We start from the raw sequence: 288,358 nt of genomic DNA on the forward strand, positions 1-288,358 counted from the left end.
GAATGATAATCCTCACTATCAGGAAAAAGTGGACAGGATTTTTTTTTTTCCCCTTGGCAAATTGGAGGGTGGTGGGAAGAGTGAAAAGAGAATAAGAAAGCAAAAAGAAAATGAGGAAAAGAGAAAGGTTTTAAAGAGACAAAACAGTAGTTATATATATATATAAAATATAACCTCCCTCTGCCCACCCTCCTTAATGTTTCTCTGGTGGAGTAATAAGATACCTTCAGCGTTATAAATAGCAGCACAGATGTTGACAGAAAAATGCTCCCTTAATTACCATACAAACTGCTTTACTTGAGTGAACCGTTTAAAGCAGCCTCCAAAGGAAGTTCACTCAAGCAATTCCACAGATTACAGCTAATGAACAATATTTCCTCGCTCCTATTTAGTGCTCATTAAAATGTAAAAGCCTTTCATTTTCAACAGGCACACAATAAATAATTCCTCTCTCCCTTTCCCTACTGCCTGGGAACAGCCAGGATGGGAGCAGGGAGGGGAAGAGATTGGCAGGGAGTAGTGGGGCTGCAAGAGGCAAATAAGTGGTTTTGAGAGCAGTGGTCAATTGATTAAAATCCCTGGAAGTAGTGGGGGTAGCGGCTGCTGCTCATTGCAAAAGGTGATGTCTGTGTTTGGAGCTCAGCAAGCAGGTTTGGAGTTGAGTAGGCAGCTTGCACCCACCCTGATGAAGCAGCACACCACTGTGCTCCTGAGGAGGCACAAAATTATGCCTTTGCTCCAATAAAAGCAACACAAATAACTGGGAAATGACAAAAGATGAAAATGCTGTGAGGAGAACCTCAGCTCAGACTTCAACCTTGCAACTACCCATTGGACAGCATCCCTTTGGGGCGTGTTTCTAGTCATGACAAGATGAACAAGATATTTGCACCACTGGAGGTTTGCTTCATTCTTCAGCTACTGACAGGGAACATCACACAGGGCCAGCCACACAAACTGTACCTTGCTGAACAAGATAAGAGGGGTCTTTGTACATTCAGGTGCCAGGAGATGAAAGAGCCCATGATTATCTATTCCCCCATCCACAACCAAGAATTTTAGCTTAAACTACAGAATAAAAGTTTCACAAGTCAGTCAAAGCGTGAACCAAAGCTGTAGAAAGGAAAGAAAATAACAAAAGTCCACAAACCTGGAATTATTGTAAGTTGAATTCCAGTTAGGTGAATGAATAGGAAATGCAGAGGTACCAGATGGATTTAAGTTAGTCATTACATCTGCCTGCTCACAAATATGTGGCATATTAAAATGATCTCCATCAATTTAAATAGGAATTGTTGAAGAAGCAAAAGATTAGAAACAAAAAGTTAGCCACTGAGATGACGTGTGGATGCCAGTTAAAAAAACTGCAGGAAAGCTTATTCATCCTCTCTTAGGATTAATGGGCAAACCAGCAAGTTAATGAAACACAGTACTGATATTAAGCTGGGATACATGGCAGAACATAGCTCAAAGGGTACAGAAACAGGCTGTAATTATAGGTGGAAACATGATTCTTGCTTTCCTCATCTGCCCAAAACCCACAGTACTCATCCCACTATTTTAGATCACTGCTGCAGTATTTTTAATTTACTCTTTAATTTATCTATTTACTCTATTTTTCCTTTCTACACTTCTAAGGGCAGAGGGGCTTCACAATACTGTCCCATAGTCTCTCTTCCCATGCCCACTGATGGAATTGTGATCCCCTCTGGCCCCATGCCACCCCCTCCCCAGCTCTGCACAGGCAAGTGAATTAGCAGCAGAGGTAGTTGTTCTATCAAAGGTGATGTATGCTTGGGGGACTATGTATCTCAAGCTTGCCAGGGACTGCCCAAATAAAATCCCTGGTATTAGCCTCCATGCACAGAGGAAACAATCTGAGTAAGATAAAAACCATCAGAGCTTTCTCCCGTCTTTAATTTCAAGGCTTAAAAAATTGACAAGGGTATTTCCTGTGGTGATGTTGGCATACCCTATACCTGAGCCATAAATAAGACTGTAGTGGTATTCAATCATCAGAAAAGAAAAAAGGAAGTGGGGAACTAAGACCTTATATTGACCTAAGCCTCAGACTTAGATAAACTTGTCAGGAATATCACTTTGTGATGACTTTATCTTTGTTAAACTTGTGCGTAAGGAAGAGGTATTCTCCTAGTTCACCGCAGCCACTGTGACTGGAGGAAACCCACTTGCTACATTGCCACAATGCCACCCTCTTGCAGCAAAATAAAACCTTGGCTTATGGATGCAATGAAATTTCTACATCAAGATAATAATTACAATGGTGTATTACCTCTGAGAAAGATATTTGCAATTAATAATTGCAAAAGGAGCACAGAGTAACTATAAACCAGAGCACAGTCCTGCATGTGTTCCAGGTGCTTTCAAAAGAGGAGATGCCCCACTCTTTCTGTGGTTCCAACAGCCAAACCACGCACCAGTTTGTGCAGTCATGCACAATAGGTTGCCCTCATATCCTTCCTGTAAGCAGGCAGCTCCAGTACAGAAGTTTACTAGCCATCCAATATTATTGATGCTTTCAACACTCTGTACTTGGCTTTTAACTAAGGTCATCTGAAAACGGTCTTCGACACCCATCTCATTTGCTTTTTTATGCTTGCCAATTTAGTGCTGTATTCACAGTGATTAATTACTTTGTGGTGAAGGTTTATTAGGTAATCTTTCTGTCAATCAAAAATCACAGGGGTTTCTGAGCAAACAACACCCAGAGATTTTATAAAGGTAAGGAACTGATATTCTTACTTTAGAGTACAAAAAGTAGGTGCTTAGCCTTGACACATGACTGTGTCCAAGACTTTAAAGCATGTTTCTTATTAATGTTCAACCACCAAAAGAGTTTGATTCCCTCAAGTTTAATTTATATTTTTGACAAGAACCTGGAAATCCCTTTACATTCTAACTCTACAGCCTATGTTTACTGTCTGATGAATTTGCATGAGACCAAGTCCAGTTGCAAGCACTAGATCTCAGCAAAGGAAAAACTGCTGCAGCACATCATCTGGGTAATTTGCTACGTAGTTCACTCATCTCAACATGACCCAAATCTAAATAATGCTATTTCATGAACTTCAAAGCATTTGCACCTGGGATTCTTTGAAATGTTCATATTTGGGAATACAGTTTGTATACTGAAACTCGGAACAATTATATAAATGTCTGGGTTTGTGTGTGGAATGATAACTGTGATTCCTTTTAGGGGAGGATGAATGATTCCATCAAATTAACTATTTCTGAAAATGAAGAATCAGCAGCATAATGCATAAGAAATATAGACAGATTATCACCCATCTGCTTTCTTGTTTTTACTCACCTTCTATATTGTTCTCTGCATTGTGTGAACTAATAGAATAGAACAGAGCAGAGCAGAACAGAACAGAACAGAACAGAGCAGAACAGAACAGAACAGAGCAGAACAGAGCAGAACAGAACAGAGCAGAACAGAACAGAACAGAGCAGAACAGAGCAGAACAGAACAGAGCAGAACAGAACAAACCAGGTTGGAAAAGACCTTTGAGATCATCGAGTCCAACCTATCATCCAGCACTATCTTATCAACTAAACCCTGGCACCAAGCGCCCCATCCAATTTTACTGCAAACTGTACTGCACTGTTTTCTATTTATGAGCTTTCTTGTTGATGGACCAAAAAAACCCAGCCACCAAACAAATAAACCCAAGCCCAAATCGACAACATCTCCAAACAAAACCAAATGCAACCCAAACAAAACCCAAATCAACCCAAAACTGAACCAAACAACCAAGCAAAAAGAAGCATAAACCAGCAAGATTATTTTTTGTTTTCAGATTGGTCATTTAATTGATCTACATGAACTTGGTTCTTTCCAGGAGATCTTGAACCTTACTGTGAAAAATATAGTGAAGGTAAGTGGCTTTCTTGACCAGAAAAGGTATTACACTGAAGAAGCTGGGAAGAGGGCATAAAGATATCAGCTGATTAAATTACACACTACGTAAATGTATGCCACAGTATGATTTTTATGGTATTAAAGTAACATGTAAAAAGATATAGATTATTACTAAGAATTTGACTACCTTACTACTTTTAAGAGCGATTACTGTTTCAAATTACACTGTTGTTGGTCTAAAAATGTAAAATTATATATACCACTGTGAGAATATGCAGTAATTTAACTGGATTCCTTCCTCCGTCACCTCCTTATGAAAGCTGCAGGTTATTTCTATCACTCAGAGGTGATGAACATGTAGCAGCAAAACCAGATGACGAATTCAGATGAAACTGTACAGATGTACTATTTCGGCCCCCTCCCAGCTAAATTCAGGATTTCTTTTTGCGGGCTTTGGGATTAGAGATCTGGAGCTGAAACAGGAGAAGATAAAGGGCACATGGGGCCACAAATTGGATAACTCTGACATAAGGGCAGATAATATAAAACTATAATCTGTTGAGTATATAATCAGAGTATTTAAAAGCAGCTTTTCCAAATTCATTAAAAAAAACCCCCAACAAACCCCCCCAAAACCAGGCAAGTATATGTCTGTGATAAAATAATACAGCACATGTTTTATAGTTGTGATAAACACCCCACCCCCCATATGCAAATCCAATATAGATGGACTCCAACTGATTAACATGAATATAGACAGACAGGTTTCAGCCAAGAGTTCACCCATGGACTGAGCTTGACTATGAGAACGAAATAATGCTGGAGTGTATTATTTTAGTGTTACAAGTCCAGCAGCTGTATGAAAATGTGTCAAAATTACTCTGGGAGCAGAGCAATGTATTTTCAGTATAGCTTTGTTAATCACCATTTTTTGTGTTATCATTTCTGCTTTAGTTAGGTGGTGTTTTATTGAACTGGCTTTTGAAAAAGCTTTCATGGTTTTATCAAGAGTGGTAAAGGCTCCATTCAGAGGTTTCCTTTCATGCCTGAGACATGAAATTGGAGCAACCAACAATTTGCACATATAATTCCAGCATATCGAACGTGAGAGCAAAGAGAGGAGCAAAAAGTGAACCTGCTGCCTTCCTGATCTTATTGCAGGAGACTACTGGGAAAAGAAATATACAAAAAAAGCAAATTAGCTGTTTTCTTGAGATTCCCCCAGAAAGCTGTATCACCAGCATTTTGTCTATGGGTATGCAGGAGATGCCAGTATGCCTCACATGCCTCTGGTAGATGGATGATACTGATGGCAATCTAACTGGAACATCCTGCCTGAATATGAACAACAGATTTGTCAGTGTGTGACAGGCTGACAGCCCAGCTCCCAGCTGCTTGTCCACTGTTGTTAAATCAGTACCTTGTCTAAGTGTTCAGCAAAGAGGCAATCTGCTTCCTCCATTCGTACAGGCAGGTTGCCAGTTAAAAAACAAGTATTGGCTTTAGGCTGCACTGCCATAATGCATTGAAAAGATGCAATCTAAACCTTTGTATACTCCTTAGGCAACAAAGAGCAGGACTTGGAAGTACAGGCTCAGACTTGAGACTATCCTTTTCAAAACAACAAGGATAACTCCACAGGGAAATCATGAAAGAAATGCACAAGGATTTGAAAGCTGTGGATGACTTAATAGAACTTATTTAAGCAGGAAAATATCGTTTATTTTGGTACCAGGGAAGAAAGCTAATGTACTCAAGAATGTGCCAGAATTTCCTTCATAACCCTATTTTTGAGCAGTTTAGAATTCATCAACAGTAACGATTAGCTCTAGGCTGAAATTTCACATGCAAAGATGCAATCCATAAGGACTTGGCGGGGGGGGGGGGGGGAGGGATGGTGGTTTGTGGGGGGAAAAAAAAAGGGGAAAAACAGGAAAGGAAAAAGCCTTACTGATGTATATAGCAACACTAAGTTACAGAACACAAAGAAACAGCTTACTGGTTTCAGGAGCTTTTCTTTTTCCTTCCTGTGAAAAAAGCCTCCACCTCGTTTCAGTTTTTAATTTGGTTGCTGTTGGCTGACTGCACAAAAGAGAAGTTTGAAAACTGGGATGATGATTAAATAAACAGAAATTCTAATATTAATCCTAACATTTTCATCTTTTGAGTGTGGCAACAAGGCAGCTCTGAGGAGGTGCTTAGTTACCCAAGAACTGAGGAGGATTTACATTGCCAACTGCAGGGTCTCTTTCAAAGCAGTTTCAGGCTCTCACTTGATTCACAAGATATATTTAAGAGTCTCTTAAATACAGTTCTATACAGCAGACATCTATAGGCTCAGAAAGGGTCATTATAGTCTATTGGATCAATAATGATCATAGTCTGATTCATACCCTCCGTGAACTAGGCTCCCCACTGGTGACATGGAGAACTATTGTCCTATGCCAACATGTAGACAAGGAGGCCTTATCAAGAATCACATTTTGCTTCTGTTCTTGGCTAGGAGTCTTGCCTAGCCCTTCCAACCACTGCTCCTCCCTCAAGCAGAGATTTCACTGGCTGTTCCCTGCACTACAGGGAGCCAGCTGCACCTTGCCCCCACCATTTAGGCACTGTTTATATTGGGCCAATAAATCATACTCGAGTCTGAAGTTGAAGTTGCATAAAAATATAAGGCTCTTTATGCACTGCTATCTTCTTAAGCATCTTTTCCACCCTGCCCTAAGTCAGGTAAGCAGCTAATATTCCCTTATCGTGCCCTTCTCCAATTCCCTTATAAATATTAAGTATGAAATCAATTTGTATTGTGATGTTCCACCTTTCTTTAGCAGACTTGGTGGGTTGAAGTTTCCCCCCCAACATTAACTTTGCCAGACCAACCCAGTTAGAAGCAAATGAAGCTGTATTTACAAGCAAAATCTACACTCTATGACAGAATGCAATGAATATGTACAAAATATAGAGGATTTTACAATATTTACAGATATTTACAACCAATAAACAGCACAACCCTCCCCCCTCCCCCCCCCACCCAGTCAAGGACTGCGGAAGCTACTAGCTTCTCCTTCCCTTACCCCCTTTACCTCCCTGTACAAAAGGGACCAGACAAACGAGCAGAGAAGTTACACTTAGCCAAGTCCAGCCAAAAGCACATTATCTAGGTGAGGAGAAAGTTCTTCACTAAGAGAGTCATTAGCCATTGGAATGGGCTGCCCAGGGAGGTGGTGGAGTCCCCATCCCTGGAGGTGTTCAAGAGGGGATTGGATGTGGCACTTGGTGCCATGATTTAGTCATGAAGTCTGTGGTGACAGGTTGCACTTGATGATCTTTGAGGTCTCTTCCAACCTTGATGATTCTGTGATTCTGTGATCTCTCCCGAGTGAAGCAAACCCAGCAGAGAGCAGAAGAGAAAAGGGCAGAACTGTTATGCTACAGCTCCTCTTACTCTAGATATTTACCCAATGAATTTGTTTAGAATACTCTTCTGTTTTCCTTTTTACACCCAGTAGTGATTTATTTGTAGTTTTCTACTTTTCTGCTCAAAAATCTGCAACTGAGTTTTAAAGGCATAGCCTAAAACCACCACGGCAGAGGTGCAAGATTTAGCAGAAAGGGAAGTTACTCAAACAACAAGGTTTAAAGTGAGCAGGCAATCTGTTGTGGTTTCTAAGCGTGCTGAAGCTGGAGTAATTTTTACTGTTTGCAAAAATCTAAAGGTGAAAGGGGCAAATCCTTTACATAAGAAATACCTGCTCTGCATCTTGTGGTGGTGTTGTTAGGATGCAACTAAATAAAAACATAATTGTGTGACAATTAGCTTCACAATAATATATTCAGAAGTACAATGCTGTATCCTATGCCAGAAACTCTTTGCTGCTTCAGTGTATTACTATGTTTGACTTTTAAAAAGTCAGCTATTCAAAATCAAAGCTGCCTTATTTTTACTTTTATTTCTTCCCTCATGGGGAAGCAGGACACAACTGTACTCACTTGCTATCCCGTAATCTATTCCCATTTATGGAGTAAGAGTTGCATTGCAAAAAAGGAATCACCAAAGCAGCGCACAAAAGGTCAGCCTCTTCATACACTTCATGTTAGGACATTTATAAAACACTTGTTTGTTTTACCAGCCTTCTTGATTATTATCTTTAATTAAATCTCTAATTTAATTATATATATATATATTTTTTTTTCCCTTCTCATTTTATCCATGTTTGTAACTTGGCTAATGGCAGTGAGCACCTAAATTGCACCTTTATTTACAGCTACTTTCATGTTTGTTTCTCAAGGATAATGAAGTGCCTTCAGCAGCTCCACTTACACATGAATTTTAAAAGCAGCCATGGAGGCATTAATATGGAGGCATTCTTTTGCTTCTTTCTCGTGGCACTGATGCTAATGAAAAAGTTCCTGAGATGTTACTTGCTGGGCCAAAAAATGGGGAAAAAATGGAGGGAACATGAACCTGATCCAATATTTACACAAATCAGTGGAAAATTTCTGTTAAATCTAATGGGTTCTGACATTTAAGAATATCAAAGTTATTTACATAAAATAATACACTCCCCCCTCCCTCCAGTTGCCAATCACACACTAAAGCATTAATTTCAACAGCCTGAGACCTGGGGAAGGGAAGTGGAAGCCAGTGGGTCAGATCCCTATCTTCAGCAAAACTGTCGCTCCGACCCTGAAGTTTCCTCTCTCCAGAGTCATGCATATTACACACATAATCAGAAGTATCAGTGCACACCCAGAAAAAATAAACATTCTCCCCTTCCCTCTTTTTAAAAATTCAGAGTGAGGAGGGCTTTGTATTCAGATAACTATTTTTACCTTCATATTCCCCATTTCAAGATGATTTTCAGTCAGCCTGATATTATGAATCCTATTTAACTATGCTTAAGATCTCTCATTTAGAGTTAAGTGGAAGAAGAAAAGGCAAAATTGTCTTTGCAGATATTAAGAAGAAATTCATTGCAAGCAATCATCATTTAATATCCAGCACTGACTTTTTGAACAAGTGCTTTCTCTAAATAATAAATCAAATGAGTTGGCACTAACAATAATACCTTCGAATATGAATGAGGAAAACAAGAATATTAAAACAACAGGAACATTAACATATAAACCTCTGCTATTTACAGGAGGTAATGGCAAAGGATAGTGTAAAAAATAGCTGTTGTCTTTATAGTTTTGCTGCGATCTGTCACAGCAGTGATGACTGCTCTATGAAAAGAGAACCAGGTCCTTCAAGCTGCCAGGTACTGTGCCACTTAAATTTGAGCCTGCAGTGTTTACTCTTTAAATAGCAAGTGATGATGCCGGACAACACAGAAACCCAGCTGAGCTATTTTCCCCATCCTGTGTCCATAAGAACACTCCTCAGCAGAAGCACCCTCTTGCCTTTTGCCACAGGAGGCTCACCCTGAACTCTGCTGGTGCTTCCTGGGAGAATATCCCTCTGGCTTCACAGCAGTGAAATTAACCTGCAATAGATCCATGGATCCTAGGAGTGTCATAGACTATTTTGTCACTAACACGCTGATGGGATTGCCTAGCAAATATTGGGACCTCTGAAGGTTTATCTTTGTCTTCTATCACTGAACCTACTAAACAGTAGGATACCCTATTAATCAAAACATGCCACACAGGAAACAAGAGTTGGATGCAGGTTTAGCACACTAATTCAAGCTAGTCTCCTTTTCTGGAGACTTTCAAAACCCTCCTGGATGCATTCCTGTGTGGCCCACCCTAGGTGATCCTGCTTTGGCAGAGGGGTTGAACTCGATGATCTCTAGAGGTCCTTTCCAACCCCTAACATTTTCTGATTCTGTGATTCTATCACAGATGTGAAGACAGTACTTGAAGGGAAAAATACAGCCATCTCCCTCCATTCAAAGCTGCTGATGGTACTTTTCAGGTGTTTTCATGTTGGCACAACATATGTAGAACTCAGGAACTTGGCATCATTTTGATCTAGGTCTGTTTTAACAGAACTGTTATTTCTTTTGCCTGTTTTGAATTTAAAATTTATATTTTATACATCACATTGTGGATTAACCACAGAATTTAGGAAAATGGCTTTTCCTTAATAACTCTGCTGTATTAACTAGCTGCATAAATAGCATACCACAGGAAACGATGGCTGAATTGACAGGTTAACAACACAAGTTCCAAACAAAACGAGCAGCAACTTCTAGATCAGCCATCAACAATTTAACTGGTTGAACTATCTGCTGCAAACAGTGTAGCCAGTAATTTTAGACCACCATGCTGCTGTACTGCCTTGTACTTTCACAAGTGTAATTATTATATCTTCTCCTAAACAGCTGGATGCTGATAATTGCATAGAAAAATATTGATGGAAGAATGGTAATCACAAATGATCTAAAAGCATCGACTGCTCTTATGTTGGGGCTGGATTAATGCTGAGCTTGGAACTGTCACAAAGGAATGTGCAGACAACTAACTTGTAAGAACAATTTGGGTTTTCTCTGGGAGAATGGTGTCATAGAAGAATAAATGACTTCACTTGGGGTCCCAGTGAAAGCATCACTTCTTACTAAATCTCCAAAAGGACCCGTGAGCAACAATGATACTCATGTGTTGGCTTTGAGAATAGGAATTCAAACCCTTATAGATTGTGAACTTAGTTACTTCTTGCATGTTAAGAAGTAAGAATCTATTCCGCAGATGTGTCATTTTTCTCTATGTGTCTGTTCCAAGCATGCTGCTGCAGGGAAAGAGCTGGAAGGCACACTGGCAGCCCTGTCATGCTGCAGTGGCATCAGTGCTTCACAGGTTTGGGGACTGTCCCATACCTCTTTCAGCTGGAGCAGGCACAGGTAGGAAAGCTGACTGCTACCTACTCTGTTACCAACACAGAGCAGAATCATAGAATTGACCAGGTTGGAAAAGACCTCAGAGATCATCAAGTCCAACCTATTACCTAATACCTAACACCTCATGACAACTAAACCATGGCTTCAACTGCCACCTCCAATCACCTCTTGAACACCTCCAGGGACAAAGACTCCACCACCTCCCTGGGCAGACCATTCCAATGGCCAATCACTCTCTCTGTGAAGCACCTCGAGCTTAAACTTCCCCTGGTGCAGCTTGAGACTGTGTCCTCTTTTTCTCGTGCTGGTTGCCTGGGAGAAGAGACCAACCCCCACCTGGCTACAACCTCCCTTCGGGTAGTTGTAGAGAGCAATAAGGTCTCCCCTGAATGAACATGAAGATGGTGCAGCTCTAATTCCTGTTGCTGAGCTCTGCTTTAGTGACCTTACACCACTTCTCAGTACAATAATTTTTTTTTCCAATCAACAAGTGATTTTTAAGGACCCTTGAGATAACTGCACTTCATCTTAATTATGTATGAAGTACATTCACATCCTTGCTAGGTTTTCAGCTTTATTGGAACTTGCTCCTTGCCTTCTTGGTTATTGCCTACACAATCCCATCTATTATTGGACATGTCTAAAATTTTATATATAAAATTATATATGTGTGTGTGTGCATATGCCATCATATTGAGTAACTGTGAAGGCTGAAATGAAACACTTTTCTAGATGGCCTTCAAGTTAAAATGCTGCTTTTTCAGCATGTGCACCACAGAGTGAAAAGAGTAAGTGCATTGTTGGAAAATTCCCCACATTGTTTCAAGACAACTGGGACAACAGCAATTTTGTTGGTGAGTCACAATAGAAAGGAGGAACAGAGCAGCCCTACTGCAATTAACAGTATGAGAGAGGTGAACTTCCTAGGGCAGATATTGCCATAGTCACAGACATGAGTGACTGTGTGTAGGAGAGAGTAGTGGTGGATGAATATGTCATCATGAAGGCTGTGGACACGCTTTTAACCTGGGATTTCCAAATCTTACTACATACCATGAGGGCATCATGTTGAAGAGACTGAATAGTTGCACAGGGAATGGATTTCAGGCTGAGGGTGGTTCCTTCAGTGGCAGAGGAGCAAGTATTACTAATCTTTGCTGTTCACAATGTTCAGAAGGGATTAAGAAGGAAAATTAACACAAAAAAAAAAAGGGAGAAAAAGAAAGGAGAACATTCTTAATGCTCTGAGATTGAACTGTAGCAAAGGCTCTGCCTGAATGCCTTCAGCCTACCGCAGCAATTATCTTATGGATATGTCTCCCAGAATGTGCTTCTTGTCATAATTTTGCATATTAGCCACTACCTCACCCAGAAACACATGAAAAAAGTTTTTAGGAGAAAAGTTAGTCAGTGCTAAAGTGCTGACAAAACTCAGGGGCAGAGAACGATGAAAGTGGCTTCATGACAGGAACATAAGAGGACACAGTCTCAGGCTGCGCCAGGGGAGGTTCAGGTTGGATGTTAGGAAGAAGTTCTATACAGAAAGAGTGATTGCCCATTGGAATGGGCTGCCCAAGGAGGTGGTGGAGTCACCATCATTGGAGGTGTTCAGGAGGAGACTTGATGGGGTGCTTGGTGCCATGGGTTAGTTGTTTAGTTGGGTTGGATTGGTTGATGGGTTGGATGTGATGATCTTGAAGGTCTCTTCCAACCTGGTTTGGTTTATTCTATTCTAAATAAATAAACATGGAAAGGATATTTTAGACTCTCTTCCAATACGCATGCTGTAAAACCACAGAGGGATGTAATTCACATCAAGCCACCCATTTCCCTCTGAAGTCACTATACAACCTACTGGCCACCTCCATATACTCATCCCTAATAAATGTTCCCATCTTCAAACATTCGAAGTAAGAATGTGTCTATCACTGCCTCCGAGAGAATAGCCTTTTTATATATTCCCTCTCCCACTACCAGGAAGTTTGGCCCACAATAAAGTTGCCTTTTGAAATCTTTCATTGGTACCAGACTTGTTTATAGCTACATACAGATTCTGAACTTGACAAGAAGGATAAATTATTACAAATACAGAGTAAGGCTGAGGAAAAGAATGGTATTAGTCATTTAAGTAATATTTATCTGTGATATCACCAGACTTATTGTAGCCAGAAAGTGAACAGTAACATCTGATCCCAAACTGTAAACCCTTAAATGATTACATGGTGGATAACTACAGGCAGATAGAACTTAATTAGTTGAGATCAGATCCATCTGAGGTCTGGTTTGCTCAGACTGCTGGTACCTATGTTTATGATGTATGTGAATAAAAATAGCTTAAGAAAATCAAGCTAGACTTTGCCATAAGTAAACATTTTGTAGGAGCCTAATTATATTCGTTTGAGAGATAATTTTGATTAACTATCTTCATTAACTCTCTGCTCCAGAGCATAATGTCTAACATGAAGGCTGGCCTAGCACCAGATGACACCATACTTAGACATGACCAAAGATGAAGCTTTCAAATCTTTCTCAGAAACACGTGCAGTCTATAGGTGGCCATTTCTGCAACCAAGCTGATTTAACATGGTTCAGGCAGCCTGTGCCACCTCTGGCAGGACTCCACGAGTTTGTCTTCCCTTCAGGCACAGAGATGTCTGCTCATGGGGAAGGGAGCAAGAGGGGACTCAACGAAAACTTCTGAGGTGCTCCCTTCTCTGCCATCCCCACTCTTGAAGCAATGGCAAACCCTCCCTAAAGCTGAGAAGACAACATCTTGTGGATTTGGACAACAAGGGTTTATGAAGCAGACAGCTTTACAACACAGTTTCTTTTCACTTTGGCAATGATCAGGGATCAATTGCACAGCTTTCTGCTGACATGTATTTCCACAGCACTCCTTTATTAGAATAAACTTTATTAGAATAAACCAAACCAGGTTGGAAGAGACCTTCAAGATCATTGTGTCCAACCCATCAACCAATCCAACCCACCCAAACAGCTAACCCATGGCACCAAGCACCCCATCAAGTCTCCTTCTGAACACCTTCAATGACGGCGACTCCACCACCTCCCTGGGCAACCCATTCCATAGCACAATCACTCTTTCTGTATAGAACTTCTTCCTAACATCCAACCTGAACCTCCCCTGGTGCAGCCTGAGACTGTGTCCTCTTGTTCTGGTACTGGGTGCCTGGGAGAAGAGACCATCATCCGCCTGTCTACAACCTCCCTTCAGGTAGTTGTAGAGAGTGATAAGGTCACCCCTGAGTCTCCTCTTCTCCAGGCTGAGCAACCCCAGCTCTCTCAGCCTCTCCTCATAGGGCTTGTGTTCCAAACCACTCACCAACTTTGTTGCTCTTCTCTGGACTCGTTCCAGCAAGTCAACCTCCTTCCTAAACTGAGGGGCCCAGAACTGGACACAGTACTCGAGGTGTGGCCTAACCAGTGCCTAACCTTTGCTCATGCCTTCCCATTGAGAAAAACTGGAGCTTTCCATATTTTAGACAATGATTCACGTGTGACAGCCACTGCCAAAATTGCAGCTAGCTGGTCCTTTGTTAGAACTTGCTGCTTAAATTCACCACTTGCCCTGGAACTTTCTTTAAAGCTGTTAAGAAGGTGCAAGAGTTGCAATTCACAATACGTGAGCAATACCGACCATCTTTTTTGCTTGTGGTTGTATTTACAACACAGAAGTTATTGAACTATTTACTTCACATATTTTTGGTGGAAAACCTGTTTATTTAAATACCCTGCACATACTGAATTTTCTGGTTATGGGGGAGAGAAAAAAAAAAGGTGAAGAAAAAAAAAAATACTATTTGCTTTTAGGTAATCAGATTCTGTGGGATCTAATCCTATATCCTATTTATGGCTGTGCTAGCTATTCAAAATTAAAATGAACCTTTCATCCGTGTGTATCATAAATGGGCATTTATCAGGATTATATGATTTTGCAATCCATCTGAATATGTAACCAGAATTTGTTTTCTTTCCGTTTCACTATGTAATTACCATGCAACAATAACAAAAGTGACATGTTTGAAGAACAGATAAAATGCTGTAAATTGGCCAGTAATGGTGATATTTCCTCATCTTCTGAAAAACCCATTTATTCTCTCTCTCAACAAATCAAGGCATTGTCAGCCCATACTCATCTTGTGGCCAGAGGGGCCCTACCAATTTCTAGATGTAAGTGAATACTGGAATGCAGATGAGGGCTACTAACTAAAGCTTTCAACCCAGGCAGCTGGTCTTAGCTTGCCTCAATTTCTAAATCATCCATAATGGGGCCAAGACCTCCAAAGCACTAAAAAGAGCGAGCTGACATGCTGGACAAACTGTTAATTTTTTCCTGAAGAAGCTGCTATATTGCACATCTGTCACTGCTGTGCAGACAATTACTCACAGAGTGGAAAAAAATCTGCTGCTTGTTGCTAGTGCAGTTGTTAACAGGCGTAATGGAGAAACACAGGAGCATGAGAGCTGAGACAGGAAGGCTCCTCAGCCTTCTCCCTCCCTTTGTAAAGTTGCATTTAGAAATTAAAACATTTGAAAGCATCCAGGCTCCATGGCACACAGTCTGAATTGCTACAATTGAACCCATACCTTAAATCACTTGGTACTCTACAGCTATATTTGAGGTGTAAGTTGCAAACATTTTTGTACTCCAGCCACTAACTGCCCTGAAAACCTGCCCCTCTAGATTTTAGAATAAACCTTTATTTAGAATAAACCAAACCAGGTTGGAAGAGACCTTCAAGATCATCGTGTCCAACCCATCAACCAATCCAACCCACCCAAACAGCTAACCCATGGCACCAAGCACCCCATCAAGTCTCCTCCTGAACACCTCCAATGATGGCAACTCCACCACCTCCTTGATTCTTATGTTGCTCTGTAATACACCTGGGTAAGATTCTCAGACATGATCATTGCAAGGTGATAAACACAACGTGCAAGACAGATTAGAATAAACCTACTGAAAGTGGTATTTTTCATGCTACATTTCTTAAATATCTATTAAAATTAACCTGAAATTTGTAAAACATCCATGAATTTTAGCCTGAGGGGCTCTCAATGTATCATTAATAATTGTTCTGAGACAAGCAGAGAAAATGGTTGCCAGGGGTCCAAAGCGGGGTCTGCCAGGCAACCTGTTATTGGACCTGGAGAGCAGAGGGAGCTGAGCACAGGATCAACCACTCAGTGGATATGAAAACTAACCAGGTAGGGCCTCATTTCATACTCATCCAAGCTGGCACTGGAATCCATAAAAATCACAACTTTCAACTGCAATAGCCACACTACCTGGTATTAAATGTTCAGTGTACATTTGCACAACACAGTGACCAAAGGCAGGCTGACCTACGGCATGAGTTGAATATCTTGATTATCAAATAGGCATACAAAATGATGAAAACAGAATCATTAATGTTGGGAAAGACCTCTAAGATCACCAAGTCCAGCCATCAAACAATCGTTTAAAAAAAATCCACAATCACTGCTCCAAATTTCCTGATGACAGGAAAACCTTGGAACAACAATGTGCTGCTTGTCTACAAGCTTTCCCCTCCTGGTTTAAGAGGTTACATGGCTCATGTGCTGACTGAAGGTTCCAGGCCCAATTCTGCCAACCCTCACCTTTCTGAAGACTTGACTTGGAAATCCTCCTCCTCCACCAATTAATAATTCCAAATATGTAAATGAGTTAAGAAAATAAAAGATTACCTTCATGGTTCTTTCTCCCTTCCTCTGGCACAGCAACATTGTACACAAATGGGTGGTATTTTCTGGGTAAAACTTGGCCAGACAATACACAAGTGGAAGTGTTGGCTTTCAGCAAAAAAAATATGGTATTATGGGAGTCTCTCAGAAGATTGCATAGGACATGATCGCAAGACCTCATCTCAGGCTGAAACCAACAGAAAACTGCAAATCCATTTCCAAGGAAGATGGGTTGATACCAGTTTGCAGACCACTGCTTCAACAGCAAAACAGCAGCAGTGGACAGTCCTGGAGGAAAGGTCCATACTAGGGGAGACAGGGCAGGGTGACAAAAGATATCCTGATGTTCTTCAGGGAACCCATCAAGGAACACTCTTCTGCAGCACAGCAGATGAGGTCTGCCAACTAGAGGATGATTTATGCTCCTCAAATGTAGAAAACAACTCTAAAGTACAAAGTTGCAAGAGTAGATCACACCGATGGCATTTAGTGACACTACCTTATTGGAGAGTAACCAGAATCTACTTCAAACGTCAGGCACAGGACATAATGTGTCTGAGCTTAGCAGCGCACCAGCAGAAGCCTCTGGAATTCATTTGCCGCTTATTGTAAACCAGTTGACTGAAATAATTCCCAACCAAACCCAGCAAAATCTGAACACTTTCAGGAAAACTTCTGATAAAAACATTTTTTGTCACATTAAAATGACACCTTTTACAATTCAATAAAGGTTATGAAGGTGGGTTAAAAATCAAAATGGAGTAAGAGTGTATTTCATTTACCAAAGTTGACTGTGGCAACAAAAGAACAGCTGCTGTCCCTGCAGAAGAGATTTTAATATTTACTGGGACTGGTTGTGACAAATGGGTAAAAAATGCCACAGACTAGAAGGAAACTTCCAGCTGCACCTGCAGTGATAGCAATGTATGTGCCATCAGACTGGAAATTCCTCTGGAAATTCCTACTTCAAGTAATATCCAAAGTGATGAAGTCTGGGAAAAAACCCACAATATTTTGATTTGTAGGGGACTGTGACCTTCCATGCCTCAAATTGCCACACATGGCCAGACTTTCAGTTTTCCTTTTCTGTTTCTGGGTGGTTTAATTGCATTTCTCTACCACACATAGGACCTAGGAGCCTGTGTTTTCTTGCTGTTGGCATCGTCTGTCACAAAGGACACAATCTCAGCCCATGGGACTACATTTATAAAATCCACAGTATCTGAAGAGAAGAATAACTGACTTGGAGTAGCTGGGAAATTTTGACCAAGCTAATATCCTCTTCTACCTACCATCATGACCCTTACTTTTTCCTTCTCTTCAATATTTACCATGAGAAATAGCTGCTGAATGTGGCCCCACACGAACAAAAGGAGAGCTCTCATTCACTGTGCACTTCAGAAACTGCCTTTATCTGGGGAAATACCTTCAGATTATTTCTCTCTAAAGGTATTTTTCAGAAACAATTAGGATCACAAAGGTAGTATATAAAGTGTCACAGAATTTTTCTATGGTCTGAAAAATAATTATCAGGTTATTTGCATTGTTAAACGTTAATTAGCTATGAATGGTAATTTTTTTTTCCCTTAACACTGCAATACTTCAATTTCTCATTACAAAATAATTTCAGCTCTATTAATTAGTTCTAACAGTAACTCATAGTAATGGATGACACCTTAAGTGAGCTATTAAATACAATTTACCACTGATTAGGAAGACAATGAAAAAAATCTGGGCAGGTTTACATAAAGACAGAATATGAAACAATACATTGCAGATTCATTCAGTTCTGTAGAAGCAGCTCACCCCTTTTAAGTAATGTAGGCTCATCAGAATCAGAGGTTTTGTCACACTTCTGTGAGGGATGTGGGGTGAACATTTTAACAAATGGCCTAGCATTGAAGCTCATAACTATGTATGACACCGTGCCCTGTGGGGATCTGTATCTACATGCACATGTGTTTGCGCGGACACATTCAGACCTGACTTCATTTAGTCACCTACACATGACAATGTACTCATTAAAGCAGAAAACCAAACATGTGGAAATGGATGAGCAAGGAGAAATCTGAGGTCCAGCACCAACAGTATGAGATGCTTGAAAAGACAATTACCTATATCCATTACCTATAATTCTTACTTTCCTGCTATGTCCTTTTTGAATTGAAAACATTTATTAGTTTTTTTTCTCCTCTTTTCACTCATTACTTTGGTGGAAAGAAATGCTACATAACACATAGAGAATCAACTATCCAGTACTAGACTGACTCCCTGATGGTGTTGACTGTGGCCCAATCTAGTGTGAGTGGCTCAGGGTGCAGTACTCTGAGCACTGCAAAATGAAGACTCTAGGTTGAAATGGCACTCCGCCTCCTCGCACTGCTGGGGTGCATGGTGTTTGGTACTGAAGGGATGGACAGATTGACACTAACCACAAGCCAGTAAGTTAAGTTACAACAGCCAAAGAGGTGCTTTAAAGCAAGTCAGTGCTGAAGGTGGGTCGGCACAATCCAGAAAAGGGGCAGCTGACTCCAGGGGTCTGTGGGAACTCTGATGCCATGGAAAATTTAGGACCTGTATCTTTTACAGGCAATGACGTTGAGGCCCCAGTCTGCAAACACTTGCACACATACTTATTTTTAGACTTATGTAGTACTTCACATCTTGAAGTCAATGGAGATATCTATGTGCAGAAAGTATCAGCAGCACATATCTTCCAGTCTTTATTGTCTTGGGGCTATCGGAAAGGGCCAACAAATGAGCTTGCCCAGGCTAAAGAAATTTCAAATGTTCAGTGTAAAAATCTCTTATGGCTGCCGAAGGCAGCAGCAGGTAGGGAGGTACTGAAAACCAACTTCACTACACCAGTAGAAATGATAGAAAACTTTTGAGTGATATCACTTAGCACATGCATGAGATTACACTTTAAGAGACAAAACACTGCAGACCATGACTTAAAACTAATGTATGGTTCCACTTTTCACAAAAATGGACAAATATTAAGGATGGAAAATAACACTAAGGACAAGGCACAATTAAACTGAGAATATCTATGACCAAATATTCTGAAAGACAATGCTTTAATAAATTATTCACATAGTTAATAGGTGTAAATACATTACAATAAATCATACATTCCTCAGAGATTAATGGCTTACATTGACAGTTTCAGAAGACTCTCTGACATTTAAATTCATCATAAAAATACTATAAGCAGTCAGGCCAAGAATCATACCTTCCTACAGATGGAACACCTCATATTAATTCAAAACCCTTTTCATAGCTGTGAATAACCACATTTCTCATTATGTGGGAGACTGAGTTTACAAAATCTGGCTAATTTGCAGCCTTTTACTTAAAGATTGAATATGCAACTACAAGTAATATACCAGCACGGTCAAAATATCTCCAATACCTGTTTTGTTTTAGGACAAGATAAGAGAAGTGCAGTCCAAATGTTTTCACCGGGGTTACCTACTGCCATGCAATCACTAAGCTTTCATTGTTTTTGTAAGATTCTCCTCAACAACTTAAAGTAGAGCTTAAAGTACATTTACCTTAAACTGTTTAATAGTTTTACTGGAGAAACTCTCCTACAGCTTAATATGCTGGTACAATTTTTACATAGATTTTTGGCAAAAATTGTCAGTTGAGGTAAGCAGAACACCCAGGCTGAAATGACTGCACCCCCTCCAAATCCTCTGCTATAGAGGGATCATTACAAAACAAAAGCAGTGCAAAGTTAAAATACTGTACCTGTAAAAAAAACCACACTGGACCACAACAAAACCTTTTCCAGAGAGAACTCAAAGCAAAACCAAGTAGCAATCTTTAAAAATGCTATTTTCTCTTTCAACATTTTATATTAGCTTACAACTGGACTACAGGTCAATAAACAAACAATTTGGACTGTGTTTGAAGACTGAACACACACACACACACACACACACACTCACAATGCCTTTAGGTCTGGGGCTCTATTGTGGGTAACTCAGTTATGCAATTGCTGTGTGTTAACTACACACAACTACTGACAACTCTGCTAGGAATGAAAGTCTAATTAACAAGTCTCTTGACTTTCAAGTAAGGGGGAAGAGATCCTCATTTCTGATATGCCTTTACTGAAGCTGCCCTGAGAGCACAGGGAGACGAAAAGCAAAATAAACCAAAGGCTGGGTGAGTTCTTGGCAGAAGAGTTTTGGAGAACTGTTTGTAGAGAAAGCACAAGGTCCCGTCACAGTTAGCAATGTATACATGTAAGAGTGAAGAGAACGTGTATTTAAACATCTAGAAGAATATGGCAACAAAAGTACTGCAAACATGCTAAAAAAGCTATTTCCTGATGTTGTGGTGTAACCTTTTCAGCTGGATAATAATAACCTAGGAAAGAAGCACTAGTAAAAAGGCACATACAAGGTTGTATAATAGCTTTAGCATAATATGCATCTGCCTGGTACAAGATATTAGCAACCTTAATTATATTTTAAGAAACAGCATGTTTTTGTACTCACCTGTGCCATAATGATGCTATTAAAAAGGGCAGTTTAATGAAAAGAACACACAAAACCCATGAAGAAGAGAATCTGTTTTATTTAATCTTGCATTTGTGTATTAAAGCAAAGCACTCTATACATATTATTTAGCTATTTACTGCCATTCTACACCCATTATTGACCTAATTGCAGAAAGACAAACGCAGGGACAAACTTGTTAAAGTGAGCATACTGCTAATGCTTCTCTGACTTTGACAAATACTTATTTTAAAATAGGAAACTGCTCATGAGTTTCTTTTGTCAACAGTTAATGGCTCAATTCACAGAACTTCGAGACACCATGGAGCATGTAGCAGAGTGTAAGGCTGATCATATGTAATGTCTCTTCCCAAAACATCCTGCAGAGGAAGAATATTATGGTAACAGCTGAGCTACTGATTAATCAAACATCTAAATGGAAGGAATCTGTCAAGTGATGAATAGTAACTTTTAGATACAAGACTATCCCATATTTTTTAGTGTAGGCAAAATGCCTTCGGTGTCACAGCCGCTAAGAATTATTATCTGAAAACACTTGTATATGTATTTCAAAATAATGTGAGCCAGCTTTATAGCAAGTATTATAGTATGACTGCAAGACAGGTATGTGAAAAACCTGAAGGAAAAAAACCCAATAAAACCAAGTACTTTGATCTGTTTCGAAGCCAACTAATAGAGATGTCTTAGAAGAGAAAAAAATAATGTAGAATTTTTGTTTTCTTTCTAGTTATAAATGTACAAAACCACGCTACTGGAGTATATTTAAAAACACTCCTATGAGATCTGGAAAAACAAATTAAATGATAATGAAATTTACTGACATAAAATAAAATATAACAAAACACTATGTTAAAATACTTGAATGTATCTTTTTTTTTTTTGTTTGTTTTGTTTTGTTTTTAACAGCCCCTAACAGATAAAAGTTGACTGTCAGCTGTGGCACCTATGAGAATACCTGCTGGAAAACAGACAAAGTGTTACCTGTTTCTATAGGAAAATAAATCTAATAGTTTCTCACTAATAAATTGATTTAAAACAAAAAGCTGTAAGATTCCCAAACAGACTAAATAGTTCTTCCATTATGGTTGTTTACTAGGTTGGCTGCTTCACTCTGTCAGAATGGATGAATACAGAATTGAATGGGGTATAGAGGGTTTTTCTCAACACATATGCATTATTTCCCTCCTTTCCCCCCTCCCCAATAGGAAACACTTTCAAGTACTTTTGGGGCTGCAGACTGGTTGCTGCAGTAAATTGTACAGAAATATTTCATACAGGTGTTATATGTACCATACTTGGAATTTACAGCCTGAGATATGTAGGTGTTGCAACCAAGGCAGTACAAGGGAATTTTGACAGAGAATAAATACTCCTTGACATTTTTGCAAACAGAGCTAGAACAACTAGAACTTAAAAGATTCCCTTTGACCATTCACACTGTGGAAATGATTTTCAGGAGCTTTTGATTGTGGTGTACAATACAAAGGGGTCCTTAAAAGTCACTTGCTCTCAGTAGCACACTGGATTGAAAGAACGGGAATGTGTCACATACATTCACTATGGTAAGTAACACTCACATGAGTGGGCACCTTTGTTAGCTGCAGAATTCCAGAATCTCAGCCCTTTGCAATTATGTGGCTCTGAAATTCTTTGAATATGGAATGTATTCAACTCAGTTTAATTGTGCAAGAGATATCTGCAGTGACAGCTCACATTATGCTGTGCCCCAAAACCCTTCCAATAAAAAGTGTGTGTGTTGATTATAAATCCCAAGTCTGTTCAAAATGTCTTATAATTTCAAAAAGCAAACCCACACAATCATAGCAAGTATTTAAACAGCAATAAATAATTCTCCTGAAACTCAGGGAATATGTGCATTCAGTTATCATTAAAAACAGTTATCAGGTACCACCCTTTTACTCTAGACTATGTGTATGGTGAAACATTGCTCCCAAACAAGCGGTACTCTCAGCAGAAAGCACAAGCATTTCTTTTAAGCAAGTTCAGTGTTATAATGCTGCTACTACTTCTTTCCCTAGTATCCTCTTCTGTAAAAATATGTTAAGTTGAGGGGAAGTAAAATAAAACCACTCCTTTAATCCCTGTGTTTCAGTAACCTGAAGAAAGCTGGGCTCTTTTTATTCTAAGGAAATGTATTGGCAAAGGTCTGGAAGCAAGCGTTTTTCTCTACAGTTTGGGAACAGAAGAAGGAGAAGACCCTCCTCTTGAATTAAAAAAGAAACCAAAAACAAGACTGAAGAATGAAAACCTGTTCCCTCTGCAGTCAGGGTAAATATTGCCAGCTGCTACAGGAGTGTGTGAGGAGGGGGACAAGATTTCCTCCTTAGCCTGTTTCCTTCATCCCTATCATTTAATTTTAAAGTAGAATTTGTTTTATATTGCAGACCAATAAGTACCCTAGGAGCTTGATTGGTTGGTGCTTAATGAAATTGCTTCTGCTGACATTAGATACATTAGGATACTGATTAAAACACTTAATGATCTCTCTTGATTTTAAATTGCTAGCTTAGATTTGCGAGATGCCATCAAAGTATCTTTTTTTCCTTCCTTTCCTTCACCCTAATCCTGCTTCTCCTTGCCCTTTTTCTGTTCGTGATCCTTAAAGGTTGTGGCTCATTGGCACCAGCACGATCACAAACCAAATGATAACACCCTGTTGAACACTGCATTGTTTAAAATATGTCCAAATGCAGAATATAAACACTGAAAGACAGTCATCTTTAAAATACAATTTCCTGGTTCAAAGCTCAAACTGTTCTTAAATGTGGAAACACTGAGGATTATGAATATAAAGGGAAATCCAAAGTCAGAATAAACTTTAACCTTTTAAAATACTTGCTGAAAAAAGATAATCCTGTAAATGTAAAAACAAGTATAAAAGCTTAACTTTTGAGTCTGAATGTGGGAAACAGTGATACATTGCCAGATAATGGTGTTGGAACAGCATTCCTGTGACAACAAAACCATTTGTCATGCTCTTATACAAAATTGCATACCATATCACCTTCCAGTGGGAAAACTGTATCTCTTATGGGCAAAATGACATCTTATCCTCAAATACTGTTAAACACTAGAAATGCCAGGTTTGGAAACGTTGCCTGAAAAGAAGGAAAACACAATAGCTGCAAAAAAATACTAGTTTCCTTAAGAAATCTTACCGAGGCTCTCAAGATGAAATTATGCTTAAACAAAACTAATTTGCTTATATACTAAAACTTGCTATGTCAGAAGCTTCTATGAAAATGAAGTCAATGTACTGAATTTTATGCTTAATACAAACTGTCAGACCACAGGAAAAAAAAAAACAACCAACCAAACAAGTAGAAGTTTTTGTACATTTTAGCACCATCATAAAGTTGGACTTGTATGCCAGTTCTGTCGTTGGGGCTGTACCTTGCAGCTGCTGTAGCTGATGTGAAGCACATTGACTTCAGCGATCTTTGAGAGAAGGATAACTGGATTTGCTGACCACACCAAGTAATATGGTTGATTTTTTTTTTTAAATTTCCTCTTTTTATTTTCATTTTTTCCCCTTGTCTTTTTAAAATGAACGTTGAGCTTTAATTGCGTTGGGCAGCCAGAGTGCATTTCTGTCAGCTAAATCCAAGGCCGAGTCCTTTTGGTCTCTGGATGGCTCGTATTGGCTCTGCGATTCCTTTGCCGTCTGGTCCGAGGCCAGTGCCAGGGGTCCAGCCCATACTCTGAAGCATTCTGTTTCCAATGTTGTTTTCTGGGATTGGTTGGGTGTTTTCACCTACAAACCCTGAGATTAAAGAAACACACAGCATTAATCAGCACTGCCTGCCATGTGGAGAAGAGCAGGATAATCTCCCTTAAAGCTTTAAACCTTCTTATTCTCCTAATTCATCTAATAGGTTGCTAGAACAGGCTGTCTTTGCACATATTGACCTCCTGACTTTATATGATTCTAAATAATACAGTCTTATGCTTTGCTTTATTTTTAATGTTTTTAAAGACTCAGCTTTTAAGTATGACAAATATTGTCACAGATCTTTTATATTCCAGTACAGTGGATTTTACCTCACTCTCAAAGAACAGGCACTACTTTGCACAAGTCTACCAACATATCAGCAAGATTACCTGAATTTCTTTGTTCTATACTTAGTAAATTGAGGAGAACAGAATAGAATAGAATAGAATAGAATAGAATAGACCCGACCCGGTTGGAAGAGACCTTCAAGATCATCACGTCCAACCCAGCAACCAATCCAACTCACCTAACCAACTAAACTATGGCACCAAGCACCCCATCAAGTCTCCTCCTGAACACCTCCAATAATGGTGACTCCACCACCCCCCCAGGCAGCCCATTCCAATGGGCAATCACTCTCTCTGTATAGAACTTCTTCCTAACATCCAGCCTAAACCTCCCCTGGTGCAGTTGGAGACTGTCCTCTTGTTCTGGTACTGGCTGCCTGGGAGAAGAGACCAACATCTGCCTGTCTACAACTTCCCTTCAGGTAGTTGTAGAGAGCAATAATGTAACACAACCTCCTTGCCATTCTTAGCAATATTGATCATGCTCAAGCTCTCTTTCCATAAAACACAATAAATAATTTCTGATTAAACAATTACAGGTGTTACAAAACCAGCCCAGGGAAGTGGTCTACTATTCTGAAATTCAGCTATATCTTTACTCAGTTTCTGTTTTACAGAACACTGTGAGAAACATTTGATACATTCAGGTTTACTTTTGGTATTTTCAAAGCCATTGTAAGTGTTGTTTACATTTTTCTCCCCACACCATCAATATGTCTGAGAAAAGCTGCACACCTACTGAAAATATCATCAGAATTTCAGATGCTACTATAACAGATTGAAACAAAGTTGTTTATTTCAGCTCATCAACCAAACTCCTCAAGCTAGAGTTTGGAGATGAGATGTGGATAAGCCTTCCCATATGGAACTGTTTTGCATGAGGGATACAAATGATATTCACTTCAAGACTCTGCACAAAACCCCTCATGAAGTTACACCATACAAACAATTTTTAAAAGTACTGAAGTTTGTGACCTAATATATGCATGTAGGCAGCTGGATTGCTTTCAGGTCTGGTGAACATCTCCACACCACTGACAACAGACTGCCCCCCACCTTGTGTCCAGCCTCAAAATACTATCTGTTTAACTTTCTACCTATTTATTCTGGCATGCTACCTTCCTCCCCCTTCTCCCCCCTCTCTTCCTGTAGAAGGAGATGGTGTTTTTGTGGTTTTTGGAGACTACATTGTCATCAAACAAGAATTTACCATTCAGAAGTAGCTGGCTCATCTTTACATTAACTTAGTACACAAGAACACAGAAAATGTGAACCATGCACTTCTGAAAAGCCTCATTTATCACATACACACACACAAAACTCCATAGCTCCACAGTAGAAACTTGCACACACAGAGAGAGAACTTAAAAATGAGAGAACTTAAAAATGAGAGGTGCACATAAAAAAACAAAGAAAGATGATTTTGATGATAAATTTACAGCACTCCAGCATTACTACTACAGCTAGGTTCGTATTCAGTAAAATGCTGGCTACATAAAAGGCAGGCAGCTTCCTAGTATCTCAGTTCCTGAGTCAAAGAAGAAGGGAAATGCACTGAGAGAAGGCATCCTTTAACACTGGTTTGAAGCTATGCTTAATGCTAGGCTTAAAATAAAGCCTTTTAAGTCAGAAGCCTCCAGTACCCAAGAGAATTCCTCTTGAACTGACCAGCACAAAATTCAATGTCCAAGATTTTCTTTCTTTTCAGGCCCCCACAGGCAGAGGCAATTTTCATACAGACAAGTCCCTGACACTGCCTGGCATACACAACACAGGCTTTTCAACCTTCTTAGTTATACTTTCCAGCTCAAAAAAAGGGAAAGAAGAAAGGCTACCATCCAACAAAAGTTCTGGTACACCTTGAAGGTAAAAACCTGGAAGCGAGTTCTGGTCCATTTTTCATAACAAGTGATGGCAAGAAATGAAGCATTGTTCCAATGATTTTCTGTGGAACAATTAGGAGGGAAACTTAAAAGGGAAAAACGATACAACAGATCTGACAAGCAGGAAAGAGCAGAAAAGAGATTATTTCAGAAGATCTTAAACTGAAAATATTAAACCATACATAATGTTGCTTAGGCAAAGACAGCAATGCTGCTGGTATGGTATGCAAGGCATAGCCTGAGACAATGCAAGCAGCTTTTTCTTAGCCTGCTTGGGGAAAAAAAAAACCCACCACAGATCTTTTGCTGTAACAGATGTATCTTTCTATATAAATTTCAGTTCTCAAGACATCCAGAGCAACCTCACAAAAATTCATACATGGAGGAACAATCCATACCCTGAAATTTAATAAACAAATGTTTCTATTTTTAATACTTTGAAGTAGTACTGTTTTGTTTTTTTCCTCTGTAACTGATAGGATAATTGAAATAATCTTTGTCTTTAGACACACGTAAGTGCTTCTAGAATGTACGCTATTTTTCCCTCCACTGCAGATACTTTTCTTTCTTGTGTTAGAAGACTGAAACCTCTTTCTAGGAGTCCTGTTTTATTCTCATGCATCCCCAGATTAAAGAAACAAACCAAATAAAAAACTTTGCAGAATCCACCACAAACTTGACTTCACAACCCACTTTTTGGAAAGCAATTGAATAGTATATATAATGTCCAAGCGATAATGTGTTTGGAGGCTTTGTACTGCAGCAAGAATAAGGCAAAACCAACATCCCAACCAACTTGGCTATATTACTGATTGGCTAATTATTCCTTCTTGCAAATGATAGCTTTTAATTGTTAAAAATACTTAACATATGGAAGTAATCTTTAGAATGGAATAGAATGGAATGGAATGGAATGGAATAGAATAGAATAGAATAGAATAGCATAGCATAGCATAGCATAGCATAGCATAGCATAGCATAGCATAGCATAGCATAGCATAGCATTAACCAGGTTGGAAGAGACCTTTGAGATCATTGTGTCCAACCTGTCATCCAACACTATCTAATCAACTAAACTATGGCACCAAGCACCTCATCAAGTCTCCTCCTAAGCACCTCCAGTGATGGTGACTTCACCACCTCCCTGGGCAGCCCATGATCTTTTTTATACAAATACTATCTCTATCTGCCTTCAATATTGCAAAAATTCTACCCATAACTTGAAAAATGTATCTGTAAGGCAATATATTTTGAAATCAGAAGAATATAGACAGTGGCCATTCCCTTTTTCTCCATTCCACAATGAATCAGCAATTGGAAAAAAAAAAAATTACAAAAAATTGCATTGCTGATTGACTGTAGGATGGGAGAGAGCTCTTGAAAATCCTGCTACACTGTGTACTATGCCCCTGACCCCCATTCCCGTACTTTGGGCTTTTATTTTCTAATTAAAAGCAGTAATTGTCCTTGCAACATTCATCTTCAAGTTCAGTTTTCAATTCATGCCTATGGCACTTCTTGGACTAGCCAGTAGGGCCTGTTAGATAGAATGGTCCAAACACAATGGCCTTGAAAATGGCTATACTTCCTCTGGGACATGTTCATTCTTGACCCACCCAGAAGCAAAAGCAAAATCAACCCGCTGCCCTGTCCCACAAAACCCATTTTTTAGAAAAATTTATTGCTCTATGAGGCTTTATGGGTTTCTAGGAGTTACAAGAAAGTTCCTGTATTAATAATTTGTAGGAATCTCCTGTGCAGAGCCTTTTCTGTCTCCAGAATGAAAATGTTTTTAGCAACCATAGCAACGTGGTGCTTCCTGACCTACCAGATGAGTAGTCTGCACGTAGAAGCAGTTGCCATTACACAAGTGAGAAGCAGTAACTCCTCACTTGTGCAATGGCAAGTGCTGAAAAAGGCAGCACTGTAAAATACCCTCACTTATGTTCCTTCTCTTTGCAGTGCTTGCCAATTGAAATAAAAAAAGAGCCCAAACAGGCCAATCCTCAAACCTTTATGTATATGAACAGGCACTTCAAGGTCTACACGTATTATGCATATGACCTTACATACAAAGAATATGAAACCTATGAGTAGGAAGGAGCAAAAGAGGGAACCAAAAACAAAGGAAAAAAAAAATCACCACATTCATTTAATTTTGGTATGATATTTATGATGGCACTAAAGGCAGATTTCAATGAAAAATAAGGGTATGTAATTTTTTAACAGCTGTTGAGACAGGTATGTCCCAGTTAAACAGTACACTAGCATTCAGTGCCATACCCTTGATTTTACAGTGATTGCCATGAATTAATTTAATTCCATCTGTAAGCTAAAATCAGATCAGAGGTCTAATGCTGCTGCAGGCTCCACATCTGTTTAATCATTTTTGGATACAACAGCTTGCGAAAGTTCAGGTTTTAAATTTGCTTCGTATTTAAGAAACAATATTACACCAGCGTACAACGTCTTCAGCAGGGAAAAAAGTGAGCCTAAGCATGGTTTTGATCTGACAGATCCACTTTATTTGCAAAATGCTTCTAGAAAATGAAAAGCTCACCAATTACATTATAGTTTATTATAGAATAATGAAAGCACTGTGACTCCGTATACCACTACTGTGACAATACTTATGTGGATGATCCAACTGCTGGATAATATCAACTAACATCAGGGATGTTTGGTTTATATGGGGGTGAGTAATTCACAATACAGAGAGGTTCAATGTGTTAACCAACCCTTATTTAAGAAAATGTTTAAAAAATAAGAGAAAATTCCCCCCCTCAGCTGTAAGAAACAAATGAAGGCACATTGAAGTAATTTAATCTCTGGCCACTGAGCTATTTTTGATGTTAAGAAAACTGGGTTTTAAACAGTTCTGAGAAAATGATACTGTATATAAACACAGTTTTTGGCCTTTCATCTTTCTTTTATATGATTAAGACTTGTGAGCAGAACAGTGATACCTTTGCAGTGCATACCACAACCATTATTTCCTCTTCTATCGCTCCCAGCAGCCTTAAATCCTTTAAATCCTTTCCTAGAAGGATCTCTTTTTGCTTGGGTAATTTTTGCAATACGTGGCCTGCTAACCCTTACCCCCTACCCTGGATCTCACTTATGTCTATCACAGCAGAGTCAGTCTTTCTACCTCAAATCTTCCAAGGAGCATTGTGGATGGTAATTCACTTGCGTAATTGGCTCAAGAGATGAAAATCTTGTATCTGCCTCTCTTAGCCACTAATCTATCCAGCTGACTGCAAGCCTAATTGGCAGCTTGTTTAGTAATTTGGCTCCTAAAGTGTTGTATTGATGTTGGATAAACAGCCAATGGAAGGAGAAACGATACATGCTGCTTCACTTTAAAAGCTAGTGCACTTTCCCCCTCATTTTCTGAAAGCATTTAATATTCCATCTTCTTTTTCTGACTCCTCAATAGCCAGAGGAGTAGGGACTGATCCTGATGCACAAGACAATTTTACAAGGATTGCTATCAGAAGAACACATTGCTGTAGTATAGCCTTTTTATGCCAGCTCTCTCTTAACTAGCAAAATGGGAAATCAGACTGCCTAGATGCTTATATTCTTTAAACTGTTTTGGATAATTACAGAATCAGCATCATGAGCATAGCCGACAGCCATGCTGTGCCTACACAGCATAGTATGGCTGTATAGCCAAAAAACCCCAACTACAAACCCGTTATGAAAACACTGTATTTGAGACTGCATGTTTACACCAGACTGTCATACACCCCTCACACTGAGCTATCTAAGACTGTGTCTACAGAATAACCTTAGAATGACTGTAGTTCAGGTGAGTCTGCTTGCACTGTATTTCATTCTAGCAAGCAGAGATATAAAAACAGCACAGAGGACAGAGCTATAACTTTAGTAAGTGTTGGAAACCTCCATACTTACGCAGCATTCACAGCAGAGTTTTGTTAGTGCCTGCACTGCCACAGTTCCATTCTTACTGCCCTACTGCAAGGGGTATTAAAGGAATCACTGCATAATTGTGGCACGGGCAAATGCATTCTTTCTCGCAACACAGACCCTAGATTTAAATACATTTTCCACTCTCCTGAACACACAAATATACATCCACAGACTGATGAAAACTGAGACGAGGGACTTTAGGTCCAACTGGTCATCTGGTATCACAGATCACTTGGAAATGGATTTGCAGGTGCTCTTCGCCTTCCACGCCCAATTGGACTACACTGTGTGCAAAATGTGACTTCATACTCATTCAGTCTTTACTACTATTAAAACTGGTTGATAGGAGTAGGAATTATTAGATTTACCCCACTCCAAGGGGCAGCCCTTGAATACCCACAACTGTCCTTCCACTTGGGCCCAAAGGAAGTTGGTTTTACATTCTCTCTAAGCTGACAGAAAGACTGCCACAAACCGGCATTTTGGAAGAAGTATTCTCACTGGAGACTATTTCAAAGTACCGGTCAAATCCCTTGAACATCAGCAGAGTTGCTCCCTTCTTATAAGCATTCCCTGACTTTTACAAAAAATATTTGTAACCTAAGACTCAAAACCCAGAGGGAAAGAATTTAGATCACAGTAATACTCTTAGAACAGATACTGTGGTTATTGATAATTTCAGCAGAATGATCAAATTGATATTAGGACTATGCACATCACTGTAGCTCTAGCTGACATGCCTGGTTTAGCCTTTTTTGAGCAGAAATTTCTTGTACATTAAGGACACTCTCATTATGATATTCTCCTTTATGCTGGTTTTCTTGAGAGTATCATACAATAGCTTATTTTCAAAGGGACCCATAAGGAGGATCACTGAGTCCCACTTTCAGCGCAGGCAATCTTAATGGTTTTCACAACCACAAACTGTGACCTTTGGAATAACTCCCAGAGTAATTTGGGGAAGTATTTTTGAACCTTCCACATAACAGAAGATGACAGCATTTAGAAAAGACAGGTACAGTCATATTACATCAACCTGAAGGTTTCTTCTTGACTTTATATTGGTTGTGTGTAGAGCTTGAAAATACTGTCTTCTTCTCTCTAGATCACAAGAAATCCATTAGGAAATTCTCAGTATAAGCCTGGTTCTTGTTGCACTATGGATCTCATCTTCTGAAGTTTCTTACTGAACTCTCCTTATTACTCTAGTATTTATATATAAGCAGTTCAGCCTGAACCATTAACTTAAAGCTCAACATGAAAAATCTTTTACTCTGAAAGGACAGCAGTTTCCAACACTGGATGGCACTCTGTGATCTTTTAATTTTTGAACTGATTCAGTGAGACAATGCTGTAGGAGAAAAAAAGAAACAGAAAGGAGTCCCTAAACATTAATGTCCTACAGAAACCAACCAGCTAACAAAAAGAGTATCCTCAGGCTCGATAATCAAGCACCTGAAAGGACTTCGGAAGACTAAGCATAAGGAATGGTGCCATGCACTACAGGGCGGCATTCCCAACACACACCGACGTTGTATCACCCCATGACGATGGATTTCTGCTTATGGAGCTGTACCTTTAGCATATAGAAAAGCAGTGAATCAAGCTAAAAAGGAGGCAGGCATAACAACACAGTGTCCAGAGTTTTAGAAATACATTGCCAGTTCATCCAAGTACACTAAAGTCTACTCTTTCTCTGCAACTACCTCACTAAGTTGACCTTCACCACAAACTCAGCCTTGGCCACCTCTCTTATCACAGTGTAATCACAATCTTTTTCAAATCCTCATTTTGGTACTGCAGATATTCAGGTCTGATTTTTAATCACTGACACATTAAGCATCAGCAAAATAGTTTGCTTAGCTGTTCCGTTAGCAATTTTTAAAAAGGAATGAAAACATGTACCCTTTTGATTACCTTGTTAAAGTGAGTCATGATGGCATTATAGCAGTGCTCAGTATTTCTGCTCTAATTAAGAATCTGTCATATTTTTCATTAAAACACATTCTTTAAAATGAGACTTTTAACTTGGTCATTTCAATCAGTACCAGCTTGAAGTGTAGCATGCAACCAGATAAAGAAAATGACATCTGAAATTTGCTTTTGCAAATTATTAGCTGCAGTGCTCATAAGATGCAGAATAATTTATATATTTTATATGCACATTCACTGTATTTTAAGTACAAAATAGATTTCTCTTTTATTTGTTGCAGATTTTTAATGCTGCTTCAAACTGTGCACCACGCTACGTAAACATCAGAGCAAAAGACCACTGAGAAATAGAATTAAATGGCTGTCTACAAGGCACACAATAAAACATTTTTTCTTTTGAATCAAACTTTCTACATTTGTAAAGTAGCAACCCAACATTCCAGATTTAGAGGTTTCAAAGCAGTAGGAAACAACTGGGGTAAATATGTGTTCCTAGAATGGCCTAGGTTGGAAGGGACCATCTACTCCAACCTCCCCACCATGGGCAGGGACACCCCACAACCAGACTCTGCTACTCAAGGTCCCATCCAGCCTGGTCTTGAACTTACCTAGGGAGGAGACATCCACAACCTCTCTGGGCAACATATTTCAGAGTCTCACCACCCTGGTACTGAAGAATTTCTTCCTAAGATTCAGTCTAAACCTCTTCTCCTTCACCTTCCCCCTTGTCCTATCACTAGACGCCCTTATGAAAAGGCCCTCTCCAGCCTTCCTGCAGGATACCATCAGATATTGGAAAGCAGTTTTAAGTTCTTCCCAGAGTCTTCTCTTCTCTGGACTGAACAGCCCCAGCTCTCTCAGCCTATCCTCACAGCAGAGGTGCTCAGGCTCTTGGATCATCTTTGTAGCCCTCCTCTGGATTTGCTCCAACAGCTCTGTGTCCTTATGTTGGGGATACCAGAACTGGACACATTAGTAGAGGTTTGATATGAGACTTAAATTAGGTAATCTAAAACTGAAATTACTGTAAACATTTGCAATGTCTGTGTTGCAATTAGTAACAATACTTTGCAGAGAATGTCCTTCCTTGCATGCATTGTGTGTGTGGTTGTTTTGTTAGTGTTTTCATTTACAGTGGACCCAGTTTTTGTAGGGCTATTTCCATGATGATGTATTGGTTTGTCTCAGAGGTTTTATACAAACTTGAGGGCACTGTTTCACTGCAATGAAATATGTCAGAGTGTCATATGAAATAGCTCTACTACTCAGGTAGTCAGAGAGGGCATAACGTCATTGAGAATGACCTGGTCCCAAATCTGACTAAAATCAGTGAAATAATAATGGTTTAATGGAAGAAGCTGGGCAAAAAAGGAGATATTTCTAACGTACAACACTTCATTCTTAAAGAAATCATAGGAAGTAAACAAGTTTTAATAGTATCTTTTTTAGTAGATAAATTAATTGTCTAGGCTCAGTAACACACAGACGGAGCTACATCAAGCACTCACTAACCAGGAAATGTCTCAGTAACAAAAGTCAGAACAGGACACTCCTGTCTCAGAACTGTCAGCTCCTAACAAGCCATAGCTATATTATGTCCCATTGTCTTCACTACTTTTCAACACAGCTTTTCTTCACCTTTAAAAATGACATTTTTGAAACTCTAAAATGCTCCATAGTGTTTCAAGTTCCTTGCTTCAATAGCTTCTCACTGCTGTGCAAGTAAGTCTACATCCTTTGTTGCTAATACACACAAACCTACTGGTATGTGACTTTGACTCCAGACTGAGAACAGACTATAAATTTAGAAATCAATATCTAACTCTATCAATATTCATTTTACTTTTTCAATACAAAATACAAAGGTGAAAGAGCAGTAAATAAGCTGGAGTACTGAAATAAATTGTGTGTTCTTGTCACAATTAATAAATGTTTAACCAATAACACTGCTTGCTACAGAAGTCTATGGCTTTGTAAGGTGCCTGAAAGTAGCAGGTGCTACCCTTGTGAGACTGAAAACCAGAGAACACGTTTGGATACTAGGCTCACCAGTCATTCTCTCCAGTATTGCTACATAGAAATGATATTGTTCAAGCATTAATTTATGATGTGGTTTACTAAAAAAACACGCAGGCCTATTTGGAAAATACTTTTTTTCTACAGACTGGCTCGTCCAAGGTGAAACTTCGTTAATTTGTGGCTCATATGGCTCCAGAAAATATCGACAGTTAATGACTCATTTACAGACTGCCTTTCAGGTTTCAGTATGATGTCAAATATGGACAATGATTAAGAAAATGCTTCTTTTCATTGCCAAATTCTGTTCATGCAAATACACAATTTTTGTCCTTTCGTTGAAGGTGTCGTAGTTTGGGCTGGGTGCCCTCTGCTACAGGGGTGTTTCCTGTGTCCAGAAGTCCAGCCCAGTGGGTGGACACAGGAAATTAGGTTATTTCCTACCATGATCCCTTGCACCACTATAAGTTTTACGGCGGGGTCTGGCACTTCCTCTTTCCTTCCTCCTCGCCACCTGGTAACTGGGGGAGAGTTCTCCCGGCCATGGGCCTGGCTAGGCCCAAGGCCACGGGGGGATGGGCAGTCTCAGATCTGGCCAGCTGAGACTAGCCTAGCACTGCGGGGGGGGAAGGAGGAGACCTGGGGGTTTTGGGTGCACCCTCAGGTGGGGATGGGATCTCTCTGGGTCTGTTTTGGGGTCTCTCTTGTCACTGTGTTTCTAGCTCTCTGCACGCACTCACTGTTCTATTTAAACTTTCCGTCACTTTTGCGATCCATTTGTCTGAGTCGTTATTTCTGCGCGTGGTGGGGAGGGGGTCTGCCCCAACCCATTACAGAAGGAAAAAAAAAAAGTTTCCAAATTCTTCCACATAAAATCTAGTCCTTCTGTTCCTGTATCTTAGCTAAGTAAAACTACTGAAAGAGTAATCAAATTGTGATTTTTTTTTCATATTAGTGCAAAATTTAATTCTGAAACAAGAAACTGTGGGTTTTTTAATCATAAACAAGGTCTATGATGGATAAAAACAATGCAGGAAAGTTAGCTTTTCAGAAAATGATGATAATTTGTAAAATGCTATGTTATCTAACTACCTTCAGTAAACAACTTTAAGTTTACCAAAGCCTCTCTCTCCCTAAAAATTTATAATGATGAAATGTAGAAAAGACCACAGAAAAAAAACTCTCAATCCCCCTGCCTACAAAGTGGAAATTACCTTGAATCCATGCTAGTTAAATGGCACCTTACAGGATACCTTCATCCACCATTATTCTTTGTCGCTCTCCACATACAGGCAAATTTTGGGGGCATAACAATGACTAAAATTGTGAATATATAGATACAGAACGTTGAATGACCACATAATGTATTTGCTTTAGTATCAAAATATTGGCTTTGCAAAGTTACAGAGAGGAGCCAGCTTGCAAAATAAAATACCGAATGCCAGAAGTTCAAGGTAAAATGAATAATAAAATTAAATTCATGATACTTCATACCCTCGGTACAAAATGACATCCTCTAGCACTTGAAAATTGTGAGTGAAAATCACCTTGTAGAAATAATTATATTATTCTCTCTTCAGCCATTAAGTATCTTTCTTTCTTACTTCACATATGTTCAGAGTCTTAGAAGCTGACCCACACACTGGCTTTTTCCATCCTGCTGCCACTAAGGTGCTTTTAAACATTTTTAATATTATTCTTGATATGTTTCTGCCACTGAGGTTTGAAACAACAGTTTCAGGAGAGGGAATTCAGTCAGAATACAAATATTAGGCTTCTCTAAAGACATCTTGTTAGAATGTATTTGAAGAAATCTATGTATTGCATATATTGGTCTGCTAGTTGATAAATGTCTAGGACATGCAACGCAGATTTCCATATTAGCAGTATATAAGAATCCTCACACAGGCACGCACACACACAATTTAATCCTTCTAGTATGCACATATATAATTAATATAACAAACTGATGAGACTCCTATAAATCACTGCTATGTATTGAAAAAGTCATTTCACAGCTGTGACATCAGCAAAATGCATCCAATGGTTGTGACCTCGCATCCGTAAAAATCTTTCAGAAATGTGCTTGCGAGTGCTTCCTATTTAATCAACAGCACCAGTTTTAAAGCTGGGTTTCGCAGCCTGATCTCCACATTTTTAATTGTTTGCCCAAGAATTCGCATCCTATCTTTGTTGTGGATGGCATTTACATTATCCACACATGTTCCTCACAGAAGACAACACCTCATTTCTTCTACCACATAATGCATGAACAGAAATAAGCCGTAATCTTTACTGTCTGTGATTCTCGGTATATGAAAAAAGAAAAGATGTATTTTCTGCAGAGATGTGCTGTGTGACAACAGAAGAGAAACTGGAAATGTTTAAGGGAGAATTAAGAAAATCTATATATTTCTTAATCTCTATTAATAAATAAGGATAGGACATCTCTGAAGTTATATGGGAAGTTACTGATTTTATCAAGCATTTCCCCAGGTCACCGACCTACTGCTTTGTATTTAGAGATTTAACATCTTGTATTTTGTGCTCTGTCCCAGGGAAATTGGTTACCTGTGGGTCCTGGCAGGGGAGCAGCTTTCCTTCTCCGTTTGATGTCTCCCATGCACAACGATCCTAAATGTACGCTGGTTTGTCTGCAAGTAATTACAGGAGAGAACTATTAACAAAGGAAGAAAACCGCCACATAAATACACAGCTTGTATAATCTGAACCTATATCAAAACATTCTCAACCAAGATGAATCTGCACAGTCAAGCCACCAATCTTGTTTATATCGAAGCATAATTATGTTTGTTGACAAGCGCTCAGGATCTAAATGCAGCATCATAAATTGTTACAGGAATGAATAATATAAAGGGAATGCTTTTTAATTTTCAAAACTGGCAATCTTTCTAGCTCAACATAAAACAAAAACACTGTTGCTCCTGACAGGAAAATAGCTAAGATTAATTATCTAAAGAGATCACAATACTGTTGGTAGGTTATCAATTGGCTAGTAACGCCTGACTGTCAGAACAATATTTATTACACAAAAAGGATTACCAAGTTGGTTTTTTTTTTTTAAGGCAAGATGAAGAATGAATGAGAAAACATGAAACAGTAAACTCTTCAAAGGTACACGAAATAAACTTGTAGCACAGCAATTTTTCCTTTTCTAATTCACTGGCAAGTTGAGAGAATGGTGACATGGGTTTAGCACGGTTAAACAATTACGAGCTATACACTTGAAGACTGCAGAGGCTGACAAACAAGCAAATCTTACCGCATTACAACCAGATACTCAAAGTCAGGTACCACAGAAAAGGGTGAATCTTGAATTTCCAAATACTGAGTTTTAGAAGATAATCTTAGAGGACAACTACAGTTACTATTTTTTATTAATAATAAACCTGTAGAATGGAATGTACATGGCAAGCATTTTTTAGGAAAGAACAAGAACAGAAGGGAAGAAAATGCAGTAATTTCTAAACTCCACAATTTTTATACGTCTCCATAAATGCTACTGAGAACTGTGATTCTTACCACAAAGATATAGTGAATTTTGGTAAAATTGCAAGCTGATAATTGCATCTGACAGTCCACTGTAGCAAAGTAACGCTGTCACTCATGGGATGTGGTTTCAGTGTGGATATATGACTCGTCCTTTACTGCATTTATAAACTTTTTAAAGCCGTGCTGCTTCTAAATGAATACCAAATGGTCATATAATGTTGAGAGACCTCAGATCTGCTGAATAATGTAAAGAGTGGCAACAATGGCTTGTTGAAAAAGATAGCAATGTACAATCCCCTACATAATTCTAAAAAGTTGCAGAAAAATAACAAGTACCACAGTGCTTTTATTTAAATAGTAAAATAATCCAAGAAATTTGCTCCACATGCAAGTCCCCTCTAGCTTCACCTAGTGAACCCCTATTTCAACAGTTATGCAATTAATAGTTTTAAAACAGATGTTTTCTTTGCCATTTTTCTAAGTTGAAGTGGCATCCTACTTTAACACCCATAAACTGAGTACAATTGAACTAGTATATTAACTGCATGATAAATTTCAACTCTAAATTTAGAAAGAAATCAGTGTAGCCCTTTCATAACTGATTGTATAATAAAGAAAAGAAATATTGGAATACAATATGGGGGGAAATTATTAGAGGAAAAACATTTAAGAGATGTTCAACCATCAAGAGATCAATATCTAACACTTATATTAAACAGGCAGAGTAAGCTGTGTTTTAAATTATTTGCTAAACAGTGTGCAACTTGCTGTTTTCTCTTCCAAATGAAAAAGGGAGAAAGGCTCCAGGAATACAAGTAGGATGAAAGATAAAAATTAATAAAGTCAGGCAATTGAACCTGAAGACCTGAGCCACAGCACTAACAGCTAGCAGTATTTGAGTTATTTTACCCAGAATTGATTATCTGTTACATTACATTGAGATATCTAGATTATTGATCTGTATGATTATGGTACTGGGGTCTCCCCACTTTTCCTCCAGGCGCACCGAATGGAGTTGCAACAAATAACACTAAGTAAGGACTACTTTGTTATTGTTGTCACCCTTCATGTAGAACATAGCAGTTACTTTTTAATTTAAAATCAATGAACGTCTGAAAGGCAGCCTTGTTCCTTCAGCATAAATGAATCACTCGCCTTTGTCGAGCACAACAACCCGATCGCCAGCCAAGGTGAGAGTGGGTATTTCTTTGTTGCTGTTGAAAATTCTGTGCACCAGAAACAAACAACAATATGCTAGAGCATCACTAAGCTTTGTGAAACCCCGTTTTGCATCCACCAACATAAAACCTTAAGCTAGCTCGTGGTTCTAAAGCGGCATTTGCTTTTGCCAGTCTTCACTTTTTATATGCAGCATCAATGCACATAATGTCAAAGCAAAACACTTTGTTCAATTTGGTTTTTCAAGTTTGTTTATTTATTTTTTAAGAGGAAGGGATGAGAACTATCACTGCTCTAGAACTGGCAGTTTGGACAAAACGAAGCAGTATTAGGAAGCTGAACAAAGCATTTTGAAATGCTTGTAATGGGGGTATTATGAAGTAGGGAGAACTCTGACCCTCAATCAGGCTAAGTTCAGCATTATGTTTCTTAGCATTAAATCAGAAGAGCGTGGATTACAGAAAGGAATAAAGCTATTGGCCTGACTTCTCTCTACTTACCCCTAGCTTGCTTCCAGCTATCATTTATAAATAGTGCTCTGGAGGGAAGCTAGGCATTTTATTAGGGGAAAAAAAAATGAAACTTGTTAAGACCACCTTGCCTGAAAACTTGGCTTTTGACGTGCTGGTGACAGGGACTGGAGCAAGCAGTGTCAAATGGAATAATTTTTAAGGAAAGACAACAGGAACTTGTCGCCTCATTGTATGCATTTACAAATAGAGGCTTTTCAGAGTATTAGGCCTAGTTAAAGCTGCCCTCTGGATAAAAAGTGTTCCCAAGCAGCCTCAGACAAGCTTGGGAGACAAACAGATGTGACTATGGTCCCTGGCGTTTGGCAAGAACACTCACTGTCAATAAGAAAAATATGAGCATGGACAGGGCATCAGCTGCACCACGGCCGAGCAGGCCTGCAAGTGTCAGAGCAGCGGGCAAAGTTGTAGCAGAGGGAAACGAGGGCTGCAAAAGCCAGGCTGGTGTGAACTTACACTAGCATGCCAAGAATTTTTTGTTGTTGTCATGTCATGCCTCAACATATTAAACAAAAACACTGGAAAAGCCTCTGTCAATTTTTATTCATTTTTCATCTTGCACGCAGTGTTTAGAGACTCCTTTCTATGTGGTGAAAATACAGACAGGCTGAGAAGGCAGTAACAGCAAAAGAAACCCTATTGAAATTACAAACAATAAAAAACAGTTTTGATAACAAATAATTTTATAAAAGCAATGACATGTAACACAATTAGTAAGCATCTATGCATTCTTGTGACAAACAGCAACAGAAATTACTTTTTCTTCTTAAATAGTTGCAATCTGTTATTTCTTTCTTCAAGGTAATTACACTCACTATGGTAACGTGCCTGGAGTTGTCTCTTGAAACTCCCCAAACATTTCTATCCACATAATCTCTTCTGTAATTTTCATAGTTCAGCAAGAAAATGTTTTTAAGTCCCTTTTCTATGGTGACACACATTCACCTCTCCAAGACATTCATAATAGGACCTGTCAAATTTTTCTCTACAGTCGATGGAGCATTTGGTTACACTCTCCAAACAAACTACTAGATGATCGTTAAAAGTCCCTTCCAGTCCAAACTATTCTAGGATCTTGTTCTGTGGGGGAACCTGTAACTGAACTGCTTTAACTGCAATCTGCCTCCTGTATAGCTGAGCACACAAAGTGGTTCTTAACTGTTCCACTACTAGTTACCACCTTTGCTGCTACTGGAGCTCTAAGTTTACCAGTCTAGTCACTGAGAAGGACAACACAGTAAATTTGGTGTAGGATAGCCAATACTACTGAACATAAGTTCTAACTACCTGGTTTATCACGTTCTTCTGTAAGTGCTGTCATCTCATGTGTAATAACCACAAAACCAAAACCAAGCTCCCCAAATAAATGCAAGAGAAGCCCTCTCCCCCAAATTAAAAAAACTGTATTCAAATTCAGTAATTGTTCCACAGCATCTTCAGAGAGATGCAATGCAGACAGTGTTACACAGCAGGTAGCTTCATATGCACTAGTACAATGGCCCAAACTAGCAAGACTGTCATCTCACTTGGGAAAAACAGAGTAGTAGTGTATTAAATATAAAATGTTTGCATGTTTATTCCATATGCCCCACTGCAACAGCATCTTCCTTGATCACTTGACTTTGTCTGTTAGCAGCTGTGACTTTCCACGCAAGCTGCAATGCTTTATTTAGTATCAGTGCAGTTGTTCTTGTTGGTGGACTGTAATACCGCTGATAGAATCCTATGCAGCATATTACTATGATAAAATGTTTTTAAAAAGACTGACATCTATTTCATAATTGGATGAATTGGTAATGATCAATACTTGCCTACCCATTATATTCCAATTAATATCTCTCTCACCTGATGAACAAATCCACAGTAAATAGTGACACACTGCTCTGCCACAGTATCAATTGCATTCCTGCAGATGGCTGTAGAACTCAAGTTTATCATCACTAAATGCTTCAGCTAATGGAGAGGCTTGATAAAAGTTTAAGTGAGCTTCTTTCATAAGAGAATATAATAAAGCAAGAGTTGACTGGTTTGCATTATAAAAGGGACTTGAGAGAATTATTTTGAAGGGGAAATCTAACTGAAACTGTCAGTTCTCAGTCTTAAAATACAGTTACAAAATAGGTATGAATATGAATATGACTGGAGACAGAATGCAGTGAAGACCACTGCTCACTTTAAGCTTGAGACGACTGGACAGTTACAAACTGCAACTGATTAGGGAGTGTGTGAAGCAATGTTCACAGCAGCAGTTAAAAAAGAAAAAACAGAACTCACAACTGCATAGCAGGGAAGCAAGTCAATAAAATCACTAAAAAAAATAATTGTGTGGATCAGATCAACTTTAAAAAAATGAACCTATAAGCAAACACTATTTAAGTACTTTTCATTTAAAAAAAAAAATAATAATCACAGTTAACGATTCTCATATCCTTATATGGAATAGATATGTTGATGACCTCATTTCTTAGGCCACACCTTGAGTACTGTGTCCAGTTCAGGGCCCCTCAGTTTAAGAAGGACATTGAGACACTTGAACATGTCCAGAGAAGGGCAACGAGGCTGGGGAGAGGTCTTGAGCACAAGCCCTATGAGGAGAGGATGAGGGAGATAGGAATGTTTAGCCTGGAGAAGAGGAGGCTCAGGGGAGACCTTATTTCTGCCTACAGCTACCTGAAGGGAGGTTGTAGTCAGGAGGGGGTTGGTCTCTTCTCCCAGGCAACCAGCACCAGAAGAAGAGGACACAGTCTCAAACTGCACCAGGGAAAGTTCAGGCTTGAGGTGAGGAGAAAGTTCGTCACAGAGGGAGTTGTTAGCCACTGGAATGTGCTGCCCAGGGAGGTGGTGGAGTCACCATCCCTGGAGGTGTTCAAGAGAGGATCGGATGTGGCACTTGGTGCCATGGTTTAGTAGTCATGAGGTCTTGGGTGACAGGTTGGACTTGATGATGTTTTGGGTCTTTTCCAACCTTATTGATTCTATGATTCTATTTATGATTCTTACAACAGCTTACAACATCCAGAGAAGAATGACATTTACAGCAATGCATGTGCCTTGTGGATAATTAGAGATGGATGGCACCTTTGAGGTCAGCATTTCTGGGCAGTAGATGACTACAAAGAACAGTGATCAAAATAGTTGCTTTAACAATGAAGATCTGAACTCTACATCTTAGTATTATAGTATGGGGCAATCCCGAAAGAGAATCCAGCAATATTTTGATAAGAACATTTCAGCTAAACCTTACAAACTTACCCATCCTTAGGTCAAATCAATATTTGATATCTATGCTGTTATTTATTACAGAAACACATGCATGTGTGCCTGGTGGCAATCAGGGTGTTAGCATTCCAGAACACTCACATCACTCCACACTGCTACTACTGTGACAGCTGCGTTCTTGGAGAACAGTTCTGCACCTGAGTCTTTTTTCCACAAAAAATAGACTTTTGCTAATGAGAAACTGAGATCAAATGCTCAGGCTCTACATAAGGTCTTCCTCTTCTTCCATCAAAACCTCTCAGGGAATTTGAAGAATTTCATGACTTTTATGGAACCCATGAATTCAGTGCTGGTGATGTGCAGTATCAGGAGACAAAATCCTAGAAACCAGAGACTTAAATATTTCTTTGTTTTTTCTGTTTTGCTTGATTTTGCTTTTCATGTGTGAAATGACTCAGAAATTCATAGATGCCTCCTCATGCTAATTTTCTGCATGTTGACTACTACCACCCTGACTTCATCTAACACCACAGTGCTGGCAACATTAAAAGGATTTCTCACTTGGCTAGGACAGGGAGACCAGTACTGCTTTAAATTAGCCTTGCCTACAAAATACATTGCTTGTACAGAAACTTTCACTTAGTGCTAAACAACTAGCAATATAATGAAAAAATACAATGCATAAGCAACATACATAAAATTTTTGTTATACTTATGAAAATTAAAATATATGTATTTCTTTTTGGTATCACTATTCTCAAAGACCATCCAGGTGAGATCAGTTCCATACTCGATTGCTCCACTTCCTAGACAAAGAGTAAAGCCTTTCTTCAGGCTTGTCTAAAGAATGACATCATCTATATACAGATTCCTTCATCTGCTTCCACAAGTGTGAAGAACATTACAATAACTAAAACAGCTATGCACTTTATTTATCTATTGCTAAATCTTAAACAGATGTGATAAATCCATGCAGCTCTATCATACTCCTTTCATACTACGCCAACCTGCATGCAATATAACTCTAAACATAAGGGTGACAGGCCTGTATTATTGAAAGTCCTAGTGCAATCCTATAATGAGACGAATACAATCTTCCCTGGCCTCATCAAATTACCTCATCACATAATCCTACATCCTAATACATTGCCTTCCTGTTATCTTTTTCAGCACTTTTTTTGTGTCATTCAGACACAGTAGTCACCCAAAACTTACATGAACTCTACAAATTTACATGTTCGGCTCCACATTGGCACAATTTTAACAAATACAATATAAACACTTACATCACTACATGTGTCTTGACACTCAATCTCAAGTCACTTACTTTATTGTGAATTGATTCTCATAAGAAAAAAAAGAGAATTCTGTAGCAGAGGCCCTACTGCCCTCAGAAAGGATAATGCATTGTTTTTTCTTGTTTCTAATTAGTAATTTAAGCATATGTTCAGCATTTAACTCTAAATGTTTGCCTTTTCCCCAAGCTCTAAGACAGCTGTCCAGGATGTGAATGCCAGAAAACATTTAAATATCAACATCTGTTGAATTATGTTAATTTAGTGTAATATAATTGGGCATGAGTTGGAATTGATCAAAAGTATATGAATTACACAAAGGCAAATCCAAACCAATATCTGGGTGTACGAACAAGTGGCCAAGGAACAGTGAGGGCATGAAAGAGAAAAGAATAATCATCCACTTTTGTTAAAAATGAAACAGCTAGAATGTATGAGTTTTCTTCAACAAATGACTTAATTTCACATTTTCAAGGCAGGAAAAGAATATTTTTATACTCATTCAGAATATAAATTTTATATTAATACAAGATAGCAGTAGATATCTTTGACAGCAAGTTCCATCATCGTTTTGTGTCAGGGAACACTTGCTAAAAATAATGCTCCTATTTGTGCAATGGTGAAGCACAGTTAGAAGACAGGTTGCAGTAACAGAATGCCAACCCGCTGCAAGACAATGCTGCTTCACAAATTCTAAAGCATGCAAATATTCTTTTATGGGTTTATTAAATTCATCTTGCAACAACATTGTTGGCAACCAGGAGATATGGGCCATGATCCAGCTCTGAACTGATTTTGAAAATATCTTTTTGACTTTAGTACTAACCATGGTGTTGAGCAGATACTTCAACAGAAGGACTAGATACAGCTGTACTTTCTTCCAGATATTTCTGGATATGTATTTGTTTACTAAGTATGATATTCACTAAATAACTGAGTGCAGGACAAACATATATTATTGAAAAGACTCTGAAAAACACCTCTTGAAGTTCTGGATCATCATTAGCATCATATTCAAAATCTTTCACTTTTAAAGCAGGTAAGGAACAAAAAGCAGAACTAAAAAATGAAGTATCTAATGTGGTAGCTCAAAAATGTAGGAAGGAAAATGCTTTGTCACATTGGAAGCACTCAACACACAGTCAATGCATGTCATTTTTTTTCCTTTACCTCTGCACTGGGAAGCTGAGCAACCATGGCCAACTGAAATGACTTTGGTCCAATATCAGAGACTAATTATTCAATTAATCTAGGTGAACAGCCAGCACAATGTATTTATTTTTAATCAGTCATTCAGACCCAGATCTGGACCAGTGATCCAGAAACTTATTCTGTACTACTACCACTGTGGTCAGTCCTTAACCTACTGCCTTCCAATCAGTTCCAAGAAAGTAATAGCCCCACAGCTGGACTCCCTTTCACTCTGTGTTCAACAAACAACTCTTCACACAATCTTATCATATGGCCAAGATGCTACAGTGCTACTTGAGCCAATAATCTAACAAAGATGTAATTGATGCAACTTGGGCTGGGGGGGGTGTGGGAGGTGTGGAAGAGAAATCACTACAGCAGAGACTGCATATTAAGCAAATCATGCTCTCTAATCCTCTGCACCCATTTCCCTCAGTAACTGTCATGCAACTCCATTGAATACAAGGCGTGTGTGTGTATGTAGGAATGAATACAAAATCTGACTTTATAATAACAAAGTAGTAAGGGAACACTAAAGAAACACTGATTGTTTTTATGTCTTTTTAGTTCCATAATTCTTTAACAGCAAAATCCTCACTTACATCCTTCTCTTCTACATTGTTAATTGGCAATATGAGCAATTTAAAGAATATGTATAAAAAGTAACCAACAGCAAAACTAAATCCAAAATCCCCAAAATCAGCAGCCTGAACAGTGTGATTTGTTTCCTTTTGGCTTGGACAGGTGCTGAGCGTTAGTTTCTAAAGAGGCTAAAATAAGTAGTAACAATTTCAAAGTATCAACAAAGGAAATAAACATGAAAATTGTGTGTGTTTGGAAACAAACCACTTAAATGCTCTTCTAAGCTCTCTCCTTACACAGAATCACAGTCTGAATAGAAGTCAGTGTGCCTCTGTCTTGGAATTTCAGTGAACATGCACCACTAGATGCTGCTTTACATGTTTGAAATTCAGAGATCCCTTTGAGGCTAGCAGGAACTCAGTGTAAAAACTACACAAACCACCCTTCCTTTAAGCATGGCTATTTATCCTTATGTTTGTGGTATGCAGCTTCCATGTGCTGGTGTGGTGAACCAGACAGAAGAATCACAGATCTCTTGCGACAGAGGAGATGGTGGGACAAATGAGTAGTGGAAAACCAGACTGAAAAAAACCAGACTGCTTAACAAGAGGTTACACACTCAGCAGAATTACAGTGCAGGTAACTGCACATAGTTCCTGCTCAGAACTTTAACAGCAGGAAGGGTCATCACACCTTTCAAGCCCAAATTAACTTTATAGTTATGCCATTAGCATTTTAACATGAAAGCTGAGACAAGCTTGAGCTGTGGAGCAGAAACACGAGCAAAAAAAAAAAGAGAGAAACACTAATGCAGCTGAGTGAGAGAAAGGTGCTATCAATTTAGATGGTACACCAGTAAGATCCAGAAGTACACAATTACTAGAGATTATCTGATTTTTAAATTTTAGATACACACACACACATATATATTAAAATCAGGACTAACTGACTTTGTTAGTTACCAGGCTCAAGTGGATCTGGAAATCAATTCTAAGTGACAATTTTTTCAGTGTCATTTATCAGCTTATTTGTGTACAGTATTATAAAGTATATTAGATTTCAGAGCAGTAACAACAACATTTGGCTTGTGGTTTTGGACTTAATTGGTTTTGCATTAAAGATGCAAGGAAACTGCTCAGATAATATGGAAAAATGAATTTTCTTCAAACTTTCTGCTACTTTTGCAAGTGTTCTCATTGTAGTGGCATTAAAATAGGATACTTTTAAGACAGTTACTAATGTTCATTTAATAAATGGATACTTTACACCTCTCCATGAAGCAATACTAAGGCTTGAAGATTTCCATAAAATTAAAGCATCACATATTGGCTGCATTTTGGTTTAACTGTTGCCCTCATCCACTTCTCCCAGATGAAAATCTTTTCTGGACCTTAAAATAAGGTTATGGTGTAGAAAACTCAATCAGGAATTGCCCTCTTCCAAAATGGTACAACCTTCTGCTCTTCCCAGAGAAGAAAATACCAAACTGATGGAATAATGTTGTCCCCAAGGGTGACAGCATGGGAGGAAAGCAATGTGTCCTCAAACATTCACATAATTTAATCTGGAACTGCAAATATTATTAAGCACCAATCATAACAGTACAGTTACTGCTTCACGGCACTCCAAAGAGGAGATAAAACTGCTTAGTTGTTAATTTCTAATGATGTAAACACATTTGGATTTTTGATGTTATGTCTATATCTCCTGCATTATTAGCTCTGGGTTTACAATATATTAATGTCCTACCTTTAATAATTTTACACTTGAATTAAATGGTGTGTTTAAACACCGCTTCTTTTAAAGTGTCTTTGTTGAGAATACGTGTTCATGTGATGGCAGAAGTGATTCACCTAGTAAAACACCTATGCATTCCTTAGCTTTACTGCAGTCTAAACCATGTGCACATTTTTGTGTATCATTTTCAAAAATTGGCTGAATTTACCTCCTCTGGTATTGTAATTTCATTCCACATAAACCACATTAAACAATTACAGTTCTTGTAATTAACCAGTAGTCTAATGTACAGTTTTCTTATCCCAATCCATTAACAGCTGCTCAAAAAATGTAGTAATTAATGGTTTCATTTATTTTTGGCAAACCTGTAACTCGACAAATAGTTTTGTATCTGCTGCAAATTAGGACTCTTTCCCAAACAACAGATGACACGGTGGGAAAGATGGAGCAGGCAGAATCCTTGCACATCTTTGTCTCTTTAGAAGATCAAATAAAGAGCAGCTGCAATGCTATTTGTCACATCTGTGTAAAAAAGTACCATGACCCTTATCATCAGATGAAAATGAACAAGTGCTGTAGAAATGTGCAAGTGGGAGCTTCCCTTTCAAACTGAGAAAAACAGAAAGCTGTACTTCTAACCACAGAAATAATACCACTTTTAAAACACTGTCATCAGGTTTGGCATCATTTTTTCTGAGAAACTTCCTTTAAATACTAATTCACAGGGAATATTGCTAGTTACAAAAAGTGAATATAAGTGAAAGTCATCCTCTTGCATCATCACAAGGCACATATTCAAACTAGATCGAGAAAAACTAAGGGAAGGGCGGAAAGAGTCAGTTGCAGAAAATATGGTGTAGTTATGACTTACACCCTGGGGTTTTATTGACACTTTATTTACATTTGATGCCATTTAGTAACATGTGACGTTATTTCCTTTACACAACCCTTCTTGTACTACTTCCAGAGTCTGCTTTCCTGAATGTGTCCTCCAGATGTGCAAATACCCCTATTTCAGGCTGTGCATCTCACCATGGCAGGTGAAGACTTCGAATACTTCATGTCAGCTCAAAATAGAGCAGCAAGAGATGATCATTTGAGTACTGGTACACAAGCCTCCTGTCACAGTGTAGCAATGTTTGAATAGGTGGCTCCAGAGGATTTTTAAAGAAAAATTTAGCTACGACCTCTACCTCAAACTATGGTGTACAAGAAGTGGCTAACTGGTTCATACGAAGCTGCTGCTACCCTGACCAGATTGTTACCACAGCATTAATTAGCTAGTTGAAACCTAACCTGTGTAATTCTGCTTCACCTTACAGTCACTTTTACGAGTTAGCCTTCTTCCAAGCCACAACTGAACTGTGTAAGAATTACCAATGGCTTTCCCCCCATTCCCTCCTTTTAAAGATATCCTTTTTCCTCCCTCCTTTTAAAGAGCTCTTTGTTCACCCCCTTGTAACGATCTTTAAAGAGGCATTTGACTGTGGAAAGCCCACACAGAATTATCAAGATAAAAAAACCCCAGTAAGCAGTGAAACTTTGGGGACTACTTTCTTTACAGATTCTCAGTTCCAGCATGTGTCAAATTCTTACAGTGCAGTAAGAAAAAAAATAAATGTGGATAAGGCCATTAATGATTCTTAACAGAAACACACCATAAAAGAAATATGACATGAGACCATTACGTGCAGCAAAGAAAATAATTACCCAAGTTTAACTTATTCAATAATCTGCTGTTTTCCTGATCTACAATTATGTTGTTTCTAGATTACAGCATAATTTAACTAATTATGGCATCATCTGCATGACTAGAGGCAAAATATTAGAGTTGCTTAAACAGAACATTCTGGTTATTCTGTCAAATAAGGATAAAATTAACTCCTAACTTCATAAAGTTATTGTGAGCAAAAATGTATTAAATATCTAGAGATGGGCAGATGGTTGTGTGACGGAGGTCCCCCATATATATGGCAATAAAATTACAAATTCAAAACCAAGCTGTAGCAGCTCAGAAAAATACTGATCAATGCTGTCTCCACTGATGACCAAATGAACCTCTTAGTTCTGGGGAATCTTCTTTAGGTAGAATTCATTTCAATAAAATCTTGCAGAAGTGACTTAAGAAAATGTGTTTTACCTTGTGATGAGAACAGGCAAACAATGAGCCCACAGTCAGCTATGGCAGTTCAGCTGCCTAGCAGCAACTTGTTAACTCGCCGTAACTCAATCATGTTCAATTGTTTGCCCACAGCCTGAGGCTACAGACAGACATTTGGTCTGCTAACAAATGCACCAGATGAAGACATTACTATCCCAAGCTATTTGTTATCACACATCTGCTGGAGATTATCATCTCCACAGCACTGCTGAGGAAGAAATCATGTGAACAATCTCTAATACAGTTTGTACAAACCCAGGCAATTTAATTTAAATAGGTGAGTTGAGCTAACCAGGCTGGTTTTACCCAAAGAATATTAAAAAACACAAACAAAAACCCCCCTCCTTCACTGGCAAAAGAGCAGGGGAGCTGGATCAATGAACACCTCTAAGCAGGGTGACTGAATTGGGGAGGGGACTGTTCCTTTCCTAATGCAGGGAGATAATGAAAACAGGTAACTTTTAAAAGGCTACACAAGTTAAATAAATGCAGCTTTTAAACCAGTATTATTTAGTACTCTTTAGATAATTTAAGTATGTAATGGGAAAATGACAAAATGACATCCTCATAAAGTTTATCTGTAAAGGTAGCATAAAAATATATATATATATATACATATATATATATATATATATATATATATATATATATATATGAATGTCTTGAATACAGAAGACCATATGTATCAAACTGTATCAGTGTGATATAATTTACCCAGGTTCTAAGTTTTCCTGTGCAGGATTGCTCCCCTCCTTAACATGTGGTTCATCAGTAGCCATACCAACAGTTCTCAAATTTCCTGTTACTTTGTGTAAGATTGGCTTATTATTGTTAATTTGAACAGAAGACACCTAACACAAGCAACCCAGTACACAGTAAAGCTCGCCAAGAAAGTATCAGTATGATTCTAACACATGCAGAGACAACTGCAGACCACTGCTGCACTTTCAGCTCCACACCTTTCTGATGTATTTAGAGCAAACTATTCCACAAGTTACTGATCTAATGTGATTATTTACATATTGTCTACATGCTGAGACAAGAGTGGTGTCCAGTCACCCAAAAGGCAAGCATAGAGAAGCATGTGCATTTGTACACCTAATACATGTATGAAAACCAGACAAAGGGTTTTACAGAATAGCAAACAAAAAACAGATAGGCTCACAAAAATTAATACAGTCATGAGAAAACTATACTAAGAAAGATGCAGAGAAATCCACTCTTGCAATAAAAGCAAATTAAAATGCACTCTAAGTACAATAATTGTATAGAATACCCAATACTTACTCACTGCTACTGTCCTACCACTGCATTTAGCCACAAACAGTAAGAACTGTACAACCATGGTCACAGCCATTATTTTTTGTATGCCTCTTTTTAAGGGGGTTACTCATCTGAATTACCTCGATGTGTCAACTATAATGGTGTAAATTAGTTTTTGAATGTGTTAGAGTCAATTTCAGAAACCTTCAGACTTTCATATGTGAGTAAAGACATGCATTCAACATGGGATAACAGTCTACTAATGTACTGCTGATTGGACGGGAAGAGATGTTGAGGATCACTTCAGGTATTTAATGTAATTAAGAAAAATATATCTCTTTTCTAACTCCTTGTGTAGGTAACATACCCTTCACAACAGCTTCACTGGTCAGAACAACAAACATGTAGCTCATGATTCTGGATTCCTCAGACACCTTTTTTACATTGCAACAGCGTAATAAAAAGATTCTAGAATGACTTCAAATATGTTTTCCACTGCATGCTTTATACTCTTAGTTTCATGTAAGCAGCCTGATAATAAGAGTGCATTTATGGTGAAAATTTGAATCTAAAGTGATGTGATTCTAAATTTTGGAGCAAAAAAAATATGATTTAACAATCTTATGCCAGAAAAAGTATACATAAGCTTGTAAATTTGTTTTGTCTTAATAAACACTGTTTAAGAGACAAAGGTAATGACAATTTCTGAAGATAAAGGATCAACACCTGCATAAATAATATTTTAGAATGTGTAACCAGAACTTGTATACAAATAACAGATTCATATTCAGTATGCATGGCTTAGTAAAAAAGTATTTGTCTCCCTTTCCAGGTATTCATTAAAGCAAGTATATGACACTATTCAAAACTTACTTCAGGATAAACCCATATATACAAAAAGACAACTGCCTGAAAGACAACTGCCACCCAAAACCACAGTTCAGCAGTGCCATTTAAAAAGAAAAAGTAATTGGAAAGCACGCTGACATCTTGACAGAACGACATAAAAACTGTGTTAAGATGTTGTGCACAGCACGTGAAACACACTAGAATTAAAACAATTATTTGGCAGAAGAGATTCATCAGGTAACACCTGCATAAAAAACCCTCTAGCAACAGACACTTAGACCAGTGCCCATCAGTTCAGTGTTAAATCTTTTGCCTTTTGAGGGGAAGGAAAAAAGCTGGAGGGTAGAACTAGATTTCTTTTTAATAAGTCTTCACAATGAAACTTTTATTGTCAAAATATGATATAAGAACAATTTAAGTGTTATACCATTTGAGTTATGTTCTTGATTCCAAAACCATGTATACATAATGGTAATTTCATAGATTTTTTTCAGCACTTAACTTAAATGCCAGAAGCACAAATCTTACTTTGGCATCCATCTAATTCTAATGTTTACTAAAGAGATTAACTTTAATAAATGTTGCTGGATGCAGCCACCAATAAAAGCTAATACTCCTACTCCAGATTATGTCATATAAAATAAATTCTTTAAAGAACATCATGAAAGAACCCAGAAGAGCTCTGGAAATATCCTCAAATGGTGGTGGAACATCTTACACAAAAATCTGAGAGACTTAAGAAAGTGATCAATTCACCAACAGTATCAATAAGAGCTGAAGCATCAACTTACCTGCTAGCTGTTTTTACAGAGCTGTTCTTCTTGTGTCCTCTCTCTGATCGGTTGTCACGCAAGAGTTGAAGCTATTAGAAGAGACAAAAAAAGTTCAAAATTCTCTCACAAACAATGCCTTAATTTGCTTTTTAGGAATGTTATCCTGACAATGCCATTCTGTCCTGTCTTGAGTAATCTTTCAGTGGTTTTCACTCAAGGCTCAGTGACAGATATCCCACAGGATGTTCCAGTATTAGCTAACATTTCAAGATATCTCCCCCCCCCCCCCCCCCCCCCCAATTTAAAATGTGAAAATGCAAGCATTCTCCCAGCAGATTAGAAAGCCATGGAATTCACCATTTCACTGTTACTCGAGCTGTAAGTTTCTACAATATTCAAAATTGCAAATAAAGTTTTCAAAATTGTGTAACAAAAGATGTTGGAGAACACTTAGCGCTGTGCAAAAGTATTTGGGCTGGCACTTGAAGCCAAGCAGTTATGAAACAGTTACAAACTGTTCTAAGCCCCAGGAGCTTTTCTAATATCAAAATTGCAGAGGCAACAAAAACACAGTATTAAAGCTTCCCATAACGGTGGCAAAGTAGGAGTAATGAAGGATTCATTTAACTAAAACAGTGACTCAGCTTTTGGAACAAGCTCTGATTCACTCTATTTATTTTTAGACAAATAAAGGAAGACACTTTTCCAGACCGTTTCCAATACTCAAAAGTCTATTCCCAGTATTATTCCCTGTATTATATTTGTCATGATGAGTAAAGTGGCAATAACATTAAAAAAAACAACTGTCAAAAAGTTAAATGAAATCAATTAAAACTAGCCTGAAGAAAAAGAACCCAAACAACTGTTTCTTGAATCTAATCATATATCAAAGAAGGTGTGAAATGAAAGACTGATGAAAGAGTGATTGCCCATTGGAATGGGCTGCCCAAGGAGGTGGTGGAGTTGCCGTCATTGGAGGTGTTCAGGAGGAGACTTGATGGGGTACTTGGTGCCAGGGGTTAGCTGTTGGGGTGGGTTGAATTGGTTGATGGGTTGGATGCGATGATCTTGAAGGTCTCTTCCAACCTGGTTTGGTTTATTCTAAATAAAGGTTTATTCTAAATAAAGGTTTACTGTTGAGAAGAATACTACAAGTGGATCTAATGGTCACAGCAAACACATTGGAAAGCCCACTAGAAATTAGGGAATGCTGAACTTTATGACTTGGTCAACTACATCTTAATACTGTATATGAGTATGGACTCCAAAACATGGCTCCTATTTATAGAATTGCACTTGACTGATTTTTCCCCAACTCTCTATAACTTGCTACTTATAGAAGAAATGTTTCTTGTCATTTCAACTATCAAGTCCTCAGATGCAGTAAAATGCTGCAGAGTGATTTTAAAAGGAAATCTGAAGGATGTGTAAACATAAGACAACTTGTTCTGATACATTTTTGCAAAATGACTGTTTCATTCTCTTAACATCAACAAATTGAGAGCACTTATAGCTCATGTTTAAATGTAGCCACAATTTTTATGAGCATGACATCTGTACAAAGAGTATCTACTTCATGAGCAGACTATGGAGAACAGTCTTACTGTTATCAATATCCAGATTCATAGAATGGTGTGGGTTGGAAGGGATCTGTCATGGGCAGGGACACCTTCCACTAGACCAGGTTGCTCAAGGCCTCATCCCAACCTTGAACACTTTCAAGGAGGGGCATTCACAACCTCTCTAAGCAATCTGTTCCAGCATTTCACCACCCTCATTGTGAAGAATTTCTTTCTAATATCCACACTAAATCTACCTGCCTCAAGCTTCAGTCCATTCCCCCTCACATCCTGCCACTACAAGCCCTTGTAGAAAGTGTCTCCCCATCTTTCTTGTAGGTCTCTTTCACGCACTGGAAGGCTGCTATAAGGTCTGCCTGGACCCTTCTCTTCTCCAGGCTGGACAGCCCCAACTCTGTCCCCATAGGAGAGGTGCTCCATCCCTCTAATCATCTTCATAGCACTGAAGATCTTCCTGTAGAAGCCTCTTTGCTCTTGTCACTGTTCCTAATCTCTTGATTTTTTGAGTCAAAGGTTTTGCCTGCCAGCATTTTGAGAAATGCAACATTTGGAGAGACTATGATTAACAAAACCATTACAAAAATGATCAGGCATTTCATTGAGCCTGTTATAATTCAAAGACACTAAACTGAAATTAAGTGACTAATTAAAGCTTTTTAATTAAGGGGCTTTTTAAAAGGCATGGCTGTAAATGTTTCCTTACAAAAAAATATGAAATCATACCTGCTTTGTTTATAACGTCTTAAAACATCCACTATTTCTGGAGCAGAGGTAGTTAAATTCTTTTATATATTTCAAGTAAACTGTTCTTGATCAAAGCAGTTCTTACCTGGCTGTGCTCCTTCCTAGCCCCAGGGCTAAACCAGTGGCTGTGGGAGAAAAAGAAAAGACATGTTTAACAATATAACTAACAAAGCACATGCTGTCATATGACCAGTCTGTACGTGCTTTTGGATATTTTATTGTCTGCCAGGAAAGGACAGCCTTTGGCTATGCTTTATTTGAATGGGGTACTTTTATTGAACTCTCTTTGTCTGTAATAGTTTTGAAAGAATGCACCACAAATTTAACTTCTGGGTAGCTACTGCCTTTATAGGTAATTATGTTCAGGCTTTATATGTTATTACATAAAACAATAAGTGATTGCATTTTAATATACTGTAATGCATGTACTATAAATAAAAATCATTCCAGATTTAGTGCTGAAGTGTTATCAATGATTATGGACAAAAAAATTTTCAGGTAATTTTGACTACCTGGTAATTATTGATGTATTATTTCACAAACTGAGGTCTGAGTTTGACTCTAAAGTGAAATGCAAACTCCGTTAACTCAGTGGCTTCTGCTTCCATGCAGGTGTACAATTTCAGCTACTGGCAGCCTTATTTGACAGAGGAAATATGGACTAAGACACTGAATACTGTGTCCAGTTCTGATGTCCCCATCACAAGAAGGACACAGAGCTGTTGGAGCAAGTCTAGAGGAAGGCCACAAAGATGAGTTGGAATAATTCTGCTAGGAGGAGAGGCTGAAGGAGCTGAGGCTGTTTAGCCTAGAGAGGATGCTGGGGGAGCCTTATAGCTGCCTTCTAATACCTGAGGGGATCCTACGGAAGGCTGGAGAGCTAAGTGCTGGTCTCTTCTCACAGGTGATAGAATAGGAACAAGAGGGAACGGCCTCAAGTTGCACTGCAGTAGGTTTAGGGTATACATTAGGAACAAAAATGCCATTGAAAGAGTAGCTAGGCACTGGAACAGGCTGCCCAGGGAGGTGTCTGAGCCACCATCCCTGGATGCGTTTAAAAGTTGTCTAGATGAGGCAATGTGGTTTAGTCGTGAATTTGGTAGAGCAGGATTAATAGTTGGACCTGATGATCTCAAGGGTCTTTTCCAACCTGAATGATTCTATGATTCAATGCAGTTTACTCTCCTGTTTTTCACCCCACAGAAGTCACATGACAACACTAAAATTCTTCAGATACTGAAAGAAGATGATTCCATGGAATTGTTTGGTCTAAATTAGTCTTTTCAGTCACAAATCAGTAAGTCTTGTGGCTTTTTAATCACTCTTTGGGAATTTGTTGATGAACAGTCAACTCTCACATTTTTGTATACAAGACCTGCTGTCACCAAACCTGCACGCTGCTCACTTATTTTCCTGTGTTTAAGGTGATTAAGGAAAAGAAGTTGTAAATGAATAAGAGAACGACACTGGCACTGTTTTGTCCACGCACTCTGGACACTGTTCACTGTGCTTGTTTATTTTAATAAAGTAAGAAAAAAAACCAAACCATAATATATCAGTTCAAGTATTTTAGGGTAGAAATGACTTATGAAATCACAAGATCTTTAGTTAACACTTATGAGCAAGTCACAGGGTGCAAGAGAAGTGGATTAGTAGCACAAAAGAGTTGGCACTGATGACCTGATGTTTGTAGTATACGTGCTTTGGCAAGTTTTGTTTTAAGCTGCGGTTGCTATAATCTAATAGCAGCTAGAACACATAAAAATATTCCCAAATATGTAATTTCCTTATGTCTGCCTGTATTTTAGATTTCTGATTTGGAAAATACAGGAAAATAAAAAATTATTGCAACTACTAAAAAGTGATAACCAAGAAACAATGCTGCTAAATGCTGGCAGCTGATCAAGGCAAGTGTTTACAGTAATGGCACTGTGGAACAACAAAATGAACTGAATGACATTCCCTATTTACATGTATCTAAACAATTAATTCAGTGTCTTTTGTGGAATTCATGAAAACCACCTTCCTCATACAATACATCTTGTTTAAGAGTCAAAGATGTGATGCCTGTTAATTCTCAACTATTCAGACTTGGCATTTCTGACTTTCCCTTTGGAAAAACAATGAAGCAGGTCTTTTTAAATGACCCATATTTGGTATGTAACCATAAACAGTGTTGTGTTTTAGGAAAGCATATACTCACCAAGTTAATAAAAGCACATTTACAAAGCACTGAACTGCGTGTTTCCTTATGAAACATAAAATGAATTCCAAAGGATTATAAATATTATTATTACAGATAGATCATTATGTAACTGAGCTGAGGCTCTCTGATCACATGTTTTTACAGTTGTAAAACGTGGCTTTGGGCCAGAGCACTACTGTAAAGCAAATGATAATAAAAAGTTATAACTCCCATCACTGATACTTACTCATGGTGAAGAGAATCCTGGGACAAGTGAACCGTTTTCCTGCTACTGCCTGCTCCAGGAGTTATCTAATGGGGGAAAAAAAAGAGTCTTTGAATAATGGGTCAGCATTAATAAAAAAATCACAGTGTTTAATTGTTTATTAAGAAAACCTATCAAAAATATTAAATACAAAATAGAGATACAGATAACAGCAGAAACCAGAACACACTAGATTCAATAAATGCAATTTTACAGTAAAGTTTGAGTGCAGAATGTACTATGTAAAATCTACCAATACTTAATATCTACTTCTGATTGAATGTCAGATGTCATGACATTTACAGACGTCAGGGGCCTAATTTACTTTTGGAAAGTCCATGAAGCACTTTATCTCATGAAATGAAAGATGTTTTGGAAATCATATTCAACATAGTATCCTCACTTATATATAACACAGCAATACATTTATTATAAAAATGCTCCCCACCACTGCATCCCAACACATAGCTTTAGAAATTCATAGACTTCCTGAGGCTGGAACAGACCTCTGAGATCATCAAGTCCAGCCTATGACCTAACATCACCACATCAACTAGACCAGGTCATTAAGTGCCACATTCAATCTTCCCTTAAACACCTCCAGGTGCCATTCATGGGCAGTCCATTCCAGTGTCTAATCACCCTGGAAGGAGAGCCTCACCCCCAACTTAGTACAACTTCCCTTCAGGTATTTGTAGAGACTAAGGTCCCCCACTGAGTCTCCTCCAAAATCTGTTTCTTTGATCTGAAGAATATCATCACCCAGGGCCAAACAAACAAGGTAAAGCACTGTCACTTTTCCAGCTGATGGTGACCGAAAAGAATTGGTAATACCTTACCACAGAAACATCTATGCACACATGCAAATCCCTCATAGAGGAAATCATGGCAGCTACATGGAAAAGCAGCACCTACTGCTTTACCTGCATTTGGAATTTACTGCTTTACTACTTGTTGAAGACTAACATACCTACATGATAATAATAAACCAATGACCAAATATTATTTCTGCAATATTGTAGTTCACCTAATGATGAGTGAGAAGCATCAGATCACAAAGACAGACCTAGAAATATGAACAAGTATTTTAATACGTAATTTCCCAAAGTTAAGATTAATAACTAGACTGTTACTTTAACACTGTAGGTAAACATGGTAGAGATGTAGCTCGGCTCTTGAGAGTTACATCCTGCATTAATCTCAAAATGAGGTTTTCATGCTATTCCAGTGGGTATCCCTGGAATATAGTAATCCATTTTCTACACTGTGGCTATAAGAAAAGCCGACTGTGCCTATGTCATGCTTTGTTAGAGGTTCATGATCACATTATCTCATGGTGGACCTGACACTTTTATTCAGTTTACAGTATGTTCTGTGTACAGGCAACTTATTTCCTTTGCCAGGGCTGCTGACAACCTTTTCCACACTATATTAATCTTGTTTACAGACTTTATCTTGGTACAAATATCAGAAAACTGAACTTTTTATCTCAGGGAGAAAATAAACAACATGTTGACAGAAGCAAAAGCTATTTTCTGGACTAAAATTGGTTGTTTACCTGCAGCCATACTTATAGAAACAAGTTTAAGTTTCCAGCTTACTCAAAATACATAATCTAAAATTTAATAAGCATAGCCATTTTAAGAAAAATCACTTCACAAATTGCAAGCTGGAAAATAATATATAAGCCACAGAAAAATATTTTCCCACTAATTTATATGAGAACATGAGTTTGCCTGGATTACAGTTACAACTGATCACAAATGACACCGCTCAGGTTTCTCTTGCACACCCCAAGTAAGTTCAGTTACCAAGCACCCGCAGAGCAGTTATGAAACTAAACTCTTAATGCATACATACAGATCCTTGCACAAAACTGAATGCTGACTACTGCAGGATTCACAATATGTTGAGCCAAATGAATGCCTACTTGCAAAACCTATTTTGGGTGAAGGAGGGATAAACAAAACACATTGCCTATCCTCATGTGCTAACTCATTATTACAAAAATCTACTCCAGAGATGTGCTGTATGTCCACAGAAGAGAGAGCCCATTGCTCTTGAAAGTGGCAGCACACTGCAGGACACTAAAATCAAAACAAATAGCCTCTCAACTGTTCAGATTCTTTATTAATGCAAAACCAAACCAAACCAAACAAACCCCAGTTACCTAGAGCTGGTTTAGGTAAAGTACTAGTTTTCCATTGGGTAACTAAAAATAAACTGCAGTGAACTGCAGTGAACATTTGCACAACTAATTTTTATTTATTGTTTTAAAGTTTTTCCTTCTCTATTGAATGTGTGCAACTGAGTGCACACCTGTATCAGGGAATTAGAACTGCTGTGATGGGAATGTTTAGAAGACTGAAAGATCAAGCCTGTTCTAAACTTTACTCTAAGTTCATTCACTAAAAATGTTGTTCTTGGTAACAGTCACTTCTTACTATTAAACACTCTCCTTCTAGACAAAAGGGTGTTAGTTTTTGGAATAGAATAGACCAGACCAGGTTGGAAAAGACTTTTGAGATCATAGAGTCCAACCTATCATCCAACACTATCTAATCAACTAGACCATGGCACCCAAGAACCCCATTCAGTCTCTTCCTAAACACCTCCAGTGATGGTGACTCCACCACTTCTCTGTGCAGCACATTCTAATGGCCAATCACTCCTTCTATGAAGAACAACTTCTTAACATCCAGCCTACACCTCCTCTGGCACAGATTGAGACTGTGTCCTCTTGTTCTGGTGCTGGCCACCCAGGAGAAGAGACCAACCCCCCCCCCAGCTACAACCTCCTTTCAGGTAGTTGTAGACAGCAATAAGGTCTCCCCTGAGCCTCCTCTTCTCCAGCAAAGCAGCCCCATCTCCCTCAGCCTCTCCTCATAAGGCTTGTGCTCCAAACCCCTCACAAGCTTTGATGCCACTTTTTAACACTTGTATGCTCAATTAGCTGTGAGTACACAATATCACAGAGCTGATGCACTTGGTGCCATGGTTTAGTTGATTAGATGGTGTTGGGTGAAAGGTTGGTCTTGATGATCTCGAAGGTCTTTACTGCATAGTTAGCTCTGATGGCTACTGACCTTGATGGTTCTTAGCTACAGGGATTAAGGTGATGAAGACTGAGCTATCCGAGAAGGCACTGGAACGGAAGTGAGCTTTTTTAACTTGTCAAATTCTCCTTGCCTGCATCTGATGTCTTTATGTCACTGTTCTCTCACAAAAAGTGAGGGAGAGGGTGCCTTCTCCTTTTTTGCAACAAACACCATGCACAAGTTATGTGCAGTCTGGAAAAAAAAAGGGTATTTTGATGGTGTCCAACAAGTGCTGTACACTACTTTTGCCACATGCCTTACAGGAAAAAACACAGCAGATTAAAAACAAAATAAAATATAAACATAGTAATATTTTTTCAAACCTTTTGAGGAATAAACTATGGGAATAAAATGCCATGGCACACTTTAAATTCACACACAAGATGAACAGAATTTGGTTTTCAAAAATTCCTTCCTATGAGATATTAAAATGCCTAGGAAATGCCCAATAACTTTTCAATCTTTTGAGCAATATAGTTAATAGTCTGTGTTTTCAGAAGTCACACCACCCCAGAAGCAAATATGATCACACTCATACTGCAATGTAGGTAATTATAACTAGTACAAAAAGTAGAAGCATTTCTAACTATTTTTTTTCTAGTTAAGAATAGTAGCTTTAGAAAAAATTACTAGATATACCAAAAGACTAGGAATGATATCTCAGAGGTTAAATTGCAACCTTCAAAAAGTACAAAAGGTATATGAGTCTTCACACAGTCCAGTTGTGCTACAATTTGTACTGTGGGTTAACTGCATAAAAAAGTAAAATAGGTAAGCATGTAAAGGGAAACTAGGGGAAGCTTTGAGCCTTCTTGCTTGTCATCTTCCCCCCATGCAAAATCTCCATAGCAGCACATTATACAAGAGATACTGTAATCCTCAGTTGAGATAGCTGCTTTAAATGTGAGTGAAGTTTAGAATAATCTTTGAACTCAGTTTCCTCTGGCTACAAGTCCTTTTACCACTACTTGAATGAGATGACAAGGTGCTGGCTGCATAATGTTTATATAGACTCCCTGAAACACCTGTACTCCAACTCAGAGATAAAGCTCTACTTCTGTTTTACAAAGACTGCATTGCCTGAGCAATTATGACCTATACAGAGTAAAGCAATAAAATATTGAAGACAAATGGCTTTGCTTCAAAATACTCCGCATTGTGTACTGCTTCCTGAGATAACTTCATATGACAAACTTCAGAAGTGATACAGGAAAACATGGTGGGATTAAATAGAAAAACAAGACAGGATTTCACTCTGCAGAAACAATGTTGATCACAGTAACTGTTATTTTAAAATGCTAATAAACCAGACTATTTCAGGTGGAAAGGACAATCCAACCTCCTGACCACTTTCAGCGCTGATCAAAATTTACAGCATCTTATTTAAGGGCATTGTCCAAATGTCTCTTAAACACTGACAGGTTTAGGTATTGATCACCTCTTTAGGAAGCCTGTTCCAGTGTTTGATCACCCTCTTGGGAAAGAAGGGTTTCCTGATGTCCAGTCTCAGCCATCCCCAGATCAGCTTTGAACCATTCTCACACATCCTATCACTGCATCCCAGGGGGATCAGCATCTCCCTCTCTATCTCCCCTCTTCGGGAAGTTGTAGAGAGCAATGATTTTGCCCCTCAGATTACTTTTCTCCAAACTAGCCAAATCCAAAGTTCTCAGATTCTCAGCTACATTCCCTCCATCCTTGTCACCAGCTTTGTTGCCCTCCTCTAGAGACCCTCAAGTCCTTTGTAAATCATGGGGCCCAGAACTGCACACAGTTAGCAAGGTAAGGCAGCACCACTGCTGAATACAGTGCGACAATGACCGCTTTTGACTGGCTGGCTGTACTGAGTATGAGGGATCAAACTGTCTATAGTCACAGGCTGCTTGAATAAAATAAGGTGTCCAAGACCTGAGTCTATATAGAACATTATTTAAAGAAAAGGAATCAACTTAGCAGCTCAATTTGTGCTATTTTAGTTTACATGTGCTGCAGTTTAAAGGAAAGATACTGCCATGTGCCAACAAGACAATAAGTTAACACAAACCAAAAATCTATTACATCATTAAGGATTATGTTTACTTCTCATTTGAAGTATATTTAGATTTTTGGTTAGGGAAATCATTAGTAATTTTAAAAGGCATCTATAATACAGACATCTCAAGTATAGATTTGTTCTATACACAATCACTCCTTAATACTTACTTAGTGTTAGCTTCATGGTTGGACTTAATGATCTTACAGCTCTTTTCCAGTATGTTAAAGAACACCCATAAATAATCACAGAAGGATTTGATTTGAATGCTTAACTTGGTCATCAGTGTGTCACACTCATAGTGTGTAAAATCAGTAATATTTCATCAAAATTATGCTGAACACTAGTTACACAAATTAGCTAACCAGTCTTCCAAATGAAGGAATATGCCCCTTTTTACACTCCCTAACTGTTATGACAAACTACAGGGATAACACATGTAAACATTAACTATATTCACCAAATACTTTAAATTCCAGAAGAAAATATACTTTCCTGTGTTCACATACTCATAGTATCTTTCCCTAAAAACCCCTCTGTTGATAAATACAATCTGAAAATTTCAGCACCACATCCAATTTTCTCAGGCAGGAGTCTCTGCAAAACAAATCGTTGTCCAAAGGACAATGCAACTAAAATCAAATCCTGGACAACAGGATTTTGCAGTGGACATTATATCATGATAGCACTTCCCTAATTCACAGATCTGTAATTGCCAATTTATAGGACATTAAATCAAACTATATCAAGGGAAGAAATAGAGAAAAATTTATTTGATAGATTTTATTTTGCTGATTAAGAGCAATTTCTTTCTATTTTCAGCATCAACATATTATCACTGATTTTATACCCCTTCTTCACTAGAAGCACAGAAAATCACCTACACTACACAAAGCTTTAGATTGAAAATCTGTCTTAAAAAATACAGATTAAAAATTCTTCGACTTGGAGCAACAGAGAAAACTAAGAAAACAAAAAAGCTTTCAGAGTATACATTACTGATTCACTGCCATAAGCTCATCTTGACATCACCATTACATTTTTATTCACCCTCTACAAACACAATCTTGCTGAAGGGCCCAAACTGACCATTCCAGAGAAGCTTTAGTGTACAGATTACTTTGAAGTGATGCTCAAACTCCTACAAAACCTTCATGAAAACATGGATCACTGCCAGAATCATTCTGTGTTGGTTTCTTGCTACTCCAGTTACAATTCTTTAAAACTGACCTCTTCCTAACATAGTGTTGCAAAAAAAAAAATCAATGGATCATTGCCATTCTGCTTGCAAAATATATGCAGAGGATAAGGAAAGAGAAAAGCATCAAGAAAATTAGGTTGAAAGATGTGGACTTTAATCCTGAAGCAAACATACATCTCCCTTCATATGTTTTATTGTCTTCTCTTAATAAATCTAAATTAAAACAACAAGAAACCTGAAAGAGTTACACATGCTAGATAAAAAGAGAATCATTACATTTCTTGGAGTTAAAGATGATGTCCCAGCTCCTTGATCTCTCTAGTTATTTCACACACTGGTAAGACTCTTAGTTTCTTTCCACACAACTGATCAAAATACCTCCCTCTTCACATACAATTGAATGACTACAAGATGGGGGAAAAGAACTATGGTATGGAGAAAAGTCCATGAGAGAAAGATAGAAAATTTAAATCTCAACTACAAAAGCAAAAGTAAATTTTTGCTATCACAGTTTTGTCTCTGCTGCATTTGAGCTAAAACTTAAAACTGAAATGAAATAATTGCAAATTTAAAACAAAAAGTACTTTTGACAAAAGACTAGCCTGGCTGTAAAGTTGTTTTGTTTGTTTTAAATGAAGAATAATCAAAGTATCAGAGAACATGTTTTGTCCTATATCTTTGTGGATAAAAATGGCAATTATTTGGTCTACAGAGAAAGAATCAGGGGAAAATTAAAAGTATGAGTGTCCTATCTGCAAGGAGCTCAGTAGAGAGTTTCTTTCGAGATTCCTAATATTTAATGTGAAATAGTATTATATGACAGCACTGCTCCAACAGCAGCTTACAGCACCGAGTTCTAAACCAAGCTGATCACTTAAAAGACTCCAGAAGAAAACCTAAATCAGAAATTATTTTTATATTAAATTAATTCCTTGTTAGGAGGCAAATATAAGATCCTCTGGAATGCATAAACACACCACACAGCACCACTATTTTACTTTTTTGTATTAGGAAAGGGAGAACCTTCAGGGCATCTGTCTGAATCATATTACATATAGCAACAAACCAATGATCCCAATTTTGCTACTTCACTGCCCTGTAAGTAGCTAATATTTAACAAATTTCATTTAAATGAAACCAAGTTTCCCTTAATACAAAGAGCTACTAATTCAATGCTGCAGTAATATGCTATGCATACTGAAAAATTTCTTAATAATTTATCTGTCTGTTTAGATACAAAACTTATTCTAGGGTGAAACGTATCCTTACTAGTTAAGAATGATCTAAAATGATGAAATAGTGTTTTCACTTGTAAGATTACCACCTATAAGTGTATGTCACACAGGAACATAGGCAGTAGGAGGGAAGAAGCAGTGATTAGGGTACTAGCCTTGACCTAGGAGATGCAGGTTCAGTTCCTTGCTCCTTGTTTTGGCCTTTTTAGGTGGATAAGGAAAAACAAACCCACTAGAAAAAAAAATAATTAAAGGAATCTGTAATAGTTTGAACTTGTGTGTTGTTCTTATAATCACAATAAAAATTGTACCACAACAAATGATGTTATCAAAGAATTTACTTTAATACCGCTTGAACTATACTAATGAAGGTGATTTTTATTCCTACCACAAGACTTATTATAGGAAACAGAAAAATATCAATATTAAATGCATTTACATTTATCAGCAGAATTACTCAGAACTCTTTGCAGGTCCGAGTCATACCATGATAGCTCATGGCAGCATAAGCTTGCTCAGGGTAGATTAAAAAACATAAACCCCCTACTTTCAAATCACTGCCCAGCTTCAGCAGCAAGCTATGAGTGGCCTCTACTGGCTGACCAAAGGCTACAGAAGTCACTAAGCTGTTGCTGTGAGTTACAGCTGCGGTTATCAAGTGTGTGAAGAAATGTTAACAGAAAGAATATGCTTGTCTGTGCTAAATAATTCACCTAGGCTATGGCTAAAAATAAAAGCCTAACACAAGATGAGTGATAGAATAGACAGTGAGGAAACAAAAATACCTTCAATACTGGTGGCTCCTAAGATTTGTCAGAATACATGCTGCAAATATGTACACACACAAGTCCATTTTTCAAAAGCTGATAATGGAATTCAGCAGGATAAACTGTGCTAACTCTAAAGTTGGAAAGAAACCTGAATCTCAGCTAAGTTTATAATTTCTTTCTATACATTATATATTTTGTTTGAGGGTTGAACTACAGTTACGGTATTAATGGTTTGATTTAGATGCACAATTAGCAAGCCTGTTGTGAGAGGAAAGAAACCAGAGACTGCACAACTATTTTTTGCATAAGTGGGCATCTTTTCATAAATGTGAAAGTGTGGCCTTTTCCTTACTTATAAAATTAAAACCAGCTAAACACAGAATAACAAAAAAAGAAACACCCCCCCCAAAAAATCACCCACAACCCACCAAACCAACACCACCACCTTCCAAAACCCCCATATGAAAGCACACCTATTGTCACAAAGATGATCTACGGCTTCTTCAAAGCACATAAAAAAACTGTATTTTTATTAAGGAAAAAAAATCATGAATAGTAGTTATTTAAAAAAAACCAACACAGTAATTGTGGACACAGCTTGAAGAGAGGAGAGTAAAAGCTGTCCAAAATATGACAGACATGAAATACTAGATTATCATGAAAAATAAGTATTCAAATTAAAAAAAATATTTAAAGATGAGGGGTGGGAAAAAAAAAAAAGATAGCACCAGTAGCAAGGGAAGAGTTGTTTTTTTTTTCACTCCACCTTTCTTTTCTACAGGAATATGTACCTGATTTGCCATTCTCCCACATTTTAATTGCACCCTATCAAGGAGGATTATTGTCAAACATAAGTGAGCACCAATGCCAAAAGGTGATGCCTTCATAAGCAGCCGTGCCGTGCTCACGTGACAGGGCTCTGTGGTATTTCCAGTTCCCATTCTGAATTCTGCCCCATTTCAGAATTCAGTCCCATTATCTCCACTGCTCAAAATTGTTCACAGGGTTATCTAGCTGACATATAAGATAACCCCTCCATCTCACTAGACACCACTGGGATATGACACGCTGACCCACAGTAAACCCTTATTATTAGCTTGAAACACACACCATATAAATGGAGCTTGGAGGCAAATAATTTGTTTTAAAGTCTTTTCATTTTACTCGTATGTTAAACCTCTTTTTAAATGTGCTGACATTAGTTTCAGTAACCTATATAGCTATGAACATATTTAGACACCTTAATCTTAGATTTTTACTATTATCAGAAAACAGATAAAAAAATACTATGACTGGAATGCAGACTGCAAGTAAGTCTTTTTTATTTTCAAAAGAGAAAGGGATTATAGTTTAATAAATTATAACTTAATGAAAAGCAAATGGCCAGCCACTGTTATTAACAGAATGTCCCATTGCCTGCATTACACTGAAGCCCACAGTCTTATTGCACTGTTAAAAGGCTTTCAGTAGACAGAAGCACAGTAAGGTCCTGTTCTTTCTGTCCCATCTTTTCCATACTACTACATTTGCAGTGACTGGGAATGCAGTTGGGATTAGCAACCCCAGACAGAGGAGGACGTAAGTGATCTACTAGGACAACCCTCCTTGTCCTCCTAGCGGCTGAATGGTTCCTTATCATAGCCCCCAAGTTCTGCACCATCTTAGTGCCCTGAGCCAGCCAAGTGCCATTTGCACAAAAACCTTATTATCTCTCCTTTTTAAAAAGGGTACCCAGTAAGTTATGCCACAACCTGGACAAAAAACCCCAAACAATACCTGAACTATTCCCAGGCGACTGAGACAGTAGAAAGACTGGGCACAAGAAAACGCCGATCGAGTACCTCAATTCATTCCTTCATGTGGGAAATTCTTAAGGAAAGGGTTTTTTAAAGGGTTACACTTTGGTAAGACCTGGAATTAAATACCTTTCAAAAGAGTTTGATCAATAATAGATCTTATGAAGTTTACACATGTGAACTGCTAAAACAAAAACACGACCTTTTGCCCTTTAGGCAAGATAACATTTAGACAATGCCCATAAGATAATTTTTCTTCATTTTAAGTAAAATGCCCACCAGAAAGCCTCATACCAGTGGTGAAAGAGCATGAAAAAGGCTTTTGGAGTTTCAGGTACAAACTTAGTCAGTTTCACTGTTGACAGTGTAGTAACTGGATGACAATTTTTCATTATTTGACTCTGTAAGCTTACATGATTGGTAGATTCAATAAATTTTCCTGTATCTGCCACTTTCTCTGCTACCTGCACTTCTAACTATAACAACTGTTTCAAATTGTAAATACCAGCAGAGATGAGCACAAGAAGCAAGCTCAGAAATCAGCTTTCCACTGGGCACTTTTCACGTTGAGCTACATTCAGGCTTTTTATTTTTCTTGCTAAGCAAAATGGTGTAGAAATAAAATAAGTTTTCAAATACATTACAATAAGTATTATTTTTCTTAGCAAGATATTCTCAAAATTTTCCATCATCTTGTCTTCAAGTATCAAAGATAAAAAAAAATCATGACTTCTATTACAGAAGAAATAGAAACAAGCAAGTTTTAACAGGAAAAACAGTAATAAAAAAACCCCAAAAGTGGGAATTCCACTCATACATTTTTAAAAGAAACTGTCAAGCTTGTTAGCCTTAACAGCAGTCTCATGGTGAGATATCAACACTTGGATATGGCACTGCTGCATTTCAAAATTTCTAACATAATTTCTAACATAGTGGCTGTTCAGTCTGGAGAAGAGAAGGCTCCCAGGTGACCTAATTGTGGCCTTCCAGTATCCGAAGGGGGCCTACAGGAAGGCTGGGGAAGGACTTCTCAGGATCTCAGGGAGTGAGAGGACTAGGGGGAATGGAATGAAGCTGGAGGTGGGGAGATTCAGGCTGGATGTGAGGAGGAGGTTCTTCACCATGAGAGTGGTGAAACCCTGGAAGGGGTTGTCCAGGGAGGTGGTCGAGGCCCCGTCCCTGGGGGTGTTTAAGAGCAGGCTGGATGAGGCTCTGGGCAGCCTGATCTAGTGTGGGGTGTCCCTGCCCATGGCAGGGGGGTTGGAACTAGATGATCCTTGTGGTCCCTTCCAACCCTGAATGAAACTATGAAACTATAATGCAGCTACCAAAGATGTATCCTACCAAAAGCCCTGACTGGATTGTGCCAAGTCACCATTAACTTTGATTTGAAAACTAAACTGTATTATCTAACTCTCAAATCCCTCCTTATCAGTAAGAGTCCTCTGAGGTTCTCTTTAAATGATATCAAGCTCTACATAATGGAAAACATCACAGTATGCTCTTAAGGGAGAGTCTCTAGTTCCTTACAGTAATTTAAGCTTGCCATGCATTAAAATGATAGCTATCCCAAAATGCTAATTCATAAAGGAAGGTGAAGACTGTGTTCTAGGAGCAGAACGCTGCTTCTATCTGCTGTTCACTCCTCCAGCAAGATGAAATATCATTTCTATGTTTTGTGCTGTGTTTTTCATGGCCCACAACATGTATCTCCTTGGTAATTTCATGCTGTTTTGTGAAAGCAGTGGATGTTTCTGGAATTGTGCTGTCAAGTGAAACTTTTACAGTGTTGCTGCCAAAAAGTTGTGCTTACTGTGTAGAAAACTTCTACTCTTTTAAAATTCACAACTATGTATAGGAAACAGTTTAACAACTGGCTAGACAAGTGTGTATGTGACTGAGGGCAGGGAAATGTGTGTGACTTTCTGACTGCCTCTGCTGCAAGCCAGAAATCAGAGCACCACTCTCATTTACAGGATCTTCTATTCCTGCAATTAACATGGAGGACAGACAATTCCATTTCCCCTAATGGTGACATCATTTTTTTGTTTGTTTTTATTTCCTACACAACACATCAACTGCCTCAAGCTTCCAAAATTCCTGATGAAACCATGTACAGGAAACTTCTGACTACCAAAAGCATCTCCTCCACTTATGAAGCATCACTGTAGAAGTAAGAACGAGAAGTAACTGTTTTGTTGGGTCCTGACTCCACAGGGGATCAAGTAAAGAACATTCTTCTCTCAGTTTCAAGTGTTTAATTTGTTGCAGGGCATAGAGAGCAGCATTATGGTTCAGATATGAAGCTGTAAAGTACATTTTGCAGGGTCCTGGATAAAACTATCCACTATTTTGGGAAAGCAGTGGATGTTTCTGGAATTGTGCCATCAAGTGAGTAAGAATGCATACAAGTAAATGACAAATGTCTTGTTTCACACACATGTGAATAGCGTGCAGCTTGGCACACTAGTGGTAGACCTGCTATCACTACTTGAACTGATAAATATGTGCATTCTATCTGAATTGAATTACCTTAAGTTTACACTAAATATAACATGTTTATTCCAAACCTGAGTGTAAATGTCTCTAAATGGTAAATTATACCCCCCAGGCTGACACCTCAGACTGAGCCCCCTAAACTCGTGTTTCCCACATTCTAAAGTGTAATTTCCACTTATTTGACAAAACCTTTACTTTTGGCATTTCAAAAGAAAGTGAATGCTGCTGTAAAGACTCTGTATGGATACATTACTTTCAGCTTTATTAGTTTCAATTTCTTTTATTTACTTTTCTGAAGGGACTAACCTTTCAGCTGGTTTAAATAAGCACATTAAATAAGCTACAATTAATTAATTGATAAAGTCACCACGCTTCTACTAGCTGAGATGCCAGTTCTAAAATGTACACTCATAAATATTTATGTTTCCAGGACAGTAAACATCAAATAGACTTGAAAAGGAAAATGTTAAGAAGCAGAATAGTGCATGTCTTCTACCTTACTGCTATACTGTAACATTTGTATTTATCAGTTAATTATTTCATGGTGAGAAAAGGCTCATTGGCTTCCATTTTCAAATAGCTATATATATATATATGTAAACTATAAATATCTTTTGGCTCTACAGCAAGAACAGACTGCTAGATATTTGAAAAGGGCAGCTGCCACATTGTTCCCTGGGTGCAACACAATTGCAGGTCAAAGTTTTGTTCCTCTTGTCCTACAAACAATTTTCAAGCCCATGCTCAATAAATAAATTTGGTCTCAGCACTCCCAATCAGGGCTGCACAATCCCCTCAGTAGCAGACCTATGATAAATGGACTTATTTTCCCAAATCAAACACTTGAATTTAAATTCAGATGAGTTAATGCAAAGGTCAACATTGTAATCAGTTCTTTTGATCTTTATAGAATTTCTAGAGTAATACATAATAAATCTGAAACAAGGCAATTTGCAGCTCTGTATGTGTGGCTGGTAATAAAAATCTTAACGATTAGAGCCTTTATGTACTTAGGGAACGTTTTATAGTAATAGCTATAGTGAGAGCCTCAATGCATGGGGAATGATGGCAATAGATAACACTGAAAGACATGATTGCTTGATTCTTTATATAGTTTATACAGTATGTATACATTATAAATTAAAGCACAATGTATCTGAAAAGTCTCCCAATGTTTTTCTAATATTCTCTTTTCAATTTCTATCATCCACAAAATAAGGCCTGGATAAAAAAAACAACTTGGGAATATAACTAAAATCTCATATATTGAGAATGTTATTGTTTCACATACTATACTATGTTACTTCAGCTAACTGTGAAAAATAGGAAGAAATTACAATGTTTGTGCACAAAGTATGTACATGTGTCTTGGTGTCTTTCTAAAGAAGAAAGTATGTATTTAGACATTCTAAATGTCACATCTCTAATCAACACAAAGAAATTACTAGACTAGAGGTATTTCGGTTGAAAACTGGTGCATGCAACCCTAGAAGTAGACTAAAATGTCAGCAACCATATGAGGAAGTTCTTAAGATCAAAAGCATGAAAGCTGATTTTTAAGTAATCCCTTAAAGTTTTAGTTACAATAATCAGGTAGGGTTTTGTTATTAATTACAATAATCAGTAGTTACCCATACATTAAAAGCTGTAAAAACATCCTCCTTTCCAGTATTCACAAAATAAATGAGACCTTTAAGAACAGGTGTCAGAGAGCACCCTTCATAAACACACAATCATGTAGCAAAGCCAACATTGGGTATAATGTAGGTATTGAAGAAAGAATTCATTTTCAAGGGAACTAACACCAAGCAACTGGCAGGGATGACTCCACAGTGAGGACCAAGAGTTCATCCCTGGAAACAGCAATTGAGTATCCCACTATCAGGACATATCAGTTGCCTGCATCTATGCAGTGAAGGTGAGATAAATAAAATTGATCATTTGTTTACCTTCCCTGCTCAAAAGCCTCCTATTCTCACAGAACACATACACATCTCTTCAGCAAAAATAAAACTCTGCTTTATCTCATACCACATTCACTCAGGTGTTAACTATACAAACTAAATAAACACATCATCACACAGAAGTATTACTGATACTGAATGCTGTTCATGGAAAATAAGTAATGCTTATTGCTTTGTTTTGGTGCAAGAGCATATATCTTCTGTAATGAACAGAGTATATGACAGTGATCCTCTCAGCATGCTTGGAAGAACATCTTAAGTCTCATCAACTGAGATAACACAACTGTTTTAAGGTGAATACACTTGCTGCATCATATATGGGTTATGAAGTACATCTAAGCCTAAGGCATTCTCTAAAGAATCTGACTTGATACTGCATGGCAGGTCTATTAAAAGTTATCATTAGTCAGAAATCAATACACCACCTAGTATATATAGAATGGATTAAAATCACAGCTGATTATCTTCAGAAATAATTACACATGGGGAATATTGTTTCTATAGACATATGCCTAGCAGCAGCACTCTAGTGGAGTCTGAGAAAGATACTAACCAGCAAAAAGCTAAGAATGCAAAATTGGAAAACAACCCACAACAGTCACTTAAACTAGCATGCATGCAAGTGCAAAAGTTGGTATCCTGTAACAAAAATTACAATGGATGAGATTTCTGGCAGGAGTCTTTTTGTCTGTATAGACAAAACGGTTTTCACAGCTCTCAAGTTGTCCTTTTAAAAGAGGCTGCTGGTCTGAATTTTGCTGAACTCCCACCTTCCCCTCTCAGAAAACCAGCACCTTATTAAAACTCTGTTCAACAGGATGGAGTGACATTCGTAAAACTGTCACAGTGAGGGCTTTCTCCAGTCTTTCACTGCTGTTTGTTATAAAAGGCAGAGGAAGCTGCAAGCTACGACACAGCTGATAACCTCATGAACAGGATGACTTCTGGGAATACATTGACTGAAAAGGACTTTGGTCCCTCATAATTTAACTTGGGTACCATACTGCTGGCATAGTGTGAAAATGAGACAGGGAAAGCATTGCCATCATAAAAAAATATTAGAGTAATAACTTCAAAACTGTAGAAGGCAGACTCAGTTTAAAGAAGAGAAAACTAACTTTCCTAGGCTAAGGTCATAAACCACTGGAGAAAAATGTGTAGGCCCCAGGAATGGAGATCTTCACTGTTATATAAAATTACTCAAGAACTGACTTTGTGGTTTTGAAAGAGAAGTGTAAGAAGAGAAGTGACAATAAAAGCAAGTATGACTGAAGACCAATCATCATACTGGAAGAACTTCTTTTGGTGTTAAGGTGACGCTCCATGGCCAAAAGAAAGGTGTGAAACTTAAACCAAGATTTTTAACTCAGATATCTTGCAGTACTGGATTGCTGGCTATAAAAAACAAATCCAGAATGATCATGAGAGAAAGAAAAACGTCTGAAGTTTGAAAAAATTGGAAAGGAGAAGGCAGTTGCAAAGACATTCAAGCAATCTTTGTAACCACATTCTAAATGGATATGAGCAGTCCAGAATGATTTTGTCAAGGCTAGACAAGAAACTGCAACTGAAAAGAGAGAAAGATGAGAGCCTGAGCAAAAGATTAAAACTGTGTAGAAAGACAGAAAAAGAAAGGCTGTTTCTTAGCAAGACAGCCAAATAACATGATTTAGAAAGAAAGCTAAGTCAAAGCTGACACATACCATTGACTGATATGATAAAGGCTGGGAGCATTCTCCACAGTGATTAAACAAGGGAAAGCCATATATATTAAAAGAAACAAACACACAAAAAAGTGATAGCCCAGATAGGGTACTGGAATGTTAGACATGAGACTGGGTAACGTCATGCTAGGAAAATTGGTTTTATCTGTGCTTTGATATAACAATTAAACCCCCAATACTGTATGAAATGATTCCTACAATTCCATCTGGTGGTATATTCCTGTTCTGTCTTCAGCTGCATCATCACAAATCTCTTTCAGACAACCATTATGTTATTTCTCTTCAAACTGAGACCACCACAATCGTACACCAATCATTTTTATGTTAAATATATTTGTTTTAAACAAACCTATGTAGAATGCTAGCTACAAACTTTCTTTCAGCTGGCAGATTAGAGCCCCCTTGCCCAATATGCAACTATAATTCGGTAATTAAATACTTCAGTAGTATAATTAGTGCAAATACATATAACTTGCCAAGTAAGAAATATAATAATTAAGATGTGCAATTATAGAATTATTATGTGTAATTACACAGGCTTTCTAAAAACTTTGTCATGTAATTAAAAATATCAGTAATGATACCTGAGTTAAGAATCTGAGCTTCATAATGAAACTAGTTTAGATTTTCAAGATAGTTCCTGCTGTACAGATGCTCATAGAACAAAAGGTACTTTTAGTTCTACTGTATTAGAGAAAAAAATTAAGTTGAGCTGCCATATATCTGTATAGAATGGGCAAAATGAAGCACTTCCATAACTGTTTCCACCTATTCTTTGGTTAGAATTATTTGCTGTTTAAATGTAAGCACTACTGGAACAAAACCAAACAGACAAAGCAGGAGTAGATTTGAAGGTTCTTGGATTGGCATGATGGTTATCATGTTTCAAAACAATAAAGAAGGGTTTTGAACAAGGAACAGTTGGAAAAACTGAACTAATTGCTACAAGTAAAAGTTTGAGGGTGTTTAAGGTACTGAATTAAAATGCATCTTGTAGTGCTGATAGCAGACTAAAGAGACTCCTCCGAGAAACTGCTTCCATTGTAATTTGTTACATAATAGGTTTCTAGGAACAAAATTACAAATTCACATGGTTTTCTTGTACCAATTCTTTACACACTAGAAGATCTGCTATGTAAAATAACCCCAGGGAATTCTAGCTATAGAAGAGAAAGAAACATCGTTACAGTATAACAGGTGATAAACATTAGCCTAACAACCAGTATTGGGTTGACACTTTACACACAGGTTTTCAGAATCCATCTCTGCAATACCTCATCACAAACTAAGTGAATTCACTGGCTCTATTAATAAACAGTACTATAGTTTATATTTCTGGTGCCAAATTAACTACAATGTATTGGAAGAGCTTTTTCTGTTTGTGGGGACTTTTTAAATTTAGTTTTTTAAGAGAGCAAACCTAGCCAGATAATCATAGAATTGTCAGGGTTGGAAGGGACCTCAAGGATCATCCAGCTCCAACCCTCCTGCCATGGGCAGGGACACCTCACACTACATCAGGCTGCTCACAGCCACACCCAGCCTGGCCTGAAAAACCTCTGGGGATGAGGCTTCTACCACTTCCCTGGGCAACCTGTGTCAGTGTCTCACCATCTTCATGGGGAAGAACTTCTTCCTAATATCCAATCTGAATCCATCCATTTCTATGTTAGTTCTATTCCCCCTAGTCTTATCACTCCCTGACACTAAAAAGTCCCTCCCCAGCTTTCCTGTAGCCCCCTTCAGATACTGGAAGGCCACAATAAGGTCTCCTCAGAGCCTTCTCGTCTCCAGACTGAACGACCCCAACTCTTTCACTCTGTCTTCGTAGGAGAGTTGCTCCAGCCCTCTGATCATCCTCACGGCCCTAATAATCAAATTGAAAAAGTTGTAGAGTTATCAGAGCACATAATCCAGACTACTTTCCTTTTCAAAGCAGATATAAAGTATGCTCAAAGTTTAGTTGGAAGAGAACTCAGCAGTTTCTCCCTGTCACAAAACGTCACATTTCTATGACCCTAAGCCAGGTCTTTTGCAGCTACACAGTTACAGATTTTGAGACGGACACAGATTTTAAGAAGGATGGGTATATAGAGAAATCTTTTATAATATTTTTTAAAATTAATATTAGATAACACAAACATTACTTAGCTATTAGTATTTTTATCACTTCACAGTTCCCAATTACTGTCACAAAATTCTTAATACCACTTGCACACCATTTGCTACATCAGATCTTACAGGGAAGAAAACCAAAAGCACTTAAAACCAAATTAACTTATTTAGTTACATTCAATGCTTTTCTGCAAATTCTTGCATTCTTCTTTATTATACTTTCTTTGTTCTTACCATACTAGTTACTTGCTGTCTTTACCCCTCCTACAATCTATGCTCTCACATTCAAAAAACAACCCAATCACCCCAAAAAGCAACAGAAAAAAAACATACCCATTACAAACAAAATACTGCCTGTGAGACAGTAATTTTGCTTCCTGCCTTTACTGTTCTGGGTACTTGAAATTGCAAAGCTCCCTAGGTCTAGGACTGCCTTTATGTTCTATTTCTGTATTGCTCAGCCCAGTAACAATCTGAAGCTTTTGGGGGTCTCACGATGCTCACACTCATCAGCAATTAGTTTATTCACCAAAAAATTAATTGACAATTTTCAGATAGAATGCTTACAAGAAATATCTTACAGCTGTTAAAAAGAAAAAGCATAGAACAACTCTGACACCATGCTAGACACACTGATGAATTCAGTGTACACCAAACTAAATAGTACTCTAAAATATCTGCTTTGGGAGCTTGGGTATGGGGGTAGCATCCATGTCCAACAGAGGATTTCAGCTGGACAATGATGAAAAGTCCATATGTTACAGTGCCACCATAAATTATGTTAGAACGTATGGTCAGGCCACAGAGGGGCTCCAAAAATAGGTTAGAAACAGCTCTCTGACTGAAAACAAATTGCCTAAATTCCAATATGAGAAAACAGTGTTCTTGACATATTTTCATGTGGCTACTGCTGTTTTGAGCTAGGTCTATAGAGATGGAATACAATATGCTGCTACTTGAAATTTGGAGGTTCTTATTCCATCAACACACTAAAATGCAGAGAAATCTGCATGGGTCTGATGCCTCCAGGCTTCAAGGTTTGTTATGAAATAAAGAAACAATGAATGATTGTATGTCAGTTAGCCTGGACATCAGCTATTGAACTTGCATTATGGAAGCAAGGGAATCTTGAAATACTTTTAATGATCACAGACATTAAAATGTTTATAAAACAACTATTATCACACAGCTGAGGCACGTATAAAATTTAACACTCTTGAAATAAGCAAAAGGAACATACAAGCTGGAATAATATTCTCCCATTGCACTTAATACTCTGTAAAATTAAAAGAACACCTGACTCTATCTATAATGCATCACATCACAACTTTGAAATCTTTTAAAGCCAGGATTAAGCTTTAAGAACCTACTCTGAATGCAAAATAAGACAGCTTTACAGAAGAAACTGCTGTTAAGCAGCTTGCAATCCAGACACTATAAAATTCTAACCTCTAATAAAATCACCTTCATTTTAAACTGATGACATCTGACAGGATTTTTTTTTTTCCTTGCAACTAAGTATTTTGAAGTACAAGCACAAAACAAATTTACAAAGTGCAATTATATTGACTTCATAAATTAATATTCAATAAATTCAATTGTCTTCTGTGGAAGAAGTGCTACACCTCTAAGGGGAGGAAGAATCAATCTGGGATTCGCTGATTAACATGTTATGTTGATTAATCCTATGATCTCATTGAATAGTCTAAAGATCAAACAAATATTAGATAAGCTGCCATGTTAAACTAAGTAGTATTCAGTTTTCACATTTTATATCTGCTGTACAACATTTTTTTGAATAATCCTTCATGCTTGTCTGATAAATACATTTGAGAGTTACACATGTGATGTAAGCCCAGCAGAACTGCACTTAGCAGAGAAAAGCATCACATTAAGATACATTAAGACATTTAGGATTTATAGTAATTACATGAAACTTGCCAGGGGCTAAGCAGCCCTGCTATTTCTGTAAAGCATTTATGATGTTTTAGCATTTCCACCAATTTGTGTTCTATTTTGATATCTTCAGGTAGTCTAAATCATACAAATGGAAAAACAGACAAAAAAAACTTCATTGTGCCTCTATTTCTAAATCTTTTACTGCATCACCACCTTAAAGTTTTCAGTAACTTGGCTCTGACTGGTCTAACTTGACTTCCTAACTCAAAGGAATAAAAAGCTCTTTTAATGTAAAGATCACTTCTTTGGATTACTTTTGGCTGAGGTAAAACAGAAGCTTGAAATAAATGAAAAATTTAGTTATTTTAATTGCCACTGCTGTACCAAACAGCACAAAGCCATATTGTCCCACAGCATGAAGTGATCAGATATCTGCCCAAAATGATGGACAGCTCTGGCCCAGTGAACAGGCAAAAAATCCCATTTACTCTCTGCCAGATGGGACCTACTGGACGCTTCAGCGCAAACAACTCATCCTTCTTCAGACCTTCTTGTCCGACTCTTGAGCTAGCTCCAGCTGATAATGATGGATATCAAGGCTACAGTAAAGTGGGTGACAACAGCAGCCTTGTTATAACTGCCAGTCTTTCAGTCTTGTCATTATTACACATTGAAGATTTATTTGAGTTTATTGTTGTGCACTGGGTGTAGCCATTTACAATTCATCACCTACTACAGAAGGTTCAAGATAGTGGCCATAGCTATAATTGCCACATCCACCTGCTTCTGGAAATTATGAGGTCACCATCTAGGGCAGCCCAACATTCACAGAGCTTCATAAGTCCCCACAAGCACCCACACTGATGCTACTCCTAGTGTATTTGGAACCACTACTTGGGACATTTTGGACCACCAGATTTTGTCTGCAGTTCCAGCATACGTTTCAGAACATTCCTGAAGTTCCAATTATGTAGCAGCATAATAAAACCTCCTATCTGCTTTAGAATCCAATGAGTTGGTGTTGTGAGTCTTTTGTATTTGTAAACTAATATTTATTTTATGTATCTATAAAGAATTAATGTTATCTTAAGTACAGTGGGAGTGTACTTTTCAGTCAGGCTTTCTTGAGAGTAAAAAACACCATGAAGCACAATGCACTCGTGTTAAACAAATGAAAAATAAGTAGCTTAGGAAAACAATTCCATGCAAAGAATCATATACTTTTACCATGGGTTTCTTATTGCATAAATATTTGAGAAGTGGTAATTGGTACTTACTGCTGAAGTTTTCCTCAGTACTAGTGAATATTCAAGTAGTCAAGTGCTGTTGTGAGAGGACAAAACTGGTTCCTCATCAGCTCCTCCATTCCCACTGCTTACTGAAGTATTTTCCACTTTTATTATAATATTCTCAACACTCACTTTTTCCTCCCCTCCATTATTAGAACAATTACCTTTATCTAAAGTGAAAATCATGGATTCACCTTCTATTAACAATCAAGGATATATGCCTTCAACATTCCAACACTCCTAGAACTCAATATATGGAAACCAGGGGTAATGCTTCTGCTGCTCATTAGAGGGAGTCATTTAAGGCAGGAGGGAACAAGCCAAGGTTTTAGTCAAGTGGCTTGATGAAGAATAAAAATTGTGTTCAGGTTTAAGCTGGGCTGAAGGTAAAGAGGGTTAACAAGGACCTCACAGTATGTAGTAAGTAAACACAGCAATAACACTTCTACCCAGAAGTTGCTAGAAAGATGCAGCTTTCAAACAATGAAAATATAAGTCAGACCTGGTTAATGGTTACATACGCTGCTTAAACCTAAGGAAAAAAAAAACCACCTTAAGTTTTTCTGGTATTGTTAGATTAGCAGTATCATTTCCATCCCTACCTTAGCTATATTGCATGAGACAGAACAGTGTTGTGTTTATGAAGAATATAAGAAGTATCAACTTACTGTACAGTCAGATTCATAGAACTACAGGTTATTAAAAACTAGTTCAGGATTCAAGTCAGTCATTAAAAAGGTATTTTCCAACAAAGTCTCATACAGAAGTGCAAACACACACCAAATGATTAAATTATTCAGGACTCAACATGACCCAGCATTATTAAAATATCATGGATGGATTTGCACATTTCTCTTTCAAGTAACTCCTTTCATCCAGGAGAAGCTCTCTGATTTCCACACCCCCCCCCCCCCCCCCCTTCCCTGATGTCAGACAAGCAGAAGACATATAGAATTGTCTTGGGTAATTTCTTTTTTTAAGCAGCATCATTTAATTTCCAAATGCAGAACCATCTAATAAAGTAAAATGATTTAAGGTCTCAGTCATGAATTTTCCAGTAAAGAAGAATGCCTTTCCTATACTACAAGATACAAGTAGCCTGCAAAAGTGCACGAATATAAGGAAACACTGAAGCACCTTTCAGGTTTTTCATCTCAAAGCAAAGCTTTGTTCTGTTATTGCCTAGTATAAAGTAAAGTAGGAGACTGTTTAGTTAGACAGTCTTAAAATCATTATTTAATTTGTTTAAAAGACAAGTCAAGGATAAATTTGATCATGTTCCAAATGAAGAGGTAAATCTATTTAACACAAAACAAGTGTTTAAGTTTAATAAAAGATCTGAGAATGAAAGTGTCTATTTGCTTTGAATCCTAAGTATAGGGGTTTAGTAAACAAGAGGGTCTCATGTTCTCAAGCTCCCATCAGTTACAGGTTATGACATTTTCTTTTTAAATATATTTAATGCAACACAGATTGTCTGAGTCCATTTTTCCATTTCCAATGTTTTCCTATTTTCCACTTATTTCCGCAAGGGGAAAAATGTAGTCAATACACTAAGATGATTTCAGACTACATTCTTTATCAAATACATGGCATATGCTTTACAAACATTATTCCCAAATAAGAAGTTTAGCCATGGTTGTGAATAAGGGGTATTTTTCTGGATTAGTGCCAGATTTTGAAGGTTCTCTATTGCCAAACATATTCTTAAGGCTCATCTCACTCATTGCCTCTGAATCTCAGTACTTTTGGGCCAGAACATGGAAAGCTGGATTGATCCTAGATCTTGCATTAGTGGAATGCAAAATGAGCTGCTTAAATTTTAGGGTTTGTGGCAAGTAGCTACAGTCAAAAACTTAAAGAAGCCTTAGAAACAGACTGCACTGCATCTATGGGTACAGCAAGAGAGCAAGCAGACCAAGAAAAAGCACCAGGATAGGTGGTCTTTAATTCCGCACTGATAAAGTGAAGTGGCCACTTGATATTCATGAAGACGACAGGTAAAGAGAGGTAACGGTACTTCCATCTGACAGAGCCATCCTTGGCCTTCTTTGAGCACAAGGAAAAACTTTAACTCAAGGTATCTTAAATCAGATATTTATTAACAGAAATCATCCAGTGGCATTTCCAACAAACAAGAAACTCAACAGAAAAGGTAAAGAAAAGAATGTATTTGGGATTATAAAATGCCCTTTCACTCATGATGGTCAAAAGGTACAAAAGACAGACTACTACACTTGCCTCTGTGCTTTAAGCACAGGGAAGGCAAGCAAGTGGATGTCAAGAATCTTAAAGAATTAAATTAATTAATGCTGAAAAAATATAAATAAAATGGTACAAATGCAATGCTACAAATTACTAAAACAGCTTTAAAAAGTGTTTTTTTTTTTTAATGCCTTAATTTGACATGTGATAAAAATAATCACTTAAAAAAGATAACATTATTTGCAAATTGAGCAAGAGGACCTGATGATAGCCATATATAATCAGTTGTCACCTTGCAGCTCAATTAGCCCTCATGTAAAAATGAGGCATGTAAGGAGAAATGAGGTTTTGACATTATCTCTGCCAGCAAGATAATTACACAGCCTTCATTTAACAGTAGGGCAACACTACTGTAGCAACAAATTAACTCAGCTCCATTTGCAATTCATGGTGTGTTTTCTCATTTAATACCATTTGTCTTACCCCAAGTGAATGTTTCCATTAGTTTTCTCCAGCATAGCAAAATACTCTTTGACTTCACACATTACATCACCAACTACTTTAGTTCCAGTAACTTTCAGAAAGCTGTATAAATTTGATTAAGTGACACCCTCCCTCCCTCCAGTTTTAACTAAACCATTCTTTTTTGGTTTACAGCCAAATAATAATACAGCAGGTGCTTTTGGGTTTAATGAGCAAGGAACTGATTCCATTCCACATTCATTTCATTCCTGTAGTTGACACCAAAAGCCCCAATTCCTTCATTTAATGAAAAATATACCAGATCCCAGTGTACTGATAGAAGTGCAAACAAAACTTCACCAGCATTGGCAAGCAAAATAATACACATGGATTAATGGGAGCATTACTATAACAAATTTGTGCACAAAACCGAGACTCAAAGACTGAAATTTAGATTGTGACATCTGCCTTTTCCTCATGTTCAGAAAACGTGCACACAATTTTTTAAGCATGTAACTTCGTAAATGTTACCAAACAAGGGACTACAGGCCAGAAGTAACCTCTCAAAAACTTGGGTGCATGCTAACTTCTAGTCTTACCTTAATGTTTGCCAGCTCATAAGGAATAGTTCTTGTTTGAATAGAGCTCTGAAGACCCCCCCTGCCCCCCAGTGCATGCATTAAGCATTCATGTACAAAACCTAAGAATGCCCTTCCTGGCAGTAATTAGCTATCTCTACATCTAGTTTTTGTATGTTTGAAGAATAATCAACAGTCAACTGGCTCCTGCCTTCACTGCCAACTAAGCAGAAGGTAGCATAAATGTCTGAAAATTACCATACGTTCTGGCCTAGGAAAGTGTTTACACAATATTACACAGTTTTGTAAATATTTTAATTACTAGTCATCTTTATAATGTGCACAATCACCAAACCCTTTTCTGAAAGCAACATCAATAGTTTAAAGTCTTTTCTACATCTTTCAAAATCCTTGTCTTCTAAAGGAAGGTCCCATCTGCATCAGAATGTCAATTACACCGGAACTAGAAATTGCACAAGGACTCTCTGTCCTATGTTATTCAGCAGGAAATGAAGAAAATAATTGCTGATTTCCAAAGCTGATTTCTCAGCATCTTCATTTTCTTCCTCAACACCACTCCGTCGTCGTGATAAAAGAAGGTTTTGCATTTGTTCCGCATAACTCCAAGGCGATTTGTAACTTCTTAATGTTTCTAAGAATCCTTATTACAAAAGCCTAAAGACTACTCCAACTACTATTGTACTGACAAATACATAGAGGAGGCAGTAGGGGATCGTCCATCACAGTGACAATCGATCACAAAAATAACCCACCCAGAACATGGAGGCCTAAAAACTTAAAATGGTCACCGCAGCCAGTACAAATTGTGGCAGCATGGAACAGCTACATTTCTCTTAAGTAAGTTTGCTCTTTGTCTGCCTAGGAAATACAGGGCTATTCCTCCCTGCATCAATAAACAAATTTTGAAAAGAAGATATGCACTGGTTTTAATCACATACTGTAAAAGATTAGCTGGCTTTTGCACCAGTCATAGGTCTGTTATCATTCCCATCATATTAAAAGCTTATCCAGCAGATGCCCTCCTCTTACCCTCCAGTGGCTCTTTGTGCACTCAAGATTAACACACTAACACAATGTTTTGCTGTATTAACCAGTGCAATATATTTGGAGGAGTCTTTGTTGACATAAAATAAAGAAAGTTGCTTTAAAGGCAGTCAAATTGCATTTACCTGCTAGGAACAAGAGCAAAATACGATGCCAGCACTTTGTGCAAGGTATTCTATGCAAAAACTAATTACAGGGTTTGAAAAACTGTATTAGAGACACTCTTTCAAAACTTTACTTCATTTAAAATTGGCTACCAATGATATGCTGAATGTCACCTTTTTCTAGCAAGAATGAACAACCTCTCTGATAATAATCTAAACCACTTCAAAAAGCATAACCAGTTGGTTGGGTTGTTTTCTTTTAAGTATTTAACAAACATGAACTCTGTGCTTGTCAAAGGAAAGCAACAACTACTCTCCAAATTAATTAAATAGAATAACAGATAGAACTGACACACTGATGATTTATCTAACTGAAGTTCACAAGATATATTTAGCCTATAGTAAAAGAAAGGGTGTCACTTTTTGTTACATGATTCCAAGGTGACTGCTTGTATTTTGAACTGCTAGGCTAATTCTAGCCTGAGCACAAATCTGTCTTTTATTTCATAATTAATTCTCAGTGTCACAACCAGTAGATGTCTTTCTTTGTACCAACATACTCTGTCTGTTAATTATACCACCATAAAAATCAGGCTTGAAAAGAGAATAATGTTGTGACAGTCTGAAAGCACAGAAATGAGCTTCTGAGAGAAATATGGAATTCAGGCTCAAGCAAGCAGTGAGCTCCTAAGCTCACTTGACAGAAGATGCAACTGCACAGAAGGTTTCTTTTAATACAGTAACTGAAAAGAAGGCATTCAAAATGAAACTCATTTAGCTGGTATCTTAGTATGGAGAGCAAATGGTATTGTTTTACACATGCAAGGGTAGTATTTTAGATCATTACTCAGAACATTTGTGTCTGGAAGGCAGAACCTCTACCAACACAGAAAAAAAAACTGTTAGGGGTGGAATAGTGACAGGTGAAGGGAAAGGGAGGTGCTGAAACATACAGCTAACATTAGTGCTCTGATCAAAGTTTAGAAGTCCCACTGTCTACACAAGTGCTTAAGTTAAGGGTTGAAATTCCAAAATTAAATTCTTAGGAGTTAGGCAAAATGTAAAAACTTCCTCAGAACCAGCTCCTTTACTGTTGTTAGTCACCACCTCCCATGCAATTATTAAAGCACACCATCCAAGAACCTAGACTTAACTAAGACTAAGATCAAGTACACCCTCACCAAATTTGGAGATGACAGTAAGCTGGGAGGGAGAGTTATCTGCTTAAGGGTAGGAAGTCTCTACAGAGGGACCTGAACAGACTGAGGACAATTGTATGAGATTCACCTACGTCAAGTGTCGGGTCCTGCACTTGGTTCACAACAATTCCATGCAATGCTACAGGCTTGGAACAGAGTGGCTGGAAAGCTGCCCAACAGAGAAAGACCTGGGGGTGTTGATTGCCAGCTGGCTGAACATGAGCCAGTGCCTACACAGGTGGCCAAGGTCAATGGCAGCCTCTATCTGCACTAGTGTGTCCAGCAGGACCAGGAAAGTGATTGTGCCCGTGAATGCAGCACTAGTGAGGCCACATATTAAGTACCGTGTCCAGTTTTGGGGCCCTCACTACAAGGCAGACATTGAGGGGCTGCAGCAGAGAAGGACCATGTAGCTGGTGAAAGGTCTGGAGAACAAGTCTTCTGAGGAGCAGCTGTCTAGCCTGGAGAAAAGGAGGCTGAGGGGAGACCTTCTTGCACTCTACAGCTCAGCTACAGGTTGTAGCAAGGTGGGTATTTGTGTCTTCTTCCCAGTAGCCAGGGATAGGACCAGAGGAAATGACCTCAAGTCATGCCAGAGAATGTTTAGTTTGGGTATTATAAGAAACTTCTTCACTGAAAGGGTTTTCAAACACTGGAACAGGCTCCCCTGGGAGGTGGCTGAATCAACAACCTTGGAGATGTTTAAAAGACAGATGTTTAAAAAATGTGATGCTGCTAAGGATCTAGCACCAGACTTGATAGAGATAGGTAATGGTTGAACTCTATGATCGTAAAAGGTCATCTTTTTCAACCAAAATGGTTCTATGACAGAGAGCTCTAAATGTCCATTCTCCTTTGAGAAACACAATTCTTCCTGTGTTCAGCAGATTAGTCTTGGACTCTGCTTGAATTATCTCTGAACAGCATTTCAGCTAATTTCTGTTGCAGCAAAATCAGACGAAGGAGGTCCTTGCTCAGCAAGGACCTCCAGCATCTGCTGGATTTACACCAAGCTTGGTCTGCACCCTAGAGGATGTTTAGCTCTGCAGCCTGAAAAACTGAAGCCAAGGTTCTGCAGTCCAGACTATGTTTGTGATGGTTCTCAAATGCACCCATCTTCCATTTGTCAGTTTCATGCAACCTAGATCCCAACTCCTTTCCTGAAACCTCAAGCAGACATCTCAGGGTCAGTGCAATATAACTGCAAAAGAACAAAAAGCCCCAACTGCCTGTTCCTTGTTCCTCTTTCCCAAAAACTTTTAAGAACCTTAAAGAACTGCAAAAAGCAGCAATACTGATGTCCCAGTCTTCTCCCTTGCCTGCTATTCTCTCTTTAGACAAAAGTTTGGGTGTCAGACTCAAAGGTTACAGGATTACCTGAATTCTATCACCTGTATCACAAAATCTAAATCACTTTTCATAGTTTCATTCAGGGTTGGAAGGGACCACAAGGATCATCTAGTTCCAACCCCCCTGCCATGGCCAGGGACACCCCACACTAGATCAGGCTGGACAGAGCCTCATCCAGCTTGCTCTTAAACACCCGCAGGGACGGGGCCTCGACCACCTCCCTGGACAACACATTCCAGGGTTTCACCACTCACATAGTGAAGAACTTCCTCCTCACCTCCAGCCTGAATCTCCCCACCTCCAGCTCCATTCCATTGCCCCTAGTCCTATCACTACCTGAAATCCTGAGAAGTCCTTCCCCAGCCTTCCTTGTAGGCCCCCTTCAGATACTGGAAGGCCACAATTAGGTCACCTCGGAGCCTTCTCTTCTGCAGACTGAACAGCCCCAACTCCTTCAGTCTGTCCTCATAGAAGAGGTGCTCCAGCCCTCTGCTCATCCTTGTGGCCCTTCTCTGGACACGCTCCAGCACCTCCACATCCCTCTTGTAATAGGGGCTCCAGAACTGGACACAGTACTCCAGCTGGGGTCCCACCAGGGCTGAGTAGAGGGGGAGGATCACCTCCCTCGACCTGCTAGCCACACTTCTCCATGCACATTTTCCTCTATTTTCTTTTATGCCATCACCTTCTCCTTTGTCATGGAGACCAGATTCTGCATTATCTTTCTTTAATGCTCCAAGCATTAGCAGTTCTTTGGTTTCTTCCTGTCTCTTGCACACAGAACATTTTTCATGAACTCATCTGTAAAGCTTTCACCGTTCCTCCAGTTAATTCATTTAGAAGACGCCCACATGCCACACTGCCCAGAAGAAATCCAGCTGATTTATAATGACAAGTTAATTAAAAAAATAAAAAATAAAAAAAATCAGGCTACTCTTATTTGCCAGCCAACAGTCAAATACCCTGCTGTATTTCCCTCTGTCTCTTCTGCCTTTATGTTTATATCCCCTTAAAAAGAAAACAATTACAGAGCTATGACACGGTACTTCCCAATATAACAGGATCACAGAATGGTATCATTAGCTGGAATCAATTAGTAATTCAGGTGGAAAGAGGCATCAGGAGGTCTCTAATCCCATGCCCTGCTCCTACAGGTTACTCAAGGCTTTATTTGGTTGGATCTTGAAATCTGTCTGAGATGGAGACTACACACCCTTCTGAGCAACGTCTTCTATTGCTAAGCTGTCCTCATGATGAAGTGAAATAAGACATTACCTCAAATCTGAATTCTCAGGTAGTTAAGATAACCGTATGAGACAGAGTGGTATGCTGATGGTGAAAGAACCTAGGAAAACATTTTAATTAAAACTGTACCGCAGTTACATCCAGATTTTTGTTCTTTGGAACGACTGTTCTGAGTTTTGGGTTCATAACAAAAGTAATTGCAGGGTACTTTTGCTTATAATTTGTTGCCACCTTCAAATCCCAGTCTGATTAATAGCTAGATTTTAATATATTAATGCAGTAAGCAGTAACATTGAAAAACACATGCAAGTTTCAGAAAAATTAAGTATTTCAGCTATGTCAAATTCTTCCTTAAACATATAAACTGAGTTCAGCTACTCCCTCCAAACCAGTAGATAATACACTCATTGTACACATAAAACGATGCATTTAATAATGCTCTATTATTATACAGAATAATATATATATATTATTATTATATATACAGTTCCTTGATGCAACAATGGTCTATTAAAGCTAAACTTACATTGCTTACAAGAATTACCTTGCTGGGCCAAAGGATTTGATTACATCTTTTATTGTGTAGACAAAAAAACTTGTTTGTACAGTAAGTATTAATTGTTGTTCCACATACGACAGTATCAAATGAAAAGATTTCAACAGAAGAATTTGGCATAGCCTATTACTGTTCTTCTGAGTTTAAATATTTCAGCAGCTTATTTTTCTTAAACTCCAGATTAACATCCTAAACTACTGTTTCTTCAGTTACAGAACAGGGGAAAACTTAAACAGGTACATAACTGCAGATTACTACTTGTATGCTTTCTAGTCTTTTCTTCTTCCTTTGTTCAGCAAGCACTAAATGAATACAGTCAAGATTTCAATAAACAGTATGCATTTTCACTTGCAGTAAAGCAATTTCTGTCCATTTTTAGACCAAGGGATTGTTTCTGTAAGAACGTTTCAGATACTGGGCCAGATTCTCAGAAAGCATAGCAATTTTGGGATCTACTCGTACTCCGAAGTAGAAGTCAAAGACCTGCACGGCTTGGCACCAAGAAACCTAATATTAAAGATAACAGCCCTGCTAAACAGCAAATGTTTGTTTTGTTTTGGGGGGTTTCTTCTCATTCCTACCCCTTTCTGCTTTCTATCTTTTGCTCATGCAGAAACATTAAGAGAGCACACTAATACATTAGACAGAGAAGTGCTAATGGCTGACTTCACTACAATGGGTCAACAATTTCACAAAGTGAATGTTTGGACAGAGGATGGAAAGTGGGAGCTTTGATAAGGCAGTCAGCCAGGTTGTAGACTATGGCTAGTTAACATTCCTTGCTGATTTAACAGTGTAATTCCCAAGATAGGCATTGCTTCTGATGTAGGACTACCAAAGCACTTGAATTTAAATGGTTCCCTGTAAAATTTAAGCACTTGGTCAAGTGCATAAATCTCCATCAAGAAACTGCATGCACCCTTTCAATATTGAGTACAATTCAGTTAGCCAAAAGACTAAGTGAGATTAAGTCTCTGCCAAAACTGGTTCTTAACCACTCAATTAAATCTGACATGCTTTAAGAGACAAAAGGTATTTAATCAGTTGTTACAGCTTTTTCTGACAGCTTGAGCATATGCAGTCTACTCTGTTCTTACTCAAGTCAATACCAAAAACTTCTGCAGTGTTGCTTCAGGTCCATGGAAGGCAGCAAGGTGTACTTCCCATTTCCCAAATAGGATACATATCAGTGCCAAAAATAAAGAGGATGCTTCAGGCAAAGAGGAGAAAGTAAGTTGTATGGGAATGAGAAAGACTATTATAAGCCCATCAATCCTAGAGAGGTTTCCAAACAACTTTATAGAGCCTCATTTATCAATTTTAATTTTACATAATCAAAACCTAATGGTAAAATCCCACCAGGAAATAGTCTGCAGTAAGTGACCCACAACTGCTAAAACGGTCTGTCTCACATCCCCCTTACGTCTTGCTTCACATTCACTAGGAGTTGATGTTTCGGACCTTCTTTAGATCCCTTCCAGTTCACTAAAGATCAGAAAGCTAACCTCACAAAACCATTTGCCTTTTTTTCCCTGTTTTGGTGAATTGTGGCAGCTCAGAAATGCATCTTACAATTTAGGGCTCTGGCAAGATGAAGAGAAGGAAACGCACGCCCTAGACGAAGTGAGAGATGGGGTTAAGAGCTACATTAGAAAGCAAGAAACAAGAAGCTGAGCCTTTTCCTTCTTGTGGTAAGAAACGACTAGATCAATTCAGCCACCCCAGAGACCTCACATTTCAATTTCTCAGATATGTTTTCCTTAAATATTAGAAACACAAAATATCCATTTCAATTCTCATTAACTGAAAGGCTGAAATAACTTTGAAAATCTCAGCAAACAAGCCTTAATTTGTTTCTCTCAAGCTACCAACATAATTCAGAGAATGCATCACACCTGGAAAGAGGCTTATTGAATTTGTGTGTGACCAACTACCATTCAGTAAACAATTCGCATGCAGAACTGCCTCCCTTTGCATCAAACGAATTGGGTTATAATGGAATAAGTGTGATACTTGAAAGAATTGCTTACAATTGCACATACAAGAGAAAAAGATAGCTAAGTCTAAATTAAGATGTTGGCTATGAAGTTTCCAATAGGACCTTGACATGACTGTTGACCTACTCATGACATGATCACACCAGTAAGGATTTGGAATTCTATTAGTATTACCAGAGGAAAAAAGTCAAGGAGTCATCAGGAAAACAAATCTATATCTGCTACTCCATCAGCCAATTACTGTTGTTAAAGTGGAATTAGATGAGTATTGACAATGCGAAGGGGATAAGGATTAAGCAGATGACAGAGTATACAGCTAGCATTGCTGTTCTCTTTTTTTTGCCCTGCAGAAAGCCTGAAAAAAAACCCCACAGATGGGGAAGGAATATGCCATACAAAAAACAGCATTATAACTCTGATAGTGTCCTGATGTAGCAGGTATAATCATTAGCTTTCCAGCCAATCACAAAACCAGGCCAAAACCTTAACACAGTATTGAAGGGAAGTCTGCTAAGGCATGAGTACGACGGGACTTTAACTGGACAATTCACTTCAACCTCAATTATCTGAATGCCATGAAAAAATGCAATTAAATTATGTCATGTATGGAATTATGTAATAAACAGTCATAAACATTTCTCAGTTAAATGTAGCAGTCTTCATCAAGTCTGTAGACTTTTGGCATTCAAGAAATTAAATCAGACCCTTAATGGGAAGGTCATGAGTTTAAGCCTGCAGTGGGCAGTAGTGTCCTCCCTACTCTAGTCCTGAGGTCTGTGGTGACAGGTTGGACTTGATCTTTGAGGTCTGTTCCAACCTTAGGAATACTGAAACCTTATAGCCTATTTGTATAGCTTCTTATATACTGCAGGTAAAGTTAAAAAGGGTAAACGTGAAATTTGTAGTGATTATTTGTTTGGACTGATATAGCAGTGACTACAATCATAATTCATTTGTTTCAAAGCACCAACTCAAATGCTAAGGATGTATTTCCACAAGAAACAACAGACAAAACCATAGCAAACAACTTCCTCCTATGGTCTGGATTTGTAGGCATAAAACTTCCTTAGTGAAAAAGACATAGGTCAAATGGTGTAAATGAAGCTAATAATGAAGTTGTGATGAATTAATAGCAACTTTAATTGTATTTCTTACTGAGGATGGCAATGCTACTGAGAAGTATGGCAAATCTCCTGGATAGACTGTGTCAAGTTCTCTTTCAATAATTAATATAATAATTAATATTATTTTTCAGAATTAGTTTTTAAATAATGGAAAACATTTCTTTCAAGAAAAAAAATATCACAATCCTGCAGAATTAGGCAGCTATAATATCTATTTTTTTCTTCTGAACCATGAACTTTGTCTCAATGCAAACGAAAGGTAGAAACTTCTCATACTCAAGCCACCTTGTAGCACTGTATTGCACAGTTTACTGATAGGAATAAACATCAATGTAAATAAGAGGAAAATCAGAAGGAATGAAATCATTGCATCTCTAGAGATTTAGATCCCAAGTAAAGGATAAAAAAAGCTAGCTTAAAGATGAATGCACAATAGCATTTAATTTCATTTTAAACTTATTGATTCTGGTAGCTGTAAATGTGCTTCACATACAGCCCAAATTCAAAGAATTTGTACACTACCTTTCCTGTTACGTGCTTCACTTGACTAAACCTAGCACAGACCCAATTCTTATTCCGGGCTACCAGAAAACGCGTCTGCTTCCTCCTTGACCCATCATTCTTGGAACTCAAGGGACCTGCCCTTCTTGAAAATTTGCCAGGAATTTTCTTGGCATTATCTTTTACCAGTACCTCAGGGAAACTTAACCTTAGACACTATTAAAACAGGAAAACACAACATTTTTAGAATATTCAGCCGAAAGTAGAAGTAAGACATGGAGGTCACTACAGCCATAGATCTAACCACATCAAAAAGAAATAAATCAGTATGGATTCTATTGGCAAAAAAGCTTCAAGCCTAATGAATTGAAATATAAATAACATTTTCTAAAATAATTAAGGCTAACAGAGGATACTAATTACTAACCATAACTAAAACAGCCAGCAAATCAATAAAACCAGTGCTTCTATTGTTGACTATCCATCCTGGATAAAGGAAGGGGAAAACAAAGCAAACACCACCACTTGGCTTCTTACAGCTTTACACCTGACATTTACCTGACTTTTGATGTCTAACGAAGGCACAAACACCCATCAAATGCTGAAGCATTTATAAGGTGACTCCCACCTGGGCTTCTCTCATGCTAATAACTGAGTTTATGTCACAAACCTTTTGTCAAGGGAGTTAATAAATTTAGGTTTGTCACCTCAGCCTGGCTACTTCTTTTCAAGAAACTTAAGTTATTTAATAACAATTTACATCTGAATGACTGTCAAATTTAAGTGGATTGTCAAATGAACTAGGAATTTCTGAATGTATTAGAATGAGATAGGAAGGAAGAAAGAACTGATAACAGCTTACCACATTTCCACAGAAAATTCAGTTAAAAAAATGCAAGAAAAAGAATTGGCTTTCCCCGAGAGAATGACAATGGATAATATGCCTCTTTCCCTCTCCACAACAAAACAGATTTATTATACTGGAAAACACAGAAGTACCAACACAAACAGCTCATGAAAGAAGTTATACAATCTTGGTCATGCAGTTCAATTCATTATCATAAAAAAGCCTAAGATACCTGCAAGTTCAAATTAATTTGATTTGGAGAGACAAAGAAAGCTGTTTTGGTTTTGGCTTCCCCCCCCCAAGTTGTATTGTTTTTAGGCATATGAAGCAGCTCTTGTATAAGTAGTTTTTCTTGCCCCTGTAAAGAACAAATATCACAGACCTCACAGCATGCTTAGATGTTCCATTGCTATGAGGTTCTGGAAAGCACTATCAGTTTATCCCTGAAGACAGAAACTACATAACCCAGTTTCCAGAAGTTCCTCTACAACTTTACTGACAAATGCCCTTTGAAGACTTTCAACAGCCCATGAGAATGGTTTCACAGTTTTCCTTTTCTTCCTTCTTTAATATATATTACCATTAAAAGTAAGTAGCTACTATCATTATCTGTTCAACTTGCTGCAAGTGTTCAGAGTAAAAATCAGTACAGTATTAAAGTAGATACTTGCTTTTTAAACTTAACTAGCATGCATGATTAATATCAACACACACTAGCTGGACCACATTAAGAGAGAACTGCAACCTGCAAAAGTGGAAAGAAAATGATCCTCAGTTTATTTTTCAGCAGGAAAAAGCTCACAACCTATACCCATCACTACCAAAAAGAATCTCTTAGTCACTTTGTAGAGTTTAAGCAACTAGAACTACAGTATTAAAAAACAAGAGACATCACCATGGGTTTTAGGGAACTGGTCATTCCCCAGGCAGAGCTACCTGATTTGATAAGATTTATATGAACTCACTAGGTCTACATTTACAGACCGAAGAGAGGCCAAATTCCACAATATTTTGTTGATTTGTACCAAACATGTTCCACTAGTGAATACTTAGGCCCATCTTTACATCTCAGCTGCTCTTCAGAACGGCAACCAGCAGAATAGGCTGAGCAAAAACAGAGTTACGAACAAAGTTTAACACAGTAAGTCAGAGGATGCCCTTGCATTCACAGAATGCCTTGTGCTAGGACTCCTTAACAGCCTCACAGCCAGCTCCCCTTTAGATAGTAGAATCCTGAGATGCACCTGCTCAGACCTAGCACTGCTGGGACTCCCAGCTTGTTTCTCGGTGAATGCAGATTCATTATTTCAGCTTTCCAAGACAGAGAAGATGCAGAGCACTTGCGGAGCCATGTTCCCAACCATTTTCTCCTTGTACAGTTTATGGGCTTATGGCACAGCTGTTCAGACACAGTCTGAAGACTGGGAGTGATTCCTTTACTAGAAGATGGATATTTTAACTTCTTATGACAGTGTAGCAACTGGCATGAACCACTACACGCTTGCTCCTTTGCTTACTTAGGACAAATGAACTAGTTTAACATTCAAGTGCAAGAGAACAGAAAAAAGTGTGAGAAGCAATAAAATAATCTGCATTGGTAACTCTGGTATACATATTCTAAAAGCAAACTTCTAATGCACAAGCAGATGGTTGGGGACAAGATGTAGACAAAAGAGGTAATTTTATTGCTATCTCAAATAAAAAGGAGAGGGGATAGAACTTTCACAGTATGTTTTGTGGCTTTCACAGTATCACTTAGGTTGGAAAGGACCTCGAGGATCATCGAGTCCAACCTATCAACACAGACCCCATGACTAGACCATGGCACCAAGTGCCACATCCAATCTCCCCTTGAACGCCTCCAGGGTCGATGACTCAACCACCTCCCTGGGCAACCCGTTCCAATGACAAATGACTCGCTCAGTGAAGAACTTCCTCCTCACCTTGAGTCTAAACCTCCCCTGGCACAGCTTGAGACTGTGTCCTCTTGTTCTGGTGCTGGTTGCCTGGGAGAAGAGGCCAACCCCTTCCTGGCTACAACCACCCTTCAGGTAGTTGTAGAGGGCAATGAGGTCACCCCTGAGCCTCCTCTTCTCCAGGCTAAACAATCCCAGCTCCCTCAGCCTCTCCTCATAGGGCTTGTGTTCAAGGCCTCTCACCAGCCTTGTTGCCCTTCTCTGGACACGCTCAAGTGTTTTGATGTCCTTCTTAAACTGAGGGGCCCAGAACTGGACACAGTACTCAAGGTGTGGCCTAACCAAAGCAGAGTACAGGGGCACTATGACCTCCCTGCTCCTGCTGGCCACACTATTCCTAATGTAACATTCTATCCAAGAGCATTCATAGAAAAGCAGTCATTTTGAGGATACTTTGCTCTTAGTCTACCACCATTAAAGCTTAAGAACATTTCAAGATTTTTTTAGGTGTTAAAACCCCTCCTAACCTTAGGTAGAATATTTAAGCTCTCGCTAGGAGGTGAAAACTCAGAAATAAAACTTAGGAGGCGTCACATTTGAATGACTGCAACTTTGTCTGAATTCAGTGCCACTGAGTGCATCTTTCCTCAGTTAGGAGACATTAGAAATACCTGTACCAGCGACTGAGAACAAAGGGCGAAAGAGCAAGAACATACAAGCAAGTAACATGCAGAAATGCAAACTTAAACCAATCCACTAAACATAACCTGCCATGCCAGATCTTTTTCAACTAATTGGAAAAGTTGCTCTACTTAATATTGACAAAGAGATGTGTAAATCAATACATTTGGAACAAGTGATATATTTTAATTTAAAAATCTTCAAACTGCAGCAGTAAATCTATGCACTTAGGACACAGAAATCAGAGGGCTTTACATGGGTAGCTATGACATGGTAAGACAAGATGCAAAGCTCAGATGCACGTTACACATACAAAAATCAATTTTTTTTTTAAGAAACTAGTTAAAAACAGGAACATGTTGAAATGAACTGCATTACAACTGCCTTGAATTTACCTAATGAAGTTGGGGCATTGAACAGGCTTCTTCAAGAGGTCTTGAGCACAAGCCCTATGAGGAGAGGCTGAGGGAACTGGAGCTGTTTAGCCTGGAGAAGAGGAGGCTCAGGGGAGACCTTGTTGCTCTCTACAACTACCTGAAAGGAGGTTATAGCCAGGTGGGGGTTGGTCTCTTCTCCCAGGCAACCAGCACCAGAACAAGAGGACACAGTCTCAAGCTGCACTAGGGAAAGTTTAGGCTTGTGGTGAGGAGAAAGTTCTTCACAGAAAGAGTAATTAGCCATTGGAATGTGCTGCCCAGGGAGGTGGTAGAGTCACCATCCCTGGAGGTGTTCAAAAAAAGATTGGATGTGGCACTTGGAGCCATGGTTTAGCTGTCAGGTGGTGTTAGGTAATAGGTTGGACTTGATGATCTCTGAGGTCTTTTCTAGCCTGGTTGATTCTGTAAGTCAAGTAAAGGATAATATGGGAAAACTAATAAAACACTAAGTTTGTTGTGGAATCTGCTCCACCTACTTGCTGCTGTCATAAAATTGAGACCCAGGCAGTTTGCAGCAAAATATAAGTCCAAAATGGAAAAGAAAAATAGGAAAAAGCAGCTCTAAAAGTCTCAAGTGTAAGTAAGGACTCCTCATTTCTTTCTTTTGGTATAATGCTGCCCCCACGCATTCTTCCCATGCTACTTCAAAACTATCGTCTTGCTGCCTTTCCTAACTTTGTCTCTTACATGCATTATATTTAATAAGCTTTCAATAAAAAGAAACAAATCTAAGATCAATTATCTTTATTTCACATTTTAACATGGACTACAATATGCCATAAACAAGAAGTTACTGGGGTTTTTATATTAAAAATATATTATGGGAAAAATCATAAATTATAAGTTCATAAATTATACTCTTAGCAAATTTAGAAATGAAAGCTTGGTAGCAAATAGTTAATGTAAACAGATGTGGGAGGAATCTAAACTACTTACTGAAAAAGTAATTATTGGAGGAGAAGGAGCAGGCAAGATGGGACAGTCTCAAAAGGATCTCAAGTTAAAGAAGTGTTAAATAATATATTCCACATACAATTCTCGTTTTGTGTTCTTTCTCAGTGAGAGGTAGTTCTGATAATGGGAGATAAATCATTCTTACAATAGAAAAAATATCTGTAGAGGCTATTTCAGTAATTAACTTAGTAGTCTCAAATAGTGAGTGGAGAAAGTTCTTCACAGAAAGAGTAATTGGCCACTGGAATGTGCTGCCTATGGAGGTGGTGGAATCACTGTCCCTGGAGATATTCAGAAATGGATTGGATGTGGCACTTGAACCCATGGTTTAGTTAGTCATGAGGTATTAGGTTGGACTTGATGATCTCTGAGGTCTCTTCGAACCTGGTGGATTCTCTGATTCCAAATACTTGCCACGGCCAATGTGTACATCCACTAAGGCCTAAGGAACACTGCACAGTTTTTTTGTGGTTTCTGGAATTCATGCACCTAAACCAGGTAGAGAGGTGTCTAACTGGCCACATCTGACAATTCAGCCAGGGTACCAGGGATGGGAAGAAAGCTTAGCATCTCGCTAAAAACATGGGTGATATTGACACCCCAGCACAAAGCAAAGCCTTGAACACTAAGACTCAATAATGCTGTTCACTGTTTTACAAGACATTGATATTTTAATTTGTAAATCTAAGTAATACTTATTTAATAAAATACTGAAACATAAATGCTTTGTATTTAGTTATGGCAATACAGACTATCATCTGAATGACATGGCAGCTATAACAGCCTTTTCTTTCACCAGACCCCCTTTTTAAAATTCCTTTATTTAATAAATATGCATCTTTCTGCTACATGCTCTACATCAAAGGTCTTCCCTTGCTCTTCTTAAAGCCCATGCACTATAAACCCTATTCTGCGTCACCGATTTCAAATTTCATCTATAAAAGTCATTTTACATATAGCACAAATAACAATACATTCCCTACTTTGAATATTAAAGCTGTAATTCAATTTCAAGGTTCTTGTGACAGCATTCCAGTATCACTCTTGGTTTTTTTCCCTCCCCAAGATGCTGCTTGAATCCTTTTCAGGAAATTCATAACACTACTACGAATCAATAGTATAAAAGCAAATATATTTCATCAAGAACTTCATTAGGGCTTACTGCTATTCATTCAAACAGTGCTAAGAAGTTGATCCTATAGTACAATAATGGAAGTTAACTGAAGTAGTTCAGATTAATTTTAAAAGTTACATGATTCCATAATCCATACTCAACAATATTCTTTAGATTTTGCTATGTATTTTCTTTTTGCCTTGCTACCAAATGGGATGGCATTATTAGCTATTAGACAGAAAAACATGAAAACCCAGAGACATGTAAATTTGTATTTACAGATTGTAAACTCCACTTGTCTCTGTTCCTTAGATTTTATTAGCTTTAATTGCTCAGAGATACCCAATAATCAACAATACTAGGATCCTAGTGGAAGTAATGGATGAAGTTTAGCCTCTAAACCTGGATTAGTCCCTTTCCCTTATAAAGCATGAAATAGTGTCAATATAATCACTGCTGGAAAACATTTAAATATACAAATCACATGAGATATAGTGAGCATATTTGCTGTAACTAAGGAGTTCTCTACACTTAAGAGAAATCATAGATTTTTTTTAAAAGCTAATCACTGTTGTTTTAAAGTTATTTACCACCCTCTTTTTAGGAAGCAAAATGGTACCAGTGAAGTTGTCACGGAGGGCCAAATGGCCCCAGCACAAACTCAGACAGACCCTCATGTGTCTAGACATGGTCCTCCCCTCTCCCCCTCTCCTTCCTGCAGAAAGTCAGGGTAACCTGAGAAAAGGAACAAAGTGACAGGACCATGTGTGTCTGGCAAACAAGCCCACTTCTGGGGTAAGGTCACATGTACTGGCCATGGCTCCCAGCTGACCAGGCCTATGGTTCTGCCTTTTACTGCCACAGCCTGGCAGAACCCTCTCTCATTGGGTAACTATGTGCTGGCTTCAGTTGCCCTTTTGGCCCAACTGAATCTCAGACAAGATATATATACCGGCTGATTTCTAGTTGCCTGCCTTGCCAGAACCTGCTTGGACCTACCTTGCTTGAAGTTGCCTTGAATTGTCTCTCCTCGAGTGCCCAGTCCAGACCCTGGGGCAAAACCCACGAGCCTACACACTGCAAGCTAGAGAAGCCACGAACCTTGGAGCTGGAGCCAAGTCTTGTTTCCCCTTGCAACTAGAATTTTGCCATGCCTCAGTTTACCCAGGAAAGCCAAGAGACTGCCACAGTAATAGTGTCACAAACAGCCCTCTGTCCTGCTGGAGCCTGACCAGCCCTGAGACCGCATGGCATTCCTGCCAGCAACCTGCCCTGCCTGGTGCACAAGAGTGCCCCAAAGCCTCAACAGCTAATACACTGCAGCAGCACTCCCCACTTGGGTGGAATCAGCTGAGAGTAATTAATTCATTGCTTCTTCAGCTTAACAGTTCAAGTCTCTCTCCTCTTCCCTCGCCACCATGGTCCATAGAAGTGATTTTGATGTGAATTGTCCCAGGCTCCATGTATGAGCTGGCTGAGTTTCTGTGGCAGCAGAAAGGAACCTTAATAAACTAGAGCTCTCTATGATGGTCAGGATGAACTTCATTTGCATTTTACATATCATTCACATGGTAACAGGCACTTTGTTAAAACTTTAGCCTGTTGAAAATGGATGGTCAGAGTCTGCCATGTGAAATCCAGCACAGTAAACATAGGCATTTCAGTTTCTGGAAGTCATAGAAGCAGCACCCATTTTTCTAGCCCACAAAAATCAACTCAGTGCTTCCAAATGTAAATAAAAAAACATATGAAATTCAAAGACATCCACAGCCAGGAAAGCACACCAGTTGTTTAATACCTGGCCACATATCACTTGGCAAGAGAAAAGCACACAAAGATCACAAGCAATGTACAGGGATAATTCACAGATCTTGGCTCAATTCGCTTCACTTGGAAGAGGCTAAACATAGTAAAAGCACGCACATGGCAACACACTTGGACAATCTCAGAGGTTCTCCCCTGTCTCAACATTCCATAACCTACCATCCCACTGCATGTGATAAAAACTCATGGTAATGCTAACCAAACATCACCTGTTCAACAGCTTCCAATTCAGCCCTTGTTGCACAGTAGGTGAGACTCCACCAAACTCTCAGGAGATCCTTGACCAGGTGCAATTGCTACTGAGAGAATCAATGAGGATTTCAGTTTGGATTACCACTTTCGTCAGAGAAGGCATAAAGTGCCTGGGATTTGCCAGCCTTCAGAGACAAATTTTTAAGTGTATAGGTGCTGCTGCTCAAACAACACTGAACAGTATTTTCCTGTCAGGCCACATAACATCTAGATGATACTAAACAACGCAGATCAGGCTGATCAAAAGGACTAATCTATAACAAGCATGATGCCATGTAAACCTTAAGGAAAACGTTGAACAAACTTAGACAAGAAACACCAGCTTCTTCAGAATGTTCAGAGTTAGAAGATGTGCATTAAAGGAAGCACACAGAGCTTCAAAAAGTCTGCTCGGAGAATTTGTGCCAGGCACTTTGCCAAAGGATAGATCATTAACCGTTTCAATGAGCTCCCCTTGGAGAGGGGGCTGCCAAGGCAAATCCTCTTAGTTATACTAGACAGGTTAAGTGAGGTCAAAAAGTCCCACCTCTCCTCAGCTGTGGGCACTTCACCAGTTTGATAATTTTGACAAAGAAATAAATGAATGCTTTAGGTGTTTACATTTAATTAGTCTGATGCCAGTGGAGTTTCTAATAACCAGTATTAGACTTGGGTTTGTGTCTGCTTTGATTAGCTCTCTCTGCAGCCGATCATCTCTGCCACCCTACTGGAATAATCTGTTTTGCGTAAGTCAAGGCCATTTGAGATCTCTGGCCTATGTGTATGCTGACAGCATGGCTGGCCACTTTCAGCTCCTCCAGCAAGACAGTGAAATAGAGAACACCAGATGTACCTGAATCTCCAGGCAGTTTTGCCTCCCTTTAGGTTAAGGTAGATGAGACAGGCTGCTTATTTTCTTCTGAAGGCATAAGAAATAGCTAGGCTTGGTAACACACTTTGAAAGCCACAGACAGTAGAGCGGACAATACCCCAAGGATACTATTTACCTTCCAAAGCAAAGTGTCTAAACAGCCACCTGTTCCCTAAACATTTCTATCTATACACAGGTGGCAAGAATTAATCTCAGGCATAATACTTTTACAGTGGATCTTCACGGCAAAGGTGTAACTGAAAATGGAACAGTATCGTAACATTTAGCATCCTGCCAAACTAGTTGGCAACAACAGGTACTGAGGGCTTATTCAAACACATTCTTCACAGTGCAATGTGCCCTTTTCAATTGTTCTGAGACTAAATTTCTTTGCTCTACTAGTGGAAGAGCTCTAGAAGAAACACACTCAAAATCAATCCAGAATTTTTGAAGTTAAACCACCACAACAACATTAACAACAACATTTTGTCTCAAAAACCCAGTAACTAGTAGTACACCTATAGTCTGCAATAATCTTGGATAACTTTGTTAGCATTTTAGTGAAAGCCCTCCTTGAAATAAAAATATTTTCTACTCTCAGTGTCACTACATGTTAAATGAGTGGACTACAGATATAATGGATGTAATCTAACACAGTAAGTTTCCTATCTTTTAAGGTAGCATTGCAAGAAGACTAAACTGTTAAGGACCTACTTCTCCAAAGTCCCAGGTCATTTTAAAAGCATCACTACAGCTAAAAGCAGGTAGTCATATTGAAGCTTTCCATGTTCATGGGGGATTTCAGGTCTGTCACACTCTAAGACTGCTCAACAGCTCCAACCACACTACCTGCAGTACTAACACCCTCCCAAATATATGCACCAACATCTCTCCACAAAAACCAAACAAACCCCCAAACCCCAACAAAAGAAACCCCTAACTAAAATCCAACTGAGCCTCAGAAAAGATGGCATAATGAAACACTAAAGTAAATAAATAAAAAGGTTTTGAAGTTAGAGTTTTACACAAAGTTTAAATGATCCCATTTTTATGACAATTGCTACTTCTCAGTGTTCATTTACAGCCTTGTATTAGTTTACTCCATTAAATATTCATATACCAACTATGCTTACTGATGCACTGCTAACTTCTTCCATCTAATTCACTTTTTTGAAGAACACAAGAATGTGGCTAACACTTACTCTTTCTACAGTTCATGCATCCTGAGGCTATTGAATGCTGAAAATGCTAGTAACAAAGATAATTTCTTTCTGCCTAGGTCTTGCCAGTTACCAGTACTAGGTAGGTGATCTCCACTGCCCCATGGCAGGCACAGGTATTTAAAGCAATTAAATCAAACAACATATTTATAAGAATCTGCTAAAGGACAAAATGAACACATACAATACCTCTGTTAAGTTGTTCTTCTAATTCCATGGTAGCTTACTCTTGCCACCCTCACACAAGTTGCATTCCTACAGAGTACATACCCCAGGACATGAGTCCTATGGTGACGCTAAACAGATTTGCATAATTGCTGGAAACTCAGCTTTGTTACAAGTGTTTGGCTAATTTTGTGATGCACACTATTATAATTCATAGAATGGTTTAGGTTGAAGGGATAATAGTGTTAAAAGGCCAGGTTGGATGACACCTTGAGCAACCCAGTCTAGTGGAAGGTGTTCCTGCTCATGGCAAAGGGTTGAAACTGGCCTTTAACACCTCCAGGGAGGGGGCATCTAAGACCGCTCTGTGCAACCTGTTCCAGTGTCTCCCTGCCCTCACTGTACCTTTACTGTAAATTTACCTCCCCCCTCAAGCTTCAATCTATTCTCTCTCCTTCCACTACAAGCCCTTGTGAAAAATCCCTTCCCTGCTTTTCTGCAGGGGGCCCCCTTCAGATACTGGAAGGCTGCTCTAAGGTCTGTTGTACTGGGTAGTACTGATTTTAACATTACAAAGAGACTATCTTTACCCAACTTACTCTTGAAGACTTCATTTTCTAAGTAAGTGCATTAGGAGATGGGTATCCCTTAAGTACTCTGAGCATTAGAGGAAGGTCTAACAAACGTGTAACAGAATCATACTTCCATAAATATAAGAAATTAACTTTGAGAGTCATGAACATATTGACACTATTTTTAGACAAGAAGGTAAGACCTGTAATTAAAGCCTGATCTTCACCTACGAAAACAGATGTTTTCTTCAGTGTAATTAGTAAAATTAATGAATTCCAATCCATCCACACAAATGATTTTTTTTAACTCTGAAATCAATCACTTGAAAATCCAAGATGCTTTCAGCTACACAAATTTGCCATTAAGTGATACTGTAGTTATGTCTGAAACATTTTCCAGCCCTGTCCCTCTGTTCAGACAACGATGATGTTGATGTCATAAAAACCCCAGATTTGTGCATTAAGAAATTTGGCTACATACTGGATTGAACTTCTTGTGCATAATTCCTGTCAGAAAACTCACTAAAACGTGACATTGCTTAACTGGATCAGAAGAGGAAAGATGCCTATTGGGGGATTGAAAAAAAGAAAAAATTAAGACAATCCCTCTCTGACACTTTTTATTATATACAGAGAAGGAAACTGCTGAACAGTGAATACAATTTCACAACAGAGATTAGAAGATCAATCATTAGAAAAAGTCATGAAAAATGTCTTCTAAAAGACTTTCTTCTTCTTAAAAGTGGTATTTCTCAGACTGTGAAGTGGCAGATGACCACACTTGAAGAGGTTAACACTGGATAATTACAGACACAACCAATAATGACAAACACTGTATGCTTTAGTGGTCTCAGTACTATCATTGTCTTGCTGCTATAAACGGACAACAGAAGCAGACTTAATCAGTCCCTGTATGGTCACAGCTGGATTCTAATTCAAAAGGGCAATTCTGATTGTTCCCACAAAAACTCTTTGGCCAAAACCTATGTATCTGTTCATTTGCTCTAACTGCTTGAATCTTCCCCTTTGAATCAGGGAGATGTGCAGGAGACAACCAGTCAACAATCTTCTAAGTATTGTTTTATGAATCTGGCCCTCAGTCAAGAAGTTGCAGTGAAAAGTCTTTTAATCACCTTCTGATCAGAATTTACTGGATTGCATCTAAGTTCAAGGGTATTAAAATGTGCAAAGGAGACTACGAAAAAAACCCAGCTAGGTTATAGATTTTAACTTCTTAACTAGAAAATTGACTCAAAATAGATTTTCTAATTTACAATGAATCAAAAGGGAAAACATTAGACCATAGCGAAAGCGGCACAAATGTATCAAAAAGCAAATGAATAAACATTTGAAGAGATTTATTATTGGAAATTGTAATAAATTTTGGAAAGATGAATCGATTTTAGTTAAAAGGTATAACTGACAATTTATTGGGCGGGAAGATGCATTATTTTCCAATTGTTATCCACCTACAGTAAAACTGATTTGTGTCCTATTGTATTTTATGGAAAAGGAGAGAGCAACTTTCAGTGATTTAGATTAAATGTATTAATCATAACCAGGCACTGTGAACTATATATCTACTATTAAAGAAGATTTTTGACATTTAATTCTGTAGCAATATTTTGGCTCTGTACCACTCTTCCTAAATCCAATTCCTGCTACAGTTGGCAGATTTCTCCCTTTTAATTTTATGGGGCTTAAAGTAGCATTTAACCACCCATGCGGTAAATAATGCAGGATTAGAAATATTTAGTGTTTTGTTTCCCTTTCAAGAGTACTAATCCATCAACCTCCAAATATTTTAAAAACATTTTCCACATTCTAGGAATATTTAATGTAAGATTCAGTAAATTGTTTTCCAGAAACAGAACAAAACCCCCCCCACATTAAACCCTTAAAAAAATAAAAGCATATACATCACTGATATAGGGGAATTAATTTTATAAATCTATCAGTTCATGTAGAAAGAAAACTTCAATAAATCCTTCACAGTCTTTAAATACTATATCTGATTTTTGCCACAATTTACTCTCAATAAGCTGGCAAACATATAAACTTATTCTGTTCTCTTGAAGAAGGGACAACAATATACTTAATATTTATGCCCAGCTTCATACTAAAATTCTAGCTTTGATTTATGCAAAAAACCCTACTTTGTTTTAATGTACTGATTTCCTGTTTTTCACTTAAGTGCTGTATTTTACTCCATGGGGAAGCTTCCTTTAGGGTAAATTCTAACAGGAAATGTTCCTACAGTTAGTACAGTCTTACAGCATACCAGCCATGCCGGCTTGCCTAAATGATCTCTAACCTGATTCTCCGTGACCAAGGAAGAGTCTTCCTTTCTCCAGATTTTCTCCTACACCTCCAGAGGGGGATTCTATACATACAATACATAGTTTGGATACTGGACAAACTGTAGATTGGTTTGAGCTGGAAGACAACGTAAAAATTGTCCAGCTCCAAGTTTTCTGCCATGGGCAGGGCCACCTTCCAGGATGAGGCTGCTTAAAGACCCATCCAGGCTGGCTTTAAACACTTGAAGGGATGAGATATACACAGACTCTCACAGAATAAATTAGGCTAGAAAAGACCTCAGAGATCATAAAGTCCAACCTATTACCTAACACCACCTGACAACTAAACCATGGCTCCAAGTGCCACATCCAATCCTCTCTTGAACACCTCCAGGGATGGTGACTCCACCACCTCCCTGGGCAGACCATTCCAATAGCTAATGACTCTCAGTGAAGAACTTTCTCCTCACCTCAAGCCTGAACTTTCCCTGGTGCAGCTTGAGACTGTATCCTCTTGTTCCTGTGCTGGTTGCCTGGGAGAAGAGACCAACCCCCACCTGGCTACAACCTCCTTTCAGGCAGTTGTAGAGAGCAACAAGGTCTCCCCTGAGCCTCCTCTTCTCCAGGCCAAACAACCCAAACTCTCTCAGTCTATCTTCATAAGAGGTTTTCCAGTCCTCTGATCATCTTTGTGGGCCTCCTCTGGGCTCACTTCCACAGGTCCATGTTCTTTTTATATTGAGGTCCCAGAGCTGAGCACAGTACTCCAGGTAAGGTCTCTCAGAGTAGAGCTCTGCTCAACCTGCTGGTTACTTCTTTTGATGTAGTCCAGGATATGGGTGGCTTTCTGGGCTGCAAGCTCACATAACGGGGTCCTGTTGATCTTCTCATCAATTCTCACACCTAAGCCCTCCTCCTCTAGGCTGCTGAGATAGACAGGAGTGAATGAGTTAAACAGCTGTTGAATAGTGCTAATCTCCATACTGATCCCTGATGAACATCACTCATCAATGGTCTCCACTTGGACATTAATCTATGGACCATAACTCTCAGAGTAACCAATCAGCCAATTGCTTATCTACTGAGTGGTCCATCCATCAAATCCATGTCTCTCCAATTTAGAGATGAGGATGTCATGTGGAACAGCATCAAGTGCTTCGCACAAGTACAGGTAGGTGACATTAGTTACTGCTCCTTTATCTACCAATGCTGTAACCCCATCAGTTGGTCACCAAATTTGTCAAGAACTATTTGCCCTCAGTGAAGACATTTTGACTGTCATCAGCTATCCCCTCAGAGATGAGGCTGATTGGCCTGTAGATCCCCAAGTCTTCCTTTTTTCCCCATTTTGAAAATGGCTGCTATTTCCCCCCTTGTCCAGTTAGTGTGAACTTCACCAGACTGCCACAACTTCTCAAATACGGTGCACAGTGGCTCAGCCTGTCCTCAGAACTACACTCAATATGCATATTTGATTTTCCTCTTTCAAGAAACAAAATGGTAGCAAATATGTCATTTTCCACCTGAGTTACAGGTAAATTAGGCTACAACCACTGTGGTTTACTCCACCTTAGAGTTATTCTCAACAGGTTATTGAACACTCTTTATATCTAACTAAAGTCACAATAATCGAAGACTCTCTGTTCTCATGCTGTATTTCACATTACAAAAGTAGCAGAATAATTTTCTTGGATGATTCAGCTGCAACACAACTCATCATGTACATTTAATACTTTATATTTTGTGCTGTATTTCAAAGTTCTTTGGTTTATGCATCTCTATGACAAATTGCTGGACAGGACACTACAGATCCAGTTTGATTCACAGATGCCTCAGTCTGGGTACAAGCCATAAAAACTTGTACTGTATACAGAAGAGAACACACCAACATTATTAGTTGCATTTCACATTTTTGCTTTTGCTATAAATCAAACCAGAAGAAAACCTTTCAACACCTTGTCTTTGCATCATAGTAAAAATTATAGAGATAAGCTGCTAAATTATATTGATCACTTCTCAGAGAAGATTTTTTTAATATATAGTTCATAAAGTAAAACTAGAATAGACCTAGCAAACAAGTGCACCTCAGTAAAAATTGTGTATCTTGGAACAAATCTAGATCACTATAATGAGGCTTAATCTAGATGGTTAGAGATAGGCAGAGCACTTAGCCTGTACAGTTAGATAATGGTTAAGACTTGATCTTAAAGGTCTTTTCCAACTGAAGCAACTCTACAACTCTATTAGATAACTCAAATGTCTTTGTTTTCCTCATAGATGGCCACCATATGAAATACTGAAAAACAGAATGATTATTTTCAAGCTGTTGGTAGCCCTTGCTCTCCCACACCCCTTATTCTAGGCAAAAAGATAATGTTTCCTATGGAGTGAAGAATCTGCGTATGTGAATGAGTTGTTATGGTTTGAATTAGCACGAGATTAAAAGCACTTTCAGAGTACTACCTAATATTGTATTTGCTTTCAGTTAAACAGTGCTAAACAATGTGCTACATGAAATCACTGTCATGATTTACTTGACATTTATGACGTTGCTAAAGCATAAATGAGATGCTGCTCGTCAACTATGGCATAGCATTTGTGCATGTGTTCCTTGCCTATCACACAAGATTTTCTGCTTATTCTCAGCTTTAAATGATTGATCAACACCCATCAAGCTCAATACAGTGAAACATGACTCCTAACTTGACTCTGGATACAAGCTCCTGTTATTTTACCATTAATTCTTCAAAAATAGAACAGAATAGAATAAAATTAATAGAATTATTGAGACATTTAGAAGTCTCTAGACTAGAGTAAAACAAAACCAAGTGAAATTCCTGAAGGAAAGACAAAACCAAATTTCTTCTTTCCACTAGAATTGCACTAAAATATAAAATATCAAAGAACCAATATGATCACAGGGAGTCAAACCAAGTTAATTCCAAATCATAGTATCATAGTATCATTCAGGGTTGGAAGGGACCACAAGGATCATCTAGTTCCAACCCCCCTGCCATGGGCAGGGACACCCCACACTAGATCAGGCTGGCCAGAGCCTCATCCAGCCCGGGCTTAAACACCTCCAGGGATGGGGCCTCGACCACCTCCCTGGACAACCCATTCCAGGGTTTCACCACTCTCATGGTGAAGAACCTCCTCCTCACAAACATTTAATGCAGTCAGGCATCAGAAAAGTGTTTGTCATAAGCAGCAGAAAACAAGAGGAATAATTATGCTGCCTCAGATTTTGAAGTCAAGAGGTTTTAAAACAAATCATTATCTGTAAAGAGTGCTGCAAAAATACATTAGAAGTGCTTCCAAGACAGATGTTAACTGAAGAATAAAGGTGGTATTATTATGGTATTTGCCCCAATTTACAAGTAATCTTAAGTGAGATTGTAGGTGACTATCACTGAACAGCTGAGGTAAGGTGAATTACAAGGAACACTGCTCAGACTAACAGTTCATAGCAGTTGTCACCATGAATAAACCACAAAATGCATTTAAATAATAAGCAGCATATTTGGCATTTCTAAGACTAACGCTGGAGGGCAACCATTTTGCTGAAGTGGCATGCTGGTTTTGACACTATACTTGAAGTGAGAGTCCAAGAAAAGAAACCAAGTCACCACATTCACTTTAGCTAGACAGACATTAATCTTTGATATTTTAAAGGCATGCTTTGATCATCATGGCAGGTAAAATGTACCAAGAAAAACCACTGAAAGCTATGTGATACGGAGTGCATTGCCATAGTTACATCTAGTGGATACCTCAAATTTGTTGATAAAGTACAATCATTACCTCCCTCTACACACTATTAATTGCCTGATGTATTTAGATGAAGTGTTTTTTCCTGGATAGACACATATTTTGTAAGAATGAAGGCTACAATTCTACAATTCAAGACTACCCACTCTAATTTACAAGATAAGCAACAGAAGAAAAATAATAAAACAATCACATGCTCACCTTCATCAGTGTCTTTAAAGCTCAGGATATCTCTAGCTCTTTATTATAGTAGACAAGTTTTACACTTGGATAAACGAAGTAATAACAACACTGACCAACATTAGACTTGTTGAATTCTAAATATTTGGTATTTGAGTTACCTGCAACTCCTTTTTGCTAATGACCTGCAGCTTCAAATGAGACAGACATGCTGTGGTATTATTTGTACCTTTTTACTGATCTGGGGAAACCAAGATGAACAAAGACTTTCAATAGATAGTTATAAGGGATAGGAAAATCGCTGTTAGTTATATCAAACATAGATTGCAAGGCAGACTTCATTGTACCCTTGAGATCTCATAAGGGATATGTAGAATTCAAAGTACTTCATAACAGTCACAACTGTTGTGACAAACTTAATTCTAGTGCTTTGCTGACCCACTAGAAAACATGGTAGAGGTATAATTATGATGCTTTTGATGAATAAGTATGCACAGCTATTACTAAAGTCACTAAGAAGCTTTTACCTTCCATCAAGTGAAGCCAATTCTATTAAGCCTACTATTATGAACAGCAAGCAGTGCCTCACCCCTCAGTATTAGACACATTCAACATAACCCCAAATATTTACATCCCATTTTGGGAAACTTCTGTTGTTTATAATGGGGTTTTGAAATGTGACAGAAGTGGGGCACTCTCCCCCTTCCCCCCCCCCCCCCCCCCCATGAAATAAAGTTATTTCAATATGACTAAGTTCTGAAGTCCAGAATGACTGAATCTGACTTCTTTCTTGGGTAAACTGTAGTACTGTGGCCAGTGATGACTAAACACTGGAAGAATCAAAGGTGTGACCTAAACTGACATCACTGAAGCACCTCCTCTGCTAACAACCTGAAGAAACTGTATCTGCAGGAAGCTCCAGTGTAGAGAACTACCCACTCCTTGACAAAGCTTTTTCCTCTATGATGTAAAACTGTTAACACAGAAACAAAAAAGCCATCTTTAACATCATGAAATCAAAACCCATAACATAAATGTGATACTTGGAAAAAGCTGTCAGAGTCACTTTTAAAACCTCCACTGATTTGTATGAAAGAGTCATGGACAAAACTGAGACCTTGCCAGTTATTTGAGTACTAAGTTGGTTAAAACATTTAGAAAAAAAATAAATGAAAAAGTCATGTTCTTAAGTTGTCATCTTCTGTGTGACAAGCAATTCAACCTGCACGTTGGATTAGGTGATTTTTCATAGTATTTGTGTGTTAAGTTTTTATTTGTCTCTTGTTTGCCCAGTACAATACGATCATTAAAAAAAGTGCATTAACTCAAAGGCAGTGATGACAGGAAAACCCAGGAGTTTGTTCAAATTAGAAACTCAGTGAAATGCAGGAAGAGCATCTGGACAGAATCTGAGTCTTAAAAAAACCCTTATTTTTAAGTTCACCAACTGGTTCATAAAGAGTGGCAATTCTTCCTCTCATTCTCAGCTCCCACGGCTTCTAAAAACTGGTGTGAAAGTGACGTAAGCTGGCAGTTTCCTCCCCATGTAGCAAATAATAGCTACACACTTAGCCTGGTGATTCTCTTACAAGAAAACACCCAAACAATTGGGCATCAAACACTTCCTGACAGAGGATGAGGTTACATCAAGGTATTAGTATCATAGCTATTCATTCTGCCTAAACCAGTGATGTCTCCAAGGCTTTGCGAGCTGTTTTAACTGTGAATATTCAATTAAACTTTCAAAAAATAGAGATTCAACTCTTAATGCAAACTATCAACTTACATTCCTTACATACAAACTATACATCCTTAGAATGAATATAACGTGTCTCTCAGGTAATGCACCTCAGTAGGAAACTCCATTTTTCACTTTAAAGGGATACAAAGTCTGTGTCAAAGCAGTGATACAGACATCAGACTCCTTGCTGTTAAAAAGGAATTAAGTCACACCACAACCCTGTTCAATGAGTTGAGTCTGCAGTGTTCTTTCCTCAGGATATTAATCTTTCTAAAAGCATTCTTGCTCTTCTTCACTGTTACTATCTAATAGCAGTAATTACTTCTTGCTCTGTGTTATCAGATGTCACAGGTATTAAATGGCTTTTTGGTCATTGGATTGAAGTATCTAAAAAGATTCTCTTTTAGAAGCAATCATGGACAAAAGGAAGCACATGAGCTCTGGCTTATATAGCTATGTTTGCAAAGACAGATACAGCAGATGTGGCCACAAACATAAATAGTCATTAAGATCAGAGAACTGCATCTGAAGAGCCAGCTGCATATCCATTCTATATACACACCCCTGCCTAAACAATGGCTTAGAAAATACATTCACACATCAACCTTGTTTCAGAACACTATGTAAATGATATAGTTAATAACTGGAAGCAACTGAATTATCAATCTTTAGTAGATCAGCTTGTATTTTTGTCATAAAGAGAACTAGGATACCACCTTCATATATAATGTATCATGACTGAAAGAAAATGTGTTCCTGAGGACAATCCAAAAAGTATAGCAGAAAATAAACATATAGGATTTTTTTTATTACATATACACATTCACAGTATATCTTCATCAACTGAAATTTAATCACCTTTTTACAATTTAGAGGAAAATGCAGGTTTAGGGTAGTTAAGCCATGTATCATCAGTACCATGAAGCTAACCTATCAGTTATAATAGCTCCTATAAAATACCAGAGTGAAATTGCAATAAGCCTAGAAAATGGGCTACAAATCCCAGATATGCTCAAGCAAGCACTGAACCAAAAATAAAAATAGGTAGATAGGAAACCAAGAACTAGATAGCATTCATCTAATTCATGACCACTAACAGCAGAGAGCACGGGCCAAGGTTTTAAAGCATCCTATTCAGCTCCAAATGGCAGTTATTGGACAAGGACTTCAATTACAAAAACCTTTCCTCTTCAGAACAAGTTAAATTTCTAACAGTTTCTTTCTATTCTCTCTACATACACTAGCTCTTACATTTCTCACAAGCATCTTATATTGTTTAGGCAAATGAATATTTGAAAACATTTAGTGTTCTCAAATAATGAAGAACGTCAATGTTGCAGTATTTATTGCGCTGGGATATGTTTATTACACACTGATAAAATCTTCCACATTCCCTCCCCCCTCTTCCAAACACCATCCTGGTAAGAAAGGTGACTGTACTACAGTAAAATACATTTTAACATTTTTGTTTGAAAAGTCAAGTCCCTCTTCTCCTCATGCCCTCTTACAAAGAACAAATGGTTAAAAATTCATTAGAATCTAATATTAGAGGGGTAAAAAAAAAAAAAAGATATGGGAACATCCAATAAGTAGATTGTATAAAAGTGCAAGGACAGTTGGATTTTTTTTTCCCCTTACTTATAAGCATTGCTCCTAGAGCTGAAAGCACTACAAACCAACATCGCTCATTTGTAGTCACAGCCTTAGAACAAAGTCCAAAAGAATTCATAATGTTTGTTACAGGTGCATGACTAATTTGCTCTAAGTTTTTTGTATATATCCTTTCTCTGACCATGCAGAAGTCAATTAAACAAAGGAGAATAAGGACACATTTAATAAAACAAACTTCTGGGAGAAAAAGAAGATAATGAACTAAATAAACCAGAATTGTACCACAGCCCATCCTAGAATGCTTCTATCAGGAAATAAAAATATTACTTTGATTTTCATTGTAGGAGGAGGGAAACATGTTTTCATAAAGTAGTAAGATACAGGCTGAAAATGTCACATAAACCCCTCTCCAACCCTTTTCTTTCACTTGTTTCAAGTACTGAGAAACAGTATCAGACTGTTTCTGCCATTCAAGTACAAACATTCCCTTACAGCAGAATTGCAGTTGGAAGAGTCTAGCTACTGAAGAAAAGCAAACAACATTGGTGGCACTGTAATCTTACCATTTCATTACCTGTCTGCAACGTAAGGAAACAAGTGTAAAAGGAATATGCTCTACGAAAAGCCTCTAAGAGCAGTACACATTAGCTTACAATAATTAAAGCACCTACCAAGGCATTCTGGTTTCCTGAAGCCTTCTTTATGCTTCTTGCTGGCATTCCATGAAGATGACTAAATCTGTTCTGGAAACCTATAAAAAAGTACAAATTGATGTAAGAATATTTTCTTATACCATATAAGCAGTAAGATTGACCATTACATGCCAATCTATGAAGCTGACTTCAGTTACACAAAAACACCTTGACATTTTCATACATTGTACTGGTGGAAAGAAAGAACACAATGGGAAAAGTGAAAGAAAGGCTGTGCTGTCATGAAAACAAACATTTCTATAGCTATTCATACTGCCATCCTGGGTCCATGCACAGCTGGGTACATAAGCAGAGCATACTGAACTACAGCAGGAAAGTGATTCTTGTGTCACAGTTTCATTAGTACTAGAAAATCTTAAATCTGGTGTATATGCAGTCAGCAAATAATTCCAAGCATCAGGAAAATAAGCCTCATAAAAGTATTCAATATACTCAGAGTTCAGAGGTGTTTAAAAGTGATTTGACCACGTCTCACACAAAGATCTGTATTTGAGCATGAACGAGATCCTTGTCAGAGAGGGAAGGTTCAACAAAATTATTTAGTACTAAGCTGAGGTCTGACAAGTTCAGTCTTTAGACAAGAGCAGGTTCCTAGGTGTAAATGCAATCTAACATTGGTATAACCTACCACTGGTTGCAGTGGATCCACAATTGTCTCTTTTAAAGAAGAAAGTATGTGATATTTTTAAAGTTACAATCACAATCCCTGCTTTAAAGGAATCGTTCTCTCTTCTCCACAAACAATGTGGCCTGACCATAAAACAAAGCAAAGCAGATGGCCAGACTAGTCTTTCCAGCCTTTGAATTAATCAACTTCCATAAAATTACAAATATTATCACAGAAGCCAGGAACCAAATGGAACATAAGATTCACTTCACATAACGCTTAATAATTCTCAGGGCAAACACCGAGACAACAAGTAAGAGCAGGCTATCAAAATGAGCTAAGTTTTACTCTTTCCAACTTTTCCAGTCATTGACTTTTTAAAAAGTATTTCTAATTATGTCTTAAAAATAAAACAGTTCAGGGAAACAAACTGGTGATTCCAAAAGCTGGTCAGTGTTTTACATCTTTTGTATAATGCACAGGTATCTTTCTATCCTACACAACTGATTCAACAGCTTGCATTTGCTTGATTGCTACTTACCTCTCCTCCCCGAGTGGGACATAAGAGGGAAAGTACCAGTTAAGATACTTTCAAAGACTGGATCAGGCAACTCTTTCTCCAGTTCTGTAGAGTCTTCTTGTTCCCACCATGGAATGACCCCTGTAATTCCACATGCTCCACCAGACTCGTTTTCATGAAACCAATCACTCTGCTCATCATCACCTGTGTAAGGGCAGTATTCCCCCCAAGACCCCAAAACAGAGGGAGGAGCAGAGAAGATAAAAATCAGATGTTACTATCAACAAACACTCTGACAGGGCAATTATTTCTTTTGCTTTATAGCTGTATAACAATTACTTGTATACAGCAGTTCTGTTTGGAAAATGTTTCTCAATAGCATGAGAGGCACTGCCATCAATGAAACCACATAAAACCTAATGTTTTAAAACCAATTTACAACAGTGAAAAACAATAATAAACTAGTTAATCCTTTGGCAATAACTGCAGGGAAATCCATTTAAATTACTGCACTTTACATATTAACAAAAAACAAGTCTTAATCTCCTGCAGGGAATTAAAAGGTATAAAACTGTGAAACTAGTTCTTTGCAGCTGATAATGGTATATAATTAGCTTAATTTCATGATTTGTATGGCTAGTAAAAGGGGAAAACAATCATGAGCAGATGTGACTAAATGAAGTTAATCTGATTAAGTTCATTTAGAAATAAGTTTTGAAAAAGTTGATTTTAAATGAAAACTGACAGTATCATATGATTGAGAATTATACTGCATTATACCACAAAGCTGGTCATTTTTACTGACAATACTTATAGCTGTAGTATTAAAATACCTGGATTTGAAGCCCAGAGTAAAACCAGACTGAAAATATGATCTTAAAAAACTTAGCTCAAACACACAGGCAACTAAAAATAGAATTGTGATGGTTATTTTAAAAGACTTTCTTTTATACAAACCAGAGATTTCACCAAAGATATCTTCATATAAGACATGGCAAATTTCCTTTCTTAGCCCCCAAAATTAGATTTCAAAGTATGTGCTGGATATTTTAATTCAACTGCAAAGTATCCAAACCATGCTACACTATTTGTGCATATAAATTATTTGTTTGGCATTTCAATTTTTGACAGAACCAAGCCAGACATAAATGAAAGATTTATTAGATGAAGTTTTCAAGAACAAAAAGCATTTGTATGAAATTTCACTGCCACTCAACCCCACAATGGGAAAACAAAAATAACGAAGACTCAAGACAAAACTTGAGGAAAAATAAACTTCAACACACTTTATCCAAATTAATTGTTGCAATGTAAAGAATACTTCAAGACTAATAGCTCTAAACATTTACCAGGACAGGTACTTCAAGAAAATATAGAATGATTAAAGGCTAACAGTGTTCAGTTGCAGGTGAAGTGTGACCTTTACATCTTTAATGATAACAACTAAAAGCAAAATTAGCAGAGGCTAGAGAATAATTTGGATGGAAAAAGGGGAAAATGGAGAAAAAAAATATTTTTCTGAATATTTTGTCATAAGATGAGAGCTCTAAACACCTTGACTAACAAGGAATACTATCAGGAACTGGGAAGAAGTCTTGCTAAACATAAATCAGATATGAAAGTAAATACAGAATTCCAAAACTGGGTTTCAAAATAAACTTGAAGACAGAAGCCCGTAAGAGGAATGCAATGAAGTCTTGGAAGAAAGAGAATTTAAGACTGGGCTGGTGGGCTGCAGGTTAAGCCAAACAGCACCTATGGAAAGAAGCTAGCATCTTTGCTATATACCAAACAACAGTTCTTTGGGACAAAATATAAACTGACTTTTCCTTTCTGTGCAATAGGAAAATTAGCATGTTCAGCAACCACCCATTAAAACATCTTACCTCTAATGGTAATAGATAACACTTTCCTTAGCGCTTATGCTGCTTACTGCCAAAGGTAGACCTAAGATCTGAACCTCACAGGCTTTTCATGCATGACAGCAGTGACATCAGGTGCATCTGGATTTTAGCTTCCTTGTCTGTACACTTGTTGTTTAAACTCTGAATCCTTTGATTATTTTCAATCATATCATCACCTTGAGGTGAGCGTAAACCTATTACTACTATTCTTACCCAGGTGAGAGCACCCACCAGCATTTTGATTACAAATTGCTCCACCCTGAAAGGATCCCATTTTCAAAAGGAGTCAGGAAAGAGTACTGAATTTGATCAATTCCCAACTTTTATCTATATAGGTAACATCACAAGGGACCTTCACACTCAAGAATTTGGTAACCAAATACTTCCACATTTCATCTTACTTAATTTGTGGCTCTCAAAAGACAACACGGTATCCATAGCAAGCACAAACTTAAGAGAATAAAAATTTAAAGCACTATTTCTGACTTCAAAATACTTCAAAAGATTCAGTACACTGTTCATTCCTCTTCGGGATGCTGATTCAGTGCAAGACTCCAGAAAATGATTGCATTCCTCCAAGCTACAGGAAAGGCAAAATGACCTCCATATGTTCAGAAACTGATCTCTGAGCCCATGCATTCTCCTAGCCAGATATTTAAAATACAGACTTGTTTGTGACTAAGGCCAATGCTTCAAGGAATTATTTCAAAGCAATTTACATTCAATTATAGCTATATTCATCAGTACAAACAAAACCCACAAAATAAATTTAAGCCTCAGAAATGTCAACCTCAATTCTAAAATTTTAAGGCACTTCAGTCCCTGGCTTAATTTAATTATATTTATGCTTTCCCTTCCCCCCAGTTACTGTTTCCCTAATTTTCACTCTATATTGCTGAGTCTACATATTCATCTAATTACTATCCCTTCACATCAAATTATTTGTCTTTCTCTTTAAGAAATTTAGAAAATGATTTACGTGGTCTTATGGTTTCTCTGTGGACAAAGACTCCACAGCAGTTTCATGTTCAGAATAGCACAACTGTTTCACCTGAATCTTATTTATTTACCTAAAGCAGTACAGGATTATGAACAAAAAGACACCCCCTTCACACAGTGGACTTATTCTCCTCCTCATAGTCTTCTTTTATTTCAAAACACCCAGACTACCCTCCACAGCAATCACACATGGGGAATGTGTTCACCTGGAAGAAGTACAGCCTACTCCAAAAAGCTACTGTGAAAAGAGCTCAGCACCAGGGTCCTACAAGCACCACCTGATACTGGGCTGCTCCATTATTCACCACCTTGCACACAGACAGCAATAGCACATGGACTAGAAATACCATAGGAGGCCTGTCTCATTTCCATGTGCAGCGTGCCTCTTTCTAGCTACAAAACCCCTCACGACTAACAGCTGTAATACTCATTTGGAGATACCAGAAGACTCAGTGTAACATGTACAAGGAGCTTCAGGAAAGCAGAACCTTAGGTTACCCATTCACGGAGGCAAATCATATCTTGCTCTTTGTGCTGTACAGAACTACCTTGGCAAAAGGGATAGAAGGATGCCATTCAAACACCATTCCATTTATGCAGCTAGTTCTTCTGAATGAAGCTTGAAAACTTCACATGGAGGCCTCCCATGCCTCCCATCCAACGTAGCATCATAATGTACTCTGGAGTACACCTGTACACATTTGTTAGTAAATTGCACAAAGACCACCCCCTGACCTCATTTTAATGCTCATCTCCACCACTGTGATCCACATACAATATTTAGGATTTTGATTATTCAGGTCATAGACAACTTCATGTTACTACTTTTTCACTTGCAAAGACCATAAACTAATAAGTCAAAATGGTTCAAAGTTCAGGGTTATACCTAACACTGAAAATTCCATTTCTTTCTTATATTGAGAATGACACCCTGACATCTGCAGCTACTGAGATGTTATACAAGGTCCAAATTAGTATCTTGATAGAGAAGAGAAAAGGATGGAATTCTCATATACTGAATCATTAGTGGTTCATCTTCATAAAGGACACAGTAATGAATATATATTTAATCATAAAATGGGGAACAGCTATCTTTAAAAGCTTAGCCAACTCCACAGTGGAACTCTGACATTCCCTGACCTTCTCCAATATTAAGTGTTTAACACTTTATTAGTATAATTTTCTTTCCTACTTGCTTAGATCTTAAAGGACATTTCACAAGTGCTGCATGTCATGATTTAAGAGGGACTAAAGTCAACTTTGGATCTTCCCAAATGTACTAGTAGGTGTAAATGGACTATGGTTGTAGAATACATTTATTTGTGATGCAAGACACTAATACACTTCCAGTTTGACTTTTTAAAAACGTTGGCTTTCCACAACAGCAGCAAATATCAAAGAGTGTTTTACTAATATTACAGTTTTGTTAACATTGTCTCGGAAGCTTAACTTTAAAAGTGCCTTTTAAAGTTCCTTTGTAAAGCAGCCCTATAAAGGACACTGACTGCAGATGACCCTACTAGTTAGGACTGTAACAGAGGTGTACTTATTATATGTTGCAACATAAGGTCAGACACTTCATTTCAGAAGTCCTCTTGTAAGAGTTTTCTACACCACCCATAACACTGCTTAACAATTTTCATATGTGTGTTTTATGAACAAGGAAGGAGTAGGAAGAAAAAGGAACTTCATATACATAAGCCTTAGCCACTGTTCAGTTCTTTCAATTACTTTGTTGGCAAGCTCTCTTACCTCCATATGCAAAGGCTCAAGGGCTTGATGTTTGCATAGGATTTTGGCTTTGTGATAGCTATAGCAAATCATACCCCAAAGCTGACCAATTTACAGGGATTGAGTTGAAGTTGCTGCTGTAATTCATACCATGCTGCAGTCATGCCAGCTTCAAATAATGGACGTGCTAACTGGAGGAAAGTATTACGGGGCTTGAAGTTCAGATTGCAACATGGGAGGCTTCCTGTTCCAGTTGCTGCTTCTGGGTTCTGGGATCTCGGGTGTTGGCTCTTTTCCACAGGCATAGCAGCAGAACAGGTGGGAGTCAGGTAGCTGCTGGTTTTGGTTTTATGCTGTTTTCCCCCCTGTATTTCATTGAGCTTCTTTTGCAAATAGGCTAAGCTAAGGTAATCATGCATTGTATTGTTGTTATATTATTAGCTAAAGTAATTATGCATTATGATAGCTCATGTTATATTTAACTCATCTTTATCTCAATCCTCAATTTTGTGTGACAATTCTCCCCCTCACTTTTGTGCTGGGGATCAGGGAGTTTAGCCCTTGCACTAAGCCATTACATTCTGAAAAGAGGTAAGAATTAACTTGTGGTTTGTTAGTAGTTCAGCATCCATCTTCTTTGCTGACTGTACCTGCTTTGAGCAGTTTCCTTCATCTTTATCCTTTTGCTGGCTAGCCCTACGTAGTATGCAAAGCTTCACAGAAGAAAAACATTAGCCACACTGGGACTGCAAAACATGGAGCACCAATTGCTTCTGCCAGAAGGTAACTTGATAGTAGAAAGGAGCACAGCAATAAAGCTCCTTTTGTCCTCTCACATGACCAAATGTAAGCACCCAGATAACTTGGAAAAGGAGGACACGCATGGCTAAGCTCAGGTGTGGACTTCATAGGTACCAAATAAATAAATCAAACATACAAAATAGCTATGAGACTAGAACAGAGGCAGGCTGGAAGGGAAGAAGGGATGATTTTAATTGTTTTTTTGTTTTTTTTTTTTAACCTGTTAGCACACCACATACAACACGACAAAGATTTTTCAAGTCTCAGCAATTTTATCTTAGCTATTGATAGCAATTAAAATATATTTAGCAGTTAGTCCATTACTACCCCCAATTACAGCTACACCTGGAATACCTGAATCAAACGATATTACTCAAAACTTTCCTAGAGCCTGTGCACAGAAGTGTAATTAACTGTGGTGGAATTTTCATCCATTTGCTTTCTGAAATCATTTTTGGACAATACTAAAAGGTGCAAACTTGGGCAACTTAAAGTTCAGAATGAAATACTCAACTGTGTAACTGAGTAGCCAACTGCTCCGAGAAATTGCTGCCTTAGATCACTTTTCTACAATATCTGTCCCTTCGGATGAATAGTCTTTGGGAATTAATTAGGGGGTTTTAAAGAGTATTTGTGTGGAATAAATGAGATATGGTTCTTAATCTCAGAGATAAGGAATGGAAAAGTGTTGCCCTGAAGAGCAAGATCCCCTTCTCCCCTGCTACCCAAATTTCTAAATGATGGCAGGGATATCATTTAAACCAAGTACTTCACCAGGCAGCATTAATCAGTCTCTGGTTCTCCACTTGACTTAGCAGAAACCTGAAGTCAGAAGTGCAGAAAATTTGAAGTACAAATGAGGTCAAGATGCTGATGTTCTGATATCCTGTAGAAGGGACACAGGAATCAGAATCTACCTTTAGAAATGGACCAATTTAAAACAAAATAGAAATCAAAAAAATCAGCCAGTTCTTCCCTTAATACATTCTCATCCTCTTCTCTTCCCTAATCTAGGCTTTTCCTTTGCTTTTATCAGATTTATTCTCTTTCCTTCATTCTTTTCAATTTTCTATGTCTCAGTTCAGCTATAAATTAATTTACAGAGATAAAATAACCTCACCTTGCTTCATACAGGGAGCACAAAGTTAAGAATTACTGGCATTTTCTTGGGACAAGGGGTAAGTATTTTTAGAAAACCAATTCTGGTTTTGTAGCAGGATCTTCACAAAACCAAAGCTTCACTGTCTGAGATCATTGGTGAAGTTGATGATCCTCTGATCACACCCACAAAATAATTAGTTCTAACTTGAGATTAAAAAAAAAAAGGAGTTAAATACTGTTTTGTCCTGACAATATCCTTCAAGTTTATTTATTGTTGTTCTTCTAATTCAGAATACTATTTCAGGTCTAATACTTTATGCTTGAAAGTTACAATCAAACCAGATCAAGGTTCCAAAAAAAGTAATAAAACATCAAGCATTCAAAAATAACAATTACAGCTTTAAAGAGCCAACACTAAAAATGGCAACACCACATCAGTGAAAGAACACCATTGTTCATCTATCCCTCCCTTTTCCTCCTCCCCCAAAATATATAAGAAAACCAGAAAGTGAATAATATGGTTGAAAACATAAGTTAAAGATCTAAATAATTTAGTTCAGGACAAAAATATTGCTACAAATACATCATATATCCAGGTAATTCCAAAATGTGATAGGTGATGCTACATACAGAGAGCAAGTGTTTTAAAAAGTAAAAGGGAATTCCTGCAGGGAAGTAAAACCAAATCTTTTTCATCTGTCTTACATTGAAACACTTAACTGAAATTCTGAATTAAAAGATCACTCTAAACTTTCATAGAGAACCTAACTTCAAGAAAAAGCTATGTGTTATCCAACTAAAACCAGGTAGAAGAAGTTAGGCAGCACAAGTTACTGCTGAGCAAGGAAGGTAACATCTGTCTAAGCCTAAAAAATCATCTCCCTAATGTAACAAATTAGGACACAAAAATCAAAAGAGAATGAATTACGTATTAGGGAGAAAAGGGAAAAAAAATAAACAGAAAGACCCTGAACCTTCCTTTAACCTACATCTATGGAGTGGACCAGGATTTGTTTTCTTGTACACAATGAAGCAGAAGGCGGCAAAATGCTTCAGAAAATCTCCATTATCGTTATATTAGAACTGCCAACAGAAAACAAGTCAGTCTTAAATCACCTAGCCGACAACTCTTTTGCCTCATTTTTGTATACTGAATAAAGCAGCAAGTTCCTAGTCCACGAGCTGGGCACTAAGATGCTAACATAATACAGGTAAATGTGTTGCACTTGAAGATGGCAATAAATACTGAAGATAAAAATCTTTAAAAATTCTTATACTTACATTTCCAACAGTTTTACCACACAAAATCACGTGAGAACAATACGTATACTACAGGAAAATTGTGAATCTTCACTGTATTTTAGATTAAAGAGAAATTTTTCCAGGAGAGACTTTAAACAACATGTGCTTTCTAATCTCAATCTTAGACTGCTGAAGCAGTAGTTTGTTTGAAACTATTTTTTGAACTACTGAATGAACTACTACTACAAAATCCTGCCAATATCAATCTGAAAGAAAAGAAAGAAAAAAGGCATCTCAAAAATAGTTTGTGAAGCAGAACTACGATCACAGAGTCCTGTCTGAAAATTGGAGCAACTGAGAATTAAGATTTACGAGATAATCCTTTGGAGATGGTCAAGTTGCAATTAAGTTTATTATATCACAGAGACTGCTTCTCAAAACAGGTTTTGACTATGTCATGGATTCAAGACAGCCTCTGCTAACATTTCAAAAAGCCTAGAAAGGAAGCTATTCTTCAGCTCAGTAGAACAGTAATAGCGACTGGAATACAGCAATTAACCTATGAAATAACTTGTAACGCTTACAGAATTGCAACTGATGTGGATTGAGGGGTGGAGAAGGGAAAGATTGTTTCAATACCTTGTCTTCCCTCATCATTGGTAAACAAACCAGCATCACTGCTGCTCAGACTGCTGGATTCACTGTAATAAGAGAAAGAAAGAAACAGATCAAAAGAACAATTGATCTTTCAGTTGTAAAATTTTAAGGAGACAAGGCTGTGCTCAGATTGAACTTAAGCCCAACAGAGATCAGAAAGAAAACAGAATGATTTTTTTTTAATCAAACTGCAAATATCCTAGTTCCATTAACTACAAAGCATATTATTTTTGGCACATAAAACCACAGGCATCTAATGGTACCCTGACAGTAAGCCAGATGTGACTGCAACGAGGTGCTGACACAATTGATGCATTTTATTATCTGTTTTCATCAAATTCTCACTGTTCCCCTTCTTATGCTGTGCAATTCAGCTTGATCCTGGAACACCACTGCTCAATAAAATAGGAAAAGTCTCAATCAAAAGCAGCCTAAGCCTCCCTTCAGCACATGAAATAAGAGCCTGAAAATCAAATTACCTTTCTGAACATGGTTTGCAAATATTGTGGGAAGAGACACTGCTTAAGATTTCACAACTTACTACTTGGGGAGAAAGAAACAAGTTTATAACAAAGCTAGCAAATTAAATAAAAATAAGGGTCACCCTAAAAAGAATAAATATGATCAATGATCATAACATGAGTATGAGGCACTTTTCTGTGACATCCACTGTGGCCTTAAAATTAGAACACAAATATAAAACATTGCAATATAAAACATTGTCTGAATTCAAAGACATCCATAGGTGAAGTGTTTTGGTCTCTGCTGTACAAACATTGCTACAAACACTATTTCACGTGTCTCCAAGTAGTAGATTTGCCTTTTTATAACACAGATGATGACTTGGTGAGTTTCACTCAAAAGGATTTTTTGTAAATTATTTATTTCATTTATTGTCAACAGAGTACCTCTGCTAAGGAAGTAATATTCTTAGCAAAATTTAAACACATTTTACTTACACTGGAATGCAGAACACTTTGAAAAACCGCAGCAAAAAAAAATTAGTTCACCACATGAATTCGAGGATAAGTTATAAATACTATGCCTACTCACATAACGTTACAAACAAGATACTTGCAAGAACTTTAGGTCTGTTTACCTTTCTAGGCTTATTCCCAGTAAAACACAGGTGAAATTCTATACTTGAAGAGAAAAAAAGTTTAAAAATGATGAAACTGTAACATTGGCACAGCCAGAGTGTTCATTCGTCTCATGACGCAGTCAAATAGGGCAGGGATCACAGCCACGATAATTGCTACATGGCAATCATTTCACTGAATAAATTCAACCCCCCTGAAATCAATACCTTAATATCCAAGTACATGAAAGCTGTTACAATGGAATTTATTTCCAGTTTTAATATAATTTTGCACTGTATATTGCTAATCCCTTCGCTTTTGAATTGAAAATTCCACTCTCGGCAACGTTTCCAGGGAAAAGGAAAAAGCCACAGATCCCTTTTAGTCCTATAAAATAGTGTATTCAAGCAAAAATTGATATGAAACCACTCTGCTATCCAAAAAGCTTTCACAGTTTTATTTATACATTTGTGGAAACAAAGAAATTATTCTTGTTAGTAGTCATTATTACTAGTTAACTGTCCCATACCTTGGCTTCATATGAGACTTGTGACCTTTATTTACTAACAAAGCCAGTCACCCAGAACTGATCAGCCACTGCACTGGCACTGACTGGCAGGCCAGGAAGTGGGTATATCTGAGTTTCACTGCTGCTCTCTTTCAAAAGAGGCAATTGATATTTCTCTTAATGTAGTCACTTAAACAATTGCCAAAGCTAGCAGCAATTAAACACCATCCAGAACTCCACGCATTGCCAAATTTGTCTTAAATTGGCCAAGGAGTTTAAGCACGGAGGATAAAGGGACAATGAGCAAAGGTCAGGTTCTGATGATGAAAAGCTCATTTCCAGTGCTCAAAACCAATCTCACACAATCTTCATCTCTGGGATCCTTTACATGCTGGCATTTTACAAGCTTGAAGACTCCTCATACTATTTCTCAACCCTTAAAATCCTGTTAGTGTTGTTTGGTGTTTGAACACAAAACCTGCAAAAGAAGGGTCATTTAGCATTTTTAATGTACACTTCAAATATGTTATTTTGAAGTAATTCCATTTTTACACTGAAAATAACTCAAAAGCTACAGGCTTTGTTTTCTTTTTAAAAGCTGAACTTCAACAGAATTAACCCTTTTGGGGATGATTACTGAACTGCAGACATACAAATGTACAAAATTAGACCAGTTTTGTATACATTTTGTTCTTCCTCTTCAGTAAGCACTGCTGAAGCATTAGTCTTGTTAGTTCATGTCTTGCACAATCTTAGAAAACTCATGTTGCCTTTAAAACCTCAGCTTTGACTTTTTGAACATGTGCTTAGGAACAGAGTTTGCCAATTGCTTCTGATTCTCCTAGCTAAACTATCTCAGACAGAGACACTGCTGCATTTAAGTGAAGTTAATTTAAAAGTCAAAATTATTCACACACAAAATATTTAGATACAGTATGCACCCAAGAGGGTTAGATATGGTGGACTTAAATCACATTATGGAATATTTTGGTTTTTTAATTCAGTGGTTTCCAAATCTTTTGGTACAGGTAATCACTGCAAAAAATTCAGTAGAATGACAGACCATCACTCAACCATGTGCATAAGCAGAAAACACTATGAAGAAGCTGAGAATAATTTCAAAAGTCATTTACTAGGGCCAGAGACAAACATTTGAACTATGATTTGGAAAAAAAGTGACAGTATTTGGTGTATCAAAAGCATTAGATATTGTTAAAAGGAACATGAATTTTAAAATCAATAATGTTTGGGTTGGGGGGGGGAATATATGTATGTAGCACAGCTTTGAAAGTTTACTGACATATTGATTATTCTTCTCTTTATCCAAAAATTAGCTACAGAATTTTTGAGTTGGAGAACTGTTCCCTCTGTAGCATAACAGAAAATCTTTTGTAAATAAGAAATTAACAAGACTATGGACACATAATAAACTATGCAACGGTTCCCAGCTCCAAAGACATTTTTAACAATCTGCCTTTAGGTACCAAATTTGTGGGAACACATTTGCAGTATCACAGAAAACCGTAGTTTTCTATAGGTTTCCTGACAACACACTTCCCTGTCTTGCATGTCAAAGCAGGTGTCTGACCTTACACACTGGCTGCCTTGAGGCACTGCTTCTGCTTTAGTCATTAAGACCTTAAGAACAATCTTTAAGAATCAGGATTCATTCAGCCCTTTCAGCTGCTTATTGTTAACAGATGAGGGACAAGGCTGGCATGAAATCAAATGATTTAGAAGAACTTTTCTGACAGTGACTGTAGTTAGTGGTCAGTAACGCTGTTATTACAGTAACCAGTGTCTGCTCTCCTCAATCCCTGGGTACTCCAATTCTCAGTTCTACCTCTCCACTACAGAACAGGCTTAACAGTTTATAGGTAAAATGTCTACAAAAAACCCAGGGACACCAGTGCAGTCAAACAATTGACCAAAATTATGTTTCATTATGAGGCTTTCTTGTTGACACTTCTGCATTCAGAACCAGGTACGTGGAACAAACAATCAAGCTTACCAGGCCCTTCAAGTAACATCCCTTGTGTATGGTGGAAGAATTACCTGCACCTTACTCTGTTGTCATAATACTACTTTGGAAACAATTACCATTGTAGCATGACTGCTGTCTGGAATGGATAGATGAGGTGTACTGCCAAAGGGCCATCATTCTCTCATTTTTCTAATGGTAAGCTCAGGTGTTTCTGAACTGTAAATTGGTTTTTGCATTTCGTAAATGATGTATATCCTCGGCAACCTGCAGACTTTTTATGCCCATGACACATAAGAACATACTATCTACATGGTGACTCTAAACACTGACAACATTTCTGAAGAATAGAAATAGCAATCGAAGCACCAATATGGAGAAACTGGAAAAAACATTTCACTTTTGTCTGTGAACTGTCAGTACTTGAAAAACCCAGGCAAACCAAACCTGTTAACCATTTGTATATGCTATCATTTTTAATCTTGGAACAACTAGAATGTATTAATTCAAGAAACTGTTTTCTTGGTTACTTCTCTGCTACATGACTCCATTTTATGCTGAATTCCTTAACTTGAGCAATTCATGTAGTAGATTTTGAAAAAAACAAAAATTTAAGGAGTAACTTGTTAAAACAGATTATTATTGATGCTAAAATTTTAACTCTGAAATTCATGCCTTTAAAGAAACATCCAAAGATTCCAAGTACAAGCAACAGTAATAAAAGCAAAGAAACATCATCCAAAGTTTTTGTAAAAAGGAAGAGAAAGAATAACCTGTCACTCATGTTCTCATCTGAGCCTTTTTGCTCCTCATACTCCATTTTGTCCTTATTTGCTTGGTTCACATCTTCGTTTTCTATAACCACTCCTTCATCCAAGATGTCTGGTCCTTGTCGAGCTGCAGCTACTTTTCTTTTCTTCACTTTGCTCTTGGAAAACTCTTGGTGTTGGTATGATTTATTATTATTGTCCATTTCTTGATCTCTGCTGTTATCCTGCTGTTGAGTTATTGTCAGTGCATTAGAGACTTCTGATGGCAGATCTATTGCCATCCGTTTTACCTTTCTTCTCCTGCGCAAAGTTCTGTTTCCCAAACTGTCAACAGCCAAATCAGGGTCATGCCATAGAGGTCTTTTGCCTCTAATGTTATTTAAGTTTGAGGAAGGCCTACGTTTAGCAACCAACAACTGGTCATCAGAGTCACTGTGGTCTTTCTTATTAGCATGATTCTCCCTGTAGTCTTTGTTTGACTCTTCTAAACTGGAATCAGAACCTTCACTTAAGCAGTGACCAGTCTCCCAGGGATGGTGAGTTGTAAATGAACGTCTTTTCCGTCCCCTCCTTTTTCTTGCCTGTCGCTTTAAAAGACAAGATACGCTTCGAGAATGATCTCCAGTATCAGCAAAACCTCCTCTGGCTTGCTCTGAACTTTCTTCCAGTGCTGAGACTAGATCGTGAACCAGCTCCTCCATAGTCCTGCTGAAATGCCTGCATATTTCATGAGAAAAACACAAAACACATAAGAAAACAACAAATAAATCTGATGTGTTAAGTATAAACTCTGTAACAACTTTTCCTGCCAAAATCATTTTAGTCACTTAAGGCAGTTTTGACATCCACCCTATAGAGATTATTGTATTTCTGCTAAGACACAGCACAGCCAATCGGTCCTACATAATGTGCAACACATCAGCGTGCATTACTTTTATCTTCCCCTATTTCTCTCTTGAAAAGAAGGGGTGTGGGTGTGTGTTATATAATATTCCTCCTTGATAGTATGTTAGGGTGTTCTGTTTAAGAGTTGTCATTATGATAAAATATTTTTAAGGATAATTATCTCTTGACACTGCCCAAATACCAAAAGTTAAGACATCAATTCCTTGATAATATACAACTTTGGTGCTTTGAATAATGACTAATTCTGTTTTCTCAAATAGCTAATATCTGTATGATTTCTTAAAAATATTGATTTGGTGGTGTAATAGTGAGATAACATACTCCCCACAGTATCCTAGAGCATAAAGTACTAAGTTTCCTACCACCCATAGGCACTTGCAATCACTGAATCACACAGCTGTAAGGAATAATACTCCTAAATACACAGAATGTCTGCTTAAGGCCTTATCCTTTTAAATGTTTTGCTCTTTCCTCTCAAAATTTCACTAGCATTTAGCATGTCTTTAACTCAGTATGCTTCAGTAAGTTCATCCATGCATTACATGAACATAATTATGGAAAGAAGACAAAACAGTAAGCGATCACTGCCAAAATCTAATCCTCTGAAGGCTGTGAACCTCTCTCTACAGCAATCGGATTCTCACATCAAAGCATCAAAAGAATCCTTTTGTTGAGGTAAAGCAATGAATACAGTTCATGCTCTTTACTACACTACACCAACTAATAAATACGAAAGACACTCAGTAAATTATGTAGAGGACATTTAAAAGTAAGACCCTTCACTTTGTTTTACAATGACAGAAGAATGAATACTTTTCTACCCATACCAGCAGAGCTGTAGATCTGGACACAAAGCACATAAGCTCCCTCTCTCAATTACTGCAAACTCAAGTGTGAAGATACTTGATGGTGGTGGCTGAATGGACAGTCATGACCACACATACATTTTAAAGTAACAATGGAGCAACTGAAGAGCATGTTTAAGAAGAATTTCAAGCTGATCGTGAAATATCTTACAGAAATTATATATGCTCATTTTAAACCATTTTCAGACATACTTATTTCAAACCAAATAGCTTTGAACATTTCAACTGTAAGACTACCAGAAGCACAGAGTGGTAGAAAGACAACGTTATTTTAAATTCCTAAGACTACTTTCACTTTATTTCTCATACCTCTTTTTTCTGATCTACTGTAATCTCTAGTCCTGTTACTTCCCCTTAACCTAACAGGGTTTTTTGGCTCTTTGTACAGTAGATATTACCTTGTAAGAAGCGAGACCGCTCTGAAACAATGCTACACTTTTTCCTTGACTCATTTGGTTCACAAGACTCAAACTCCATAATCACACAAGAATATTTCTCGGAAGCAAGAGCAGCTACACAGTAGAAAAATAATTCCAAACGAAGCAGTGATTTTCAGAAAATTCAGAGAGAAAGAAAAGTGTAAGTCAACCTAGAAATTACTTTTGAGATGTGTGTCATGGACATGATTTCAAACCAAGTGTTACCTCAAATTTTCAAAGTTTCAATCACTGGGGAGGATCTTAGGAGTTGTGAAGGGCTGGTTGTTTAGTTCTTGCCTCACATGAGAAGTGAGATGCCCTTAGATTTAAAGGGCTTTCTAATACTTCTGCATTACTGTGACATGAGCCATAAGAATCAAACAGACAAACTCCAGTACATTTATTTGGGTTGAGACAGCAATTCTGCAAGCTGCCTGCCCAGCCCTTTTGCACAGGCTTCTGCATTTATAGCAAACTGATGGAAGTGAAGTTGCACCGAGAAATGAACTACTACATTTAACCTACATTTAGCTCTCAACATGAACAGGTTTCTGCTAACTTGCCAGAATATGAACTAGCATATATAATCTCCTGCAGCCTATTTTGCTACTCTCTGTGCAGCACTAAGTAAAAGGGAAGAGAAACACAGGGACACTAATGTCTAACACCATAGTTTATGGTTAATGCTCTCAATTCGGTATTCCTAATCCACAGGGATAAGTATATCAGTAAAATGAATGCAGCACCTAGAGTGGACATACCAATTTACTCCAGATAATGGTGTAAGCATGGTGGTAAAGTTGCCTTAGTTCTGTGAAATACTTCAAGAACAAACACACATAAATCCAAGCTGGATGCATTACCTGACTTCAATCTGCCTTCAATTCTCCTCAAAACATTGTCAAGTACTTGTGGTGCCAGATCAATAGATGAAACTCAAGAACAACAAACATCCTTAAGTGTTTTTGAAGGAAAGCGTAATACAACTCTTAAAAGACCCCGAGCAGTAAAGACATTCAATTTCCATCAGATTACAACTTTGAATCTTGGGTATTTCTGCAATTAATCTTTTCTATTCAATATTAAGTCTCTTCATTGCAAATCCCAAATTAAGATCTGTACAGGGCAGTGACCTTGTTTACTGTAAAAATTACAACCATGGTCTCATGCTGTAATATAACTGTATCCAAAGTGCACTACCTCTTAGACCTATCAGATTAATTAACATTGTAGTTACTCTGATACGTTTCCTGAGAATGATTATGAGAACTACCTGATCCACTTGAGACAGTGGAAGCTTCTAACAGGCTGAGTATAAAATACATATGCTACTACAACTTTTTTATATGGTAGCAGCAACCACATAAAACAGTTAATCTGAAACCTGTTTACAAAATTCAGGAATATATTTCTATTCCAGTATTACTCTTCAGGCAAATTCAATTTTCCAACTTTCTCCACTTTTCACAACCAGCTGTCAAGCTTCTTTTCCAAACCTATGAAGTAATTTTAATAACCATGGCAGATGTTACTGTAACAAAAATATTTGCATTTGAAATAGGTTGAAAAACAAGTACAAGAAGTATTAAAACATAACTTGCATTCAGTAAGACAAGAAATTTCAAAGGTTGTAATAAGGGATGTACAACAACATATTGAGGTACATAAAATATTAAGCTGAGCCATAGTTTAGCGTGACTCACGTAAGGCTATAAAAATGCTGTTACAGCAACAGCCCACAGCTAGCAATAAACTGTAATGTCTTCAGCAGAAGATTCTGCTTTACTATAAAGAAAATATAGTTTGCCTACACTGACCTTTACATTTATTTGAAGCAATCCTAATTTATCCATCAAAGGCTGACCCATTTCCTCTCTAACCCTTACCAAAACAGACCATAAAAACAGTGGTGGAGGAAATGCTGCTTTCACCTACTCCAAAACAGTTCACACAACTTGTGTTCAGCTTTAATATGTGCCCTGAAACTCATAATTGAACTAATGTGCACTTGCCTTTTCACTGAAAATTAAGTATCATTTTTGTTCACTTTCTACCTAAAGCGTGTAATAAAATGTGAGGCTCTGACTGCACACAAAATATTTAACCAACAGACACTGACAGGAAGGCTAATTCACTTGCACAACTCATAAGGAAAGGCAGCATCTTTCACTAAACTGATAGCTGCATTTGCATTTACTTTCTGGTTCTTTTCCTGTTAAATAAAGACAAGGGCTCTTGCAGCTAAAGTTGTGCTGCATCTGTGTCTCATCAACTCTGAAAAGAACCGTGATTTTTGCTGCCTTCACAACCTACTGTGATCACAAGCCAAGAGCACAAGAAAAATCAAGTAGTTCCATGAACACCAGAACTCTAAAACCTGACTTTCTAGAAACTTTTCCCATATGGATTCTCTGATGTCTTATAACACAGCTGTACTCACAATGCAGCTTTATCTTCAGAAGGGTACTAATTTGAATCACATTTCTCTCCCTCAGAAGTTATTTTCTCCAATCCTTAGAAACACCAGTTTGGAGATTTCTACTTTATTGACAAATGTGACAGAAATTTGGATTGAACAGGTGCAAGTATTTGGGAGGAAGTTCAGATGATAAATCTAAAAAAAATCCAGCAACAAAAACCTAACCATCACAGCTCTTGGGATACACAAAGTGGAGAGGAAAAACAGAACAATACAAGTTAGCTGAAAGTATTAAACAGCTAGCAAAAGACTATGGCAGATAAGGAAATAACTGATAAATCCACATTATGTAGAAGGTTATGGTATACATTAGAAACAGAAGTTGTGCCTACATTAACTTGCCTGTCATGAAATGACCATCACCAAGAGGACAACACAAAGCATCCAGTTTCATATTCACCCTGCTGGACAATCAGGAACACAAAGCTTCATCACAATCAAAATGCATTCTACCCAGTACTAAGCACTGCTGGGGGACATAACAGCTGATTATCAAGCTCCCTGGTGATACTGGAAGACCACAATAAAGTCTCCCCGGAGCTTTCTCTTCTCCAGGCTGAACAGCCCCAGCCCAGGACACTATGTTAGAGCATATCTCTACCTGAAAAGGACACAGTCTCAAGCTGTGCCAGGGTAGGTTTAGGCTCGAGGTGAGGAGAAAGTTCTTCACAGAGAGAGTCGTTAGCCATTGGAATGGGCTGCCCAGGGAGGTGGTGGAGTCACCATCCCTGGAGGTGTTCAAGAGGGGATTGGACATGGCACTTAGTGCCATGGTTTAGTAGTCATGAGGTCTTGGGTTGGACTTGATCTTTGAGGTCTCTTCCAACCTCATTGATTCTATGATTCAAGGTATGCCAACTCTCCTGTTTGAACTCAGGTCTGTAAACAAATTAGTTTCACAAAACAATAAAAGGACAGAAGGAGTTTAAAAAAATATCTGAAAATTTACCAAAATCACTGTTCTACAATGAAAGGCAATTAATACACTTGCTGGAAAGGTCCATAAATTCTTTTTTCTATCAAATACACAGCTTCCATACATTTAATTGTATAGAACTACTAGCAATATTTTACTCCTCCAATCACACACTACACATCAACTCTTGGTACCAGTTTTGTAGAGAAGCTTCTTTAGACAAGTTTCAGGTTTTCTTTACACTTGTCCAAATTATTAGTATTTGAGGAATAATAGAATTTCATTAATTATGCTGCTAATCCTCCTAACAATTATGTCCAAACGTGCAATAAGTACACCTGACTTTTCCACAATTGCTGCTTATCTACGGTGGCTCAATAAACACTAATCGACTCATACTTAAAAGTGAAAGTGTTCAGTAGAGAGCAATGGTACACAGTCTGAAAGATGCTGACATGAACTATATTTAATAAGGCTCTAACAAATGAATTGGTCAGCCAGAAATGAGTTTTAGAGCAATTCCTGCAATCCCATTGCTGCCATTTACTGGTATGCTTGCCCTTTTCAGAAGTATGACTGACTTAATTGCCAAGGTGGAGAATCACAGGAACTGTCAAATGGTAACATGCTACAGCACTGAAGTCACTATCAAGACACTTGGAGTGCTCAGCAAACATACAAAAAGCAAACTATTCGTAACTTGTCACATGTTCACAATATAAATGAAAAACATTCAGCTTCACAGGAGCTTTAACACCTGAAATGCACACACTTACTTTCTGGCTGTTCTGAATCTACTCTTGTTTAGCATCTTGATGCTTCCAGAAAGCAATTCTCTGCATCAAGTATTAGACTTTAAAAAAAAAATTAATTAGAAACCCTCCAAATTCCTGCACATCACTCACATGGCTTTCTTTTAATGGACAGCTATACTAAGTCAGTGAAGCTGAGGAGTAGCCCGATTTGTCACAGGTTTTTCTTCAGAACTAGCAGGCCTATAGATAGGATTTCATTAATTCTCTCTGTACCGAATTTGCCTGGGCAGTAGATTTGCACAAACAAAACCACTACTGTCTGATGACAGTTACAGAAGAATATGCCACATACCACATCTTATGTTACTGAACACTACTCTTAAAGTCTCTGGAACTAAGATACTTTAAGTAGGCACAAAATAGTAAAGCTTAAGATAGATTACAGGTTAATTATACACTGCAAACTTTCTCAGAGCACAGGGGCAAGTTTGGAACGTCTCAGGCAATGTTTCTACTCTATGTAGCATTAGTAGTGAAATAAAAATACTTCTGCCACTAGAGTCTATCTCCTTCTCTGATGTGTTCTGAATTGGGCCAGAAGTAAAGTTACATTTACACTAGGCAAAGTTGCATCCCTAACAATATTAGCAAATTACTTCTAGCAAATATGTATCACCTGGGCAAATAAAATGATGCCTCTCTGAAAAGATTTCTCATTTAGAAAAATTTAAAGCAGCCATGCACAGGGGAAAGAAGCAGTAGTATCAGCAGAACTGGAGGAGGAATCAAGTTTCCTGTGTAAGAAAACTAAATGCTGATCCTTTCTCTTCCTCTTCTTCCCTGTTCTCAGAAAACAAACACAGAAGAATGTAAATAAAAATCTATTTCACATCTAGAAACTCTACCAGCAGGCATCTGTAAAGATAACATAGCCTCTACAAAAAAGCCTTAAGGCCTCAAATTACCAACAGACAAGAAACAAACGAAAAAACAAAGAAACAAAACCCACTGCAAACACAGCATGTTCCTATTATTAAAAGTGAACTGAAATGGAAGTTATATACATCAGCTGCTCTCTAATAAAACATAAAATATCTAACATTTGATGAAGGAAATGAAAGGCTTTCCAGACGGTTGGTTGTGTTGTATCACTTCTATCGAGTCCCTCCAATACCAGTCTTTATATACTTCCACTGCCTATTAAAAGTCACTTTTCTGTTCTGTTTCCCCTCTTCAAAGTTCTACAATAAAAACAACGTGGCCTTTAGGGTCATATGCTTGTACACAGAACTACATGAAATAGCAAAACTGTGAATTCTGTTGCAGTAAACTACTGGTATTTTCCTTGTTCATTGGCTACAGCAGCACTTGTTGATTCTTGGTTTGCAATAAAATAGCCTCAGAGAAGCAAGATAGCTAAAAGGATATTTCTGAAGTATATACCTCACAGGGTAAAAGCCTTGGAGAGCCCACCATAATCAGAAAAACCCAAACACATACCCAAAAAAACCCAAACAAGCCACAACCCCAAAACAAACTTGTGACGAAAAGTTTTATCGTTTGCCTGCTATCTTTTCTTAGCAACGAAAGGAAAGTTTCTTCCGCCAGCCTATTGCTCACTCATAAACATGGCAAGCCGTTGAAACGTGCTAGTGGCACCTGCCAAGCCTCCAACCCCACTTCCTCGGAAGGCCTTTAGCGGAAAGCACCAACGTCTCTCCCCCAACGAAACCAGCAGCGGCGGGGGTGCATGCCGGGACAGTCCTGGCAGCCCGCGGGACCGCATGGAAGGCTGGCCGCAGCAGGGGCACCACTTGCCCCCTAGTTCTCAAGCCCCACACACGGCGAGGAGGTGGTGTCTCCGGTCCTTTTCCCCACATACCGGCAACGCGCCCGCGGCCCTGCAAAAGGGCAGGGAGGGGTGGAGACGTCCCCCACCCCGACCTGTAAACGGCCCGTCCGAGCGGCCCGGCGCCCCCCGGGCCTGGGCTTACCAGCTCTTTCTCGCCGCCTGAGCTCGGGTCGGGGTAGGTTCAGCGACCCGGAACATGAACCCGGCGCCTCCCCCGGCCGCTCCCCGGGGAGGCTGGCGCCACTTCGCAGAGACTGAGCCGAGAAGAGACGGAGAGGCGGCCCACTGCAGCACCGGGGACTAGCAGGCGAGGGCCGGGAAGGGAGGACTCGGGCGACAGGCGCTCTCCCTTAGTCCCCCATGATGAGAGCCCGGAAGCAGCTGCTGTATCGGGAGGAAGCTGGAAGCGACCATCTCGCCTCTTCGCCTCTCTCTCCGGACAGTTACCCAGGAACTCCACATCCCCTCCGACACTCCCCACCTTGTCTCTTCTTGCATCTCGGTTCAGTTCCGCGGGGCTTCTGCTACCGTTGGTGCCCTGCCTCGGGGCTGCCATGAGAAGGGCCACCCCCGCGCCCGCACCGGGTGGTTCGGTCCCGTTGCCATGGTGGTGGCGTCGGTAGGGAGGGAAGGAGGAAAGAGCATGGCTGCTTTAGCCCAACTTCAGGACAGGCTATCGGTGCTGCGGGAGGAGTATTTCCGTAGGCACAGGTAACCGGATCGTGCTAGTAGTGGGGCGTATGTTCCGATGCTGGGCTGAGGCTGGCCGGGCGGGCAGCTCCTGGTCTCCCTCGGCAACGAGATGGCGGCACTCCCGCTGAGAACGGTTTAGCTTTGAAACCGCAACCCCTCCCCTCCCCGCGGGCATTTACCCTCCTTGCCCCCTCAAATATTTCCAGAGTGATCCGAGAAGGCGCGATGGCAGTTGACACCGTTTCTTTAAAGGGTCCGTTTATGCACTGAAAATAGCGTCCTCCTGTTCCCCCTCCCTCCGCCCCCTGCTAATTTTGAGGGGAAAGGACCCTCTGGAAACTCCCGAGACGCCGCAAATTCATCCCTGTCCCGACCCGGGATCCCGCCGGCTCCCTCCCTCCTTCCCCGCTTCGCCGACGCAGACCTTCCCGGAGAGTTACTCCTCTTGGGTCTCCCTCTGGCAGTGGCACACAAGCCGTGGGCCCTGCTCTCCCCGTTCAGATCTGTAACTTTACTGGACGATTAGTTTGTCCCGTTGACAAGCATCAGTGGTTGGGGCGGGGGTTGGCTTGTTTGCTGTTTTGTGGTGGTGGTGTTTTTTTTCACTTAATTAGCAGAGAAGCCCCCAGCTGCTGAGCAAGTTGATGTTTATTACCAACATTGTTTAAAATTGGGCATTGCTACTAAATTGGATTATTCAGCCTGAGTTTCTGGGGTGTTCTGCCTCTTTCTACTGTTAAGGAGATGTTTATTATACTAAAGATCAAAAATGTTCCTTTTAAGACCTGTTTAAATAACACATAGATTTGTGCTGTAAATGCTTTTATTCAACTGTATTGTTGCTGCTGGGGGGAAAAAAAAAAAGAGGGAGGAAAAAAGTATATTTAACACAGTAGCAGTTTTTTCCTTCTTCACTGATTAATCAATAATTTGTTTTAGAATCCAATTACATCATGAGCATGAATAGGAAAGCTTCTGAACATAGCTAAAAGTACAGTGAGCTCGAGTCCTGCCTGCAAACAAAGTGCTGTGTTTTCCTGTTCTTTCCCTGAACTTTAGTTCGTACTCCTGTGGCAGTACACACAGCAGTTCACTAAACGAGCATCAGTTACAGAAGACTATGCTTGTATTTCACGTACTTCAGGTTAGAAAGAGCAGGCTGAGCCAGACATGGAAATCCATTGGAGGGCAGCATGCTTGATGTTTGGGGATTTGTTTTTTTTGGCAGAGCTTTCCAAAAATAAATTGTTTCCCTTTTAAGAATATGCTATAATCCATCAGCTTCTTGAACTTCAGATTTTCAGCTGAGAATTTAAATGAGAAGCTTTAAACAGTCCAGGTCAGCAACTGAATGGGGCTGATCAGTAATATGATCTTCGTTCTTTAAAGTGAAAAACTTGGATTACTTCAACGCAGCTGTCAGCAAAATCCTGAAACAACTCAGAATATCTTGTTTAGAGATTGTGGTAGATTCTTTTTTAACTTTTAATGTTCATAAGCGAGGCTTTGATACTAACGTGTGTCAAATTTGCAGTGATCTTTGAATTATTTTTGGAGCATTTATGTTTTGAAGTCAGACAGCAGCTTTCATTTCCCTTTCAGAAGCCTGTTTTATCTACATAACGTACTCGAGTTGTTAAAATTGACAAATCTGGGATGTTGTGAGCATGTGAATTGGTGTAATCTATGCAGTCACTCATCATTCACACACAACTTCAAAGCATTCAGCAAACAATACTTAATGCTGTAAAAAAAAAAAGCTCAGAAGTATAATAGATTTAATAGATTACTAAGTATTTACCTTTGTTGTTGTTGTTTTTAATAAATTGCCCTGTTTGCAAATACCTCCAAGGGTAAGACATGAAGCACTTACATCCACATGTGTCAAACACATTTTAAGACAGAAGAAGTTTCTTTCTTTACCTATGTATCAAGACCTAAACCCAGAATTCTGTAGAACACCTAGAATACCTACACCCTCCAGAGCAGCTTGACTTGAAGTATCCCTGGTGAAGTCTAAGCGTTCTTGCTAGCAATTAACCATTGCAGGAGGAACATAGTAATTGAAGTGTCTTAAAGTAAAACCACAAGTTAGAAAACTTTGTCTTTCAAAATTTATTTCCTATTTTAGGACTCTACACCTGTTCCTTTAAAACTTATGGCACGCTGATGACTGTAATATCATTCCTGTTGGTTATGGTTAGACAGGTTTACCTGTTCTTCTGATCTTAATAGCCCTTCTGTCATGCTTTATGCAGAACTCTGTTCATGTCAGAGGTATGAGGTTTCCTAAACCATTTTATTACTTATTCAACTTTTATTTACTGTAACATCTGTATGTCAGATGCTGACCTTGAGCATGCCTAGCTAACATTCAATAAAGTCTTTGAGAAGTATGTGACTCTAAAAGCTTTATTCAAATAGTATGACAACTATATGACCCGATCAGAAGGACAGATAGCAGCTCGAGCAGCTTACACCTCAACTACTTCTGTTGGCAAGGCCACTTTGAAAGTGGTTATGGAATTACACTGTAAGAACAAGTCTGTTTCTGGTCTGCTTCAGTAAACTTTACAAGGACTTCTAAGCTGATTTGACCAAGCAAGCCAGAATGCTAACTAAAAAATCTAAGGGGGAGTAATAGGGAGTGTTTCTGGTCTTCCAGAACCACACTGTTGCCATTCCCGAGTAGGTAGGACTGGTTTGGAGCTGTCACCATTGACACAGCCAGTCCCACATCCCCCTCACTTCCAAGCTGTAATCAGGGCTGCCTGTCCATATCTTTTTAATCAAAATCATTTACCTCTAGGTAAAAGTAATTTGGAAGTTGCTTCCTATGATATCTAGGAAACTGTGCAAGAGAGCAGCAGGGGAGCTCTTTAGTGTAAATGCCAGCTTTAATATCAACTTTTGTGGTCTTAGGCAAAAAAAGCCTGTTTCCCACAATTTACAGGTATGGACAAGTCTGATGCTTGTCAGATGGCCATGAAAATGGGTGACCACTTAATGTGATTTGGGAGCACATGCTACAGCAGATAGTATAAAATGAATTGAGCTAATGCTTCTTGATCTCTGGTAGTAAATCTGTGTTTTATTTTTGAAGAACTGTAATAAGGATAATCCTAATTTATCAGATAAAAATTAATCTTGTTTATGTTTACTGTGGAAATAAATTTTGGCACAACTCATTCTTAGGAGAGCTAACTAATATGAACTAGTTAAGAAAACTACCCAATAGAACCTAGCTGTTCTTGTGCCAGTGGTAGGAAATTGAACTATTTGGTAAATATATTCCTAATAAAAATGGGATATAAAAAAAAAACATGTAAATAAAAAAATATTTTTTAAGTTTAATACCTTAGTCACTGACATTTTGAAGCAAACAAACAAAAAATAAATGAAAGCTAGCCAGATTCTACCCCTCAGCATTGGAACTCGTAGTGGTAATGATTTCTTCCTGAAGTCACTGAAAATCTATTTCTTTATTCTCTTTTTGATTCCTGGTTTTCCTTACCTGACTTTTAGCTTTGTCTCAAACACTATTCTCCTAACAGGCAGGCACAGAAAGAAGGCAAGGAACAACTACTTAGGAAATTATTTTCTGACTTTCTCATGAACCCCTTCTGCTTTCCCTCCTTTCCCACTTGTGCTCATGCCTTTTCCTTGTACTGTGTCATTTGACATAAAGCTTTGACAGCTAATAGTTCTTGGAAATCTCCTTAAAGTCATTGATTGTCCACCTACATCTATCTTGCATCTTCAGCTGCCTCACCAGTATCTCTGTCTAGATGGCCTTTTTTCTCATGTAACTTTTTCTGAATACTCCCTTTTCATTAGTTCCTCTTACATCTCTATTAATCAGTGATGCAACCCTGCTATATTTTCTAATTCTTTTGTTTCCTCTTGTTCCCTCCTTGCCAGTCTGAAGCACCTGCCAATACGCTGCCAGCTTCATTTCTGCATTATCTCCAAAATTCATGTCTTTGAATTCCCCATTGTGGAAAGTCCTGTCAAGATTCAAGAAGCTTTAGCATGGACTGCTATATTTCCATGTAAAAAAATCCCCATGGTTATCCTTTTGGAATCTATCCAAATGACTAACACCACTAGTTTCCAATTCCTGACTTCCTTTTAAGCCACAACGATGCAAAATACTAATTTTGTATCCTGACAGTCCCAGCCTTCTAAAGTTTGGAGTTTTCCACATCTACTGTTGTCCTATGCTTTCATTGTTGTAATTCATTTAAAAAGTTCTAACTTTAATTTGTATCTTACTTTCCTTCAATCACCTCTTCTTTAATATTTTTCTTCTTTAAATTGCTTCTTAAGAAATTAGCTAAAAATGGCTAAATTCTCCACTTCCACTTTGTACGACCAGTTTATACTCATTTAAAAAGGTCTATAGACAAGGAGTGCATCTGTCACGGTTATTGATGATATCATTTTTCAGGCAATAAATAAAATATCTTGTATTGGTCATAAAACAATGTATTTGGACTAGATCTCATGTATAATATATGCTTCTTATTAATTCAACATGTATCATGATAATATTAACTATGGTTGCAGTACTCTTTATCTTTGTTACCTTCATAATATGGAACTAATTTAGATGACATTGTTCTGCACAATCATTTAACTATTAAGATGCGAAAAACCTGATGAAAAACATCACAAACTGCAACCCTAAGACATAATAAGAAGATTTTATTTGATTTGGTTCTAAATTATGCTGATGACGAGTGTTACTGCTTTTTGTATTTTCAGAGCTGAAGATGAAGGCAGAAGAAGAGAGTACAAAGCAGCTGTCAAAATCCAGAGCTGGTTTCGAGGATGCAGAGTTCGAGCCTATCTGAGGTAGTAGGTTAAGCCTCTCTCTTTCCATCACATGAGTAGCATCTCACACTGCAAAAGATAGTTGAAAACCCAAGTCTTTGCCAGTCCGTTCTGTAGGAAATTATTCTTCCACATGCACAGTTGTATTTGCAGTAACTGATGTATGAAGCACAATGTAATTATAATGAGCATGTAAGAAGGGCTAAATCAGCTAAGTAAAGAGGAGGATTTATCTGCAACTGTGTACAGTGATCCTGCTCAGTGTCCTCTTTCCAAAGGTGTCTGATTTATGAGTACAAGCTCAGTATAGCCACTTGTCAGTGCTCTGAATTACCCTCTCATTTGGGCCCTCTGAACTACCTGCTGGAAAATACTGCCTCCAGTGACTCTAGCTGTACTGCAAGGATTCTAAATTTCATGTCCATAGTTATGTGATAAGAATGCTTCCCTACAGAACTCCTTCTAGGCAGCCCCAAAGTAATGATTGCGTTATTTTCTTCACAATTGACACGAGACATCAATTACAGAACTTTTAGTATCATAATAAAATATGTACAATAAAGACATAGTAAAAATTTACTTCAGTTATGCTAGATATAAGCTAATAAAAGGGGAAAAGTAATCTAAAAATTCCAAGTATCTGTGAGTTTTGTCAAACAGTTAAAAATGGTAAAGCTGTGGAATGTTTTGCACTGAACTTCTCTCAATATGTTGGTTAAAACCATTCATGAAAATGCAATCAGGTATCTTGCAAATTACATATGTGAGGTTATTTCATCAGACTTTTTTGATGACAACTGAAATAGCATATAGGTAAGTTTGCAGGTTTCTGGTTTATTTCTAGAATGAAAATGTATGTGTGTGTATAAATATTGGTTTATAAGGTTTTATGTGTATATATGTGTTTATACATGTATAAAGTATGGTTGCAGTGTCTATGTTTGGAATAAGTATGGATATAGTACACTGTGTTATTTTTAATATGAGGAAGAAATAAAGTTGTCATGTAAAATCTAAAACTACTAATTAATGATGCATTTCATTTTAGGTATCTGACCAAAATGGTGATCTCTATACAGAGGTGGTGGAGAGGTTATCAAAGCAGAAGATACTTCAGCAAAATGGTGGAGGTAAAAAGCTAGCTTTGAAAAATGTGCTTGGTTATTTATAGAATAGATTCTATGTATTGTAGGACATTAGCCTGTGTTGGAATTAAAAGGCTGGAACTTGATTCTTTATATACACAGACAAATACTTAACTTTACTGTGATGAAAAGCACCATCAATTTCAGTAAGCCCACTCATAGCAGTCAAGTCATTGTTTTAAGTGTTTTCAGCTCTGGAGTATTTGTCTCCAAACCAGCAATGAGATCTGTTCATGCAGAAGCCTGCCTGCATGATGCTAATTACAGAATTGGAGCTTTACAAGATGCTTCTTTTTTTTGCTGGTAGAACTTTTAATTCTGAAAATATATTAAGCCACTGTGTCTACACGTTGCTCTTCTATGTTTTAGTGGTTTAAATTTCTTGCTTAATGAACCTTGAAGTATTTGAGAGTTTGCCTTAAGGCACACCGCAGATCACAGTCAATCTAATTCCCTTGATAGACTTGAAGATAGCAAAAGTGTATCATAGCACACTGTTATCAGGTTTAGGAGATTAAGAAGAAACTAATTTGCCTTTAACATAAAACAATTACATTTTTAATCTGTAGTTTACTTCACAAATTTGTTAACTTATGTCAATATTTTGCAATAGGTTTAAACTTGTTGGTCATTTATTCTTGATTAATTTTGTTAAATTGCTTTGTTTCAGTTAAAAGAGACGATTCAAGAAAAAGCAAAATAAATGAGCCATAACAGCTGGTACATTACAATCTGAAGTCCACACCTACTGAAGTGTGTTTTCCAGTAGTAGGATTTGTATGCCTAAAGGCTTGTCAATTTCCCCCCCCAAAGCCTATCAGTAATCTAATTAAAGATTTTTCTCTCTTCAAAGTTACTTGGCTTAACTAATAAATTAGGAGTCATCCTTTCAGGCTGTGTTTTTCAGTCCATCTTCTAAACTTCTAACTTTTGAACACAGGGCACATATCTTCATGGTTAGATTAGGTTCCACTTGCAAATAGGGTGACTTCAGTTGAATATTGTCCCTGTGTTTTAAGGAAGGTTTGTTTAAACTAGAAAAGTTTCTGGAGAAGAAGAAAGATGTGATAATGTATGTTAAAATTTGTTAATGAAAAGAATGGATCCATGCTGCCACTGGGAAATGGGAAAGAAGAAAATAACTTCACATGAAACATTGACTTGTACTGCCAAAAGACACTGTGGAACTCCCTCTACTGCATATTTTTAAGAGTAAGTTAGACAAATGGTTATCATGGCTTAGATATGCTTCAGGCAGTGTTTTAGGTAAAGACATCTCATTACATCCACTTCAGTTCTAATTTTTTTTTCCCACAGTTAAATCATTATAAAGTGAATTTCACTTTCAGGTGATTTATGTGTTCCTGTATTTTTCAAGATGAGAATAAGAACCATGTCAGCTTTTGGCATCTGTTAGGTCTTTGAAAGGCCTGAGGCAGGACAAAGACCTGATAGTGGCCATTTTGCATATTTTTTGATTCTCTCAAATTGTAAGGAGCCATCTTTATTTTGCCCACCCTATGTTCAAATGTGATTTCTTTTTTGTTGCTGTCGGTAGTAATCAGTTTCCTATTTTAAAAAGAATTATGCCACTTCAGAGAATTATTTTGATATGTGAAAGTTGTAAAAAGAGTGGTGCTCACTTAAGATACAAAACAAACACATTACCACTGTGCCTACTGTCCATTGCACCATTCTGAGTGGTGCCTTATAGGTGAGATAGCAAGAAAATTCTTCCCAGATAACCAGCCTACAATAGCATTTGAAATTGATGCCCAGTGATAGGATGAGAGGCAGTGGGCACAAACTGCAATACAGGAGATTTTACTGCGAGGGTGGTAAGATATGGGAATGGGGCTGCCCACAGATTTCAAGTTGTGCTTGTGGAGTCTCCATCCTTGTGGATACTCAAAACCCAACTGAATGAGGCCCTGCACAATTACTTCTAATTGCCCCTGCTTTGAGCAATGGTTTGGAACTCCAGAGGTCCCTGCCAACCTTAACTGTTCCATGTATTCATGAAATTTGAGGTATTTTACCTCATTTCTGTATTACTTCTTTCTTCTTTTGCCCTGTCTTCTTAAAAAGCACACTTCACAGCTACATTTGAAGACAGTTTCAAATCAGCACAGATTTCCTGTAATAACCATGCTGAGATAGGCTCACACATAATTCTTCAAATAGACTTAAACGATAAGCCCTTGCCAAATCTGAAGTCTATGAAATAATGTAGGGCAAAAAAATTGTGCAAACCCACATTTAATACACATATTCTAAATCAGCCCACAAGCTCATCCAGTTTCTGGATTTCAGTGTTTATCCAATATTAGCCATGCCTGTAGTAAAACAGAATCATATCAACAAGCTTATGGACTGTGCAGCAATTGATGTAGCAATCCAACTTCTTCCCTCAAATTTTGTGCTTGCTGTCTCTTTGGTTAGAAAAGACTGAATGGGACAGCTTGGTTGGAAGCTAACCTGAAAACTGTACAAGCACCAGATAAAAAAGGCATCTTTTTCTCCCTTTAGACCACTATGTTCAGTGTTGTATATTTTGGGGTGGACTTAAATATGAAGTTCAAGTGAATTCCCTATGTTCATTACCTTTATTCAGTTAATGACTGAATTTGGAATATTTTAAAGAGAAACAAAAATCTCCTCAGCAGCTTAATGCAACTTTTAAGTTACAGGATCAGTTAATGTTTGTTATAAACTCTTCCTAACAACTGTTTTAATGACTCCTGATTATGAAACACAATGATACATTAAACATGATAGTTCTTTAAATACAAAAAAAATTAGTCACTTCAAAATTTGTCCACTGATAACGATCAGATTGGTATCTGCTGCCAGCAAACAAGGCAAAGCATATGCACAAAATACCCATGATTACTTGATAATAAATCATTTTAATGGTTATATTCAAAATTGTGGAATTTGAGTGGTACTGATGCGGAAAATAACAAAGGCTGAGGCTCATCAGATTGGTTGTCCATATGTGCATCACTACTAGTATTTAATTTGTTACTCCTAGTGCCTCTTCCTTTGATTGTTAACATACACTACGTTAAAAAAACCCCAACTTTTGGTGGTGTTTATATGACTACAATTATGTGAGTTGCTATATTCTGAATATAGCTACTTTGGTGTAAAGCTTTGTTTCCTAGTATTAATCTCAAGCTAAAATTAAGAACTGCATTCTTACAGTTTTCTTAATAACTTAGTTATGTAGGTTGTATTGGATTCTGAAAGTCTTGCATGATCTACAGGAAACCAGGTAAACACCAGAACATGAATCAAACTATACAGCACTGTTTCTTTTTACAATATCTCTCAGAGTCAAGAAATCACTTGTTAAAGCAAAGGGAATTGTAACATTTCATTGTTGCATGAAGTTGGCATGCATGATAGCCTCATTTTCAGATTACTCTGGATGGAGATGAAGTTGAAAAAAGTTGGTATTTTAAGTGATGTATTTTGTGACCATTCTAAACAGCTCAGATTCACCTCAGTAACCAGTTTTAAGTAGTCCCAGACCACCATGAATTAGGCAAATGCATATCTGGTCTATTTTAATATATCAGAATAATTGCCCATTCCCATCTTGGACCACGTGTTGATTCCTTCTCTCAATCTACTCACAATCGAGTTTCTTTCTCCTTTGAATTTGACATATTGTATTAAGTGCCTAAAGGAAAAAAAACAGTAATCAGGATCAGATCACATTTATAGGTGATCCTTAAACATGTTTTTAAACTGAATAGGAGAAAGAAGTACAGTAGTTTATACACAAAAGGTGTCAGGTATGTTTTGGAATCATAGACTAGAAGGGACATCTCTATATTAACATCAGCGACAGATGCGAAGACTTCATGGTTTGGAAGCGGAGATGGTGGGTTTGGATGAGGTGGCAAGGTAATCCTTCCCAGAGAGTCAGCCTTGCAGTGGGACCTTGGCAGAGAGCAAAAGAATGAAACACAACACAACGGGCACAAGATGAAATGCAGGCAATTCACTTAGGCATAAGAAAGCAGATTTCTGAACAAGAAGGCTGCAGTTCAGGAAAGAGCCTTTTGTTTACTAGGAGAGCACATAAAATAGACTGGAGTTGTTATGGCTGTGCAATTGTGGACAGGGGTGAACACATTCTCCATCACTTGCAATAGAGGAATAGGATTGGAAAAGAGAGGGCAAATTAATTTGCAACAGAACCTAGATGGTGACACAGGCTTTGGCTTTTGGTATAAGACAGTTGTACAAGCACTTGCACATTTGCCTGACTTGTGATTTAGAACAATAGTGAGTCAAAGCAGGAATGTGTAATTTCCTTTTTACTGCAAAAAAAGTAAGGTTTGGATTTCTCACACCTAACTGAGGTATGAAAATTAGGATCCTATTGGCTATCGACTATGTTTGTAAATAGCAAGCAGAGATGCAATTGCAAACCACCTCAACACTTTGCCAAGCCCAGGATGAAAATGGTCCCACTGTCTTTCAGTATTGAAGATACAAATAGCATAATGGTGTTAGGTCTCCAATTTAGGTTCTTCAGTGAAATGGGATGGATTCAGACCTAAGTGCTTACAGCCTTCAACTGTGAGAAGAAGAAACAAAGATGTGTGAGGTTCTTCAGTTTAATCACCGAGGGACAGAAATCTGATGAGAAAACTTAAAAATTTCCATTAAAAATGTGTTTTACCTATTTGGTAGTGTGACAGTTCTTACATTCCCTTCCAAAGAAATTAAAAATGAGCTGCAGAGTAAAATTGTATCAATTTAATCAAACACTTCAGGAATATACTTAGACCTGGCAACCATTATTTCATTCCAATATTAGCCATCTACAGTTAATATCACTCAGAAAACATTTATGGAGACAAAAGGAGAGATGGAGTCCATTTTTTATTCTACTTCATACCTTTGGGGTGTAGATTTCATCAAGTATATATAAGCATATGTGTGTATACATCTACATATGTATGTGAAACTTTTTGGAAATGTAGCAGTTCTGCATTTTTCTTTCAGGCAAGAAACATCTTTTCTACTGTTTCCATTATTAGTAGATCGGTATGATATTAAAGTGAGCATTTAAAATGCACCTTAATTAAACTGCAGGAATTATGCCTTGCTTAATGTAATGAAGAAAGAGAATTTAAAATGAAGTAGCATCATTGTGTTCATTTGTAAATAACATATTGCAGCCAACTGTTTCTTAATTGCCCAGACTGTTGATAAATAATCCAGTCCTGCTGCTCTCCACAGACAATTTGCTTTGGATCAGACTAGGCAATTCAAATAACACTAATTACAGTGAAACCCTTTTATAGTGAATTCCTGTTTGCCATGGGGGAGAAAATCACTATATCAGGGGAAAGCACTTTTGCTTTTGATTTGTGTCTAAAACATGAGAAACACATAAAAGCTGCACGTTGTGCTAAATAAAGGACATACTCTTGCATTCAAAGTACTTATATTTTACTTTTTATGATACAATTGTGAATTATGTTCATTTTGCATTTGTAATTAGAGGGCGGAACAGATGTGAAAGCTTAGTTTAAAGTGATGTATCCATTAAAATAACCTATGCTGCCAAGTGATTGCTTAGTATAATAGGGGATTCGTTCACTAGGAGAGGAATTCTACTTTATTGGAAGAAAACCAGGACTTCAGGAAATGTTTTCTATATCAGGGGATTCACTGTAACATAGTATCATTGTATTTATGATTTTATGATGGTAAAATGAATATTAAATGAAACAAAATTCCCAAGGATTACTCGAGAGGCAGCTAAGTACATAACATTTAGTACAGATGGTTGGAAGGCACAATTTTGCTCCATCACTGCATCCGTATCCTTGAACGATTTCGACTGAAGACAGCATTTCTTTGAATTTTTCATTAAACCAGACGTCTTGAAATATGAATTCCTTTTATGTTTCTGTGAGTTTTGGCTAAAAGAACCCCAGTGAATAAATCATACAATACTACGTGTCACCAGCACTTGTGAATATTTCTGCTTTGTTATTCTACTCTCAGTAGAGCACCATTGATTATCAAACTCAGCGGAGAGCATTTTATGATCATATATCTCCATTAGCTCCTAGTTTGACTACCATAGATTTTTCTGGTTAAGCCTGCATTATGTATTAGGAAGCCTATCTCTTCAATACAAAGTTTGATTTTATTCTCTCTAAGCCTAGAACTCTTATTATGTATTATGTATAAAGATTCTTATCTTTTATATGTAAAAATAGAGGCACTGCCTTTGTGTAACTGAAATATATGCCATCTCTCTTCTTTTTTTTTCCCCTTGATTCACAGACAGCATATTTTATTATGAAGATGAATTTCTACAATGAAATGGCTGTCAGGGTAAATATTTCTTCACTTGTTAAACAAATGAAAAGTCAATTGTGCTCTGCATTTGCTTTTAATAAAATGAGCAAACCAGAATAATATACACTTGATTGATATGCTGATGGCAACAGCGGGAAATAGTACATAGTTAAAAATTAAAGTTACACTCAGTGGTCTGGATTGTATTTGAAAACTGTAGCTGAATTTAAGGCATCTGCATGTGTCTTGCCCCATTTGAATGTTCATTGTACCTCAGCACATACAATCCGGATCAAAACCCTAAACACTTTATCTGCCAGTATTCTTACAAATGCAGAGATGTATTTACAATGCTGACAAACTACAGGGCTTTTTATCTTTGCTGATGTGACTTGTGGCTGTGGTTTTTCTTTTGTTAGTACATGATACTTGATGTATCAAATCTCGAAAGAGTTACTCACAGAGCACAGTACGATTTCATTGTCTAAATCTAGAAGTGGATCTGCGCTGGTCTCATTGATGATATTATGAGCAGATTTTACTAAATGAAGAAGTGTATAAACAGTCCTTGAAAATTAATAAACATACAACAAATGAGGTTTGCTATGGGGAAAAATGCAACTTGTATTTAACTAGACTTCAGCACTTTTCCCCCTGCACTTTGGAACTGCACTTAAATATGTAAAACAAACATGGGAAGGACATGAGATAATTCTTGGGAAAAGGGACTTTGGCAAATAAGTCTTTTACAAGGGCATGTAGTGATAGGACAAGGGATAATGGCTGTAAACAGAAAAAAGGTAGATTTAAATTAGATGTAAGAAAGAAATTCTTCACTTTCATAATCAGTCATGAGATATGGGAACAGGTTGTACAGAGAAGTTGTGGATGTCTTGTTCCTGGAAGTGTTCCTGGAAATGTTCAAGGCCAGGTTGGATGAGGGTTTTGAGAAACCTGGTGCAGTAGAAGGCGTCCCTGCTTATGGCAGGGAAGTTGAAACTAGATGATCTTTAAGGTCCCTTCCAATCCAAAACATTCTATGATTCTGTGAAATCTCTTTATTTGAAGGGAACTCCTGCAAAGTAGGAAGATTCTTAGATTGGATTTTAATTATGTGAACTTTCTGGTTCCAGAAAAACTCAGGTTTTTGACATAGTGCCAGTTCTCTCAAAGGCACAACATATTCTATTTGGTGCATTTTAAAGAGCTGAAAGCAAACAAATTCTGCGGAAATGCACTTTTTTTGTTGCTGTTGTTTTAGTGTATTCCTTAGCTGGTTTAACAGATGCTGTAGTGGATCAATGCTGTATACTCATGCGGCTGAAATCATAGGTTAATAGATCCATAGAATGGTTTAGTTTGGAAGGGACCTTCAAGATTATTTAGTTTTTGCTCCCTTGCCAGGGGCAACAGCGCCTTCCAGTAGGTGCTCAAGGCCTTATCCAACCTGGTCTTAAACATCTCCAGGGAGGGGGTATTCATGACCTCCCTGGGCAACTTGTTCCAGTGTCTCACCACCCTCACTGTAAAAAATTTCTTCCTAATACCTAGTCTGAACCTACCCTTCTCAAGCTCAAAGCCATTGCCTTTCATCCTATCACCACAAGCCCTTGTAAAAAGTCCCTTCCTGGCTTTCTTGTAGCCCCTCTTCAGGCACTGGAAGCCTGCTCTATTATCTCCCTGGAGCATTCTTTTCCCCAGGCTGAACATCCCCAACTCTCTCAGCCTGTCCCCATAGGGAAGATACTCAAATCGTTAAGAAAACACAAGATGCAAGGCAGCTCTTAAAAGTTGTCTGTGTACTTTTAGAACACATTTGAAGAACAAATTTCAGAGGTAATTATGTATTCTACTCAAATAAAGCTTTGCATTTAGTCTTTCATTTTAAAAAGAAATTGAATATGTTCCCATTCATTTGTAATGGAAATATAATGTTGAATCATTAGGTGATATAAATCTTCAAAGTATCATTTTTTCAGTCATGTCCTTTTCTTTAATGGAAATTTAAATCAGTAGAAAAACAATAGAACAGATCTTTATTTGGTTGCAAATGTCAGAATCTGGTTCTCAGTCTACGTCCTGTAGAGCCATATCTGCAGATCTAAAGGTGCTTCCATTCTGAAACACTGCATGTTTTGTATTTTTTACAGTCATCTGGTTTTTTAAGAAGTAACCAATGTCCAGGGCAATAAAGAATAAGGCCTGTGGAGTTTCTGCATAGATGCCCTATGAGGAGAGGCTGAGGGAGCTGGGATTGTTTAGCCTGGAGAAGAGGAGGCTCAGGGGTGACCTCATTGCCCTCTACAACTACCTGAAAGGTGGTTGTAGCCAGGAAGGGGTTGGCCTCTTCTCCCAGGCAACCAGCACCAGAACAAGGGGACACAGTCTCAAGCTGCGCCAGGGGAGGTTTAGACTCGAGGTGAGGAGGAAGTTCTTCACCGAGCGAGTCATTCGGCATTGGAACGGGTTGCCCAGGGAGGTAGTTGAGTCATCGACCCTGGAGGCGTTCAAGAGGGGATTGGACGTGGCACTTGGTGCCATGGTCTAGTCATGGGGTCTGTGTTGATAGGTTGGACTCGATGATCCTCGAGGTCCTTTCCAACCCAAGTGATACTGTGATACTGTGATGATGTAGCCAAAATTTAGGTTTCCTAAGTCAATAGTGCCTCATACTCACACACTGGGAGCTTGATTCATGATTAGTACACTTCAGTGTTCTAAAAATGATAACTATTTATAGTTTCCAGTTTAATCGCTTGGCTTTGCTGTGTTAAAATACTTATTTCACTTCATAGCTACTGATTAGAAAGGTATTTTGGCCTTTGGCAATTAAGCATCATTGAGGGTGTATATACACCCATAGTTTTGAAGGCAGTCTGCATCTGTCTTACTGGTTTGCATTTAGTTGGAACAAGAACATCCGTTTCATATTTTAAATTAAAGCAGAAAACTTGTTTTAATTGATTTCAGTTTTGAGTACTAGGTCAGAATATGATTCTCCCTTAAAAAAAATAATCTAAGTTTGCTACAAAAGCTCATCAGCAAAAGTAATCCTATGCAAAAAAAAAAAAAAAAAAAGAAAGTATTTCCCTGAGCAGATGGCTTTTGATATATCAAGGTTTTGCCATTTGTTTTAGTGCTTAAAATAAACATTATTTATAAGATCACTTACATTTTGATGTTACTTAATGAGGAATATGCATCATTGATTTGACTAGCTTAAGAGGTCATTTAGAACTTGCCCGTTAACAAGCTGTAATCTGCTGAGCACACAATGACTTTGTTTAAAATTATCTGTTCAGTGCTGATCAATGACAATAATTGTTTTGTACCAATCACTTTTGAAACTTGCTAATTACTTTGAAGGGCATATGCACTTGTCTCTTTTTTCCAAGAATTTTTCGACCATTCACCTTGGAGTTAAAAAGAAGTAGTCATAACACACACTTCCCTGTGTAACAGATAGTTGGATCTTTCACATTGAAAATATGAACATCATCAGAAGCTGGTGTAAAGTGTTCTTTCCCAAAATGATTATAGTCTTCAGTTGTGTGATCTGACACACAGTATTAGGGAAACAGAATTCCAGCATAAAATAATTGGAGACATTGCAGTTTCTCTTACTTGTGTTTCATTCAGTTGAAATTGGTGAGGTCATTCTACAGAGAAAATGGTGTAAATAAAGGTAGAATGCAACATGTAATTGGTGCACAGAGCCCATTGGACATAATTACAGCTTTATACAATTTGAGTCTTTTGTCTTTCAGTTTGAGTTTTGATTGTTTAACCCAGAAGTATCCAGTTCTGCATATATAACTGTGAGGTGAACACCATCAGAAAGACTTTCAAAGGGACCATAATCCTCCATTAATGAGCACACAGCTATATGAGAGCCAAGTTACTCTTGTTGAGAAATTTTGAAGCCAAACAGAAAAACAAGGCTAAGATCCTTATTCACATGCAAAAGATTTTGCTTAATCCCAGATCTCTGAGGGCATACTCATTCTTTGCTCTCTCTATCCCTTTATAACCTAGTAAGCTTCTGTATGAGGAAGCGAAGATGCAGAGTATGAAATTTACTATCACCTAGTGCAAAGCATGTTTGGTACTTAATTTCTTTTTCCCATTTCAGCTGCCCACATTATTTAGTCATACTATAACCATTTCTAGAGGTCCAAATTCTTTTTATTAAAAAACCCTCAAATGAAAAACACTGTATTGGTAAAGGAAAATACTGACTTCTAAATTTAGTTTTGAGACTTAGTTTAGAAGGGAGGAAATTATTCAGGAAAGCTGGGGTAGAGAAAGTCTTTTTGCCCCCCATGTTTTTCAAATGATGCTTTTTAGGATGCCCCCAAATGTGAAGCCTTTCTCACAGAGGATGTTATCAAATTTCTATTAATAGAACTCTAGGACTAACTACAGATATAGAGATTTTTCTTTTATATTTCAAGCTTTATCTGTGGCAAAGTTTAGCCTGTATCTGGGGCTAAACTCTAAGAGTTACACTGTCACTTGATGACCCCTCCTCAGAACAGAAAGAGAATCAGGAAAAGGAGAGAAAACCCACACGCCAAAATGAAAAGGAACTTAATGAAATAGCCAAGTTAATACCTATCTCAGCACCAGATTCATAACATATGGCAGTCACAAATATTAGGGAAACAATGCTCAGGAGCAGAAGAAGGAGGAAGATGAAGAAAAAGCCAAGCTCTAAACTGCCTCCTTTATATTGAGTGTGATGCTAATGATCTGGGATACACCTGACCTGAGCTGCTGGACTCAGAACTGCTAATGGCCTGCAGCCTATGGCTGACCTCTGATTCTGTCCCAGCAAAACCAGGACAATCTGTTATGCAGGAGCCTTACTACAATGTGAGAAGATTATAATTAATGTACAAGAAATAGACATACATCATCTTACATTGGAGATAAAAGAACTGCAATTTGTAAACAATGTTTCCAGAAAGCCTGAGTCCCTGAGTTTCAGGGAAGCCTTCTATTCTTCTATTTAGTTTACATTATAACCTGAGCACAAAGGTGAGAGTGTAGCAGAAGCTATTGATGAGGTGGTGACTCAGTAGGGAATGCATGCTGTACCTGAGAAAAGGCACTAACACTGTCCTGCTTTTTTACTGTCCTTACACAGAGCAATACCACTGGCAGTAGCAGACACTTCTCTTCATTGTCACCTCCCAATATTAACAGTGGTTTAAAACTTGACATTTTTTTTTTGAGGTTGGCATTTAATAGTAGATTCATATCACCATTTAACTACAGTATGTTATGTTCTTCCCTCATCTTGCTCATTGAAGCCTCTTGGTGCTTCCACTTGATATCGCTTTAAAGGAAATCATAATATTTGGGAAATGCAACTGATATTTACTATGCATAAAAGATGTTGATTTGAGAGATCCTAAGTAAATTTTTCCCCCTCTAGATTCAGAAAAGATGGCGAGGCTATTATGTGCGGAAATATATCCATGATTACTACGCACTGAAGAAATACCTGGAAGCCATTTCGTTAAATAATGAAGTTGTCAGGTAAAGATAAAACTCTCTGTGGTAAAGCATTCTTTTCCTGTTTTTAATTGTGAAAAAGTTTATGACACTAATTATACTATTTCTCTGAGTGTAGGTTCCTGACCATTATCATATCTATATCATCTATATCTACATTTATATGTATGCATTTATATATCTCAGTCATCATTCTCTTTATCCTAAGCCTATGCATATTCTGCTACAATTCTGTTCTCATTTACACCATTATCAGTTAAGAGTAATTTCTTTGCATTAATTAGACCTATTCTGGGTTTATAGTAGTTTAATAAAATAAAATTTGACTCTTCACCTGTGCTTAGCACTCATGTATTATTACGCCTTAAATACACCTAAAAATTATTTTCATACTCTGTTTTCAAAATTGATTATTGAGAATGAATGGAAGTGCAGATTTGGATATAAGCTGCATACATGAGCCATACTGAAGTGGATTCTTTTCATAGTTACAGAAGGGATTCATTCATACTCCTTAGATTTCTAGCTAAACTGTTGTTACTACATGTTGTTGCACTATTTCTCCTATTCATCTCTGGTCTGGCCTGGAGAGGAGGAGACTCAGGGGTGACCTTATTGCTCTCTACAACTACCTGAAGGGGGGTTGTAAACAGGCAGAGGTTGGTCTCTTCTCCCAGGCCGCCAGCACCAGAACAAGAGGACACAGTCTCAGGCTGCGCCAGGGGAAGTTCAGGCTGGAGGTCAGGAGGAAGTTTTACACAGAGAGAGTGATTGCCCATTGGAATGGGCTGCCTGGGGAGGTGGTGGAGTTGCCGTCACTGGAGGTGCTCAGGAGGAGACTTGACAGGGTGCTTGGTTACATGGGTTAGTTGATTGGGTGGTCTTGGGTGATAGGTTGGACGTGATGATCTTGAAGGTCTCTTCCAACCTGGTCTGGTCTATTCTATTCTATTCTATTCTATTCTATTCTATTCTATTCTATTCTATTCTATTCTTTCACAGTACTTAAGCTGAAAGCTCTCTCAATGGAGGCAATTATTTCCCTCTGTTGTGATCCACGACTATTTCTTCAGATGACAGTGGAAACAGATAAAATACTAAGTGACCGTGATCGCCACTTTCTCATTGTTAAGTGAAAGGTTTTGGACAAAATCCACTCAGTTTTTGCTGTTCGGAATGCCTGAGACACATCTTTGCTTTCTGACATGTAGAAATATAAAGGAATCTAGTGAAAAGAATATATCTGGAAGTCTTGCCTTGATCACATGGCAAAGGCAATTCAGCCAGAAGACTTACAGAAAGCAGTATATGCAAATTATATATGAAAAAAAAAATCCAACTCCTTTGGATGCTGCCTATTAATTTGCAGTATTTTCCACAATTATAGCTGATATTACATCCTCTTTGGCCTAGCATTGTAACTCATGGATTGCATTGTTGCATACAATGAAACAACCTAATTTCTTACTACTATTAATTTAAATTTATTCTATGCAGAAAGCTAGATCATGACACAGCAAAATATTTGTCATCGCTTCAGGTGTACCTTCTTGTTATGAAATCCTTGAAATATATTCTCTTCTTGAAAAGGCAGAATCCTAGGAAGACTGGATTAACTCTTGGAAAGTTGAGCCATACCTTTCTGGTTTAAAATGCATGTAGCTGGATGAACTACAAAGACACAGCCCGCCTCTCTGTTTATAATAGTTCTATCACTCTTCCCCATTCTGTGCCTAAACCTGGAACAAGGCTCATAATTTGTCAGTTAGACTTGCCTTTGATGTGTGTGGACAAAACAAGAAAGCAAGTGTTATTCTTGCTGTACTGAACACAGATGAATCAGAGCTTTATATTTTATTTCCCCTACCCACAATATGTGTCTTCTGGGTACATCTAACTTTGGAGGTGTCCTGGTTTCAGCTGGAATAAAGCATTTAAACCACGACAGGAAAACTACAAAAATCTTTGTCTTTCCGTACTTTGGCATGTTCATCAAATGTTCTACTATTTGTTCCAGATCATTAAAACCCATAAAGCCTATGCATTGAGTCAGTATTTTAGTAAAGAAATACTTTAGTACTGTTCTTCATTAACAGGTAAAGTACATCAAAATATGTCAAAGTTGACCTGTGCGAGCTCTTAACTGGCAAATGATTTATTGACATTCTGCTAATTTTATGTTCTGTCTTCTGGATTTCATAGAAATATATGTCCTGTAGGTTAAAAAAAACCACATTTCACATTAAAGAAAAAAAAGAGTATTTGTGAGAGAATTTGGTCAAACAGATCATATTGCTTCAGTTTTTAAAATGCATCAGTTCTCAAGTGCAATTAAGAATCACTGCAGCAATCTTTTTACTGGGGTACATTTGAACACTAATATATGTGTTATCCTCAACATTCTTCTTATGAGATCTAGTAGATGTTTAGTGAAGATCAGGTTTAAGCCCTCAGCCTCTGTATTTATTGGAATATATGCAGTAGTGCAGTGTCAATGCTAGTGAACAACCAAGTTTCTCTGCAAACCAGGGGTGGTTTAGACTGGATGTTAGAAGAAATTCTTCATAGAGAGAGTGACTGCCCATTGGAATGGGCTGCCCAGGGAGGTGGTGGAGTCGCCATCACTGGAGGTGTTTAGGAGGAGACTTGATGGGGTGCTTGGTGCCATGGTTTAGTTCATTAGATGGTGTTGGATGATGGGTTGGACGTGATGATCTTGAAGGTCTCTTCCAACCTGGTCTGGTCTGGTCTGGTCTGGTCTGGTCTGGTCTATTCTATTCTATTCTATTCTATTCTATTCTATTCTATTCTATTCTATTCTATAAACACAGTAAAATGGAGACTGATTTCAAGAATTTCAGAGTGGATATAATCCTCTGCCTTCCGCCCCTCAAAAAATCAACCCACAATACCCCAACAAAATACATACTTAGAAGTTTATCTTTTCAAAACTTTGTTTAAATTCTGTTCTTCCAGGAATTGTGATATAATTCCAGTCCAAACTACAATGTATGGTTCTCAGGCTCATCTTCTAGAATAATGGTGAAAATTTTTTTATGTTTCAACAGCTACCTGGAATCATATTACAAGTCAGTCTGAGATACATTTTTACCTATTGGTCTCCAGAACCAGGGGTTGTGCTTAATTTTCTCCTCTTCCATTATGGAGATGTCTGTATCAAATTAGCACGCACTTGTTTCTAAAAGAAACATTAGAGGAAGTTGCCATGAAACTTTGGACATTGTCTTAGTTCCTTAAAAGTGTATCCTATAAGAGTTATTGAACAAAATTGGTCTCCTTCTCTCTTGTCCTATTTTTTTCCCCCCAAATACAGGACACTTCCCTTATTAAGGGGTTTTCTTAGCCAGTAGCTGCATCTTTACCATTCAGCTTTAATACAAACCGTCCTTATTTAATAGTTGCCCTCATTTAGTAGCCAGACCTTTATCGTTTGTCTTTACTGTGAAAACCCCATGAGAAAGTAAACTTAATAGAAGCTGCCCCAGTTTAAAGCCATAGAGGCATGTAATTAAGTTTAACAGAAATTGATTTAACAGAAATTGACCTAAAATATAATTAAATAATAATAGTCATATTATGTGTGGGTTTTCACTTGCCTAACAGTCTGCTTATCCTAACTTAAGCCATGTTTTTGTATGAACCAAAGATAACTGTCAGGTTTAGCTTCCAGACTGACTGAAGAGTGTGTGGATTTTCTTCCAGCATTCCCATTACTTCCCACTGCTACAGAACCAATAGTTGTAATGACTGCTAGTGTCCCCACTATGTCCCCAGTAGCTAAGCTGAAGTGACTCAAAAGAGTAACATGACAGATGGCAAAAGAATGAATTTGAACCCTGAACTCTGTCTGCATTAAGTACATGCTCAGATTTTCCTTGACATTTGTACATTTTAGCTTCAGTGTAATGGTTCATCAGTCCTGAATTCTGTTTTGCCTACAAGATGTAGGAAGCTCTAAACAAGCCAGGAAAACCTGTTCTTAAGTATTTATTTAGATTTTAGTAATAAATTACCATCAGTAGCATTCATTTGCACTTAAACAAATACCATTGAGTACTGTGTTCTGTCTAAATGTGGATTACTTGTGTGGTTGCATGTATAAATACATTAATTGACATTATTTCTCAGTGGAGTTAGTGTATTTCATTTCAAGGGAAAACACCTAGTTTTGAACCATTCTTAAAGCTATATCTAACATCTCTAAGTGTGGGCAAAATGGGTAAGAGGTGAAATATGCCAAAAGCAATTAGCATAGGCTGTAACTCCATGTGATGCTTTAGAATTTTCTTTTATGTGGTGTTACAGTTTCCAATCCATGATAAGCAAATGGACATCATATAAATTAGTGCACTGGTGCCATTATATCAGAATTTATGGATGATGTCAGTTACCCAACTGTGTGATTAACTTGCAGTTCTTTGACTAAGGTTATCTACACACTGGCCTTTAAACTACAGTAAAGCAACTTCGCTGTATGTCAGGTGTGCAACTAGAGATAAGATTTTGGGATGTCGTGCTCCATTTACTGATGAATGGCACTGTTTAAATTTTCCCTTAGGCACAGAACTCTGTAAGATAGCAGTCTCAGAGAACTAACAAAGCAGTGGCAAAGTACTGGCATTGGGGTTCTTGTGTAATCAAGACAGGTAGTCCAGCTTTCTTGGTTGTTTAATAAATACTGCCTTAAAGGTAGCAAACTAAGACCTGATCCTAGCTTTAGCAAGCATCACACTTTACATGAACGCTTACAATTACAAATGATGAATTTCACACCTGTAGAGAATGGACAACAACTTCTTCTTTCTGTTGTTGTTGACTTTAGTAGTGAAAATGCCACAGGAGTGGCCATGAAGAGAGGGACTTTCATCTCATTTTGACTAGCTATTCTATCAGCAGATTTTGCATCACAGTCGCCATTAAAGCTTTTTGATCTTCAAAAAATGCCAGGGAAATAGATAATGCAAAGTGATAAAAATCACTCCCCTTGCAATATCTATATTTGCAAATCCTTGGTGCAGTCTGATTCTTTTTTATAATCTTAATGAAGAGTGAAATGCAGTACTCTTGCATGTTGCTGGTGATCTAATGCAGTGTTTAGCTTCTCTGCAAATATGCCTGAGCGTGTAGTACTGAAAAAAGTAACAGTATCTATCTTTGATTATTAGAGCACTAGTAAGGTCTGTTTACTTTTAACATGGCAAATATTGTGGTTCTTAAAACTTCTGAGGTGTTGCTGTTTTGCATGACATGGGTTTGAAATAAATCAGTTGTCATCATAGTAGTATGAGAAGAACTTGCTCTGCCTCTATCTGTTCATTTATGATAAAGATAAGTCTAGCTGCTGGCCATTTTCTCAAGTGTCACAATGTTTTGAAGAATGTATATATTGTCTTATAATTCAATTAAAATGTTCCTCCTCATTGACTGCAGAAGCAATTGATTTTGTAGTCTATTTTCAATTAGTGCCAAAGCCTTTCAGACAGCTTCTTGGAATTCTTGCCACAATAAAAAACTCATTTTTGTAATGTTATCTTTCACTCGATGTTTAATTAACTAATTTATCTTCAACCCATCTTCTTTTCCTTGTCTTCAAAGATATCTAGAGGAAATAAATTATGCTTTTTAAATTATTAACCTGTAGTTTGAATTCTCCAAAGGTAAACTTACCCTGCCAGCTTTCCTTGGGAGCCATAGAAATAGAGACAGGTGTCAAATATGCTTTCTGTTACTTAAATATTCATTTTGAGTAGTAGGGCACATGATTTGAGACATCTGTGCCTTTTCCAGAGGATTTGAGGTATAACTTCTAGATCTTGTAGGAAACTCAGATGTGTAATCCACTGAGGATCCTGGAGTACTTCCATAGCTACAAAGCTGATGTTGTTAGGATAAGTACAATATAAAAAAAGTAATTTGATTCTTCTCTGTGATTTGACCTAGTTTCCATCAAACAATATCCAGATGCTCATATTCTCTGAAGTGGGCATTAGACCACAGGAGAGCTTTAAAATGATACATTTTAGAGAATCACTTGGCTGAAATATTCTCTACGGTCATGCATTTTGTGATGGTCGCTCCTTCTTAAACATGTTGTCCATAAATCCAACTTTCTTTACAGAGTCTGAGCATAAAACCTCTTTGACAAATTAGTCCATTTTGAGGTTTCCATTTTGAGGTTTTTGCCTACTTTTATACAAATTAACTCAGTTTCATTTACAGATATGCTGTTATACAGCACATATAAGTCTATAAATACTGACTTTTAATAATGTGCTGTGCCAAACAAGACATTTTAGGTGGAGTTTTTTTGTTTTGAGTTTAATCATGAAATTGAAATGAAGTGACTAAAGCTATAGAGCAGGCAATATCCTGCTTTAACTCATTGGGAAAGTGCTTCCTGCATACAGTGAAGTTTAGGTAGAAACCATTGTGATTACTAAGTAAACTGAATTTCCCCTACAGATTCAGCTAGACATATGTCACGTGCCTTATTCTATTCATGTCTCTCCTGAACAAGTGGTGAAAGCAGTCTTACCATGTTTTTGGCTAGTTCTAAGTAATAGAGAGCAAACTTTGTGGATAAATATGGGTATCATAAGTAACATAAGTAACTGGTTAGGTTATAGTGTTTAGGAATAGAAGATTGTATTTCCTTGTGTATTTTTGCATAGCACTAAACACTTAGGAGCTTGTAACAGGTTAAGCAGAAGGCTTTATTTCTCTTGAATCCAAAGGAAATTTTTAAATCTCACGTATAGAAAGAAATTTGAGATCCTTGCATCCATTCTTTGGACCAAAGAGTCTGTGGTGTAGCTGAGTATTTTTGGAGAAGGTCAAATAAACCAGGTGTGACAACACAGTATTGCAAAATAACAACAGTTTTATAATTGTGAGCTTTGAAGGCACGGGAGTGTCTGGATAGACTTTTTTGTTAAAATTGCTGACAGCTCACAAAACATTTTCTGTGAACAAAAACTGACTAATCTTAGAATTTGATATTGTCTTATATAGACAGACGTGACAGTCTTCTATTTCATCTGAAGCAGGATATTCACTGTAAAATAAGTAGAAGAGGGGAAGAGGTGCAGTTTCATTAAGCTCTAACATATCATTGACTGTCAGGTAGGTCTTGTTATGCTGTCCATCCTCATTTAACTATCCCACAAGATCTCTTAATGAAGTTAAGCCCCAAGTTCACTCCAGTAATTCTGTGGCAAGAGTTTGTGCAATGTAACAATTCATCACTTGTCAGGAAGGCACTTTTAGTTTATACATTTAATAAGGGCATCCTCTAGCTTGGTTAATTAGAAGTGAACAGTTTGCATATTTACTAAATGCAGAGTGTCATTGCCACCACGGCCTATTGCCTACATGAATTATTTCTCTATCTGCAATAAACAGCTGGGTAATTATTACTGCCATAATCAGATAAATTCCCTCTGTAAGGCTTTTCTTACATGGCAATTCTTTGAACTCATCCAAAGCTGAACAAAATTTATGAACTCCAGCAGCTAGGCCACTTTTTCATAGTGTAGTGTCCCTGTTCCCTATTTCAAGGACATGTAGAGTATCATAAATATTGTGTAAATTAGGAGAATAAATATGATTACCCAAAGATTACATATTAATAAACTTGATTTTCAAAATATAATTTTCAGGTTGTAACTGATTAAATTATAGCAGTTCTGGTTTTATCTAATTGTAGAGACATGACAGGCCATCTATATACAGGCTATACTAGGTTATCAGGGAAGAGCTCTACCAGTTCAAGACTAAAGACATGAAAAAAGAATATAAACATTTTTCATGTACCCTTTGGAGAACTAATAATTTCAGCTGCTTAGGTCATTAGAAGGATGACAAGTGTTATATGCCATTAACTCACTTAAAGCAGTTCTTTTGTCTTTAAAACAAGGTGATGAGGTTTTTTTGTCGCTTTTTTTTTTCCCTTGGTGTGCAACTGTCAACTTAATAAAGAAGCATAAAATTTAAATGCATGAATTTACGAGTTATGTTATAAAATTAGATGTTTCCTTTCTTTTGTAGAAGCAATTTGTATACAAATGATTATGTAACTAAGCTTGTTTTATGATATCCAAATATTCCAGCTCATACATGAGTGTGTCTACAGTTACACCAGTGAGTAATTCATTTACACACACAGCATTTTCAGAATGTGCTGCAGTGTAGCTTATTTTTGATCTCTCAAAAAAAAAAAAAACCCACAAACCCAAACCCCCCCCCAAAAAAAACACTTTGGAGAGACTTTCATTCTTTAAAATTCAGAGCTCAGCACAGTCATAGTGCATAAGAAATGAATAATTTTTTTTCCTTCTAATATATTGTCATATAATGCATTGATTTCAATATCTTTTCATCACAGCATCATTAAAGACCTTCTTCATCTTTATGAATCCTACTCAGACTACTCCCTTTAAAAGCCATAGTTCCTCATACTGTGAGCATGATTTGTGTTTTTAAGGTGTGTGAAACTTTTACTTGTTGTTATTATCCCCCTTTCAGAGTCTTCAGACTCTTCACCTTGTAGGGATAATTACATAAATCCATTAAGTTGTTCATCCTTGACAGAGTAGCTAAATCCCAATGTTTTACCTTGAGCTTCACAGTTCCTACTGCCTTCAAACCAAATCAGCACAACAAAGCCTTACAAGAAAGTGATATTTTCCACTTTTTTTCTCCAAACAGGCTATTCTTTTCTTGTCCAAGTCACTAGCTAATTGTGAAATATTTATAGACTGATCTGATAAACTAATTTGTTTTTTCAGCTTGCATGACACCTAAAATGAGGCAGCACTCATTAGCCAATTTGTAGTTGGTGGTGGGATTCCTCACCACTACCTAGCATTGTGCTTGGCCACTCAAGAAAGGATCTAGTACTCAGATCAGAAAACTATGTGTTCCTGTATAGACAATAAAATGGAAATGTTGGATGTACTCTTCAGGCACAAATAGCTGGATGCCTAAATCTATAATTAAGTGTAGTCTGCTTTATATAGAATTTAGAATAAAAAGTTGTATTTAGAATAAAACCAAACCAGGTTGGAAGAGACCTTCAAGATCATCGCGTCCAACCCATCAACCAATCCAACCCACCCAAACAGCTAACCCATGGCACCAAGCACCCCATCAAGTCTCCTCCTGAGCACCTCCAATGACGGTGACTCCACCACCTCCCTGGGCAGCCTATTCCAATGGGCAATCACTCTTTCTGTATAGAACTTCTTCCTAACATCTAACCTGAACCTCCCCTGGCGCAGCCTGAGACTGTGTCCTCTTGTTCTGGTACTGGGTGCTTGGGAGAAGGGACCATCATCCGCCTGTCTACAACCTCCCTTCAGGTAGTTGTAGAGAGTGATAAGGTCACCCCTGAGTCTCCTCTTCTCCAGGCTGAGCAACCCCAGCTCCCTCAGTCTTTCCTCATAGGGCTTGTGTTCCAAACCCCTCACCAACTTTGTTGCTCTTGGTAGCACCCAAATGTCAGAAAGTAGACTTTAATTCTGAGCATAATTTCTTGCCTGCCATACTAAAGAACGCCTATTTTTTTGGGGTGCTGATTACTTCAAAGATTTCAAGACAGTAAGAGATAAGAGTTCCTAGCCCTTCTGAGAATTGTGATGGAGCTGATAATTTCAGTTTGGCAATTAGCCACTGCTGTGAAATCACATACTTGCAAGTGGCAATGCAGTATTTAAAAAAGTGTCGCATATCTCCCCCAAAATAATTGCATTTGCTATTATTAAAAATATACCAATTTTCTGTGTCTTTCATAATATTTTATGCTTCATTAGAAATGGCATCTTAGATGCCCAACTGGTCACATCATTCCATGAGTATGGAGTGTGAGAAAACTATCACATACCAAAAAATTGGGATGAAATTATGGGATTTGGCATTACTGCTCTGCTGTATGAAGTGGGTCAATATGTGAACGCTCTCCCTGCCTTGCCATTGTAAAACCTGCTTAATATGAACAAAGTGTACCATTTTACTTGCAATCCTATGCAGAATTTTGTATGAAAGTGAAAGAAGTGACTTAAGTAGACCTCAAATTGTTTCATGATACCCTGAGAAGGAAAATCAACTTAACTGATGACCTTTAGAAGTTAAAATGTCATGTTTGCTTTCTAAATCACAGGATGTTGAATATTGTAAATGTTGCCAAGTACCATATATTAAAGCAAAAGGAATACAGATATGTCTACATTGTCCTGTACTGCAGCAGGGAGATAACAGTTACTTTAAATTAATTCATCCTAGTACTGGGAACAGCTTAACTGGAGCAAAATATAGCAGTGTGCTTTTCTCTGGTTATTACTGGGCAGATGGTAGCATATGTAGTCTTCTGGGAATCGGAGTGCCAAAAGATAACAGATACTTTTACATGACATTCACTAGAAAACTTTCAATGGCATTTGTCTGTGGTTAGACATCCCTTTTTTTATATATATAGATATTGCTGGAAAAAAGTTAAGAACATGACAGCTTTCTTAGCAGTTTAGCAGTGACACTCTACACTGTTCTAGAAATGACCACTGCCGCATAACAACTATCAGAATAATTTGACTTAAGGTTCTCTTATGTGTTCTGAGTAAAATCCTCTTTGTTGCCCCCAAATATTGTTTATTGATTAAGCAAATCAATCAGCCTGATCCCATTAAGGTATCAATAGGAGCAGCCATGGAATGAAAACATTCTTCCTGTTGTGTTTAGCTTTAGTAGTATAGACCTGAGTATAAATCCAGTACACTGGTACAGTCTAGTTCTTCAGCCAACAGAATCTTTGTTGTTGTATATACTCTAATACCACACCCACAATGGGTGGGCTTTACAATTTAATTAAATCAAAATAGTTAAGCTAACAAAACATCTTTATTTAAAGTGGACCTTAAAAACAAAAAAGTAAACTTCATGGTATTCTGAAGTAAATTCAGCTTAAGTATTTATACTGACAAGGAAAAAACCTCTTTGTACTATTAATTTGCATGTTTCCAGAAACTGGAGTAATTTGAAAGATTTTGTTTTACCAGAAAAGGAAAAATTCTGTCTGAGTTGTTATTGAAACCTTAATTAGAAGGTTCTGTAGAGTGGATTAGGGAACACACACCGTTTTATTTATGAACTGGCTCTGCAATCAGTGTTTTGAAAAGCTGTTGCATTCTCTTGAGTAACTGTGCAGCAGTGGAAGTTGGAAGGATAAGAAGGATACATCAGTCTGTTCTTTCCTATCGTCTAGTACATGCTGTGTCCTGATCTCCTGATCTGCACAAGGTATTCATTCACTGTATGCCCTTCACTGCTATGTTCATCGCATTTCCTACACAGTATATTGATCACATTGTGGACCTTGACAGTTGAACTAGTATGTCACTTAATTCTATTGGCAGGGTACACTATGTGATTGAGGAAAGATGAGTAGAGTTTGTTCTCCTATGCCCAAATTATAATGGGATTTTGAAGTGTTACAAATTTCTATCTGTAAAATCATTAATTGTAGAAACTACAGGGTGTTTTTTGCATGCCTACACATGAGCTTTATGTATTCTGTTTTATTTTTCATCCTAAGGAGTCATATTAGTTTCCTGGTCACTGCACTGCAATGACAGAGCAGTACTAGTCCTCCAGATTCTGAAGCCAGTGTCTTGATTAAGTTGTCAAATGAATTGGTGTAAACCTTGACACTTAAAATTAGGAAGAATTTTGGACACCTGCTTGTGGGGACTCTTCTAGGCAGTGACAGACCTTGTACCACTAATAACTGACTGTCTCTTTAAGCATCTGTTTAACTGCAACTTGAGATCAAACGTTTTGGTTATGCCAGGAGTATACATCATGAGAGGAGTAAGAAGGTTGCAGACCTGCTCTGTTGTGATCAATAAATCTGAACAGGTTCACTCAAAAATTCAGATAAAGTTTGAGGGAGATCAAGATATCTATTGGTACATAGATAATGTAAGTATGTGTGTTGTGTTAAAGTACAGAGCTCTCTAAACTATTTTTTACATCCTAAGCTATTCCATATGTATATTTCATTTTTTCCCAAATAGAATAGATTAAGTCAAACGATATTATCATGGCAAGTCATACCCCATTCTCATCTGCTCCAATGTAATGAGAAATCAAGTGGCATGCAGTGGTGTACCAAAAATACTGTCCAGCTAATTTCATTTTCCCTTCCATATTCTGTGTTTGAGCAGGAAGGATGATATATAGTCAGGAAAGTAAAATCAATGTAGGTTATCTCCTTTTATGGTAAGGTTGCCTGCTGCCTATGTTGCAGGAATTTTATGATTTGGGATCTGAACTGTTAAAAACCACAATAACTTGATACTCTTTCTGGGTACTCTAAGCAACTATATTCATTATTGATTTCCTCAGATGCCCTTTACTTTAGTTACTATTATAATTTTATAGTTGTCTGGTGAAAGGTCCAAAGAATGCCAATGAAAATGCCAAAAAAGTGCAATAGTTTGATAAAGTTCAATAAATGTAGGTCAGTGTGAATTTGTAAAATGCAACTTTATGTGGAATTATTAAAATCTGTATATTGCTGAAATCATCACTTGAAGACCTTTCCAAAAGTGCCAGGAACAATATTATATGTGTATTTTTAACCTTTATACAGACAGCAGGAGCACTGTCAACTGAATTTGCATCTCATAGCTGGAACCAGCACCACTGCTTACTGCATAATGAAGTATCAGAATAACAATAAGTTATCTTGTCATATGAATGTGTTTTCTTTTCAAACTCTATAAAACAAAGAATTTTATCATTAACAAATCAACAGCTACTTCACATATTTGTTAACATAAGATTATTTTTACTGGTGAGCTTTAAGCACATACTTTGATAATGATATGCTGTTTTTCAGTAACACGAAACATTCTCTATGACAAGGCAAACCCAGAATGTTCACTTATTTAACAAAAGATCCCTAAATTTGCACTACTAAACATTGATGGTCTTCTGATTTATTGACCAATTTTCAGGTCATTATAAGACACTACATTTGTCAGAACTTACACATATTTCCTCGACAAAGATATGCTGTAAAAATCTACGTAGGAGAAACTCTGATTGGACTAAGTTTATATAGGAAGCCAGGTTTGTAGAAAGATGCAGCAGATGCTGTTAATACAAGAGAGAAGCTTTGTGCTAATGAACAGATTATATGATAAAAAAATTGCTCACTTTTTCAGTTTTCAGAGTGGAAAGGAACTGAACTGTTCCAACTATGAGCCATGCAACAGACAGGTCATTTATAAAAACAGACTATTAGTTAACTTAAAATATGTTTTTCAGGAGAACTCTTTCTCCACAAATAATCTGGGCAAACATTTTACTGTATTCAATTCTCCCACTTCATACCAAACCTTGAAAATTTCATCCTGAAGCAAATTTGGTCCAGAGTCCCCAGAGTATGATGCATCGTAGCTAGTATTCATAATATCATATAATCCCAAGAAAAGATCACTTCCTATTGCTCAATGAACCTAAGAGATCATATGAACAAAGAACGGGCTGGCAGCAAGTGTAAGGGTTTCATCCAGAGATTGTTTTAATTTCAATGACATTTTAGCTGACTTTAACAGAATTTGGATTTATTTTCTCTCAGAAGGCATACATGACACGAGCATGAAACTCTTCAATAAACACATTTGTATGTAAAGTATCTGGAAGTCTAACTCTAGTTGGAGGTCTAAATTTATGCCTTTAGTGCCGCTTATGCTCGTACATATTTTTCTGCAGGGTGCATAGCATGTTAGTATTTACTAAGTAATACTAGTGTATAAAATAACTATATCCATACCCAACTACTTTTAGATTCCCTGCTTTTGTTGCTCCTATCCAAATTCTTGAGAGTATGGTTGAAGAGGTGAAAGTTTCAGGGCTCTAGAATAAGTGTACTATTATGTTAAAACATTTGTGCTTTCCAGTCATGCAGTGTTTGGACTACTACATGTCTCTTATTTGGTACTGCCTTTATGGAGAGAAGCACCTTGGGAGCTATTACCCCTGAGACAGAATTGTCTGCTCATTCTGTACAACTGTACAGAGCAGTATAATGCATGACAGAAATATTTTAGCAAAGCTTTATATTTTAGCACAACATGTGTAGGCAGCAAAATTATGTTGAAAATTGTTTGTAGCTGTTAAAAAAAACCACAGAATTTTAAACGGATTATGGTGCAGCATTAATGAGGATGTGTGATAATCAGGAATGATCATGATGACTTGGGTTACAGTAGTCTGAAAAGATCATGAATTACACTGAACTTCAAAAAGTGTTTGAGACTTCATTTATTTTCAACAAATAACAATTATTAATCATTCATTCAAAGTACTCTGGCAAATTCAGATTAATGACAATGGGAAGCATTTTGCATCCCATTATCATTACAGCTGTAATACAAATTTATGTTTTTATCATTATTTGGGGCTTTTCATCACCAGTTGTGTTCTAAATATCAAAGCTTCCATAGCAACGGTTGAGAACAACTGCTTGAGTATATAAGAACATGAACAAACTGCAGTAATATGTTGACAGACATTTCATCAATTATAGACAGTGATACTAAAGATGAATAGAGGACTCTGTAATCAAAAAGGAACAAAAAATAATATTAAATATGTAAAACATGGATCATACACTCTGATATTGAAGGTAAATTGGCATAAAATAAAAGAACAAAGTTGATACTATATGCATTGTCTGTCTATTCATTTGTTTCTGATTGATTGATACAGAACAAAGAGTTTCCAAGTAAAAATGCTTATGCACATACATGCAGTGACTCTGAAGTCTGTACCTTAAGGACAAAGAAAGGTCGCCAATCTCTCCAACTCCTAGTTCTTTGTCAAAAATGGACACAGTTAATGAGGTTTGTTTGGTACAGCACAAATTCTCAGACACAGATAGAGATCCTTTCAATGGAAACAAATTTGTTTGGCTTTACCAGGTTACTTAGCGATTAATAATAGCCTTGAGATGCAGGTCAGGAAGGTCATCGTCCCTGCTTGCCAACACAATCTAAAATGTGCAGCTAGTCCGGCTCTGCAGGCTTTGAGGCCCCAAAACGCTATGCATAAAGTAAAACAGGCTATTTTCCAACTTCTTTTTTCATATTAATAAGCAATTTTCAAGAGAAGGGTGGCAAAATGGGGGCCATGCCACTCTAAGTAATTCATTTATTTTGCAATTTAATCTTATGTTGGAAAAAAAATTACACTGCTGCAAAAGCATAGCATGGTGATTTTTAAACGTCAGTGTGCTTCATAAGTAACCTTGTATGAAATATTGTATTAGCAGCTTTAACAGTAAACTGCAACACAAAATATTTCTGTGGCTTGAAACGGGCCTATGCATCTTTCCCAGTCTTTATTTCTGTCTCATTCTGGTTTTGTTCTTTTACATTTGAAATAACACGTGTTTAATTGCTTGACATCTTACTTATTTCAGTTGATAAAATCTTGAAAGACAGCCTGAAACAAATAAAAATTCAACGTGGCAACTTGAATTTAAGAATGTGGTTTTGTAGTGTTCGTATTTATAAAGCAATTCCTGTTCTTTCCCGTATTTTGATGAACTAGTTTCACATTATGGTAATTAAAATAGTAAGAATAATTCTGAGTCGCAATCTTACAAACACTTTCAGGAGCAATATGAGTTTCCCATGGGGTTATTCATATCAGCAAACTTATTCATGTGCATATTCTGACAGGATTTGACCCTTGTCCTAGAGTGTGTTATTTGGTACTCATTGAAATATCTGAGACTGTTAATGTAGACCTCTCTAAATAATCTGTTTTGTGGGAATGTTTGAATTATCCAGATATGTGAATAGTATATTTTTGCTTTTCATTTTATCATATACTCACATGCTTTAAAAAAAGAAAAAGAGCAGAATTTGGGTGTTTAATTAACTTTTAAACAATCTAAATGCTTGACTGAATACGCTTGGTGTCTTTGGCACACAGGTTAATTTGAACTAGCCATTTCTTAATAACAAAAATAACAAGTGTTAATCAAACTAACCTTTTTCAACTGGCTCAAAAATATTCCATACACGTGCACTGTGCACAATAGCATGGAATTTAGTTTCTTAGAGAACATTAATTCACTCCACTGTTTGCATAATTTGCAGCAAGCCTGGCTCTATGAGAAGAAAAAAAAAGCCATTGCTGAGGAACTGTACACCCATTTTCTGTGAAAGTTTTCTTCTAAACCTCCAGTTAAAATTATGAGTTTTCTCTGTTCTTTGAGAGCTTGTGTTAGGTACAGTTCCTTATTTCTTTTACAAAGAAGGGGTATTCTATGCATTATTGAGTACACAGATACACTGTGTGTTACGTGAGTATGTGATGTCAAATCTCTGTCATGCAGTGGCTCATGAGGCAGTTCTGTTCTTATTTTTTCTGTACCACTGTTATCAGACCAGAGTAGAAATTGACCCATGCAAGAAGCCTAATGCTATGGAAATGCTGTTTAAGGTTGTTGCACACTTTAAAGGTGTGCATCCAATTGTTCTCTATGCCTTACATTCTAAACCTTACAAAAAGCTCAAGGATCTAGAAATGAATGCCAACTTATCCTCTGTTTCCTATCTTCTCTCATGCCATAAGGTTTGTTCTGTTTGCAGATCAGAAGGTGGTGTTGCAAGGCACTAGCTGAAACGTTAAGTGAACATTAAGTGACATGCTATGAATGCTATGTAATCAAGCTGTAAAAACACCAAGGTTGACATATTCTTCAAAATAGTAAATGATAAGGGCTAATATACTGTATAGGTTTTGTAATTTTAATCCTATTTCATCACAGTTATATCTATGTAGAATCCTGCTGCTATAGAACTGAATGAACTGTCATTTTGCATTCCAGTGGGAACAATATACTGCTAATGTATAGTAGCAGAACACTGTGAAGGGTTAAAGCAAAATAAAACATTAGCACATCTATTATTCTTCTAACTGGCAGACTTATTTTATTACAGGAGCGAACTCCAAGAATATACAGAAATGAAAGAAAATGAAGAGAAAAGGAGAGACCTAGAAAAGAAAGAAAAGGAAAAGAAATACCAAGCCCAAAAGATGCATTACCTCCTTAGCACTGAGCAGGTTGGTATACCTGTCCCTGACAGCTCATGCAAACCACTTGGGCCACAGCCTGACAGAGATAAACTAGCAGGCTGAATGGGACATGACTTGTTGAAAAGATATCACAAAGACACTACTTCGAGTTCAATTTAGTGCTTTTCTATAGGCAAGAGCAGGTACCATGACTATTCCGTGACAGCAGCTTCATAGAGGCAGCATCAGCACTGCTGGCAGAAAGAGTCCAAGTCAGCAGTTTGATCTGCCACTGTGATAACACAACACGAAGGGCATAACCTCGCTTTAAAAACTCATTTTGACTGGCTTATTGTTGTGTTGTTGCACTTGTCAAGAACTAACAAGTTATTAAACTGAGAAGGGATTTCATTTTTTTCCCTTTTTTTAATTGAGCTTGAATTGATGCTGTGTTCTGCTTGTTTTTAGGATAGATTGTAAATGCAGGTTTTCAGCTAAAGCTTTTCCTGAATCAGCTTATTTAGCATGATTGTTTTCAGTTAGAAATGCCTCATAAATTTTAAATATTTACTGATTAATTTGTTTTGTATTGATGAAAGGTGTATATTTTTTCAAGCTTTTTGGTGTAAGCTACTTCACAGACAGGTGAGTATGGGAGTAGGTATAACTTACACAAATTTGATATGATTAGTAAAGCCTGTATGTTCTTTGTTTAGCCCCCTTTTGTGAACATTTGTAACAAAAAAGTGTATTGTGTCCATAACTTTTTGGTTACTGGTTGTTCTTCTTATGAGTGAAGAATTAACATTCCATCAAGGTAAGATAAAATGAACTCAGTGCTTGCTTTTCATAGCTTGTTAATTATAATCTTTGTGTAAGAATTGTTAATCTTAAACAACACAGGAAAAATATCATGTCACTTAGTGAGAGAATTTTTAATATTTCCCTCTCTTTGGCAATTATTTGTGATCCATCCAGTAAATAGGAGTATATTTTAATAAGCTGCATAACAGTTATGAAACCTCAGCTTGTAAATCAGATGTAAGTAATTGTATTTGCAAATAATATAATGTCGGAAAATATAGGAATAAAATAGCACCAAAAGTTTTCTGAGTGGCTTTTAAGCAGGGGAGCTAGTTCATAACTGAAATTAGCTGACAATACTTGCTTTGTTCAGATAGACATCTAGAATATTAAGACTAATCTGCACAGTGTTTTAATATTGTATTAGGTTGTAGAAAATTGGGAATTCATGTTTAAAACAGGATGCTTTATGCAAACCAATGCATATGCATTAATGTGTTTACCTGGAGTACAAAAATGGCCTGGTTAGAGACATTGGGTGACCTGTAATCCAAAAAGGTTTCAGTAAACTTATTTTACTTCTGATGATACTGGTTCAGTGAGTTGTAACACATTTTTGAGGAATGGCAAGTAGTGTCTTAATTCAGCCACATACCTGGAGGACTGCTGGTAGAGGGCAATTTCCTGAAACATAAATGAGTGTAACTGAATGCAACACCCACAGACAACCTGAGAACCAGAATAAAGGTAAATAAAGTCAACCACTTCTGCAATCAAAGTATTGTATTGCTCAACTGCACATAGTTATAGAATTTGATCTCTTGCTAAGATACAGGCAAATATTTTTAGTGCAGAATTTACTGTTTTGATGCACTGTCTCATATGCCTGATGGTCTGATCTGTCTTCAGTTGCACCTTACTGTCTTCAAAGGATAATTAATTGGATTACTAAGCAAGGTCCAGACATGTCTCAGTAGAAACAGGCCACAGAAGTCAACGCTTTTGAGTGAGTTAAGGAAAAAATATAATAATTATAAGCAGAGGGCATAGCAGATGAAAAGGTTGATGAGCTGGACTTATTCTATAGTCACGATTAACTAAATCCCAAGAAGATTTAGAGATAAGATGATAAAGTTTGCTACAATCTCCTCCCCTTCCTGCCATGCATAACTTGGTGCAATAGTGGAGCTGAGCCACCTCATGCATTAAGGGCTGCAAATGCTCAGGGAAATTATATGGGCAACACTGCAAAATCTGTATTTACAGTACTTGTTTCAAATATATCCAACGATTTTGAATCTTTTTGTTTTACTACAGGCAAAAAGAGGAGAAAGGATGTTTACTTATTCTCTGAAGGGAATTAAGGAGCTGTTGCTCCTTGGTTTTAGTAAAGAAAGGCGTGTCAAATTCAGTGCCCCACTCCTTAGGAGCTGAAGCCCAGAAACCCAGCTCAGAAGTATGTTATAGGCTAAACAGGGAGATGATCGAACATTGTAGCATTGCACAGATGATACAGTGATCCTTCTAGGGCTTTAAAGATTATAAATCCTTTAGGGATTGCAGAATTTGCTCTTCTTACTCCATAGGTTACATATATATGTGTGAGATCATGCCCATTTCTAATTGCTTGCATTGTTTTACATTTCAAATAGTAAAGCTTAAGGATGCTAGTGCCATGAATGTACCGGGGGTCTGGTATGTATGTAACAGCATGGCCTATGATGAAGCCAACATGTTTTGCCTTAGTCATAAATTAACTTACTCTTCCAGCTTTTATTTCTTCTGTCAACTGTTACCTTTATAAAGGAAAAAAAAAAGGGGAAAAAAAAAAAAAAAGAGAGAAAGAAACAGATATCAGATTCAGAATTAGTATGCATTATTTGTTGTTACTGATGCCAGGTATATACACATAGTCTTATACAGACAGATGTGAGCTTGCTTTGATTACTTTCCAAGCCAATCTGGAGCTATAACATGGGGCTGAACCCAAACTAATTAGCCCTGTTGAGAGCCACGGTATATTAGCTCAAGAATTAATGCAGTTACACAGCTCCTGGTCAGCTCAAAACACGGGCAGAATAAGTGTGCATGCTTTCAACTCAGGAACAAGAAATTTGATCTGCCTACAAAATATTATATAGGCATACATAGATTTAAGATTCTTTGCCTTCAGTTACTAATTTTCTACAAGGGGAGGTGTGTGTTTAGTACCATTGCTACGAAACTGACATTAAGGAAAATCATTGGATGATAAAAAAAAATATGCTATTACACCATATCATTTCCCTACATTATTTGCAGGCAGTTGGTTGAGAGTTTTTTTGCCATGGAAACTTACAATTATTTCCCACTGCTATTTAAAAAAAAAAAATACATTGCATTTATACAAACATTTTAATCTGCAGAAGAAACAAATAGTTCATTTGAATAAAAGACTTAGTACTTTAGCAAAGTAGTTTAAGAAAAAGAAAGTTAAAATAGGATATTTGTGTGATCAATAATTACTAACCAGTAATGTTAATTTGCTCTTAGTAATAATGTGTAATAATAAGTTTTATTAATAATATAAATCCAGTTCTGGGCCCCTCAGTTTAAGAAGGACATTGAAACACTTGAACGTGTCCAGAGAAGGGCAACAAGGCTGGTGAGAGGCCTTGAACACAAGCTCTATGAGGAGAGGCTGAGGGAGCTGGGACTGTTTAGCCTGGAGAAGAGGAGACTCAGGGGTGACCTCATTGCCCTCTACAACTACCTGAAAGGTGGTTGTAGCCAGGAAGGGGTTGGCCTCTTCTCCCAGGCAACTAGCACCAGAACAAGGGGACACAGTCTCAAGCTGCGCCAGGGGAGGTTTAGACTCGAGGTGAGGAGAAAGTTCTTCACCGAGCGAGTCATTCGTCATTGGAACGGGTTGCCCAGGGAGGTGGTTGAGTCATCGACCCTGGAGGCGTTCAAGAGGAGATTGGACGTGGCACTTGGTGCCATGGTCTAGTCATGGGGTCTGTGTTGATAGGTTGGACTCGACGATCCTCGAGGTCCTTTCCAACCTAAGTGATACTGTGATACTGTGAAATTATTTGGCATATTTCTGTGGAGTCATAATATTATGCATTGTGGGAGGTTTAGGCGATGTCTTTAAAAGTCAGCTAATGTTGGGGGGAAACTTCAACCCACCACATGCATCCTGCCAACTCCAAAACATAGTTTTTTACTAAAAACTAGATAAATATTTTTTCTGTAGTACTTGTAATATCTCTGCCACACAAATATAACCCTATTTGTAGCCAGAAGGGTAGGCTTGATAAAAGAAAGTAAATTTTAATTGTATTTAAATTATTATTAAACCAAATCATGTCTGGAGAAATAAAGCACAAGCTCTAAAACTTCATGATTATGAATCACTGAGCTTTAATCAACTTGAGGTATACACCAGTAGGATCAATGAGTAGTCAAGTAACATCTTAGATTCATGAGCTGCTTTTGTTTGAAGGAAATTACTTCTCTGAAAGACAATTTTGTAATTCTCATAATTATTAGACACAGAAAAAAAAGAGTCAAGCCAAGCCCATGCCCTTCTTACCATGTGGTAACTTAGGGCATGGTACTGGTTGTCTGTTGCAAGAAATTCCATTGTGAAATACACAAAGAAATAATTCTTTGAGGGGACAACTGTGGGGCTTCCACATTAAATTCCATTTAACAAATATATATTTATTTCATATTAAAATAAAATTGTATAAATATATATATATAATTGTTTGCTTTGTGTGTTTTTAACCTTAATAATCTGATAAATTCTGACTTCACGATGAACACGGTAAAAATTGTAACACATATTTAACAAGCCTTTGCCATTGTTAAGAATAATTGTTGTAATTTCTGTTTTATAACACAATAACAGTGCAGATGTATTTTTCATTGTTTTTACCTGTTACATCACGAACTGCATTATAATTTCTGATTGAGACATAAAACTTATAATAATTCATGCTTTCTTATTAGTCTAAAATCACAGTATGCTATTTCCACTGCAGTGGAAATGATCCTTATTTTTAGTTGTCATTAATAAATGAGCTACCTATTAAATGTGATTTTCTATTATAAACATGTTTACTTATGTAGATTATCCTTCTATAATCCTGTAGTTCCCCTTTCTGTATTAACAAAATTCACTATAACTGATTAGAATCTTATTCTTTGTCTTTGCAAGTAGACATTTGCATTAAAGGGCCATCCTTTGCAAATGTCTGACAAACAGCTTTTATAGTCGCTGAAAGACAGAATCACTGAATGCATTGATGGCTCTTTGCACAAGTAGAAATGAAGAGCTTGTATTTGTTTGAACATGTGGTTGTATGTTTCCTGACATTGGTATTTCTAAACTTCCAAGAAACACTGCAGTTGGTCTTAGTCTTACAATGATGATTAGAATTAGGTATATAAGAGACTAAATCCAAAGATCCCGTATCAAGTACTGCTTAAGTACCTGCTGACAGAACAAGCTGCAGTGCTGAGGTGAGTGGCAGCAAGTTTGTCATGTTCTGCTGTCAATACTGCTGCTTACTAGGTGGAGGACTTCTAAGTCCACAGTGTGGCGTGGATCAGAAGGCAGTGGTACCTGAAAGTGGGAGAAGTGGTGGAATGAGCAGACTGTGTCTTGTAAAGAAACTGAGATCAGGAAGAGATTCCCATACAGTCAGTCTTCAAAGTCTTCAAATAGCCTTTTGCTATTATTGCTTCTCCTCTCTCTAATGGGTTTTTAAAATTACACTTTTTTTTTTCTGTCAACAGGGGTGACAATTCATAAACATTAGGCTGACTGTGTGTGCCCTGTTTTTATGCTATTGGAAGTCAGGAGTTAATTCTATTGAACTTACTACTGCACTAAAATCAGGTGTAAATGTTCTAAGTGAGGAAGAAAAAAACCAACTACAAAATCCTTCCTGGAGCAGGCTAATGAATATTCAGAAGACACAACTGATTAATATGCTTCTAACCTAATGTGCTGTCCTGTAAGAACTTGAAAAACAATTGGTCTAAAATGACACTGTTTGACACCCACTCTATCTCTGGACACCTGGCAGTTTTATTCTTATAAAGGTGAGGACTCAGTGGATAAAGCTCTGGCCTTTGATCTTCAGATCTACAGTTTAAGAGACAAGGCTGCAAGTTTGGTCATTTGAGCTTAGTCCCGAGTGAACAGTCCACATCACAAAATGATTATACATAATTTGTTGCTATTGGCAGTGTCTGTTCAGGAAAGGCCAAGGACTGAGCTAGCATGAAGAATGAATTAGCTCTTACCTTTTACATTTTATTTCCTCCCTCTTTACTGTAATAATTTTATTATCCTGTCTCTAAAACATTCAAGGGATGAAATTATCATTCATTATAAGTACTAATACTTCCTGAAGATGAACTAAAATAGTTAATTTTTTTTTTAATGTAGGTGCCCTAGTCACTGAACATCCCCACCTATCCATGGGTGTTTAATATCCACTCATCACTTCTGTGCCAAGAAATCAGACATTTCTGAGTACTTTCCAAAGCTTGTACCATAAAAAAATCCCATTTAAATTGAAGTGGAGAGAGTGAGTTTTCCTAGCTCTCACATAGGCTAACAGATACATTTAAATACCATTAGTACATAAAGCACTTCATGCTGCACTGTTCTGTTTTTATAAAATATCATTTCCAGAGGATTCTCCATTTACATTAAATCCTTCTTACAGAACTTGTGACAGGGATGTTTGATCAGCAAGCCTTTCTCATGCATTCACTTCCACACTGGAAGTCAGATGGATCAGCCTATTCACAGGTATTCACTACAGGAAAATCATTCAAGTCATGTGTCTCGTGGGGCACTAAACACACGATCTCAGCTCACTTGGAAGTGATCTCAGTTAACGTTGCTTAATGTTTCTATCAGAAAGGACAAAGTGAGGTAAACTGAAAGCAGCCAGTAACTGAGTGTTTGTGATTCTGGAAGACATTGTACCTGAAGAAAGCATGATGTTTATGTCTAGAAGGTTAGTTCCACTAGGTCTGAATTCCAAAAGTGACCTTTAAGTGTTTTGCACACTCAATCAAAAATCTATAGTTCTCTTAGAATTTGAGTCCAGCTCTTGCGCTTTGGGTTTGCACATCCCGGGAACACTCAGGACTGTAATTCGCCAACTGATTACAGTATCATGGTGATGTAAGAAGGAGACAAGTGCTGGAAGCCAACATATACATCCAGAATCTCTTCAGTGCACGCTCTGCCCAAACCATGTGGTGAGAAAGTTTACAACTTCCATAGATTTCCCAGTTTTGCTAATATAATTTTCAATCAGCCTTTCTTTCTCTCTAAGTGTTTTTAATCTCTCTGGAGAGCGCAAATACAATCAAAGCCAAACTGTTTATAAAAGCTTGTAGTGGTAGGATGAGGGGCAATGGTTTTAGATTAGAGAAGAGTTGATTCAGATTGGATGAGGGTAGTGGAACGCTGGAACAGATTGCCCAGGGAGGTAGCTGAGGCTCCATTCCTGGAGATATTCAAGATCAGGCTTGACAGGGCTTTGAGTAACCTATCTAGCAGGGGGATTGAACTAGATGACCTTTAGAGGTCCTTTCCAACTTGTATCATTCTATGATTCTATGATTCTGTGACAAGTGAGTGTGGTGATCTTCATGCCTGGAAAAGGCTAGCTCCATAGGCTAGGGAGCAATGGGAAGAGGATGGCAAAAGGCTATTTGCTGACACCATGACCTACCTCATATGAGAAACATATGACTATGCACCATTTCAGATGTTTTTCTGCCCAATGTCAGTGAGCAGTACTTCCCATTCCTTCTTCTAAGAAGTCTCATTCCAGCACAAGTGGTGAGTGAAAGTGTTGCCAACAGAAATCAATAATTTCTGTCTTTGCCACACTCTTCAGAAAACAAGATATCCACATCCTATTTTTTGGGGGAAATGACAAATGAACTTCAACATAGAAAAGATATAATAATTCTGAGCATATTTTGTGACATTATCACAAACTCCATTTTTCCTAAGATATGCTTAATACAAAATCCTTTCAGTTTGTTTGGTAACTGGATGACTGTACAAAGAAATTCAAAAGAGTTTGCACCAAAAAATCATCTGTCATCAGAAAGAGCTCAACATAAAATAGAATGTAAAGTCTGAGTGCTGTTTTACGACTTCTTCTACACAAGCTCAGTTGTAAAGGCATATCCATGTAGACAGGGCAATATTTCTGAATAGCTTGTAACTAGCCATGTCACTCATACTAAGTATATGTTATTATAGCATAGTTGTATCTCTGCATCTAGCATTAATCATTAGAAAATCCACTAACTAGAAGCTCCCTACACTTAAACAGTCTTTTTCAGCATCTGAATTGCATAATCTCTGTTTGTGTGGATTTTCACCTAGACAACAAACTTCTTGCTCAACTCCTGTGGGCAGGATTAATGACAGAGTTTAAAGGACAAGCTGTGTGATCTATCAAAAGTGTACATGCTGAGATCTTAGAAAAACATGACCACATTTTGTGTATTACTGTCAATTGGGGTGACAAAAGGATTGGGTTGCTGCAGGGTCAGAAAACTGGTAAGAGTGAGTTGTATATTGAATGTTGACTTTGTGTATGCTGTGGTGCACACATTTTAGAAAGAATTTATATTGCAAGGAAATGACAATGTAGTGCAAATATCAATTAAATAACTCACACATTCGCAGATACTTCTTACTGGGATAAATTTAGTTGATGTGTAGTAATCCATCTGGTGTTTATACAAGTTTGCTGTGACATATGGTCTTGCTCAAGAAGTGTTTGAAACTAGTGTAACAGAAGTGCATGTTAAAATAAGAGATAAATGCATAAGAAAAGCTAGGTTAGGAATGGTAGAAGGGAAGTCACCAAGATAAAATACCATACATTTCTCAACAGCAAACCTTGCTGTTGATTAAGAAGTGGCACTGATGGCATCGTTGCATTAATGAGACTTCAAGATGAGTCATGAACACACCAACTCTTTTGGTTTTTGGCTCTTAGGCAAGTTAATAGTAGAATAGTGAATTTCTTTCATTAACTTGCACAGTTTATTTAATGCTTTTGTTTAGTAATATATATATTACTAATATATATATACTGTATATATAATAATATATACAGTTAATTTGGGAAATTTGTTGGTCCTGCAATCCACATAGCGAAAGCTTTATTAACTTCGTCCTTCTATTGTTTTCTTGGCTTCCAATTTTCCAATTTAAATAATCTTTCAATAACATTTTCAATTTTTCATGTTACATCACTCCTTTCTAATAATGTCTGACTACCTTTACTAATCTGACTAACATGGCTCTGTTTTCTCTTTACTCTTTCCTCTATACAGTACTATGACTTCATTAAAGCTTCACCTCATTGTTCATTGGTCTCATTGAAAACAGCATTGTTAAACACACTGTCACTTTCTGAGTTTTCAGTCATTGTTGGATTTTATAGGTTTACCACAGCAAGTCCTTTGGTAAAGCTGTCAGAATATATGTCTCGGAGCGATGATTCACATGTAAGCACAGTGCAACAGATGTAAGAAACCATGAAAAGCAATGAAATGTTTCCTCATTTAGGTTGGTATTGGAGAAGTGAATGAATTATCTATTCAGCAATTGTTCTGTTAACAAAATTTCTGTAAGGTTTCCATCTCTGTTAAAAGGAGCTGATGTTACAAATTCAAAGACAGTAAAAAGTATAATTAGAAGGATTTTTACAATTACAAGGATGACAAGGAGGGAAAAATAAGTTAATTTCAAGTTGATTCTATAAAGTTAATCTTTTCCATTATGACAATGACAGTAGATAGAATTTTCATTTGAAATATGTAAATAGAATCACACATTTCAAAAAGTGGTTTAGTGCACTGAAAACTTCTCACAAGCATAAATAATTTTAGCTTCAAAACAACCCTGTGAAGTAAGGAAATGCTGTGTCTTCACATGCACTTACTGAGACATGAAAGAATAAAATCACCTTCAGAGATTATTCTGGAGACTTTGAGGGTCCCTTCTAACCTGATGAGATCTGTGAATCTGCAAGCAAGTTACATTTTATTTTTCTATTTGTTTTGAAATCAGTTAGCAGTCAAATGATAAATCCATAGGAGAACTTTAAATTCTCTGTCCCTGTTTTGTGTCTTTATCATATGTGTTGTGTCCCATACCATCATTTGCTCATTCCAGTTATTATCCCTGATCTAGTCAAGTCATCAGGAGTCTGACAGAGTAAACCTTGGTCAGAGAGAGAATTAGTGAAAGGTAAATACATTTTGGGGCTACATCTGCATTTGCTGGGCTTCTGTGTTTTGGACATTATACCCCAATGATCCATGCATTAAACTAAGTTTGTTTATCTTTTGTCTTATTGCTTAAATACCCAAACAGTTGATACTTTTTTGGAGATGCAATTACAGTTTTGTCTCCTACCATTGAACTTCATGCCTGTACAGGTTTAGAGGCTGATCTTACAGTCTGTCCAGGATACCAGACTTGAACGTGTCCTTAACACCTCATGCTATAGTCCATAAAACTGCAGCCTGGTTTACCTACATAAAAGTACATTTAAAATGTGATTGCACCATTGTTTTGATATCAAGGAAACATTTCACAGCTGAAAAGGACTGAACCAAGCCTTACAATCTGAAGGCAGAATAACGATAATTAATGCTTCTATTGCTCTGTTTAAGCAGAATATGTATTAAGCAGAAGACAGGTAATTAATCCCACTTGAATGAATATACGCTACTCATCACTCATTTATGAATCCCTCACTCTCTGTATAAAAGCAGTATTTCAAACAAAGCTAGAATATTGTAGGTACAATAACAGACTAGGTCCTTCAATTCTTATTTAGATTAAATTATTAAGAGTATGTTTTTGTAAGGATGACAGGACCAGGCCTAAGGTGTGGTTTAAGTGCTCTGAAAACCGAATCTACATTTACACAATGGGATGACTTTTTCCTGTTGTCAGCCATGGTAAAGAAATTTTATCTCTAATTGGAACATTGTACCACACTATAGTCCTTTTCTCATATCTGAACAAAGTTTGCCCTGTATTTCTTAATTGTTAACGTAGAAATGTGTTCAGAATAGGTAAAAAAGAACAGACTATTCTTTGTGGAGTACATTCTAATGTGGCTTAAATATTTTGATGTTTCTGAGTTCAGGGACATATTATACTTGTTGCTAGAACAGTATTTACAGAATTTTCATAGATGGCTCTTTTCCCAGTAAATTTCATATTGAAGATATTATCCTTTTATTTTTCACTGCATAGGGAATATTCTGACAGCCTGTAATTAACTAGTTATTTAGAAGTTTTAAATTCCTTCTCTTTTACACACACAGTTTCAGCATCATATAAGCACATTTTTTTCCTTGGGAATCATTAATGTTTTAAGGTATTTCTTTTGCCTCCTAGAGAAACTATATCTGGGGATTAACAAGATTGTTCCCTGGAATTCATGTGGAAGCATAACTGCAGTAGCTGAGAAATGATCATGTTTCCTTTTAGTTCTCAGCAAGAGTAATTGAATGTTGAATATCTTACTAAACGCTGGACTGTGACAGTGTGTTAACACTCCGACTATCTCCTAACAGCAGGGCAATTATTTGCTGAGTGGGATTTTTATAAATCCCCTGGCAGTAGTATGTCCTGATAATTATGATGAAGTGCACTGGTCAGTGTTGATTCAGCAATCCCATCTCTAGCAAATATTTCATTCACAGCTCTCCTTCATGCTTTTACTTTTATGGCTTTCAAAGATATCTTACCTCTCCTCGCAGCTTGCTTACTTTTTTCACAAATTACAGTGGAGCAAAAAAGGATTTTCAAGTTAAGACTTTATTTTGTTGATGTCTTTTTCTTCTTGTTTAACTCCTCATTAAAAGACCAGGATGAGAAAGTAGGAATTTATTCAGGTTCTTACTGTGGCAATCTTTTGCAAAGACTTCCTCCCTCAAAGCTATATATTTCTTTATTTAGTTCTTTAGTATTACTTGACTGTTTTATGAAACATTTATATCCCTGATACATGCTGATTATTTTGGACTTTCAGAATTGATATGGAAAATAATTAAAATAGAGCATAGCTTTATTAGTTAAATTACAGCAAAAACATTTTAAAGATATGGGGATACTCTTCATACTGACTTCATCCTTACATTTTATCTTCAGTTCAACTTTATTTTCATTTAGCATGTGTGTAATTATTTGCAGTGCAGCAGCTACGTTGTATCTATTAAGGCATATATTGTTTGAAATTTTATATGTAGATTTAGAAAGTAAATAAATAGGAAAGAAGAATAAAGAATAACTCTTTCACAAATCAAATTTACAGTATCTAAACCTGTTCACATTTATTATACTACTTGGAATCACCAGTCTTTTCTGAGGAACTGTCCAGCATAATCAACACAGCCTTTCTTTCCCTTCCTACCAGCACCTTTTTCTTATTTCCTTCCTTCTTTCTATTTCTTTTGCTGGTGTCTTCCTTCATAGTTTAGCTCTTGATAATAGAGTTTAGCTCTTTGTAATTTCTTTATTGTATTCTAGGAGAAAACAGTTAAGTCTTTATCTCTTTGTAGAAATGATAAACAAGAAAACACAAAAATGCATATTCTGCAGCACAGCCTAAATATAGGATTAGAGGTGGAAGGAATACAGCATATAAGAAAACCCACCAACAAATCTTTTCTTTGCTAATGTTCATTAAATTAATGTTTGTTTTCTTATGATTTCTTTTTCTTTCCTTATGTGCCACCATTAATTACAAAGATAAGAAAATGATTGGGAGGAAACTAAATGATAGAGTGTTAGAAATGCAAAATGATTCAAAATATTAATGTAATGCTAAGGATGACTGGGTAACAAATGGTACATTTGCCAGTATGCTTGACCTGACACAATTAATATTCCAGGTCATGCTTGGGTTTCCATGATGGAGGGTCTGAGGCAAAGAATTCTAGGGGAAAAATATATCTATTGTGTAACTCATTTCTCTGTTTTTGTATTTTTTTTTTCTTCCCCTGATGAGTCAGAGCCTTAGTCTTAAAAAAAAATCTCAGTGCTTTCACACCTCATTTGCCATATTCACCACTGGGCCACCATTCACCAGAAGGGCCTGATGCAAGGAGGTCAGTAAGAAGCTATTAACAGAGTCCCCTCTTGAGATTTCTTTGGTCTTATTGAGGTGGAAGTTAGCATGACAGTACTGCAAATAACTCAGTTGTAGGTTTTTTTAACGGTTAGCACAGATTTCCCCATAGTGTTTGTCACTTTAGAAAATTGTTCCTGGAAATGAAGTCCCAGAAAACCTGGCTTTGACAAGGGCCTTTCTTAGTTGAGAGGAACACAGGTGCAGAAAAATGTGTCATTCTCCTTCCAGACAAGAGGTAGCTTTTGTAACCTATCATAATGTTTTGGAGGATAACATATATTTTTTATGGAGTATAGGTGGGGAAAATATTGGAGTCAAGGTATGAGGTAATATCTCAAAACAGATACTCTCTGAATGCTGAAAAAGTAGTATTAGCTACAATGGTTTTATAGTTAAAAGAATATTGTATAAAGTAAGGAGAAGATGAAGTAACAGATTTACCACATTCTACTGGTTTCAAAATTATTATTTTAAAGCAAATTTACTAAGTACCAAAGGCTTTGATCCTCCAGATTCTGCAAACTGGTAGCCCCCCTGCGGAGTATAGTGTGAATAAGGCATCCATCAGCACTCAGCACGTGTGCAAGAAATTGCAAAAATAAGGCTGATTTGCAAAGATATTTAAAATTGAGTGGAAGCCAATTTACCAGAGCTTGGTCTGAACTGGAAGGTAGAATTGAACTCATGCTTTTTTTCCTCTCACTAAACCTTGCCAATTTTAAATCTAGGCCTAAAACTTTGCCACAAACCTTGGGGAATTTAGAGTAAACTGGTATTAATTTTATCTATCTAGATAGTAACTCTGCTGATTGCTCTGCTGTCTGTTTGAATACTTGAGCATATGTAATTAAAATGTAATTAAAAAAGATTGCTTGAAAAATTATTATTTAAAAATACACTTCATAATGAATTTTGACCTAGATCTTACAAAGAGTTTTAACTGTAGAAGAAACAAGTCTTAAAATGTTCAGCTGGCCTTACTAAAACTCAGAATCTGTTTTCATAGTTTATACTCCATCTCTGTGTTTAACCTGACAGTACCTAAAAATAGAAGAAAAGATGGATATTTGTTAAGAGTTTTTAAGCAATGATCATTCAAAACACACTGAGTCAATGGATTCCCACACCTATTATGGCTAATTTTGCTGTCATTAAAAGTGCTAAAAGCCAATACTTCTTGTGTATCTCGGGATTTTCAGCAATGTTTCATAGTGTTTGAACCCTTCATGAACTTTTTTTCTCCTGCCAAACAATTAAACAGAGAAATGTCAATTAAAATATACATAGTATCTCACTATCGACTGCAAAACGCAGTTTCAGAAAGCCATTATATTCATTGAGCCATTTATACCAGCTCCAAGTGTGATTAAGAGAAGCAGTGACATTTCTTGGAGCCCAGAAAGCACATACTTGTAATTCTACAAAGAAAAAATAAAAGAAGAGGAAGAAGAAGAAAAAAGAGTATTTAAATTATTTCTAATGATGTATTTTTACATTCTGGAGAAACAAATCCCCAAACCTCTCAAACCTGTGCTATGTAGATTGACATTTATTTTTTTTTGGTTAACATTTCCTGTGCAATTTGCTCATCAGTGTTCTTTTTTTCATTTTCTCTTAAAGCTGGGCTTAAAAAAGAGTGTAAATTTTAGGCAAATGCAGCCCTAATCAGGATTTACTCCTGATCAGCAAATCCATACCTGTCAGCTTCATAGAATCATTCTTATGCTGCAGTAATTTATGGTGGTTCATCCTGATTCTCAGTGATAGATATGTAGATGTTTATCTTCTGGAAAGCATTTACATTTTTTGTGACAGTGTAGCTTAAATATAGCAAGATATAGTAAAATATAGTAAAATATGTCTCATACATACTTTGAGAGAGCCGTATCTCTCCCACTAGTGGCAGACCTCTGCAGACTCATGGCAGAGCTAGAACATAGTCTCCACACTATGTAGGATACAACAGGTGGAAGAATGATGTAACAATACAATGAGCAGTTATGTGAAAAAAAATAGTAGCAGGCAATCACCTTTCTATTTTACTGTCATCATCAGAGTGAAAGCAAAAATTTGTTGATCAGAATGTAGCCAGATGCAATGGCCATGGTACCACAAAACCATAATGACTGTGGAATAGAGACAGTTGGTGTATCTCCAGCATGGGATCTAATTTGTGAGGAAGACCTTGGCTGTGACATCTTAAATAGCCTAACAATATTTTTAATAGAATAGAATAGAATAAGAATAGAATAATAATTGAACAGAATAAGAATAATAGAATAATAATAGAGTAGTAGAATAGAATAGAATAGAATAGAATAGAATAGAATAGAATAGAATAGAATAGAATAGAATAGAATAGAATAGAATAGAATAGAATAGGAATAGAATAGAATAGGAATAGGAATAGGAATAGGAATAGGAATAGGAATAGAAGAATAAAAGAAGCTACTATCTCTGGATTATTTTTTCCTATTAAATAATATTTTGCATGGGGTTTGTTTAACTGTTTTGACACAAGAAAATGGACCTTCCTGGTAGGATATATTAATGAAAAATCCATTTGAGTTAATTGGGGAATGTTCAGTCCTCTCAGTGCCAGGAGATTAATACTTTATGAGGAGGCTGATGCTCTACTCTCACGAGTCTTCAGTAGTGTTCCGAAGGAGAAATACAATATTTTAAACATTTACATTTTTCCTTACCTATCCCCATGTCATGGAAATAATTTCTTATCCTATTGCTTTTATTCAATACCTATGAACAATTAAAACTGTGGTTAAAAGCAAAGGACAATCTTCTTTAACTGAGAAAACCTACTTTACAAGTCTTAAGAATATTTGGAGTTGTAGAAAATATAATTATCCTTAAAAGAAACTCAATGTCCAGTTCTGGGCCCCTCAGTTTAGGAAGGGCTTTGACTTGCTGGAACGAGTCCAGAGAAGGGCAACGAAGTTGGTGAGGGGCTTGGAACACAAGCCCTATGAGGAGAGACTGAGGGAGCTGGGGCTGCTTAGCCTGGAGAAGAGGAGACTCAGGGGTGACCTTATTGCTCTCTACAACTACCTGAAGGGGGGTTGTAAACAGGCAGAGGTTGGTCTCTTCTCCCAGGCAGCCAGCACCAGAACAAGAGGACACAGTCTCAGGCTGCGCCAGGGGAAGTTCAGGCTGGAGGTCAGGAGGAAGTTTTACACAGAGAGAGTGATTGCCCATTGGAATGGACTGCCCGGGGAGGTGGTGGAGTCGCCGTCACTGGAGGTGTTCAGGAGGAGACTTGACAGGGTGCTTGGTTACATGGGTTAGTTGATTAGGTGGTGTTGGATGATAGGTTGGACACAATGATCTTGAAGGTCTCTTCCAACCTGGTCTGGTCTATTCTATTCTATTCTATTCTATTCTATTCTATTCTATTCTATTCTATATTCTGTTTTAGGGGGAATTTAGTGGCTTTGTGCAATGTGGTGTAGGGGCTCTCTTGTTTCACAGTTTGCAATTCATTCAGGAAACTCACATATGTCTATTTGAGTATTGTTTATATACACTTAATAAAATCCATACATTTATGGGAATGATTCAGGAACAAGCTGTCACATAATTTTGACTTCCTAGATAATAACACTTTGCTAACAATGCAAGTACTACTTCAGAATTTCTAATGTATGTTTGTATTAATTATTGTTATATTGGGTCACACTAGTGATGCAATTAATGATGCACGAATTTGTATTCTATTGGTTTTCTTTTTTCACAAGCTTTATACTGTTAAAACTAAATACATTTGAATAGTTGTAGGTATTTAATATGAACATTTTGTTGGAAAAAATAACTTACTGAGGTTTGATATTCCATAAATTTTCTGGTATTTCTCCTTCAACACTCAGTTTTACTTCTAAAAATGCTGTGGCTGCCAATGTGTTTAGTCCACATTGTGAGTCAGATAGCACAGACTTTAAAGGGACAAGAGATACACGATTCCTTTGCATAAGCATTTATTTTACTCTTTGAGTATATGTTTGGAAAGAATAGGTATTACATTTTTGTTCCTGTTGTATGTAGGGATTTAAATTGGAATTTAAATTAAACTTTGGATTATTTCAAAACAACTATAATAGTATGTTTTTAAAAGCAGATGAAAATTTATACACTTTTAGTTACTTTTAGGGGAAAACTGGCTCATTTCTTTGGCTGCTGTTATGAAAAATGAAAGATTGAATGTGACTGAAGAATAGGGATTTGAGATGCAGAAGGTTCTTCCCTCCAGAAAAGGAAAGTTACTCCCATCTGAAAGACCAAAACACAGATAACATCCTACATTATCCTGTTTACACCTTTTTGTAACTGGATTGCAATGCAGAGATGCATTTAAACTATTGATCTGTCAGTAGTTGTCAGAAAGTTTGTGTAGAGCTGTTTATTATATAGTGTTGGGGGGTTTTTAATTGGATTGATTTATAGAATAAATGCAAGAGTGAATTCTAAGTCAGTTAAGTCAAAGATAACCCTGAGTTCTGCTCAGATTCCAGGCATCTACAATTCACCATTCAGAAAATGCCCAGATCCCATGGAACTGCTCTTACGGAGCTCAAAGCCTTTGAGCCACAGACGGCAGCAAATGAAGAGTCACTCTGCTTATGAAATCTGTGACTGGCCAACTTGTAGAAGGCCTCCATCTTTCATCACAGAACAGTCTTTGCCACCTATTGGAAGGCAGAAACCTCAGGTAACATTTGCAAAGAGCTTTTCTTTGTGTATTTTATCACAGATTATCGTTGAGTATCTCCATTTGGTTTATTGTATGGATTTTACCTATAGATCTAATGCTTGCATTCAGGATATTAAGTGTTTGAAATTGATTTGTCTTAAAGAAAAAGAAACCTAGGTGGTATGTAAAAACAGGAAAATATGATTCTTTAGACTTTACTTATGTCCTTTAGGGAAAAAACCTCCACACCATTATTTCCCATATTTCAAAGTGAAGATCTGATATAATTGAGTATCAATATTACAATTTATCAGAGGTAGAAGTTTTAACTTCCAATTTCAAATCAATTAAAAATAGGAAAAATTAAAGGTAATCAGAAAAATTAAGCAATTGTGATATCTTTTTCCTAATTTTGCAGTTGTTTTCCATATGAAGGCCATGAGACATGCTCTCAGTAGAGAACAGTTCCTACTCTTTTGTGTCCACTAGTTGTGTGTCAGCTGTAATTACCAAAATTTCAACATTTTGTTCAGCATCACAACCAAGTTGCCCAGCTCCCATTCTTAACTGCCATAGTCTCAATTCCAATTTCAGTTGATGTCAACATATGTTGCAGATAGCTTTTTTTCTGTCTCTTCTGTAAAGCAGTGGAGATTTCTGAGATAACACATCACCATGAACATCCCACAAGATGGCAAAACAGCTTTTGCCACCTAATTATCAAAATCTGCTGGGAGTGTGGCAAATATACAGAGCAGACAGGCTTTTGAGACCTTTATGCTGCTCACTGGATGGCAATACACTGACATGTAGCTTTTGCCACTGAATGCCTAATACAGTTACTTTAGGGATGGAAGTATTCTGTCTTTCCCTCTTATCTGAAGAATATTTTATTTTGTCCAATCTACTGAACCTTCTACTTACTTCAAACATATACTTCCAATACTACTGTGACTTTGAATGAACACAATGTTGTCAGAACCTCTTACCATTTTAATTTTCTTTGTATTTCACCCTATATTTAATGTTCTCATCCATATTTTGTTTCAAAAGACAACACTTCTAAATTAATCCTTCTCAGTGACTTTCAGCTATCCTTTAGCTGCAGAATTTGTACAACAGCAATGACCAATAAACAATGTGTAGCATGTTTTCATTGGTGTGCTACTCCTTAGAAGTGATGCAATTATTTTCAACATATTATTGCAGCTCCTTGTAGAGGTGATCTGAACACAGTCTTAAGTTGGATCGACTGCAAGATTCAACCTGTGTTTACACATGCTATCTGCCACAATTTGCCTGTGGTTTATTGATTGCATCCACATTGTTCTTCAGTTGGGACAGCCATGGGCATATTGGCTAACAGAGAAGTGGCTTTTCTCACCTTCATGTCATGACTGACTTGTTTATAGCAGGACAAGTCTGTATCATTGGTGGGACATGAAGGCAAAGACAATTGGGTTAGAGAACAAGAAGAACATGCAGACCTCTGGAGAAGAGGTGATCCACACTGATCATAACAGTAAAGATCAATTGCAAGGCAGTTCTCCGCCTTTGTCCTCCCCTCCTAATGTTCTCCCTGCCTTGACTGCTTCAGCTTCCTCATGTAATGAATTCATTGGCTTACATTAGAACTGAGACAAAGTGTGAGCCAACAGTTTGGGTGATCAGGGATTTTGGAGCCAAGATAAATATGACATTATAGCTTTACCTTCTGGGAGCAAAAGTCCTTCAGTTGGATGTGACTGAGTGGAATGTCTCTCAGGAGAGCAGGGTAGATATTGCCTAGTGAATATGGTACAGGAATCATACTTTTAAATAAAGAGGAAATCCAGAGGTTTTTCCATCAATAAATTGTTCTTGCAAAGCCACTTTACTTTATATGAAGTATCTTACAAGCTTCTGTTTGGATTTGGAATATTTTATAGACCTTTCAGAGTTCAGAGGCACACACAGCAGTCATGCACAGATAGCCTTTTAGAACACACCAGAAGAGTTCTGTTTATTTTCTGCACCTCAAAGAGGGAATTTACTATATAATACTTTAATCCTTTCAGCACCCTGGGACATACACTGTGGGGTAAATTTTCAAAGCACAGCGCGTGGATTTAGCTGCGCGACTCTTATTGATGTTAATGGGAGTCACACGGCTAAATCCCTGCACAACACTTTTGACAATTTAGGGTTGTATGTCTAGGAAAAGGACACTGGTTTGAGCTGATGAAACAGCTGGAAATGAAAACCCATCAGAACACATCATCCTGAAAGTTGTCTGGAGTGAGAATAAGACATTTAATTACTAGATACACTTGTGTCCTAGTTCTCTGTGGCAACACTTGTTTGGCACCAAGCTTCTTTTCCTATTATCTGAGTCACTTGTTATTTTGCTGTTCTTTCAGGTGCCTACAAATTTTATTGCCCATAAAGTTGGATATTTTGCATGAGAATTTGAATTATACTTGGTTAAAAGAACAAAATCTATCTATCTATCTATCTATCTATCTATCTATCTATCTATCTATCTATCTACCTACCTACCTACCTACCTACCTACCTATCTATCTATCTATCTATCTATCTATCTATCTATCTATCTATCTATCTATCTATCTATCTATCTACCTATCTATCTATCTATCAGCTTTATTTAAGGGGAAAGAGCATTTTATAGGTGTGCTCTGTGTGTTTAAGGTAGTGTATTTAAAAGAAAAGTTTTAATGATGCTTGTACATCAGTTGGAGCTATCATTTTTATTACTGAATTAAGTAGAATTACAGTTTTATGGAAGCATAGATAATGCTAAAATTAGTCATCTGTTCATTAAAAGGCATTAATAACAGAAAGCATGTTGCCATTTTTAGACTATTTCTTGCATGCTGATAGACCTCCTGGAATGGGGGCAGTGAAGAACATATGATTTCATATAGGTCATAATTTTTATCATGAGTTTCTGATTTTATGGTAAAGTAGTAAGAAGGCTGATCTGCTAACCTTTACTTGGCAGACCAGTTGGTAGTGAGAAGATTTATTCTATGCAGTACAGATTCCAAACAGAACAGAGAGTTGTGTGAGTTGCTTTCAGTGTGAAAACGGTTGACTCCTTCCCTTCCTTTCATAGCCTGACCTCCCCCGGAAGATTCCCATTTTGAAGCAGGATGCCTGAAAGGCTTCCAAGCACTGCCCATTTGAAAACATTTCTACCACAGACTCCACAAATCTTAGGGCAAATCTTGTAAAATGGAAATAAATAAATGCAATTTATAGAGGCCTTGTCATCTTAGATATATTTCTTAGGTGGTTATTGCTACTAAAATGCAAAAGCAAACATAGAATCACAGAATCATAGAAAGGTTGGAGTTGGTGGGGATCATTGAGTTCAATCACCGTGACAAAGCAGGATCACCTAGGGCAGGTCACACAGGAAGGCATCCAGACAGGTCTTGAAAGTCTGTAGAGGAAGAGACTCCATAACCTGTCTGGGCAGCTTGTTCCAGTGGTCTGGCACCCTCACAGTGGAAAAGGTTTTCCTCGTGTTGAGGTGGAACTTCCACTGTTCCAGTTTGTACTTGTTACCCCTCATCCTATCACAGGGCACCACTGAAAAGAGACTGCTAATAGCACACTTCTTTCTTCTTTGCTCCATATGTCCACTTCATGCAAACATCTTACAGTGCAGAGTATTCAGGTTTTGTTATACATTTTAAATGTTTCTAACAACTTGATCATCAGACTGTATATTTCTAGAATATTGCATACTACTTTTAATGAACTGTTCTAATATTAGTTATATTCTCACAGTTGATAACAGTTTTCATTCTGCTTTTAAAGACTTATTCTGCCCATAGTAAATGAATATATGTTTTTTTTTGTGCAGACTTTCAAAGTAGAAACAAGAATATATCTGCAAGAAGTGTAAATATTATGCTCACTTGCTTACTAGGACCTTTGAAAAAAACACCAAATCTTAATGCTGTGCCTTTAAAAAGTAAAGTTCCAATAAAAATCCATTAACTACTTTCAAATATAGCAATCCTTCTGTCCAGCTGTGAAAAGTACTAGATGATACTTATTTGCCATTTGTGTTATTTACGGTCCATGACTTTTATGGTAACTGGTTCCTATTATTGGTTTCTATTAATGTAAAACATAAGTGAACATAAATGAGGCGTGAATCATTTCTTTTTATTAGTCTCACAGTCTTCACTCAGTGCTTGCAGTAACTCCAGCTGTGACTTGTTAGTGATAACCTATTTAAAGAAGGATATCTTTAAGAATAAAGGCTGTGATTAGGATTCTTTGTCTCTTCATCCTTTCACTAGTTCATTGCAGGATCAACAATGATGAAAATAAAGTAAAAATAATTAGTAGCACTTCTAAACCCCAGTTTGGTTGCCGCTAAACTGTCCTGAGTACAGCACTAATTACACTCCAGGTAAGTTCTTACTGGTTAGTATTAAAAGCAAGGCACAGGATATATCATGTTGACAGTGCAGGAAAGGGCTTCCCGCTGCTATTTATCTGTGTTGTTAAATGGTAGATGATGATATGATCAGTTATTAAACAATATAATGTGGAGGAAAAAAAAGATATATGTGTGTGTAGAGAGGGGCTTCTGAAAGAGCTATGAGCTTTCATTTTTTGTTTAAGAATAATGAAATTAATGTGGATTTAGACTTCTCAAAAATGGACTATAAACTGAATTATTGAAGTCATTAGTTTGAATTGTATTATAAGAATTGTATCTTAAATTATGTATTAAGTTCTCTTCCAGATAGCTATATAATTAAATTGAAAAGAGCATGCTCTTTAAGGTGAGACATTATTTATCCTCTGAAGAGGAAAAGATTTGAGCTTTCTGCTTAAGCTGAATCTAGATGCAGGTAATACTGGTGTACCAGATTTTATGTCACCATATTTTTTTTAATATGCAAGGCATAAGTTTTCATAATCAATTCTAACAGTATATTGTTTTACAATAATAAATATTTATTAGCAGTTAAATCTGGAGTGCACATTTCTCATTCCCTCCTTGGATCTTTAGAGCATGTTATCAACCTTTGTGTTATTTGTAACTCTCTATCAGAATGAACTACTTCAGTTATTGTGGAAGAAAAGTCTTGCTACACTTCCCTGTGTCCTCTTTCATCAGTGATGTGTCATGAATAAAAGAAGGAAAGAGAAGAAGTCTAACCCCTTGATAAAACACGTATACCTTTCAGAGGCCTTTCCGTAATACTGCTGAAGTGTTACAGCAGCGCTACAAGCCTTTGGAGCCAACCTTGCGAGTGGCAGCATCAGTCCCTTCACCACTAGAGAAGGCCAGGGAGGATATGAAAAGAGAGAAATGGAGAAACTGTATACATGACAATGAGTAAGTTCTTTGGGAGGGGTTATATTGTTATGAGAATGTTTTCTTTATTCCATTGCTTTCAGAAAGCTTTCATGCCTGACGAAATGTCAAACCTGACAGCTTACTAGCAACCATTCTATGTACATACTTCCAGATTTTGTGTCCTTAGATTATAAACTATTCAGGGCAGAGACCCTATCTTGTAATTGTGTGACATGTGCCATCCATATCTATGAATCTGTAGAGGAACTTGTAATAATAATGTGATGCAACAGATGGGCTTCCTAGGAAATAAGAATCAGAGAATCAGAGAATGGTAGGGGTTGGAAAAGACCTCCAGAGATTATCTAGTTCAACCACCCTGCTAAAGAATGCTCACCTAGATTTGGCTGCACAGGAACCTGTACAGACATGTTTTGAAAGTGTCCAGAAAAGGAGACGCTGCCCCTTAAAATAAAGACATTTTTCTTTATGTTTTAGAAAACAAATGCAAATTTTGTTCTGCCACGTGCACCTTGCCAAGTAAAAATTACTGTTTCAGTCTTCGTATTCAGGGCCCATACAGACTATGGAAGGAAAAAATGGTGCTGCATGCCAATGAGATTTGCTTTCTCTCCCAGAAGACTACCAAAGCTCACTTGGAAGGGAAGGGAGCATATGTTGCACATGTTAGAACACGATGCAAAAACTGTAATTATCTTTGAAGCAGTTTGGTTTCCTAAGCCATAGCATCTGTAATAGTGTGAGACAGGCCAGTTGTTTTCCATACAATCCCAAATACAGACATAATCCCTCCCAAAAGATTTCAGGCTTCTGTCCTAAAATATTTAAGGCTATTGCCAAAATATTTTCGATTCTTGTCTTATCATGATGGAGCTCTTTTTTCCAGTCATAATAAAAGCCTGTTAAGTCATTCACTCAGATATTGTAGGTAACTAGAAAAACATAGGGGTTTTGTCAGCTTTTTCCTTGAATTCACTGCTCTTGGCAATCCTTTGACACTTTCATACCAGAATTCAGAGCAGAAAGGAATCCCTTTTCCTCATGAGCTGCCTGTGATCCACTTATTCTCTAGGACATGATGCTTTGCTATCTTTGATCTCTTTCAAGCCTTTCTAGCAGTACCATGTTGCCATGTGTCAACTTCAGGACTGGGACTTAAGAATGCCAGAATCAATTGCATTTGCATGGCTTGGCTTTTGTGTTTTTATTGTTGGATTGTTTTCCTCGCATTTTTCCTGTTTTAGTATTAGCAGTGACTTTAAATGGGAATTCTACTCAAAAAACTATTTTGAAAGAAAAACATCTCTTAATTTGACTGCTTTTCCAATGTTATTTTTTATATTTGGTGCCAAAAATGAGATGTAGCACTTTTTATTCCTTTCATGCCAAAAACATAACTGAGTTAAGTTGCATTCAAAAATTTACTCCATTTTTCTGTTCCTGTCTGTATTTTTTGATTTATTGAGCTGAGGGAGAAGCAAATCAACTTCCACATCTCAGCTTAAATCTTATTTTTAAATTCTGCCAAAACACCAAAAAACATCAACAAAACCACTAAGTAACAGTATTCTGCCATTCATTTGATGTGTCGTTTTCACTGAATGAGTTTTGACTGAGGCATTCCAAGCAAGGATGTATGATGTCCTTCATTTATAGGCATGACAATATTGCCCATTCCCTATTTGATGGGGTTTACCCCAGGCATTACTATATCAACAATTTCAGAAGGTCAGATCTTGTAATAAATATTTCACTGAATCTGTTCCATGAGTGAATTGCGAAGCTTTGGTCTTGTACAGTTTAAATTTGGAGTCTCCAGCTTTGATGGATATTAATTGATATGGGGTCTTTATTTACTTTATGGATAAGGAAGCGTTTAGTGCCATACTTAATGCACAGAAGCAATGTCCTAACACCAATGATTCTCAGCTTCATGCACTCTGAATGCATAGTGCATTATACCTTTTCAGGCTGTGATCATTCTGTTTGTGCTTCATATTCAACCAGCCATGCAAGGGTCACATCTGTAACCTTGATAAGGTGATGACAGAGTTGCAGGTCATCATCAGGACTAACACTCACTTGTAATGCTGCAGCTGCTATATGGGATGCTGGTCTCCTGGGAAGAATCAACAAAGGGTTACTCAGATTTTACAGTAGGTTTTTTCTCAGCAGTGTCTATTATGAATTGACAAATTTCTGTCTCTTTCTATGTAATTGTGTACTTTGGGACTGTATTTCTTCCGTGTAGTGCTTCCTATGCTGATTATTCTTCTGTTTTAGAAAATAAGGAGAGAATAAACAGAAGTGTGTGGCAATTGTTGAGATAGCTTGTGTTTGCATAAAATGACAAACTGAATTCTTGATCTGTGCATTTCCAGAGTGAGTATTGTGTGGTATCTCATAGGACAGAGAAATTGTTGGTGCATACCTGCTATTTCCAACAATACAGAATTCCTGTCTACTTTTTGTTTTCAGGGTTCTTTAGACTGATAATATGTTTGCTCTAAGTGTTTCAAGCTCCTGGAAAGTTTTTGCTGCTGAGAAAATGCAGAAATAACTGAATAAGCTGTGGGAGAGTTTGAGGCAGTACAAATTAAAGCAAGAGAGAATGTTGTGCTTGCTTAAAGGAACTGCTGGAATTTCCCATTTTGTAATGAAAAAGCAACTGGGTAATCTAGCCTAATAAGAATGATTCTTTTTCCTCATGTAATTGAAGCTGCTACTGCCTTATTGTGCTATTTTTCATACAAATGAAGTGCTTTTCCCCCACCACTTGGATAGGAATGAGAATTGGACTCCTTTGGGATGGCCGCTTAATAAACTAGTGTCTAGTTTGAGACAACAACTGCTGGATCCAGCAGATTTAGATCACTAAGCATGAAAAGTTCTTTACTCAGTTGCATGGAGCTGCATGCTGCCCTGATTTTCCAGAGAACAAAAATGTAAACTATTTTCATTAACTTTACAGAAATCTGTCGTGTGTAATGTGCTTCATGCTTCAAAGTACCACTACTAAACATCTTTAAAGTCAACATGCATCAGAATCTGATGCAGCATGGTGATAGAATAGTGATAAAGCAGCAGTAGGCTGAAGTCTCCTGATTTATTGTAGTCCAATATGACACCAGGCAAAGTCATCTCAGCCTCTGACTGTGTCTGTGCTCAGTACCACGCTGGAGATAGCCAAGCTGGTACTGAACATGCTAATTCACTTGTGTGCAGCAGAGTGAAATGTTTGCACATCCTGCTTCTTGCATGCTCAGTGCTCATTGCAGCACCAAGCTTCTCATGGGCTTCTTCTCAGCAAGATATCCCTTTCCTTTAGAACAAACCAGCCCAGGTTCTTCTGTGCTACACAGCGCTGTGCACGAAAGGTACGCTTGCAGAGAAGGCGATACCATAAGTAATCTCAGCACTTGGAAAGCATCAGTGTTATGAACTGCCTGGTATTAATGGTAACCAAATGTAAGAAGTGAGTCACTTGAGTAAGATTTAAAATTAAGAATCTTTCAGTTTCAACGTTTATAAAATCTTTTCCTGTATTTCTGACTTGGTCACAGCAAAAAAAGCTTCTACTGCATTTTATTTCGTACAGTTGCAACACATCTGTAAACTTTCTTCAAATTATACTTAGTTTTTTCACATGCTTTGCAACTTCAGCAATTTGCATATTTTGCAGGCTGTTATTGTATTATGATAAACAGGGATTATCATATATTTTCAGATAATGTTTTCTTAACAATTCAACTTCTATTTGTAACTCTTCCATTTATTTTAATTACTAGCACAGTGTGCAACATTTATTAATCAGCAGAGTCTTTTTAAGTTAAAATACTAAATTAGCTAACCCCATTAACACAGAATACTCCAAACAAGCAGTAATAGGAGAGGTAGTTACTGTGCAAATCGTATTATACATGCGGGTGCTCTAGGGCACAGTTAAGCATGATTACCCTCTTTTGATCCAGTATTCCTCTGCTTCTTCCAGCTAATTTCCACTGGAAATTTACAAAGTAGAGCCTTCATTTTTCCATCTTAATTTTTCTAATGAAGTTCTGGTACTTTATAACACTGGGGATGCAGATAATAAGTCTGTGTATAATTAAGAAGTTCCGGAATTTGCTGCAGAAGAGACCTCTTTTACTTCCTACAAGAACTAGACCATGCTTTTCTTTGCCATCTTACATTATTGCAGACAGGGGTTAAACAAAAACAGCCAGAGGATTGTTAGATTTACTGATGATAGGATAAAGTGGTTGATAGATCATTGAAAAAGTATCTATTTAGTGTCTTACTGTAGGCAGTATTTGTAATAATGCACCCAAAATAAGGTTTTTATGATAAAAATGCTGTGCTAAAGGTAATGTGACTAGATAGGTTAAGTAAAATGTTTTCTGCTTTTATTGGAAATAACACTTTGATTTTAATATGCACTCATTATAACCTAAATAATGGCTACACTGCTGCTGTTGTTTTGCCATGTGCTGCTTCCTTTGTTCCCCAAGTGAAAAGACTGATACTGTGAGACCTGATGAAGAAATTGCTTCAGGTATATGCCAAATTTGAGGACTTAAAAGTAATTTCATGTTGTATTTAAAGAAGAAAGAATAAAGGCAGAAGATTCACAGCTACCCACTAGAGAATCTGTGGATCTAATTGTTCATGGTCTTACTCAAAGTGAGATGAAACTGTTTTGTTTGAGTTAGATCAAGACAACACGGAATTGAATTGCTATTGCGTGGAACTACTTCAGATAAAAATCTGACAACACTATCACACATCTGAAGTTAAGACTTGTAGTATTTTTACTACTAAATTACAAAAATGTGCAATACATACAAGCACAAAAATTTGAAAACCCATCTACGCAGAATATTCCTCCAGTACTTTGGTTTTAATGTTTCTTCTTGTGCCATGATAATGCAGCAGCTGTGACAGTCTGGCAGTTGATCTACTCTCAGTTCTTTCTTGAAAGCCTAGGTAAAGTTTAAAGCATTTCTGGTATCAGGATTGCATGCTTGCACAGGTAGATTACTGGGATTTTGCCTCTTGGCCCAGAGAAAGAATAGAATAGAATAGAATAGAATAGAATAGAATAGAATAGAATAGAATAGAATAGAATAGAATAGAATAGAATAGACCAGGTTGGAAAAGACCTCCGAGATCATCCAGTCCAACCTATCACCCAACACCATCTAATCAACCAAACCATGGACCACTCTGGTGTTTTGCTCCCATTTAAATTCAAGAAAAAATTAATGCCTCTGAATTGGTTATACTGGTTGGTACTATACAGCACGGGGACCAAACCTCATTCCCTTTTATGCTGCTGCTCACTCCTCTCACACTGTCATAGACACGAGCTTTGTACCTTCCACTGCTTCTATTGTCTCAATCGATCTAAGTGTAAAGTCTTTACCATCTAAAAGGACTCTTCCATCTCCTGTTGCAATAGGGAGAGATATTGCTGTAAATGAGATGGAATAGAGAGAATAAATGGAAGGTCAGCAATGCAGGAATAAAGGAGACTTAGAGGGGGTAAGAATGTAAGGGGAAAGGAGGATTAGAAAGATTACATTAGTAACAGCAGGAAGGTGCAGGACAGAATGAGTGAAGGGCTTGGAAGCAATAATTTTTTGTTAACCACAAATATCTAGAGCATCTTTTGAAATTTACATACACATCACTAGCAGCTGTCATGTCCAGGACTGGCTACCAAGTTGAGCCTTCTAGGTCTTTATATACTAATTAGGTTCACTGTATTGTGGTCCTGGCAGCCATGCAGCTGGCTTTCATTCCCAGTGTCACTGCCAGCTTTGGTCCTGGTCCTCTCTCAGGTTGTGTGTGTATAATACTGCTATTTGAAGTACCTGATAGTTTCCAATTTTTGTTTCCAACTCTTTCCCTCTGTCTTGAACGTATTCTTTGGCATATCTCTCATTCAAGTTTTTGTGGTGTGTGAAATGAAATAATTTTTCATTTTTAAATGGATTTCCTTAGGGAAAGTTCACCTCACATTAAATTATCACCTTTTGGAAAGGCTCAGCTTATACTGACTACATTTTACGGCACGATATAACATCAATATGGAATTTAATTCTTCTTTGATCCTGCTACTTCTTTCTCTGTCATATTTACTGAAAATCTTGTAAAATGTCTGTATTTACACTTAAATCACAAGGAAATGCTCAAAGCCTGATGCAAGAATCCTGAGAGCAAATCTTTTGTGGAAAAAGACTACTGAGGTCTAAACTTGTGCAGTTGATAATGGCATCATACTATCGTCTGGTTTTAATTTTCTTCTTCCATCACTCTTTTCTGTCACATTCAGAGCACATGCTGCCATTAATTTGGGGAAAAGCTGTGTCAGGTGTCTATATAGAGCTTCAGAACACAATACCATTACTGAAGCGTTTTGCAATGCTCTTGCTTTTTACTATTATTATTGGTTGTGGGGGTCTAATGACTTTTGTATGACTCCCATTAATTTGGTTACCCTGCTTAACACAAAAAAAAATGTTTTAATGTTCTTTTTAATTACTTTTTCACACAGAGTAATGAAAATTCTTGCTTACTTTAAACAGGCACTGTATTTGCAAGCATATGATCCTTTCTAGTTTGATCATTATCACTATAAGGTTCTGCTCACCTGACTCTGACAGCAGAACTACAGATAGAGCTAAAAAGAAAAAGAAGAAGAAAGTTTCTACTTTGGACTACTTTATACTGTTATAGCCCACTGTATTTTTAATGTTCTTTCACTTCAGTTTTGATAGTTTTTTTGCTGTTCAATGTCCTTGCTCAAAATTTTGCAGTAGATTTAGGTTTTTTTAATCTCAGCCTATGTGTGACACGTACTCCTGTTAATGATCTTAAAGGAGATAGGCGGTAGAATTCAGAAGATCACATTTGTGCTAAGCAAGTATGGTAGAACAGATTACTCTGGCTGTTGGTTTGCCAAAAAGACAATGATTAACTGATTCACAGTAAAATCAAAACCTCAACACACGAAATTTCATAGGGAAAACGATGATAATTTACCTTATCTTCTACTTTTCTCAAGATTTTTTTGGCCATTTTGTGTATAAATTTTACAGCTGTAGTATTCATATTGAATGATGAATGCTATGGCTCAACTAAATTCTATGCATATATGGGCAAATGCCTAATCTGCTAGCCTTGTCTTCTCAGCTCTCCAGTCCCTTGAGAAAGCCAATTTTCTTTCATGTCTGAACAAAAGAAAAATGTACTATTAAAATGCAATTCAGAAGTGATAAAAACTGCAAGTGGAGCAGCCGGCTCACAGCACCTTCGATGTATTCTCTGGGACACTGGGGCCACATTAATTTTTGTGTGTGTGTGATGTCCATCCCATGTGCAAATTAGCATTACAAGTACCATAATCTGTCTTATGTGAGAGTGTCCTTTCCCATGAGTATACACATGCTACTATAGTTTTGTATAATTTAAAAGTCTGCTAACTCAGTGTTTTTCTTTCACCAACTTTACATGATGTTTGTTTGTGGTACCTGATGAAATAAATTGATACAGATGGCAAAATTCTTAAATAGTGTCTTTTTTATGAAATGGAAAGCAAGACATGTAACTTAAAAATACAACACTCAAACAGTTGCTGTTAGTACAGTTAGTAGAAATAAACAATTTTCTGACTCTGCATCAGCTGAGAAAGTATTTTAATCCCCATCTTCACAAAAAACATGTTTGACTAACTCTTACAGAGACTCTCAGTTCTGAAAAGCTTTCAACTGGGCAAAGGTTTTAATTAACCAATCCTGTTCTCATGGCTGTTAAAGTTAGGCTTTAATTTTATGAAGCATCTATTTCTAATATAAGTGTATAATTGGGTATTTTTCCTTCATGTGTAGAATAAAGAATACATGTTGTCTTTTCTCAGTGTACCAGAAATGATAAAAATAATTCCCAAGATTTTACTTTCTAATAGAATGTACCTGTTTAGTCTTATAACTGTCTAACAAACTCAAATGGATGGAGCTAAGACATCTTTGTGGGGTCTCTCATATGTCTTTCACCTTTCTCCATATGGTTTGCTGTGGAACCTCTATGAGAGTTAGCAACATCCACCTGGAAACCTCTTCCATGCCTGAAGTGGGTAGCTGGAGTGTCAATGGTCAGTGGTGCAATGTAAGCAGGGAATCTACCATAAGTATGGCCAAAGGTGAAAGAATCAGGCTCCAACATTTTGCTAAGGACATAATTATAACTTGAGAGTAAAGTACACAATTTGTGAATTCAGAAGAAGTAATTTATTTGCTTTGTGGTCTGCCAATACATGGAAGTCACCAGTAGTGTCTGTATAAATTTCTATTCTGCTAAATGAGATTGTGGCTTATTTAGCTTTTGTTAAGAGATATCAAATCTCTTGCAAGGCAGAGCAAATCTGCCTAGGTTTATGCTTGTATTACTGACATGCTTGAAATGTTTTCATCCTGATAAAATTATCAGGTTGAGGTTATGTTTGGGGGCCTACATGACTTGTAAAGCAGTTGCAAGTCCTCCAGAAATGAACTCTGTACTTGTGCATGGTGCATGCATGCCACTGACAGCTGGCACAGACCACACTGCCTGCTAAGACTTGAGGTGGCAACACGCAGATCCCAGCAAAATTGAACCCTGCTCATTCTGTCTTCACATCACGCCAGCTGGTAGTACAGATACAGCCAAAGTAATAATCCAATAATGCAAGTGAACCAACTTATATCTTCATACAGAAAATCTTTATTTTATTCTGTTGGAACTCTATATCTCTTTGCTCCAAATTTAATTTAAAAGCAGCTATAGCAGAAATTGCAGTAATCCTCTCAAAATAGTGAGGGGGAACATTAAGAAGATAGTGGAAAATAGCAGGAATATGTAATTATATCACCTTCTACAGCGCTACCATTGTTGAGATATATGTATATTTATATATATGTGTATCAGTCCTGTGGCATCTAGAGTAAAGCATAACTGATTTTTAAATATTCTTGAATTTCAGATTTCTGCCATTTTCTTCATATCATAAAAATGAGAAGTATGAGCCATCAATTCTTAGGGCAGGCAAGTACGGCCGAGAATCTTACGGATTTAAACACTTCCGAGAAGTACAGCCTAAGAAGTGGGTAGCAGACAAGGTAAGTCACTGCAAAACTAAAGAATGTTTGTTTTGTTTGTTTGTGTGTTCTGATTCTTTTTTTAATTGCTTTTGTAGTACATGTGAGTTTGGGCCCAATCCAGAGATCATGGAGTCCAGTGGGAATCTTTCTAACATGTTATAAAATCATGCACATAGAGTTGATATGATGAGATATTAGATTTCCTTGACTCTCTTCATGGTTAGTTCATTTTAGAATAGAATAGAATAGAATAGAATAGAATAGAATAGAATAGAATAGAATAGAATAGAATAGAATAGAATAGAATAGAATAGAATAGAGTGGAATGGAATAGAATGGAATGGAATAGAATAGAATAGAATAGAATAGACCAGGTTGGAAGAGACCTTCAAGATCATCGTGTCCAACCCATCAACCAATCCAACCCACCTAAACAACTAAACCATGGCACCAAGCACCCCATCAAGTCTCCTCCTGAACACCTCCAATGATGGTGACTCCACCACCTCCCTGGGCAGCCCATTCCAATGGTCAGTCACTCTCTCTGTATAGAACTTCTTCCTAACATCCAACCTAAACCTCCCCTGGTGCAGCCTGAGACTGTGTCCTCTTGTTCTGGTACTGGCTGCCTGGGAGAAGAGACCAACATCCATCTGTCTATGGAAATTCACCACTTTTCCCACCTATAAGATAAGGATTTTTAAATCCTGATTGAGTACTGCTGTAGATACATAAGTTTTGTTCTTTCTGCATAGCCTCTTCTCATTGAAGAGAGATTGCATATTGCCTCTTGCACATTAAGATAAACCTTCATAAAATTATGGTAAAAACTGACTAAACCCAACAAAATATTTTGCTGCTTTACAGGCTTTGGAAAATCCTAGCAATTAGTGAAAAGCCTTTTTTTATTTTAAGATAGCCTCATTAAACTTATTTTAAGGGAGCCTCATTCAACTGCCTACTTTGTCAGAAGCATCTCATATATTTCTGGTTTTGTAGCGCTACAAGAGGTAATTTTCTTCAGAACATGAATCTGCGTGATGTTAGCATTACTTCTATTTGTATTAGGTATCATAATCACATTAGAATTTCACAGTACAAGAAGGATAATGGACTTAGTAGAGTGTGCACAAAGATAGTTAAGGGACTGGAGCATCTTTTGTATGAGGAGAGGCTGAGAGCCCTGGAACTCTTCAGCCTGGAACGGAGAAGATTTGAGGGCAATCTTATCAGTGTGTAGGAGGGAACGAAGAAGAGAAAGCCAGAGTCTGCTCAGACTCAGTAGCATCCAGGGACAGGACAAGAGGCAACAGACATAAGCTGAAATGCATTCAGAAATTCCTTCTGAACACAAAACCCACTGTTTTTTTTTACAGTTGTTTGTTTGTTTTCTTTTGGTTTGGGTTTGGTTTTTTTTTTGATTGGTTTGGTTGTTTTGGGGGTCTTTTTTCAGTTGTGGGGGCAACTTTTGGTTTGGTTTTGGTTGTTTTTTTTACCATGAGGGTGACAGAGGACTGGCATGGGTTGCTCAAATTGTTTCTGGAGTCTCTGTCCTTGGTGGTATTCAAAACCAAACTGGGCAACCTGCTCTAGCTGATTATGATGGTTGGACTAGATGGTCTCAAGAGCTCTTTTTCAGCCTAAACAATTCTGGGATTTTGTAAAGTCTTTCCTTGAAAGTAACCTAACCTTTGTAAATATATAGTGACTTCCAAGGAATCTTAGTTTGAGAAGTAACATTTTTAAAAAGGATTGTTTCTCAAAACTTTAAGCTTAGAAAAAATGAGCTTGGAGGGGAAAAAAATGGGACTAACATACATGAATTAACTCTCATTGCAAATACAGGCAAAAGTATCAACCTTCAAACAAAAAGATTTGAATTTGCCTTTCAAAAGCAATGAGTGGAGGATACGACTGGCAAAGATCCACAGTGTATGATACATAAAAAAAATAAGGCTTTATTGGTGGTACTCGTGCTATAAAGACTCTTCCTTTTCCAATACTTAGCATTTTTTGGCCAGGCTCAGATGACAATATCAACCAATGTAAATGTATTTATATTGTATATCGCATCACACATATATATGATTATATAAATCATGGGTGTTGCTGAAATAACTAAACTCACTTTGCTTGTGATATTGGATAGATTTCAACCTAAATCTCTGGAGGTGAATAGCTGTACACATTAACCCAACATGACATACAGCCTTCCAACCCCAATGCTAAATCAATATGAAGCTTCAATTAGGAGCCGCTTACCCAAACAGAGAGATAAGAGGAGAAAAGAGCTGTTTATGACCTACTTGGTGCCTTAATGGGTCATTATTACCAGAAAAAAAATCTACCTCCTCGCTATATTATAATGGAGAAGGTCTTACAGGCAGATGTGAGGTCATACTTCCATAACTGTTAAATTTGAAAGAACTCTTCCCTTTCTTATTTCTGTACTGTATTAGAATTTTGTATATAGCAGTGCTATGAACAAAATTATCCTGTTTAAATGAATCACCATGCCAAAGGGCATGAATCAAAATATTATCAAAACCCTCTAGATCTTAATACCTTTTTGCTGAACAGAACCCTCCTTTTAGTTCCCCATGAGGTGATATTTTTGTGGCTGCAACTTGCATGGGAATCTGAATAGCTGATAACCCTGCCATGGTGTAGATTCAAGTTCTGACAGTACTATACTAGAGAAATCTCTTTTATTGCTGCTAAGATGAACTACTGCATAAGTTCTTCCAAGTAGTCAGGTCAGTGACTCAGTAACCTCTTTGAGCTGCTGAGGTGTTATTTGGTTTTAGCTGGTATTTGCTGGTGTTTTTTTCAAGCTGCATATAAAAAAGCTTTCCCTTTATATGTTCAAGAGCATGTCCTAGTTGTTTTTTCCCGAGGTTTTCATGTGTTTATGAGTGTACCATTTAATTCAAGTCACAAAAAGATTAGTATGTAAATTACATAATTACTTTAGAGGCAAAATGAACAACAATGAAAAATACTGCCTCGTTATATTTCTTCTGGAAAATGAAAGGGCATTAGCATAGTCTTTCTCTAAACATAATAATTACCATATCTATGTGGTGAAAAGTTAATAGTTCTTCTTTTCATATAGTTATAATCTGAAATTTGTTATCTCATTCTGTTTACATTTCAAAGAGGTTTCTCAGATAACAGAAAAACATTTGTATTCTAATTCTTCATTAAAACAAACAAGAAATGGAAATACTACACCTCTTGCGAAACTGCGTGTAGATGGTTTACCCAGTTATGGACCACTATAAGAATAAAAACACTTGCATATTTTAATATCATACATCTCAATACCTTGAAATAACTTTGACAGAATTTATATGAGAAGTAGCAATATAAAAAAAATTACCAGTCACTATGAATTTAATCTGCAATGATAGGTTCCAATGTAGCTGGACAGCCAAGGGATCAAATACAATAACTATAATCTTTCACTTGTCAAAACACTCACATATGTTCATATTTACTGAGGCAGAAATGATAGCTTACAGCCTTTAATCAGCATTGGAATAGTTTGCATATGCATTTTAGAAACCTGGCTTTAATGGCAGCATTTAATGTTTTCTTATTTGCAAAATTCAGGAAGTGACATTTTAAGACGTTCCTTCCTGATAGATTCTTCCCTCTGATGCCTTATTATAGGTGAATTACAGTACAACTGCATCACTGTTTCATTATTTGCACAGATATTTTGGCCCTAAACAGAATTTTATTATCTACAATGCATAAAAACACCCAGTACTGCAAAGAATTAATTTAGAGAACCTAAGCATATTGCACAGAACATAAAGTTGACCTTTACCGTCTACAGCTTTTGGAATGAAGTGGGATGTGGAACACATCATAGATTTAATGTGGCACAACGCTGTCTGCAGAAACTTGGGTGGGACTGTGACCTGATGATTGAATCTGCTGTCACTAGCATCCTGATAATAATGAACATTCAGCTTAACGACCGTGATTATGATTATCATAATTGATGTGCAAGTGCACTGTGTGGGGATCATTACAGCTGAACTGTACAGCAGAGAAACATGCCTTAGTTATGGATAATTTTACTTTTATGCATTGATTGGGATAAAATATGCCTTTCAAGCTCAACAGGCCAGCTTAATATAATTTTAGGAAGATTTCTACATGTGTGAATTAATGATTATGGGCTTCCTGCAAAACAGTGATCCTAGCTGTTTGTTTTGAATTGTTTCATTCCATTAATACTAGGAAATAATTAAATTATTAGATGCTGCTGAGTGGAAATAACTTATAGAGTACTGGCAGCATTAATCAAATATCAAGATATTTCTGATTGCCACGGCTTTGCCAAGGCTAGGAAGAATAGACCTCGTAATTCACTATCACTGGCTTTGATGTGCATTAGAAATTGGGCTCTGGTCAACCCTCCTGGCATTTTCATACTGTACTGTGTAGCCATTAGAGCAGGCAATACTTGTTCCTTATATAAAACTATATCATTTTCATCTTTGTTACCAGAGGCAGACAATTACAAACTCAAATTCAGCCAATGTAGAAAAAGGCACAATCAACAGCTTCAGTCAGTTATGTTGGGCAGAGATTTCCTTCTACTTACATTATGTGAAGTTGCAGAAGTAGTTAATTAAATTATGACATGTATAACAGATAAACACCAGTGTGTGCCTGTAGTTTAGGCTAGAGATTTTATAAAGAATACTACAATGTAAGCATGACTTTCATTTATTTACATTAGGCATAAGTTTGGCTTTTTGTCCAAGAAACTGGTAGAAATCTCCTCTTTCGGATAACAGACTGTGGAATGAATTCTTGATCTTTAACTTGCTTTCTACTACAAAGAAGATCAGAAAGATCAATTCTCAATGTCTCAACTGTGTAATTCATGACTTCACTATGTTTGGACTTGCATGTCCAAGGATTTCGTCCTATTTTATATATATATAGAGTCTGCTGCCTCAGAAATTTTAATAGCTGCTGTGATTTTCATTGTTGCTCATATTATGGGCCAAGCGGAATCATTTTATCAGGTAGGGCCCTAAATTCCATATTATCACAGTAGTATCACTTAGGTTGGAAAGGACCTCGAGGATCATCGACGATATTGGTGAGGAGAGACCCACAAGGAGAACCTACTATAGCTTGAAAATGTCAATGGCTTAGAAAGTGAGTGTGACTCTATTCTACATAGCCATGGCTAACCCGTTTTTCTCCATATTCTTCTGAGACCACTGTGTTCTGTGGTTCCACAGCAAATTTATCTTTGTACAGCATCACTGTATCACTGGGAAAAGTATGGCAGGAGGTAAGAAGCAGTGTATTCTGTTTAAAAATTAGTTTCACCCATTGTAGAACCAACAATATACTCACAAAACTCTAGTAGATGTTGTGGTTATGCAGCAGAACTGTTTGATACACTATTCATGCCTTTCCAACTATGACTGGGCTGAAATATATTTAAACATCTCCTTAACTCAATTTCCTATAACCTTGCAGGAATTGAACTTGAGATAGGTAGACAGTATGTGTGAAGTTTTGAAAGTTTTCTTTCTGAGATTGTGACTCCACGCTAATTTTCATTTTAATTAAGAAAATAAAGAATATTTTCTAAAAGGTGTGATATTCACCTGTACTAATTGTGTAATCTTCTTACATCTTTAAAAACATTTAAGGCCAGGTTTACCACTGTGTTTTGTGACAGAAGTTACTAGTGTACAATGAGAAGAGCTAGCATGTCTCTTGAATATCAGATTCTTAGTTTCCTGATCCAACAGCAATGTGTTTTCCTAGGCAATGCAGAGGTGACATAATGTGGCAGCCAAAACTGCCTCTGCTGTAGTGGATTGATCAGATGATCTGTAAGAGTTTGTTTATTACACTATCCTTTTCCTCATGAGCCATGTCAGGGATAATAAAGGTTGTTCCCAAAGTGTGTTGCACTCCAGCAATTCTTGGCCAGCAAGATGGTCCCTGTATGATTATTGCTGCTGACATGACTTATATATTCAGATGCTCCAAATGGACACTTAGTTTGAGTTATCAACTGTTTCCAAGACAAGGCTGCTTACTGTCACTTTTCTTCCTATCCCTAGTCCTGCATCAAGCCAAATAATTTAAATCCAAGGATCTGGTCCTACAACATTACATCCTGTATGGAAAGTCTATGGTTTTATCCTGTGGCATATATTTTGTGCTTTTAGAAGAACTACTGTGAGACAGCACACTGCTGTATCTTCATGTGGAAATCAACTTGAGTAATTCCCTGCTTTCGTATAGGGCAATTCCCCCACAGCAGTATTGCTCTTTGGTGCTGTGAGTTCCTTGGAGCTGAAGCATTTGGCTCCCTCATTATAAGATGCACCCATTCTGCCTTCCAAGAGAGCATATTACAGTTTCAGCTTTTGACAGTTCACTGAGTGACTGTGGTAGTTTTAGGCTGTGCCTTTAAAAATTTTGTTATAGATTTTGAGCAGAAAAGTGAAAGAATGTAAATAAATCACTGTTGGGTGTAAAAAGGAAAAACAGAGATAATTCTAACCAATTTCATTGGAGAGGTATCTGCCGTAAGACTGCTTGTACCAAAAGCATTCCGGGGGGCTTCTCTGCTTGCTTCGAGCTCTGAAGGGATACTAATCTACTTCTGCTTGACCTTGGCTTCATTGTTTTGGTGAAGTCTAACAGCTACTTACTTTTTCTCTGCTCCTTTCTCCCTTTTGGACAGGGGGTGGTGGGACAGAGGGACAGCTTTCCTGGTCTTCTTGACCAGGGGGTTTCTCATGTTGTTTGCTAATTGTAAATATTGTAAATCATGTGGATTTTGTACATATTCCTGGCATTCCATAATAGATTGTAATTTTGCTTGTTAAATAAAACTTCCATTTACTTCCAACTGAGATGGTTGGGCAAAGTTAATGGTGGGGGGTGTGTGGGGGTGGGTAGAAAATCTCAACCCACCACAATGACTGTGTCATATTTGCAGAAATACATTTTGTCATGAAGATCACTTTCAGATCTCCCCTTAGAAAAGTTGTTGAGCTGTAGATTGTTTATTTTGAGAAATTGTTTAAGGTCACCATTGTGGGGGTGCCTTCAAAAAAAGCTACTCTTGAGATATGCAGTGCAAATGATTGCTAACTACCAGAGATCTGCCAAATTATTTTCGTAGGTGTAGAAGGAAGCTAACACAGTAAGGCAAATTACTGTCACTGCTCTTCTAAACAAATCCTTTCTAGTGGCTATTTGCAAGGGTTTGTCAGCAACTAATTGAGTATTTTCTAAAACCTGTTTTTCACTTCTGTACTTTCTGACTGGGAAATGCAGTCCCTTGATGATGATCCGAGGCTTTGAAGAATAAATTGATTCGAAAGAGAAAATTAGATGGTGCTTATTATACTGTCTAACTAGCAATCCTGTGTCATTTGTCTGTTGGATGATAAATGTCTTACTTTGCCCACCTTCCTCATTTAATAATTTGTTAGTGGCATGAAAAAAAAACCCTGGCTTTTTAGTAATAAAATAATAAAGCTAACTTTAACCACTATTTCTTTGAGAGGGATATATGTATGTTTTAACTTTCTAAATAATTCCCATTGAACACATTGCTTAAGCATTTTAAAGTCTCTTGTTTAATCAGAAACACTTTAGGAACAGAGTATCTTGACCAATTTCTTCAGTACCTTACAATAACTTGTGCAGAGCTTTTCATGGGAAAAAAATATCAGTTGAGCTGGAAACAGTAGAGTTTGAAAGTACATCAGATTTGTTTTGTTTATATTATTTTAAAGTGTGCACTATTTGGATATTATTTTGTTTTCTGTAATTGAAAATCCTCATGCTAAACTGGGAAGTACTTGGCCTTGCCTTTTGATGACAGTTTTGGGATGGGTTGTTGAGCATTTTTGGAATTAAGTAGATTTGATATATGTCTGCCAAACATAATGTATTTCATCTCTATTCAATTTGCCACGATACTGAATTAAAAAGGCTACATTTTGAAGCCACTTAAGATTCTTTATGGAACATAGCTGCAAAAGCAAGCTGTTTAGTATTTGATATTACCTAGCCTTTGTTTGTGCTGGTTAAACGGAGTTGAACTAAAAGTAGCAGAAAGATTTTCATGGTCCTCTAAGAATTACACGGTCCATATAACTGTTGAAAAATGTAGATATGACAAGTGATCCTCAGCACCTAGCATAATTGAAATATATCCATTGAACTAGGCTCATTTGCATCAGGATCTGGCCCATAATTAATATAATTGGTATTTAGATAAATACTATATATAAAGAATGTCCTAATGAGAGTGCCACCCATTTTCACAGAAAAATAGATACTAATTTTTTACTCTTATCTTTAAATGCATGTTGTTGGTGAGTTGGCAGACTGTTGTCTAAGATCAGAAGCACTGCTTGCAACAAATACAATTAGGACTACAGAAATTATGCCAGAAGGATATATTTTGTCACACTGACCCATTATGATTGAATAGTTGTATAATTTGTAGTATTATTAATACCTCTATCTGTTCTGGATGGATTCTAAGAATTTATGTCAGGTGTGTCCCCAAGCTGAGAGAAAGACTTCAAGTTTTTGTTGTTTTGATGGTCTGTCCAGAAAGCAAGAGTAGTTTATTCTTAGAGCAGCAGAACTTCAGTGCCATAAAATGGATTTTAGATGAATCTACATTCCCTGGAAAGATACAGATACCTCTGTACACTTACATTAGAGTGAATTGAAGACTGTAAGTAATATACAGGGCTTGTTGTCTTAATGGTTTGACGTAAGTAGATTCTGCTTCTTTCTTTAAAAATTCTACCATGAATCAACTCTGAATTTATTTGCTGCATTTTAAATACTAATAAGATACTCACTTTGGCATACACTTCAGTGTTTATTCATGTAATGCAATAAAAAACTGTTTTCAGTGTGCCCTTTATAAACTCAGGTTAAAAGGATATTCCACTGTGATAGAGAAACTAGATTCTTTTTTCTCTTACCGGTTTTTCTTGATCTCAGCATGAAATATGTAGGGAAACAGAAAGCCATATTCACATAAGGAGTTATTTATGAGTAGGTGTATGGCCATGTGTTAATATTCTAGAATGAGAGTTATGGAATTAATCCCTTTGCACTTTGAATTCATACTTCACTTCCATTTAAATAACCTCACAAGCTTTGATGTGTTAATGTACAAAAGTAGCAGCACCCAAAGGGGATAAGGTATAAAGGCCATGATACACACAATATCTGTCTCACAACTGTATTGTTTTTGTTTTCCATGAGATTATTTGAGGAAGAATTTACCTTTAGACTGTGACAGCAGGAACTAATTATATTGTGAGCCAGTAGCAATGAGACATGTTAGGATCTCTCACCTGTATTGTGTGAAGGAGTGGCAGTGTAAGTGGTAGGCGCTTATCACCAGCAACTGAGTACACTGTTCTTTTAAAGTGTAACTTGTTAGGTATGAAAGTGGCAAACTTAGAGAGTGTGGGGAATGGAAAAAGAGAAACAATAAAAGCATTGCTTATTAACAGACTTTGTACACTAATGCAAAGCTGCTTGATTGAGCAGTGTAGTGTCAACCATGTCTTTCTTCTAATGCTAAAAGTAATGCACATAGACAGAGTGACAATCAGAGTACAGCCTCCCATCAGCTGTAATTAATCTTTTAGTTAACAGAGACTAGAAAAGCTTCTCATCAGCCTCTTCTGAAGTCTGAGGCACCCTGTTTTTTGATGTTTGCATTCTGAGTAAAATTGTCCCCACCAGTTCTAACAAATTGAAACACCAGGCTAATTATGGCAGCTAATGAAGTGTGTGGAATGGTCACAGCTTGTCGTGAAACTGTTCCTTCAGCTCAGATTAGAGTTTCATCAATCACTTTTTTAAACTGATCCAGAATTGCTTCTGCCCAGTGCTTGGCATTTTTAATGCTGTTTCTGTAATTGGTTTTTTCCCCAAAGCTTAGGCTATTTTTTGAAATATTACATTCTCAGGACAGGACATACAAACTCCAGTTTATAAAAAAACATTTCATTATCACCTCTATCAGCTGATCAAGTGCTAGAAAGCTAATAAAAGAAGCAGAAGTATAAAATTTGATGTATTGCTTTTAATCCAGCTAAAGGTAGCAATAAAGCATATACACATATATGTATATGAATCATTATTACTGTGGACTGGATGTATGCTGCAATCTCATGAGACATGGTTTGTGGGCTGGATGGTTCAAATCCCACTGAAGAACCTAAATTAAATGAATGAGTTGGTCTTTGCTTATTTCCTAGTGGATCGTGGTCCTTCATATATCACTCACTTTGGCATGATTTGTAGTTTTTGCAGATACCCAAGCCTTTGGCAGAAGGAAGACCAAAATGTTTTGCTATTTAAAGAATTTCCACATTTCAGGTCAAATCCAAAGTCCTCACAGAAGTATAGGAAACTTTACAGTATAACTCATACTGCTGCTACACTGTCAATGAATAAATTAGCATATAAAACGTTGTAAAAAACCCCTAGCTCCTATTCATTTGTAAGGTATAAAAGTACTCAGCTATACATTCAAAGTTGTGCATAGACATTAAAGACACAGATGTTAAAGAAAGTTTAACGCTGAATTCTTTCATCAACACGGACAATGGAGTGCAGAATTTAGCTTGGAAGTTATCCAGCTGAAAAATGAAATTAGGCTTTTGCTTATGTACTTCCACAGAATATGTTTGCACGAGTTGTTATGTTTAGTATATATAGCAGATATTTGTATCTGAATCAAGCCAGCATGAATTTAGTTTTTGAAGTGTTTAACAATCTAATTATTAAATTTGTGCTAATATGTGTGATCTAAGTTTTCTGAGCACTCTTGAATCTGGCTATAAATATCAACTGTTCCTTTCCTTAAAGTTTCTTAATCATCATCAGTTTGACATGACTAGCCTCAGGTCAATGACAAAACAAATCTGTGGCACCTCAGTGAATAATCAATGTTGCTGATCCTGTGCCTGAACTATCTCAAAGACCTGGTAGATTTACACAGGAGAAAAAGTGCTATTGAAAAATGAAGAAAAACATGTCACACAAGGAATAGATGTTGTCATATAGGAATAAACACAGACAGAAAAATATAGCAATAGGTATTAACTTAAAACCTATTGTTCCACTTTTATTGATTAGTGAGAAGATTTCTGAGGAGGGAATAACAGTTTTTCTAGTGTTTCCTGATCTCCAAACTAAGCTGCCTGCAAAATGATAAAGGCCTTTTCTTTCCTGATCATTTCAGCCTATTCTGAAGGTAGCCTGTATTTATAAGACAGGAAAGCTGTTTTCCTCTTTAGCTTGCACCATTGGTAGGGCACATTGCTAACTCATATTATTAGAGAGCAGTGCAGGGGAAAGGGACCTGGGGGTCCTGGCAGACATAAGGATGACCATGAGCCAGCAATGTACCCTTGTGGCTACAAAAGCCAATGACACTCTGGAGTGTATTAGAAGGGGTGTGATTAGCAGGTTGTGAGAGGTTCTCCTTCTCCTCTACTCTGCCCTGGTGAGGCTGCATGTGGAATATTTTGTCCAGTTCTGGGGCCCTCAGTTCAAGAAAGACAGGGAACTGCGTGAAAGAGTCCAGTATAAATAGGTGAAGGGTGAATGTCAGTTCTGTCCAACAAAAGGACAAGGGGCAGCGGGTGCCAGCTGGAGCATAGGAGGCTCTGTGTAAACATAAGGAAAAACATTTTCCCTGCGAGGGTGACAGAACAGTGGAAGAGGCTGCCCAGAGAGGTTGTGGGGTCTCCTTCTCTGGAGACATTCAAAACTCACCTGGATGCGTTCCTGCATGACCTACTTTAGGTGATCTTGCTCGGGGCGTGGAGGGGGAGTGGGTGTTGGACTGCATGACCCTTTGAGTTCTTTTCCAATCCCTAACATTCTGTGATTCTGTGATAATTATCTAGTTGCTCACTGGAACTGCATTTTTTTTTTTTTTTAATTGATTCTGTATGATTACAACTTTAAAAACAAATAAACCAACCAACAAACAAAAAACCCCACACTACAACTTAACCTGATAAGATAAAAGATAATTTCACTTGAGGATTTCAACTCAGAATTTTTTCCTCCTTAACTCCTAGTGGCATAATTTTGGCAAGTTAGAAATAGCTGATCTTGGCAGGTTAAACATTTTCTGGCTTTATTCCAGCAGGTTAAAAGTGGTCGAGTTTGTCTTGGCAGTCAGCAGTGGGCACTGGCTTAATTTCAGCTGGAAAGAGAATGTTATGGTTGAACAGATTAGACAATGAAAGGGTCATCTTATAAATGGACTAAGTCAAGATACTTATCCCTAAGTGCATTCTTTCCTAATACAAGTCCTGTTGCTAGCAGAATATGTGTGATGGGCAAGACAAGGAGTTGGTTTACAAATACTGTGATAAAAATATGTTCTTTGCTTTTTCATCAGATGCTTTTAAATCTCCCTGTGACAAGAACGGAGACAGGGACGACAGCACTCAATATGAGTGAAAATAATCATCCAGCTTTATTGTTCCACACTTCATTATTTATAGTCTTATCTTATGCATAGTTAATTCTATTCTAATTTAACACATACTATTGGTTTCTCTCTAAAAGGTTACATCATTGTTTTCACTACTCTGTGGAATTTTTCTACTCAGGCTAATTGCTCTTTTTCACAGATCTCGCCTCCTCTTTATCTTGCTTGCCTCCCTTCTCAGGGGCAGCTGGACTTCAGCATACCAAGCAATCAGCACTTTCCCACAGCTCCTACTCCATTGCTATATTAATAACAGAGAATCCTTCAAAGCCTGAATTGCACAGGTGTTCCTGGGACCCATGTCCCCTCTTGCTCAACACAATCCCCAACATCCCTGTATTCTTCTGTATACAGGAATGTAATGTTAGGCATAGCTCCACCTCAGATTTAATAACTTCATAAAAGGGTTATGTATTACACATCAGTGTGTTTTTATACTTGAGAAAGTTACTTAATACATCTAAACAAATGAAGATGAACATCTACTCCCCTTTTCAAAGATACTTTGTTAAAATACCCTGCAAGAAGTAGACATTTACATGACAATAGCAAATAAACACCTCTCGGGATTCTGAATACCTACTGAACTATTTCAAGTGCACATTTATTTTTTAGCCCAGATTCAGTAAAGTTCAAGGGTATCCAAGTATGAAATAACTTGCAGAGAAATTCACATTGGCTTCTTAATTTAATTTACTTGTAAAAAAAATGACTACATTAGTTGAGAAAATAGAATATTATCTTTGGCAATTTTGGTTCAAATACAGACATTCAGAATTTGGATGATGTTGTTTCGTAACATAGTGCAGCACGAACTGTAACTTTTTGTGTTGCAAACTATACTTTTAATCTTGGCACTGGCTCTGAGCATGTCTAAAAAAGACCTGAAAAGTGTCTACACAAAGGTGATTTATTCACCTTCAGCAGATTAGCTTTAAACACATAAATAAATTAATTATCTGAGTAGCTATTTATAAAGGACAACGTACTTCTTTTTAAGCATTGCAAAGATCGTACATGTTTGGGAGGAAAGGCCAGACAGTTGTCTGGCTTGCAGATCATCAATAAATGGAATAAATTAACTCAGAGGCTACAGCTGGGAATTCCAACCTGCCTTCCCCTTGGGCAGCCACAATGACTACAAAATACTAAGTAAATGTAACAAATGCAAATTTGAACCACAAATCTTCATTGCTGCTTATATTATACCTGACACAAATGACAGGCTGCTGTCAGGTCCCAGGTTAATTTTAAAGGAAATACTTAGAAGGAAAAGTAATTCACTGAACCAAATCCTTCCCCTTTTCCCCTTTGTCCTTTCTTGCACAAAACTTCCATCAAAGCCTTTGCATGTAAGGGCTAACATATTTGTAACCCTTAATGATTCATTATTAGAAACCCACATTATTTAGAGATATTTATTCTTTCCTTGTACAGTGTTTCAAGCTATTGCCTTCTCAAAAACATTGTTATTGTCTGTCACATTGTAGCTTAATTTGTGCAGCTATGGAAGGGTACAATGTGCTACGTTTTCTTTCTTTGTCCAAACTTCTTCTAACCACGCTGGAGTGGAAACAGGCTCTTTTCAAGGCTCCTACCCTGCATAGGTGGGAGCTTGACTTGTGTTAGCCAGTTATCTCCAGTTGTCTCTGGAGCACAAATTAGCAGAGCTTAACTGCTGAGCTAAGAAAGCAGGCTTCAGTGAGCACAGATTAGTAGCAGAACACTTCCTTCCCAGAATACTAGAGAAAGGGAGAAATAGAGTTATCATTTTCATGTTAGACTGTCACAGAAGAGCACATGCTGCTGCTCTGCTTGTACTGGATACATCATGCAGCAACGATCTAAACCTGTGACCTGCTTTCAGTCATCCTGCTCAAGCAGGGGGATTGGACTAAATAAACTTTATTAGAATAAACCAAACCAGGTTGGAAGAGACCTTCAAGATCATCATGTCCAACCCATCAACCAATCCAACCCACCCAAACAGCTAACCCATGGCACCAAGCACCCCATCAAGTCTCCCTTCTGAACACCTTCAATGATGGCGACTCCACCACCTCCCCGGGCAACCCATTCCATAGTGCAATCTCTCTTTCTGTATAGAACTTCTTCCTAACATCCAACCTGAACCTCCCCTGGTGTAGCCTGAGACTGTGTCCTCTTGTTCTGGTACTGGGTGCCTGGGAGAAGAGACCATCATCAGCCTGTCTACACCCTGTCTACAGCCTGTCTGCAACCTCCCTTCAGGTAGTTGTAGAGAGTGATAAGGTCACCCCTGAGTCTCCTCTTCTCCAGGCTGAGCAACCCCAGCTCCCTCAGCCTCTCCTCATAGGGCTTGTGTTCCAAACCCCTCACCAACTTTGTTGCTCTTCTAATGATCTAAATGATCTAAATGATCTTTTCTAATGATCTAAATGATCTTTTGAGGTCCCTTCCAACCCTTAACATTCCGTGATTATCAGGTTGGGGGGGGTTTCAGATTTCTGAACCATAATTAGAAATATGTTATCATTTCTAGCAAGCACTGTTTGAGTTTGGTTTCCTCATTTATAATTCCAAAAGATGAAATGTGTAAGTGATCATTATAAATCTCCATGAACATTTACGTGTAATAATAACGAAATGTTTGTTACATAAATTAAACAGCAATTACTGTTTTCTCTTTCTGTTTGGGAGTTAGAGTATTAAAACAGTGTTGTTAGATTTCCTACTGTGAACATAATTTCCCTCTTTTTCTTTTCTGCTTTTTTTCTACAGCACATTATAATAATGTCAATAAAAGACTAAAACTAACAAGTAGAAAAAAAACTTGCCTTGTGTAAACGTCACGCAGAAGGTTATAAAGTTGCCTTTTTTTGCTGGTTATACAATATAATTTTATTTTAAGATCTAATAACAAGTTGATTCAAAAGGGGGAGACTTGCACTTGCAAAGTCATTAAAGTAAGTAGAAAATTGCCTTCTACCACAGTAACCCAGCCTTTTTCAATCAAAAAGTTTTATTGTCGTTGATGATGTTTGCATTTGCAGGAGGTAATTAGGGAATGAATTAGACATCACACTCGGAGCCCTCAAGCTTGTAAAGAAGAACCATAAACTTCACTTACCTAAAAACCCCTGTCTGTGTTTCTGCCTTTTTTATAAGAGGGAAATTGCAGACAATAGAGGGAAGTAGAACCCTAACATTTTAGATCAGTTTGACCACTGCTGTGTCAATCCACAGTAAGGAGAAGCTCATAAAATCTTTATGGCAACACAAGTTTTTTCATTGTACTTACCCAAAAGAAGAGAATTTAGAGTGTTTAGAATTAGTAACAGTAATAGCCAGTTGAAGGAGGGGTTATGATGATGGCTCCTTGTTCTCCTCTGCATTGTGCTGGAAAGCTGATTAGGGAAAGGTGTAATTCTACCCCTGTCAGCACAGCAGTGGTCACTTGTCCACTGTAGTGCAGGGAACTCCGATTAGGCACGCTTTTCCCTGCAAGTCAATACCTCTGCACTGACACAATGAGCTCCCGTCCCTAAGGCATGATCCAGGCTTTTGTTATTATCTCTTATTTGAAGGGGCCAGTTGACCCAATTGGTTAACACATTAGCTTTTCAATTTTATAGCCTTAAGTCACAGAAAACCTATTCCTCGTTTTTGGGTATTTCTCCACAGTGGAAAGCAAAATTGGCAGTCTGTGCCCACCAGCAACAAAAACAGAGTTATGCCAAACAACTGTGTCCTGAACTTTATGGCTAATTAGCTGTTGAAGCTGTGCCCAAGAAATAGGTTCTGTTGCCCATGGGAAGAAGTGCGTAGCCATTATTCATGCCCCAGCTCATATCTCTCAATAGATCTTATGAGCAGTGCTGCTTAAAGAGACTAAATGTACAACAGGGAATTAAAAATTATAGTACCCCTTTCACTGACTGAAATATTGTAAACTTGTTTCACTGGGGCCAGGATTGGTGTCAATGTACTTTGTGTGAAAAGTGCAATAGAAGCATTAGTATTTGACAGCCCCGGTTGAAATAAGTGAAATTAATGGAGCTCTTTTCATATACGACAAGGCCATGGCACCCCTTTCATGCTGCTTACAGACAGAAAAAAGTCAATACTTTTTTATTACTTGATGCTGACCTACATTCTGCACTACAAGTGCCAGGCCCACTAATTGGTTTCAGTTGTGAGAAAAGTTTGCCCCAAAGAAACACTGGAGCAGATAAATCAATCTTTTTTAGGGTAGCTTAGTGGCTTTTGAGCACTTGAAATGACATTTGTGTTGTATTGACAGAATGGGTTGTTGCACTCATTTTGTCATGTCAGAGGACCCTGTACTAGTTGGAAGTATTGTTAACCAGTATTGATAAATTTGCAAAGAGTAAGAGTTAGCTGGATCAACATTTTACTTGTATAATAGCTTGCCATTTCTGATTTGCTTCCTTGTTAGAGACCTCCATGGCTATTAACAGGTCAGAAGGCTATGACAGCTCAATTTAAAACTCTGATTTTACTATTACAAGCATTAGGATCATAAGGAATACTTAAATGTGATCCCTTAGTATTAAACAGAGAGAGTTGTGCGCTATGGCTGTACAGTGAGCGCTCAGCAGTTCTGCCTGGGTATTCAAATTAGATGTGCACAAGGTGTGTCCCAGTTTTGTGGCAAAAGTGAGATTGCTCAATGAGCTTACCCTAAACGAAGGACACAGAGTTGGAAGGGACCTTGATTATCATGTAATTCCAACCTCCCTGCCATGGGCAGGGCCACCTTCCGCTAGACCGAGTTGCTCAAGGCCCCATCCAATTTAGCCTTGAACATCTCCAGGAATGGGCCTCCTTGGGCAGCCTGTTCCAGTGTCTCACTGTCTTTACTGTAAAGAATTTATATCTAACATCCAGTCCAAATCTACCTTCCTCCAGCTTCAATACATTCCCTCTTGTTCTATCACAGCAAGCCCTTGCAAAAAATCCGTTCCTGACATTCTTGTAGGCCTCCTTCAGATATTGGAAGGCCACTATTAGGTCTCCCCAGAGCCTCCTTTTCTCCAGGCTGAACAGCCCCAGCTCTTGTATCCTGTGCCCACAGGAGAGGTGCTCCAGCCCTCTGATCATTTTTGTGGCTCTCCTCTAGACCTGCTCCAGCAGTTCAATGTCTTCCTTCTGTTGCCTGAACATTTATGGATAATTTTCCATTGTGTCTTCTAAAGTCTTGATGTGTAGCTGTGGGTATTGATTTCAAACTAAAGAAAAGTCAATTTTGTTCCTTATTTTTACTGTTCAGTAGCATTAAGATAGAGTCAGGATTCTAGCAGATGTGCCCATGTTTCAGTTATTCCTTCTGCCATGGATTCTTAACAGAAGTTACCTACAGTTGTATGTCTCTGTAGGAGCAACAGATATTATTCCAATAGTACAAAAAGAGTTTTTCTGAGATCCAAACTTTCAATGGATTGGTTTACCTTTTGCATAGCATGTAGTGTCCTGTGTGACATCATGCAATTATACAGTGTCTTCACTTCTGTTAGATCAGCTCAAAAGAGGGCTTGGTGCTCTGAATCACTGTTATTGGGAGAATGCTATTCATTAGAAAGGTTATATCATTCATCTTTGAAACATCTCCACATGTTACTTCTCCATACTCACGAAGGAAATCTACATTCATGCAACCTAATGCAACTTTACTCTCCATTTATGCAAACAAATCTCTGTTTATGCAACAAAATGAAATTCTGTCATTACAGGGAAAGGTTATGCAAAGCTGTGAATCAGGTATCATAAGTTTATTGTAAGCTTATTGTTCCAAGTTTATCGTGCACTTAGCGGCTTCATAATTGTTGTGGACTTGATACAGGAAATTACCTGAAAAGTGTGTGCAGGAGCTGAGAATAAATGGTCGTAATAACATTTTCTGGCCTTAAAATCTGAGCAGATATGCAACTGCTATTTACCTATTCTTGCCTAGATATGAAGCAGCTGACTTTCTAGTTCACTACATTTCCAAGAAGGTACTTAATTGTAATTTCAATCTCATCTCAAAGTTCATTTTTATATTACAGGAAATTGTTCTCTCAAAACAGTTCAGAAAAATTGGCACCACTAGTGTTTCTATCACTAGAATAGGAGGGAATGCACTTTCAGAGTTCTTCAAGCTGATACATAGGTCTACCAGGGCTCACTGGTTTGCCAGTGTTATTTATGCATGGTCTGTATTTATGTGTGTCTGCATACTCAGATATAAAATCTGTTTATAGATTTCTTTTTTTATATATTTATATTGAATTTGCTTTAGCACTCCAAAGATAAACAAAGTGAGCATTTAACAAGTCTAATCTGTGACAGCAGAGTAAGCTGTCTGGGATCAGCCTTTGGTGGCTTTATATCACCTTTTTTTGACTCCATCATTTAGAACTGATGAGCACACATGACAGTCAAGTAGTCAGCTATATTGAAAGGGTCTATAGGTCTTGTTAAGCCCTGTCATTTGAACTTGAGTCACAGTTTACTAGATTGAGAGGAGTCAAAGCTTGACAAGTTTAAAAAGGAGCTGTTATATTAACTTAGGGGATTTAAAAACAGGTCTCAGTCCTGAGAATTACACATCTTGTCCTGAGAATTACACATCTCTGATGCTGAGAGTTATGGGGGTGGATCTAAGAATGTATTGTGGAAAAATTCATTTAAGTGCAGCTCCATGCTCCTATGAGCCTTAGACTGAATAACTATAGATTCAATCTCATGAATATGTGAGAATTCATTTGTACACTGTTTCCAGCTACCAGCAATGAGGAACTCATGGTGAAAAGAGTTTTGAAGAAACTGTTTTTGCTCCACTCACAACTTTTGTCCTTGCAGCTTGAAAAGGATTATCTACATACCTTCATAACTTCTGTGCAATGTTGCAATCACATTACACTCAAGATAATCCTGGAATTCTACCAGAATCTGCTAACAGTGCATTGCAATGTTTCACTGCACAACTTGAATCTACAGAATTACAGAATTAACCAGGTTGGAAAAGACCTTCAAGATCATCAAGTCCAACCTATCACACAGCACCATCTAATCAACTAAACCATGGCACTGAGTGCCTCATGCAGTCTTATTTTAAATGCTTGCAGGGACAGCAACTCCACCACCTCCCTAGGCAGCGCATTCCAGTGGCCAATCACTCTTACTGTGAAGAATTTCTTCTTATCATCCAGCCTCAACTACAAAATTGTTTTAGAATCATAGAATTGTTGGGGTTAGAAGGGACCTCAAGGATCATCCATCCCTACCATTGGCAGGGACACCTCACACCACATCAGGTTGCTCACAGCCACATCCAGCTTGGCCTGAAAAACCTCCAGGGATGATGCTTCCACCACCTCCCTGGGCAACCTCTTCCAGTGTCTCACCACCCTCATGGGGAGGAATTTCTTCCTAACATCCAATCTGAATCTACCCATTTCTAATTTTTTTTTTTCCATTCCCCCTAGTCATAGACCTGACACCCTAGAAGTCCCTCACCTGCCCCATTTTTCCTCTTTTTCCCCTCAAATCCCAGACACCTGGGCTCTGCTGAAGTCTCCTCCCACCCCATGTGTGGCCACTTGGCCATCCCCACCCACTCTCCTTTTTAATCCCCCCTAGGAAAGGCAGCAGCCCCAAGTATAGCCCATCTGGGCTGAAGGATCCTCCTCACATCTCTGGTGAGTGCCCATGGTGCACACTGGGTGATGGTGGTGGTGACAACAAAGGCCGGGGGGCCTGGTGGCCCCCCGGTTAGGTAGGAATAGGATTGATGACTTCTCTAATATTATCCCTGGGTGCTGGCTGGGCTGGAAGTCTACCAGAATCAACCAACAGTGCATTGCAATGTTTCACTGCACAACTTGAACCTGCATTTTACCATCAAATTAGATAGGCTGTGAGAGCCTGGCTTCCAATTCCTTTCCCTTTATGCTGTTATAATGATGCAGTGGGATAGACTTTGCAAAGCCAAGTGGTAGTTCTAGATCTTACTTTCTCACACTGTTGAAACCTGATTAAAATCTTTATCTTCAAATACTGAAATCACTGAGGTTTGGTTCCTGCAAAGATTTTTTTACACTTTATATGCATATTGTGCAACATTTCTATTATACACATTCTAAACTTCTTTAATTAGTCTAACTGTGAAGCCAGCAGCACTTGTATTTATCCATCAGACTGCGTGATGTTTACTAAATGTGGTCAAACATAACTGCTGTCATCATAATCAGAGCCAGTTGTTTAAATGCTCAGTTGTGAGTATCTAATGAAATACCTTTAAATAACAAGATAAACAGTACAGCTGCCAACCCAAAGTAATCTTACACTGAGGGGGCGTGTGGCACAGAATATTTCCTCTTTGTCATTTTGATTTGGGTTTGAAGCTGGAACTGGGCTTAGTTCCAAATCAAAAAACTGTTCACTTCAAAGGCTCCTAAATCGTCCCAAGGAGCTAATTTTGGCAGCCAATTGTTTTTGTTTGGCCAGGCATCCTAATAGCAACAGCTGTCTGCTCCAGTAAATGAAGGTTTCTTCAGTGCTCAGATTTACCCATCCTGATTTTATCCTGATGTGGGAGGTGTACACCTTCTATTTTTTCTCCCTTTCTCACCCCAGCCTCACTGCTTTTTTTTGTTATTAATCTGTACCTAAATGTCCTGGCATGTAGATTAAACCTATTCTTCCTATTTTAAAAATAAAGGGTACTCTATTCTGCTCTGAATTACTGTTTAATCATAAATTAAAGCTTTCTTGGTAACTAGAACTCTTTTGGTTTTTTCCTATAACCAATATTAGCCTGGTGAATTTACTAAATTAAATATTACTAACTTCACTGAGAAGGAAACTATTTGCAGTTACACTGGAGTTATAATAATATTTATTATAGTGGTTACATGGGCAACTTTTCCTGCAGTAGGAAGGTGCTTGTGATGCCAAACACACAATGAAAATTAAAATACTGTGCCATTCTTCAAGTATAATAGGAAAATATGCAAATAGGCTGTTTCAGTTGGGTAAGATATGGAGTTGTACGTGGCACAGAGAAACATTGGAGGTGATACCTTGTGAACAGTTAAGAATGGGGACTTTGACACCACAGAGGGAGTATTTGGTTTTGAGTATATATGTCTACCTTGCTGTTTTAAGATGTATGAACGTAAGGTATATGCCACATAACTCTTAAGTATGAGATGTATGAAATGCTGTGATTGTAGTTTGGCAGTGGAGATAAAACTCCAGGGGGCCATGCCAATGTTTTCATCAAGCTTGCCAGAAGTTGTCGTTGATCTGTCAGTTTATGAAGATTCAGCTGAACTGTGAAGTAGCTTAATCTGCTTCATGTAGTTTTTCAGGGGAAAGAAAAAAAAAGTTTTCATTCTGTTTTTCAGAGAAAACCAAACCTTTCAATTTGTGAAATGTATTGAAGGGGCACAAATTTTAGCTTTCTTTCACACATAGAATAGAATGAACCAGGTTGGAAGAGACCTTCAAGATCGAGTCCAACCCATCATCCAACACCACCTAATCAACTAACCTATGGCACCAAGCACCCCATCAAGTCTCCTCCTAAACACCTCCAATGATGGTGACTCCACCACCTCCCCAGGCAGCACATTCCAATGGGCAATCACTCTCTCTGTGTAGAATTTCTTTCTAACCTCCCCTGGTGCAGCTTGAGACTGTGTCCCCTTGTTCTGGTGCTGGTTGTGTGGAAGAAGAAACCATCACCCACCCAACCCCCACCCCACCCCCCCTGGGCTACAACCTCCCTTCAGGCAGTTGCAGAGATCAATAAGGTCTCCCCTGAGCCTCCTTTTCTCCAGGCTAATCAACCCTAGCTCCCTCAGCCTCTCTTCATAGGACTTCTGTTCCAAACCTCTCACCAACTTGGTTGCCCTTCTCTGGATACATTCCAGCAAGTCAACATCTTCCCTTAACTGAGGGGCCCCAAACTGGACACAGTACTCAAGGTGTGGCCTAACCAGTGCAGTGTACAGGGCCAGAATGACCTCCCTGCTCCTGCAGGACACACTGTTCCTGATAGAGGACCTAGCCTCACGCATATTATGAGGACACTGTAGTTTCACAGAGCATCATGTTGACAAGAGAAAAGAGTAGGAAGCATTCAGAACAACTTCTTTCCTAAGAATTAATTATTAGATGTGGGAAAGCAGATCATTCATCTGTGTCATGTTACTTTTGGAAAGGTGAAACAATTTGAATGCCAACCAGCTATTTTGTATTGCTGATAATATCGAATGTTTCAGCACTCAAAGAAAAAACTATATTAAGAATGCTTTAGAACTTTGATCTTCAATACTATAGACTTGCTAAATATTTTCCATGAGCACTAGTATACATCAAAATCTAATATTTAGCTTATTTTACTGCCTTGTTTGTTGCATGTATTTGCGTTGTACTTTTAAGGCACAAGTTCACCTGCATTTCTTACTCAATTTGAATTTATAAGCATTTGCATTTTAAAAAATTGAATGTGACAGCCAATAACTTTTTTTTTTTCTAGAAAAAGGAAAGCAATCACCCTACTCATATTCATCTCTCCCAGAACTCCTCATCTGTCTGTTGGCAGCAATACTTCTTCCTCTGTTTTTCATGGCGATAGTTGAATATCCACATTTTAATGTGTAGGTAGAAAAGTTAAAATATTGGAAGGATGTCTTGATTTCTTTAACCTACCTAGGTGCCAGGGAGGTGGATATTATTTTGTATACCATGATTTGCAGAAAGACTATAAAATCAAGTTTATTGAGCAGGGAATTTTTGCAGTGCTTATAGTTACTGAGAGTGTGAAATGCTTACATACTTGTAATTGAATCAACTGACTCTGGTTCTCTTCTTCCTCTTCAAAGTAATGTATGTATAATGTAAAAATGTATGCTTCATAGACATTATTTTATATCATTTACATTCTAAGTCATATAATGAAGTGCAGTGAGACCCCACCTGGAGTACTGTGTCCAGTTCTGGAGCCCCTATTGCACGAAGGACCTGGATGTGCTGGAGTGTGTCCAGAGAAGGGCCATGAGGATGAGCGGAGGGCTGGAGCACCTCTCCTATGAAGGCAGACTGAGGGAGTTGGGGCTGTTCAGTCTGGAGAAGAATCTGAGGAGACCTAATTGTGGCCTTCCAGTATCTTAAGGGGGCTACAAGAAAGCTGGAGAGGGACTTCTTAGGGTGTCAAGGAGTGATAGCACTAGGGGGAATGAGACAAAACTAGAAATGGGTAGATTCAGATTGGATGTTAGGAAGAAGTTCTTCCCCATGAGGGTGGTGAGACACTGGAAGAGGTTGCCCAGGGAGGTGGTGGAAGCCTCATCCCTGGAGGTTTTTCAGGCCAGGCTGGATGTGGCTGTGAGCAACCTGCTGTAGTGTGAGGTGTCCCTGCCCATGGCAGGGGGTTTGGAACTGGATGATCCTTGAGGTCCCTTCCAATCCTAACAATTCTATGACAATATTTAGAACTGTAACATATCCTAGAAAACAAACAGACAAAACAAGCAAAAAACCCAGGTAAAATCATGAAAGCCAAACTTAACACCTATTGTCTCTTTTTCCTTTAGGACTTCCACACTGTTTCACCATCGATTGTTCTCTTTGAAAAGTTTGGAAAAACATATTCCAGAGCTGGGCAAATAGTGTGACTGTCCTGCAAACTACACCATGTAAGACACCTGATAAGTAGCCAATAAATGTATTTCAGCAAATGCACAGCAGTCTTTTGACTGGAAGTCTCATAAAGGACTCTTTCTGTAAAGTGATATGTCTGAAGCGCTGTTAGTTGATTTTGCTTGACCTTTAAAGCAGTATAGCTTCCAAGGTTACTAAAAAAAAATACATGTTGGTTTCTGCAGCTTTGAAAAAATAAATATCTTAGGAAAATTATTTCTAAAAATGTGGTATTTTCTTTAATGTAAATCCTCCAGGCTACAAAACCAGAGTAGTCAAATGGAAGGCATGGAATCAGATTGTACTTTTCTTACAGGTTTGTAAATGAGGTTAACACTGAAAAATGAAAACATTTGAAAGTTATCTCTTGTTTGTTTGGTTTTTTTTTTCCCCTCACAACTCTAACAGTATCTGGTTCATCATTGTTGTCCATCATTCTCAGTATTAGTATATGTTCTTTTTGGATACTGGTCCATCACTTCAGAGCAAAGAGACAGGCTATTTGCCTGGAAGATACTGTTGTAAATCCTTTTAGCTCTTTTGTGGGATGATACAACAATCAGTGTTGAAATACTAAAGTTCTAACAACACATACACCAGTTTTTCTTTAGTCACTTAATTTATTTCATCAACAGCTATGTATTTACTCCTAGACCTATGTTAATCAGAGTGATATGTGGGTACATAATCATGTTTGGCATAGAAGAACACCTTTGATCACACAGAACGGGGAGTTGCTTGCTATGTTTGCTAGCATGCAGTCCTGCAAAATACTGTGTGTCTTCAGAGCCCATTAACTTCAAAAACTCAAGGAATTCAGCATCATGGGAAGATTTCAACATTTCTTAAGAGCAAATCATAAGATGATTCTTAAAATCACGTGGGTGAATTTTGACAGGAGTTTTGTGCTGAATTCTATAGGATTCTGTGGGATTGTTTAGCCTGGAGAAGAGGAGGCTCAGGGGTGACCTCATTGCCCTCTACAACTACCTGAGGGGTGGTTGTGGCTGGGAGGGGGTTGGTCTCTTCTCCCAGGCAACCAGCACCAGAACAAGGGGACACAGTCTCAAGCTGTGCCAGGGAAGGTTTAGACTCGAGGTGAGGAGGAAGTTCTTCACTGAGAGAGTAATTTGTCATTGGAACTGGTTGCCCAGGGAGGTGGTTGAGTCATCGTCCCTGGAGGTGTTCAAGAGGAGATTGGACGTGGCACTTGGTGCCATGGTCTAGTCATGGGGTTGGTGTTGATAGGTTGGACTCGATGATCCTTGAGGTCCTTTCCAACCTAAGTTATACTGTGATACCATTTGCTTTTCACACCATTTGACTATATTTAAATCAAATTTCTTTATCTGTTTCTCAGGGGTACACTTTTAATTACTGAATTTTGTTACACAATTCTTTTGTCCTCTACCAAGGTGCAGAAACCCTCCATGAGAAGCCTGTGTGTATGAATACTTCCCGAACTTGAAGTCACAAATTATACTTCCTCAGGTTTTCAACTGTCAGCCTGTGTGAAAAAGTTTTACTGCCATCATAGAGGAGACTAAAGCACTTTCAATTCCATTATAGTAGGTTATGACTGGAGGCACTGGGTTGTACTGTTGTTCCTTCTTGGAGCTGGTAATTTTCAAGCTTTGAAAAGTTTATTCTTCTCCATGACAATGAGAAACTATCTCTGGGAAGTAAGAGAAGCAGTAACAGAACCCTCACTTTGGACTTCCAGAGGGCAAACTTCAGTTTAAGCAGCTTATTTAGAAAGTACCCTGGGCAGCAGCCCTTAAGAACAAAAGGGTCCAGGACAGTTGGACCTACTTCAAACAGGAGCTCTTGAAGGCATAGGAGCTGGCAGTTCCCACGTGCCAAAAGATGAGCCGGCAGGGAAGGTGACCAGGCTGGATGTGCAAGCAGCTCCTGAAAGAATTAAGGGGAAAAAAGAGGATGTATTGCCTTTGGAAAGAGGGGGGAGGCAACTAGTGATAGGCTTAAGGAAGTTGTTAGATCATGTAGGAGGAAAATTAGAGAGGCAAAAGCCTAGTTAGAATTCAAGCTGGCCAATTCTGTGAAAGACAATAAAAAGCTTTTTTATAAATATGTTAATGCTAAAAAGAGGGGCAAGAAGAACCTCCACTCTTTATTGGAATTGGAGGGGAACATTGTAACTGAAGATAAGGAAAAGGCTGAGGTGCTAAATACCTTCTTTGCCTCCATTTTCAACAATAAGGCAGGAGGACTTCAGGATAATTGGCCTCTGGTAGATGGGGTCAGGGGGCAGTGTAGTCCCCCTGAAATTCATGAGGAAGTAGCTAAGGACTTGCTGAGCCACTTGGATATTCACAAGTCCATAGGACCAGATGGAATCCATCCTAGGGTGCTGAGAGAGCTGGCAGATGAGCTGGCCAAGCCTCTCTCCATTTACCACCAGTTCTGGCTCACCAGAGAGGTCCCAGATGACTGGAAGCTGCCAATGTGATGCCCATCCACAAGAAGGGCCAGATAGATGAACCTGCAAACTCCAGGCCCGTTAGCCTGATCTCAGTGCCAGGGAAAATTATGGAGCAGATCATCTTGGGGCAATCACTGTGCACCCGAAGGATGGCCAAGGGCTCAGGTCCAGCCAACATGGATTTAGGAAGAGTGGGTCCTGCCTCACCAACCTGATCTCCTTCTGTGGTCAGGTGACTGCCTGGTGGATGTGGGGCAGTCTGTGGATGTAGTCTACCTGGACTTCAGCATGGCCTTTGACACTGTTCCCCACAGCAAACTGCTGGCCAAGCTGTCAGCTCATGGCTTAGCAGCACTCTGTGCTGGGTTAGGAACTGGCTGGAGGGCTGAGCCCAGAGAGTGGTGGTGAATGGTGTCACATCCAGCTGGCAACCAGTCACTAATGGTGTCCCCCAGGGATCAGTGCTGCTTGAAAGGAGGTTGTAGACAGGTGGGGGCTGGTCTCTTCTCCCAGGCAGCCAGCACCGGAACAAGAGAATACAGTTTCAAACTGTGCCAGGGGAAGTTTAGGCTGGAGGTGAGGAGAAAGTTCTTCACAAAGAGAGTTGTTGGCCATTAGAATGTGCTGCCCAGGGAGGTGGTGGAGTCACTGTCCCTGGAGGTGTTCAAGAGGGGATTGGACGGGGCAGTTGGTGCCATGGTTTAGTAGTCATGAGGTGTTGGGTGACAGGTTGGACTTGATGATATTTGAGATCTTTTCCAACCTTACTGGTTCTGTGATTCTAAGTGGCCACCTCAGTGGCTGAGTCTCCTGATAAAATTTAATCTGATCAAATGTATCGAAGTGCTTTAGTTGTTCATGGAAAGGATTGAACATGAGACACTTGTGCAAAACTGTCGATGAATAAAGATGCCACAGTATTTTTTTTATATGTGAAAGCTATCTATTTGATTACTTCAGCTTTAAGGTAGTTCATCACAGTAATTCACCCTGTGTTGCCTCTTTAACTTCGTACCACAGTTTCCCATCAGTCCGATTAGAAATGGCAATGCCTTTATCAGATTAATCTTTCTTTCTCTTTCTTCCTTTCAGTGTCTCTGACCCCAGGACAAAACAAAGCTTACTGAGCTGCCTGTACTACACTGGCAGTAGTGCTCTTAACTAAAGATGTGGAGCACAGATGGAGGTTAAACCCAAGACTTTTAGTTTAAGTGTTCGATACATACACACTTTTCCTCCTCTTAAGAAAAAAACCCCAACTTTTCCATTTCTAAGCAGCTAGCTGCTTGCCAGAAACTTAGACAAAATCAGGTCTGCTCATTTTACTAGATAAATAAACATCTACAAAATTAATAAAGTAGAAACTATATCACCTGTTAGGGGTTCTTTTGCCTATTATATTCCATAGGAAATCAAATAATATTCTTTCCCTGGAGTTCATGCAGAATTTATGTAATTGGTGGGCATATTAGATCCACAATATTTTGTGAGGCCCAGAAGCCTTTCATTTCTCATTAAGTACATTCAGCACTTACTCAATACATTTATTCAAACCATTTGATGATCTCGAAGGTCTTTTCCAACCTGGTTAATTCTGTATTCTCTGTTTATTCTATTGGGACTTTCACCAGTGTTGTAACCCACAACAACCAGTTCTTCCATTATGCAGTCTTTTTGTTTTTTAATTATGCTTACTCTCTTAAACTGCACTAAACAAGTGCAGAAAGTCAAGAGAGGATTAGCTTGAATATAATTTTTAATGCTTAAAGTATATTGATCTCTGAAACTGTAGAAGGATCTTGACTTTTGAGGTAGTTTTAACTACCCCTGAGGAGACTCAGGGGTGACCTTATCACTCTCTACAACTACCTGAAGGGAGGTTGTAGACAGGCGGATGATGGTCTCTTCTCCCAGGCAGCCAGTACCAGAACAAGAGGACACAGTCTCAGGCTGCGCCAGGGGAGGTTCAGGTTGGATATTAGGAAGAAGTTCTATATAGAAAGAGTGATTGCCCATTGGAATGGGCTGCCCAGGGAGGTGGTGGAGTCGCTGTCATTGGAGGTGTTCAGGAGGAGACTTGATGGGGTGCTTGGTGCCATGGGTTAGCTGTTTGGGTGGGTTGGATTGGTTGATGGGTTGGATGCGATGATCTTGAAGGTCTCTTCCAACCTGGTTTGGTTTATTCTGAGTTTATTCTAAAAATATTGCACAATCTAGGAACCTCTGTGAGCAGGGACTAGAGAACCTGCCCTTGCATTTTTTTCCCACATATGGATGAGGCTGACAGAGAAAGGAACATTTAGTAATAATTTAAGAAGCCAATCTTGGGATACCTTAAGTGTGCTGGTCTTCCTTGAGTACCAGAGCAGCTCAGAATACATAATACAGTGCAGGGAATTCTGGTGGCTTTTTATTATGTAAAGGAATTGAACATCAGAAATTATTCAATAAATAATTTTCAGGCAAACGTTAGCAACTCTGCAGTATATAGGAGAGGGGATGAAAGGTGAGTTTTAGCCCTGGAGTGGACCTAGGTTCTGCGGCTCTGGGATAGACTGCTACTTCCATTTGGTAGCCTCCAGTGGCGAGCAAGTAAACGTGTCTATCTGGCAATGGAAGTTTTCTTTTGCTCTCTTGTTTTAATCAAAATGTTTGCATGTAGCAAACACACAGTTTTTAATCTAGAATCAGTTACTGCAAAAATTGGATGCTTTTACTCACTGCAGTAACATAGTGAACAAGACAGCAGAAACTATGATGATGGCGCTATGTAGCAAGTCTCGCCGTCAATATAAACAGGTGATTGTGTGATTTCACTTCATTCTGATTTATCTTTCTTGTTGGTACAGTTTACATATAAATTTTAATCAACTGATTACTTTTTGTAATATATTTCAAGCATGTATTTTGTAATATTTTATTTGCTCTAGAGTTTCCATATTAATAAAATTATCAGCCTGTAACATTACAATACTGAATAGTGTGTACTTCAGAGAAGATTTTTTGGGTTTATTAGGGGATGTTACAATCGATTCTCACTGTGCAACATCTTAAGACACAGAATGCGTATAGAGAGAGGCATTGGGAAGGCAACACTGACAATTTGAAATGGGCTTATGGATCTTGTGAGCTTGCAAGATAGGCATCCTCTTAGTAATGTAGCAAAGACACTTAACAAACTGCTCTCAGCCATATCTCAAAATCAGAAAGAATCACTGTGATGCACTGAGAAACAGACAAATAACTGCAAGAAGCTGTCTATCACTCTTCAGAAAAGGAAGTGTAATTATTTTAATTTCCCCACTAAATATATTGCAGTCAGTTGTGGTCGAATTGATGTGAATAGCAAAAATGCATTGCCAAACTATGCCAAAGCCAAGTGTCTGGTGTTTTCTGCAGTAACGAAATATGGCCTGCAGTGAGACATGCATGATCCTTGCTTTTCAGCCACAGAAACACAAATTTTAGTGATTTGGACTGACTTAGTCCATGTGTACAGAAGAAAAAAAGTTACTTTTGGAGTGTTTCAATCTGTGTGGCTGAAAAGGCATACTAGACACCTTCAGGAACTAGCAGTTACTGGGAAGAAACTATCAGACCACCTCACTAACAGAGTACCTCTGATATGTCACTTAGATATCATTGTCTAATGTATTAAAAGCCTGAAATTAAATACTTTGATGTCCACTAATGTCTAAGAAATCTGTATAGGCTAGAGATCTTGAAAGAGTCAAATAACATTTGTTTCTAGATTAAATACATTGGCCTGCATGCAAGGTACTAAAGATACAAAGCCTCTGTGCTAATGACCAATGAACTTTGGGTTTAGCCACTGCTGGGAATCACAGTGCTCATAAAAACAATGCAGGCAAAGTCATTAAAATAGAACAGCAACGTGCTAAAAGTTGTTCACATCTCAGACCATGAGAAGCTTCAGGGACATCAGAAAATGTCTGGTAACACCTTTTCTAACAAATTTTCCTGCTGTTACTCAGTGGATTAAGTATATTTCAGTGTTGCTGCCCAATAATCTCAATTGACTCCTACATCTCTGATGTTGTAAAGACAGAAAAATCTCTTAATTTAGAAATTCAGGTTATTTAAGAACTGTCTTCTGGGCTGATCCAAGATGTTCTCACCACTTGGCAGAGAAAACATTTAGCTTGCAATGCCCTCTAGAGGCAGAATTGCTATAATAGTGTTGACCCAGACTTAGCCATGCTTTTCTGGTCCAACTACGATGCTGCGGCTTTTAAGAAACAGCCTTTCTCCTCCTCACCACACCCACACACCCCCCTACCTTGTTAGTTAGTTGTTTTCAACAAGGCACATTTCATATTTCTATAGGAGCAGAGGTCTGGAACTCTTAGGGGTTCTGTCATTGATCTAGATGATCTAGAATAGAATAGAATAAACCAGGTTGGAGGAGACCTTCAGTACTCGAGGTGTGGCCTAACCAGTGCAGTGTACAGGGGCAGAATGACCTCCCTGCTCCTGCTGGCCACACTGTTCTTAATGCAGGCCCTCCTGGCCACCTGGGCACACTGCAGGCTCATGTTCAGCCTGCCATCAACCAGCACCCCCAGGTCCCTCTCTGCCTGGCTGCTTTCCAGCCACTCTGACCCCAGCCTGTAGCGCTGCATGGGGTTGTTGTGGCCAATGTGCAGAACCCGGCACTTGGATGTGTTAAATCTCATGCTGTTGGACTCTGCCCATCTGTCCAGCCTGTCGAGGTCTCTCTGCAAAGCCTCTCTGTCCTCTAGCAGATCAACTCCTGTCCCCAGCTTGGTGTCGTCAGCAAATTTACTGATGATGGACTCAATGCCCTCATCCAGATCATCAATAAAGATGTTAAAGAGGATGGGGCCCAGCACTGATCCCCGGGGGACTCCACTACTGACTGGCCGCCAGCTGGATGTGCCTTATTCTGGTCTGGTACTGTTGTCTCCATCTAATGTATAGACATCCTTAAACTGCAAAGCGAAATGGTGTTGCTTGTACACTATAACAGAGTTTGACTTGCCAATGTTTGACATTAGATAAGACTCTCAAAGTACCAAAACAGTTTACTGTTCTTTGAAAGGGTGTGTTTGCCATGTGACATTCCTGAAACCATAGTCCTCTACTTAATGGATTTAGAAGTTCTGCATAGCTGAGTTTGTTGGAAGGGTGAGGAGCTCTTTTTCTTGTAGCTATGGACTCCTTCCTATACTAAGAATGGCAGAAATTCAAAGACAGAGGATGTGCACAATTCCTCCATTTAAAAATCTGCCAATGGAGTCAGATCTATTTAATCAGAATAATAATTTGAGCCTTGAAGTTTTTACTTTTCTTATCTGAATCTTTTCCTTTTTTTTTTAGTTAATTTTCTTTCACAAGGTCACAAAGTTTTCTGGAAACTTTCTGTTAATTTCATAGAATCCTACAATCACAGAATGGTAGGAGTTGGGAGGAACCTCTAGAGATCATGAAGTCCAACCCCATTGCCAAAGCAGGATCACCTCGGGCAGGTCATGTCGGTGAAGAATTTGAGGCAATGCAAAGCTGGCTTGATTTTGTGTTCTTCCATCTTTTAAAGGTTGATCTCATTAATGAGAAAATCATCTGGCTGCTGGCACAATCAGATACAGCCACTTATCAGTACATTGAGTTCAGTTTATAGTACTCCGATTCATATTCATGATCAGAGGATGCTGTGGAGCAATTCATTAGCGCACTGCTGCATCAAGCAATCACTGCCAAAATGTGACACATTGATAGTTTGCATCAAACTGCTTCCTTTGAGAATGTTTTGGTTAAGGAATTCCTAAGTGCAGAAATCTGTTGAGATAAATCACTCAGGCTCATCAAGAGAAACATTTAGGCTCCATGTATATAACATTAAGTTAAAAAAAAAGATAGAAAAAGCCATTCAGTGGTGCTGTTTTGTGTGTGACATGATCATGTCCTCAAATGTTTAAACTATTTTAACAGCTAACAATATTTATAAACTAGATTGCAATTATCCCAGAATGAATCTTCTTTCTTACACTTAATTAATTTATGCTGTCTGACGTAAGTTGAGGGGTTTATTTGGTTTAGGTTGAGATCACAGTATCACCAAGTTTGGAAGAGACCTCAAAGATCATCAAGTCCAACCTATCAGCATAGACCTCATGACTAAACCATAGCACCAAGTGCCACGTCCAATCCCCTCTTGAACATCTCCAGGGATGGGGACTCCACCACCTCCCTGAGCAGCCCATTCCAATGGCTAACGACTCTCTCAGTGAAGAACTTTCTCCTCACCTTGAGCCTAAAATTCCCCTGTCACAACTTGAGACTCTGTCCTCTTGTTCTGGTGCTGGTTGCCTGGGAGAAGAGACCAACTCCCTCCTGGCTACAACCACCCTTCAGGTAGTTGTAGATGGCAATAAAGTCTCTCCTGAACCTCGTCTTCTCTGGGCTAAACAATCCCAGCTCCCTCAGCCTCTCCTCATAGGGCTTGTGCTCGAGGCCTCTCCCCAGCCTCGTTGCCCTTCTCTGGACATGTTCAAGTGTCTCAATGTCCTTCTTAAATTGAGGTGACCAGAACTCGACACAGTACTCAAGGTGTGACCTAACCAGTGCTGAGTACAGGGCAACAATTTCCCTGCTCCTGCTGGCCACACTATTCTTGATGCATGCCAGGATGCAGCAGCATCAGAACGTCAACCTGCTACATTCCATTTGTCTGCTCATGGTACAAGAAAGGGGCACATGCAGTTGGTGCATGCTCATCTCACAATGAGTCACTTTCCAAAAGGGACAGCTCTCATAGAAAAGCATGATGCTTCTGTAGTCTTTCAAGAAGGTGGTAAAGAAAGGGTTAGTTACCTTCTCGCTTTTCCCTTTCAAGTTTGTAGCATGGTGTTGTGGTGATTACTTGCCCACATGCTTCATCTGATTCTGATGTATCATTTTCTACTGACAATTGTTCTTCCAGTTTATTGTCTCTTCTTCAGATTCATGGTAAGAAATGTGCAGAAAGAAATGAGTAGAATTGTAAATTTGTCTTTGCTCATAGATAAGCAAAACAGAGGCTAGACTTTCTTTTAAGGTGCCCATAATGCAATGACTCTCACTTGTAATATTTTTGTATTTTCTTACTGGTATTTTGGCCAAAATCTGGGCCAATTGGTCACTGCTAAGAGGAGAAAAGATGCACAGTATGTGAAAAAATATGAAGTAGACTGCCCCCCCCCCCCTTTTTTCCCCCTGCAGCACTAATAATCTCACATATGCCTAGTCGTTTTTCATAAGAATGTGTAGTCTGCAGATACTGACCAAAACCCCTCTGACGTGAGTCTGCCATTACTTCAGCAGACATTTGCAGGCTTCATTGTCCCTATTTCCCTTCATTGCTTTTTCCCTCCCACTTGCTGTTTCCCCTACAACATAGGATATTGCTAGTTTATGCTGATAATGTCATTAAAAAACCTTGAAGAAACTAGTTAAAGATAAACTGGGAGTAAAAAAAAAATCAAATCTTCAATACATTTTTGTCTGTAAGAATTTCTTCTCTCTTAAGCTTCTGTATCTGGTCCACCTCAAAGTGTTGCCAACTGCAGATGAGATGAGAATTGGTTTGCCATCAAACTATTGCTCTATACAACAAAGCAAACAGATTATTCTGAAGCAGTCAGTATGGCTTTTAAACAACATCTAAACATTTCTTCAGACCAGAAAGGGCTTTCTGATTTCTTCACAGCCCCCTGAACACACATATGATGGTGCCATAAACATGAACACTTTGTAACCACTGGTCTGATTGAACAGCTTGTATTTTAATCTCATTCATAATGTAACACTGTATTTAATGACTGCTATATTCTGTAAAACTTAAATTCCATCCTTAAGCCCTCCTTATTCCAGATAACTACTTGAAATGTCCATATTGCTAGGCTCTGCTTCCAAAGTCATTTATATTCAATGCTATTAGCTACAGCTCCACTGAAGTACAGTTATTCCAGCACTGTACCCTGTAACTGAGTACAGACAAGCAGTAGACATTCAATCTAAAAACTTGCCTGTCACATTTTTGTGGGCTATCTGTTGCCCTTGAGAAGGCAGGAATTCTGGCTGTGACCACTTTCACAGAGATGCTTGGTACTACAGCTCCTGCAACTTGTTAGTTCTTCACTTGTAGTCTAATGACCGTTGAAGAGGATGACCGTGACAGACAGCTGTGTCTGTAAGCATCAAGAGAGAGCTTATGTTTGACCTAGTTCTGAAATGATTAACACATGATTTACCTCTCATTCATTTCGATTCATGGCGATATATCTCACAGCTGTTGCTGAACACCAGGAATCAGGAAGGGATTTTGATGACTTTATACTTCATAAATGCATAATCAAATGGTGAGATCTGACTGTTCACAAGAGCAAGGTAAGTTTCTTGTTACAGAAGAAAAATAGTTGCTCCTGTTGCTCTGGCATTTTTGTTTCACTTTTACCACCAGCACATGCTAGCAATGTAAAAACAGTGATACTCTATTTCATCCCTACTATCAATACAGACGAGATGAAGTGATAGAAAGCAGCCCTGTGCAAAAGAACTTGAGGGTGCTGATGCACGAGAAGCTGAGCATGAGTAGACAGCTTGTGCTTGCAGCCAGGAAGGCAAATCACATCCTGGCCAGCAGATCGAGTGAGGTGACTCTGCCACTTTACTATGCTCCGGTGAGACCTCACCTGGAATAGTCTGTCCAGTTCTGGAGCCCTCAGTGCAGGAGGGACATGGACCTGATGGAGTAAGTCCAGAGGAGGGCCACAAAAATGATCAGGGAGTTGGAGCAGTCAGTTAGGCTGAGGGAGCTGGGGGTGTTCAGCCTGGAAGAGAGGAGGATCTGTGGAGACCTAGTAGTAGTGGCCTTCCAGTACCTGAAGGGGGCTTACAAGAAAGATGGAGAGAGACTGTTTACATAGGTCTGTAGTGATAGGATGTGGGGCAATGGCTTCAAACTAGAGAAGAGTAGATTTAGATTGGATGTTAGAAACAAGTTCTTTACCATAAGGGTAGTGGAACAATAGAACAGGTTGCCTGAGGAGGTGGGTGGGGCTCCATCTCTGGAGATATTCAAAGTTAGGTTTAACAGGATTGAGATTAAATCACCTATGTTAAAAGTGTAATAACAATATATAAGATGCTTGAAAGATTTCCTAGGGCAGGTCTTCTTTTTTAATAGTACATTTTTTGCAGTGAAGACTTCATGATTCCTTCTCCAGTATAACATAGCTAAATGGACAAGGTGCTTTTACTGCATCAATATTTAACCCATTTAAGAAGAAGAAGAAAATATAAACCTGTGGCCAACTGGGAACTTCACAGTGCCACAGTAGTTCCATATGTATGCACCTAGAAATTCATAGCCTAGTCAGAGGTAGCATGTGGTAGGTGATTTGCTGCTCAGTAGCAGCCTGGTGAATCACCACATCTGGATTGAGAGAGGATCTTCCCTGGCTGGAAAGCATTTTTGTGGGAGGTTTTTAGTATCTCTGAGTAAGGGTATGCATGTGTGAGGGCTCGTATACTTTGAGTTCACAGACTCTTACAATTTTTGCTCATCTGTCCCACAGCATTATCTTCTGGGATGCACAGCAGTGAAGTGTGTAAAATCTGGATTTCTCAGGTATCTCTGCTTCCATCTCCCATAATTTTACTTGTCTGGCTCTCCTGGATAATGATTGCTACACATATCAACAGATTTCAATAGGACACGCTTATCTCTCACTCTCTGTTTCTTCCACTCTCCATGCATCTGATTGAAACAGACAAACCTGCAAAGGTGTTCAGATGCAAACGATTTTCAATGCTACTCAAGATGCTCAGGCTGGAAAAAATATGTTCTTTCACCATAGCTTTGTTAAGAGGAGATAAAGAATTGGCAAAAAAAGTAAGGGCAGGTATCATTACAAAACTGATTGTCTTGGTTTAAAAGCATGTCCTGAGAATATAAGAACTTAAAAAAAAATGAAGCTTGTGTTTCAGTCTTGTGAAAGTGTTATAATTTTCTTATTCATATCTTTTTCTCAGAGTCTGGGTTTATGTCCATTTGGAGAGAAAATAACAATACATGTGCAATTGTTTCTTAAATTCTTCTTTCTGAGGAATCTCAGATTCTGTTATAAATGTGAAAAGCTCATAAAATATATGAGATTTGAAGGACTCAGATTTGTTCATTATGTCTACATAAAGACAGACTGAGAGGATTCACCTTGGACAAGTCACTGCCAACTTTCTGCTTAGCTTAAAACCTAGTTTTTAGACTGATAAAAGGAAACTGGCCATGTTGTTTTCTCAAAATATGTTGATAAACTGGCTCTTCACAGCAAGAACACATTTAGCTGATGCATTGTCACACAGAATTAGCAAATCAATTCAAATATTATGCATTTTATTGCTGTCTAGAAGTTAGAATCAAGGACTAGGGGGATAGGTCTTGGCACTTTCTATGCAGAATTTTGAAGTGAATAATCTTAGAAACAACTGAGTCATCTTTGACAAGAGAAAGTAATTAAAGAGGACAAAAGGACTTTAAAAATACTGGAAATTTTACAAAAAGGAAGAAATAGCTTTGCAAGAGAGATTTAAAATCCACATGAATTCTCTCCTAGTCATGTCCAATATGTCCCTGAGCAGACAACAGCAGCATTTTTTGAATATTTGTCTTAATCTGAATCCAAACATGCCTGGGGTGTAGAATCATAGAATTATTAGGGTTGGAAGGGACCTCAAGGTTAATTTAGGTCCAACCCCGCTGCCATGGTCAGAGACACCTCACACTACATCAGGCTGCTCACAACCACATTCAGCCTGGCCTTCAAAACCTCCAGGGATGAAGCTTCCACCACCTCCCTGGGCAGCCTCTTCCAGTGCCTCACCACCCTCATGGTGAAGAACTTCTTCCTCACATCCAGTTTGAATCTACCCATTTCTAGTTTTGTCTCATTTCCCCTAGTCCTATCATTACCTGACACCCTAAAAATTCCCTCCCCAGCTTTCTTGTAGGCCCCCTTAAGATGCTGGAAGGCCACAATAAGGTTGAAGAAGTATATTTTGAAATGAATTCAGAGAACATCAGTGCACTGACAAAATAGGGCTAGGGGAGGCTAGGGGACCATCAACTGCTTAGTTGCTTCAGATGTATACTTCTGTATGGATGATTTTGTACTTTAAAATACAAATGGAAGTCATATAACACTGTAGACAGAGTAGCTCCATATTTCAATATGCATTAGAATCTTATGTCATCAACTGCAATTAATTAAAAGCTGGAAATAATCTATTCATCCTTGTGATTTTACTGATGCCACTTCTGATAATGAAGCCTGCTCCTACTTGTTACTTAATGATGGATTCTAAGCTTATGCCATCTGTATTTTCATGTGTCAAAGAAAATGACTGTGTTGATTTTTTTCCAAGATAGAAATGACACCATTGGTGCCCAAACAATCCATATCTTTATTTAGATACCTGAAGTGGAACCTATTGGGGAAAAAGGATAATAAATGTGGAGCAGAGCATATTTTTGTGCAATGGCCCAATGGAAACTGTAGCAAGGAGCCTCAAGAAGAGTTAGTCTTCCCTTGGTCACAATTTATATCTTTTCTTTAAAAAGAGAAAAAGAAGGAAAGAAAAAACCAACAGGCAGGAAAAGTAGTGATGCATATCTGATATTGATGGAAAGCAAGTATGTACCTCATCCATTGCAAACATTGATCAAGGCCACTTCACTCCTTTGTAATGATGGACCCATAAATCTGCCAGTATCAATGAAAGTCACTGTTATCTACTCGAGGTTCCAAATGGCTACACTAAGTAAGCTAAGTTGTAGCTAATGGTTCCTTGCATCCAGGAGCTAAATTGTTATACTTATCTCTTTCAAAACTCTCCTTCTGCCTTTGCTCTCTCTCTCTTTTATTCTTCTTTTTCTTAAACAACACACCAATAAAACAACATTACAGACAGGAAGAGGAAGAAATTCCACATACCCATGGTAATTTTTGTGTCTCTGTTGGTTTCAATCAAGAAGGATGAGAACCCAAAGGATGTGCCATTTTTCTGTGCATACAGTCTATTGACTATGTCAAACCAATATGAATTAAAAAAAGGCCTGGAAAAGTGTTATTTCTGTTAAATGCCAGTGTAGAGTTTGTGGTTCAAGGTCAAACTGGAAATAGGTTTTAAATTCAATGGCAATGAAATCTTACAGATCGTTCTTATCAAAGTGGTATGGAAAACCTCCTGTTTACCCTGGTCTTCACTCAGTGATGGACAGAAATCTTTGACCAAACATTTCATATGAGCAGTAATTCACAGGATCTTTTTAATGTCACACAACCCAAAGCAGAACAGAAAGACGGGAATGAGCCTAAAATGGTACAAAAGACATTTGTTGCCATTTAGAAGATTGAGTGTGACTGCAGCTTTATGTCTTCTTTAAGTAATCTGATGAGGGCAGAGGCTAAGAGGAAGCATGTGCTATGGCTGGAACAGAACCCAGATCACAGGTGATTCAACTATAAAGTTGCTTCAAATACAAAGGGAAGAAAACTGGGAACTCTTGCTTTGGATGTATGGGCATTTTAAAAAGTCACCTTATATCTACAGCTGGAGAAGTATTACAACTGCCAAAATTCCCACTTGTAACACATTCTGTGCTTTGTTTAGTAAATCAAGGCATTTGATTTGCCCATTTAGCAAAGCCAAGGAGGTGCCAGATACCATATGTAGGGTGCTAAGGGGACATGAATGAAATGAACAGGCAGGTGGGACTGAGCTCATTCTAGCTCACAAACTGTGTTTAAATACATGGGCTTGTCCTGCACTGCTATACTGTCTGCCAGCAGCACAGTTCCATGGCTCCCAGTGTTACATCTTTGTCGGGGACTCCTCAGACCTACCCTGGGTAGGCTGAAAGATCTTTCTGGGGAGCTCCAGTATTAAGCAGGGATTAACAATTTTGTACCAAATATGTTTAGGATTAAGGTATATCCTCAGTGGAAGACTTCATCTCACAAAATGGGAAGAAATAAACAACCCTTTAGTATCACTAGTATCACTAACTAAGGTTGGAAGAGACCTCAAAGATCATCGGGTCCAACCAGTCACCACAGACCTCATGACTAGAGTAGGGAGGACACTGCTGCCCACTGCAGGCTTGAACTCCCAACCTTCCCATTAAGGGTCTTATGCACTACCAACTGAGCCACATCCTTCTCCAAAGAGATGTTGAAAACATTTTGAAAAGGAAATTTGCTTATGTTTTGCCTCAAGAATATCAAAGAGATCTCTAGAAAAATCTGACTGCATTTCAGCTTAGTCTTGCCCCAACACACATTCCTGTGTTATATGTACATGAATCTCAGAAACAGATGGAGTACACTTTACCCAGAATCTAATCCTAGTGAGGTAGAGAGGCCAGATGGTCTCACTTTCCAAATGAAAACTTTCAGGGAGTCTTTAAACTAAGCAAAGATTTTATTAACATTGATGGCTGGATATAGCGAAATACACCGAGAAGCTTAATTAGAAATCCTAATTAAATGTAACAGTGTAAAAGAACCAGAGCAATATTTGGTGTCAAACAGCTTTTTTTTAAGATTCTGGTTGAAAACTGGAGTCTTCAGTATGGCTGCAAAGTAAACAAAAAAAACCCAGAAACAATGAAATTTCCTAAAAGGTGCCAAACTCAATTCTACGTGCAATCATTTTGTGTATTTTTTATAGAATCATAGAAAAAAGGGCTGAAAGGAACCTTTAGAGGTCATCTAGTTCATCCTCCTACCCCAAGGCAAGATCAGCTATACCTAAATCATTCCTGACAGATGTTTGTCTAACCTGTTCTTACAAAGCTCCAATCACAGAGATTCCAAAACATCCCTAGGCAATCTATTCCAGTGTTTAACTATCCTTGTTGTTTGAAAGTTTTTCCTAGTGTTTAACTCTGAACCACCATTGCTCCAATTCAAACCTGTTATTTTTTCTTCTGTTGAGCCAAGTGCCTTTTACAAACAGGAAGATCACTCCTATGCTTTCCTGATGTTTTTTTTAGACAAATTATTCCCAGTTATTTAATATTCTTCCCGCTTAAACTTCTGATCACTTGCTTTCCCTCTATCAGGACTACATCCCTCCTCCTGTGTGGCCAGCAGGAGCAGGGAGGTCATAGTGCCCCTGTACTCTGCTTTGGTTAGGCTGCACCTTGAGTACTGTGTCCAGTTCTGGGCCCCTCAGTTTAAGAAGGACATCGAAACACTTGAGCGTGTCCAGAGAAGGGCAACAAGGCTGGTGAGAGGCCTTGAACACAAGCCCTGTGAGGAGAGGCTGAGGGAGCTGGGATTGTTTAGCCTGGAGAAGAGGAGGCTCAGGGGTGACCTCATTGCCCTCTACAACTACCTGAAAGGTGGTTGTAGCCAGGAAGGGGTTGGCCTCTTCTCCCAGGCAACCAGCACCAGAACAAGGGGACACAGTCTCAAGCTGCGCCAGGGGAGGTTTAGACTCGAGGTGAGGAGGAAGTTCTTCACCGAGCGAGTCATTTGTCATTGGAACGGGTTGCCCAGGGAGGTGGTTGAGTCATCGACCCTGGAGGCGTTCAAGGGGAGATTGGACGTGGCACTTGGTGCCATGGTCTAGTCATGGGGTCTGTGTTGATAGGTTGGACTCGATGATCTTCGAGGTCCTTTCCAACCCAAGCGATACTGTGATACTGTGAAAGATGGCATCAGAAACTCAGCTCTTAGCTGTACTCAGCAGGGCTGCATCCTGTTTTGTAATCTGGTAGGAGGCTTGCATGTTTTCTAAGGTTTGGCTTTGTTGATTTGTGCTATATTCATCTTCTTTTCCTATAGAACTTTTTCCTAGCCATTCATTTCCAGCTTAGTTTTAATAAAAGTTGTGTGAATATATTGAAGGAGGGAGGTTTGGTTTTTTTTTTTTGCTGGTTTTTACCTGCAGACATCAGTATAAAAAGAATACTTATTTGCATAATAAGGACTTTATTCTGTCCCCCAAGCAAAAGAGGCAAGACTCAGTTTTCTTCAGCTTGTTAAAGGAATGTACCTTTGGATGTAATGTTTTAATTCTCAAACACACAGAGTGTGTAGCTGGAGGATGCAAGCACCACACATTACTTCTCTGTTTAAATCCTGTGCTTGTATCTCTGTCTCACAGCAGGAATTCTTGCAGATCATGGATAGCAATGAAGAAAATGTTGCCATGTTTTCACAACATCTGTACCTTTAGCCTGTCACCTGGTGGATTAGCTGGTAATGCAATACTATTAGGTGGTACCACCTTACTAAAACCAGTTTGGAACTTCAAGAGATGAACAGCATAAATAGCTGGCCAACTGCAGCTGGCCAATGGCACAGAGAATGACTTCCAGGAGCCTTCTCCTGTTCCTACCCATTAAGTGTGCTCCTGCTCCAGCTGCCTAAGGAAATGTTGTGGTGAAGTGGTGAAGTGCTGTAGGCAAGCACAGGTAGAGGCATCTGGACCCCAACTGTTCTGAAGGTTTGCTGAGATAAACATGTTTACAGTTCACAGAAAGAGGAACAGATGTGCAGATTCAAGGAATTTTATCCCCTCAAATGCTGCAGTCACAGCTAAAGAATAAGTGAAAATAAGTGCAGTTGTGGGAGCAGCAGCAATGGCAAGGACTAGTGCTGAAAGGGTGCAGGGAGGGAAGAGAGGACAACTTATTGTAGAAGCAAGGATAAGCAGAGAGGGCATTAATTATGGACTACCCTGAATAGTGACAGCACCCAAACTGCCTCTCTTAACAAGTTTCCTCTTTTGTAGTTTCCCAGCATCAGCTGCATACCACCCTTTCCCACTACCAGTGTGCAGCACATATGGCTGCCTTGCAAGAACCACACAAATCATCCCGTAAGTTCATTTTTATTAGTAGCTTCTGCTTAATTAAGGGATGCATCATGCTTCATCAATCAGCTTCTGTGCATGTGAGTTGAACTCAGCCACTCTGATGATTGAAACTTCAAGCAGATACAGTTCCTGTGCTGTAGGCAAGAGGATGGCTAGCTTGACTTTGGGGAGCCAGGACCAGAACTTTATGCCTGATCATTAAAGGGAAGTTTCATGCCACAGCTATGACAGTGGTAGATCCACAATGACTTGCTGCTTTCAAAAGATTGAGGGAAGAGCTGATGTGAAGAAAAAGGTAAGTGTTAAGACAGTGAAAATCATAGGTACAAATTAAAAGATGTTTGTTTACAAATGTAATTAAAAAATAATTTCTGTTAAAAACCCCCCATGCAACCATTTAGATTAGCTCCTAGAGTCACCAGTGGTTTACACTGGTGCATTTCAGAGGAAATTCCTGCAGAGGTGCTAATCAGGCAGGTTTGTCTAACACAGGACAGTGCAGTGGCAAATAGAGATGGTGTGGACAGTACAGTTGTAGCTTCGCTTCTCAGAATGGACACAGGAATCTACACAAGAGAAATAGAAATAGAATAAACCAGGTTGGAAGAGACCTTCAAGATCATCGTGTCCAACCTATCACCCAACACCACCTAATCAACTAACCCATGTAACCAAGCACCCTGTCAAGTCTCGTCCTGAACACCTCCAGTGATGGCGACTCCACCACCTCCCCAGGCAGCCCATTCCAATGGGCAATCACTCTCTCTGTGTAAAACTTCCTCCTGACCTCCAGCCTGAACCTCCCCTGGTGCAGCCTGAGACTGTGTCCTCTTGTTCTGGTGCTGGCTGCCTGGGAGAAGAGACCAACCTCTGCCTGTTTACAACCCCCCTTCAGGTAGTTGTAGAGAGCAATAAGGTCACCCCTGAGTCTCCTCCTCTCCAGGCTAAGCAGCCCCAGCTCCCTCAGTCTCTCCTCATAGGGCTTGTGCTCCAAGCCCCTCACTAACTTCGTTGCCCTTCTCTGGACTCGTTCCAGCAAGTCAACATCCTTCCTAAATTGAGGGGCCCAGAACTGGACACAGTACTCGAGGTGTGGCCTGACCAGTGCAATGTACAGGGGCAGAATGACCTCCCTGCTCCTGCTGGCCACACTGTTCTTGATGCAGGCCAGGATGCCATTGGCCGTCTTGGCTGCCTGGGCACACTGCAGGCTCATGTTCTTCCTACCATCAACCAGCACCCCCAGGTCCCTCTCTGCCTGGCTGCTCTCCAGCCACTCTGACCCCAGCCTGTAGCACTGCATGGGGTTGTTGTGGCCAATGTGCAGAATCAAGAGTACACATGTCTAAAAGTTATATTCAGTATTCCTAAGGTTGGAAGGGACCTCAAAGATCATCAAGTCCAACCTGTCATCACCACAGACCTCATGACTAGAGTACTGGATTGAGATAGGCTGGACTTGGCTTGGACTTGGCACAATGACACGTGCACATAATTGCAGATAATTTAGTTGTCTGGTCTTTAAGGTAATGATAAAAAGGGCTATGGACAAAGTGTAGGAGAGAAATTTGGCAAGGATTGTTTTACTCCTTAGACTATTCCTCCTTGAACCCCCTATCCGTTACTTACTTGATTTATTAAACTTACAAAGTCATCCTTAGAACAAAAGTAGAGCTCTCAGAGGGGTTCCTCATAAATTGTTATGGAATCCTGATTTTGATGAAGCTCTGGACCTGAAAGGTATCTCTCCTTTATCAACAAATAGATCATTAGGTAAATCCAGCAAAGGAATCTTTCACAGCTACTTGATGTTAGTGCACATTACAGCCTCTACTTCCAGGCTGTTTTTCATTATGGGGTGTGATTAGGCCTTTCTGCTGAAATACAGCTGTTCTAACACAGGAAAAAGAGCAAGCCCCTGGCATCAAATACATGTTCCCAGATGACCAACTGATGTGTTTTGCCAGAAAATTGTGCTTGAAGTGCAGGGATTGAGAACGAGTCCCTGTAATCTATGACTTACTAGCTGTTTCTATAAGTGGTTCTGGCTGTGTCAATAAATTTGTTTACAGCTCTAATTGTGTTAATGAATTGAACATAATTAAACTTACAGCCCATCACAAGCTTCCTCTGGCAACTCTCGTAGGTTTCTTAAGTAACAGTTCATCAGCAACCATCAGTGCTGCTTAAACTACACTATGCCTTCTGTTGTGGCAAAAGCTGAAATTTGGGAGCTAGCATCTTAAATGTTAATTGCTAGGGTAGATAAAGCCTATAGATTGTGGTATATGAGCTGTAACAACCGTATTACAACGTGTCACACCAATACATGCAAGAAGATCCAGTATTTGTTTGAACCACTGTGTGAGGGTTTGGGAACTTGAACTGTAAAGCATAATTGCCCTAGGATTTCTTCATTTAGGGTCTCTGGAGGCACCCATCTTGAGCTGCAGTGCTATTAATAGAATGCACTTTCATGAAGGAATCATGAAGGAACTGTGTTATGGTGGCTGGTATGAGGAAAACTCATCTGAATTATGAAATTTGTCTAAAAATCCAGCTTTATCATGTCTTCAGCATGAAAGAGGGGAGTATATGAAAAGTGCACACCTTAAAACAGAACAAAGTAGAATGTTTAGTTCACTTTTCACCAGTAATTTAGCTGGGATGATGAATAACTAATTGTTCATGTACACACAACTAGGAGTGCCAAATCCTTTCATCTATCTTGATTGAGGTCTTGGGAATGATCCTCAGTTTGGCTACTCTGCTTCTTAAGTATTTAAAGAATTGTAGCAACTTATACATTTTTCAAGCTTTCACTTTGATCTGTCTTGGATATTGCTTTGGACAAACCTTAGACAATAAAACTGTTTTATATTCTCCATCCTAGAACTTGGATCTCCTCCTTGCCAAACATACAAGTAATGTACAATCAATAGTTAGGCAGCATTACCAAACAGCAGGATATTGTAAGTCTTTTCCTAAGCTGTAATATCTTTAAAGAATTGCCCTCAAACTTATATCTTATTCACCTTCTCTGTTTGTGTGTGTGTGTTAATACTAATGGTTTTACATGTAGAGAATTTGTTAATTTGAATTTAAAGTAATCAAGAAATGGTGACTATTCAGTCTTCACTGGCAACATTTCCATTTGTTGAAGGACCTATAGATAATGCATTGTTCCAGCTGAAAAAAAAGAGAGTATATATGTGTTAATTTTTAATCAACAGGCTCTTCCTATAAAAACATTGATTCTGTTTCAGTGTTTTCATAATAGCACAAAATGTTGTAGGAATTACTGATGGTGCAGAACATTATCAGGTGCACACAGCATGATGCCTGCACTGTTTTCACAGGGCAATTTGTAAAGAAACTCCAGCAAACTAAACCCTTCTGATGCAGCACTAGATAAAAATATGGAACAAATAAAACTATCTAGGAAAAATTTTGCCTCTAGCACAAATGACTGAATCTCATTAGTATCCGTGCAGTTATCTTCAGACCACAAAAAATACATCTCTGTGTATTAGCCAGCACAGATACCGCTATGCAGTACTGCATTTACACAGAATCACAGAAGGGAAGGATTGGAAGTGACCTCAGAAGATCATCTAGTCCAATGCCCCTGCAAGAGCGGGATCACCTACAGCAGATCACACTGGAATGCATCCAGGCAGGTTTTGAATATCTCCAGAGAAGGAGACTCTATAATCCCTTTGGGCAGCCTGTTCCAGTGTTCCATCACCTTCACAGTGAAATAATTTTAACTCGTGCTTACATGTGCTTCCTATGCCTCAGCTTCCACCCATTGCGCCTTTTCCTGTCATTTGGTGTCACTGAGCAGAGCCTGGCTCCATCCTCTTGGCACTCACCCTTTACATATTTATAAACATTAATGAGGTCACCCCTCAGTCTCCTCCAAGCTAAAGAGCCCCAGCTCCCTCAGTCTCTCCTCATAAGGAAGATGTTCCACTCCTTTATTCATTTTTGTGGCTCTACACTGGACTCTCTCAAGCAGTTCCCCTCCTTCTTAAACTGAAAGTCCTGGAACTGGACACAATATTCCAGATGCAGCCTTACCAGGGCAGGGTAGAAGGGAGGAGATCTGGGCCTGCATTGCCTCTAGTGTTAGTTTTTCCTGCAATGTATTCGAAGAAGCTCTTTCTGTTGTCCTTGACCTCCCTTGATAGGTTGAATTCCAAGGAGCCCTTACCCTTCCTAGTTGCCTCTCTACATCCTTCAACGTCAGTCTTATACTCCTCCCAAGTGGCCAGCCTCTACTTCCATGATCTGTGGACTCTCTTCTTCCACCTGAGTTTGCCCAACAGTTCCCTAATAACCATGCAACTCTCCTGGCTCCCTTTCTCGATTTTCCTGCCTGTTGTAGGTTGTATAGGCATACACAGAGTGTTTTCTTATTAAATTAACCTGTGTCAGGTTCTTAAGGTTGTGTTTTTCTTTCTTGTGCATTCATGGCTAACCTGCAGGTAAGCCTTATTTTCAGTGTCTAACTAAAACTTCGGTGTCAATCCTGAGCACAAGGCATTTTCATTATTCCACCATGTTTTGTTGACCAAATAGCAGCAAACTCTCAGCACAACTTAGCCTCTTTGCAATATTGGTAGAAGACTGGGTACCATCTTAAATGAGTAGATAAACACAACACAATCAAACTTGTAGGATGCACACGTACCATGTATGTGTCAGAGATGTTTGTGTGATAAATTACACAGACCATGTGGTAAATTGCAGTTTGTGCTTTTGACTGCCTCATCTACTCCCTGCTTACTAATCCATCTCCACTGGGACCACTTTTATCATTTAAAAGATCTGATCAACGTTGAATAGCTCCTTTAAAAAAAACCAAACCCACAAACCACAAAGCAACCTGCTGCTACACATAAAGCAGGTTTATCTAACCATAGTAAATGCTGGGTAAGTCAGCAACCTTCAGCTAGCCCATTTCATGTCATTTTAAAGGGCCATAAATGGAGGGGGGAAACAAAAGAAGAAAATAAAAAGGGGGGGGGGGGGGGGGAGAGAGAGAGAGAATATATGGAAAGACCTTACCACAGCTCTTAATAGAGACATTACTGGCCCTGAAAAAAATCTGTATGATGGAACTGCAGGGTCAGGTCAGGCTCCCAGGATGGTCCAGGAAGAGTACTTTGTACTATAAAAAGGAAAAAAAGCCACAACCAACCAAACAAGCCACTCTAACAAACCAACCAACATAAAAAACCTTGACTAACCAAAAAAACCATCCAACCAACCAACCAACAATAACAAAACCAACCAACCCAAAAACTACAACAAAAGAAAACCTAAAAAAAAAAAAGGAAAAAGAAAAAGAAAATAATTGAAATAAATTTGGCACCTCTCCACTCCCTAAATCCATCCATCTCAAGTTCCTAAACCAGAAAAATACTCTGACACCTGATGCAATATTGAGACTAATATGCTAATTCTACATAGTTTGATTAATCCATTAATCATTGCTAAAAATAATTGTGTGTACCTAAATTAGCTGGGTCTTTCTTTTGGGAGGCAAAGAAGAGTAAAAGGCTTTATAGGACTAAAAGTAATTTCTGTGGCTGACAATTGGTATTGCATTTAAACCCTCATTTTTACATTGCTGTTTTCCCTTGAAAAAAAGGCAAAGCAATGTCCTTGCCTTCACTGAACATAGTATTAGCACCTCAGAATTGTACTGCTGGAGCCCAAACTTAATTAAATAACAAGGTGAGGATCAGACAATATATCAAGGTTATAAACTGGAGCATTAACCTTCTGGAGGGGAGAGATTCCCAGCTTTCCAAAGGAAACATAACTTTGTGCCTATATTTGGAAGGTCCTGAGAGGACAAACTTTAGCATCAGCATAAATTAAGTACAGAGAAGGTAATTTAGGTACAGTTAGTGTCTTTTTCCATCTGTGCCTTGGTTCACAACTGGAATTCCTGAGCATACAGTGATAGTGCAGCCACAGCTTACAACAGCAACAAAATTGAAAGCAGGTTAATTTCCTGGAGCTTTAGGTGGTATAGATGTAACTTGTGGCTGATCTTCAGGAAGGAACTCCACCTGAGCTTCAACTTCAGCTCAAGGTCCTTCCTGCTTTCTTTTCTCTGCTCACTACTCGATTTCAGCAAGTTCAGTGGAGCTGACAACCTCTGGCTCCAGAGATCACCCTGATATCAAGGACATCTCTAGATGTACTGTAGCTGCTCACTGTACACCTCCATAAGAAAAAAGGTGATTACAGACCAATGCCTAATAGTAGGGGGAACTGTCTTTTCTGAAATATACCTGTAATAGGAGTGTGTTGTCCTTTAGAGCAGTGAGCTCTGTTCATAGAGGAAGCTGCTGCATAAAGCAGACAGATAGTTTCTGTGCATGGACAGAGACTCTAAAGATTAGACCATAAATGTTTACCAAAGGGAGACTGTCTGGCATACTAACCCTGTTTGTCTGGCAAGAGCCAAAGAAATACTAAAAATTAGACAAGTAATCAATAGCACTCAGATTTCCAAGAGAACAACAGAGAATAGAGACCTTGGACTTATTTAATTGTATTGCTGGAAACTTCCCCTCTATCCCAAATCCCAAAAATGCCTGTTATAGATTTGTAAAAGATATTCTTTATTTGATTGTTACTGCTGGTCTGAAAAGAAGATAAAGCATTGTTATTTAATTGCTGTTCAAACTGTTATGCATAGAGTAACTTGTTGAGAAAGAATGAGTCGATACTTCAAAAGTTAATAGCACTTCATTGAAGAAAAGGTTGAAAGGTCTGAAGATACATAGTCAAAGCTTGGCTAAACAACAGAGGAGGATGAGCTAATGGTTTGCCATGATCAGTAGGGTAGATGAGCCAGAAGGAATGGAGAATTATAGAACAGTACAGTAAAGTGCAGCATGGGCTAATGGAATGAAATAGGAAATAGAAAATTTAGGCTGGGCATATCAGGAAAAAGTTCATATTGGAAAAATAAAAAGATATTAGATGGCTACAGCCTCCCACCTGGAGTACTGTGTCCAGTTCTGGAGCCCCTATTACAAGAGGGATGTGGAGGTGCTGGAACATGTCCAGAGAAGGGCCACAAGGATGATCAGAGGGCTGGAGCACCTCTCCTATGAGGATAGACTGAAGGAGTTGGGGCTGTTCAGTCTGCAGAAGAGAAGGCTCCCAGGTGACCTAATTGTGGCCTTCCAGTATCTGAAGGGGGCCTACAGGAAGGCTGGGGAAGGACTTTTCAGGATCTCAGGTAGTGATAGGACTAGGGGGAATGGAATGAAGCTGGAGGTGGGGAGATTCAGGCTAGATGTGAGGAGGAGGTTCTTCCCCATGAGAGTGGTGAAACCCTGGAATGTGTTGTCCAGGGAGGTGGTCGAGGCCCCATCCCTGGGGGTGTTTAAGAGCAGGCTGAATGAGGCTCTGTCCAGCCTGATCTAGTGTGGGGTGTCCCTGCCCATGGCAGGGGGGTTGGAAGTAGATGATCCTTGTGGTCCCTTCCAACCCTGAATGAAACTATGAAACTATGAAACTATGAAACTATGAAACTATGAAACTATGAAACTATGAAATGGAATTGCTGAAATTCCCTGAAATAGTTGAAATGAATCTATATACAATGTAGATTCATATCATAGTAGTAAGAGCAATGTCAGGATGGGTGAGGAGTTAAATACTTCAACCTACGGTCACCTGCTTTCATGCTTCCATTGCACCATCCTAAGCCTGCAGTGGAAGTACCATAACAGAAGTGGGAAGAACAGAAGTAGCTGGTGACAGAACCAAGAAATCTGCAGGGGTCAAAATCATCCTTCTTATTTTCAAATAGTAATTATTTGATCTAATATTGACTATGTTATTATTAGATTTGAACTAATACTGTCTTGCCATTTTCATCGTCCCTGGAGGTGTTCAAGAGGGGATTGGATGTGGCACTTGGTGCCATGGTTCAGTAGCCATGAGGTCTTGGGTGACAGGTTGGACTTGATGATCTGGATGAAGGGGTAGAGTCAGTCATCAGCAAGTTTGCAGATGACACAAAGTTAGGGGCAGATGTTAGTCAGTTAGAGGGTGGAAAGGCTCTGCAGAGGGACCTTGACCGACTGGACAGATGGGCAGAGTCCAATGGGATGGCATTCAACAAGTCCAAGTGCCGAGTGCTGCACTTTGGCTACGGCAATCCCATGCAGAGCTATAGGCTGGGGTCGGAGTGGCTGGAGAGCTCCCAAACAGAGAGGGACCTGGGAATGCTGATCGACAGCCACCTGAATATGAGCCAGCAGTGTGCCCAGGTGGCCAGGAGGGCCAATGGCATCCTGGCCTGCATTAGGAATAGTGTGGCCAGCAGGAGCAGGGAGGTCATAGTGCCCCTGTACTCTGCTTTGGTTAGGCCGCACCTTGAGCACTGTGTCCAGTTTGGGCCCCTCAGTTTAAGAAGGACATCGAAACACTTGAACGTGTCCAGACAAGGGCAACAAGGCTGGGGAGAGGCCTTGAACACAAGCCCTATGAGGAGAGGCTGAGGGAGCTGGGATTGTTTAGCCTGGAGAGGAGGAGGCTCAGGGGTGACCTCATTGCCCTCTACAACTACCTGAAAGGTGGTTGTAGCCAGGAAGGGGTTGGCCTCTTCTCCCAGGCAACCAGCACCAGAACAAGGGGACACAGTCTCAAGCTGTGCCAGGGGAGGTTTAGACTCGAGGTGAGGAGGAAGTTCTTCACCGAGCGAGTCATTCGTCATTGGAATGGGTTGCCCAGGGAGATGGTTGAGTCATCGACCCTGGAGGCGTTCAAGGGAAGATTGGACGTGGCACTTGGTGCCATGGTCTAGTCATGGGGTCTGTGTTGATAGGTTGGACTCGATGATTCTCGAGGTCCTTTCCAACCTAAGTGATACTGTGATACTGTGATACTGTGATCTTTGAGGTCTTTTCCAACCTTATTGATTCTATGATTCATTTTTTAGGGAATTGTCTGCCTGGTGTCATGCATTCTGTTGTATTTGGAGAACAGAAACATCCCCAACTTGTTTCCGCATAAGTATAGTTATTCTTTACATTTCTATTCAGGAGAGATCTTTTCACAGAGACTGGTGATTATCCTTCAACTTAAAAATTATTATCCCTTACCTTTATGGAACCTAACGCACATCCGAAATGAACCTGACACCACTCTGCTCTGGACTGATCTTTCTCAATTACGTTAAGAATGAAGTCTACCACTAGAAAAATTATAAATTACAGAATTCTCCCACTCCCAGGTTTACTTTGATTCTGTGCAAATTTGCCAGAATGAAAAGATTACATCTTTAAAGTAATCAGGTGGAAGAAGAAGGGGGAAAAAAAAAAAAAAAAAAAGTACATTGAGGTTTTTTAAATTAAAATATTTCTTTTGACGAAGGGATTAGTCTAAGTTTGCACACTCAGTGTAATTAGTGCATATGGTCCAGCTGTGAAGAAATAGCTGAGGACTTCTAACTTATTATTAATTAGGCTCATTAAAATGCAAGTAAGAGAACGATGCCTAGATAAACAATACCTTATGTCATAAAGTCATTGCTTGACAAGAGCTAGTCTTGCTAACAGAAGTCATTACTGATATTTTAAAGGAGCTTTTTTTTCAGGCTCCATGGGTGCCAGTTAACTACTTTTGACTGACATCAAGGACAGACATGCAAAGCTGTAAGGAGCCAGCCGTACAGCGCAGCAATTCTTTTCACATCATTTCAAAATATGTCTGGCTGAGGTCAAAGGTTGACAACCAAATGACAGGCCTTCTTCAATTGCTGTGGTGTCACAGCAGGAGTGTGTCAGGGAAATTTTCCTAGGCCCCTCTGTGAATTTTTACATGTTCACATTTCTTTCCTTGTCTTGTAAGTGGGACAGGATTGGCAGATTTGTGATTAACACCTCAGAAGGAGAAGTGTAGACATCATCCCAGGTTGGGAGCTCATGGTAACTGCAGCTAATAATCAAAAGGTTCTCCTTCCACATTAGCACAGTACAAGAGACCAGCATTTTATTTGTGTTCATTTGTATCAGAAAATGGATGTGAGATTAGCAAGGGCTTTGGCTGCATACATTGGTAGGACTTACTGTATTTCTCACTATCAGGATGTCTCCCAGTGATATTAGTGTAATGAAAATTGTCCTGTAGACAAGGAAGAAAAAAGAGATTGTTTTATTAGATACCAATAAAGCAGGCACCTAACTGCTTTCAGAGTTTTATGAGTTTCTATTTCTTTAAAGCCCAGGTATGTTCACTCACAAATAACTCTGCTGATACAGCCTCCATTCTAAAGGCATCAAAAGCTGCTATTGACAGGTGCTGAAATGAGGGTCTGCTTTTAACACAAGGTCAATTGATAGGTGCCTGACCTAGACTTTTGACTGACATGAAGAGCTGTCAGGCAAGGTGCATCATTATACGTGGTGAGTAAGCATTGAAGAGGTCTGAGTCATTGCTATGTTTGGTAAACTAACTTCCTACAGAAAGGAGACATGAGAACCAGATTGCAGGAATGTAAGAACGCAAGGAATCTAATTTTACTTGGATTTGGCCAATTAAAGATTGATGTAATGAGGAATTCCAATTGCCTGCTTATCACCCCATTAAACCATTCTGCCTGGTGAACAAATCAAAAAGGATATCTTGAGTGTATCTCAGACCCACTGCACGTGCCAAAGTACTTTTTATCTTGCTTCATCTCAAAAAACCTGCAAGCTTTAAGTTTCTCCCAAAACAGGTAAGTTAGGGTCTTTGGAACTATTTGTCTACATGTATTTCATCATGTATTACAGCTCTTACTTAGCAATCATACCCATGGCTGGATGTAGAATAAAGGTGTTTCACTACAAGAAATTATACAGGATATGGAGCTGTAGGCAAGTACAGAAATGCCTAGGAGATACAATGAATTAAGCTGCTGAGACAAATGGATAGATCCACATACATAGCTGCACTGAAATGAAATATCATAAACCCAAGACGTTGAAACTCCTAAGAAAGAGTTGCATCCTACAAGTGGGAAGGCAGCATTGATGTGAATCTGCTCTTCAAGGCTGTAAGAAAACATAGCTATGTATTCCTTAAGCAGATGCTGGAATATCATGGAAGCCAGTTTCAGTCTTTGTTCACATCCTGGACTTGCAAGAGTTGTGCTGTACTTCAAATAGCAAAATCAGATTTGCTCTAGTCACTGGAAACTCTCATGAACTTCAAAATATCCTGTCCCAGCCTTATGACATCTGCTTTCATTTCAGAACAAGGCCATCACTTCAAAAACTACGCAAGACCATATTGACTTATTCTACATTTATTTACTCCTCAAGAACAGGTGGAGAAAATTGATAGGACAGAATATCTTATATATCATAAGTATAGTATGCAAGAAGATGGGTCTGAAGACATCAACAAATCTTTGCAACTAGTGCAAATCAAGACAGATTATATTTAAATAACATGGTTTTAAAAATTCTTTAATTATAAGAACATGAGGGAAAGTCTTAATTGTGGATGAGATCGATAATCTCCATCTCTGGCCTCTCACATATTTGTGTAATCTGTGGTCTCACACATATCCACATGGCCTACAGGGTACAGTTAAGATGCTAAGTATGTACAAAGTAAAACATGCACTTTCATCCTCAAGAATCTAGAGAAATCTCACAAGCCCACAAGTTCCTGAAATATATCCTTTTCCAAGATAGTCCAGTACATGACCAGAGGAGCCTTCTGCTGTCTTTTGGACAACGTAAGTATCTATTTAGAATAAACCTTTATTTAGAATAAATCAAACCAGGTTGGAAGAGACCTTCAAGATCATCGCGTCCAACCCATCAACCAATCCAACCCACCCAAACAGCTAACCCATGGCACCAAGTACCCAATCAAGTCTCTTCCTGAACACCTGCAATGATGGCGACTCCACCACCTCCCTGGGCAGCCCATTCCAATGGGCAATCACTCTTTCTGTATAGAACTTCTTCCTAATATCCAACCTGAACCTCCCCTGGTGCAGCCTGAGACTGTGTCCTCTTGTTCTGGTACTGGGTGCCTGGGAGAAGAGACCATCATCCACCTGTCTACAACCTCCCTTCAGGTAGTTGTAGAGAGTGATAAGGTCACCCCTGAGTCTCCTCTTCTCCAGGCTGAGCAACCCCAGCTCCCTCAGTCTTTCCTCATAGGGCTTGTGTTCCAAACCCCTCACCAACTTTGTTGCTCCAACATGCTCCAACGTGACTGAATGTAACACGTGGCTGCTGACAAAATCTGTGGTCCAAATAACAAAGGTCTTTAACGGTTACAACCTATATGATAACAGAACATACCCAGCTGCTCATGAAAGTATTACTTAATGTGTGCTTCTCAACACCCATTAGACCTCGTGCAGAGTATTCCCTCTTGTCTAGGGAACACTCAGCACAAGATGCTATGACCTGTGAACAAACCTCTTGGGTGGAAATGTGTATGAAACAAAAGACAAAAACTGGAGAAAAACACTTGATCTTCCCACACGGGCAAGAGGAAGTGGTGAATCCATCAACAAACATCCATTCTGGAGGTGTCATGAGTGGCCAAATCTGTTCCAGCAGATTTGTTTTCTTATACATACGTACAGAGACAAATATTTAGATGTACAACGCTCACTTGCTATGGTAGAGCAAATAATTGCATCAGAAAGCAGATAATTTGAATTGTCTGTAATCTGCTGCATACTTTAATAATTGCTGAAACGAGCCCCTCTCAGATTAGTTTGTGCTGCATAGCTGACCCTCTGTTCTTATAAATAGTTTAATGTGAGCATTTGCTAGCAAAACCAGAGTATGTTGATTATTTTTGGTCTAAGTCTATTATAGAGTCCTGTTGTGAAAGAAGACCCTGATTTTTAGAGACAAAGAAATCTGCTTTCTGAGAATATTTCACGGTATTTACCCAAAATAAGTTGCTTTCATACACAAGCTAATTCATGTGGTTATTTCAGCAAAAAAAGTTGGTTTGTTTTCTTTTCCCCAAATTCCCTTTTTTTCGAAGTACTTTAAGTGTTTCTCTAGGTGCAGGGTTATTCCCCTGCTGCAATTCTTCTACATATGTTTTGAAGTTGCCCAAAGACTTGTCATTTTTGTACCTGGTGCCATGGTTTAGTAGTCATGAGTTGTTGAGTGACAGGCTGGACTTGATGATCTTTGAGGTCTCTTCCAACCTTGTTGATTCTGTGATTTTTATCACTGCAGAGCAATTGAAACAGAAATTAACAAGTGCAAAAAGCCAACTTGCTTGTATAAATATAATACTTTATATTTTTTTATAAATACTTGCATATGATATAAATATATACATAACATATAAACTGTGTTTGTGCAAAGAGTAACAGTAAAACCACAAGAACCAATTATTGTCACCAGTGCAGCAAGGGCTTGCAAGGCATTGAATCGCAGTTGCTACTCCTCATTCCGCTGTGATAGCAGCACTTCTGCAAAGACCTCAGCAGACATTTTCCTGTCTACTTTAGGTGATCAGAAATACGAAGCAGAGATGAGGACTGCGGTACAATGGCTGTGGAGAGTCCTGACTGAGCAAATGCTGAAATAATTAAGAATGATAATGCTGTGGAAAACATGCAATGGGAGGCCAGACCAGCCTTGTCAGAAATTGCCATAACGCAGCTACCCACAAATCAAAATCCCTCCTAACCACATATTGAGCTAGCTGCTGATGCCTGGGTATGTCTGGCAAGAAGCTAAAGCACACTTGTACTTTATCCTTGTGTTTTCGGGGATGCAGAGTGGACATATCTGTCACGCTTTTGGAGGCAAGCGCATGGGCTGAGGGTGGCGAAGAGGTGTGCCACACATTGAGTTTCTCCCTGGGTTGCGGGGCCCTTTCAGCGGGCAGGAGATGTCTTGCCCTCCATTTGAATGCTGTGAGCATCCTCCGTGACCTTCCCTCTCCCTTCCCAGCGCATGCTGACACATCCAGCCTAAATTTGTGTCTCGCATCACCTCAGGATACTCATGGATAATTTCATTATTTTGGAGAGAAAATGCAAATGAAGCCAGACAGCTGGTGCTTTCCTCATGGCGAGGAGTGATGGAGGGGCCCGAGGCCTACCTCATCAGAGGCTCTCATACCCGTCTGCTCAGACAGGCCCTGGCGGGAGGAGAGCGGGGAGGCTGCGGGAGCAGCGGGAACAGATGGCGGGGAAGGTAGGAAGATGGAGAAACAGGAGGGGCTGGAGTCGTTCAGAGGAAGAGGTAGTGTCAGTTACCTGTGGGCTGATGCAGCCTTACAGGACAGTTCTGCATCTCTCAGCCCCTCCTGCTTTGCAGGGTTGTTTTTTTAATTCACCAGGGATGTGAAAGACAGTCACCTGCTAGGTGTTGCACAGCGGCATTAAAGTCAGGATGGTTTAGAGTCTGCTAATGCAGCTTTAAACCAGCAAAGACCTTGTTTTGTTATTAATGCTGGCCCTCCTAACTGCTAACCCTCCTAAAACCAGTGTGACTCTCACTCCAGCAGGTCTGGAGGTTGATTTTTAAATCCCTTTTCAAGATTAGGAAGCAACTTTTAAAAAAGCCAAACGTATTTTCCCCTTGACACACAAGAGAGGGAGAGGTTTTAAATAACATTTTCTGACTCTTTATGTGAGGAAAAGAATCATGCCTGCAAATATCTTGGAAAATATTGTCTGACAAAGCACCTTTGCAAGAGGACTGCAAGAGTAATGCCACACAGTGTAAACTGCCCAGCATTTCTCAGTGGTTCAAACCAGCCTGCGAGAATCCATTTCATGAAGAGCTTCATTGCCAGGAGTTTTAGCTCTATCTTTAGTGAAGTTGTTTCTGGAGAAGTATGAAATCTTTTTTTCATTCAATATACCTGCAGGCAAATTGGAAATGTAGAAATACCCAGAAAAAGCCACAAACAAAACCCCAAACCAATCAAACAAAAATCACACATTAAGGAAAGACTGAGGGAGCTGGGGTTGCTCAGCCTGGAGAAGAGGAGACTTAGGGGTGACCTTATCACTCTCTACAACTACCTGAAGGGAGGTTGTAGACAGGCAGATGATGGTCTCTTCTCCCAGGCAGCCAGTACCAGAACAAGAGGACACAGTCTCAGGCTGCGCCAGGGGAAGTTCAGGTTGGATGTTAGGAAGAAGTTCTATACAGAAAGAGTGATTGCCCATTGGAATGGGCTGCCCAGAGAGGTGGTGGAGTCGCCGTCATTGGAGGTGTTCAGGAGGAGACTTGATGGGGTACTTGGTGCCATGGGTTAGCTGTTTGGGTGGGTTGGATTGGTTGATGGGTTGGACGCGATGATCTTGAAGGTCTCTTCCAACCTGGTTTGGTTTATTCTAAATAAAGGTTTATTCTAAATAAATAAAAGAAAACCATAAACCAAAACAAACAAACAAACAAGCACAAAATCCTCTATATCTACAGCACAGTTCTCTTAGATCCCTCTGTTTAACAATCATTCAGATCTGGTTAGAAATTGCAATAATATAGAAGTTGATTATAAAAGCTCATCTCTGATTCATTAGGCAAGTAGTAGAATGTCAGTATTATCACCAAAGCAGATTCATAGACTGTAGAGGAGATGACTGATGCTCTGCTAACAGACATAATAAGTGGTGTCTGGCAACACAACTAATAACACAGGATTCAAGAGACTTGGTTTGCAGTGCTTTTGAGATACAGATCTGATGTTAAACTACTACCATAAATCTTGTGGCCATCAGTTCAGAAATATACAGGCAAATGCAAATTTAAATTTTGTTTGGTACAGGGCATGAAGGGTTGTCAAGGGCCGTTGCTGGAGAACTCTCCAGCTTCCTCCCTTCCTCTTCCCACCCCTCACTGACATTCGTACAAAGACAGCCAGCCTTCCATCCATCTAATTTGTATTAGTTGTCCATCTCTTCCCTATGACTATTGTCAATCTTGTGGGCCATGTGCCTCCTCTACTCCTCCAAGTTTCTTCTGCTACGTCTTTCCACACAAGGTTATGCAGTACCTTTCTACTCTTCATTCGGTTCTTCTCTTTAGTGTTCCTCTCTGATTTTGACTGATAGCCTCTTTTCTTTTCTCACTGTCATCTTTCCCCTCTCATACTTCAGTATCTATGATGAAGAGTCAGCTGAACATCAGCAGTATTTCCTTCTCTTAAAATCTTCCCTTTGTATGTGTCCTGCAACCTCCTACTCTTTCTCCAATGACAGAAAAGACCTCTTCATTTTACCTGTTCTGTGCTAACTATTGTTACTCTCTGGTCTCTTGTCACTGAACCCTCATCTCTCTGACTATCCCCTTCAGTGCTGTCCATCAGCTTGCCATCTTGCCACCATTTTCAACCAATCAGCTTTGATGTATTTTCCTCTCACTTCCCTAAGCATACTGCTTGGGATTTCTCTTTATCATTGCCTAAATTTGGCAGAGCTTTAGCTTTGATTCTTGGTCACCACATTATTTTTCTCTTTGCTTTTCCTCTAAATACTCTGCCAGGCTCTATGCTGAAATATTAGAAACATATAGTCCAAAATAAAGTCTTAGGCTCTGATTTAGCTTCACATGTCTTGAACAATAGGTTAAGTTTATTATGAAGAAAAAACCCAAACTTTGTCATCTCTTATGACTTCCTACCTGTACTTCCTTGCTTTCTCCCATTTGCTATTATCAATTGTTCTGCTGCATATCTTGGGCATTATCTTGAAAGCAGGCTAGATAGAAGCCTGTGTCTAAACCCTGGAGTTATTTATTGTGTAACATCTTCATGATATAGATTTTCATGTCATTCCATATAAAGATAACTTTTGGATGATGTCTGTTCACTTCACATCCTGATTATTGCAACATTGTTACATCAAATTCATCACTTATGCTCATTTCCAGAATCTCCCTGTAAATTATTCATCATCACCTAAAATGTAGAAAGCTGATTCCCACATGTGATCAGTTTGGACTGCTATCTTTTGTTGTGCACTCATATTTCACTGTCTTTATATTTCTCATTTGCCGCACCAACAGAAACACAATCAACAGATTTTGGATGTATGTATACAGTAAACTCCCAGTGAGGCTGAGGCATAGCTCAGCAAAGCCCTGTGTGAGAGACACTAGCTGAGGACTGAAAGTTTTTTAATCTGATCTGCTCTACTCTTCCAGCTGTGCAAATAACACTCACATAGGGCCATGCTGACAGATTTCCACCGCTTCTTGTTCTGGAGATAGCTTAACAGACTCGCTGTATCTCTGTATACCCTGTGTTGTGAGATGCAGGATAATATTGGGCATTGAAGATTACAGCTCCCTAAGGAGCTGTGATTATTTTTTTATATTTATTTAAAAAAATACTTCAGAGTCAGAAAACATTTTCTCTTCAAATGCCCTAGTTCAGGAATAGAGTCAAAGGCACACTTGATAATCGATCAGGGGTTTGTTGCTTAAGCAAAGGAACGATCTGTTATCATCCCCAAGATACATAGCAGGGTTTTTTCCTTTTTATTTTTTTTTTTTTTCATCAAAGAGACACTCTGTTTAGCCATCAGCATTTACAAAAGCAGCAGCACAGACATGTCAAGTTCAACATGTTTTCATTCTGTGTTACTGAGCTCAGCAGTTAGACCATTCATTAATTTCCCCTTCTCCTCAATACACCGTCTGTGCACCTTATTTATATTCACCTGCTGCCAATTTAACACCCTGAAGAGGCACACCTGCAGTGGCAGCAGCTTCACATTGCTGCTGCTGGACTCCATGTTTTAGTACCTTTTAAGGTTATCTCTGCTGTAGACCTCTTTCTGTCTGTCCCCCAGCTTGCTTGAAACCCACACTGACTACCCTGCCAGCTTGTTTGGCTAGCTGCAGTTTTCACTAAAGCAGGAGCTGGCTCCTCAGGTTTCTCCAGTGCCGCACAACATTTTACCTTCTGATTTCACTTGCCTGTGTCTACATCAGGAAACAAACTCTCCTGCAGTGTCTGAAATAAAGAGTGCTGGCTGTGAAATGGATAACAGACCTTCTCTTGAATCACAAAGCTGTTGTTCTTTGATTTTAAATCATGTTTCTTGCAGCTCCTCCCCTCCATGTGTGGTCTGTGTAACCTAAAATATATGATAGTGCTAACCATGCTGGTTTTACCCTGTAAAGAGACTTCTGTTTTGAAGACTGGACAAGTGTAAGTAATACACTCTTGTTCTCAATACAGCTCTTAATACAACTCTTGTTCTCTGTCTGTAGAGCTCCAGTAGAAACCACAGCCTCTGGAAAGACAGCCTCCCTTCCTTCAGCTGAATTTAAGTTTCAGTATATGTAACACTATATATAGCCAGTACCCCAAAGATAGAAGTCCAGCAACCTTGATGTCTTTGAACAGGAACACGTCATAAAACCAAGAAAAACAGGCTGATAAAATATGTGCAAGTGTTATGTATCAGCACTCATTCTTGCTATGAGTCTAGGTTGTAGACCTGCAGGAAAGCTGGAGAGGGAGTTTTTACAATGGAACAAAAATAGAAATGGGTAGATTCAGACTGGCTGTCAGGAAGAAGAGCTTCAGAATGAGGGAGGTGGAGAGAGGTGGTGGAAGCCCCATTCCTGGAATTTTTTAGGGCCAAACTGGATTTGGCTCTGAGCAACCTGATGAGGTGAGGTGTCCCTGCCTGTAGCAGGGGGGTTAGAATGAGGTCCCTTCCAACCCTAAAGATTCTATGACATTGGTCTTAATTTGTCTGTTTCATTAAATCTGTTTTCATTTCTGGTTGTATCCATTCTCTCCTTTTCCTGATTGTCCTTTTTTGCTGGGGATGGGTCATTGGGTGACAGAGCAACTGCCAGAGTTTAGCCCCAGATATGGGCTAAACTTAGACATGTAATTTCTAAACATAATTTCTTTAGTCAATAAGCTCTGCTTACAGAGGAGAGTCCTCTAACCCTGTGTGCAGCAGAAATGCATAAATGACAGTCTTTATTCATAGCAGCACTGCAGCATGCGCAAGAAGGACATACACAGACAATACATCCCTTGGGCAGAAACTGGAAGATAGGGATTTAATGCATTACATGCACCTCCCTTATTTGTTAGCTTGCTGGCCATTTGGAGGTGGGTAAGGGCATTCTCAGCCTTTCCCTGTGGTATATGAGAGGTGACCAAAGCTCACCAGGAGGGTGAATAGTGTGTCATCATAGCTACAAGTGGGATAGTTCTGGTTCAAAGTTCTGTCCTTTATACACAAGCATACCTAATATTCTTTGACCTTTGCACATAAATCTCACAGTTTATTGAAGTGAGAGGAGAAAAATCAAAAACTGGGAAAAAAAAAAAGAAAAAGGTATCACATTCTCTTAAATGAAATCAGAATTACTCCAGGCCCTGATAAAGCAATGTGCAATCAAGAGGTATTCCAATTGATGAAGATCACATCTTAACTTGCATAGGTTAGAAGGAAAAAAAAAAGACCTAGTTAAAGTGCTCACATTTATGAGCCTGGCCTGAGTGTTGTGTTCTTGGAAATACAGCGTGAAATGATCTCTCCTGACAAACAGTTTTATAATCACTGGATTTCTGTCTGTATAATTTAAATCTTGAAATCCAATGGTAAAAGGGTAAAGCAGCACCAGACAGTGTTGTTATATAGGATATTTATGAAGATCCAAGAAAAAAGTGTTTAAATACTTAGCTATGAAATGGGAGTTAGAAGAATAGAAGCTATCTCAGAACCTAACTGTACAGACAAGCAAATCTTTCTCATTTAGGAAAGACTGCAGGTACATGTGAGAAATTTGGAAAGTAACCAATGCTGTGTTGGTTCTGATTTCATTTAAGGCAAAGATTGCATGTTAGCTTCTATTTTAATTATTTCTTTTGAGCTACTTTACAAGAAGGGTGGGAGGCAGAGCAATGGCTTTCTCAGTGTGGTTTTGACTTACCTACATAACACCTCTGTGTATTTCACATCTGCCAGTAAATACATTGAAGCATTTAGACTATTTGAAGTGTTTATATCTTCTCTCCAATTGTGCAGCTCGTGATGCAGATACAATTTAGCAATGTGTGAACTCTGTATGAGAAATCCCACATAATTTGATGGAACTGCTTGCATGCTTATCATTAAGCTATGTTTTAATGGCTGTTTGTAACAAGGTATCACTTACATTCTTCTTCAAATGCAGGACTCAAGCAAGACAAGCATTTTCATTTGCTGGTTGCATTAGTTCATTTTAATCTAAATTGATAATTTCCAGTGTAAGATGCAAATTTTGTGTATGAAGACACAGATTTCCTTCAGCTTTCCAGTTCAATACATATCCAGTTGAGACTGATATACTTTCAGACAGAGGAAAGTGGTTGTTTACTTTGGACATGATTTTGTCTGCTGAGATCATTTTCATAGAGAAGCCAAAGTTCTGCAGAGGGTAAAGGAGAACATCAAGAGGCCAGTGCTGTTTGGAAAGATAAAGACATATGAAATGATGAAGAGAGCCCATGGAGAAGCAGAATGGGTGACATCATTCACTGTAGATGATATGATGTGGTGGGGTCACGTGAGTTAGATGGGTCATGAAGGGTAGTTCTGCATTTCATCCTTTGTCCTCTTCAAGGTACATCGTGTGACATTACAAAACCCGTGCCTTTGAGCATTAGCCTAGGAGAAATGATCCTGACCAACATGGACAGTCATTTCCATAAGGCATATTTTTGCTTTAATCTTAAGTAAATATTGGCAACTGCAAATTATCCACTGGAGTGAATTTTTATTTTATCTTGCACTCTATGCCCAATCTGTACATGATTTAGGTAAAAGCTTTTTTAATTTGTCCAGAAGTGCAGCACTAAAAAATACTGAATTAGAATTGCTACTTTAAGCATGATTGTGCTTTTCTATTTTTAATGGAAACTAGAAACAAACTCCTCATGTCTGTAGAGCTTAGTCTACATCTAGATCTGTTATAGTGGTGTCAACTTAATTCCATGAAAATCAGTTTATTTCATGCTAAAACTATGAGACTATAAGAGAGCATTGAGACAACCAGAGTTAATCACTATTTGCAGAAAAGTAAACAGGAAGAACACTCTGCTCCTGAAATTGTCAGAGAACTAATTAATTCCTTGAATAGCCCATGAATGCTGACCAATAAAATAGCAGAGAATGAAAAAAAAAGGGAATAAAGTATATCTTACCATGTATATCAAAGCTTTCTTTAGAGCTGAAATAAGCTTCAGTTGAAGTATTCAATAAAAGACTAAAATGACTACCAGTTTTTAAACCCATTTAAAATATAACCGAGGCTTTAATCCAGAAAACATTCCAGCACTGCTCTGGGCTCAGCAAATACTGCAACACAAGAATATTAACATCAGCCTGAAATTAAGTTTCTCTAAATTCCTCTTGCTGGTCTCTAAAATCTACATTGTTTTGACTGCTGCATGGAAACCGTGTTTTGATATCTCATTCACAGCCCAGCTGTGTATGAACTCAGTTAGTGCAAAGCTTTGCAAAAAGAAGAAGGAGGGGGGAAAAAAAACCCTCTTATTTGACCATGAACTTTCGATGATCTAGTTAGCGTTACTGTCAAGTATCCCGCGGTCTTTTTGAAAAGCAGGACTTGTCCATGTTGCCCTCTGGCCAACTTCAGTGGGATTGAAGCACTAGCGAGAGCCATCAAACTGCCTGACAGCTTGTCACCAGTGAGACTCCATTAATTTACACACATTTTCCACTGCTTGGCATTTACCATGATAACTCTTTTCTTTCCAAGCAGCTCCTGTTTGCATTTAACACTCGGGTTAATTTTCATCAGAGTTTAAATTTAGCCATCAGTTATTTCAGGGAAGCTGTCAGCCAACATATGGAGGAAAAAAAATCCTTCTGAATTTATAATAAAGTGGAATCTGTTGAATGTGAAACAAAAACCAACTGCAATATACTGCAAGGCCCCGATGGGGGGACCAGGGTCAGCAAAGAATAGCAGAGTGGATTAGTTGTTCTATTCACCAGAGTGGCATCTGAGCACCTCAGGAGCTTCTTGATATATCAAAAAATGATGGAAAGACACAGTTCAATTTGTCCCCCTTTTATAAAGGATAATTAACCTGTCAGTCTTGCTACTTTAACAACTTCATTAAATTGGAGCAGAAATGGGTGCAGGGAGCCCCTGTCTTTTTCCAAAATGAGCACCAGGCATTTGTTTAAATGGTTGAATAGCCACCTTCTTTCATTCTCCCCCTCTCTAGAGCAACATCATGCTATTCAGTTATTTTTTACTCTGGAATTGAATACCCTTCCTCAAAATAGAGCATGAAGCTGCCTCTCAAATGATCAGCATTAGGAGATTCTTAACTCTAAAGGATGAAATTAGTCTGGCATACAAACAAGGAAAGAAGAGTGTATCAGTTAAAGGTGGAGCTTACAGTATTGCTATAAAACTTCAACCATACTGTGATGCATTTCAAAAATGAGATGACTTTCCCAGGTAAGGAAGAAACAAAGAAAATTCCTAGCTTCTTCTGAAGAAAATATAAACTTCACAGTTTATATTCTTCACTGGGTAAAAAAAAGTTTTGAAAGTCTCCAGGCAATTTTACATTAAATAAAAACACTGAATTACTGTGTACAGCTGTGGAAGACATTTAGCAAGATTTCATATACAACACTCATTGTAAGTAATTGACTTGGTATGGACTAAATTTCTGGTTGGTTCAAAAAGATGAATCTGGTAAATAAGTGTAATACTGTTACGTAAGATATTTTTTTGCACATCATGAGATTTTCCTCTTCAGAGCAATTGTACATGCATGGAAGCATTAAAGAGATGAGAAAAAACTATTTCCCAGAATATCAACTCTCATAACAACAGGAAGGGTGAATATCCACATATGCTGCACTGTAATCTTGCATTTTAGAAGTTGAACTTTATTACTCAGAGGAGCCTTCTGGTATTGCTACAAAACAAAAACTCTTGTGCCTAGTTCTTTCTTTTATCCCAAACCTACATTTTCTATAGCATGGTAAAATCTTCAGATTAAAATGATGATGTAGGTTCACTCAGTTGTCCAGTTCTGGGCCCCTCAATTGTCCAGTTCCAAGCCCCTCAATTTAAGAAGGACATTGAGACTCTTGAACGTGTCCAGAGAAGGGCAACAAGGCTGGGGAGAGGTCTCAAGCACAATCCCTATGAGGAGAGGCTGAGGGAGCTGGGGTTGTTTTATATAGATAAAAAACACGCATCCCCAGTCTTAACACAGTAATTGATTTGGCATACTTTGCATCATTTCAACATAGACTACTGTCTACCTGCATTTCTAAACAGAAATTAAAACCTTGATAGTCTCTTCCACAGTGTTGCAGTGAGAGTCAGAGTGAAATTCAAAATGGCAACTGCTCTTGCCACTGGTGGTTTTCCAACTTGTACACTGCCTCAGAAACTGGGGTTGCAGACATGGAATGTCAGTATTTCACCAGACCACTGACATTCCACTTTTTTATAGAACTTGGCATGTTTGTTAGCTTTTTCTTTTAAAGAAAAGCCCAGGGGCCAGAAAGAGAGGAAGAATCCTGCACTCTGTTAGATGTGTAAGCAGGGCTAGCAGGAGAAGAATAGCAGCCGGGAAAGAGAATGACTTAAATTCCTTTTGAAATAATGTTGGAAGATTGGAAATGTTATGAAGGCAACAGAAGGGAAAAGCTATCAGTCAAGGTTTATTGGACATTTGCTAAAAGTAAATGAAGTACAGCAGGTGTAAAGTTTGAGAACCCATTAGCTAGATCTTGCTCTGTATTTGAAGCATAGAGGAGAGCCTTGTGGTAAGTTCTCTGTCATTAAAATGTATGAATTTGCTGCCTAATTAATCAAAAAGGTATGTGTATGTATGAATATATGGAGGTCTGTGTGTGCATGTGTATATAAATCACTGTTTATATAATTAACTGCATTCCCCATTCTCTAGCACACTTTTTATGTGCTCAGATTTGATGATTTAAGGTATTTTGTACTATTTTTCAGATCACACTGTTGTCTGATTGCACTTCTATTTTAAATGCATCTCCTTTAAAAGATCTCCTATAAGAAAATACTCTAATTAATGTAGTTTAGGAATGTGAGATATTTTAGTGTTCACTACAAATGTGGTTTTTTTTAATGAACGTCTAGAATAGGGGCTGGTAGTAGGAAAACAATAAAGCTCAGCTAGCTGTATGGCCCTTCATGTTTAATGAAATGCTTAAATTGACTTAGATTTAATCACTATAATTTATACACTTTAATATCATGGGTCAGCTATTCAGTAGCTGCACTGTCTATATGAATGCTAGAAATATATTTTTTTAATGGTTGCATTTTAATTCGAAATTGTTTGGTTCCAACACTGAAATGAGGAGTGTAATTAAAAGCAAATAAGGAAAATACCACTAGCAAGCCTACATTTTGATTGGTTATTAATGTTCACTAGCTATGGCCACATAACCATATAAAAATGCCGCCATATTAACATGAGGAGGATTCAGAATTACATGAATGTATCAAAACTGTCAGTTTTGATGCATTTTGATGATGTCAGTTCTGGGGCAAAACAAATATCTTAACTGATGTTGTGTTTCTGTGGCTTCCATGTTCCTCTTACTCCAGTGTTCTGCACAGCAAGAAAAACACTTAGGAGTATTGACTACAGCAAAGCTTGGAGAACAGGACCTGGAATCACATCAATGCTTTGGCCATCATTCCTTCTTTGGAGAGAAAAAACAGAAGCGATTTATTCTGTTCTGATCTGGAAGCAGACAGATAGTTCTAGTGGTTACCATTAGCATAAAATCTGAGTGAAATCTGAGAGAATACAGGGGTGTGGGTATATTTGGTAGCATTTCATCTTGTATCACACAGAAGGCTTTACAAAGCAAATAGTAACCAATTTGTCCTGGCTTCTCCTCCATATAAAATGACTCTTAGTGAAACTCCAGATTTGAGTATTGATTCTTTTTTGTCTTTTAGGGTCCTTCCATACTCATGCCATAAGTTTCTATGCTCCTTCCAGAAGTAAGTTGCATCCGATGAACGATTCAGCAGAGAATCAATCAAGCGCAATCCTAGTTATAAAACTGTACATTGAATATATGGAAGTGAGGACATCATCAAGACCTACAAAAAAACCTGACTAATCCATCCTGCCATCACAATGCCAAATTTAAAACTGTTTCTCCAGGATTATTTTAAGAGACCTATTACATGATTTCCACTACTTCACTTTTACATACTTAGGCTAAACTTTCTCCCTCATAATTATTCCCTGTAATATTTACACCATCTTTATCACACCCTTGTTCTTTTATCCCCTTTGCTTTCTTCCACTGTAGTTGATGTTTATGGCTTCTATTTGTAATGAATCAGGAGGATGAGACTTATGATGTCTGACTTCGAGTGGTTAAGGTTTGAGTGAGGATTAGTCCTGGGAGAGACTGCAGGAGGACAACAGAAAGGTTACTTTGGGCTTGCAATATTAGAAATCCCTGTTAATATTGCATTGGAGGGGGTTGGTCTCTTCTCCCAGGCAACCAGCACCAGAACAAAGGGACACATTCTCAAGCTGCGCCAGGGGAGGTTTAGACTCGAGGTGAGGAGGAAGTTCTTCACCGAGCGAGTCATTCGTCATTGGAACGGGTTGCCCAGGGAGATGGTTGAGTCATTGTCCCTGGACGCGTTCAAGAGGAGATTGGATGTGGCACTTGATGCCATGGTCTAGTCATGGGGTCTGTGTTGATAGGTTGGACTCGATGATCCTCGAGGTCCTTTCCAACCTAAGTTATACTGTGATACTGTGATACTGTGATTTTTGTTAGGATCCCATCATAGTCAACCTCAATTTTAGTTCAGATTACTCTGAGCTGTCCTATAGCTTGGATGTGATATATTTCTCTTCCTGTGGACAATTGCAGTTTGAACTGGCAAAGGTAAGAAAGAGGAACTTGTCATGGGATGATCTGAACACAAAAGAATTATGGTTTACCAAGTGACAGGACAAAGGAAAGACTACCAGATTGTTCTCCAAATCTAGTCTGGATTGCTTTCTGAATAAGATATGACCCTTTTCATTATTCAGGATGCTTTTTATCCAAAGTTCTTTGTAAGACAAAATATGCACTGCCTTTTTTTTCCCCTTCTCCTTCCATTCTTGTACTCACAAGTATAATTACTTGAAAATCTTCAGAAAAGTTGTGTGCACGGGGAAGCACTTTTCTGTCTTAAAAAAAAAATAATAATAAAAAATTATAGGCTGCATGTATGTAAGCCACTCTGAGAACCCCAGAACAAAGAATGAAATTTGCATTTAGAGTAGTTGGTAAGTAAGATGCAATCACAGGTAAGAGAAGAAGTTTTGCATTTCCCACAGGCAGCTTTGACTTTACTTGAACAGTACACCAAACCAAACACCTGAAAACCTGAGGGAGTTGACAACTTGCCATTGTTTAGAGAATGCAGTATGAGCATTTTTGTAACAGATTTTTGACCTGATGTTTTTAGTGTGTAAAGGGCAAATATTTGATCAGGTCATGGTCTTATGACCCTTTTACTTTCAATGTGCATAAGGTAGTTAGAACTAATTATTTGGTAATTGTCAGATTTTTGTCCACTGTAGCATGAAATCCTGTTGTGATGAGCATGTGATAACTGACAAAAAATAATCATCTGCTATCAAGCCTCAGGTTCTGCAGCTGCAAAAAAAAAGAGCAGTCTCATGAAACGAGCAGTCCCATAAAATGTCAGTGGCACTACTCACTGGAGAAAGATTGCAGCATCACAACCTTCCACAGCAATCTAAGGCAATAATGTGATGCTATAATAAAACAAAGTAGACAGTATAAATGGGAATGACAGTCCCAGTATAAATCCAATCCCTTACTCACAAGTGTAAAACTGGCTTTCTCATTGATTCTGGTTTTGAACACATGTAAATGCTTGCTTTTAGTATTTTGTGGATGTATACACATGTAACATATAAAGTATTTTTTCTGGTAGGCATGATGGAAAGATCTTTTAGATTTATCAGGTATTAATTTTTAGATTTCAGTGACGTTTCAGTGTTGAGTACTCACATTAACCATCATGTGTACATAGATTCTAGTTGTTGGTTTGTTCTATCTAGTCTGGCAGGGCAGTCTATTTCCTATATTTAAGCAATAATCATATTTTTATTGACATGTTAAGTTGCTAGTGCAATGGAAATAAAATCTCTCCTTTCATAAAATTGTTACGTGTCAAGTTTTTATTCGAAGGGCTGTTTACAGCTGTGATTTATGGTACACAGTAAAAATAATTTTAAAAGCACAACTGTATATTTATATATAAAAAAAATATATATCCCAAACTGAATCTCAACTGAGGTTGAGATTCAACTGGCATTTCAGTGATTGATTTATCTGCATGCATATAACAGAAGTCCTTTTGTCAGAAAGCTGGTAATGTGGAGAAAAAAGCCTTGATTTTCCAGCTAGGCAAAATGAGCAATCCCTCTCAAATGTCATTATTCCTTTCTCTGCATCCTAATTCAGGATAGAAAAAAATAGAGTTGTCTGATATGGGAACAGTTCACTTGGCAGAGTTGTGGCTGCAGGGATTGAAGGAGTTGAGATAAAGGAGCCTCACAGGCCACTGATAAAACTGGAGAGGTAGTGATGGCCTTTCGCTTTACCTGATGATTAAAGTACTTACATAATTGGAAGGAGACCACAATTCAATTTGCTTTCCAAGGCTGCTTTAGAAACCCATCCCCTTCACTGCACTCCCTGACATCCAGATTGAGCCTTTCTGTTTCCTGTCAGCTAAATACTCAAGTAGATTATGTAAAATAATCATGTTTTGGTGTGAAAGAAGAACTCATCCTAGATTTGTTCAGGACCCGATGACTATAAACTTTAAAAAGATCTATTCTCCATTTTCACTGACTTAGAAGCGAATAAGAGGAAGACCTGAGTAGAACCTGCCCTGCACATAGGGAGCAAGGTTATTCTGCTACTTGCAAAATTCAAGATTAAACTTCTACAAGAATGAACTCCAGAGCTGTTGTCTACTAAAGGGAGATGGTTGATTTTACTTTGTTTGGCTCTTCCTAGTAGTTTGCGAATAGAAGCAGGTGGCTTAACTACTGATAGGACTATCTATACAACTCTCCATCACAAAATGAAGTTAGGCTAAATGGTGAGAAATGGAAGTTTTCTCTGCTTGTAGCCACTTCCAGCAAGCTACACAGTCAGGATGAGAAGGCCATGCCATGCCAAAACAGAAGTACATTTCCAGAAGCTTTTGAACTAGAGTGCTCAAACAGCAATAGTGGTTTAATTCTTACTATCTGCTTTTTTTTTGGAAGGCTATGTCAAACTTACTGTATTGCATTAAGATGACAGTTCTCTAGATTCAGACAGGTAAAGGAACTCCTGAGTAGCTATCAAAACAGGTTCAGCCTCCCTGATGCAAAGCAATGTACTACTGTGCTAGATCCTGTATATGTATAAAAGACTACATGCTCTTGAGGCAGGGAATATCTGAGTAGATATTGTGTATTTATACCCTAATTTATATCAAGAAAAATGAGCTACCTGATATAAAGGTGGAATTCGAAGCATCCCCTATTTCAGTTTCCAAATACTTTATGAAATTGAAAATCTGTATAGGAATATATGCAGTTGGAGAGGAGAAAATCAAGCAGCTCTAGGCAGCTCTCTTGGGAATTAGAGGCAGTAACTCAGATACAAAGACTCAATTGGTATTTCTCAGTGGTGTTCAGCAGATCAGACTCTGCCAAGAGGTGTTGTCCTCTTTGGAAAGCCCTCTTGTTTAGTTGAGAAAACTGTGCTAAAAGTGGCTGGTCAAGAGATAGTCAAGTGATCAAATATGTTTATTTTCTCTGTCAAACCATATTTGTGAACTCCATAATTTTGTTGTCTGCAATCAACTCACCTCAAGGGGTCAAAAATGCAGAACAAAGGATTAACAGCTTGTTCTTGAGTTTCTTCAGTATATTTTTCATGCAGGAGTTCATGCAGTACAGACAATTTACAAAAATTCATTACAAATTTTTCCCTTGCTATTATGCTTGTTAGCACTACAAAGCAATACATATTTGACATATTTCTATTCCCCTACATCTGATTTCTCTCTTCAGCATCTGGTAACCTGGGTATCTATGCTGTGAACTGATCTTTTGAGTTTGCATGCACCTAAATATAGAGAATTTAATAAGTTGTAATAGTATTAACAATTTTTGCATACACACTTTGAACTGTGTGCACAGTTAAAATTATTAATACTATTAAAATGTATTCAACTCTTTAGATGCAAGCCTATTAAAAATCTCCTCCTGACAAACCAAAGCTGTGTTCCAGGTAATCTGATGCTTCATATACCCTGATACTGCTGTTGTCTTCATGTGCTGACAGAAGTCATCTACACACAGTGGATTAAGTCACATATTTCAGAAACCACCTCTGTCTTTCCGAGTGTGCGACCCACTCTGCCTGTGTATGGGGAGGCTCCAGGAAAAGCACCTGTGGTGAGGAATGAATATTCTAATGTTTCTGAACCTTTTGGTGAAGGTGAAGGGGGCTTGTTGAAAACATTGCTGTGAGCAGATGGACCCCTGAAACCATCTGCTATCGAAGCAACTAGATGTTCAATGATGCATTACGAAATTATTTAGCTCTCAAAGAGCCTGAAAGTAGTTAGTAATGATGGCATCTGTACTGAGAGCAAACAACCTATTTATATATGATCTATCACTTCATAAACCATTTGGAGACAATCTTTCCTTAAAGCAGCAGTAGTCTTGTTGACTCCCAGAGTAAAACATTGTGTTGCGCATGATAACTTGTAAAATGCCAACTAGTTCATTATTTTCTTCTTGTGAGGACACAGTCTTTGTTGGAATGTGCTGAAGTGCAAGCCTTGGTTTGGACAGAAGGGATTACACTGTGGGCTAGAGTACCAGTGCACAAAGATAAACAAACAAAACCACAACAAAACCCCAAAGTGTAACATATTTATTAGGTCTTAACAAATCTAACATGCTACCTTTTATTATCTCCTGTGAAACATGTCATCCCATTTAGTAGTAACAGTAAAGTAATAGGCATTTAAGAATCAAACCTTCCAAATATGAATGAAGTTTTTTTACCTACCTTGACTCTTGTACATTATGTAGTTACCTTGGGAACTAGAAACTTGTTTGTGTGGATTTAGCTGTGTTCTGTGCATAAAAAAGACACTATGCCCCCTATTATAGATGGTTTTACATCTGAAAACCACTGTATTTCAATTGTTATTTTGAGTTTCACATACTTGTACAAATAATGGGATTTATGTGAATATTTCAACTTCAGTGTTATTATATTGATTATATTTCTACTGATAGTCAGACCAAAGTTATTTCCTTTTTTGTTAATTTTCTCTCAGAATTACTAAACATAGTAGGCATAGAAAAGAATGGATCTCTTATCTGAAAGCACTTTCAACCTTGTAAGAAATCTGTTTTATGTAAATATGAGGAAATGCAACCCCAATTGTTAAGCAGAAATTCCCAATAGTATCAATAGTGACTCATGAGGTTTTCTGGTCTGATATCTTCACTGAGATTGTAGAAGCTACTTTAATTCTTTACTTGGAAGCAGCGTTTCTAGTGCTGAAATTACAGAAGAGTTTGCCCAAAGAGACACATCACTTTATCATGCTAAACCAGAATTAAACAGACCTGGCAGGGCCTACCTTGAACATAGGTCACTTCACAGGCATGGACCCCCCCATTCTCAACACCTTCATTGAGGCAAAATTTAGCCTCCTGCAGCAGAAAGACACATTTCTAAGTTCTGTGCTTTGAGGCACAGTCACTAGATGCTACTGGCCAACTTGAGCTGTGCCAAGAGGATTTCTTACCCTACACTGGCTGAGCTTGGAGCCTTCACCAGAAATTTCATCCTCTCAGCTCAGAACCTGCAACCACCACCTCCCTTTGGCTCCTTGCCAGCCTTAGGATGGCATGTCTTAAACTGCAAGTTTGATACCTAACAATAATCATGTAAATATAAGCACCCTGAAGCGTTGTTAAAATACGTGGAAGTTCTGCAGGGGGGCAAAACAGCTCCTACCGCTCCTTATGGCACACAGTCCTTGTAGAGGCTACCCACAGAATCTTCACAATTCAGCTCTGCATAAAGCCTTTGCCATGTGCTTGCATTTCCAGAAATCAGTTTATTCTATGCATATTTTAAAAAAGCAAGCCTTACTCAGCACAATTTCAGCCTACATCACCTCTGAATCTCAGGGTGGAACAAACACATCAGTCACAAACAGTTTAGACCATTTCAAACTGAATTTGACTCTATTTTCATATGTTGTGTCAGTCGAGCTTCTGCTTTTTTTTTAATTGCAAACATTTAGAAAAGGTGTTATTAAACTTGTAATGTTCAAGCTTGTTATAAACTGAATACAACAGAATGATATTTCATTCCTTACAGCCTTTGGAAATGTGAGCATGTAAGAAAGGAAAGACAGGACAAAATAGATTCTTGAAATTGCAGTTTATTCTTCTTTTATTTATTTTTTTTGGTCATAGAACTAAACTGTGAAGGTTTGCAAGAGCCTAATTATTTGGGCAAATACTTTTCACACTCTCCTACTCTTCATTGCAGACTCCAGGTCTACTTTACATGGAGACTGTGGTGTGAGTGGGACTGAAAAAAAAGTTGCCCCCCTGATAGCTACTCACACCACAAAATTTACAGGACTGAAACAAAAAGCTGGTGTGTCTGGCTGACATGCTATATCCCTTTCCTCTCTACCACCTGTCAATCAATCACCAGTCAATCACAGAAAGCCACAATCAGCCACTTAATGACAGCCAGATGGCATCTACTTCTCCATGAACTGTACTCCTGAAGTCATACTTGGTCCCCATAACTAGCAGCATTTCCTGTCCAGGGTAATAATGAGGTGTTTTTTGTATTCAGACGAAGCCATAATGCCTCACACCTCTGACAGGACACCCCTGTGAACAGAATACATGCTCTGCCAGAACTGTTGTTTTGCTTTAGCAAAAGAATCAATGCAGCTTTAGAAATGCTGAGGCTCCCCCCACCATGGCTGCACGTGTCCTGCAAACTTTGATCAGGGAGAGGTTCAGTGGTTTGCGAATAAGAATTGCGAATAATGCGGAAATTTTCGTAGGCTTTCATTCCGCCTCCCTTATTTCTCTACAGTCCTGACACAGAGAAGCAATCCATATGGAGACCAATGTGATCTTCTTCACATCAGTTTACCAATGATTTCAACCTTGACCCAAAGGGAACACTTTTTCTGGAAGTGACAGGTAATTTAGCTTTCTTACTTAGTTCGGGGGCTCTCTTGTGGTGAATTATGTATAGTGCTTCTGTGATCCGGACCTTTGCCCATGAAAGACCCAGCCTAGGCTGTTAAACTTCTTTTAAAGGCATTTTATCCAAAAACACCAAGCAGTCATGAGGGGTCTTTGCAAGAAAAAAAAATTCTGCCTTGGGACCAAATGGCAAACTTTTATTATGAAGTGACCAAGTTTGAGCCTGTCAAGCATGGAACTGGATCAGGCCTTGCTTATGAGGCTCTTCACTGAACTGAGTAGAGGCTGGTGGGTTTTTTCTGTTGCCTGATGGCTGACCTGTCACTGCAGCACAATGGGTACATTTTATTGTCACCATGCACTCTCTGGGCAATACTGTTTGTTTTCCTAGACACTTCTAATGCAGTCCAGTAGAAGAGGACTTATTTATGATCAGATTGGTGAAACATGCATCTGGTGTGTGAATTTTAGTCCATGATGGCCACAATTGGCTAGCTCTTTATCAACCTGTAGCACTTATCTTCTTGGTTAAAAACTGCTTGGTATTGGCTCTGTACAGCTGAGGAAGATTATTTGTTTTCTTTGGAAGTTTTAGATTGAATGGGATGACTTGTAAGCAGCACATCACCACATCCCATTTCATGGTACCTTTAGAAGCATAAAAGCTCTTTACTCCTAGGGTAAGTATGTATGCTGCTTAGCAGCACAAAATTACTTATTCAGAGTTCTTCCTGGCAATTCCAGGTCAGGCACAACCCTTCAACACATTCTCCACATACTTCAGGATATGTCTCAGCTTTATCAAGCAGCAAGGCACAAGACCTTCACAGGAAGATTCTTCCCATTACTGCTCCTGTGCTTATGTTTGTTGCCATACCAAAGACACATCAGTGTTAAATGCATATATTTTTTCTTGGCAATTTCAGAAGCCTCTCCCTCAAGAAATCTTGGAGGTGGATACCTTGCAACTCAAGGACAGACAGATTTTATCCATTAAAGATGGGATGTAAATGGAGGCAACCTTCAACAACATTCCCCCTCCCCACATATACATACATTTTCAGCCCTGTTTCTGGAGTGCAGACAGAGAATCTCATTAGGAATCTAATATAATAAGGGCATGTAGATACTGAGGTTGGGGGTGGAAATCAGATTAGGTTCATTACTTTATTCTGCACCTCGCAGCGCTTCTGCCAGTGGACAATTGCATTAGATCAGAGAAGAGATCAAAAGGCAAAAACTCCCCAGAAATACTGCTGCTCATTGTCTGAGACAGGAATGGGAAAATTGCACTGTTGGAGGACACAGACCCATGGTAGATACCAGACACTTTTGGGAAGGGCAGTAATTTTTTTCTTTAGCCTTGCATGACACTTTTTACTGTTGATCTCATGGTGATGGAAAGGCCAGCCTAGAGTCCAATATGTAAGCATGGAAACCACGCAACTTGTCCAAGTATCTGCAAGTGGGCAACCAAAGAGCCAGAGGAGAGACGATAGTCTGAGTGCCAGACATGTCCTACCTGCAGAGCTCTACAGCCTCAGTCACCATTAACTCTTCCACAGGCAATTTTTCCAGAGAAATTTCTGTTTTGGACATGGGAGCAACAGCTCAGCACAGTGCTCTGTTTCAGCAATGATAAAGCTGAGAAAGGAACACAAGGGGGTGTATGCCATTTGCCATATAAAACATTAACAACCTAGACCAGTGTAGGACCCTCCTGGGAGCAGTCTTCCTGTACCATTTCTGGGGGAGTACAATGATCACAGAGGCAGCTTAGCTAGCTACCTGAAGTTTCTTCAGTCCAGGCAGTGAAGGTCTGGGATAGTTTTCTCAGTCATGATAATGAAGCCCTGAATCCCACTTCATCCCATATCACACCTTGCCTGGCAGCCATGGAAAGTAGGCTGGGTAGGACCTTTTGGCACAAGAGCTGCCCTCTCTTCAGTGAAACATTTTAACATGAACCTGAGTTTCTCTTAAGGGACCCATCACTGCAGATTGTTGCTGTTGTCAGCAGAGAACAGGGGAAATTATTTTCACCACCTTTTACTCCACATTTTTTAACTTTCCTTTAAACAGGTAAAATCCAGACATCTGAATCTTTATCAGGGAACAAATGAGAAAATTTGACTCATAACAAGAATAAGATGATCCTGGAGCTTAGCCAGGCCAAGCAGGACATGCTGCTTGTATCCAAGCATCCTGGATGATTTGTCAATTTCTGAAGCGTTGCTACTCTTGTATTATTTTCATTTGCTAACATTACACTGATTTCTTATGCACAGTTGGTACTGTTTTTTCTTCCACTGCCATTTCCTTCTTCATTATTCCTTATGGAAGCCCTGTAATTTAAGGAAGAAAAAGATATACCGCACGATAACTGCTATGACAAACAGGTTACTGTTTTGGTATCACAGAAAGGAAAATAAAAGGGAAAAAAACTTGGGACATAGGTGATTAAATCAGAAATATGAGGTGGATTATATGGTTTCTATTAGAAATTAGGCCTTACTTATGAAACATCATGCTAGTAAAAACACTTAACCATGAAACATTCGCAGGATCAGCTTACTGGTATTGTCATACAGTTTGTGAAAGTGTTGCAGGAGTCCTAAAGTCTACTGTTGTTGCTCCAATAATTAATAAAATGTCACATTTAGGAGGATTTGTTCAACAAATATTGATTTTTATTTGTATTTGTACTCCAAGAAGTGATTAACAGTCTAATGTTCTTCCTTTTGCAACCAAGAGGATGACAATCTATAAAAAAAATATAAGTACTGTTTACATGGATAAGTAGATGAATGAGCTGCCCAGGGAGGTGGTGGAGTCACCATCACTGGAGGTGTTTAGGAATAGACTTGATGGGGTGCTTGGTGCCATGGTTTAGTTGATTAGATGGTGTTGGGTGATAGGTTGGACACGGTGATCTCAAAGGTCTCTTCCAACCTGGTCTGGTCTGGTCTATTCTATTCTATTCTATTCTATTCTATTCTATTCTATTCTATTCTATTCTATTCTATCCTATCCTATCCTATCCTATCCTATCCTATCCTATCCTATCCTATCCTATCCTATCCTATTTATTCTGCTCTATTCTATTCTAGTCTAGTCTACTCTACTCTACTCTATTCTATTCTATTGTAGATCATGTTCTTTACCATTTATGCTTACCAAGATAGTAAATGTCTCCAAAATATAAAAGCAATAAAAAATTTCATAGGCTCATACACACTGCAAAAGTACTTGATAATTTAGTAGCATAAGTGAACTTATATTATGGTATCCAAGTGTCATTTTCCCTCATGTTCTACACCTTTCAACACAATTTAACCTATTCCAGGAAATCTACCCTAATTTCAGAATAAGTATGCTCACTTAGAAGGTATACCCATTCAGCATGTGTGAAGAAAAGGTCATCTATATGGCCCAGTCCTTACACTTCTTTTTTTTTAAATCAAGTTTCTCTTTTATTGAGTTTAGATACTGTTGTAGAGTACTGCTCTTAATGGTATGCCAGTGAAAGTTGTATCACCACGGGTGAAATGTACATCTGCTCCCTCAACAAACACATTTGTGGATGACAGAAAAACCACAAGGGATCAGAAAAATGCAACAAGAAAAAGAAACTGACACCTGAGCACTCAGGGGTAGGGAAAGACTGGACAAAGACAAGAAGCTTGAGGCAGCCAATAATGCAAATACTCCAATAATAATGACAGCAATAGGAAGGTATTTTTTTTCCAAGCTGCTTCTTCACAGGTTCATACAGAAAAATCTATCTCCTGAATTTTACTGACTGGGGTATCCTTTCATATATTCTTCCACATTTTTAAAAGTCTAATGCAAAGAGTGCTCTAGGGTTTCCAGAGGTAGCAGTACTTTTGTACTCTGTCCTTTCCCTAACAACACCAATCAAATTGAAAATATTTCCCCTGAATTCTCCTCGTGCCCACTTCTTTTATTTCCAGGAGCACATTGCAAATACTTCCACTTGCCCGTGTGCTAACAGTCTCAAGCTGTGCCAGGGGAGGTTTAGACTCGAGGTGAGGAGGAAGTTCTTCACCGAGCGAGTCATTCGTCATTGGAACGGGTTGCCCAGGGAGGTGGTTGAGTCATCGACCCTGGAGGCGTTCAAGGGGAGATTGGACGTGGCACTTGGTGCCATGGTCTAGTCATGGGGTCTGTGTTGATAGGTTGGACTCGATGATCCTCGAGGTCCTTTCCAACCTAAGCGATACTGTGATACTGTGATACTGTGATACTTCTGAAATGCCAGAAAGGGCTTGAAGGCAAGATGTACTGACAAGGAGAATTTCTCTCTTAAAAGCTCCAGTCACTGTGCACCTTTAATTAAAAATTGTATTGATTTTTTCCATTGCTTTTAATGACAGGCACTAGTCTGTGACTTACATTGTTAGCCATTGACAGTTTAAGTAGTGAAACAAAGGGCACTTATACAGCACTTAGTGCAAAATTATGACTGATTAAAAAGTCATTTGTCATGGTAACTGCATCTGCTTAGACTTTGCAAAATTTGAAATGCGCTCTTGCAGGCAGTGTGGAGGAAGGTGTAGTACACGAGAGTCTTCATAACTATGTCCCTCAACAGTTTAAAGACATTATTAACGTGCCATGTGAATCACATTTTAAAAGCAGATACTAGTTTCTCGCATTTGCTTGAAGAACTTTGGGACCTGCTAAAGCTTCAGTGTTTGATCACAAAGGGAAGCGTGGTAGAAATACAGGTACCTGTGTTCAAGGCTTGTAAATATGTTACAAGTCCCAGCAAGAAAGAATCCAGAACTCTTATTTAACTGGGATATATAAAAATTAACTCACAGTTTTAGTACCTCCATTTTCTTAACTTCTCAAATGCAGGCTCATGTCTCCAGATGTGTCAAAGATTCTTAGCATACCAAGGTGCAGATAGTCAGTTTAGTTAAAACACTGATACTCAATTGCTGTCAATAGACAGAAGTTAGTAGCATCCAAAGATTGGTCCAGTGCTGATATGAATAGAATATAAAAAGTACTCTGCCTATATTAGTTATTTACCACAAGTAATAGCAGTTATATTGTAGTTCACACACAAATACCTACAGAAAGTGCACTATTCACTGTGTTGGGGAAAGCTGAAAGTGATCTGAGAAATGTGAAGGACAGTGACAGAGGGTAGAACTTGGATAACACACTTAGGCAAGCATCAAGTTCGGGGGCAAACTAGCAGCCTGGAGTCTTTTCTTCGGCATGAATACACAGGGGCTTCTATATTTGTTAATTCCTTTTAAAGAACCTCCAATCATGTATTCTACACCATTTCCATTCCATTGTATTTTGGAAGCTCAAATCATTTCCTGGAGGCATCTACCCACCATAAGCTGAGCCTCAAAATTATTTCTGGAGGTGGCTGGTGTATTTTGGACTAATTCCTCTCATTTTGTGTGAAAATAACTGGGAAACGCTTTTCCAGGAAGATGCATTGCCATGAACACATCTGGGAGTTTCTTTGCTGCCCAGTGTCCCAGGTCTTCTCTGTTTCTCTGCTGTCATTTTTAATGGACTTTGGATCAAGCTTCAGAAAAGTATTTTGCCTACAAATATACTTGTATGTGTTTCATAGATTTGTGGTGAGTTTACTCCTGATATGGTTAAAGTGCTCTCCTACCTCTGTTTTCTTACTCTTTTTCTCTAGGTTTCACTTTTCCCTCTCCTCAGAGGACCATTTGCACCATTGGACACTTTCTCAACCTTCGTTTGACTTCAGCTTCTCCAGCTGTGGTTTTGAGGAAGGACAGATAGTCTTGTAGCTCAAGAGTTTGATAAAAGACAGGAAGAGAACAATATTACCCATATAGTATGATTAGTCCTCTGCTGATAGTGAGATATACAGTCAGTATGACCTCTGATAAGACAATATTAGTCATTTAAAGTACCACTAAAATGGATTTAGAATAAACCTTTATTAGAATAAACCTTTATTAGAATAAACCAAACCAGGTTGGAAGAGACCTTCAAGATCATCGTGTCCAACCCATCAACCAATCCAACCCACCCAAACAGCTAACCCATGGCACCAAGCACCCCATCAAGTCTCCTTCTGAACACCTTCAATGACGGTGACTCCAGCACCTCCCCGGGCAGCCCATTCCATAGCACAATCACTCTTTCTGTATAGAACTTCTTCCTAACATCCAACCTGAACCTCCCCTGGCGCAGCCTGAGACTGTGTCCTCTTGTTCTGGTGAGCCAACTAAGAATATTTGTACTAAATCATCATTTTATGCTTTGCTAAAAAAAGAGGTTTTGATTTCTAGTTAATCTCTCTAGAGTTAGTTTTATTCTACAGACTTTTCATTCAAAATTCACATTCATTCACATAGAGATATGCAGGCCAAGAAGGAATGTTTTCTCACCATACCCAAGGACTTTTCTTAGCATTATTTCTAAAAATATTGCATTTTCCCTTCCCCACTGAGGTTACAATAAGAATTTAGTTCATCAAAGTGCCTCATAGAAGTGGTAGTAAGTTGTTAACAGCTCTGAATACATACAAAGAGTGGAGATTAAAAGTCTGGATAGTCAGTGGACATCACATTCATTTGCCAGCAGCAAAGGCATGGACAGGCCCCGTAATATTTCTTCCCATTCTCACATCTGGAAATGTTTTGTTACTGTTGCAGGGTCATGTTGTGGGTGTTTTTTGTTTGTTGGTTGGTTGGTTTTGGTCTTGTATATTTGGGTTTCTTGTGTGTTTGTGTTCGTGTTTTTGTTTGTGTTTTGGTTAGTTGGTTGGTTGTTTTTTTTCCCCAACTCTGATTCCAGAGGATATCTTTATTTGGCTCCAGTCCTCCTACAATTTACCTGCTAAAGTCTCTGCAGATTACATAGGAACTAAAATTTTGCTGAAGTTCATAGGTCTCTCAAAAGGTGGTGCCTTCCTATTCCTGACAAAAAGGCAAGCATTGAAAACTCCAGCTTAGGTACAGCTTCTCAGTGTCATATTTTTAATGATCTCCAACATACAGAAGACCCTTAATAGTAATTGAAATAGCTGAATTATCTTGACTGAAGTTTTTTGAAGCCTTTTCTGAGCCAAAATGCCAAATTTTAGTTGTTTTTAACCAAGTCAAAGGTTACCATTTAATGCATAACAACTGTAATATTTGATGGGGTTATAAATGATGAAACACTGAGTTTCAGAAGGATTAGCAGCTGTAGCATCAGGCAGTCGTAGCTGATTCCCCTGCAACCTGCCAGAGAGTATTGCTTGAAAGTTTCCTAAAAATTTTGGCCTAGAATTTAACTTCATGGTAACTGACTTACATGCCATAAAAATTCACAAGATATGGAACACAGCAAATTAATCCTTTGTAAGTGAACTGTAATTATGTATATTTTGTATGTGGTGAAGAAACTAACCATGTAAATGATGACAGCTAATTATATACAGCTCTCCTGGGCATTAGTATCACTCCCCCTGACAGCATACTCCTCTTTAAGGTTTTTCCTTCTTTGTATATAGGTTACTACTTCTGCACATTCCTTAAGGGAATTATGTTGTTACCTTTGCACTGGTTAAATGCAAACTAAATGTTTTTATCACAGAAATCCTTAGTGTAATCTAACTAATTTCTCCCTTATTGTGCTAATAAGTCAAATCCGGCTCTTCTTCTTACTGGTGTCAAGCCAAACTAATTCCACTGATCTCAATGAAGTTGCTATGGATTTACACATGCAAAGCTGTCAGCAGATATTTGGCTGCTGGTTTTGCTCCGCTGGGAGAGCTGGAGATTACAGCTTGCAGAAGGAACAGTGAATAGTACTGGGTCAGATGAGGGCCTGTCATGGAGGGGCTTGGGTGAATGCCACATGGGAGGAATTTGGAGAAAGAGGACCCCTTAAAATCTTCCCTGGAAGAATTCCTTTTAACTTCTTCCACCTTGAAGGAGAGGGGAAACGTGTGTGTGTGTGTGTGTGTGTAGAAGCATGAAGGAGGGCAATATAGGGATGAAGATGGTCTCTACAACAATGTAACACAGAAGAGGTTCTTACAAAATTGATCAGTATTTCAGACAATCTTTGAAAGGTTTTTCCAGGCACAGTTTTGTAGCCATTTTGATATCCCTGTGACTTTGGAGCACTCTTATTTCCAAAGCTGTGGTGACTTTTTGGCATTCTACTTTCTTTAAACTCACTTTTGAGGGTACACAGAAAAGTCTACTCTGTCAAAGTAAAGATATAAAGATAGCACATGGTGCAGTTCTTCTTGTGTAGATTTGCCACAAGCTTCGAGGAAAAAGGCTGAGATTATGCCCACTCTCTCCTCTCTGTCTAGATCCTCCTGAATGTTTGGAACTGAACTGAGAGAATTAGATGGGGATGTGTCTCACCTGTATCACTTGTCAAAAATTGGTCATGGAAGCAGTACTCCTTCTCTGCTGATCCTGGTAGGCAGTTTCCTTTCATTGTTATTTTTGTGATCCACAATGAAAAAGATCTGCATTGAAGCATTTGCTAAACAGTCCTAACTGGAAATACGCTGGGAATGTAGTGTATGTTTCAGTCCTTTACTTGATACTGAATCTTACATGTTGCAGTAACTATTACATATTTGATATGACTCTAGTCATAGTAGTCTCACTCTAGTACTGTGTGAAATAGGAATTGAATGGATACAAATGCATAAAAATAATCTGAATGTTGTCTCCTGGAGGCCATACAACTTCTGAGATCACATGTCAGAGATCCTGTACCACTAATGCCTTTCCCTGTTTCTCATTGTATCTCTGATTCCTCTCCTTAGGTCTCAGAGCCATATGGGGAACCCTGTATTGGTTTTGCTAAAAACACAGTAAAATGCATTTTCCTTTTAACAAATTTCCATGATAAAACCAAAGCAACAATTTTGCATATCTTTAACCAGAAAATTGCTTCAGTATTTCTGCTATTGTAAGGGACCAGTGATTTAACTTCATTTTGTCCCCTGCTGCCAAAGTCACTGTTGAACTGCCCAGGCAGCCTGTTTTCTTACATGCAAGATCAAATCCTGCCTCGAGTGTGGTTTCATTCAGAACTGCCTTCTGACTGAGTTGCTTTCTAAAAAGCAACTCTGGTGATGCAGTTCTTCCCTTTACTCTTGTTTCTAGTCTTGATAATTTCAGACTTTGTATGTAAGAAGCAGGAAAATCTTTTAAAACACTGACCTGATTAAGTAATTATTTCCCTCAGAAACTCTTTTCTTTTCATGCACACACACGTGTTCTTACCCCACACCCCTACCCCCATTTTTCACAGTGGATTATCTCATTAAGCAGCCATCAGTCCTGTGAGTCCTAAGATGTTTGCCAAGGTCACACAGGTAGTGTTCAGCCGAGTCAGGAGTAGTTCCCATCTCCCAATTCCCAGCCCTATGCTCTGGCTACAGTTTCATTGGAGTGATTTGTAGGTGTTTGAACAAACTGTGTACCTTGAAAAATGAATGCAACCAATTTTGTTCAATGGTAAGACATTTCTTTCATATTATATATTATATATCATGATTTACAGACTATAACTTCTTCATGGTTTATCTCAGGCTACACATGGAGCTGCCTTTACCTCACGTGCTAACAGTAACTTGTTAATTTCAGAAGAAATATCATAACTATGATTTTTCCTCTTTGTTCCTATCGGAAGCAGTGGTAAGGATACTTTGTGGTTTGTTTTTTTAATAAATAGAGAGGTCCAGCAATCTCAGCAGATATAAATCAGCATTGTTTCTCAGGTACCAATAGAGTTACACCACACTATGTTGGCTCAGAATTTTCATGTGTCAGCATCTCTTGAAAGTAAAATAAAATTAGAAGGTGACTTAAAGATATTAATTAATCCTAGACTTTAGGCTATAACATATATTTAGGGAAGTTAAAAAGAAAAGGTATTTAAAAATTGGAGGAAATCTGAGAATGGCAGGAACAGGAAATCTCATATGTAATAAAATATTAGGGGGGAACATGCATGATTCTCACAGTAAATGTTTTGGTTTGTGTATAAGAATACCTGAGATTAATTTTCCCTAATGTCTGTATCTTATTTTGTTTCCTGTGAAAGAAGATTTGTTGGCTCTGTGGCATTCATTGTAAGCACAGGTGTCTTGGAAGAGCTGCAGGTGTTCAACCTCCTCAGCTTATTCTAGTCCCTATGGGTATGGGGGGAGGGAAGGGAACTTGCCTCACCAGAAAGATATTTTCTACATGACCTTGAAAATAACGTCTAAAGCTCTGGAGCATGTGATTATGGCTTGGCACATGAGCAGTACTTGGCCAATATATGACCTAAATATGGTTTTCAAGTACAGATTCTGGGCTTTTCCTTTTATGTTTGTGTTTATTTGTAATGCTGTTTGCTCTGATTT

General features: G+C 38.3%; 2 protein-coding genes across 5 annotated transcripts; one reads left to right on the forward strand and one right to left on the reverse strand.

The window, feature by feature from the left end:
- Nucleotides 1-21,029: 21,029 nt before the first annotated feature.
- On the reverse strand, nucleotides 21,030-135,516 carry GPATCH2 (G-patch domain containing 2). Its single transcript, XM_068153487.1, has 10 exons — nucleotides 135,292-135,516; nucleotides 126,960-127,673; nucleotides 122,601-122,662; nucleotides 114,205-114,387; nucleotides 113,015-113,094; nucleotides 57,883-57,947; nucleotides 55,536-55,575; nucleotides 53,145-53,215; nucleotides 37,406-37,488; nucleotides 21,030-24,771 (listed from the first exon to the last, which is right to left on the reverse strand). Exons 1-10 carry the CDS (start codon nucleotides 135,345-135,347, stop codon nucleotides 24,602-24,604), a joined length of 1,524 nt encoding a protein of 507 aa, XP_068009588.1. The 5' UTR covers nucleotides 135,348-135,516; the 3' UTR covers nucleotides 21,030-24,601.
- Nucleotides 135,517-135,618: 102 nt separating this feature from the next.
- On the forward strand, nucleotides 135,619-227,566 carry SPATA17 (spermatogenesis associated 17). 4 transcript variants are annotated; one of them, XM_068153489.1, is made up of 10 exons: nucleotides 135,619-135,860; nucleotides 140,610-140,699; nucleotides 141,727-141,808; nucleotides 148,145-148,195; nucleotides 153,600-153,703; nucleotides 170,713-170,836; nucleotides 188,312-188,515; nucleotides 193,717-193,868; nucleotides 202,870-203,005; nucleotides 227,138-227,566. In XM_068153489.1, exons 1-10 carry the CDS (start codon nucleotides 135,754-135,756, stop codon nucleotides 227,216-227,218), a joined length of 1,131 nt encoding a protein of 376 aa, XP_068009590.1. In that variant the 5' UTR covers nucleotides 135,619-135,753; the 3' UTR covers nucleotides 227,219-227,566. The 4 variants fall into 4 exon arrangements, with proteins under 4 accessions (XP_068009590.1, XP_068009589.1, XP_068009592.1 ...); XM_068153488.1 differs by lacking the exon at nucleotides 227,138-227,566 and adding an exon at nucleotides 209,101-209,595; XM_068153491.1 differs by lacking the exon at nucleotides 227,138-227,566 and adding an exon at nucleotides 207,747-207,796.
- Nucleotides 227,567-288,358: the final 60,792 nt, after the last annotated feature.

The sequence above is a fragment of the Melanerpes formicivorus genome, unplaced genomic scaffold (assembly GCF_026170545.1).
Source record: "Melanerpes formicivorus ecotype bairdi unplaced genomic scaffold, bMelFor1.0.p_v2 SCAF_26, whole genome shotgun sequence".
Taxonomy (NCBI): Eukaryota; Metazoa; Chordata; class Aves; order Piciformes; family Picidae; genus Melanerpes; species Melanerpes formicivorus.

Coding starts and splice junctions, on each gene's coding strand:
- GPATCH2 (XM_068153487.1), bottom strand. CDS start 135,347: ATGTTCCGGGTCGCTGAACCTACCCCGACCCGAGCTCAGGCGGCGAGA. Junction 113,095..114,204: donor GTCCCACTCGGGGAGGAGAG/GTAAGTAGCAAT, acceptor ACTTTTTTATAG/GTTTCCAGAACAGATTTAGT. Junction 37,489..53,144: donor TCTGTAAAAACAGCTAGCAG/GTAAGTTGATGC, acceptor AATTACTTGCAG/ACAAACCAGCGTACATTTAG.
- SPATA17 (XM_068153488.1), top strand. CDS start 135,754: ATGGTGGTGGCGTCGGTAGGGAGGGAAGGAGGAAAGAGCATGGCTGCT. Junction 153,704..170,712: donor TTAAATAATGAAGTTGTCAG/GTAAAGATAAAA, acceptor ATTTTATTACAG/GAGCGAACTCCAAGAATATA. Junction 193,869..202,869: donor AACTGTATACATGACAATGA/GTAAGTTCTTTG, acceptor CTTGAATTTCAG/ATTTCTGCCATTTTCTTCAT.